Genomic DNA, 288358 nt, shown 5'->3' with positions numbered 1-288358 from the left:
TAGACTGAATATGTGCAGTCCAACAAGTGCACCGCTTGATCTGAATTTCTCCTGCGTTTGCTCCTTCCACATGCCAGGAATCATAGTGTTAAAGAAAACATAAAAGGTATGGAAGTCATACTTGAGGGCATATTTCCTCTAAATCTTGAGGCATCTGGAAAATGCCAAAGAGAATTCTTAGTTTTAACAACCTTTACTACCATCAAACCTACATTGAAGGTCTGTTTCAAACACCCTTGCTACTTGGTCATCCTGCGGAATAATGGCCCACTGTCACGGTGGCTTCATTAATTCAAGTGGTAGAAGCTTGTACTAAAATATATCTAAAGCTCTCACTGTTACGTATCGTTCTTCCTAACAAAATTTGTATTAAAAGCCTAGACACTTTTAACTGTAATTTCCTACATTAAAACAATGCTAATGTTGCAAAAATCAGGCAGTCAAAAGTTAAGAAATACTGCAGTCAAAGTTTTCTCTGCAATCTTAAATTGATATTCATGTGCATAAACACTATAATGCACTCTTTTATTACATGCTTTTTTTCTCAAAGAGGCTCCAGCCTCATTAAGTACATGAAATGGGAGTTGTATAGTTCATTGTTGCAGAAATGAGGAGGTGTGTGGTGAAAGGCTGAGGGGATTGTTAGGAGAAAAGAATAATGCCAAGGACAAAGCAAATAGATGCCATTCTTATCCCTTGTAGTCTGTTCCTGCATCTGCCACAAAATAACCCGGAGAAGTTCCTTAACTTTTGATAAGCAGTCACTTATTGTAGGTCTTATTTTCTACAAAAAGTAGAAAACTACTTAGTGCCGTAAATGTGCTGAGCTCTCACAGCCACAGCTGATGTCTAGTGGGGCTTTGCTTTGAAATACAAAGTGCTTTAAAATGCTGTATAATCTGATAAACACAGTCTTGTGTTTCAGTTTAGGCCATGGAATCCTGTATTTTTCTTTTCCACTGTATCTCAGTTCCTTTGTCTGAAAAATGGGGACAGTTAACAAAATTGACTGCGATAGCTGAGATGATCGGGGGTCAATACTGTCAAAACAACCAGGAGACAAAGAGTAACTCTGTAGTCAGCATAGGAAATCCTAAATAAGGCTGAGTATTACTGAATAAGGCCAAGGGCCAAAATTTGAGAGAGCATAATGAAGAGGTTATAATAACTTGCTCTCTGAGCTCTGTACGTCCTGAGTACTGAATGAGGCAGGAGGCTAGCTAGGAAATAGTGTCCGTGTATAATTAAGGACAATATCATAACCTCTCTGTCCAGTGGAGCTGAATTAAGACTTCTGTTACCACCTGTTCTGACTCTTGACTTTTCAACTTGATGGCCCTTTTCACCTTACATGTTTTATTTAATATAAGGAAAACATCGTACATATAAATGATGACAACGAATGAGTATGCATCTGCATATAAACTCCTTTACGTTTGTATGGGTGCCTTTTACACGTACAGAATTTGCAGTGCAGACATACAGAAGGTCTTTCTTCCAAACGAAGTCCCCATTTGATAGCTTTGTTACTGTTAATAACCAGGTTGCATCCGTGCTGAATGAGCAGCTGCAAAGAATCAGGATATTGGAGATGATGCTTCCCTCTGGGTTGCTACAATAAACCCTTGTTTTGGCACTTTGATTTAAAGCACTGAAAATCTCCGAAGGAATGTGTCAGATACGCTAGAGTATTCTTTTCCATTTGCAGTACAATGGAGAAAATATTCTCTGGCTCTCCAGAGAGATAAATATGTGATTGCAATACGTTTGACTGTATTTAAAATGAAAGCGTTTTGAAAGCGCTCTATTGAATATTAAGTAGATCCTATTATAATATACCTCAGATCAGAGTATAGGATTTTCCCCTAATACTTTGCAAACTACTGCTTATCTTAACTACAGAAGACACTCTGCAGTAAGGCTCATTTTGGCTATAGATTCAAAGATCCTATGTCTAATATGGCCTGTAGGATGACTGAGCTGCAGGAGTGCTTGCTGAATGATACATTGAGCTGCGTTCACATCAGCTTTGAAGAAAAATACTTTCTGCTCATGGAAAAGAAGGTGCTGCAGTGAATATGGATATCAACAAGAGTCTAAAGGAATCAAATAGATAATGTGTAAAGGGAAGAGAAAACACATCCATCATGTTCATGTAGTAAGCAGTAAGTAATTTTGCTTTTCCAAGTTACAATGGTTTACATTTATATACATCTCATACCCAGACTGAGCCCCAAATACCCTTATAATTAATAGATAATATAGGAACTGTATGTGTAAGCAGGGAAAACATATACAGCAAAGTCAGGAGTTTGGGAAGCCGAAATGCCAGAAACGGACTATGCAAATGTGTGTATCACATACCAACCAAATGAAGCACTATCCAAATAATTCAATAAATACTATTTTAGTGAACCATTATGACACACTGCATCCTAAGTAGGGTTTGAATCCGAAGCACCGGTGCTATGTTTGCAGCCTTTGTTATTTTGTGTTGATGCAGTTACTGTCATACTGCAACTGGTATTGCTTTCCCTGACAGAAGCAGCAGCAAACCATTATTCTGCATGGCAGGACAGGATGGAGAGCCATACAGCACTGCAGCAGGGAAACGTGTGCTGCAGGTAGCATATGGAAGCTTTTGAATCTGGGACCTGGAAAGTACAGCAACTTGGATTTGGAGCTGATATGTTGGTATCAGTGGAGGGGGGAGCTGTGCAATGTAAATGGACTGCAAAAAAGAAGAAAAAAAAACTTAGTAAGTAGGATATGGATATATTAGAATGAGTCCAGAGGAGGGCCACAAAGGTGATCAGAGGGCTGGAGCACCTCTCCTGTGAGGAGAGGCTGAGAGAGCTGGGGATGTTCAGCCTGGGGAAGAGAAGGCTCCGGGGAGACCTTATAGTGGCCCTCCAGTACCTAAAGGGGGCCTGCAGGAAAGCTGGGGAGGGACTCTGTGTCAGGAAGTGTGGTGATAGGACAATCGGTAATGGCTTTAAACTAAAAATGGTAGATTTACGTGAGATATTAGGGAGAAATTCTTCACTCAGGGTGGTAAGGCACTGTCACAGGTTGCCCGGAGCAGCTGTGGATGCCCCATCCCTGGCAGTGCTCAAGGCCAGGCTGGATGGGGCTTTGGGCAACCTGGTCTGGTAGGAGGTGTCCCTGCCCATGGCACGGGGCTGGAACTGGGTGGGCTTCAAGGTCCCTTCCAGCCCAACCCATTTTATGATTCTATGATTCTAAGTATATCAGCATATCTAAACTTGGGCATTTGTGTTTTAGAATTGGGCCAAATTTGGGCACATTTGGGGACCAGAAGACATATATCTTATTTTCAGAGTTGCTAAATGTTAGGGTTGTCCTCTGCCAACATTGCCAGAAAGACCAAGTCACTGGCATATAGGTCATGTTCTAGGCTTGAACATCTCCCAGGTGTATTCTTAGGCCAGGTGGCTCCTGCCCGCCATGTAGAAGATAGCTGATGTCATGACATCAATTAGAAATAATTAAGCAATATTACCTTTCTATTATGTTTTTGTTGACTCTTGACTCTTTTCTTCCACCGAGCAGAGGTGGGAAAGCTGCAACTCGTGTGACCCCGCTGCTACCACCAGTGCACAGCTGTAAAAGTACCAGACGTTTATCAGGAATCAAGGCAGCTCAGTGTTATAGGGCTCTGCAACTCCATCTTTTCTAGATCAGACTTTTGCAACAGAGCTTACTGTGTTATTCACTAGCCTCCTCTCAGACACACTAATTTTCATCCTTTATATCAAGCCTTAGTGACCCACTCTGTGGAAGCTCATCCACTTTATACAGTCTTCCAGTCATTATGCCCGAGGCCAGCAAAGTCAAATGATGTGTGTCTGAGGCAGGCATCTAATCAGAGTGATTTGTAGGCACTATGAGAGGGACCAAAGTCCAACTGGTGCCCCAGTGATAAAAGCCCACTGATTAATCCCAAGACTACACTTTGCTCTGATTCACCATTTGTGGAGAATAAATAAAACATGATCCATTTCATGATCAACTGCTGGAAAACAGTTGCTTGTTACATTCTCTCGCTCACAAAAATGAGAGAAAGGGACCTTGTCTGGGATTCTCCCCTAGCCTTTTTTGCCAAACTAGGAATGTTAGTGGGTAGGTTTGGTGTTCCAGAAGTGTTCCCTAATGAGTAAATGATTTAATGTAGTAGACGCTGGTGGATTTGTTTATTTTTTATATTGATTTTGCCAGGACTGTATGCCTGTCCATAAATAATTTTAAATGCACGATGAGCATATCAAAGGCCTGGCTGGCAAAGAGAGAGCAGTCTTTCTGGGGGCCTAAAAACTAAAAAACCTAGCATGTGACCTGCTGCACAAGCAACTGCTTTGTGTCTCTGAATGTCTGACTGTTATGGGGCCTTTTTTTTTTTTTCCTTGAGCTCTTTTGCTAAAGGATAAAGGAGAAGCAAAATATTTATTCACGTAACATTTAAATTAATATTTTTCTTGCTGTTTCATTTACAACCTTGTTGTAATATAAATAGGGCTTATATATTCCCAAGATGCAATTTTTGTTTTTCCTTGCATAGTCCCTCTTGTATTGCATGGCATAGTTGTGGTCCTTTGACCTAAGAATCAGAATTGATTTTCTCTACCATAACCACTGATGAAATTGAAGATAGAGGGTAATTTACATGGGTAATTTGAGAAAGAAACTAGTTTGCATCACTTTTCCTAATCATTGTGCCTGAATAAAGCAGCAAATACTGCATCCCAAGTGAGAAATATATTGTAGATGAAAAGCAGTCCTTTATTTTTGCTGGGGTTTGTTTGTTTTAGTTTTGTACCTTTTTTTTTTTCCATGCAAACAAATTTTTGCAGAATCTAGATTGCAATTAAGCTGCCTTCATGGTTCAGTGAGAGTTGACATCCTGCATCTGGGACACTGGTGAGAGATTATCAGGCTCTCTTAGGATACCTTTAGAGCTGACTATGAAATCTTTCAAGACAAAGGGAAGTGGCTTTTCAAGAATGGTAGGAGTAGGGCTACAGAAAGGACTTCTGTGCTGGGCGACCACATGACTGGGTGACATGAAAGGCGATGTTATGGTTGGAGGAAAGAGTGCAGAAACAGCTTTGTGGCCTGAAGCTAGTAAGAGGCTTTGTCACAGGAGGCAGGTAATATTTCCCCTACAAGCAAGAGCAAGCTGCTCCTTGGTGTCAGTGGACAAGAGAACTCTCTGACTGGTGACTGCGAGCCATGACTGGGGTGCACAGGAAAGAAAGAAGTGAGAAATAGAAACAGATATTTTTCCACTGAGTGATTTGCTAGAAAGGTAGGTAGAGAAAATAAATCCAAAGACCGTTGTTCTAAGAGCTGTAAGAAAACAAGATTTACTTTGTGTACTCTGGACTTGCTGTTTCTGTTTTCCTAAGCAGTGCTGTGTTTGAGAAATAAATGTCGTCTGTAACAATTAGTTATGTTTGACATTCTAGCTTAGTGCTGTAATATGAGAGAATTGCCTTTTAAAGCGCCCAGAGCAGACTTCCCCCCCCCCCCCCCCCCCCCCATCAGATTTCTGGTGTGAATTCAAGCTAGTTTTGTTCTGTAATTCTGCTAAGGGCACCTAGGTTTTGAATCAGTCCTTTGCTACTGCCAACAGCATGCTACAGAAAAGTTAGAGAGACACAGCCTGATCTGGATGGAGTCATTCTTAACTCTGAAGAGACACTTGCTAAAGCAACCATCTCCAGAAGGGGTGAGCACCTCAGTCTCTTAATCAGCCCAAAGGAGTTCCAGATGCTCAGATTAAAACTAAAGACTGAAGAACGCCTAATCAATTTTCATGTCTGAAAAGACTGGCCTTCTGTGTGCCAGGGCAGACTATAGGATTGATTCAGAACTGCAGGCATGCTTTTCTCTCTCCCATTTTTTTCTCTACTCAGTAGATAGAACAGTAGATAATATATCATTCAAAGCTAGCACTGTTGATGCTAATGGTGGTGTGTCATTGTAGAGGAAAGGAATGTTTTCTTGACAGTCTAGCTTTTTGCTTTATGTTTTTGGCATGTTATGTGCAGCAAGATGTATGCAGTGATGTCAGCTATGAAAGTATTACAAGAGCTTCACCTAGGTTTGTGACAGCTGTCAGAATTTGTCTGTCATCGGACTCATCCCCACATATTATCTTTGTTCAGAGTGGTTCAGTCCAGTCTTTTATAGATCTTTACACATTTTTGTAACAGTGTGTTAATCCTTCCCAGCTAGGAAATTTTGAAAATTAAAAACTCTGACTCTTTTCACACCTCTATCCATTCATCAGTTCTTTGTTCCACACAAATAAAGTGTTTGGTTTTTTTTTTGGAGGGGTGTTATTTATTTATTTATTTATTTATTTAAATGATTAATCTGATTTTCAGCTGATTCTTGGGGCTGCTTGGGCACCTGTACACCAAATGACTGTTACCAAAATAGCTTTTATTGAAGCAACATCCTTTGCTGTGTCTTGCAACACAATGCTGGTAATACAAGCCTCACTGGAGAAAAAGACTGTCAGTATGAGTTTCGTAAACATTACTTTCTTCTGTCTGCTTTTCCAGGTGACTACCAATATTGTGTTTCTTGTAAGGGAAGATTTTCCTCTTCTAACAAGCGCAATTTTTGTAGTCCAGAATTTCCTCCTAGTGAGATTAATGCCACTGAACTGTCCAAGAATGACAGGGCACTGCAGCCCCAGATTACCATCACAGAAGCAGCAGGATCATCATTCAGGAAGAAAAAGGAACTTTACCTTTTCCTATGGTCTTTCCCATTGAGATCTTTCATGCACCAAAATAAGATTCTTTGTACAGAGAGGACAGATACAATTTCTAGCTTTTATCATTTAAGTTTCCGCTCCTTTCATTTCCTTGCAGAGATGTTTGTTGACTCCTGGGTTAGAATACATCAGGTTTTCTCAGACTTGTCGTCTCTGTAGTTAGCAGCAGTTAAAAATCCCCTGGAAAGACTGCTCCAGCTAAGAAATGAAGGTTTACAGAATGGTACCGTTCATCCACGATAAGTCTGAATTACTAGCTGAATTTGCAAAAAACAGGTTTCTCTATTAGTTTGGTAACTCATTTGGCAACTATTTCTGCCCAACATCACCAAATACATTTTTTAAAAATGTATTTCCACCTTCTACTGACAAGATTTTGAATGCTTTGGTTAGCCACTTCCTTTCCTCTCATCCCATAAGGTTCTGCAGTGATATCGAGCTTGGTGTTAATATTGTTAGTGGGGACTGCCTTTGAATCTCTAGAAACATTGTCCTCTTTTGTTTGTCCATGACAATGTCTTTCTGCATAGCTATTAGCTGGGAAAGTGGAAGAAATGGAGGTCCTAGTTCTCTTAGATCTTCTTTGAGGACAAAATCAGACTTGGAAATCATTATGAATTCTTACTAAATGCAGTGTCAGAGTTTCTTCTGAGTGAAGATATTCATCTGCCTGTGTTTTCATTTGTTTTCTGAGTTGCACGTCTCCATTTATGGCTGCTTTGCATGTGAGGTGTGCTTTGTCTTGTCCATACTAGCTGTGCAAGCTGCTTAAGGAAGATTCGTATTTTTGAGCTCGTTGCCAACTGGTTAGGGAACCATCTGTTCCTACGTGGAGGTTTCTCCCTGGATGACCAATTGTGTGAAAAGGCATTATGAGTTAGCTGGGAAGGAGTGTCCTACTCACTCAGCCGGAACTGAAGCATCGCTGATGGCATCCTTGCAGAATGTGCCTGTAGCTGCCACGTGAGCTCTGCTCACACTTCCACTACACACACTGTTCTTGCTGAACCTTTGCAGTGATGCTGCTTCTGGGAGCAGGTCTTCAGTCAATTTTTCCCAGGAACTCTGTCATCCTGTAAATGCTGGGGTACTGCTTGAAATCAGACACTTTATAAAAGTACACGTACAGAAACACTTTAAGGAGGAAGATTTATGCTGTTTTGGTTTTTTTTTTTTTTTTTGGTGGTGATGTTGTGTCTAACTGTATGTTCACTTCTTAACTGCCATTCCTGTTTACAGCACCGTGAACTCCATGCTTAATGAACCACGGCTTCAGATAAGCTACCAATACTACAAGGGTAAAAAAGGCTCTGGCTTCCAAGGTTTGCATCGGGGTGCATCCACAATGTGAACAGACATACAAATAATGCACATTAAAGAACAAGGGCAGAAAACCCATCTTTTTTAATAACTAGCTTTGTACTGAATGTGCTAAAACTGGAATTTCCACTCTGTAGGAAGGTTTGTCTTTAAAGCCTGTCTTGTTTCAAAGCAAAAATGAGAACAAAGAATAGCGTTTGTTTTATTTTTTTTGGTTGTTAAATGCTTTCCCAAAACAGTGTCATGATGGAGAAATCAACTGAATTTTAAGAAAATGGTAATGAAATTTTAAATCTGACTTTATTTTTAATGACTGCTTTGTAAATAGAGCTGTTTGCAGAATAGGCTTTTTTTTTTTTTTTTTTTTTTCCCCAAAACTGAGTGCTACTTTAAAAAGATGAAATTTCAACAAACAGGCATTTTCTAGTGGAAGAAATACTTAGCTGGGAATTTTGAAAAGTCTCAGTTTGATCCGAGGGACATTCTTTCTCATTAGCTATTCTTGGGTTCCTGGGCTCCACTGCATGCTGACTGCAAAATGTCAGCAGGTACATGAGGATCCTGGAATCCCCAGAGCCCCTGGTGGCAGGAATGCACATAAATCACGCTGCTTCTAGGCTGGAGAGGAGGAGAAGTGGCACCACTGGAATTACAAATGAGAAATCTTAGCTAGGTGAAGTAAATGACATCCTAGTTTCTCCCTATCATTGTACCTGAGCAGTCAGAGACGAAAAGAAAGGTTACTTAGAGGAATTGCCCAGCAAGGTAGAATCTTCTGAAGATTTGCATTAATTCATTACTATGTTTAAGACTTCCAAATTGGGCTTTTTCTAAGAGATAGCTTTTTATCTTTTTAAGCTGCTTGAGTCTATGTGGTAATTTATTTCTTAACACAAGTAGTTAGCCTTTGACCTTTGAGAAAAATCAGAGAGATTTGGTGAGCTGATTTAGAACTTAGGCTTTTGGACGCCTCATTTCCTACACAGAATTGTAGTCAGAGGCTTTTTTTTTTTTTTTTTTAATTCTCCCAAGCTCTACCTGTGTGTGTTCTAATGTCTCCTCTTATCTGCTTGACTGATCCTCTCCAGCGCTGTTTTATGCAAAGCACAGCATAGCCAAACTCTTTGCAGAGATTATGAGTGAGTGACAGTACATATTTCCAAGGTATACTAAATGAGAAATGTGCAATTTAAGCAAAGCATTCGCACATTTGAATGAAAGACTGAAACTGTTGAAAGTGCAGCTGCTGACAGGAAATTGATGTACCCGTTGCTATTTACCTAGCAGAAATTAGTTCTCTGCGACCAGTTTTATTAAACTGGACAGAGAATGTAAGCATGCCCTCAAGAGGGCTAAAACCCTGTTCCTTTCAATGTTAAGTGTTAAATGTGCTTCGTCCCCATGTCATTTCTATTTTCCTGCCCCGTCCTTTGTTTTTATTCCTGAAAAATACCGCCATAAAACAGGCTAATAAGCTTTCTGGGTCGGTCTTTGAGTCCGTCCTAGAGCCTCCACTTGCACTTTGCAACCCTCTGGTCACCAACAGGAGCTCCAGGAGTGGAGTTTCTCCAGTCAGAGCATTCTCCTGTGGGACACAAGTGAATGCACCCAGGCTCCACCTTTCATTTGCTGAGCACATAGGCCAGACGCTGCAGTGGAGCATAAGGTTACATCTGAATGAAAAGGTTATTTTCTATTGCAAATCACTAACTTTACTCCAAATCAGACAAGTCCCTCGGGAGTCTCACTGTCATGAAGAGGTTCAGGTGGTTTCACACTCAAGTGCTTCAGGGCTGCTCAATCTGTCAGAGTTTTCCCTACTGTGGGGATGTAAATTAATATTTATTATTAATGTAGCACTGCAGTGTGCAAGATGCACCACACTTGTTAAGTTTGCCATGTTAAACTGTGTCTCAAAGTGTGTGAAGTCTGTTTCTAGAAGGGTGAAGAACTGCATGTGGCAGATTTTTGGAACAGGAGGGGATAAAAGAACTTCTTAAATCTGAGGCTGGGCTACGGTCTAAGAGAATATTCTAGTAGCATAGACCTGGCATATGATCCAAGGAAGCTGCAACCTCTACCCCAGTAGTAAGCAACCAAAGAATGGGGCTGGAACTGGTTTTGCTCACTGGGAATCAGTGGTCACAACTTTTCCTAGTTGTGCCCAGCCTCTTGTACATGTGTGAGGGAAGAGGTACTCAGCTGCTCCGTACGTGATATGTTAATGATAAGAACCAGGGTGGATCTATGTGGTTTAATGCCAAGATGACTCTGGGAGACATTCCAGAGTTGGATCTGTTTGCAGACAGCCGGCTCTTCAGTAGTTCACTAAACCAGCCCTCCCTTACCTGTTGACTTTCCTAGTAAAATGTAAAGCAGATGGATTGTGTTTTTTCTCTATCTATGGTAAATCTATCTAGGAACTAACCCTGGAACTAATCACTTGTATTTTTCAAGCCTATGTGCCTAAAATTAAACACCTGCATCCATATCGGTCGCTTCAGGCAATGGAAGGAAAGAATGGGGCTTGCTTTTCAGAGCAATTAATTCAGTGGTGGGACTTGCAAGTACCAAGGTAAAAATTAATTGTAGATGAAAGTACTCAGCACTTAAAAAATTCGGGATTCTAGGCAAACTTTCAACAGACATGTACAAACATTCGAGCCACTGTATTTCTTTATTATAAAGAGATTCTTCTACTCCCTCCTTTTAGTTTCTTTTTCCTCCACTGATATTAGGGATCTTTTTCTATCTTTCTGTCTTTAAGTTATCACGAATCTAGTTCATCGTGAGTAAATCAGAGGAGAATGGAATAAGGGTAAATATGGCTGGAAGGGTTCTTGAGATAGTGCCTCATCCACCAGTTCCTCACCAGTGTGAAAGCTGAAACGTTCAACAGAGCCCGAAGTAAAAGGCGCCTCCAGCCTTGTTAGCTCGGGCTGTGCACCAGTGACTGTGCTGTCAGAGGACAGCAGTGCTACCAGGAGATAACAAAGGGATACCGTCTGAAAAAAACAAGCTGAAGCAGCAGGGTATCCCTTTTCCATACTGAAGAAGCCTCAGCACCAGCTCTGACCTAGTTTTCTCATAGTCTCACCTCGGTTTTAAGGCACTGCTGCCAGGAGGTGGCTGTGGGGCTGCAGGAGGACACGGGGAGACAGGGGCTGCAGGTTGGACGTGAGGCTGAGGATGTGCAAGCTCATAGAGAAGGTAGAAGTAATGGAGGCAGGCAGAGCAGTGAGGAGGCAGGTGGAGCAAACTAGCAAGGAGCTGCTGGTGGTTACAAGGGAGAAAAGATGGGATCTGGCTGCTGGGTTAGTTTTTTCACAGCCCATAACAGGATCAGCTTTACCCAAGTATTCTGGAAAGACGTTTACCTATGGAAATAGTGTGACAGTGTAGGCCTGTAAGAACAATTTAGGCAACATATTCCTTACTTTACTGCCCTTACTATTCAGAAAGTTTTCTCAGTTTGGTCTGTCCACAGCCACCCCCCTATTAGTGCTACTGCCTTCTGAAAAGAGCATTTTATTGCCCTAAAGGTAGTCAGAGCACAGCACACTTTCATTTTCTTTGCAATGTTTCAGCATCTCACTCAACTCATTCTTGTCTTTGACATGTATGGGCATGATTTTAATGGGCCCAGTTGTCTCTGGCATTGTGACAAATGAACCTATGAACCTCATTTTTCAAGCCATTACAGGCTTCTAAAGCTGGATTAGAGGTTTTCAAGAACACCTAGAATCTTAGAACAGGCATCATTTTAGGAATTCAAAGCAAGGACCAGCTGAAAAATTATTTTATTTATTTATTTTTTAAAATATACTTGCCACAAAGTATCACTAAATAGATATGCTTCCTTTAACAGCTCTTAGTGAAAAGTCTCATGAATTTCCAGCCTTCCTTGTAACGTCATGAAATTAAAACACAAATTTAAGCCACCTCTACTGCGCTTAAGACAGCAATCGAGAGTGCTGCTTAGTCGCTGTTGCTACCTGTTGGCCAACCAAAGTGGTGGACACTCTGGTAAGTGTTTTCATGTTAGTAACATGCTGGTCAGGTAGCTGAATTCCTTATGCTCAACTGCACTGCTAAGCAGTGGGTCAAGGCTGATAGTGTGAGGGAGCATGTGTAAGCTTGTTTCCGAACTGATGTGTAAACAAGCAGCGCCCTGTCTGTTTCCCAAATGGCATTTTTATTTCCTGCCCAGACCAATTATTTTAAAAGCAGTTCATTTCACCCCTTCAAATAGCGGTAAACACACTGTTTTTAAACAGGAAAACATGGTCAAAGCAAACGTTGCAAACCCTACAGAAATAAATTGTGAACCCCAGTATGTGCTGATGTTACTGTTCGGGAAGTGCTGCACTTGTAGGTCTGTCACTGAAGATAGAAACACTTTCTTTTTGTTTGTCTTTTCAAAAATGCGGTGGAGATTGCCAGAAAAACATGAAGGTGTGTTTTTAGGAAAAACCTAGGGTATGTAGTTGTCAGCTACCTGCAAGTGGAACAGGATAAGGCCAATTAGTCTAGGGGTGGGTGATAAAAGGCAGTGTAGACTGAGAGCCTCAGTCTAGAGACCTTCCCTAGCAGTTTCCTCTACTTTTTAAAGGAGCCCAGAGACCCAGACCAAATAATTTTTTCTTGGAAAAGAAATTCTTCATCTTCGCCTGTTGAATTTCTCCTGGCTGCTTTTGTGGATAACCAGCTTGGCCAGGTCAAAGTGGGCCTGGATAAGAAGAGAGCTTGAAAAATGCAGCAGCTTTTGAACTGCAGCTGTAACCTGACAGCCTCCAGACAGATACGCCTTAGGTGAAAAGGAACAAATATTGAGAAACAGAGTTGTGCCATCAGCATGCTTTAGTCCCTCATCTTTATGAGAAGTTGTCAATTCCTATCTTTGACAGACTGCATCCTGGTATCCCAGGCCTCAGAGTCCTCTACAGCCGACCAGCAGGCCTGAGGCTTAGTGCAGGAGTAAGGCACTGGGGTGAGGAAGGAGATGATATGGCTTTGTATGTCTATCAGGCAGGGTTTGACAGGAAACCAGCTGAACGTTGCACTTGTAATTCAAAGGGTGCCAGGGAAGGTCCCTGGACAGACAGCTGATGACAGGTGCATACGGACCGGGGAGCAGCGTTAGGCAGGAAACATTCACCTGCCCCCAGGATCCTCTGGTAAGCCCAGGGGGAGTTGTCTCCCAGAGGACAAAGCGCCGAGTGAACTATGCCACGTGCTCAATAGCACCATGAATCTGGAGCAGGGAGTTCCCCAAACAGTTTTGGGGAAGGGTGATTGTGTGATGCAAATGCAGAGCTGTTACTTCTCAGATATTGATTCTGTTCCTTGTCTTCCTGCAAGCACCTTGTGAAACAGTTCTTTCTTGGGCTGGGTTCCCCATCCATAACCTAAAGATTAATGGTGTTCTGTGCTTTACAAACATCTGCAGCTACAAATGAATAGTTCCTTAGCCATCTGTAGATTGCCCGTGATCTAGAAGCATAACATTTTGTTCCATAATGCCTGAGAAAGTTTCTTTCAACAGGAATGATCTCCTCATTCCACTGTAAGATTAAAAAAAAAAAAAAAAGTATGAAAATTAATGTTGTTTGCTAAATATTACTTTTATGAAAGTTGCCAGCCAGGTGACATTGGAGGAAAAGGATATGATCAACCTTTTAAAAGTGCTTGAGTCAGTGATGTAACTTAGCTTTGGGATATTACTATTTCTCATCCAAATTAAATGTACTTGCTAGTATCGCCAGGAGCAGTAAGGTTATAGCCAGGTCATATGTGGTGTTCTTCCATCCAATCAAAAGCAGATCAAAAATGCATAAGTAACATTTCCATAAATATCAACAATGGAAATTAGATTTTCTTCCAATTAGTTCTTTCAGGCTGTAGAGGCTACATGGATGTCTGTGCTGACTGTGTGTCAGAACTGGCAGACAACACATGAGAGGCTGGTTTCCTAGCCAACCGGTGCTTAAATGCAATCTTTCTTACAACAAAACAAAAGTAGAGTGACTCTGTGTGCGTATTTAAAACAAAACAAAACAACGCCCCCCTTGTACAAAGTGGTTGGAAACTCCTTCACTATTCTGAAGTCTTTACAAATAAATCTGAAATAAAGGGTACATTTTTTACCCACAGCATATGCTCTTAGACTTTTCCCTAGCTATTTTATTTCGATGTCTTCCCTTGCAACATGGGAATGGCAAAAGGTAGGCTTGTGGATCGTGCTTGAGCTCAAGATCAGGCTGTTTTGGTTTCCAGTCTTTGTTACTGGAGTTACGGTGTTGTACAGATCACGTGGCTGTGCTGACTTGTCTCCTGCCCATGGGTGACCTCTTCTCTCACCCCAATTAGGAGAGGAGGGAGGAGTGTAATAAATACATCTCAGAAGCATTCAGATGACAGGTGCTGTAGTGACAAATTGGAATATGTATTTTCTTCAGTCGTTTACAGTTTTAACGGCCCGTATTTGCCTGTTTTTCTGTCTGCAGTAGTCCAGTCACAGAAGAATGCCAAACAAATTGTGCACACTAGCTCATCGCGGTTGGTTCACGGCAGCTGCTAGAGGTCAGGATTCTTTCCTCATTCCCGTTTTTCTGCCATCCAGTTGAGCTCCCTGTTCCCAAATCAGCAAAACAGATACAGATACCTCGGGTCACTCAGCTTCTGTATCATTTGGCATTTTCACAAGCTGAAGCACAAATGGAAATGTTACTCGCACAAGTAAATAAATGCTAAGTCAGTGTCTGGTGATTCCTCTGAAATCTCAAGATGTCTTGTAGCATGACTGATAGATTTGATTAAATAGCCCCCATAAGACTGTTATTGCGGAAGAATGATTAAGCGTGAATTATCTGAAAGGCTCTGACTCAGGATATAAACAATGCAAGAGCAATTGAGAGACCCTGAATCATGAACTGCGGCATGATATATCCTGGAGTTCAATAAGCTAATGGAGCTATTAGTGACTAAGCTAAAGCAAGTGAAGGTTTTGTTTGCTTCTGGCTTCATGTCTTCCACCCTCAGTCTCTGCATGTGGCTCAACATACAAAAGTACTTACAAAAGGGAGCGGGTAGAGACGGAGGAGAAAAAGGTAGAAGCGGAGAAGCAAAGGGATTTATGTTGTTGTTTACATCGGGAAATTTTCCTGCTGTCCCTAGGGTAATGGCATTCACAGTGCGGGAGAGGAGGAGGGAGGGAGGAAGGCCCCAGGCTGTCGTGGGGGAGGAGAATAAAGGCTAGGGGGCAGATAAGGAAACAAAAAGCAGAATGTGGAATACAGCCGAAGCAAAGAGGACATTTTTTAGACAGGAGAAGGAAAAAGAAGAGATGCCCAAATGCTTGTCAGGGTTCTTTATTGTCTCTCCCAGAAATACTGTTAGCAGTACTGGCAGTGGTGCACAGAGGTTCCTATAGGGGAAAAACAAGCCAGTCAGTAGGTCACTTACAAATTGTTCTCCTAAAAAATATACAAGAAAATTCATACCTGAAATTTTCACATTTGTTGGCACAAAAGAATTTATTAATCAAAAGTAGGCAATTCTCCCTCCCTTTTAGTACGTGATGATGACAGGAGAAGTTGAATAACTTGCTCCCTTGGGAAAACCATGTTATTTCATAATAAATAAACTGACATTTTAGTGGCAGACCTGACAGAGGGTTTTTATCTTATTTTCGTTGTATCTGAAAGAGAGGAGAAGCTGAGCTAGAAGTCTCTCTTATTGTTTTCCTTAAATTAAATGAAAGGAGTAGGGATGGGGAGAGAGAGAGAAGAGCCCACTGCTGAGCAACTCAGTTACCCTTCGAGTCATTTCTATGGCAAATGAAAGTGCTTCTCGAGGATAAGTAACCTGATGAAACCTTCTGCAGTGGTCATGGGGAATTGCTGCCAGAACTGGAGAGGAGGGAGAACAAAGGGCTGAATATTAATGGGCAATGTCATCAGGTGTTTCAATGCAACATGCAGCTTTTCTGCTGATGCCTAAGTGGTAATTTTGTGGAACACACAGTAGTTGCAAGTGGTTCATCTTTCCTTAGCTCTATGTCCTTTAAACCATGACAAAACTTAATAGTAAGGGGAGAAGAACGCTCACTAGGCTCTTCAGTGAAAAATGGCAGTAGCCAGGTTCTTCTGTTTGCCTTCAAGTCGGCTATGAATATGTAAAAATGTTGACTATGCATAAAGTATGAGGAGATTTTCATAATGTGGAACTGTCTCTTCTTATTAGTATTTAAATAAAGATAAAACTACCATGCATGACCGTGTGCAGACAAAGTGAACAGGGAGAGAGAATCTTTTTTATTCTTCCTGACATTAGATTTACCTGATTAGAAGCTGACCAGATACCAAAACCGTAAAGCACTCTCTAAAATTAAAACTCCTAATGGCTTCATTAATACTGCGAGCTGACATCAAGCTTCAGGCACGTGGCTTTAGTGTACCTTGGCATCTCAAGAGAGGCTGTGTGGAGGGCAGAAAAGCAAGGAGCGTTTGCTTCAGGACTGCTGGCATTGCCAGTGTACTCGGTGTTGCGATACAGCAGGGGAGAGAGCCCTGGCTGCTCACTGCTGGGGGGTTCTGTCCCCCGTAGTGGTGGCAAGCAGGACTTTACTTTGCAGATCCATTTCTACGAGGAAGGTGCTGTTTGCAGGTCCAAGAGGAAGATGCTGCCTGTAAGTGATAGCAGCAGCCTAAGCTCACAGACTGTTGTTGGCATGAGGAGTCTGGCTGTCCCCATTTTTGCTTGTACAACCAGTGCTGGAAGCTTCGTCTTCAAGAGAGCAGCCGCTCCTGTGGCGAGTGGTGACCGTTTGCTCTTCTGGCTAAGTATGAAACAGGGAAGTCTCTTCTAATCTACCTGTGTGTGCAGCAGGGTGGGCCTTAATCTAAACTGGATCTCCAGGAACAAGAGCGAAAACCAAATAATGTCTGAGTGCTGACAGTCAGTTATCAGTGGTTACTGATAGGATCGGCATCATCAACCTGCGATAATGCCACTCTGGGTATCTCGGCAAAGGAAGAACAAAAGGAAACTGAGGTTGAAAGTAACGTGGACTAAATTAGAGAAATCAAAAAAAGGGTGCTCTCAGCATTCAGATTGCATCTTAGGAACTAATGTTTTAAATTACCATATCAATGTTGTGATAGCCACTGGAAAATTGAATTAGTACACAGGGCATTTGGAAGTCTCCGTGGTTTTCAGTGGAGAGATACAAAATAAAGGAACTCCGCTGGGATGAAGCTGTGCTGGGTCAGCCAATATCCAGCAGGCTCGAGAGCCGGCTAGATCATCTGCCCCGTGGTTTTCCTTTCAAGTGTTTTCAAGTTGAGCGTCCAGTAATCGATCTGGGGTGCCAGCTGCATCAAGGCAGAGAGTGTCAACATGCTTCAAACACAGCACACACGCAGCGCAACAGAGTTTGTGAAAAAAAAAAAAAAAAAACAAGGGAAAGGCACGGAATGCGCACCGAAATTTGAATTGGCAAGCATCCAAATCTGGCTTCGTTTCCTCAGCGTGAGATGTGCCGACTGGACAATGAGCTCATTGCAAGCTTTCACCATCAGCAGAGCTCCCGTGCTGCATTTATTAGTTAGCTGAGTATAAAGTCTTCTGGGGTTAGATGGGCTGTGGGCATGCCTCTTTCTGCTCTCAGATAAACAGTGCTCTTTTAGGCCAGTATCATGCTGACAAAGTCCCCTCAAGGACTGCAAGCAGCTTTAATTATGTCTCTTGCTGTATTTAATTGTCTGGCTTGCTACCACTGACAAGTAGGCAGATTTATATATATAACTGTCATTTGACTGAGCGCTCAGGGTGTGGTGTCTGTGTCTGTGTGTGTATTTGCAGCAGCTAATTATGTATAGGCCTCCCAGACCTCTGTGCCCAGCAGCAGACGATTTTGGGAACAGACTTTCTATCCATGGTAGAGGAGGACCAAGCTAGGGACTATGCATGTCACTAGGGTGTATATAGGCCATCGGATAAGTCAGGTTGTGCCCAAGGATGCTGATGGATCTGGCAAATGTCATTGTGAAGCTGAGTTCCTATCACCTCTGAGAGGTCGCGGCAATCGGGAGGTTCCCATTGAATGGAAAAAGGGGAATGGTACACCCGTTTTCAAAAGAGACATAAATGAACATCTGACAAACTACTACTATCTGACAAACTCTGAGCCCTGAAAATTACAGAACAAATTCTCCTGGAGACTGTTTCCAGGCAAACGAGGAAAAGAAGGAGATGGTGAACACCTGAGGGGTAAATTGTAGGTGATCAACTTTAACGCCTTCTGTGATCAAACAATTAGCTTTGTGAGGGAGGGGAGAGCAGTGGATTGATTTTAGCAGGGCTTTCAATACCGTCTTGTGTAGTACCCCCCAGTCAAACTGAGGAAATGCAGATTAAATGGCTAGACTTGCAAAAAGGCTGAAAAACTGGCTGACCGGTCAGGCTCGGAAGGCCGGTGGTTAGTACTTTTGCTGCAGGCTGGCTCTCAGTGCTGTTCTCAGCAGGCAGTGCCGGGGCAGGCACTACCTGGTACCTGACGTCCTTCAGAAGGAGCTAGGCAAGCTCGAGGCACAGCCTGGGGCTGGCTCAGTGGCAGCCCCGCGGAGGAGGGCCTGGGTCCTGGTGGGCAGGGAGGAGGGGAGCACGAGCCAGGAGCGTGCTCCACACATCCAAGACAGGGGCAGACTCTGCAGAGATGTATGCAGCAAAAGGACAGGAGCCAATAAGTTGGAGCATGGGCAGAGCTGTCTGGGTAGAGGGAAAAACGCTTCCCAACTGGGTGGCCAAGACTGGGTCCAGCTGTGCAAAACAAGGCTGGAAAACCTCTGCCTTGGGAGGTGTTCCAGGCTTCACTGGAAGAGGTCCAGGGGCACCCGATGGAGCCTTCATCTTAGCCCTGCTTTGTGCAGGGGGGTGACCAGAAGCTTTCAGAGGTCCACACAAGTCTGAATTCCTCTTTGAGTCTGTGTTGGTTTGTTTTGGTAGTGCTTGTCGTTTTTTTAATAGGGAAACCTGCGAATGTTTGTGCTCTTTAGCACATCGTCTGTGAATGAAGCGTGTGTGACAGATGCAGGCGTAAGCAAGTGGATACACATGGCAGAGTAGGGCTGCAAGTTCAGCCAGCAGCATAAATACCTGATGTGTCTAAGCATCTGGACATGTCTTAGATTCCTGCTATTTTCTAAATAAACTTCCTTCCCCTTCTCAAGGCCCTCCTCCTCCAGCCAAGGCTTCAGAGGCCATCCACGTGAGGGACCATTGAGAGTCAGGGTGGTACCAGCAGCAAGGATCTGGGTAAGGGAAAATCTGTTTGCTCATCAGAATTTCTCACTTTGGCGATGAGAAGTTTAGGTGGTCACACATGCAGATGTGTGTGTGCATACACACAGGGGCTATTTTATTTTGGCTTTAGCATTTGCTGCTGTTCTAAGTTGTGCCCACATGTCCTCCTCAGGCTTACATATTTGATAAAATTCTTAGTAGGAATGGTCCAATTTTTGAGCTTTTGGTAACTTAAAAACCTTTTCAGTGAAATGCAGTGAGATGCAGTGATGTTGCAGTATTTCGTATCCTTTTAATTCCTTGGACATGAATCTTTCCAATCCGTTCATCATGCTTATTTCTATTTTCCTGATTTGTTGTTGAAAATTTTGCCTAAAGCACTGTTCATTTCTATAACCCCCAAACAGAGCTTGCCATTTCTCTTCTGGTTTAGCGAGAAGAAAGAAAAGAAGAGGTAGTTTAAACATAACTCCATTTAAAAAAGAAAAGCAAATGCACCAGCATGCTGTAATGAAAGCTATTAAAATAATTAGTCCTTATCCTATGATGATTGCAGAAGAAAATAAGTAGTGAAAGTGAAACATATAACAACTGGATTATAAAACGAACAAGCAGCATAAAAATTGAAGGAGTCAAAAGTTTAAACCAGAATGTGACTGAGTTTCAGGATAGTGTAGGAGGAAATGTAATTGTGTTTGTTCCACGGCAGTTTACTTGAGCTAATGACGCATCCTTGAGAAGCGTCTGAGACTTGTGCATAGACACCAGACTTTCCGAAAGGTATCACCTTGTTTGATATCAGGGCAGGCAGTGGGTCACACCTGGCCTAAGGCAGTCACAGCAGCTTTAACAATCGAGTGCAGAGTGGAACGGGATAAAATGCTTGCATTTCTGCTTTGATTTGATCTCGCTCCTTATTTTATTATGGCCCACTGGATGGCTCTGTGTTCCAGTGCCCGGTGCTGCACCACACTGAGAAGAAGGATGGGCAGGGCAGGCTCAGCCTGAGTGCCAGCAGTTCCTTCAGCCTCATGGGTCTCCTGAAGCACAAGCTCACGCTGGTGCTTCCAGTAAGCCTGCTGTTGTTGTTGTGCATATCTCCTTGCATAATTGTCATGCTCTTGGCTTAAAACAGTATCAAACAAGAAAGATATTGTTCTGTTGATGCTGATGGCTCAATATTACCCATGTCAGAGATGTCACTTTCCTGTAGTGTGTTGTCTGATAACTGTCATAGGGTTCAGAGTTATAATGAAAAAGCTCTAATCTTGGTTTACGTGTGCTGAGAAAACATTCCTGGTAATGCAGTGTGAAGTTTCAAAGCACGTACTGATCAGATGGATATCATGTCCATTAAATGTTTAAACAAATATTATCGCTATTTATTAAATATAAAACAATCACTTTAGAAATTGCCACAGCTTTTGTTGTATTCCATCTGATGCTGCAGAAGCTCCTATTCAGAGACCATCTTTGCACTGCCAACATGTAGAGGGGTTTGAGGTGTGCTTGGGCTGTAATCAGTGGGTCAAAGCAAGCCAAGCCAAACAGTGAGCCCAGGATGTCCATCTGTAACTGCATTTCCCCCCAAAATATTTTTGTGCACAGTATCATATTCAGTATATAGCAGCAGATTTAAAGTGGCTTATTTAGAAAGCTCTCTATATGTGTAATTTTCCCTGCAAAGATTTCATGAAAAAGTGTAGGATCAGGCCAAACAGTATTTCAAGAACCACAGATCAAAATTCTTGAGCAGCTCAGACCCAAATCTTGAAGGTCTATAAGGGCTCTTGTAACTCAGCCCGAGTTTTAAAAGAAAGAGAAGAGAAGAGAGCTTGAGCTAATCTTAGAGAAGCAATACTGAGAACAATATTATCTGTGAGTTAAAGGAGATCTAGCACCGCCATACGCTATAAATACTAGTTCTGAAACTGTTTATTCCTGAAGATGATATTCATGTAATAATACACATAGCTGTGTAGACTTGCCCTGCTTATTTGGGGGTTTCTTTGAAGTTTTCGAAAGCACTGATGAGTGTGCTTCAGTAATTTTTTACTTGCCCTGTCTCGGGCAGCAAACAAACTGTGGCAGGTTTAGTCGGAACTAAACCGTGTCTGCAGGCTACAAAACCGAACATGCCGGACAAGTTCCAGCAGAGTTGAGGCCTGTTCTTTCAGCTGTTCCAGGGTGTGGTGTTTGGGGAGGGGGAGATTGCCTATATACATACTTACACGGCCTGTATAAAGTATCCCTAGTGCGTAGGAGGCTGGCAGTCATCCTGTATCTACTTGTCTATGTGGCCTTGCTCCCAGGGAGATTTGCTGCTGGGGATGCTCTGTTTAGCAAGGTATAGCAGACACCAAAGGGACAGGCAGCGAGAGCTCAGCAGTGGGCTGTTGTTGAGTTGGGTTGCAAGCAGTGGGCTGTGAATTAATCCAAAGATTTTCAAGTGTCATAAGAAGCAAATACTCGCTGGTCTGTAGTGCCCGTTGGCCAGTTGCTTGGCAGAAAGCCAGGGGATCTTACTTAGATCATGGTTTGTAAGATAAAATGAGAAGCTCTACTTAATTTAAATTGACATATTTCTTTCAAAGTGCTGTACTTTCCCTGTTATTTACATTCGGTCTAATCCTGTGGCAAAATCACCTCTAGGGGAGGTAGGTACAACTGCGCTGACATTTACATTTGGTTTGTTTATACTGGATCCGAGGTCATGTCTGTGCATTTTACCAGTGGCTGCAGAAGATGAGAATAGCTTTAGGAAAAGAGTCTGCAGATGGATGAAAGAGTGGAATATGTGCTTTCCATAACTGTATCCCTGACTCATTATTCACAGCAGAAAGAATTCTCTTGTGGCTTTCCATTTCTTATATGTGGTTGGTGCACCACTCCCACCTCCCAAAAGGCTCAAACACGTAATTTTCTAAAGTATTGGCTGTAAAATGCAAGGTTAGATTTCAGGTCCATGAGCGAACCAAGTTACCTGGCAGGCTGAGAAGAATGCACATCTGCGCAGTGGTTCAGAAATTAGACGCAGAAAAACCCACCTTAAAACAACTTAACAGTAGAGTTGAGGTTTAAACCCATTAACAACAGCGAATTCAGAGGCTGATCCTCTAATCTGTAACTCCACCCGCTGTCCCTCAGCACATGTGTTACCGTATATAAGGTTAGCCCGTACCCGAAGGCTGCTGCCCAGCTAGGGTAGTAGAGGGATGAAGTAATTACCAGGTTTGTTAAAACATGGGGTTTCTTGGCCTTTCCACCTGTTACATTTTATCAGCAAATGTTGAATTTCTTGGGTGGACAGGCAGCGTGCTAAAACAAAACATTTTGCTTGCCAAGATTATTTTTTCATGCCGTACTCTAGAGAACGTTTATTATCCCTGTTAGCTTGTCAGTAGGATACCTCGCAGTTTGGGTCTTTACATTCCTCTGAGTTTTATCCTCGTTTTATGGCTGAGGAAATAAGGCCCAGGGGTTCGGAAGGTTCAAGATGCTAAGCATGGACACCTTCTGGGGTAGCTAGTTTTCAGCTTTTTATGGCCTAACAGGCCTGCAGTATCCTTAAGTTACATTTGAAAAAAATGTGTAGGCTGAAGGAACCGACCCTGAGAGCTCTGTATTGCAAGCATGAGAGCAGCTCTGTCTTGCTCATTTTTTGGGAAGACATGCAGGGGATGTGCATGAGGAATGGGGCCCTACTTCGGAATGGGGCCCTAAAAGAGGAGCCCCAGCCTGCTCCAGTGTCGGGGTGAAACAGCTGCGGTGAGTAGCTGAACAGAGCAGCTTGCTGTGGTGAGCTCTTGCGGCAGGCAGCGTGGTGGGGCAGGCAGTCCTGTCTGCTCCCGCTGGGAACAGCTGGCTGTCTGGGAAGCCATTTTCGGCAGTCACAATACAAAACAGAGAGCTGATCCGGTGACCTGTAAGCAAGAGTTAAAGTGGTCCGATCCTGTGCTAGTATGTGGGATTCGTGAATGTCTGCATGCCGTCAAGATTTTTTGAATGGCAGCCTGGTGCAAAGCTGATGGCGTGTTATTAAGTTGTTGGTGGCTATTCATATAAAGCTGAATCTGATGTGCGTCTTTTAATGGAACCTCTGTACGTTTTCACTGATGTTTTAATAGTTTATTGTAAACACACAACTGAAATAATCCAGTAAATACAACAGAGGGACTTTGCAAAAAAAAAAAGCTAACAAAGTGGAGGAGCCTTGAGATCTGAGTCCAACCAGAAAGTCAGCAAGGCTGCTTTGATGGTCTCTTCAAAGTGCTGTTTTGCTGATTCCAAAATTAGTCCTGTTTTGCTGCAGAGGGGATGGAAGCATATCAGTGAGGAGCTTGATTAGTTTGGAAAAGGGCAAGTACTGATGTTTAGAGCCATTTGTACATCGAGACCCTTCAAATGGCTTGTTAACTGGACCATATTGGAAATGAAGTAGAAGTATGTGGATAATGTAGACATGAGACCAAAACAAGTAAGCTGTAGCCTGTTATCTGTCACTACCGCCATTCTGCTTCTACTTGTATTGCAAACCAAAAATGTCCACGATGTTGTTTTCTCAGAGCTGTGTTGCAGCTCTTCCCCTTTTCTCAGACTGTGAAAGCGCCTTGCAGGAACGTGGGCTCTCCTCCCCAGGAGAGGGTGCTCAAGCAAGATGTCAGCGAGTAGGTCAGAAGCCAGGTCCGGATGCTAACAAGGGGCATTCCAAGACTGCGGCATCAGAGCTGCTGTGCTTGCATCCCTTCACAGCTAAGAGGAAGGAGCAGATCCTGCCTGAGGACAGCCACCAGTTGCATGTCAGACCCAAATGCCATTTATTAGCAGTGGCCACACACGTGGCCATGGTGGACTTTGTGTGTCTACAGGCTATGAGCTGGAGATCAGTATCACCCTGGCTATTTTGGTTGACATAAGAGGTCATGACAGTTCCAGACTATCCTGAAAACCAGACTTGACTGCATCCCATAATGACAGCAAAATTAGAGGGACCACAGCTCTGTCTGGAGCCTGCTTTCCTAAGTAGACCAGGCCTTGTGTACTTGAGGAGAGTACAGTCGGCTAGCTTATGCTGGGAGTGTAAAACCGCTGGAACAATCTAGGCAGCGGAAAGGCAAACTGTGCTAACAAGCACATTCTTTAAATAAAACAGAGACATAACCAGCAGATGTTACTGGCAGTTCTGTATTGCACACTTTGCGTTTCTTCTGATTTCAGGGAGTATGCTTCAAAGTTATGAGAGTTGAGTTTCATGTAGACCTTGTGGCCACAATTTGTCTTTTCTTGCTCAGTGCCTTTGCTGTGATTCTCTGTCCATCACTGTGCTACAGCTGACAAGACTACATTTCAGTGCTGCTCTGCACCATTTACTCATTTTTTTTGGTGAGAAAAGTTGTAAAGCATCTTTCTGAAAGGTAAAATGCTGTATTAACAAAGGAATAATAAATGTATGTACAGATGGGAGCTATGTATCCAAAAATGTTGATGTATCTATAGATTTATTTTTGCCTGTAAGGCTTTTATTAATCCATTTATTTTAATATTAGACAGAAGTAGGAAAATAAGTAGTGGCAGAAGCAAAACTTGAATCCACGGATTTTTTTTTCGTAAGAGATTGATTTCTGGGCAGTGAATAAACATTTCTGACTTAAGGTGGATTTAATTAAAATATGAATTATAATCATTTTCAAAATGATGTTTAAAGTAGAAGCATCGATTGATCTTTTATACACAGAACATGATATGAGGCATTTTATATACATACAGTGTAATAAACATATAACATTCATCAAGTTGTAAGATGTTTAATCTCTGAAAACAGTTGTCATCTTTAACATTAATGGGTACTAGGAATATTGCCCAGACTTACTTGTAATTTAGAAGGCAGATAAACCGTGTTATATGTACACATAATTCCGTATTTAAAATTAATTTTATGTTCTTGAAAGTATGCATCGATTATTAGGATTTCACGGCCAAAAATGAAATACAGCCTTAGAACACTTATTAAAAAAGAACAAATGCACACACACAAAGATTCCAAGCTCTTCTGTTTCTGGGTCCTTGCTTTTAGAAGAGCTTTATATAGACAAAGAAGGGAGCTACTGGGACGAGTATTTATGGTGCTCCCGTTCTCTAAGAGACTAATAGGCCGTATATATTGCATCGTTTCCTGGTGGTGATTGGTTGCCTTGAGCTGAATGCTGCTAAGGAACTGGTGTGTTTCTATGGGTAGTCTGCAATATTGATCTAAGAAAAAGTATACTTTTTTTTTACTGAAGTTGCATAAAAAGGGATATTTATATGAGGACCTCTGAAGGAAGATCACTGATTATGTTGTTCCTTCTCTCAATCACTTTCTCCCTTTGGTTTCCCCTGATTGTTTAGGAAAAACTGTGGTTTTAGATCTTCTAGCCTGTTGTTACTCAGCTGCTCTGGCTTCTACTCTGGAAGTCAGTTAACAGACATTTAGCTAAACTACTAAACTCTCCCACTTTGGTCATTATAGTTAGATTTGGGGTAGATGAAGTGGTAACTATGGAACTAGAGAGGGTTTGTATATAGAGAGGTTGTCAACTAACATAAATCACCGTAGCTCTTTTAAAGTCAACACAACCAAGCCAGCGTGCACAAGCTAAAGAATTGGCCTGTGAAGTCTGTAATGCATTTATTAAAAAGCCACTTTACCTGTTCTTGTGCTAATGTCACGTAAAAACCTATCAAAATGTGAAAAATGTTGCAGGTTGCTAATCTCATTTCTTTCTGCCCATCTATCTGGGTATCTCTCAAAGCCTTGGAGTATTAAATTGCAGAATGAATATCACAGTGGCCCAATTTAACTCCAGAACAAGGAAATATTTTGAATTCTGGAGCTGCCCTTGGTCATGTGAGACAGTTGTAACAAGTAACATCTCTTTAGCATTGCAGTGTGCACCCTGTTCACAGCTGTTGCAAGGTACAAAATGTATTGCATCCAGACTCTGCCACCTGTTGTAGGCCATTTGGAACAGAGCAAGTTAATGGAGATACAGGAACAGGTTTTTTTTACCTACTTGCAGCGATATTATCTGCATTTCAGCTAACAGCCACTCACAGCCTTTCCTTCATGCCGCTTTTTTCAGAGATAAACTCTTGTTTTTGTAGCAGCAAGAGTAGGTTAGTCAATTGAAAAATAGCATGGGTTTGGTGGGTGCTTTCTCCCCAGTCGTCTGTCCCTTTTCTTTCACAGCTGCATTAGGCCTGGCCCCACCTGAGCCTCCTTGCCTGTAAACTACCAGGGAGCTTTGTTGGTGGCATCCAAGCACTGCCCCTGTTTTCACCTCCATGGGCACAAGAAGGGGCGCTGTTGGCTGACCTCTCTCTGGTCAGCCCTACTCAGGTGCAAGGCAAACAGATCTGCTTGCTTAGAGAGAGTGAGTGAGAATTGCTGATGCAGGAGGAATGGCATTCACCAGAGCATAACTCCCTCCCTTGAAGTCCTTCCCATTCTTGAAGGTCTTCTGAGTCCTGGCCAGTGCTTCCAGAGAGGCCAAAGAGCCCTGCCTCCATTTCTCTTTGCTGAGCCTGTTGCCCCTGCAGATGTCAGGCCCCTTCAACATACAGAGTTCCTTTGAAATCAATTTACATCTCTTTATTATTATTATTCTTACTCTGAAATTTTGTGAGTCCCGGCTCCTGAGAGTGCTGGCAGGTGGTCATCAAAGGTCAGCGGCTAAGGCTGGTCATCACCCTTGTCCTGTTACAGTAGGGCTGATGGCCCTGCTTTGCCCTCTCTGCCATAGTCAATTGTCCACCACCAAACAGTTCTAATCCACACTGGCTTGCAGACTATCAAAGTAACAAATACATTCAGAGCATCCAACAGAAGCTGTACGTTGATGGGCATATCACTAAACTGTCCCATTATCCCTAACCTTTTGTCACTGAAGCTTGTAGCCTGCAAATTGCCTCCAGCTCTTTTTTTTTTTCCTTGTCCTTGCCATATAGACAGTGTCTAAATCTTAATACATCTCCAGCACACTACCATGGGAATCAGGCTTTTTCATTCTCTATAGAAAGCCGCAACTTTTGTTCAAGCCCTTCTCTTTGCTTGCTTTGATTAATGAAATCCTATTTTCTTTGACCTCCTTGATTTCTTTGTATGGTTTTCTGAGCTACAGAAAACATAGCTGCTAAAATCATCCTTCTTGACTCTCGCAGTTGGATGTGATGGTGATGGCAGTTAGAAAAAGTTGCTCTTGGCTTCTTACGTACCAGATAGAAAGCTGTCTCATATATCCAGGAAGAAAATACTCATTTATCTCCTCATCCCTTGAGCTTTGCAAAAAGCTTGGGAGGGAAGACCAAGGACACTAAAGTGATTTCTCCTCCTCGGCCTCTTCAGCTCCCTTCTGTTGTCAATGTCTGTTACTCCTCTTTGGATCTGTGCTACAGCTGACACTAAGGTCTAACCTGTAAAAGTTCCCCTGGGCCTAAAAGTTGCTTATAACTCAGGTCAGTGGGTCATCTTCATGGGTTCCAGGTGTTTACATGGGAGCCTGAATTAACCTTGTGGCAGAGACGCGCTCACCAACTGCCAAAAAAGCACAGTCCTGTTTTCTGAGCATGACAGAAGTAGCTTGGCCTTTGAAGACCCCTGTGTTCTGTGGTTTCCTGTGCATAATATTATGTAGTGCAAAGGACCGTGGTGAATTTGAAGAGAGGCCTACAAAAGTAATTTAGGGGAGACACCAGATATCCATGAGATGACAGCAATCTTAATGCCTACACAGATAGTCTGGATTTGAACTTGAAACCTACAAAAGAAAATCTCACTTGGTTGTCTTTTCCCTTTTAAGAGCTAGCATTGTAATTTCAGGAGTGGGAGGTTTGTTTTTTTTTATTTGGAAGATAAATTTACTAATTTGAGGTTTGACCTTTCTGCAGTTTATGTCATCAAAATCATTTACACAGTGAGCTTAAATAAATTGTACTTGGTTTTGGTGACATTTTCCTCAAAGTTATAATCGGTGTCCCAGCTGATTTTTAAAGAAACAATCTGAATTAACCAAAATGCTACAACTCTAAATGCTAAAAAAAAGGAAAAAAAGAAAAAAAAAAAGCTAGAAATCAATCTCTAATGCTAAATCTAAGTCAAAAAATAAATAACTACATTATAAAAATTCTTCCATAATGATTCATAGTTTTCACACTGCTTTGCACTCCAGTCGAAGTTGAACTGCATTTGAATTTCTGCTGAAAAACAGTTGGTACAGAAAACATGGTATAGACTCAAAAATCATCCCTTTACATTGAGCTGTGCACCATTTCTTTGTTCTCTACAAAAAAGACAACCTGTCTGTGCTCATGCTCTTTTATCTATTATCCAGTAATGTTACTGTTGACATGTAAATAGCCATATAATTCATGGGGTGTGTGTGTGGGAAGTTCTGATTTATAAGGTGGCTTGTTCACACTTCCTATAGCTCAGAGATATTTGCACTTAGCTGATATGAGTGCTGTGTGTGTTAACGCAAAGCAGAAACCAGGAGCATAAGGAGATGCAGCAGCTCACCCACAGATAACAGCGCTGCTCAGAAATCCTGCAGGACAGTGGGGTTTGATACAAGTGGCTCTCAAACACCTCGTGCCATGGTGGGCTCACAGCTCCAGCGTGCTGTATGACACAGGTTTGGCTAGGTACTTAGGTACCTCACAGGTTTATAGCTTCCACAGCACCTACAGTGGGGGAACTCTCAATCCACAGAAGTGCCTTAAGGTCTCAGCAATAGACAAACACAAAGATGAGAAGGCATTCAGGGTCTGTTGGGCTCCCTTTGTGATCCTACAAAAGAATTATGAGTATTTAGCAAAAGCGTGGGGTCTAAAATTGCCAGCTACAAGAATACTACTTTGCACAGATGTGTGTGACACTGACAGCAGATACGTTTATGACATGATACCCACTTGGTGAGCTCTTATTAGATGAGTAGATACAGGATCTCAGTAACTACTGAATAACGTAATTAATTTCTGGACAGCGAATCCTGTCATTCTTGGCTTTATGTTTAAGAATGTGCCCGTCACCAGGAGAAGCGAATTTCAGTGGCAAAGGAATGAGTTGGTGGATGGGGTCCAGAGCCTGTGGCAGGAATATGGTAACTTGACACAAACTTGGAGTAAAGCCATTGCCTCAGGGCCGGAATACCCATGCCACCCACCCAAGCTATGAGATACAGGGCACATTAGTGAAAGTGTCTCAGCATCCCAGGGAGGCTGAGGGATGGAGGCTGAACCTGAAATGGTGTGAGTGCACATCTTCAGAGCGCACACACAGGGTGTCTGTGATGTACCACGGCAGAATCCAGGTGCACAAGTGTTTCCCAGACTTTCAACCTATGGAGCGCTGTCAGCCCTCCTCCTTATAGGCCCCAAGTAACCACACAGAGCTGACAAACTTCTCGTTGTTGCTGTTTTATAGGTTTTGTAGCTACAGAGCATGTGATGTGGCCTTGCAGATCCCAGCTGGGACCTGCTGTTTCAGAAGCCTACCATATACCACGTTGCCTGGCATAGCAGAGAATGTATATGAGCACACAACTTGATGCACGTATGCATAGCTTAGTAGGAATGTGGGACCAGCAGGCAGCACCCTGGGCAACTGAATACTCTCTTGCTCTGGCAGACCACCTCGCAGTAGATACTAGTTCAGAGGTATCCATAGATCATCTGCTTCCTAGGTCACTGGACATTATAATTCTCAGAGCTTAAGAGAAAATTTAAGTATGTAGTAAGTCTAGCAGCTGCAACTGTAGTGTGTTGTAGGCAGAAAGCAACGAAGTGGAAGTCTTCCACTGCTAGTCTTCCAGGTCTATGTGCTAGCAAAATATATGTAAAATTAACTCCTCTGTGACCCTAAGAAGCTGATCATGCCCTAAATTACTGATGGGGCAAATAAAACCCCTCTGATCCCTGCTAATCTGACTTGGAGGACAGATGTCCCCCTGATCCTAAATCTGAAGAATGGTTTAATCCTTTCTGTGAGAGCAGGACGCAGTTCAGCTGAGAATTTTACGTCACTAGAAACACAGCTGTACTCTGCCTGCATCCTGTTTTTTGTGCCGTCCAGTTTCCAGAAGCCAAGTGATAGACTAAGGAAGGAAAAGAAAATTCCTTTCTGGCCCCTGCAAGTCAGAGTTTTGAAGCATGAAGTTAGTGCAAGTTTAGCATAGACACCCAGCACTTCAGTGCGCTCTGTTTGCATATCCTTAAAGTCTGGGTTCCCTAGGATTCATGCCACAGAATTAATTTCCTGTTTTTACGAGTTCTCTTAATCTAATTTACAATCCCTCCAGTAAGTCTGTCTTGGTTCATACATTTCTTGTTCCCATGACTGTATTTACAAGGCTTTTTCAAATTTCGTTCTTGAATAAATAAAGCCTTCGCACTGTCTTGTCCAAATTTATTCATGACCACTTCATTGCACAGATGACTCTGTCAAACGAAAGGCTGAGAACTTCTGAGCTGATATCCTAGGAGGCCAAAATAACGCTGGATCTTTTTGCATAGGTACACGCACCCAAGCTAATGATTACTTCGCTTATGTAAAATTTTACGAATATTAGTCTTCGTAATAACAAAATACCTGAAACTTTGGGAGGGAAGATTTTGAAAGGAAAGGAAGTAAAATCGTTGTAGATGTGGCCTGTGTGTTTTCCCAATTCTCTGCAAGTGCTGGTTTCCAGTAGGCTCTGTCACCTCAGCGTGCTTTCCACAGTGCCATGGCATGAATATATTATATCATTTCCTTGGACAATATTTGCCAGGAAATGCTCTTACTTTATATTCAACTGTTTTTAACCATTTCTAATGTATGTATTAGTATTTCTTACTGCTGAAAGTGTTTCTTTTGTCACTGAAATTGTCCACAGAGTTTAATTAAGCCCATGAGCCTAGAGAATTTGACAATTTAATTCTTTTAAATGCAGCCTTATTGCCAAGCACGGTTTCCCTACAGCCCTCCCAGCTGTTGTTTTTATAGAGGGAACAGCTTTGGGTGTCATACTGTTAACTGCACTCAGGTACTTTTCTTCAATGGGCATGGCATCTACTGATCATTAAACTAAACTAATTTAAATGACCAGCTAATGAGAAACAAATATAAACTAAACCCGCTTTAAATAAAAACACATTCTTCAGTGTAATCACTCTTTAAAAAAAAAACACTAATAATTAATCATGGTCTGTCCTACTGGAAGTAAAATGGATCTGTATGAACTGTAATTACCACACTTGAAAAGAGAGAGTTCTACAATTTGGATTCTTGACTTTCTTTTTTTTCCACACAGGATAAATATTGTATCTCATGATCCAAATCCTTTATGTTTTCTGTAGGATACTTGAAGTGAAACAATGCATCTTTTAGCACTGAAAACAGAATAAATGGGTCCCCGAAGGATTTATTTTAAGTCAGATGCATTTGTCATTCTATATTGATAATCTTTGCACTTCATTATCATATTCAACTCACCATTTACATGCAGATGACACAATCATTTATGGTAATAGATTATACTAGAAGAAAGCTTAATATTATCTTCAAGCTGATTTAAATGAGCTTTAAGATCATCTGGCACAATCTAAATTACTATTAAATATTAATGAAACAAAGATCATATTATTTGGCTCAAAACAGAAGTTGGGTAAACTGAACAACTGGCAATCAATGCGACCTTGGAGACGGTTAGCAAATGTCAATTGTGAAGAATATGGATACATCATTTTTCATCGTATGACTAAACTATTGATTAGCTGTGAATATTTGAAAGAAAGCCAAGAACTTTATTTGGGCTCAGAAAATATGTTGACTTAGGGGAAAAGAAAAGATTTGTTTTCCTGCATTTTCAGTTTGTATTATGTACTTTGGGTTTTGCTGATTGCTGCATAATGTTTGTTAGGAAAGATAAAGCATCTTTAACTTGGTTATCTAGGCAAATTTGCTTTGAATTATACATTTCATAAACATCACCGTCTGTCATTTTAGCATCAATTGGCAAAAAAATAGAGAACTGTCAACATTTCATTGGTACGTTATCCTTCTACTCCCTCTTTGCTCCTATCCCCTGGCTTCAGAAAAGTTACAATCTTCAGTCTTCCATGTTTTCTGAAATAGAAAAATTAATAAGAAAACTAGTATCTCCGCTTCTTCATCTGGAACTATACAGCTGTGAATTTGATAAAGCGAGTCAGGAGATTCAGGTACATCCAGTATTTTGTATGTGTTTATTTTTACATAGGTCTGATCCTGTGAAGTCCTGAGCATATTTTAGGAAATGCAGATGAACTCAATGGCAGTTTATGTCAATTCCCAAGTTGAGGGACTTAGTACTTCATCACTTCAGTACTTCATCACTTAGTACTAAGTACTATTAGCACTTAGTACTAAGAGACTTAGTACTTTCCAGGGGATGTTCTTATTCTTAGAGACTAAATTTTATAATCCCACAGTGAAAAGAAAAAATGAAAGTAACTGACCTCTGTGTTTTTCAGTTTATTAAAAATGCAGAAGACTTTCTGCATTTAAATACTTGAAATCCACCTCCTCTTTTATGTAGCAAGATATGTCACACTAATACATCCATTGTCCCAGAAATGCCAGCTCTTTTGACATTATAATGAATCTCGTGCTATGAGATATTGTTTGTTGTTGCCCTCTTTCTGTTCTAGGCATAATCAATAGCAACGTGGAAATGTTTTCTATTCAGAGCATTTCCTCTTGATGTTTGCTAGGCTGTGCTGCATCAAGATGGGCATGGTTTTCTGGGAACGTTTGCATTCAGGAAAGGGATCACAGCCATTTATTTGACCCTTGTCTGGTTGTTTGTTACCTTCTAGGTAAAGAGGCTTCCACATAGTGTCAGGAGATGGAAACCTACTCAGACAGCAAGAAAATGTACAAGGAAAGAGGAGAAAACAGATATGTGAGTTGTATAGTTGGGAATGAGGCTGGTTTAGAGGAACAAAGCATCTGGGGAACTGTAGGCTGGGATAGAAAAGTGACTTAAAAAGGACAGTAAGGGCTAGGATCATTTGAAGGGTCTGGGAAAGTCTGTGGGAAAATTTGTATGAGCAGGAGGCAGAAGAATTTAGATGAGTGGAGCAGTAAGTATTCTCGGAGGAGTAGGGAGTAAAGAGGAAAAACAGAGAAGGAGAAAGCCATAAAGAGGAAGATTAGTGTTGGAGGGAATGAGGCATGGGGAAGATGAAATTTCTTGCCAAGTTTACAAGAAATTTAGATCTAAAGGAAAAATTTATTGGATGATGAGCTGGGGCAATGAATGCCCACTAGAACAATCTGTTGTCCAGGTCATTAGCTTACCTGGAGCAAAAGGTCTGCATAAACCCTGCAGAAGTTGTGGATGGAAGGAAGAGCAGGGAAGGTGTACAAGTTTGAGAGCATTGGTAAAAGTTCCTGGAATCTGTCAGAGCAACTGCAGGGTGGGGGAGATCTGTGCTTTATTTAAATATTTCAAGTTATTTTCTAATTCAAACTTAGTAGGTCACATATTTCCAGTATAGATGCCTTCCCAAAGAGATAACATAATCAGGCAGACTTTTATCAAAGTAACTGGTGAATCGTTTTTAGAATTAGCTGTATGCCTAATTTAAAAAACTAATTCAATAGATTCAGTCTTTGAATTTCTTTCAAATGGCAGCACCATTTTCCCAGTCCGCCTGGACCTGTCCTGGCCAGACACTCACATCAATTTTCCTGTCCCTTCGTACCGTCAACTCTCTTTTGAAAGGATGGGAGAATCCTGAGAAGGAGCCCTGCTATGAACAATAAAACCATACTTTTATATCATCAGTGAAAACTTCCTTCCACACTGTAATCACATCAGGAGGAGGCCCCTCTGAGCCTGTGCATGTTACCTAGTGATAATACAAGGTTCCCAATGAATACAGATATTCTTCAGTGTGATTAATGTTTCCACTAGCCACTTAACTCTGTAGGTAAGAGCCAGCTCCGTGTTGTAGTCACGGGTGCTCGGGAGCGCTGCTGCCAGTTTGTTAATGATGAGCTCTGGCTGCTGCTGTTTGGATTTGGCAGCGCCTTTGCTGCCGGGTGGGTGCGATTCTTGCCGCCATCTTGCGAGCTACAACCAGGGAGCAATTGCACCGTGTTAGATCCTGGGCTCAGCCTGCGCTCCTAGGGCTGCCATCTCCTTCAGGAGGCTAACCAAAGGCCCCGTCCTGCTGGAGGGTTTTGTCTAGCCCACCCGGGGACAGGAGATGGGCTTTTTCTTGCTGAGGAGACTTCTGTGCTCCCGAGCATCCCCAAGGTCAGCCTGGCTTATCCCCTTGCATGTGAAAAGGAGGCAGTGCCTCCGCAGCCAGCCTCCTGACCTTTCCTTCTGTGCTGTCTTAGAGTAAATGTTGAATGCTTCACGTGAATCTAGAAATCCGAGGAACTTTTGAGGGAAAGGGGGGAGAGGGGCTGGGGAGAGAGGCAGAGGAGGAAGGAGAGAGGGAGTGCGCGCATGTGTCTGGATGGAGTTTAACTGGGGCTCATGTGCCTTATTCAAGTCATACATTTTGAGTAGACACTAACGCTGCTCATGCTCCTTGATTGTGGAAAAAATGGAAACCTTTTCAGACTGAGATGCTTAAAATAGAATCCTAAATCGATGCTTAGGCATCTAAATAGAAGCAATTTGATTTTCAGCAATACTGAGTGTTCTGGTGATGCCAGCCTGGAAGAAAATGCTTTGTGTACAGAAGTGCATTATTAGAAAATGTGGAGGTTCAAGACTTGTTGTTATTTACAGAATAACTCTTTTCTGGGTCAGTCGGGTCTGGCTTGTCTTTGGTCTTCATCTTTTATGTATTTATTGATGATTTGATGTAAGAATAATATCTGTTGTATTAGGTATTTATGTCTACCATTTGGATTTGACTTTATTGTGAGACTGGAGCAAGAAAGTGAAGGTCTTAGCAGATTTCTTAGTATTAGTGTTGTATTGCGTGCTTTCTAGAGATGAAAGGTCCGCTGCCATACCACACTGATCCTGCGGCTGGCTCCAGCTCTCGCAGAAGCTGTGATTCACCTGGATCCTAGTTTTTACCATAGCAGTCCCTGCAATCCCGTCAAAAGGTGTGCAAGAGTGTAGAAGAGTGCAGGAAATATAGCTGTAAATATTGTAATGTCAGCCTATGCATACCCAGAAGAACTTTCTGTTAGGTTGTTTTTGCTTTTGTTGCATGGATACTGGGGAGACCTCATAGTAGAGAATTGCCTTTCCTCATTTCCTTCAGCAATGAAAAAATATGTGGGTTTTTGGTTTGTTTTGCTTTTCTTTGTTTTATTTCCTTTGGAAAGTAGAAGCAACCTGAGGTAGGTCTTGGCAAGTATTAGTCCTTAGTTGTTTCCCTCCTGAACTTTCTGTTTGGCTCTTATTAATTCCTCTTTTAGGATCACGCAGATTATATTTCCTTTGTTTTTCCAATTCCTTCTTAGAACAGATCATTTCCTACTGCAGCCTTCACTCAAATAAATAGTTGATTTCATGAGGTTATTTCTATGAGTATGGCCTGTAGATTAGGGTCTCAGAACAGCATATAATCAAATTAATCATAGATCAAAAATTACAATTTTCATACTCTTATCATATTTTATAGAAAAATCCTATTAATGCAAACCTACTTTAATGATCAGCTGACCTCTACTGTGGAGTCTGGGTGGTGCTCTAGATTCATTCTAGATTCATTCTCATCAAATGCAAAGTTGCAAGAACTTATTTTCTTGATCACACATTGTAAGCTGTAAATATTTTCTATGTTATATGCAGTGGTAGAAATAATAGAGAAGAGTTTTCTCATATTTCATTTATGTATCTAAAAGTGTTCTTAAGCAGTAGAATTCTGGTACTATTTTGTGGTTTGTTTGGAGCATTTTTAGTTCTTTTCCTTAAATGTTTACTGGCAGGCTGAAGATAACTTTTCAACATTATAAAACTTGAAAAAGTGACAAGGAAATAACTTTGGGACTTAATAAAGAACTTATAAAGAAGATATAAGGAAAGTAAAATGTTGCAATGAGATTTATAGTCATTTTTTGAAAGCATTTAATTATATTAACCCTTGTGTTAGAATAGATTTTTTATCACTAAGTGAATGCATGTTTGTTTTTAATTGCTTCTTTCATGTAACATTGATTTTATGTACTTGAGCTTGTAATGATTAACTTGGAAATCTTACATATCATGTGCAGTTGAGATAAACTGAAATTCAGATGAAAGAAGGGTGAAACAGGGACGTAAACCAGATGATACTGGTATATCATGATATATCAGTATATCAATGATATATCAGTGGGTATACAGCTAAGCTGTATTCTGGGAGTGACACCACACGGATTGTGGGGCAAGTTTTCTTCTAGCTTAGATTGCTGTGAGCCCCAAACCAGTGTTTCTGTCAGCAAGAGAAGCCAGCAGCCCAACAGCCTGGGTTAATGTACATTTATCTAAAGATGTAAAGAGAACCATTGCGGGTTGGTCAGACAGCAAAGTTCAGATCCCTGAGCTCTGTTCCTGGCTCAGAATCCTGTGAGGCTCCCTATGTCTTACTGAAATTCTCAGTGCTTCTGGTTTCCATTTATAAAATGAGACCAATATTTATTTACCTATTAAAACACTTTGGGATCCAGAATTGCTTGATACAAATAAGCTGTTTGCAAGCCAACCTCTGGCAATTCTCCTTCGTACTTGTGACATTGGAGTCGCTCTGGCAGCTGAGTGAGGCTGGAGTGACCTGAGGTACCCTTGTCCTACCTCAGCACCTCGAAGTACCCTCAGAGTACTGAGGGAGCTCAGGGCTTCTCTGGAGCTGGCAGGCTCTATCCACCAACACAGACATATTATTTAGTGCAGAACAGCCTTGAGACAGCTATGAGCAAGGGTGAGGGTTTCTTAACACACTAGGGGCAAAGTCATCTGCTTGACCTCCCCGTTGCTGTGTGCAACAGCAGGGCCATAGGTGGGCAGTGGGGAGCCCGCCCGCCAGCTCTGCTCTGCTCAGTTAAGTGAAGGTGAAATACTGGAGATTGCCAGGCAGACACTTCGGGAAGAGGCTGTGCTGCATGCAAGGTTTGCTCATGACAACCTGGGCCGCAGCCCTGCTGTAAAAGCAAATGCCAGCCCCCTCACAAGAGTACCCTGCTCCCTTCTGAGAAGCTTTACGAAGCACTGGGGGCCAGAGATGCTCCCCAAAGTCGTGAGACTTATGTTTTCATACCTGCTCTTACTTGCCTGGCAGTTTCCTAACCTTTTTTTGGGTCCTGAGTAGGCTTTTTCATACATATCACCCCTTAAAGCCTACTGAGATTCCCCCAAGGGGGAAAGGGTCTTACCTCCCTTTGCACCTTAATGAAAATCCTGCAGAGATCGTGACAGTGAGCAGTTCTCACGTTCCTGCGGTCCCCTCCCCAGCCTCAACTATTTCCTGCTTGTGGGCTAGTTGGACCATGGCTGCTGCTGGATTTGAGCCCTCCTTTCCACACCAGCATTGTTCAGTAGAGCTGAAGCAACTCAAGCAGCCTCTAGTGTGATGCTAAGTTCCTCTGATAGAAGACATTATGGAAATGCAAAAGGTGATACTGCTCGTGGACTTAAATATCAGTACTGTTTAAAGTCTCACGTGACGAGTTGATTTCTAATTCTTCTTTCTTTTTGTCACAAAATACTGATCTTCTGTTTCAATGGAAATATTAATTTGAATGTTAAATCACTTCTGTCGGATAGTCCCGTTTTCTAAATCAAAATCTTAAATAGGAGCCTTAGGAACATTCTGCCATAACTGGCCGATACGATGTCAAAGGGAACATTACTTTCCCAGGCAGTTGTTTAGGAGTGAAGAAAAACAGCAAGAAGTTGTTTACATGCAAATGTCATCTGAATAAAAAGCAGGGAAACGCTCTAAAGAAAATATATTATTACAAAGGCATAATTTTCTGGAGGCAGAAAAAAACATAGGAAACATTTTACGGTTATCAGCAGTCTCTCCATAAATCTGCACCATCAGGCATGCTGTGGGGTTGGCATGTGGGGTTGGTCTAAAAAAAGCCTGAGACCCTCAGCCTGGAGACTAAGAAGAAGGGTAAATGCAAGCAATGTGTCAAAGAATTTGCCGTCTGTGCTGAGCAGAAACCAGATGTTTTTGCTAGTAATTATTATTATGATAATTCATTTAAGTGGGAATAAAATAGGGCATGATTGTTTACTGCAGCCTGTTTTCCCTAGACAGACTGGGAAATGAGAAAAAAAATCTCAGAGGTTTTACTCCTGGTTAAATGAATAATTTTTTCATTTAACCAGAAGTAAATATGGCAACAAAAATAGTTTTCATATATATTGCACGGTAGCTGTGAATAGACAACATCATTTTTTTTTCCTTGACAGTCACCAGAGGCTGTTGAGGAATGTTAGGGAAGGTCACTTTGAATTTATTTTTTTTAAATACATCTTGCCTCCTGCTGAAACAGGGGTTGAGTGTGGTGGCAAAACTGGAATGTCCAAAGACTAGCAAAGAATTAGGAAAAATCTACCTTGGCAAGTGTAGGTAGTCATTTCGGGTGAGAAGCATGTGCTAGCAATGGATAGCGCAGGAGAGCTTGTTGTGAGCCAGGGAAGTACTACTTTATAGATTACCACAGGCTATCCATTGGATTTTGCTGTTGCATCTCTTACAAATTTTGATTTCACATGTGAAATAATTTAGAATTACTCCGTCCTCCGCTCCTGGTGTTTGATTAGGAACTCTTAGTAAGCAGAAGCTCATTCTTTTCCTCCTCTTCACTCCCACGGGATATGAATAACTATCAGTGGCTTTTTTTATGGAGGTTAGAGAATAATGTCAAGCAGTCACTCGTCACATATAAATCTGGTTGATCTGTTTAGTCTGAAAAGAAAAAGTGTAGTTTTCAGCTGCTATCCCTTCTACAAGCATTAGGTTGGAAGGTTTGAGATAGTTAAATAAGTCCTATAGAAAATTAAAATCTAAACAGAGTCTGGAGGAGTTTAATCGAGCAAGTGCATTACTGGGAGTCTCTCTGACGGTGAGGGTTAATTTATCACCCTGAATCCAATCACTTTATAAAAAGCCAGCGTGGGTTTCATTTACTTTGATGAGGTTTATTGCAAGATTCCAGAAAATCAATTTTACTGTGAGCCATATTAAACCCAGGGGAATATAAACACTATATGTACTACACATAACTTTTTGTTATTGCTTACTGGATCACTGGGGAAATTATATGTTTACCATGAAGAAGGGTTATGGCTACGTTCGTTGTCTTGGGCAACTCCCAGCCTGCCCATTGTAGTGAAATAAAACAAAATGGTAGGGTTCCGAATCAGCACTTAACTTGTCTTCATATAGCCTGAGGTATAGAAACACTCAGCAGCAGTGACTTGATTTTCCAAAGGGCTTTAAATAACTGCTATGTTATATACTCTCACTCTGTGTTCTTTCTCAAGCAGATGGTAAACGCAGGCGCTACGTATGCTGCTCCTGGTTGGCCAAGCTCAGGTAGTTCTTGCTCCCAGAGCTTCTTGAGATTCAAAGGCAGGACTGACAGGCACTTTCCTTTGAAATGCTCAAGTCTGATCTGATGGGTTACTGACTGAAGGCAATTTGCAGTTTTTCAAAGACCAGTAATTTCTCTGGCATGTTTACTCTCTGTCTTCCCTCCTTTTCTGTTCTGCATACTTGTTGAATTAAAACAATAATAGGAAAGTAATTTTGCACAAGAGGATTATGTTCCCTCTAGCTGTAGCGGGTCACAAACTCATTTGGGCTTGAGCTAAATATGTAGTTTCCTGCTTTACAGATTCATTCAGAGCAGTAGGGTCATAAAACCTTTCAATTATTGGAAATATTTTCGTCTTATGAGGCCTTTCAGATTATGGCCTACTGCTTATGTTGAAGCTACTTAAAACAAAATTAAATGGGCATAATGGACTAAAATTGGTGGTTTTACTTGAGGAAATCTAGATTGTAAAGAAATATACAGAAGCCATTTCCCATATAAAAAGATGTCAGAATTCAAGAAAATATCTCTGAAAATCAGGTTTGTGTAGCCTGTATTTCATGACAATTTTCATCCAATTTTTTTCTAATGATGGGCTCTGTTAACTGGGAGTGATCAGCTCCCTGTGGCTTCAGTAGCTAAAGTGAAAGAGCAGACCAATACACACATCTATGTATATATCTTTCTCTATGTAAGTTTTGGAAGGACTAAGATAGGATATCTGAAAAGTGCCAGATGTAGCTAAATACTCATTTGGGTCAACTTTTTGAGGGAAATGAAGAGCCTAACTCCCTTATTAATTTTTGAGACTTCTTCCCTAAGATGCAATATATGTTAATGTTTGTATTTTTATTTCCATATCATATTTGGTAGTGGTAAAAAAGCTCTTGCTTGGGCCAAACTCCCTGTGAAATGTGTTTGGAACATGAGTTGCAGTGGTTATTCAAAAGCATAAAGTTGACTTTGATTTATGGATGGTTGTAAACATAAATTAACAACAAATTAGAAAAAAAAAATGAAAAATGTTCATCCAAAATATTTATATTACGATTCCTCCTGATACCTGTATATCTTTATGTCATGTGTAGTTAGATGTTTCCAAGATATTGCATGTGTATGAGAGTTGGAAGAACAATTAACAAAGTTTGACTCACATTTTTACTGTCAGTGAGTCTCTGTATATGAAAAAAAAAGTGGTTCTTTTTAATGATCTATTCTAATAAATATCCATATTGTTAAATTTTAAAAAATCAGGTCACAGACTGTAAGTATAGCACACAAATTCAGTAAAAGAAAAATTATCATGTAGCTTACCGGTTAGCACTCTCATTGTCTTCTTGCCACTCTTCCAGTTCCCTGTCTCTTGTATTTGTAAGTGTGAGCTCTTGAAGTCTTGGCCTTTCCTTTTGAAGCTATGTTGCAATCATTTTTATTATGCAACCGAGTAAAAGTGTGAAAGCATGTAAGTGGTTTTAAAAAGGAATGAGCACTTGTTCTTGTTTTGCCTTCTTTTGAATGTAGTCTGTGAGACTTTGGTGCAGCGTGAACTTCAGAAAAAGGATGTGGTTTTGTCGTGGGCAGCAGTAGTTTGGGTTTGATTTTGCAAATTTAGGGTAGTGTGTGTGTTCTAGGCTTTGTGTTCTGAACTCACTGAATTCATTTTAGATGAGATTTATTTCAATGTAAGGGAAATCAGGACAAAATGCCAAAAGCTTTAAACATCCTATCCAAAAGAGAGTGTTCAAGCAAGTACAAACTACCCTAGAGCTGGTGAATGCAGCACAAGATGCTTTCCGAATGTGGAGCTCGACTATGCCCAACTCAGATGTATTTCTGAGAGTACAGCACGTGGCTGGAGGGAAATCAATATTTTCAGCAAATAAGCAAAAGCATGAGAGCCTGACAGCAAACACATTAAAGATGCTTTGGTACTGATATCTATACCTATCTGTTTAATATCTAAAGACTGGATCGTGTATTTGTGCATACCATACCTAGTAGTAAAAAACCTTTCAGATTTGGAAAATACTTTCCAAAGTATTTTCCTTCATTCTTTTCTCTGTATCTGTGCACCAAGGAACTAAATTATGCTTCAGTAGCTAAACAAATTATGCAAAATTATACACCATGAATATTTTATATCCAGAACCCTGAAGCAAGGACTTTCGATGGCTTTATGTCTGCAGCAACCTGTGTCATACCCAGATGAATTCCACAACTGATAGGTTTCCCGTCTTCCTAAAACTTTACTTAGGTCTTTATTTTATTTTTTTTCTTCACATCTGTCAGTGATTATTAATAAGAATGTCCCGAGGGTTTTATTGTATGTAAGAAAATGGAAGTTACTGCAGTCTGCCTTCTTTCTGCTATGGCATAAGGCAAGGAGGTTATTCCCTTTATAATTCTGAATTGATTTAAAACTTAAAGGGAAGTAATGTGGCAAAAACAGGAATAAATTTAAAAAACTAGCTAAATCACATTTCATCTGATGCTGGACTGCACGTACTCTGATATATCTCTGCTTCATTTTTTTTTGTTTTGTTTTATACCAAGGTATATTTCCTTAGAAATATATTCTCCTTTTTCTATAAAATGTTAATTACAAAACCACATAGGCTTGCATAGGTAAGACTGTAGCTATGGTGCACTGTAAAATAAGAGAAGTTTACAATATTTGAATTTTTTCATTATTTAGCTAGTTTTAATTAATGATCTTGCCTGCTTCCATCTAATACTAAGGAGCTGGCATCTTGAGATCACATGCATCTGCCCCTGAAGAGGTTGGCAAAACAGAAATCTTGTAATTATAACTTAACAAGGATTCTTTGGCACAGCTTACTGGTTCCTGGGATGCAGAGCCTGTGAGTTAATGCCATAATTTTGACTCCAAGTGGCACTGAATCAGGGGGTGTGGGTACATTTCAGTGTGCTCATTAATCTTCAATGTGTTCCAATAACTACACATCATATACTGGCAAATGCCAGAATGCAATTGTGATTTTTTAGGTAAAGTATACTATTTACTATTCACTTAATATTGCTGACTTCTCAAGATGACTCATACAAAGTCTCCAGTAACTCATCCAAAGAATCTTTGCTTCCTCTTGGAAACTGTTCTGGGGGTTGTCTTACCTATGCCTGTTTTCTGTCCATCCCACGCATTACATAGTTTTTGTTGATGGCAATATGGTCCAGCATAAGGTGACATTTATTAGTTACAATAAAAATTCTCAGTGCTACAGGTATTGCTAACATATTAAAACATTTATACTTCTAAGTTGTACATCCTGCTGTAGTATTTTAGTATGAATTTATTTTTCCTCTTTTACAGTTGAAAGTGAATGTGCTGTTACAGATAATACAGCCGATGACAGAGGTCCCTGTTCTGAAAGGTATTTGAGAATTTATTTGATGTAGGCATATGCTGAAACACTTTCCTTACCCGTAGCTGTAAAGGGTAAATGTATGCTGTGATGTCTCTGGTTTATACCTTCTCCTATGGGTGATCACCACAGGTAGGCTGCATGCCAGTCATTTAAAAATCACTTCATAGCTGCAGTCCTCCTAGAGCTGGTCTTCTGATCTTGGCAAAACTGCCAAAGAAGAATTTTGCTTGAGTGAAATGTGTATTATTGTTAGTGTCTCCTGGCCACCATGAACAATACTATTTCAAAATTAGTTTGTCTCTGTGATTAGGTAAACGATAAACAATATAAAGGACTGTCTCACACTGCCTGGCAGACTGTGTAAGTGTACCAGCTTAGAATACAGTATATTTATATGGAGGAGGAACAACATACTTTGTTTTCATTTTGCAAAACTATGTTGACGAAAAAGTGTAACTCAGTGGTCTTTCTCTAAAAACAGTGTGATTGTGCATTTTTCTGTGTTTTGGTGATGTTATGGTTAAGTTTGACTATGCTGTGTTTCAGGGAGAACGTAAAAACAGAACATATCTTTTTCGTTACTTTTACAGCTCAGTGGAAAGTGTAGATAACATTCAGAAAATGTAGATGGCCAGAAAAAATTATAAGATATTATTGATGAATTGGCCTGAGGTCTTGATCAAATGAACACTGTGTTTCCGTTTTACCTATATTTCATCGTACCAGAGGATGAGAGTTTAGACTGAGAAAACAACAGTGCTAATAGTATGATCTTCTGAGGAGTTTATGGTATTTTTCCATTTTTAATCTTTTTTACACTGAAATATAGAATGGTCACTAATGTCACAGCTGATGCCATATAAAAGATACAGGATTGGAGAAATGCTACCTCTGGATGCATATAAAATAAACACTGATGAAGAAAAATGTTATATAAACAGTTCTAAATACAGGATCTTTTTGAAGAGAGAAATGAAACACTTTTTAAGAGAGAGCTTCTGGTTTCTGGTTAGGGTGTATAACAAAAGGTTTAAGGATAGTTTTTACTTGAAGTGAGAAATATTGAATGTTTAATGTACTGTCTTGAAAAAGCAAATTGCAGTGTCCTGTCCTTTACCTACTTATAAAGGCAGTACTTATTTCTGCAAATTAAATAAACATTTCAGTGGAAGGAAAAATATATGCAACTTTATTCACGAGAATTTTACAACAGAAAAGTGAGATTTTGAACCACTTTTAATAGAATAGTGTATATATTGATTGCTTTTTTGATGGGCTTTTTTAATAACATTTAAGTGTGAACCAGTTAGAATAATACACACAGCTGCAGGAAAGTAATGCAAATTTTGACATTTGAGGTTCAATGAGTTGAAGCTTTGTTAACTCTTATACCAAAAGCTAGTGTTTCATTGTAAGCAGACACTGGAATTAAGGAAGCTATGCTCTGAGCCTTAAAGTGAAGGAAGTCGGGGGATGTTTGGTGTACTTGGAGCCTGAGCATTCAGGTGTTAAGTCACTGCCAGTTACTAACCTGTTAGCTGAAGAGCCATGTTAGAAGCATTGTTGTGTATATTTAATCCACTCTCTAATAGTGCAAACCGAAATGATAAAAGATTTCAGGGAACTATAAAGTATGGGAAAGATGGAGAAAACAGGTTTTGAGAAAATGTAGTAGTCGTCTATCTTCTCTTTGGCATAATAGACCTATGATATTCAGAAGCATGGAAACTGAACAGAAGCCCAGCTCTTGTTGGAATCCAATGGCAGTTCAGTATCTTCCTCCTTTGAAAATCCAAGCCTGCATGATCACCATTTTTTGTTCCATTTTGTTTTAATCTTTGGCATTTTTATTAATTGTAGCATAAAAGCTTTAACAAATACACCCGCAGGGAATGTAACTTGGATGAGGAGGGGTTTGGATATTTGAAGGAGGAAGATTAAGTGGTCTGAATTAGGCTGTGAAACATATTCTGGCCGTGGGAGGATAGAACTTGGCAAGAATGAGTTGGCAGGACAGAGGAATCTGAAGCGTTATTCTGACTTGTGTTGTGATTCAACTTTAGACCAGAGTGGGGGAAAAAAACCTTGAAGAATGCCTGTGAGGGTGAGGAAAGAATACCTGTTCAAGAAAAAGAATTTCAGCTTGTCACTGTCACTCACCTTTTTGACCTCATGTGGGAACAGCTGGGAAGATAGGAAGGAAGAGTATCATCTAGATGGATTTATTAACTGCTCTAATACAGAGGCTCTTAAGAGAAAGATTTGCTAAGATATACGTGTGCTACAATTCTTCTAGGTATCCAAGGGGAATTGAGCATGCGATAAAATCCTTTTGAATGTAGATCATAGGAACTTGGGTTCACTGAAAAGTTACTAAGTTCAAACCAAAATCAATGTATTCAGTGATAATTATGCATTAACAATATGTTCCGGGGAACTCAGGTGCTCAAGTAGTCAATCCAAGCCTCTCTCTTTTCTCTTCTTGAGACGGCAGAACAGGTTTATCTTTAGACTATATTCTTCATGTTAACTTGAATTTCAATGACTCCAGTCCACCCTCACATTGAAATCGACATTTATATGTATTTGATACATGTAAGATCTCTTCTTGTATTTTGAGGTGCTGATGCGTAGTTCTTTGAACGAGATTTTCCAGCCCTAGGGACAGCACTGTGTAAGTATTCATGGCATTTGCGATTTCCTGCTGGTACCATTTAACACTGATCCTGCATTTAAAACTGGCCAGCTTTTCCATCTTAATATTTTATATATGAGAATTTTATCTGTAGTGAGGAATCAAATGGAATCAAGTGGAATATTAAGGTTTCCTCTCTTAACTTTTTCTTCTGAAGCTTTAAGAAGGGATTGTTGCTAAGTGTGAGGAAGCATAACAGAGGTGGAGACTTCCCTTGGTTAGGCAGACCTTCTTTTAGGAAGGTGACAACCCATATGGTACACTTGGGATAGCTAAATTCCAGCATCTGAATGTGCAGAAGTGTGTGTCAGAAACATTTAATTTCCAGTCTGTAAGGATGGAGCACCTCACAGAAGTCCCTAGGTCTGTGACTTTCCTAGGTCATCCATTTCCTACAGCTGCTTTCTATAGAACGAAAGACCTGAGCTAAAATTCTTAGTAAAAAGACTATAGATCATGCCTTTAGATCATTTTAGAAAGCTTTCTACCTCCCCTGCTCCTACTGCAGTTCAGCTCTACTACCAAGTTTAATGTTGTACTGTTTGTCTGCCAGGAGAGCTGGGAGGGCTAAGGGTGACAGATCAAGGATGTTTCAGAGAGATGAAGCAGTTGTACTCTGGGAACTCCTAAGATGGGAGTCCTGTAGCGAGCTTTCTGTAGTGAGACTTCACTTTCCCTCACATGACATCCTGAGGGATAACGTGTGTCCTGAAAGGTAGAAAAACTCCATTTCATTTCCTGATATATACACTCATACGTAAAAGGGCAGAAGAATTTTGCCTTTGGGGCACAAAACTCCTACAGAATGTAAATTAGCTTCCGAATAAAGTAATTGATAGTTGTGAAGAAAAATAACATAATGGTTGTTCTAAGCATGTTTGTGAAACGTGGAACTTGAACACACAGCAATCAGCCAAAGCTATAAGGCAGTGTAAAAGACTGCACACTTAATAATTGTAAATGTTACATGAGTGCGAGTAGCTTGATTAAATTTATTAGAAATGTGTTACTAGCATTTTAAGAAATAAAGCATTTATCACAAAATGATGATTTCTTCACTTAAGCTCATTAGGAAATCACACATCAATTCATGCATAATTACAGGGGAATTTCTGCCACTCACTACAAATCATTACCACATTAGCTAAAGTTGACTTAATTTATCTGTGATTTTGAAAAGGTGGTATCTAAATAGGATAGAAGATACAGGGGGTGAAACTATCAACATCATCACAAAGGACTTAGCCTCCTCTTATTTGTCAGACAAAGATGCACCTTTAAACTCCTTTATATGTAAAGCTCATACTTTTCAATGAGCTCTAAAGCTTTTCTTTCCATGTCAGAATCCCATATTATGGATCCAGTGCCAGGTACTTAATGAATAGTCGATAGTCTAGGCACGTTTACTTGCACCAGACATGCTCATTGTTTTTAATGATCATTGCAGTTTGAGATTGAATTGAAAGGGTTTGGGGGAGGCTGGGAGATGGGGAAGGCACCAGTTTTGCAGGCGTGGGTAAGCCAGTCCCACAGCAGCAGAGCAGAAAATGAGCATTCTGCCAACGCCAGCAGCGTTAACATTGAAGAGCATTTACATTCCTGCGACGTTTACGGCGGACATAGCTCTCCTGTGGCCTTTTGCACCTTCCTGATCTCCCAAACTTTGCAGAAGTTTGAGTATTGTGTGTAACTGAGTGTCCAACCTAAAGGTGTGACTGTTCACCGAGTGTTTCTTCTACAGATTGCTTGCCTGTTTTCTGTTTGGCAATTCGCAAGTACTCCTGTGAATGGGTAGGTTAGGCTCCAAATTATCAGGCTGCATCATCATCTGTCCAGGAGGCATGCAGAGACATAGGGTCTGTGACTCGGGCCTGTATGTGAGAGAAATTGCTCTGTAACTTTACAGCCTTTCATTAGGGGAGGCATGACTTGGTTCGGTCATTTTCCTATTCTGCATTCAAGTGCTGCATCATTCTTACTGTTGGAAAGTATTTATGTCACAGTTATTGAGTCTAATTAGAAGGGGTTTTGTCTCTTCTAATCTGGGACGTTTGTGTGATATGCCTTCCAGTCATACCTCTAATTGTTGCGTTGGCACCTGTGCACAGAGAGGGGAAGGAGCAACCGCGCGTGAGGGAAATCAGATTCTTTTTAAGTTGGTTTTGCTGTCAGAAAAAATGTGCCTAGAAATACACTCTCAGTTTTCTGGTGAAGTATTTATACTTTGTTTTCTGCAGCCCTTCTCAGGGGTTCTTGTGTGTCCTTTATTTTGGGTCTTTTTGTACAGGCTTGGGCTCCGCAAGCTGAAAGTTAGGCCCCTCCTTCTGGAGTAGTACCTCACATTTGTAGACTGAAGCATTGTTTCCTCTTTCTTTCTGAATTTATCTCCCTGGCAACATGTGAGCCACTTGTGATTCCTTTGCTAGTAACTTTTTACTTCATTTATTGGCTCAAATACAGCTTTAAGGGCTGTTATCTTCTGAGTAAGATGTGATGTTGTTGAATTGCATGTGGGAAGTTCAGGATTCTCGGTGGCATTACTACATTTACGTGTTGTTTTTCATGTCTTTTAGGAAGGTGGTATGTGAGGCTGGATGAGCCGGCTGTGCCAATGAAATGGCTTGCTTCTGCCAAAAGGGTTAGTCCTGCTCCCTCCTCCTTTCTGGTTCCTGTCTGACCCTTTGCTGAGCTGACTCAGCATACTAAATATACAGAGAAATATTCCTTTTTAAATTTTATTATTATTATTATTTTTTTTTTAAGACTAAGCTTTCCTGCCACTGTTAAAATTGGAAAGCTCCTTGAGAAGTCCACCCATTTCAGTGCTTTCAGTGCCTATGGATTAATGGATTGCTTCAGGTGTCTTGAGGCGTATTTACACATCTAGAGCACATATATAGTCACACCATCTTTTCAATATGTTTTAATAATCTTTTTTCTACTGTTGTTCCTTGTTCTCTTACGAAACATAATAATTTCATATGAGAATTGATTGCCATTGAAGTGGGTGAATATATATGATAAAAAGTAAATTTACGTTTGGTAACAACTCTGAGGTAGCTAATTGCCACTTCCAATTGTAATAAACGTGAGGCCAGATACAAAATAAAAGAGTTTCAGGACTATTCAGTCCTCTGAAAACCAGATACTTCAAATTATCAAAGAAAGTGGATGGTGTGTACACCAGCATCCTAAATTTATAAGCAAATAATTATATCATAGTATTCATTAACACACACATTGTCTATCTCCAACAAAGGTTGGAGAAGGGCTTCTTAATATGTGCAGCTCTTAAGCTTTTAGAAAATTCATCTTGGAATTGTCATTGGTAACCAAATTTGTGATTTGTTATAATGACTGAGTTGGGTTCTTAATCTCCGCACGTACAAATCATGCTATAGCTACAACTCATGTTTTCAGCTTTCATTGCTACTGGAATTTCCAGTTGGTTTTGCTTAATCCTGAAGTGGGCATTGCATCCTAGGTAGGAGGCAGTATATTTGAAGAAGAATGCCAACTTTGGCAATGGATGAAGACATTGTAATGATAAAAAAAGAAGGGGGGAAAAAATCCAAGAAACCAATCTGAGCAGCCATTCTATTGCGGTGACAGCAGCAGTTTAGTACATTGTATCAAAATGAATGGGCTTTGCATAATTGATTTCAACATACTAGTAGCCTGAGGTCTAAGCTGCTCAAACCCAGAACTTATTAGCCATGCTACAAAGACGGAAGAAAACTGTGCAATCTGCTACAGGGGAGGCAGAGAATAGCATTGCTATTACAGTAAAAGCTTTAAAAGTAGGACAGAGCTACTAAGAGAAACCCCTTTTGTATATTTATTGGTGTTATTCTGTTCATCCCATTCAAGTATCATAAAAAGCTATTTTAAAGTCTTTGTGCGATACCAAATACTGAGAATTAAATTCTTACTAGTCTGTAGATTTTATTACCTAATTAGAATGGCATCTCTGCACAAGTGTAATAGCTGTGCTGTGAGATCTCTTGTAACTGGGATGCATTTTGAATCATCTCAGCAAAAAATACAGATGCAAAAATAAGTAAGATGCTCTTTGGGGATTTGCTTTACTTGTTTTTTTGTTGCACATTCACACACTTAATGAATACTAGTTTTATTTAATAATGTTTCGCTTTGGTGTGAATCAACAAGTGTGTTTCCTTGGAGCTTTCTAAAGAGAAGAGGATGATGTGCATCACAGCAGCATGTATAAACTGTATTCTAGAGTGCAAGAACACTGATAATTTGATATAAATTTATTGTGTTGAACAAATAAGAAGTATGTTCTTTATACCGTTTCCTTGCAGCATTTTAGAAGTCAGTTACTACATGGTGTCTGTTTTGCTTTGCCTTTTCTGGATGTGTATTTGGGAGTGTCTGGAGAGTCTGGATTCATGTGACAGATGCCTGAGAGTATAGTGGTATACTTGATAGAGGAAAAAACAGATTAACTTTTCTGACTTCGATCAAAGATGGGTAGTTGGAGGTGAAGGACTGGGAAATGAGATTTGAATGAGCTAATGTGTTCGGTGTCAGGATTCCCAGGCAATTAGACTTCTTCTTTAGAAGACCATGACAAAGCTCTTCATTAGTGTTTGTTACGCTTCATCCAACAATGTGAAATATTGACAGTGGCTCCTTTAAACATGACTATTCTGCATAGATCAGCATCAAGCACCTTCCTCATGCTTTTGCTTGTATAAGGAGCTAAGCGGTATTAAGAAGAATATTGTACATTTATCAGTAGTGTTTATTCTAAGTGGATTCAGTGCCGTGATTGACTGAATGAGGTTCAGTGCTCTATAATTAGCAGACTTTATAACCTATTTTTAAAAAGTTTGACTAAGGGAAGTTTGAGTAAAGAGAATTCCATGTTACTGGCAATGTTTTATTCATTTATTTTTGTATTTGCGCTACTTTCACAGAACCTTCATAATCTTCACAGAACTGTAGGGGTGGCTGAAATATCCCATATTGTCTGAACAGAGACTATCTCAGAAAGACAATGAGGTGACTCTTTGGTCAGTTTTGTTCAGATTTAGACTATTACAGTTTACGAAATCCCTCCCAACAAAGTTGTGAATAGGTTCAGATGACCCATTCTGATGGATATATTGATCTATAGGAACCATTTTTAAGTATCTTTTCTGTGCTGGTAAAGCCATCACTATTTTTCACAAGTTGAATCATGATTTTTGAGATTTATACTGACATTTTTGAAGGGGAAGAATATAGGCCAGGTTGTAACAGCCTTAAAAATATTCAAATATTGTTCTTGAGAATGTCTGGCAGAGCCCATCAGCAAAAAGTTGTGTGGCAGTTTTGCTTTGCCTGTCACAGCAGGTTTGACAGATAGTTGGGGGAAAATCACTGTTAATAATAATAATAAATAATAATATGAAGGTCCTGGAAGCCTGGTTGGAAGCAGCAGCAGACCTGCCAACTCTTTTTCATTTGTTTGCAGAGAAATCTAAGATAGGTTTAATGCTTACCTTTTTTTTTTTTTTTTAATGTTAAAAGAAACGTTAGTGGAAAATTTGGGTTGGTATAACATGTCTTTTTCATCAAAGAAGTTTTGTCAAATGCATTTTTTTGGTGAAAAACCTCGTAACTCCAGTAGTTCTTGTCCTCTAGGACAAGAGGTAATGGCATCAAGTTGCACCAGGGGAGGTTTAGGTTGGAAATGAGGAGACGTTTCTTCTCAGAAAGAGCAGTCAGGCATTGGAACAGGTTGCCCACAGAGGTGGTGGAATCACCGTCCCTGGGGGTGTTCAAGGAAAGGTTGGACATGGTGCTTAGGGACATGGTTTAGTGGGTGACATTGGTGGTAGGGGGACGGTTGGACCAGGTGATCTTGGAGGTCTTTTCCAACCTTAATGAGTCTAGGATTCTATGATACAGAATTCTTGATCTGTGAAGTCCTGGGTGGTAAAGCTCAGTATGTGACATACACAGATGGCTTTTTAAATTTATTTATTTTCACAACTTTTCTCCGGAGCCTGTCCCTCGCGAGACAGACTTAAAATAATCAGTTTCTATTTTGAAATACGGAATGCAGTCCTGCACTGTTTTGAGCACCGTTAAGTCATACAAACATCAGTGGGGAGCCAGGAGTCCACACAATGAGCAGTCACGGGAACATTGGTCAAGAAGGAACCATACCCTTGTGCAATTCCTTTCTGTTTCAGGTGTCTTACAACATTTACCTACATACAGACATCTTTATCGGGTTGGTCTTGGTGAAAGAGTCATCTAAATAACCCTTTTTAGATATTTTGTAGAAACGTGGGAGGAGGAAAGGAGAATCTTTGATATGAATCACATTCTGTACCTTCTTGCAAAGCTGCCCATTGAATCTTAACACCTAGTTGGCTGGCCTGTTTTCCCCTGGCAGAGCAAAATAGTGCTGGCTTGAGACAGTGGATAAGTTTTCAAGCAGAATGATTACAGTAGCTGTTCTTCACTTTCCTACATGTCACTAGAAAACATTTGTGAAGTGCATCTTTTGTGTGCAGAGTGTTGAGGAACTATGGTAATGGTAAGAATGTGAGGGAAAAAAAAAGCAATTAGAAAGCTGAGTGTACCTGCGTTAATTATGGATGAAGATGGTATAATCTGGTGCTTTGTTACAGAGATCCCATTTTAAATTGTATACAACTTTCAGTTTATAAGTATTTGGGGTGAACTTCTTCAAGCCAAGCATCTGCCTCAGGCTGCATTGTGGAAGAGTTTCAAGTAAGTTGGTTCATTTCTGAGACTGAGTTTAAGGAGTAAAGATATTTTGCCCATATTGAAATAAATGCATACCTCTTTTGTTTTTGAAGCTCTAATCTGTTTTCAAGCATAGACTTGAAATTTGTCAGGGCATCCATCCAAGTCTACAATTAGCTGTGTTAAGCTCTGCATTTTTGGTCAAGTTGTGAGCCTCTGAAAACCTGAGCTTGCTTGCTCAGCAGGCAGGCTTGTCAGAGCCTAATGGCTGAATTAAAGATTCACAAAGGTGTTTAGTCTTCTGACTAGCTGTAGGTTTTGGGGGTAGGAGGCTGGACACTTAGGTAGGAGCTATAAGCCTGAATACATTTGTGCACACTGGTTTTAGACTGAAGATTCCATCTTCAGGCAGCATCTTCTGTCCCTTTGGGTATTTTTGATGCCCACTCAACTGAACACGCTTTATCTTAGGGCTCTGGGATCTGAGCCGGTCACTCCCTGTGCTTAATCTTTCGTATTGCAGCAGCGTGTGGTGCCAGCACTGATTTTCCCCTTGTCTTCTCAGAGCTCTTGATGTTGCAGCCTGAAGGAAAGCTGGCATGACCAGCGTGCGAGGGGATGAGGTTGCATGGAGGGGCCTTGGGAAGGGGGAGAACAAGGATGGAGAGGCAGGAACTAGAAGAAAGGATTACGTCGAAGAGAAAGTAGGAGCAGGTTTTAGGAGGAGTAGAGGCCGAGGAAAAGGGGGCTGGCGCATGGGAGAAGGGATAGCAGGTGGGGTGAGGACAAGCAGAGCTCAGATTAAACAGGACCAAGGAGATGCAAGGGCCGGAGCAAGCAAGATGACGGAACAGGAGAAAAACAGCCAGAGCTGAAGTGGGTGGATGTGAATGGAAATAGAGGGAAAGAACAGGAACCGTGGCCTGGGGTACCACTTTTATTCTCAGCAAGCAGAAATTCCAGAATGAAAGAAAACCAGAATTAAGCTTGCTTAAGTTACATCTTTTGTGTGCAGATATTTGTAAATACCTGCTTCTGGTAGACTTTGGAGCTCTGATCCTTTTTGATTACGGCTATTAAAATATTAGGTGTATTTTTGGCATTCTAATGTTTTTATTATGTGAGAATAAAAATGTGGTTGTTAGTCCTCCTAGCTGCATTAGAATATTACACGTTAGTAGCTTTACTGAATGTCTCTCCTGTTTATTATTTTTGGTGTATTTTTGGAGCTGCGAGGCTGCCTAGGTAGACCTGGAACAGTGAGCCTGCATAGCGTTTTTTTGTGTTTCTACTAAACACGATAGCTGCAATGGAAAGCTCTTTCTTCTATTAAATAACATTGCGATTCTTTGTTTTTCCTTACTGTACCCTAGTTGCAGAGATATTCAAGACAGGGAAAAGAAGTGTTACAAAAACATTCACGTGGACCCAGATTAAATCTTTATTTCTATTGCATGATCAGCAGTAAAGTGGTGCATTAGTAATAAAGTGTGCCTCTGCCATGGGGCAGAGCTGAACTCAGAGGCAGGCTCATCCTCCCACATCAGTGCCAGCATTGCTAATTAGATAGCTGCCATCGAGGGTTGTCTGGGGAGGGGGAGCTTGTGCGAGCAGAAGAGGGGAATCTTCCTGCTTGCTGAATACAAGAGTTGACCAGGTTCCCCCACCAACTATACTGCTCCGGTGTTTTATATTATTTGTTCTGTTAATTTCCTTCTTACCCATAGCTAACCCCCAGTAAGGCACCTTACCTAGAGCAGGACAGTAAAAGAACAGGTATTCTGCCCTGTGCCACAGCTATTCTGTGGTCTGACAAGGATTAGTGTAAAAGCTATGCGACTGGCATTCCCCTTCTCCCCTCCCTTCCCCAGCCTTCCTGCTCTCACTCATAATTTAATGTTATTTCCTTAGGCACCAAGTGGTCTGGGACCTGGAATATTGAGTTTACATCTAACCATGGGGAAGATACATGACGGTGACTGTAAAAGCAGCTTGCAGTGTGCATCTCCCCACTCAGTCAACTCTCCTTGGTTTTCTGACTAGTTTCTCATTGCCACTTCTCATTTCAGAAGGCAAAGAACCAGCCTTCTTGAGGAATACCCATGGCCTTCTGTTGTCTTTGGCATGATACAAATGGAATTATTTTCCCAGCAAATAAAATTGCTTACAGCTGACATACACTCCTTTTGCTATGAATGCTGGAGGTAGCGTTTAGCTGGGTGCTGGATGACATTGTTCTTCAGACTTGTTAAGAACTAAATTGAAAGGTTCCTTGTTGGGGCTTCTCTCAGCATAACAGTGCATTTGACTCTGCCATTGAAGATTTCAACTAGAAATTGTTGATCTTTTTGTGTACGTGTATACGTTAACAACATTTAAAAATGAATGATTTTAGTGTGCTTACCTTGAGCTGTCTTGCTTTCAGGTTTTCATATGCAGAGCTAGCTTAAGGCATCTCAAGAAGTGTGGGAAGGTTGAGATTTCCCCCCCTGAGGATGAAGGCCAGGACAGGAGAGCCATTGCTGCCATAGGGAGAGGAGAAGCATTGATGTGAGCCACCCTTCCTTCCTGCCTTCTTTCTCCGGGTAGCTGCTGCCTACATGCTCCAGCCCCCTTCTTGCTCAGTAGGGCAGGAAAAGTCGCCAGCATAGCTGTCCTTACAGAGGTGAGGTGAAAGTAGGTGCTGGAATGGTAGCTGTATTGCTCCTCCTCCCAGCGGTATGGTGCCCTATGGGAACTGCTTGCTTTTCCTGTGGCTAGACACAGCCCTCCCTAAACAAACCTTCATATTGCAGTTATTAGAGGGAAAAAAAAAAAAAAAAAAGGAATTTGTTTTAAAGCACTGTAATTTTTAGAGCAGTGGTCTGTCTTAGTTTTGCCTGAATTCTCCAAAGAATCAAGCTGATGGAGTCCTTCAAAGTCCTTGAAGTAATGGTTCAAAACAGCTAGTAATTGGTGAGTGGCGGGCAGGATTTCTTTTTCCTACTGAAGTCTCCCTACTAAATTTTTGTTTCTGCCTTTTGTTGTCGTCTGTATTCTGTTTCATCAGGTAGCATTTGTGGGCTAAATGAACAAGACATGCATCATAGTCTGCTAGGGAAGGTGGTTTCCTAAGTAGCTGTGAAAGTCTCTGCATAGCTGAATTGATACCTAAGCTTCTGCTCCCAAATCTGTATGCAAGATCCTGATTTTTCCAGAGTTCTGAGCAGCTGTTGATTCTAAATAATGTTGATACCCAGCCCAGCTGTATGCATGCCTAAGTAGGACCGTGTTGACCTTTTGTGGCTAATGATAATACTGTTGTTTTCAAAGTGTATCTTACCTGCATATGTTCTTAGTTGTGCATGTGTTGAGTTTAGGAATTGCAAAGGAGAGTGCACTTATGGCTGCCAATCGGTTGTACTCTGAGCAAAGAGGTAAAAGAAGAGTACTTAGTCCTGCTTATTTTGCATTTGTTTTTGCTAATTTAAAGGAAGGAAATCTCTGAAGAAGCTGAAGTGAGGGAGTATGAGCAATTTTCTGAGCTTCTGCATATTCAGTTACTGGTAGGTAATTCTTCTGAGAATTTCTTGGATATATATATCTGCTTGTGGATCCTTAATTCCAGATGCTAATTGAGAGGAGTACTAATTAAACAATGACTATCCTACCAAACTGCCTCTCTAGAGAGATTTCAAGTCCAAATTTGCACCAAGGTGTTGATTTCCCTAACAAAAATTCTGCATAAGGCTACACTCTAAGCCTCCAGTCCCAACCTCTCTACCAAATGTGGCTTATTTGAAAAACAGTTTTAAATCAGAGAAGATACTGAGGATTACATAATAGTAACTTACTAATGATGCAGAATAATCTGTGTAACTTCCTAGAGGCTTGCCTTTCCTAGACAATGATTTCACATCTTCAAATCAAGTTTATATAATCCAGCTTCCCCATATAAAGGATGTGGTTTTGGGAAGAACACTGATAAAAGATATGGCTTGATTCAAATGGAAATTCTGAACTACCTTTGGCAAAAGTGCAGATATAGAATGTGAAACCACCTGGTCCCCATGGAACAGAGCAAAATGTAAGTCAACCATTAGACCTTTTAGTTCATCTATTCCCTCTGCAGATTTTAAGGTTATTAAAAAGACAATCTTTAGGGCTAAGTGCTGAAGAGACTCCTAGCCCAAACTCTATTCAATCCTGCATATTGAGTTTGGAGATTGCATGATGGATGGAGACCATTTATGAACCTTCGGGGAACATGTGCAGTCAGTACTCTTCCCCTCCTGCCCACCAAGAAATTTTATAAAAACCTTTCTGTAGAAAGCAGAAAAAATATGAAATAAATGCCATGCTAAAATAGCAAATTTGCAGATAGCCATGGCTAGTTTGTTTAAAGAAATTATCTTAAAAGATAAGGACAGATGATGCTAAAGGATTGTGTGGTTAGATGCAGTCAGCTAGTGGTTGACTACACAGAAATATCTTCTGCTGTGGTAGTTAGCTAACTCTGAACAGTCCATTGCTAAATGCTGATATTTTTGAAGGACTTCATCACATTTCTTTAGTTGATGGTCTCCATTCAGCAGGGACTGCTGCCTGAAGCAGGTGGGGATTCCAGAGTGCAGCAGAGAATTGCCTGGTACAATCATGGGAAATAGAGGGAAGTTTCTGTTGTCAGAAGCTGCAGCAGTGGCTCAAGAGTATCCTAACACCCAACTGGAGCCTATACAAATCATGAAGAGTGCAATGAGGAAGGGGCTATTGCTGGAAAGGGAACTTTCACTACAGCAGTACCTGTTCCCCCTACCAGCAGCAGTAGCAGCAGGCTGCATCTCTAGGGTGGCAGCAGCAATCCCAGCCTTTCTTAATGGGCTGAGCCAAGAAAAGACTTCCTCAAAGGAGACAGTGAACACGTCTGATCAGTCAGAATTATTTCAGACATATTCACTGTGAGTGCACTGGTGTTGTATCTGGTCTTTTGAGCATTGTGCATTTCTGGGTTAAGCATCTGACATCCACTTTGTCCCTGGGTAGCAGCAGAAGTTTTGGTGTAATTCAGGCGGCTTGCAAACCCCAAACAGGAGTGTCAGGGACTGCTCGGAAGATCCCTGCAGACCGTAAGTACCTGCTTGACAGGGTGTACAGAATAAGTGGAGCTGTGCAGGGTGTCAGCGTTGTTTGTACAGCACATGAGTGCTCCTATGGGGTATTCAAATGACAGGATATACCAGACAATATTGGCAATACCAGGTGTTGTCCCAGATTTACCCCCACAGACACTCCCACTAGCAAGTAACACAGGCAGGCAACTGTTTTGACTGCTAGGAAGCCCTCCAGGCTTTTTACAAACCCTGCCTCCTTATCTGAATCAGCTGAATAAGAAGGTATTTTTGTGCCTGTGTGGTAATGTTGCCTGCTGCTAAAATGATCATAAAGGTGCTGAGGAAACAGTCTCCACACCGGCGGTACATTAGGAAAGGGCTGGATATACTTGTTGATCAAACATCTTTTTGTAATTTTAGCAATGTGTGATATTAACATGGCCCAGCAACGTTTCCAGATCGTGTGCAGATACATCCCAGGTCAGTGATGTGTAGAGAAGAGAACTTTCTTCTGCCCAGAAAAGGATGGCTGAGTATTTGCAGGTTTATTTCTGTAACAGCTTGCTCCTGTACTGACGAGAACCTAAAAGATGAATTTTCATGCTAGGGAGAAATAATTTGGCAGCAGCTCTGTGTCAAGCTAGTTTAGGACTGGGCCTGTAATGGCCAGTTTAGATTTTCTGTATCAGTTGACAATTTGTGTTTTGGATGTTTGGACGTTTTGGATGAGTTCTTGTAGGTGATTTCTGTCGATAAATGTTGGTAAGGACTTACCAACTATGCACAGTGGCTATTTCAAGATTGTTTCATTGATAATACATAGACTTATTGCCAGCATCATATCTTACGTAGAAAACTCTACGTAGTAAGGGAGCCAGTGGGCACTCAGGTAGATACTGTAGTGAAAATAATGGTGCTAATGTAAAAATGTTGGGTAGTTGTTGCAGGCCTACAGAGTCTCTACGTACAGAACTTGAGCGTTTGCTGTCTTGCATGTTGTTTATTTCCTGTAAAGACCGTAGTCTAACTGCTACCAAATCAGGGTGGAAGCATTTTGTACTCGGGTTTGTTCAGGTGTGAAGCAGTGCTGGAGGGATGAAGCTCTGGAGAATATAGCCATCAAATTCAATCATTATCCGTGAGAAGAACAGACGCTGCAGTCTAGAGGCAGGCAGTAGCGTGAACTGATGTGGTGCAGGTTCATCACAGTATGCTGCTGATACTACTTAAAATCGCGATGTAGAGGCACACTACTCCTCAATGCTCCTTAACTGTGCAGTGCTGCTCAAACTGTGGTGGGCAGGCGTCTTCAGGTGTGGACGAGCATACTCGTGTACTCAGGTCTCACACCTGCAGGGTTTGCAACCTCGCCCCTCAGGGAGGAAAATTTAGTCTGTTCAGTAATTTCTCCACAGAGTACCAAACATTTTGTAGCCATTAAAATCCTTGTATACTGTAGCTCTTTGGCTGTGCTCCAGCTTTTACTGTCAAACAGTTCCTTCAAATTAGCTGTCTTTTAATACGTTCCTTTTTCAGGAACCTAGTGATGCAAAATTTCGGTTTAAAGGAATATGTGATGTTGGATTTTACGCTTCTTTGCTATATGTATTGAAAATATATGCTTGACAGCCTGATTTAGCTGTAAATAGTTGGGGGGGAGCAATCAAATTTTGTATTTGTACAAAATAAACAATAGTATTCAGTCCTTTCTGGCACAAAGTACTTAACCAAGTTAGATGCTGATACTACGCTGCTACGTAGGCAACCATCATGCACCCACACCAGTAGCCCACACAGGCAGCCTTGGGGATTGCACTGGTATTTATTAAGAAGAGGAGAGTTGCGCTGTGTGCTCTGTTTTTGTCTGCAGAATCTTGCAGAGATACGCTGGGAAGGTTTGAATGTCTTGTGAGCAGGGTGGCACTTGTGATACTGATCAGAGCTTATCTGTAGTGCTGCTTATTTGGAGAAATTGAGCTCAAGACGTGGTGCAGGCTGAGTTTATGATGCAGCTAACTGAATCTTGTTGCTGTATTTGTCACAGAGGCCACTGAATCATATGGCAAATTTGAATTCGGTCCTTAGAACCGTACAAAAAGGTTAGAAGAATATATCCAGTGTATGAGCTAAACAACTGTCATAGCAGAATGGCAACATGAGCTCACCTTCCTGTTCAGCCACGTCTTTCAGGAGCTGCATTAAATACAGGTTCACATGTCAGATGATGGGGATCATCCTCTTTGAAGAAATTAAGGCCTTGTATAATTTCCTCAGATTAGACATCCCAAATCAAGAATTTTGGATACCAACGTACCTCTTCTTTATCACAGCTTGATGAAGAGGGGCTAAGGTCTCCCCTTACATGCATGGCTATTACCTCAGCCTCTTTGGGGCTTTGCATTGAACAGAGGTTTCTTAGACAGAGCTCAGGCCCGGACAACTCCCTTGCCTTCACTACCTATTCCCCTTTTTATTCTTCCTCTGCTAACCCTGAAGCTTCTTAGCAGGGGCTAATTTTCAATCCTTCTGATTCTAGTAAGCAAACCGGGCAGAGGGGTAATAATGTAATACTTAATTCTCAATGTTAGTTAGAAGGGTTGTGATTGTGATGGTCTGTTTGCCTGTTTGGTAGAAGCAGATTCTTGATAGTGAAGTGTATGTCAGAACATGGATTGCTTTGAGGATTGCTGTTTGTGTACTCGGTATAACTAGACACTTGCAAAATTGTGTAATGCTGGAACTGTTCTCTACTTAGCTGAGACTAATGTTATTAAAAGAAATGGTGGATAAATAAGGAAATGAACATCCTGTTGCCAGGTCAACCACATTCCTTATTTGTAAGTATCGGTGTGTGTGTGAGGAGGATAATATGTAGTGATGACAGACAAGAGCTGCAAGCTCTCCATAGCACTGTGGGAGGGAAAGGTTGTAGAAAATAATGCCTTTAGCAACAGTGACCTAAACCCTTCGTTCTCTCATCGTTGTGTGTACGTCTGTGAGGAAGAGGGAGAATTATGAAAAGGATCAAAAGACAAAATTCTGTTTCTTAATTAACTGTTTTTCAGTTTCCTGAGGACGCATACAACATATTTCTATGTGTCTTCTCAGTTTTCACTGGTGATGGGAGACACAGGATCAAAGATACTGCCTCGCTTAAACTGCCCTCAATTTCTTCGTGTTTACTGTAGATGATTTACTGCCTTTCCAAGTTTCGACTTTAATCCTGTACATTTTTTTCAGGGGTTCATTGCAAACCTTCTTGTGAAATCTACTTATTTTGTAAAAAATACAAAGGAAAAGAAAGTGGATTGTGTTTTTTTTTCCTTCAGTCCCTCCCCCCCCTTTTTTTTTTCTTTCACCACTGTCAGCCAGATCTGCACCATCAAGCCAAAGGTTGTGTTGTTATGATGAAAGCATGGAGTGGCCAGAGTCTTTTGCTTTTCCTAGGCTGATGGCATTAAAGTGTAAAGAGCAGTGGCTTATCTGTGTGAAAAACAGTGATGTTTGAAAGTTTAAAGTAAGTTGCACCATTAAGCCTATGAAGTACTTATTTCCAGAGTGTGCCCTGTGTCATATTGGCACCAATTTCCAGAAAACTGGGTATGATTCTAGCTCTGGTCTCTTGTTCCCTATGCACACATAGGATCAGAATACTGCGATGGGAAAAATCTGCTCATGCTTGAAATGGAGGCAGTGCCTGTCCCTTTTCAGCAGGTATTCTTGCAGCCTGTTAAGGGTTGCACAGATAGACCCTAAAGAGAGTCTTTTTCAGTCCTTTAACTGTAAATACCAACTAAGATAATTTTTTTAAGTGAGGTTTAAAAGTTAGGCTTCCAAATAAGTGCCATCTTATTTTCCAAACTGCTGGGTACCCAGCCATTCCTCTTTTAATCTGCAGAGGCCTAATGGGGTTCTCAGCATTTTAGAAAATCGGGGCACTTACGTAAGTACCTACACGCAGATAAAGTCTGACAGGCACCCAGTTTTGAAAGTCTTGTCTGCTGGGTGCTGTGTGGGTGGTCAAGAAATTTTAAGTGGACTCCTTGGGATATGGAATTGTTGATATAAAACACTCGCTTTCTAGCTGGCAATGATTTTATGAAAAGTGGCTGCTAATCTTTTCTACTCTAGTGTGTTTTCCTTCTCCTTCCCGTGTTTCATAAGACAGTCTTCATTTGACTGTGGGGAAATCAAGCCTAAAGTATTGTTGTATCATGTGTTACAGCTGCTCCCATGTCGTTTTCTGTTCTATTTGCATAAGTCAGAACAGAATTGAAGTACTCTTCTTTCCGCCAAAGCTTTCTGTTTTGGTGAGGAGGAAAGGAAAACCAACAACTTGTCTCATCAGTTTAGAAACCTGTAGTTTCATCTTTACAAAAATGCTTTACAAAACAAAGGGAAACAATAGCTTTTGCAGAGATTGTACAACAGAGAACCCAGGGGGAACCGAGAGTATTTTATTATTTCTGAAATGCAAATTGCAGTGAAAAAGGGACACTTCTCTGTACATGAAAGCTCTGTCTTTTTTTTTCTCTTGCCCAGCTCTGAAGATAGAAATACAGTATTTGCCTTCTGTTTAGAATAAGCAAATGATTGGCATAAAGTGTTCAAGTGTGTGTTTTTCTTTTATCTCCCACAAGTACTGTTTTCCCTCTTTCCATTCAGTTAAGTCATGTTTTGTATTTTATGCAACCTAGAAAAGGCTCTGTGTTCCTAATCTCATTATCTGCTTTCTCAGCACTTATTCATTTTTCAATTGCCTATAGAAGTAGAAAGGTTAAGATACAGTAACCGGGCTCTGTGATGGCAGAATCTTTCTTTGTAAAACTGCTGCTTTCATTTTCTTCTCAATTTGCCTTTTGTTTTATACACTTCAGCTTTATGATAATCACATACCGTGTTAGATACAGGTCTTCTGTTCTTCCATAGGTGCACACAGCATGTTCATGGAACGGAGTATAATGATGATGTACGTTGGCATGATCCAAGAGAAGCACTAGCCTGTAAAATATGACATAATGTTATTAATTGGAAAATATGATCTAGCACAGATTATTCAATACAAAAGTTGTCACAGAATTACCCATATCCTCTTCACTGCATTTGTTATAGCCGTGTGCGTACACAACAGCATGTTACTGATGCATTGAGGTCTTTGTTTTGATACCCACAAGTGTTATTTGGGCTTTGATTTGCTTCTCTGTGTTCTGTCATGCCATGTTAAAAGCTTTGGGTAGCGAATGTTCCCTGTAAAACAAATTAAGTCTGCAGACTGTGCTTTTCTTAATTATTTTCCATATTCTCTCCGAGGTGGATACTTTTCAGGTTGGTCTTACTCTTATGGAAAATTGTCTTGATAGATGAGTAGCTCAGAGCAACATCTGTAATTTATGGATATAGCAAATGCGTGCAGTCTCTCACTGTCTTTACAGATGTGCTTTAGGGCAAGTGAGATGCTCAGATAATGGAAAGGGGTAGTGTTAATAAATCTCAGTCAGGAAGACAATACTTACATCTTTTCTTTAAAACAAAGTCAAAGCCAAATTCTAAATTACTTTTTTGAGCATCATTGATGCTTTTTCTTTGTGCTATTGCTATATTGAATGCTAGATAATACGCTTGATGTGTAATTTAAAAATACAAGTAATTAGACTGTGAGATTTGTTTTCCAAAACAAAACTAGTAAATCACTCAGACCCCATAAAACGTAGTGTAGTGCTTTTGATTAGTTGTTGGAATCATTTAAGTTGCTCTCGGTGTTTGTTTCAGAATTAGAGAAACTATTACTGTATATTGGGAGAATGACTGCTGTAGTATTAATGACATTATTGTAATATGTAAGGGCTGTGAAGAAAATGAACAACATAGAAACCGCTGCTCTGGAACAAACCAGTGATCCGTACAGTCTTGTATCCTGTCTCTGACAGTAGCCAATATGCGATGATTCAGAGGAAGAAATACACACAGCCAATTGTGTTATAGTGTACCACAGAGGGAAATTTCTTTCTGGCCCCAGATGGTGCTCAGTTTATGCCTTAAAGCATGAGGATTGATAGCCATTGTAAATTTTACCTTAGCTAGTGTAACCAAATTGGATTGCTCCTTGTTGTCTGTAACCTGCCCTTCACCTGGCCTTCATAGAATTACAGTCCTGTCCCTTATTGCTGGATTCATAGCTTTTTTGTTTGCTGTTTTAAGCAGATGCAGTATTGCAGTCCAAGGACTTGTGCTACTATTTTACATGATGTCACACACCATTGTATTTTTCACTGATAACAGCCTGGCTCGATGCTTTTGGCTAAACTGAAAATGTTATTTTCCTGTGGGACAGAGCAGTCACTGCACTCACCCTGTGTGAATTCCTGGTGCAGAAATTTCTCTGCCAGCTTGATAGCAGCTGTCCTCGTCTGAACGCAGGAGCCGTGTCTTGGGGAGAGTTGAAGAGTAGAACTGATACTCCAAGACTTTTGTGTCATTGCAGTGGCCTGAAAGGATCAAAGTTGGGCTGGGAGCATTACTGTACTCTGCAAATCTTGACCTCAGCAGCCTCTGAAGGGAAAGTCAGTGTCAATGCTGGTGAATCTGTTCTTTCAACATCCTGCAAAAGTGGTATTGTATATCCTTAGATGAAAACACTGAGGTGTAAAGTGCTGCTAGAGAAACAAATGTTTTATTGCAATGCATATATGACATTTGGACCAAAACTTATGAAAGTTCCCTGGATTCAGCTGTCACGGAAGCAGAGATCAAGGTCTTTGTATTAAGCCTTGGTACGTTTCATTTGTTACGTACCCATCTCATAAAGCCCCGTAGTCTGGCAGGTGCTTTCTGACATCTGGCACTCTAGTAAAATAGTTGTTTATTGCAGACAAAAACTGACCTGATTTTAGGCTGGCATTCATATTGCAAGGTAGCGCAGCCTTTTGAAACTACTTGCACTTGATGCTATTGCCCTTCCAGGTCTTCTTGGGTACGTGCTTGTTTGATGGATAACAGCATGCATGTCTTACTGGTTTGTGCATTGCCATTTAGCCAGTCTTTCTCCATGTCCAGGGTGAGGAGAATCCACAACAGACAGTACTTATGCAATTACCGTCCTTCTCGTCTTTGCCTCTGTGGGTGAAGATCAGCCTCTGACTTCACAGATAATGTTCAAAAAGCAGCTAGCGGTTATCACAGGAAGCAGATTTTGCTCAGCAGCTTACAGACTTGTCATAAGGAGCTGCCTTTCAGCCTTCCAAATGTGTGCTCCACTGTCATTTTGCTGCTCCTTGGGAGATAATTAAACAAGTCATGTCTCCTTGCCAAATGACCAGTCAAAGCCAGGGAATGTGGGTTTCCTGAATGACAGCGGAACACCAGAGCAATCTTTGGAGAAAAAATTCCCCTTCTCGCTGAGGGAGGAGGCCCGGCTTTGTTTTAGACCCCTTCAATATCACCGTTGATGATTCTTCCAGAGGGAGCATCGAAGCTTTAAATCAGTGGGAAGAAATAACCCTTTTGTTGGTTGGTAAGTGGTGACACGTCATGTGGCCACCTGTGAACCTCAGCTGCTCAAACCCAGCAGAAATTGTCCTTGAGTTGTCCGGCTGTAGGAGCTGGCACGTTGCCTCTTCCTTCAGAGCAGAGCCCCCTTCTACCAGCGCTGCAGTACTTGGATGCTCACTTGAAGTCGTGGCACTTTGTATGTTAGAGAGGAAGCCTTTCTTTGTCTGTGAAGGAAGGGACTTGTGGTGATATGCTGCTGCCTAGGCTTTGGGAAAGGCTTCTGTTGTCCCTTGACTTCCACAGTCAGGGCTGGTCCTTATGGGATTGCATTGCTGTCCCCTCACTCCGTCTTCCTTTCCCCAGCTCAGAAACAGGGCTTTACTAGGAGAGGCTACTTCGGGTGGAGTTCTTTCTGAAGCAACCCACCGGTTTTCTCCTCATCCTGCTCCTTTCCCCCAGTGCATATTGGTCCAGCACCGGGGCAGCTGACTTGGATCCAGCTGGCTGCGGGGCTGGAAATCCGGATGCAGCAGTCTCCGTGTATCGACAACTGTAGAGGGACAGCGTTCGTTTGCAGCCAGGCTGTCTGACAATGGGAAATTAGTGTTTTCTTGCTGAAGACAAATGAAGTTTTGAATACCAACAGATGAACTGCAAAATTCTGCCAGCCTAATCCCAAATCCCAGAATTTCTTATGCCCCTCGAGTCTTCCATAGAGGGCCACAAACCATTTTGTAATAGTGTGTAGGCATGATAATAAGGAAGTTGCACAGTCAGGGAACTGCATACCTTGGAAAAATATTAGTTCAGTGTGGTTTAGAGATGAGGTGCGCTGATTTAAAGACAAAAACTAAGAGGAAACCAGCTGTGTGGGTATTAACATGTTAGACTAACATTCTGCACACACAAAGAAACACTTTTAAGCCTTCAGTGTGCGAATCATTCACTAAGTAAATCCAACATTTCCATAAAGCTCTTGCTCTTTCACTTGCTCTGTGATGCACTTTACCTTGGACTTAACTACCTCACATTTCTCCTCATTTTAATTACCTTTTCTTGTGTTCCTTTACAAGGTTCAAAATTCAGAAATCTCCAGGCCATTGTTTTAAGAAGAAAGCAAGCTTTTATACCTAATGATGCAGATAAGCATGGGGTGGTTACTGTGAATCCAGGACCTTCTCCAAAGCCTCACAGTTCTACTTTGTACCCCATGCGTGGCTGGGATTTTGGTACGTGGATGCACAAGTGCTCAGGGCAAAAAGGAGGAGAGGGGTTGAACTCTCAGACTGCTTCATGTGCTGGGGGCACGTCCTGCAGTGGCAGTCATCCAGCTGCCGGAGGACGTGCGTGCCCCTGCCTACCACTCAGCAGTGCCACATTTATCTGGCTTTGAAGGATCTGGGGAAAAGATGCTGTTCCCTGGAGCATGCTGGACTGTGCTGAAGCCCCTTTAAAACTCTGAGCCCAGCTTGTGCAAGTCCTTGCCTACTTCAGGCTAATACCAAAGAAAGAGGAACCAAATCCTCCCTCCCAGTCCCATGCAGTCGTTTAGCCCCTGTTGACATTTGGTGAGGTTTGCTTCGACCCAACAGCCCCTCTAACCATGGAGGCAAATTCTCTCCTCAGGGGTTAGGAAGCCTCCCGGTCCCTGTCGACCTGGGGATTCAAGTCTGCCACGGCAGCCAGGTGCTGTCAGGCAGCTGCTGGGTGGTATCTTTCAGCCATCCACAGCAGCAGCCTCTTGGCTCACCTGTTCGGCAGTGCTGCGGCAATGCCAGGGCAAGAGCAGCTCCCACTAGGTTTTGGATAGCAGTTTGAGCGATCCCCCGCATGGCTGTGTTTGCTTCAAAGCGAAGAGGTGAGGTGGCTTAACTGCTCTGATGCAAGCAGTGCTCAGAAAGCAGTAGGGGGCCTAGTGCAGGGATGTTGAATGAATTAACATGTGCTCAGGGGTGGTTTTTTGTTGTTGTTTTTTCGTTTTAAAGCAAGGTGGGCAACTTCCCTGCTAGGAAAGGTAAAGGAGCTGCTGTTTTGCATTGCATCCCAGCCAGAGCTGTGAGAAAAGAAGGAATATTCCTTCTCTCCCTGGCGCATATTAACCTCCCTTTGCAGAGACGGAACTCGTGCGGTGGCAATGTCTGGATGCTGCAGATTACCCAGGAGAGCGTGTATTGTGCAGGCATCAAGTTTCAGCAGCATTGGGTTTTCTTTGTTGATTTTGTAACAGCCATGTTAAATTGATTTTCATGAGCCATGGAAGTTGTTGAATGGGAGGAAGGCTAATTGTCCCTTCAGTCCGTTCTCCTGTCCCTGCATGCATCCAGGGAAACCTCAGACCTCTGGGTAATCCCAGAAACACATTCACACAAGGAGGTGTGATTTGCGTTTGCTGCGCAAAATGGTGATTCACTGTAATCTGCCTTATACGTGGGCTCAAGAGGCCAAACCTCATTTTTGTTTGGCTTGTCCCTGAGTGCTATTGAATGAACTTATTGTGTGAAATAACCATGAGTGTCAATCTCTGGTATTTCACCTCAGAAATTAATAATACTTTCTTGAGACAGTCTCCCTCAACTGTCAAAGCTGTAATGCTGCTGAGCAATGAGGCCTGGAGGGGGTTAGGGGAATGAGCTTCTCTGGATAGGTGCGATCAGCCCAAACAAACTGAACTAAACACACATTGGAATTTGCTGTCAATTTTAAATGTCCTTTCAGGAAAATGACTTACTTCTTTCCAAGTAATTTTCCTTCACCTTTTTTAATCCTGTGTGGCAAATCTACGTCCCTCTGAGTAGTTTCTGGCTGCCAGAAACTCCCCTTCAGGAAAAACAAAGCAAACCCACCCATCTCCAGCACAGACACTTGCACACTATTAGAATCACCCTGGATTTGATGCCGGTTGATAGGCTGTAAGAGGTGCTGTATGACTCCTAAGTACTTCTTGGTAGGAGGGAGGCAAACGTGTCAGTGCTATTTTTAACATAGAAGTACAGACAGTGTTAAGCTATTTTCCTTAAAATTATTCAGAAAAAATATTTAACGTTAATGGCCAGATGTATGCTATTAAGACACTGATAGTTGATTTGTTTTCTGTAATGTGTTTAAGCCAGGCAACCTAATTAGATAGTTTTGTGTGTGCTGTGCCTAGTCAACTGTACTGGTAGGGGAAGGTCTGTTATATCTGGTCCCCTTAGTGCCTTGGTTTTTGTAAGGAATAAGCAGAGTTTGGAAAAAATCACTTCAGACACTCTACGAAAAAGTCATTTAGTTCATCATCCTGGAATGCTTCTAGAGAACATCTGCATCTTTTTTGATTCCCTCCCCTGTCTTCATTTATCAGTGTCATTGCCTACGACACCATGTTGCGGTTCCTGTGAGAACGTCCTCTAATACAGTACAAACATTAGCACCCACTGATCTCCTCTAAGTTGCTGTACTGCTTTTGATTCCTGAATGTGATAAAGTAAATAAAATTGTAGGCTTTGCTTGCTTTTCTGGTATTCCATGGATATTGTTATTATTTACTTAATTTATAAGCAAATGCAGGCCAGCACATTTACACACATACAATTGAAAGTGTCACCTTGAGTCCCACGCTGTTGTAGGCTATATTATATCAAGCACCACCGTAAAAGTGGTAACTCTGCTTTCTAGTGAGTGAGACACCTTGATAAGCAATTTCTTCTTTTGCTCCCTGTCACTGCAGCACTGACAGGTATCAGTGCATACAATGCATTTTAATTTTAGGCCTCCTTGGTATTGTGGAGTGGCAGGGGTGCTGTGTCTTGTTCACAGCATAGTAGGTTGGGTTTCTTTGCTTCAGATGCTGCAATTAGCTGTTCTGCAACCAAATTGTCCTAATGCCTGAGAAACTGCTTCTAATTTTCAGCCTAATGACCAATTTATACCTCTTTTCTTCTTGCATCAGCTTTTTTCCTGGCTGTTGTTTACCCTGTTGTAATTACAGATAACGTTCCAGTTGCCTCTCAGAATAAACATCCCAGCTCCTCTGGCCTTCCCTTGTAAGATAGGCACATCTAGATTTATATGGCAGCACTTGTCTGCCTGGTGTGCCCACTTGTGAATCTCTTCCTTGAGTGTTGAAGATGTTATCATGTACAGTTTTTGAAAGAAAGCCCTTGTACAGTGGCATTAATACTTTTCTACCTGCTGGAGATGCCTTGACTGATGCTTCCTAACATCACATTTGTCTCTTTCATAGCTGAATCACACAGACCATACATTCTCTACCTTAGTAATTTCTTATTGATGAGCTCTCAGCTTTATTACAGAAGTTTCCACAGTTAACTCCCAAGTGCAGAATCACATTTGTGGTTCATATGGAACTCATTTCACATTTCTGTTGTTCTTGCCACCAAAGAAATTGATTTCTTTTGGGGTGGTTATTGCAATCCTCTTCAGTGTTGTCGGTGACACCCAACATCACTGACTCATTAGCACACTTGTTTATGCCAGGATTATTAATGAAAATGCTAAACTAGATTTATCCTCAAAAACCTTTAGTAGTCAAGTTCCCTGCCACCTGACATTCTTCCCCTTAATACTTCTCACTGCTGTATTTCCTCCACCAAGCTGCCTACCCAGCAGATACTGTTTTCTAAATTGACAAATAGTTTCCTCTAGAAATGCTTTACAGAAGTCCAGCCACACGAGTCTGACTGAGTATCTTTTGTCTTTGTCTAAAACATTGATTATTTTACCATGTCAGCCTGGATAACTCTTTGGATAGTATCCCACTTTGCCTTTATGTCCATGTCACTCATTAACCTTCCTTTCAAAATCTGTTCTACGTTCCCCGATATTACTGAGGTTGGTCCTCAGGACGTCAGCACTCATTCATATTACTTTTCTGTTTTTAACACAGGCATTACATATATTGTTATCTAGTCAAACGGTATCACTTCTACCTGGAGAGACTATTACAAAAATACTTGCCGCCAGACCACAGCAGTCTGTTCTTTCCACGATCTATCTTTATTACAGAGCTGTGAGAATGGAAGTCGTAGTTCTGTTTGGCTTTGTTTTCTGAAGGGAAGGCTTTGTTTTCTAACGGTGGGGAGATGGGAGAGTTTAGTTGAGTTACACAGGTGAGAAATCCTAGGCTGTTTTTTTTATTTAGTCTTTTTAACGTATGCATTGGTTTACATTTCAGTGGCTGTTTATGAAAACATATTTTCTTAGAATAAGAATGGAAACAAAATGAGTAATACACCGGTTTTCTTAAAAAAAAAAAAAAATCAACTGTTATCATTGTATCTGAGAAGGGGAAACGACTTCAGAATCTCACTTGTCACCAGCTGAGTCGGTAATAGAGATTGAGAAGCACTGAAATAATTTTCTTAAAGGGCTGTTTTCATCTTGATAGGACTTTCTTTTTCTTGCATTTTAACAGTTCTTGTTGTCATTGAATCCTTGAACGTGACATGACATGGCAGTACATGTTGTAATCTTTTGTTTACACAGGGTTTATGATAATAAATTATGCCAGCCATGTACACTTCCATGAACTGTGGTCAGCAGCATGTAGTCCCCATATCAGTCTAATTTAACGACTTTGATGGGAAATATACACATATATATATATATATATATATATATGCTTGATGAACTTAATCTCAGAAAGGCAGGATGCCATCTCCCAGACTGAGATTTGGCCAGTATACCTGGACAAGACCTGTTCACTTTTTCAGAAAAAAAATCCTGTGAACCATGTAAAGGACCCAAGTGATGGGAGGAGCTCTGCTTTACATTCAATTGTATAATAGCACTAGTACCTCGGTGTCCCCTAGTATTAGATGGGGACCCTGGTATTAGGTGGGACTGCTTTTATTGCACTGATCCAAAAAGAACGTGCAGTGTTGAGTCATTGGTTGTCCATCCGTGGAGGAGTTTGTTAGTCTGCTTATCACATCAGGGAAGTTGCCGCCAGATGGTCCCACTATGTTGGCTGAATTTTCACCGACAAAAGGATGTTCTTCAGTTTCACTCCATCTTCCATTTTAGTTCGCATGTGGATTTTAGCTGCATATGGATTTTATTGCTGATAAAGATATGGGGTCTGTAAAACAGGCAGTCTGACTCAGTTCAGCTGAACTATGCTATAATACAGTAAGCAATATAATACAGTAGCAATATGCTATAATACAGTAAGCAAAAATCAGCCCACTTTGGTTCTTGTGCCAGAGAATTTCCATATCTAAAAAATGTACTCAGATGAGCATTTGGTTGTTTTTCAGAGTTTTGAAAAAGGAGGAAAAAAAAAGAAGAAAAAAGAAACCTTAAATATGGTTATCACCTAGATTGCAGTGCATGATCAACTTTAGAATGATAAGAATTTCTAAGAGAAACATACAGGTTTTATGTGGAAACTCAGTGAAAAAGAAGATTTATATTAACTTTTCAGCTTCCATTTTGCATTGATGGCAGATAACAAATAGGAAACGAATGCTTCTTGGCTTTGTTGCTACCATATAATGCAGAGCTCATGCACATATTTAATATATATTTTTTAAAGAGGCAGTTAGATAAATGATTGGCCCATTGTTGCAACCACACACGGTATGGACAGCAGCACTATCATTTCTCCATCAGTACTGCAGAGCTTACATTCGCATCAGATGCTAATGTAAATGCCTTTACATTTTCCGTTTGCTTAGATATAAAATGATTTGGGTAATGGATTCTTTATTGTGCTACGCCTTGTGGCTGTGCAACTGATTTAATCTGGTTCCTTGCCTACTGCTTGCTATGGTCTGTGAAAAGATCGTAGAGTATAGAAAGGTGTAATTTAATAAAATGTTTGAGACCTTGAAAAGCTGTCTTGCCTTCCAGGGGTTTCCAGCTCAGTTTAAGTATTCACATGGCTTTGCAGTTAAGTGTTGACAGGAACATATAGCTTCTTATCTATAGGGGTATTGCATATGAGGAGTAAAAGAGTCAAAAACTATGTCAAACATTTTTTTTTAAATTCTTTTTGAAAGATTTCTAATTCTTCTAAGGCAGCACCCAAATATTCATGCTTTAATTTCCCCTTAGAGGAGTCCAGCCATTCCATGTTTCTTGGTCCCACAATTCATTTATGGATATTTGTAAGTTGTCTAATTATAAGAAAAATAGAGATGAATTACCTATAGACTATGTACCCTTCGTGTAACACTTGGAAAGACTGTGAAGTGCAAGAAAGTGTTAGCACTAAGCATCCCAAAAAAGTACTGTACCGTTATACTCTGGCAAGTACCTAACAGCCCAGATAAGCTTCACATTGTGATGTTAGACTTCTCTTAGTACTAAAGAGCTGTCAAGGGCTTGCAATTCCTTTAGGGACCATAATATATTGCTACAAAAAGAAACCTAGTAAGTATAACTGATATACTGATATATGTTGAATGTAAACACGAATTCTTTCTTCGCATACTTTTTCATACTAGTTATTAATGAAAGGAAGGATTTTTTAAATGATCTAAGTGCCATAAGGTTATAGGTTTCACACAAAATCAATTTGTAAGTCTTCTGTCTGAGATTACTTCTGCTCTTTATTACTAGTATTATCTTTTTAACAAATTCCAGGTGTACTTTCATGAAACTTGTCTGAATGGCCTCCGTGTCTTACATAACCTTTTAATAGCAATATAGTGAGCTGCCATTTTTCCCAAATCCCAGGTTGTTTGGTTGTATAACAGCTGGCTAGCATCAGAAAATTCCATGTTTCTGACTTGTGACACCTCTCAGAGTTGCTACGCTCACAGCTCCTCTGTGTTTCAGTTCCTACCGTCCTTAGCTATAGAGTAGTCTAGCAGCATTGGCTTACTTGAAAGGAAATCCTGAAATTCCTGTTCTGTAGGAAACATGGATAATTTAAATTTTTATTCCTATACAGAAGAAATGTTCCTTAGCTATGTTCCAAAGGTTAGTGTTGTTTGTGGAGTAGAAATACAAAAATTCCTGCCCAGCTATGCTCTGAAGTCCTTTAAATGACTTTTGGAAACCCCACGCTGAGTCTTTGGCTGCATTCAGAAAGGATCACAAGCAGAGAGCAGCTATTGCCAAGTTTTCTGTGGTAAGAATGAAAATAATGTATTGATGAGTTAAATGTGAACTTTTGCTTCATTTTGCCATTTGTGATCATTATTATTACCTCCACCACTAGAATAATTCTCAGAGTTTGGCCTACGGCTACAACTATTCTGTTCCATCTGTTGCAGAGATGCAATTTAAACAGGCAGAAAAATACCATCCCAGCTCAATCCATGTATTACTACAGCAGGAAAAATTTGAGAATTTCAGTATAAATAAATGTACTTTGGACAAAAGGTTTTCTGTATCTGCTCATCTCTGGTGATTTCCTGGCTCCTTTCCATAATACATGCATTCACTACTTAGGAAGAAACAACAGAGTGGCAGGAGCTGTAGTGCAGAGAAGGCTCTTGTGGCTGCTGATGCATTAGCTGTATCAAAAAACCTTCACTGATTTTACTAATACGGTGCTATAAATGATAGAGAGTGCCCGAGGCCCTTTCTGTTCCTTTGGAGTAATGATAGCATTGGTAGGACCTTGCAGCAGTGGAGCAATATGGTGAAAATGATAGGCAGATAAGGTAGGAGCTGTTGTTTGCCAAGTGAAACAGCAAAAGACAGCGAGTGCCTTGCATTCTGTGCTTCCAGTTTAGCAACTGCAGTACCTCGAGTGGCGTGGCAGTGTGAATAAAATGTTAGCATCAGTTTCAAAGATGTTTTGGATCATGCCCTTCAGTGTTCAGAGTAAAAGCTGAAGGGACCGGTTCCACATCTTTTCACTTCTGTGCGCCCTTCCTTCCTCTGCTGCCCTTTCTAACGATTTCTCTAGCTCCCCTCCACCTCCCTCCCTTTTTCAACAACCTCTCATACCTCCATTGTTTCTTCCGTCTCTTTCTGCTAAGGATGTTGTATTCTTTTCCTACAGCTGTCAAAATGATGCACCCTAAACCTGTACATTCATATTCTGCCTGTTGGAAAGCAAAATATTGCATATGGATATAATGTAATTTTGTTTAGAGCAGTAATTAAATGAGAAGCAGTGTGTTGGGAGGCAGAGTAGTCAAGTGACTAAGAACGGAGTGGAAATTTTAACTTTTTCATGGATTCTGCCACAATTCACTTAAGAAAATAGAAGTAATGGGATATCTACTGTAAGGAAAGAAGTTCCCAACAAACTATTGGTTCCCATTCAAATTCCTTTTTGCAGACTCTTTCAAGAAGTAGAAGCCTCAAAATCCCCTCTGACTTCAGTTCCCAATGAAGCCCACATGTAATTATTCCTGTTCTCCAGTTTCTTTGACAGCTCCGTCCTTCCTCTACCTCATGCAATTTTAAGATCATGTTCAATAAACTAGAACAAATATAAACATGGTTCTTTACTCCGCTTATCCTGACGGGGGGAATTAAAATAAAAGGAAGGGCACAACTGCATGCTCAGTGGGGTGTTTTAGCAAGACAGATCACACTCTAAATTCGGAGTGTTGCCCTAACTTTTGAGACTCTTTACTCTCTGGTCTATTCTGAGTATATCTGGGTCCTTTCCTTTCATTTCTCTCTTCCCAGTTTACATTCTTCTCCCTCCACGAGTGCTGCTGACTTTGCTCCCTCCTGTTTCTCCCTTGCCTACGCTCTCAGTATTGTTGGCTCCATGCCTTGCTAAGCCAGGATAGTGTCATGAATACTGCATGCTATTCAAATGTGCATATCTGACGCGCAAAGTTCTAAAGTAAATGCTTCTGTACATAGAAACTGTGGGGGAAATATCACCAGAGCTAAGAAAATTGTGTGATTTCTAAAGAGAGAAAACGTATTGAAAACAGTCATTTGTAAATGACAGATAGGCCTAGTGAATCATATGCAGCATTCCAAAAAGTAGGGTGTATCATAAAAAAATCATGTAAAATAGGGACCTTGAGATTATCTGTTTAGCCTCCATCTCCAGGGCAGTTGAGCTGTACTTGAAACATTACTACTAGAGGTTTATCTAACCTTTTCAAAGAGATTTCCATGATATAAATTTAGCAAGAAAACCTAACCAGTGTATTTAATTCAAAGATGTTTTTCTTATACCCCTGAACCTGAATATGGAGGACATTTTACTTCTTCCTTTTTGCAGCAAAGTTTTGTGCATTTTATATATGTGTTAGCTTTTTTCTCGGTCTCTGTCATACTCACAGAGCACCTCTCATTCTTCTCAGCATTAGCTCCAATGGCCTGCTGTCTAGACATCGCTCATTCTTGTCTTCTCTCCTCTAGATTCTCTCTGAGTGGTGTGCAGTCAGTGGATTTTTGGAAATGTGGAGTGTAAACCAAGCAAGCTACTTCAGAGGAAGCTTTGTTAGCGCTTAGCACTGTAACGTTTAGGATTTTTATTTTCTTCCTCAGCAGTGTGGCAGTGTTGATTGATGTTTGATTTCTGAGCCATTTTAACCCCCCAGGTCCTTTCCTGTCTCCTAGCCAGTGATTTTGCATCCAGTATTTGTGCAGTTGATTGTTCTGACCTTCAGCTGGCTGACAAGATCTGAAGTATTACACTTAGCGTTTGTCTTTACCAAGGTACATCCTATTTATTTCAGACCACTTTTCCATTTTCTTAGGATTGTTTGGGATTCTACTCCTGTTCTCCAGCACTTTTTGCCCTCTGCAACTTGATGTGGTCTGCAAACACAGCCAGGGTATCGCATCATCCCAGGCACTGATGAAATGGTTGTATTCTATGAGTCTCAGTAAGACAAGAAGCTGGTGATAGCTATCCTTCATATACAGTTTTTCAACTAGTAGTATTCCTGCTTTATGTTACTTAGATTCCCCTTGATTTACTGTGAAAATATTGCCTGAAGTATGTTAGGGCACTATTGGTAGGTTTTCTAATAGTGTTTAGATTGATGCCATTTGTGTTGACTGTTACCAATCACCTTGCTATCCAGTCCATGCCTGCAGATTAAATTTTTGGTGTTCTCTAACCTTATCAGTTACCAGTAGGTGTACTGAATTCATCTGATCCTCCCTGTTCTTTTTCTTGTTGGTGTAACTGCTTCTTTCTCGTCTTTAAGTAACGCTTTGTCTTCCACAAGTTCCTGAAGACTTTCCTCTCCCATGAGGTTGTTGCCATTGCTTATGGCAGGCTGACACTTCTTACTTATGCTTGCTTGCAATTATCTGACTGTAGGTGCCAGATAACATGCAAGAAATATTCAACTTATCAATTAACGTACTATTTTTAATTACTATTACTGCCCTCCTGTTCTTTAACAAAGCTGTTCTCTGACAGCTTTTTGAGATGATGGCTGTTGTCCTTTTCAGCTATTTGTGATGCACCTTTTCTATTTTATTCCAGAGACTCGAGGCCGGGTTCTGACCTAACCTCAGTGCCTCAGTATCTTTTGCTGTCAGGAGACGTGATCTCCACTCAGAATAAGCCAAGAGCATTTAAACTGTCTTAAGGTAAATCATCATAACTGTGCCCCAGGCCACATTTAGGAGGTGAAGCCATCTTTGCTTTTTGCCCTTTAAGGCAAGCTCAGCAGATATCTAGCTCATCTGGGAAATGAGCTCACTGAGTTTACATGAAATATTTGACTTAACTTTGCTTTGCTTTGAATGCAGTACTTCTTTAAAGTGCCTTTAGAAAGTGATCTTTTCTCCTTCCCTTTACCACACATTAAGAGGTGAAAACCTTGCCCCACTGAAATCAGTAGGAGCTCAAGTTAGGTCAAGAATTTCACCTTAGAATTTAAAGTAAGATTATGTTGTGCAAGGCTTAAGTAATGCTTTTCATTTTTCTAAGCTCACTTTTTCTCTCTAACCTCTCTTCAGTTGAAACCAAATAGAGACTAAGGAGATCAGTGCATATAATCTTGATTTTTGCACAGACAAAACCAATGTTATATGAATTTTTATGTTTTTCCTACATAGAGCAGGCCAAGTTCTCTGGAATCTATTTCATTACATGTTAAATAAATTTGGATAAAGAACGGATTTGTGTCTTAGTGAACAATTCCAGGAAATCTGAATTGAGTTCATGATGCTGAGATTGGCATTACCTTTCTGTGCTTTTGCTTTTCGATCTGCAAAATGAGGATAATGATACTGGTATTTCTTTAAAGCACCTGCAGATTTTTGGCTGAGAAGTTTTGGCTATGTTCTGCAAGTGACACTTCCTTACTTTCCAGAAACCTTTCCAGGCTTCCACCGAAGGAAAAAAAAAAATGCATTCAGCTCTCTGTACAGCCTTTTAGAGCCTCCAGTGTCACTAGACCTGTGACTTCTCTTACAAAAATGAGTCACAGGAGATGAGCTGGTCCTTTTGCAGCCCTTAGTCTTGCTGCTGAGCAAGAGAAGGTTGGGATTTTTGTCCCCCGCCCCCGGCACTGATACTTCCAAGGAGTGAGTGCAACATCTTGCACTTGGAAAGTGAAGTTTGTATAGGGCTGTCCTAATAAAAGTGCCTGTTTTGGAATCCCAGTAGAGAGCTAAGTGCCACTTAGAATATATTTAAATTAGGAAAGGGATTAAAGGATGTTGGTACTTAGAATAGCAGGGAGATGTTCCTAACAGGGGTTCAGAAGGGAACAGGTCCAACTACACCATTACATAAGAAACAAAGAGAAAAGAAACCCAAATGTGCTTGGAGATCAGCAGTTCTGCAGTTACAGGACGGGAAGATAAAGAAACTGAGAAACCTTATTAAGTTTTTGCAGTTTCCTGACTATCAGAGGAAAAATTTGCTAATTATCAGGAGGGTTTTGTTGCTGTTTTTTGAACAACTGAGGGTTTTAGACGAGGTTTCAGAAAAGTAGCTGTTACGTAACCTATAGTGCTGAAACATCCCAAGGTTTTTGTGCGACTCCCTTGGCATGGAGTCAAGTAGGGATAAAAAATGTTGTTTCTTAAAATGACTCTTCCAACACACTGAGCGGTTGAGGTGTCTCAGGGGTACAGTCTAGCTCAGACTGACAGTCAAGTCGCATCACAGGCTGCTGTCCCAATGGAAATGGGAATAAGCAGACAACTTCCATTAGAGGCTACCGTTGAGATTACCGCAGCGTATCGGTACTGTTTGTGTTCCAACGAGCAATTGCACATCGCCAGAACACGTCCCACTTTGCTGCATGGTGGAAATGGTCGATATTGGCTTGGGGGGGGAGGGAGGAGGAAGGAAACAGAGATGCATACTACAAGTGGGAAAAGCTCTAGACCAGTATTGCTATCGCGTGGCATATTCTCTGTGAGATGTTTCCTTGCTGAGGGCTAAATCTTTAAAAGCATGTACGCTTCTATTCTCAGTGATTTACAGCCTTATATGTTTTCCAAGTTTCAAATCTGAATTGTTATTCAGGTATTTTTTTCTGATGTGCTTTTAAAATCAAGGTTTTTCAAACTTCAGCTTCTTGCTTTGGGAAACCATTTCGCTGCCTATTAAATTTTACTGTGAAACGTCTTTATCCTGATGGTCTGATTTCTTGTAATTTCTTCCTGTTATGCTTAGATCTTTCTCTTCATTTGAACCCACAAAATTCCTAGCTTCACACCCTTCAAATATTTGTAGATTTTGTGTAAAGCTTTTATACATCCTTTGCATTTTAGGTCTCTTGGAGTCTTTGGATGTCTGCCCTGTGAATCCTTGTATTGTTTTCTCACATTAAGATGATTGGCACCTAATGCATAGTTTTGAAATGCTCCTTTCTTTGTACGTGTGTGTTCATCTTCCAATTATGCCTCTGCCTGTTCAGCCTAATCTCTCTTTTGGCAATTTGTTGCCAAAGTAGATGGCAAATTTGTTTTTCACCAATCCTGTTGGTTGTTTCTGAAAGCTTTTTGCCCTGCTCTGGTACCAAAATTTAAGTTTTAGCTAATTTAAACCCTTAAAAAAGATTAGCATAGAGAAATGATTGAAATGTTTATTGGGTAGTGGAAATCTTTGTGGTTAATGACTGCATTCAAAGGCGATTGCGAGGAAGGGAAGGTAGGAAGGGTACCTGGGTAACCTCTGCACCTGAGGAAAAGCTGCAGCAGCCCTGGGGCCATTGGCAGTTGGCATCTTGTAGCTACCTCATCTTGTGCTGGAAGACTGGACCACCACGAAGCAGCTCCAGGGTAGTGGAGTGCAAAGGCTGATTTAAAACTGCAATTGTATACTACTCCATGACTTTGCCAAGTATTCTGTGGTGAGATTTAACGATCAGTGCCGCTGCCTCCCCAGGCACTCCTTCTTAGGATGGTGTCCTGCTCAAATTATTCAGATCTGGTTGTTCCTCCTGTACCTCAGCCCAGCAAGACCTGGGCTGACATTTGTTTCTCTGTAGGCACTAATGCTTAGTTCAGCTGTACAGGTTCTCGCTGCTTCTTTTGTTAGCCAAGGAGGACACTCGTGGGGAAGTGCTTATTGCAACTTGTGTTTCTATCATATGCTTCTGGTTCAGAGGAATGTTGTGCATTGTGTTTGCTTAGCTAGAAGAAGAAAGAATTTGTTTTCAAACCATTGGAGAGAGTGCATTCTGCTAAGCAAATTTCATTTACCTTGCTGTATTACTTCCCTCGGTGGCCTACCGATTCACATTACTCAGCCAAGTCAAGCCAGAGCCAGCCTTCTGTCCAGATATGTGTCTCAGCATCTTGCAATTTCACATCTTAAACAGGACTCAGATTTTTCTTCTGTGATGGGATCAAGGTGTGTAACTGCAGGTTCTTCCTGTGCATTTCTTTGGGGCTCGTGATAAGTGAACACAGCGCAGGTACACCTGAAGGCAAAAGCAGCAAGTTCTGACCCAGGCCCTGAATACCTTCTCACCAGTGGCTGGGATTTCTGCTCCTACAGCAGCTTTCCTACATAGCTCTGGGGGGTTGGAGTGTCAGGCAAGCATGGGATGAAAGTGAAACAGGAGCTGTGAGAATGGAAGGAGACAGCTTTGAGATGTTGACCTGACTCAGTGACTTGCTCCTGGCCACTTGCTTCCCTTGTGTTGGCAGCTGACTGACCCTTTTGAGCCAGCTCAGCTCACTAAACCTCCAAAGAATCAGCTGTTCATAAACACGTGAGTTACCTGACTGTCTCAGCAGGTCAGCTCGGCCCTAGAGCCCCTTCCAGAGTGCAGCAGAGTGTCTCTTTTAGGAGCAAGCCACAGGCTGACCGCTCTCCTGTGAAACAGCAACCCCTAGACTGAGGTCTTTGTCACTTGACCGGTGCCTTTAGACCTAATAAAAATTCTCTTATTTAGGCTGCACCTAGATCTCTCCTGGTGCAGACAGAGCTCCAGTGGAGTATTGCAAATATCTGCTTTGGCATTCATGCTTCCTTTCTGACAGTGTATTTATTGTATTTTTAAGTCACATCTTATAGTGCACATGGCTGTATAATTTACAAATTGCATATTGCTAGCCCAGAACACTAGATTTTCTACTCAGATATTGTGATATGTTTTGTATTGCTTTGCTGGGGCATGAATTTTCATTCTGAGAAGTGGTGATATTTTCCCAGTTTCTGTTACTGGAGGTTGGTGATACAAGTCTGTCCTCAGCAGAAGGCAATGCTGAAGTTCATATTCAGAATTCAGCTTTTATGCAGTAATAACTAAAATAGTTTGTATTTATTTACTGGCATGTTTTTGTAATTTTAAGATTGGTCTTAACTGGAAGATAAAACTAAGAGAAACGCAAAAGGAAAATTAGGTCATTAATGTACTCTTTGCTTCTAGCTTTCACTTCATTTGATTGTAAATTGTTTGCAGTAAAATTGCGAATTAGTAGCTTGGATAAAGCCCTATAAATTCCTTCAGTATCAGATTTAATTGAGGAGGATTGGGTCTCCAACCTTCATGGAGTATAACTGTAGCTGGATGCATTCCTAGGGGCTAATTATCCATTCCTCCATATCATTTGCTTGAACTCTCAATTGCTCACTGTTCGATGCACATCGGGTGGATGCTGGAAAATGTCTAAGAACATGTGAGATGGAAACTTAGGCAGGAAGATGCTCTCGCTACCAAACGCTAATCTCAAAAGACACTCCACCTCCCACAGCAGGCTTCTGAACTGGAGTGGCTCTCCAAAACAGGCGTGGCTCCCTGAGAGCGGTGCAGTTTTACTCCCCATCTGGCAGAGAGACGAGGGTCACACTGAAAGTAGGTGTTCTGCATTTCGTAAGGACAAGATGAAATAGCTATTTTTCCTGAAAGGGAAAAATACTGCATGTGAACTTCATGGTCAGTTGTTTCTAATGTGGGTGCAGCAGAGGAGTCGTAAAATGCAGGCAAGGGCTTAGCGTGAGGTACTGGCACTGCCATTTAATTGCTTGTGTGACAGAGGACTTTGTCCTGTTTATTGCAGAGATAAAAGAATGATACACCTTGTGAAGGGGCGTCTTTGTCTCACCTCTTCTGCAAACCAAACCCCAATGTGACAGTAAGAGCAATATTCAGGGGCAATAGTCCGAATTTTTAGAGCAGAGCCGTGGCGAAAGACACTCTTTTATAGCGCGTGTAGGCCCGGTCTGTAGGCCCGGGAGGCAGAGGAGGCCGGAGGCCCCTCATCGTGCGCCCACTTGTGGCGAGGAGGGCTCTCCTCTGGTGCAGAAAACTGAAGCTCCGGTTTCTCTGCACAAATGACTGGGTTCGGGAATTAATTAGAGAGCATAATTTGTTTGGAGAGTCAAAGATGAAAGGAGCTCCTGTCTTCCTGTCAGAACAGTTTTGTCTGCGCTGCGCTGTCTGATAAATCAGACTGCGCAACGGGAGCAATGCGTGGACTACCCCAGAGCAAATCGCGATGTGCTGCTGTGAGACCCGTGGGGTTTTCTTCTTCTCTGGTGCACTCCTTATGTCTATGGAAAAGCTCCTGTTCCCTTTACTGTTAGGTTTAACTGCTACTGTGTGCTATGTGGTGGCTCTTGTTGGCTGTATGGGGATTAGGCTGGTTGTCAGTGGGGATGGCTTCTTTACCTCAGGCGTTCAAGATACAATGCTAGTCACGTGTCATGCTTTTTGGGCTTCAAACCTCCGTCTAATTCTAATTTATTTTCCCTGATATAATGATTCTACGCCCTACAGAGGTTAAACAGCAACACCCATCTATTGCCAGCTTTGTTCAAGCCATGGGGAAGTGCAATAGTTGTTGTTCTGCCTATTTGTAATACAACAAAACAAAAGCAAAATGCTTGAATAAAATGAGGGGGGAAAAAAACACAACCCACAACCAAATGTAAGGCAAATCCTATTTCTTCTTCTCGTTGAGTAAATGCAGCCATAGAGTCTGTGAGTGAGGCACACAAAGAGCTTGTGCTGGGGATGGGTGGGCATGCATTTGCAAGGTGAGGAGGTCACCTGCCCTTGGTAACATTATTATTAAGCTGAAATGAAACATGCAGATGAAAGATGCATGGATTTGGTTTGGAGTTTTGCTGGTTTGGTTTATTCACGTTGTGGTGGTTGTTTGTTTGTGTTGCTTTTTGTCCTGCAAAGACCAGGTGTCTTATCTGTGCCTTTGTTGCTTTGGACAGTTTGTGTCCTTCTTAACAGTTGCTTATCTCTTTGAATTAAGTTACGGGGGTTTAACACTATGCAGAAGCCAGATCTCGGAGTAGTGCTGGATGTCCCAGGCTTTTTTCAACTGGCTATATAGTGTGTCACTACAACAGTTAAATTTCACCAGCACTAAGGTCGTATACCCAGTATGCAGTCACATCATCACGCTGGCTCTGGAGCTTTTATTGCCTACGCTGTCATTGTATATTAAGAATTAGTGAGCAATGTGTAATAGATTGCTTTAGACGTGCTTTATACGTGATTCCTAACATACCCTGACAGACCGCCCTACCCCAGCTGCGTTGTGTTGGTCGTACCGGAAGGAAAATCAGCCGCTGTTGTTGGGTTTGGAATAGGGGTTCATTTGCAGCCTCACATTCTTATTTATACATAGCTTTATGAAACAAACAGGTGTCTGTTGGGATGATGGTTTCTGCACTTGTCTTGGGACTTTTCAGCACAAGTATCTCCTGAATTCTGCCTAGATTTAGAAAAGCCTGCATCACCCATGTTTCCTAATGAAGAATACTTTCAAACTTGCTTTTACACATTAGATTTCCTAATGAGCAAGATAATACATAATTTTTAGGCAAATACTATCTTTTGGCAGAAAGCAGTAGGGAGGACATTTAATGAGGATTAATTAGGCAATCCTTGTTTCTCAGTTGTTTGTGAAATTGGTGGTAAACTGGGCCATGCTTAGAGGGCCTGATCCTACAGCTTTTGGACCGTTTGAGTCATTTGTGGACTGTGGATAGAGGAACTTTGGAGCTTTAATGCCGAAGCAGATAAATAAATGATTTTTTTGGTGGGCTCTGTATTTGTTTCACATCAGTCTTATATATGTCCTGTATATTTTGTATTTATGAGAGTGGCATGAAAAAGACTGTAGTGTACCAACTCTTGTCTTTGGGTGAAGGAGAAGGAGGAGAGAGAAACTGGATATGAAAGTTTTAAGTGAAGGGGTAGGTCTGGGAATAGGGGAAGATGAGGAAGAAAAAAAAATGTGAAAAACAGGTAACACGAGTGGTAAAGCGTGAAAAGAAAAGCAAGAGGGACATAACAAAAGAGGAAGTGGAACATGAGAAACTGAAGTGCAAGCGTCAAAGAAAATGAAAATGAGGGAAGAAATGAGGAAAACAGGTTATTATGTCAGCAAGTCTTTTTTTTTTTTAATATTTAAAGCAAGAAGTGTTTCAATATGTGAATGTATGTAGAAATGAATACATAGGTTGAATCTTTTTTAAATATAGGTTATAATCTTGAATTTTTGAACTAATACTGGAGACCTGTGGCCTTAGTGGAGCCATATCCCACTTAGCTTTACTGGTTGATGGCTGCATTAGTGGTAATCATACAGAGGTGCATTCCTCTGTCTTATTGCACCTCTGACCTGGGTTCTTCCCACTCTGCCATGTGGCCAAAAGCGATGAACGGTGAGGTCTCTATGGCTGGTCATGCTGGTAAGTGGCTGCCTGTGAACAGCGGAATCCAGACATGTCTGGATATATATCTGGTCATGAAATGTAATGGCAAATTGTGTGGGATGTAAGAGTGGACACAAGGAACATTGCATTACTGTGTTGTTTTGGATGAAATGGGATATTTGAAGTGTGGCAGTAGTCAGCAGAACGGTAAAGAGAGAATCCAGTGCATGTCTAATGCGTGGTATAAATCAGCATCAGAAACACCAGCAGAAAAAAATAAGAAACTTTTCCACAGGGGACAGCATGTTTCTATAAATCTTAATTATTTGGGAAAATGTGTATGCTAGTTAATAGAAACATACACTCCTGTCAGCTGAGAATTGACAGGAGGAACACCAAAGCACACAAGTAGCAGCAAACAGTCTGAAGGAAAATTTTTGGAGTCCTGTCTAGTCAGCAGCTTTTGAGTTCTTTATTTTTTCCAAACTATAATGTAAAAATTTTAAATCAGCAATGAAATGTATCAGGAAACCTAAAAGCAAATGACAATTTGAAAAGAGAGGGAAATGTACTACTCAGTTCTGTATATCAGGGTAAAGGAAGCCTGCTTTATATTGTTTATGTATCTGCAAAGCTGTGGTATTATTAGAAATTCATTTCAAACGGTGGAGCTGAAAATAAAACTCCCATTTAGGAACAGTCGTACTGCTCAATTTACCACATTGGTGTTTATAGCCAACTAATCTGAATGCCTCAATTCGTTAGAAATCTTCAAGCCTCTTGAAGGTGTGAGCATCTTCCCACACTGTCAGATTTGAATATGTAATCTAGAGGCTGAACTTAGTCAAAATGCAGCTCCTTTGGCAATGGCAAGTGCCTTTGAAGTTTTTGGATCTTCTGCATTCCATGTATCCTGTTTAAAATTAAAAGAACAAAGCCTTCTCGAATAGCGCACCGTAAGCACCATGCAAAACCTGCATCTCAGACATCTGCCTGACTGACGTGATGAGCCAGACAGAAGTTTGGGGCCGTTCCATTCATCTTCCCATCAAACAACCCGCCCCAGGTAAGAGAAGTTCCTGCAAGTCAGAGCTAACGTGGCTGGTTCTGTTCTCAATTACAGGCCAGCCAGACTAAAGGCTTCATAAAGAAAGTTTGCTCCTATGCTTTGTTGATGAGGATGATGAAATACCCCAGAGTAGTTGTTGTAGGACTTACATTGATTGGACAGAAAAAGCCCCAGATTCATTGCACCTGCCTTCCTCTGATTTTCACAGGTCATTTCTGATCCAGCCTATACTGACCTTGCATGTTTGTTCCCTGTCTGTAGACCGTGAGCTCTCCCAGATTCTATGCAACGTAACTCACGATCCTGCTTCTTAGGATGTGCCTGTTTTGCAGGCATGGAGACACCCAGGCCAGATGAGTTTTGTGGCATTAAAAGCTTTGTGTCTGAAAAAATAGGGTATCGAAATCAACTTGAAATGTGTCTGATTGCACCAGGTCTAGAACATTACTTTCAGTCTAGTCTCAAGGTGGAAATCATTTTAGCAATGCTGATGACAAACATCTCGCTCTAGGCTGACTGATGCATTCTCATCTCACGGACTCCCTCGGAGCATTTCGTGTTAGGCTGAGGTCGTGTTGTCCTTGTGAAGAAAGTGGCAGAAAGCACAGAATAGATTCCAGCAGCACAGAGAGACATGCAGAGGACAAATAATTATCTTTTACTGAAGTTATTGCTGCTGTGCTGGGACAAACCAGCTTGTGAATGGGGTAGCTGAAGTTGGGTCTGAGCAAGGCAGAGGTGAGGACAAAGGGGGAGAGCTGGAGGAGACCTTTGGAAGTCTGCTCACCTTCCACTGCCCTGCACAGTGTGCTGTTTAAAAACAACTGCTGGGTTCTTCTGTGCTGCCAGGCTCTTGAGTGGCAACCTCTGTGATTAATTGTTTCAGCTGGCTCTAGTTGGTGGGAGATCTGTCCTGGCCAGGTGGTGCTTAGTCATGATTTTATAGGACTTTTGTGGACGTCTGGGCTGGAGCAATGCAGTATGTACATGGGCATAAAGCCATTGGTCTTAGGCAACTGCAGTCACACGGAGTGTTGCAGCATCTCACCTCAGCAGTGTGCAGAGTGTGCACTCAGGGTAGCACAATGCACCATTTCTGTCCTCTGAAGTACTCCTACAGCTGCCGGGCCATTCGGCAATTTGAACAGGGAGCAAGAGCCCATAATGGCTGCCGAATTTCTGGGGATGCCTAGTTTTGTCAGACTGTTGCAGGAGGGAACAGCTTTTCTGTTAAAGCAGCTATTTCATTTATAAACCTGCACTGATGGTTGAGGAAACACGTCACTGAAAAATGTTTGAATATATGCAATTTAGAAGAAGTTTGAAAAATCTAATGTATCTCATATAGGTTGTGTTCTTCATCATAAACATCATAAAATACTGAACATCTCAAACAACGTGCGTTTTCGTACAGTACCAGGGTCAAGGATCAAGGCTATAGATAAAATGGCAGGAGATGGAGAGAAAATACTCTCCCTTTTCTTCAAGATTCAGTAGTCAGTATGTTTAGACATTGCCCTTCGAGTAATTAACAGTTGTGTGGTCAGAGTGACTCAGTTTTTCTTTTTGACTGCTACAGTCTGGGTCTTTTGTCTATCTAATCACAGAATTTAATGACTCCCTTTTCTGAATGATTCAGGTGCGGACTTGCTGGTGGAAAACTTTGGCAAAAACTCCATAGTGGTAGCTGGTGGATGCTGTTTTCTGCTCCTGATGTTTGGATGGGAATCAGTTGCTTATCAGGAGCCATGTTGCCATGGGAGAGGGTTGTCGAAGGCCTGCTTGGATAAGGGTTAGGTTATGCCCTCACCAGCCATTGGTGGTGTGCAGCAGGAGCAGAGCTGTAGCACCAGTGTGTTGGTCCTGAAGACCCAGTGCCCACGTGAATGTATTTTTGAGGTGTTGCATTAGTTCTGGCTCGGTCCCACACGTGCCACTGGTGTTCGGCGAGCACAGGGTGTGCTGCTGGAGTGCTGCTGATGATTTGGGTACACCCCGAAGGAATCCTGCACCATGCTCTGCTGGGAGACTTGCGGATCTGAACTACCAACTGGTGTAGATGCAGCTGTTAAATGGCTGCGTTTAGCATTTGAGGAGGTAAATGGGTGTGTGAGACCATAGGAATGGGATCTTGGGGGAAGTGGCAATGCTAGTTCTGACTGACATTGCTGGCTAGAGTCAAGGCTCAAAAAAGAATAACTACACAAAAGCCTTTTAGTGTTGTTGACTTGGCTTCAGGTACAGGAGAAAATTAGGAAGCTCCTTCTAGGGCTAAAATAAAAGGAAATAAGGGAATCAGCAATAAGACAAGAGTCCAGAAACACTGGTGCAATTATCTCTCTAGGGTAGCTGCAGCTATCGTTTTGATATAATCTGCGATGAATAAGCCACTAGATTCAACAAGTGCATGCATACTGAGAGCATAAAGCAGTTCAAATCTTATGCTAGTATTCACAAATGTTTTTATTTTAAAAAACGAAAAATACCCACCCTAAAAATCAAAATCTAATTACACAAAATGAAGACGAGATGATTTCTGAACAGCCTCAGTTGGAGCATGTGCTGCCAAACTAAACTAAGCGAACTGAATGTTTCAGTGAGTATGTTGGCATGAAGGGTACTGTAAAGAAAAGCTCTGTGAACACTTTCTTACAAATGATGTGTTTAGTACAGGCCCATATTTGAAATGCTGTCACTTTAATAAATTAACAAATTTCTGCTCTTTGAGCTACGTTGTTCAGGTATCTCATAAGCAATGTGAATGTCTGCAAACTTAAACAGAGTGTTTAGCAAAACCGGAAGACTTTAGAATGCTAACACACCTTTACAGAGTTGTTTTATCAAAGGGGAAAAGTGCTTTAGAAAGTAAATTTTAAGTACAATACTGATTTTTGTAGTTAATATGTGACAGTCTATCACATCTTGACTTTGCAGGCAATACTTTTTATCTACATCTGGGATAAAGGAAGCTAGAAATGTGGTTTGCTTAACAGGTTCAAGCTGGTCTGTAGTAATTTGAACATGAGATAGTGTTGGAGCTACACTATTAACTGGAAAACTTCTGAATTCTAGTTAAGCACCCTTTGATCCTGGTCATATTGGCTGCTTAAAGTGTACTTACACACAGCTTGAACTGATTTGGCTGTTATTCTTCCTCTTCAGTCATTTCAGTCTTCTGCCTTGATTTGTATTCCTGCCCTCCAGCGCAATGTTACTCAGAAATCTCTCATTCTCCTGTGCAGATAGGCGAGTGCCTTTGCTCTTTGAAAACATGTTGTTGCAATTTTTACAAATCGCGGAAGAAAATTACATAATCTTAAAAGCTGTTGCTCAGGTCCCTGCATTAAATATTCATCTTTTACCATTCTATTTCCATCTCCTACCGTAAGTAGCTCAGCCCAGGCTGACATACCTGTTTTTGGGGTGGCCAAGAGTCCTACCCGCGTTCTCAGCAGAGCAGCATCCCCAGGACCAGGGCCTGGCACTGAATCGAGCATTTCTGCTGGCCCCGAAGGGTGTGCGCCTGAGCTACGTGCTGAAGTTCTGCCAATCTTAGGCCGTCACTTTAGATGGGAGGATTAGCTCTTTAATTGTTTTTACGTAAATACTAAGACAATCATAGCTTTATGTGTCAGGGCTTACTGCAATTTTTTTCTCTTAAACACCAACTCAATGAACAGCTTTTTACAATTTGTAGCTGCTCAGTCATTTTGTATGGCTTTTTAATCTCTAGAGGCCAGATGGAAGTGTGATCCTTCAGCATTACTTGTTTTGCATAATGTGGGCATTGGAACTACATTTGAATAAGCACATAGTCATTGATATATAAGTATATAAATATTTGCCTCTTCCATCCATGTAGTTTCTCTTCTAATGCTTTGGTTTGGATTTTGTGTTTTTTTTTTGTTGTTGTTGCTATTATTTTAATTACCATTTTTCTATAGGGAAAACTGTCACAAACAAGTAAATTGTGTGCCCTGACAGAAAAGGCACAGACGAAAACAGTAATTTTGGTCAAGGAAATTTAAGAGAGAAACAGACTCTCAAGTGGTACGTTTCTAAGACAGCTGATGGCTTACCTTGGTTTCTGATAGAGCTACTATTGGACTCATCTGGAATGTTGTGGGTTGTTTTTTTTCTTTAGAGTCTTTATTTCAACCTGCCTGAGATCCTAACTTTGATTTTAGTTGCATTTATGGATGTACTCTCCGCTGTTAAGACTGCAATCAATTGATTGAAATCCATAAATAATAAACGTCAAGTTTCAATTTAAGATGCAGTAACAAGATGATATTGGGAGAAGTTTTTATGTACTTCAGATGCTTTTTATAGCTGACTCCCTCCAGAGTCAAATCCTGACACGTTCCTAGTGCTAGGAAGCTAATGGCTTTACCGCATGTTTGTTGAAGGCCGTGTGACAAATCCTATACAGCAACTGAAGGAGAGGACGCTCATGCACCTGTTTGTGGAAGCGTTACATAAAAAGTCCCGAGACATATTTTAGCATCTACCAGTAAGCTGAGCAACTTGACCTGCTTTAGGCTTCATAGGATATATAGTATTAAATTAACCACAAGAAATAGAAAGGAAAAAAAAAAAGACATACTAACATGAAAAAACACATTTTATTGCACTTAAGTTATAAGAAAATAAAATTTCTAAGTGAATCAAACCATAGACACAATCCCTTTAAAGGTTGTTTTCCTCCATCATGTCAGGTTGTTACATAACTAAAATTAACCAACTGGAATCTGATTGTTTTAAATCAGACTATAAATAAAACAAAAACAAAAAAAAAAAGGAGGAAAAAAGATCGCCTAGGATACAGTGTTAAACCACTTTCACAGTTCAGCTTGAGTTGTGGCTCTTGGAGAATGAGGCAAACCATTTGACTCTTTCATTTCTCATTTTGTTTGCATGTGACATCTTTACAAAAACGTAAGTTTTTGCTCTGTCAGTTCCTCCCAGCAATAACTGTAACAGTTGTTTTTTTCTCAAATACTGTAAAACACTAAGACTGACCAGCAACTTTATTTCATTTTTGTATTTTATAATATTTTTTAAAAATTTTGTCAGTTTTTTTTTTATGTATGTTCATTCCATTCACCACAGCCCTCACAAAGAAAAATTTCCCCACAGAACAGGCTGCAATAGCTTTGTTCTAAGGAATGTGTTTTAATTTTTGCCCAGAAAAAAGAAAATAAGCTTTGCACACACACTCAATTCTTTATTTGCAGGCAAACTTCACTCTTAATTGTCTGAAACTCTTCCACTCTCAGCCTCTTAGAGGCACAGTTGGCTCAAGTTTCAGTGGCAAAAAGTCTTTTTCTGTAACCAAACTAGAGCAAATTTGGAATTCAGTCTGGGACTAAAACGTCACAGCAGAAAAAAAAATAAAAAAAAATAATTTGCTTTTCTTTCTTTCATTTAGCAGCATAAATAAGTTTGGCCACTGGGAATACAGTACAGGGGTGGGACAACAATCCCGTAATTGAAGACCTACTTCTAGCACCAGCATTGCGAATTAAATCCATCAGAGGACTCTCAAAACCCAGGACAACTTGCCACCTCAGAGCAACTTATGCATTGAAGAGTGTAGATGGAAGCAACAGTAAATAGATTAAACAGAGGCTAATACTGTGATTGACATTGGCAATGGTTGGCAAAAAAAAAAGGAATAAAAGAAAAAAAAGAAAAAGCTCTGATAAAACTGTACAAAACAATTCACAGTAATATTTCAGCTTTTCCACACCAGGAATGGACTCTTTCTGGTTTTGTTTTTGTTGTCATTGCAGATGCTCTCTAGTTTTTGAAAGTCAACCAGTGACTGCTCATAGAGGTTGGGAGGGACCGCTGGAGGTCGTCTGGTCCAACCCCTGCTCAGAGTGGGGCTAAGGGGGAGCGCGTTGCTCGGAGGGGCTGCCAGGACCCAGGGGGGCCCAGGGGTGCACGAGCAGGCTTGCATGTGCAGCTTCTTTCGAGATCTTTGTGGTAAAATAACCTGTTAACAAGAACTGTAACAATTTTTTTTTTCACCTCCAAATTGCTGAAGGAAGCAATTGGAGGAAAGTAAAGAAATAATTGCACCTGGTTTCATTTCAAAAGTCGTATTTTTGCAAAGCTGCCCCGGTCGAAAGTGTAGCCTTTTTATGTGACGAGACAGCAAATGCCTCACTTATCAGTTAGAGTTCGTCATCTTTGTCTTCTCCTTCGTAGTCTGTAGGTCTTTAGGATCTGTTGCCCCAAGCCAACATCCTGCACCACCAAGGACAAGGGATTTTTTTTTCCTTTTTCTTTTTTTTCTTTTTTCTTTTTTTTTTCTTTTTTTCAGGGGGAGGGAAAGGAGAACATCGTCTACACGTTTGGACAAATTAATCTTTCTGTCCTTCACTTCATATCCACGTCAAAGTCCAACACCAGCAGCTTTGTTTCCTCAGTCCCATTTCGGCTTCCAACTGCACACACTAGCTTTGTGTTAGAAGCTCTGATCCGCCACACGACGCCTCCACTTCCCCCACTCTCCAATGTAACTAGATTTCGGATAAATTCACCCGTTTTCAAGTCCCAAAGTTTTACAGTCCCATCATCTGAGCTGGTAATTACAAAGTTCTTGTTGAACTGTAAACAGGTCACAGCACTCTGATGCTTGTTGGGACCTAGAGGAGTAAACCAGAACATTTCTGTAATTAGAACTCAAGGACAGCCAGCACTGCATCTAACATAAATACCCATTGATTTGCATACAGCTGTTTCTATCTATTAGATGCATTAACCCTGTTTTTCTGCTTCAAAAGGTACAGAAGCCTTGCCCCATGTTTTTGAAAAGTGAATGCAGGCATAGAAAAATTCCCCATGTTTCCTTCTTTGTAACAGTGATCTTGTTTTGTTTACAGCAGGGCAAGTATATACCTGGGAATTCGTGAAAATGAGCTTAACCATCCAGAATGAGGTGGCCACTATGACTGTTTGTATCCACGTCCCTTTGAAGTGTTATTACGGGATTACGCTATCAGTAAGTATTGATGGATATATAGATGAGACATATAAATTGTTAAAACAGCAGCCTGCTTTCCAGTGAAGCTTAATTTTCTGCTGTAGCTAGCACTGATGGATATAAGACCTTTTTAAGGGGGGGAACAAAACAATGTGTTCACGTGCATGATGCCTGAGTGGAAACTGAAATCTTTCTTATTACTGAAATAAAGAAAACATCTTCCACTCATTTCTTTTGATTTATTGCAATAGACAGTGTACTTTGCCTCCCGATCCAATTAATCCGTAGGCTTTGAAACATCCAAGTGACCCCTAAATAAGTACGCTGACTGACTGTTTTGAGATGTCATTTCCTACATACTTCTGTGGCTTATTAGGCTAATACACCCATACCAAATTTCTATCAGTCCAGACCATCTGCCTTTCGTAATAGGAAGTGATTTGAATAGATTAGATTAAATACATTTTGTTCCTCTAAATCAGAGGAAGATCATACAGCTGTCATCAGAAAAAATGATATTTAAGTTGTAAATGGTCCATGGTTGTTTCTTTGCATGTCATTTTTAGAAATTTTGACATAGGATCTGCAGCATAGATTACTGCAGGCAGCTTGATTTACATTTAGGTAGTTTAAGCTCACCTTGCAATGTCTGTAAACATTGTCCTGTTTTAATGTCCCAGATTTTGACTGTAGAATCGGCATTCCCAGACACGAGTATATTGTCCTTGAGTTCCATTCCACTTGTTAAAGACTGGTGGCCTGTCAGTGTGTGAATGCAGTTTCCTGTCTCCACATCCCAGACTCGGATGGAGGTGTCAAGAGATCCACTCACCACATGGATACCATCAAACTACAAGAAAGGTGAATCTGTTATAAGCAATTATATCAGGATCTTACTATGCTCTATACGAAGAAGGCTATTAAGCATTTAATTCACTAAATGCAACATTAGATACTATATATGTATATATTTTGAAACTGCATTACAAAGTAGAAGTTCAGTCTACATAGAGACTGAAGTGATTGTTTGATATTAGAGCAGGTGATTTGTGGGCAGTGTAATTTCCTGTTGTAGACATGGCCTATGAGGTACTCGGTTTGAGGAGAACAACATTGAAGCATTGGTCTTTCAGATATAATACAACTCTTCTACACAGAATAGAATCTTGGCTGTACTGCAGGGTACAACAGTAGAAGGATGCCATTTTCATAGGAAAGAATTAAAAAAGCCAAACCTGCTTTTCAGAAGTCAGAGGGACTTTAAGCTGGAGAAGGGCAACAACATTAATCCAGAACAAGCTATACAAAAGCCAAAACATAGGGAAATGGAGAGAATGCGATTGAAAAATGCTGGATTTAGCCATTTTATAATAATAATTGTGTGCAGTAAGGAACTCTTCCTAGTCATTGTTGGGAAAAGTATACAGGCTAACACAGATGTCCAAATTCTTGGATTTTCTGGGCATATATATATATATATATATATAAAGTAAAAATATGCAAAAATGTGAACACGTAGAGGAATCAGCTAAGAGATTAGATACTTTTGACAAAAAAGATCGGACATGTAGAGAATATAAAGGTGGAAAGTAACTAGAATGATAGTGACAATGACATAAGAGTCCAGGATTCTCAAAAAAGGAAGGAAAAAAGATCAGTAGAATAAAAACAGTGGGCTTCAAGGAGGAATACTTCAATAAATTGAGACTTCCTTCCCATGTGATTTTTATATATCTATTCTCTGAGGGGAAGAAGAGTTCAGGAGAGTTGGCACTTTCTTAAAGACACAAACTATCCTTGTGTGAAGGAAAGATAGGAAGTGTAGTAAATTACCAAGACCCACTTGGCTGAAGTACAAGGAATTGTACAAAAAGTAGAAACTAGATCAATAGGTGTGTATAAAAGAGTACACTGGGACAAAATCAGAAAGGCAGAGCACAAAACAAGATAAAACTAGCAAGAGCTGTTAAGGATGATAAAACACTATTAGGAAAAAAAAAATGAGGAAGGCCAAAAAAAATAAATAAAAAGCTCATTTATGCACAGTGGGAAGGAAACACTAAATGAGGCCAGCTATTTAACTTTTTTTTGTTTCAGTCCTCAGCCATCTGAGTGTAGGCTAACAGCACTGACACCGGTGACAACTGAATACGAGCTTCTGCTAGAATAGGGAAAAAAGTGCATAAGACAAGTTGTTTGAAGACAATTCCAGAGACATCTGCTGCTATCTTTGAGAACTCATGGAAGATAGACAAGACTTCAGATGGCAAATACAATTTCTCTCTTTATTGAAGGAGATGATGATGGGAGATGGAGAATTCTGGATCAGTCAGCCTAACTTCAATTTCCAGAAGAAACTAACAAATAATCCGTCTGGTTGTAAGCAATGTGGTAAGTAACAACAAATGTCCCTTTTTGGGAAAATGTGCTTAACCAATATTTCTTCTGTGATGGTAAAAAGCCATGTGAAGCAGCAGGATGTCTTGGCTGTATTTTCATCAAGAGGGAGGCAAATTTGGTGCAGGGATACTTTCAGTTCAGAACTTTGTTTACCATGTTATTAGAAATATCAGAAAGATTTCTGGGAGTTCTGGCAATTAGTATTTTCATTAGGACTCATGTGACATTTAAAATGGTAAAATAGACCCAGCACAGAGTGTAAAAGCTGAGAGAGAATGGTGAAGATGTGAACTTGGCTTGAACACATGCAGGTACAACTGCAGCCTGGGAAAACGATGACTGGCCAGGAGCCTTTGCTACACGTAGGGCAATGCGACACTATTTGTCCGTCCGGACTGACTGGTATCCAGTAAAGGAGAAGAGAGAACCCAGTTAAGAGAACTCAGCTATCTGACTGCTGCTTTTCATAAAAGATCTCTTAGATCTTAGAATATCTTAAATCACTGCCTGCATACGTGGTTGAACGTGGCACTTCAGTTCAAAAGCATTTAGGGAGTGACTGGCACATGCAGACTGATTACCAGCATACACTGCATTTCTGGTAAAGAAAATATATACTATAAACAGACACTCTGGTGTCTGAAATAGACATATGCTATATAAGGCATGTAAAATAACTTTTCAATTCTAGCAAGCACTGTTACGACTTTGACTGGAATTTTGCATCCTGTTTTGGGCACCCTACTTCCCAAACAAGATGTGAACAATTTGAGTGTGGATAAAGGACCAGGAATGGTGAGTAGCCAGCACACTTTTTGGGTGGAAACACCACGGAATGTTTTTCTTTTCTAAGCTGAACTTACTCAAGGACCCTGAGAATCTGTGGATTATTTCAAAGGCAACTAAGAAAGAGATGACTAAGAAAATGCAACATGGTTTGTAGTCTTAAGTCTTAAGATCATAAGGATCTCTGGCAAATGGTAGGGGGTCCACAGAAGGGGAAATACTGAACTGTAAGAGAATCCACTACAGAGCAGGGATGGGGAAGGCAGGCTGGTTATCAGCCTAATTATTCTATTTATGGGAGTTGTATTGTTTAGGGCTATCTCAGCAGGAGCTCACCATGCAATTTTAACGAATCTTCCTCTCCCAAAACTGTAAGCACCTGTAGCCTTCTGCTCCCTAGACATTTATTTTTATAATACTAAGTTCCATTTACAGGGTATAAATACAATCAGTGTGAGTAACATTACCCAACTATTTGATCCATTATTAGTACAGTATCAGAGCAAGACATGAATATTCATCAGCCAGAACAAGAGCCACTAGTGAACATAAGGCAGAACAACATACACTATTCCTCAATTGCACCAGATGAAATAAAACTGTAATATTTTTGAGAGATAGGTAGTACAGCATTTTTAACTTGTTTGCTGCTCGATACAAGAATACTCCTCAGCATATAAATGTAAGGGAAGGGCTGGAGATATCTGATAAATTTTACTACATATTTTTCAGAAGAAAATCAATTAGGCATCTTGTTCACATTTAATCTATTATGGTGAGAAAAACCTTATGATGAAAGAATTTAGGAAAAACGTCTCTAGCACAGAGCTTCACTTTCTGTGCCATAATCCAGACTAGTTACATACCGAATGCTACTTCCTGGTTGTAAACTGTAATTGTTAATTTCTTTTTCAAGTTCTGACAGATTGTGGTGAGAACAGGCACAAGCATGAAATTAATTTCTTTCTCCTTTATGTGCCTGGAAGTGATGCTTTGACTTTATGAATGAACAAGATCATCTCTTGGATTAGTAAAGGTAAGAAGAGTCTACGCGAGGTCTATGTATGTCTTTGCCAGCATAGCGCTGGTGAAAAGTCAGGTGACAGGTAAGCAATAAAACCATGCCATAAAGTAGTACCAATAATAATCTGCATCTACAGTAACATGTCTCTGCTGACAAAGCCTCACAACTGTAAGCCTCTACTCTGAGAAAAGGAAGCAGAAGACTGGAGATTTATGTCAGGGCATTCAAATTTTAGGTTTAGCCTTTCTGTGAATTACAGCTTGGAACTAGAAGATGTGACTACAAAATAAGGATAAACAGATTTGTATAATTCAGAACACTAATCCAATGAGGTTTCTGGCACGTTTTCAAGTACTGTATTATCTGATTTATTTAAATAGTAACATTAGAACTTCTTTTAGGGAAACCGATAACAAAGCTCCAAAATACATGGGAAAAAAAAAAAAACAAAAACTGCAAAACTACTTAACTTGCTGGGACAGAGATTTGGGCTTCGTTGTGTTGGGTGCTTTAAAAATGCTCCTCTAAAAAAAACATCACTCTCTAAATTAAGATAATATATAACTATTAAAAATGGGAGACTATCACAGATGATCCTATATTCCTGTGGCCTGTACAGTTCTGGAGTAGGTACTCACAATTTAATAAACGAGATGAAATACACTGACTTTAAATGCTACTTAAGGAAACTAAAGCAGCAGATGCAAATCACTTACCTGTAATGAATAGACTCTGTTAGTATGCCCTTGCAGCGTGTGCAGACAGGTCTCTGTCTCTGGATCCCACACTTTGACCATAAAATCATATGCACCACTTACAACCCTTCTGCCATCATATTGAACGCACCGAACTGCAGCTACGTGGCCCATCAGAACATGTAAACACTGGCCCGTCTCTATGTCCCAAACTCTCAGTGTAGCGTCTCGAGAACCACTCACCACTCTGGAGGAACAAGAAAACCCCTCCTATACTTAGCATCGGAAATAAAAGTATTAAAACAATTAGATTTGGCTACAGATCAGTTATAAGTTATAATTTGGGACACTAGATAGCATTTGTCCACTAGCTACCAAGACCTGGTTTGGTATGACATTTCATTAGGGTTGCAAATGACTTGAGTGTTTTTCTTCCTTGCTTTACTCACCTCTCCAGGATATATTTGACATAATTAGCAATCAGTATTTAAAAAGCACTTCATTCCTGAACAGCAAAATAATGCCATGAGAAACTGTGGACTATTGTGTCCACCCATGAAAGCTTATGAATATGTTGAGTTCAAGTTAGTGCTTTGAGCATCCAGTTTTAATGACTGAGTTAACTAATTGTAACAATGAAACAAAGAAGATCTTTAGAAGTTATACTTTACTAAAAGAACTGTTATTCTGCTTTATTTTTTTCAGTTTATACTTTTAAGAGCGTTTTCAGGCAAGAACAGAAATGAAAAGGAATTAATATTAAAGGAACAGGTAAAGGAAAACCTCATCGTTCTTCAAAAAAAGAAGAAATACAACCAATGGGCACTCTGTCAACTACTCCATGCCACAGCCAAGTAAGGGAGCTCTGCCAATGTTCCTTGAATCAAGACATGACATACTACTGCAGAAATTATGATGCAATCAGTTAAAATCTTAATAAAATACTGCACCAACAATACTTAAAAAGTCATTCTGCAAAATGAGTAAAAGTTTTTAACCTTTACAAAAAGCTAAGAAGAAACTGTTCACAGTGTGGTAGACTGGATCACAGCATAACAGAATTAGTTTTGAAATAAAGTAAAATGTGACTTTATAAAGTCCATGACTCTTAATTTTCTGTTCTTTAATTAGCACTCTTATGCTCTTGCTTCTATTAATCATCTCCTCCCTTGTGTTGATTTATGTAGTTTAGTTTGGATGCTTTGCCTGTTTTCTATTTCACTCAGTGTTTGATTAGGCACCCAAGTTTAACAAGCATTTTCTGTAAACATGGCATAAATTACAAGCCAAACCGTGGCTGTCACTTTGGGCAAAGACTTACCTTTTCTCATGGAGATGCATGCAACGCACCGTGGAGGTGTGGCCGTACAAGGTGTGTATGCATTCTCCGGTCTCAGCGTTCCAGACTTTCAAAGTTCGGTCTGTAGATCCACTGATGATGATATTGTCCCTCATCTGTGATGACCAGACTCCGCCTGTGTGTCCAACTAGTGTTCTCAAACACTGAAAATAAATGGGTGGCTCAGTTACTGTTTTGATAGAGTTGAAGGGAAACTTAAGAAATGTAATCAAGGAGATAACATTGTCTCTCGTAGCAAAAGCCAGAAGACTCCTGGAGACTTCTCTGTGCTTGAACTAAAAATTCCACCTGTTAGAAAATGCTCATCAAATTTCTCTCTCTCTTGTTGGTACTTTGACTATAAGGAATATTCCCTATAATCTTGCTTTTGATAAAGTAAACTGTCTTTCCAAATTTCTCAATACAGGATGTGTTTTGTGGCCCTAAGTCTTTTTCTCAGTATTTTTCTGAGTCACTGAAGGTTTTCCAGTATGTTTCTGAAGCATATGTGTTAGAACTGGAGAGAGCATTCACTTAGTAGTTCTACCACCAACCTATAAGCCATATACTCCTATTTTATTTTTCTGTTTGTTTTTCCCTGAAACATCACAGTCTATAAGCTGCAGCTACAGCATCAATACTGTAAAACCGTGTTTCAAACCTTTCTCAGACTTTACCATTGCCCAGGAGAGAATCCCCCATTACACACACGCGGTCTGGTCTACCTTCTTTGATCCTAGCTGTATGACATGATTTTTCACCATGTAGAAACAGTGTTTGCTCACACCTACTTGTATAAAACCTCACCCACTCTGGACCAGCGGCTTGCCTCTGTCTCTCAGTCTGTATTCCTGTAAGTAATGACTGTATATGGCTTTCTCATCAAGCAGCAGTAAAGTGCCAATTAGTACAGACAAGAACAGATCCTTGCAAGACCCTTCTAGAAAGATACTCCGTAAAGATTCTGCATTTACATTAACAACATGATCTCTCTAATTACCCACATTCTAACCCATTTAAATATGTGCCATGTTGATTTTCGCATTGCTCTATTTTCTTCCTCTGTGTCGTGGGATACAGTCTTGCAGTGCACACGGCCATCTATTTCAGCGCTATTATTTTTATCAGTCAAACCCATATCTGCAGGAGAAAAGAGGTCAAGACTGTTTGATGATCTCTTTTTCTGTAATCTAATGCTAAGTGGCATTAATTTCCATGGCCTTCCTCTAACTGTTAATTGACTCCTCTTCACGTAGTCCAATATTTTTTATCTGAGATCATGTATCCTAAATACACAGTCTTTAGTTTACTCCATATAAATAATGACATATCTTAGCTTTCTTCTCCTTTTGAAGAAACACAAGTAACTTTAGAAACAAATCAGAAAATACAGGCTATCTAGATCAGCTGTAATAAAGTAAGCCCTAACTTTGGTAGTTGTTGTTTAACAACCTTTCAAGTTTCTGCTGAAATAAAGTGTTCTATCATCACTGCACGTTGTATTTCCATCATGTGACTTTTCTCCAAAAATACTTTTTCTGGATCAGTGACCAATAGTACACTAATTTCTGTTGGTAATATCCTGTTCCTTCTAACAAACATACTTGAAAAATTCCTTGCTTTTCTGCTGTACATAGATTTCCAGTTCTTTAATATCTTTTACCAGTATTCTACAATTCCTGGCTTCTAGCTTAATTCACTGCTAGCAAATCCATCTTCTTCAGTTCATAGCTTCTCTTCACTTTTACAGCTCCAAAACATTTTTTTTTAATTTCAACTGATTTGTTCATATTTTAAGAAATCATCCTTCTAAAGCAGTAAGAACACAGAACCCTTATTTTGGGCTTTACATCTGTCAAGGGGATTATTTAGTCATGTTCATTTGCACAAACCAACCTTCAGGGTTCCTGTTATTAATTCTTCAGTCTCAGTAAGCATAAGGGCTAATACAGCAGTCTTCTGTCTTTCACATACAATACTTAGCTCTCTTTAAGGATGGAGGTAAATAGTCACACTAGGATTTGTAATTACTGTCAAAAAAATTACTGAACGTGAATTGATAAGTCATGCTAGTATGATCAACTTTATATATTTAAAAGAACATTTCGCTTTTGAGAGGGTGATATATAGAAAGCAAGTCTTTTTCACCTGAGCTTAGCCTGCCCTTTTCAATTAAAAAATGAAAAATTTAATATGGGTTCCTTCATTAAACAGCTTGTTGTAGGGAAGTCAGTAGAGGCAGGGTGAAGCTGCCCATTGCTTTTAATTTTATTCTTCCCCACAGTAGTATTTACAATCCTATTGAGGAATTTCTAGGCATGCAAAGACAAATGCTTTACACATTCAGCTTAAATGTTGTAAGTGGATACCTTTTACATCTTAAACATGTTATCCTCAAAAGCTGTCCTGGTGTTCAAATAACTGTATCATTAAAACAAAACAAAGGATACATGACACCAGTTTAGAAGGAAAAACTACTATTTCCCTGAGGTCATTTCTGTATCTATATAGAGCATGGACAGTCACCTTAAAGCAAAAGCTGTGTGCTGAGTAGCTGTGATGTTCTAACATGAGTGAAATGTTCAGTACTGTCTTTTTGATTGCACATATTGTTTTGCTTCTCTAAGCCAAAATTAAATTATTGAAGCTTATTAAATTCCTGCCTGAGCTGGATCTAATTTAATAGGAAATATTTAAACCTAAAGCAAGTTACATTTTTTTTTCTGGCTCAGCAATATAGTAGCTTAGAACGAAAAACAAACTGTATTTGAAAACAGAGCCAGTAAAATCAACACACCATTTCAATAACTTAGAAACAACAGAAAGAATGATAGAAGACAAGTAAGATCTAGAGGGGTAAAAGCAGGCTAAATTAAGCTTTAAGGGAGATAAAGCAACATATCTGTCCAAAATCTTTAGAATCCATGTCACAAATGACTCCACAAGAATAGAACAATTGCCAAGAGAACAAGGATATATGCCAACAGTAACATGAGCAGCATTGTAATTTCACATCAAGGTGACTTTTTTGAACTAGATTAGATTCTGTGTAGGAAAAGATGACTAAGTGTTTACCAGTATTTCTTCTGAATCTTGCGCCAGACAAACTAAAGACCACACTGGGCATGGTCTCATAAAACCGTGGTAGCTGGTAAACTATGGCTCTTACTAGCTCTTTTCCTAAGCAATTCAGCAACATACTCAACTTACCTTGCCGGTAACTGCTGACCACACTTTTAATGTGTTGTCATCAGAGCCACTCACTATTCGGTTACCGCAGAACTGAAGGCATGTGATGACGTGATCATCATGACCTTTGAGCACCTGACAATAAAGAACATGAAAATGTACACTCACGATTTAACCCAGGAGATCAGAGTTAGCAGGGGAAACAAAGTGCTATTCTGATTCATAAATTATAAAATGGTAGAGTAACTTCAAAAATAATATGGCTCCTTAATCCTGTGTGTCAAGTCTAATTTACTGCCAGCTGAGACCAAAGAAGGTATTTTCCTTCCTCCATGGAGTACTATTGCATTGCTTGTCAAGCATACCACAGTTACTTTAAACCTCCTACAAGTACCAGGATAAATCAATAATAAAAGTAGGATAAATTAGTAGCTGGACATTGCTTAATTCCTCTGCAGTTACTCCATTGCATATTCATAATCATTATTTTTTATTTTTTTTTTCCCCTCAGACTTTTATATTTTAAGAGTCGTTTCAATCTTGAACAAAAAGCAGGGCATTGTATTATTTGCTGCATATTTGTATTTCTATGGTCAAGGCTGACCATGTCTATTTTCCCCTTATCATTCTAATCTGTTAAATGCCAGGCAGCACCACAGTCAGAAACTATAAACAGTAAATTAAATTAAATACAAGAAAAAGCGAGCATTTAAAGTGCTGGAAATGTAGATTGGAATGTAACTCCACAGATGTAGGATTTTTGATACTTGATTTGGGAAAAACTCCCATGTATTTTACTGCAATACAGTAAAAGAATAGTTACCAGAACACACAGAATGAGGAATGCTTTTATTCAAGATATCTGAGCACTCTTCGAGATGTTCATCAAAATGAAATGGGCATTTGGCTAATGCCTGAGGCTGTAATTTTAATAATAATTCCAAGATAACTTGATGTGGCGTATCAAGGCAAGAAATACAGAGCCATTGCCAGAGATGTACATAAGTCACGGCCAAATAAACAGCAGGATATATCCATAGGGTTTTCACAGGAATTTTTTTGTTCTTACTGTTTCGTTGTACAGGAATCAAGAAAATGGGGAAATTGTCTAAAAGGATATATGGTTTTTCTTCATGTTTTTGACTGCTAGTTCAACATGGGTTTGATTAGACAGTTGCTAATTTATTTTTAAAAATGTTGTAGGTATTGCTTCATATCTTTGTATTGGAAAAGACTTAATGAGACTATAAAATCAATATTGCTAAGTATGTTATTATTTTAAAAAACAAAATCTTAATATGGAACACAGTTACTGCCTTGTGTTGCTCAATTTATAAGAATATCTATTAAACTAAGCATGAAATGGTCATAGAATGGTTGTGGAATGTTTTTGTGTAGGTACATGGCCCAGCTCTACAAATATGCATGTTTGTATGTTTAATTTTAAACAAAAGTATTCCCAATCACGACTCTGAGATTATCTCCCTCACAAAGACTGGCACAGGCATTTACCGAATTCTGCAGTTTTTTTTAAACCAGCAGTGCACCGATTTCGTTATATGAAGCATCCCATTTTGATTTCCTAACATGGTGCTCAGAAATTAATGTAAAAACATGGTAAGCTAAAATACAAATTATTTCCTTTTTGTAAAATACACTGCTTTTTGTGCATGGCTAGTCTGGCTTGTCTGAAGAAAAAAAAAATAACTGGAGCTGACCTTGCTTTGTTCATGGCAGCATGTCCACAGCTCAGAAACTTACCTTAGGCGATTTAAGTTCTCCTCGCCGCCAGTTGGTATCAATTCTGTGTTGTCTAATATACGCGCTTTTCCATGGACTATGTATAAAGCCTGGTTTTATTACTTTCCTCCTTTTGATATGTAATGGTTCATCAATCCCTAAAATGGATTAAAATAAAAAATTAAAAAACAGAAGGGGAGGGGGGGAAGAGGGAGTGATGAGTCCAACCGCAATAAAACAACTTCTCTCCCTCCCAAACCTTACAGTGAACTCTGAAATTAAATACTGCATCGACATAACCACCTCCTGCCAGAGGGTTCTGCTCATCTTCTCCATGCCAGTATTTGCATTTTGTCAGTGACACCACCCTGCTCCTGATACTACATCTTTCCTGGTCTTCCAAGCACAATCATTACGGTAATCATGTGGCTGAAAATGCTCTTGTTCATTACTCCTTCCTAGCAATCTACTGCCTTGTTTTTGGATCCCTTTTTCTTTACATTGAGGAAATGTAGTAGAATATTGCCTTTTTCAAATAAGTATCAGCCAGCAAACTCCACAACCGCTCATACGCTCATTTCAAAGCCATTCAAAAAGCAATTCTTTCTTTGTGTGCACCTCCTCTCTGGTCATGCATCTTTGTTACCTTTAAGTTCACTGTGATTCTTGATATTAGTGCTCTCCTAATTTATTTTATTTTCTTTCAAAAAGCTACGCCCTTGCCTGGCTTCAATTTATGTACAGTTGTGCCCTGGCTGAATTGGTACTTAGGAGGTAGTGCTTTGTTTCATCCTTGCTACTATAGGTTGTTTTTTTTTGTTTTGTTTTGTTTTTCCAATTCTCTTTCTCACCCATCCATCTTTTCTACACAGCTTCTCTCTCCACTGCATCTCATTACTAGCCTGAGTCTTGTCTGTTGCCACTACGTGGATTTCATCCTGCTTTTAGACCCTTTTCTAGTGTTTCTATCTGCAAGTCTTGAATTAACTGTGCCTTCATATTACTGAGCTCCTCACTAAGTCTGAACAGGCTAAAATACTGTTTTGTCAGTACTCTCATGCCTAGCCATATTCTTACTTATTTGTACATATTTTTACTTATTATTTATTTTTTACTTCTCAGGCTCACAGATGCAGACTCATGCCTCTCAACATTTTCCTTTTTTCTCATTCTGTCCTCTTAATGCATTTTTCACTGAAATTGGTAAGAGGAGAATCTTAAGATTTACGAGGTTAGACACCTGATTTCCATTGCAGAAGAACAACTCATTAATTTAGGGAGCCTTTAAAAATACCCAGCTACATTCATTCTGTCATCATTTTTAAAGCCCTTGCATAGACCTCTCACGAGTTCTTCTCTCAGGACTCTGAGGCAGACTGGATGGTACCTGTGTTTGCCCATGGCCAGTAAGGACACTGCTCTGAGGTCAAAGGCATGTGCTCTGCCTCCAGAAACTGACTCCTTGTTCATGTATTTCTGTTTAGAAATAAAAGTTTACCATTTTTTTTGTTGTTGTTTTCAAATAGGAGGTTGTTTCCCTGGAAGCTTTTTATTGTCCGTTCATATTGCTGCTGAACCACCATATCTTCTTGAGTTGGCATGAGCTGTCCAATCTGCATGGCTTATGGAACTGTGTCCCCTTCTCTGAGCAACCAAGTTACCATCTTCCTTCCCTACCCTATGAAATTTCTCTGTTAATTTTCCTACAACTGACATGAAATTACAGTGCCCATTCAACCTCAACCTCTGCAGTTCTTCCTGCATATTATTTACAAACTGCAAGACTGTGCACCTATTGTTTTTCCATCTCAGCTCGTATTTGCTTTGGTTCTACTTTGAATAAAACCAGTCCTGACAACGTGAAAATAACAGTATTTTAAAAACATACCCCTAGTATACACCCTTATGAATAGGATGTTCAAACTTAAGTCTAGTTTCATTGCTAGTAGTCCACAGGTTATTTCTGCTTCCTACTTCCAACACAGATATGCACCACGTAGCTCAAAGCGGTAAATTTAAAGTCACCCGAATTTCCTTTGTAAAACTTTAAGCTTATTATGTAAATGAACTGCACTTTTTATGGCAGCAACACCGTTACATTCATCTTTTTGCTCAGCCTTACCCTCCTCTTTGCATTTCTCTCTCCAGAGAAGATTATCTTCAGCCAGAATCCTCCAGTAACGGCATGTCTGGGCTGCCTGCAGAAGGTCCCTGGGTTCCAGGAATGACAGCACATACAGTGCCAGCTGTGACAAAAAGGGAGTATATTTTCTGAATTGCTTTTGAAAGGAAAAGGGAAGTAACTCAAAGTATTATCACACAACAGAGGCTGAAATACGGAAAATTGAAACAATAAATTATTAAATGTTCTCAGAAACTTAACAGAGCTACAGTTTGTTCCAGTGGGCACATGAAAAGTATAGCAATCATCTTAGATAACTAAATCCATACAGATCACATCAAAAATGTATATTATTTGGAAGAGAATAGATGTCAGCTGAAATCACTGGCTATTATGCTTTTTTTAAATGTCATCCATATTACCACGAACCATTACCAGCTGTACCAAAATAATCATGTCTCCAATATTTTATCTAATAAATGTACCAGAAGTTTTTAACCAGAAAACACAACGCTGCGTGACCAAATGAGGAATGCTGTGATGAATAACATCATGCAGGAAGCTCGAATACAGAAAACATAAATGCTATTTGTACTCAAGTTCAAAAGTACTCTGCAGCTGCAGAAGCCATACATATTGCTCAATTTCTGATTAGAATGCAAACATACAGTGATGTTACAGGGAGTTTTATGGACCTGGATGCAGAGGGCCTGAAATACATAACTTTGCTATTGCACATAGTATATGTTACCAAAAAAAAAAACCTGTGGGAAATCCCAGTAAGCAGCATAAGACAAACCGAACTTGAACTTTTCTGTGTGACAACATTAAATGTTACTGGGAGCATTCAGACCCCAGCTGACTGAGCTAAGCCATATAATGACCATTATAAAAGCCCCAAATCTCCAGAAATACCTTCAGATGTGTTGGAGTCTTAAACAGGGACTGAGGCATCTAAAACACAATCCAAAATACAGGGACTGAGATCCTTAAGGGTATCATGGATGACTACAGCTTTTCTACTGAACAGCAACAATGTATTTCCCCAGTCATTGAGAATAAAAACATAAGAGGCAGCAAAGTGGCTGCCATGGCTAAAAACTCAAGAGAAAACACTGCTGATAAAAAGTGATGCACAACTACTTACATTTAGAAATTGTGGGGTCTTTGTCAGTACTAGGATGCAAAAGTTATCAGGGAAATCATATCATCCACGTTAACTGCTGCTTGACATATCTTTTTGTGCTTACAATTTTTGTATTTAATTCTTAACTGGAGTTGTGTTGTGTATAAATAGAATCTGCCCTTTAAAGAAGCATAGACTGAAATTCAGTAAGGAAGTCATAAGCATAGGCCATTGACCTCAGAAGATTTTTTGACCTTATTACGTGCGAAACGTTTGCTTTTAGTAATGTAGCCCCATCAGTGACTGAGCAGGAAATAAAAATTCAATATGCCAGGACTGTTTGCATTTTGATTGCACTTACACGCCTTGTTTGCAAGTCATCACCTGCAGCCCACAGCGAGCATGCAGGACTCCACATTTGCAGAATCTGCTCCCTAACACATTATTATGCATTATTGTGCATTATTAATGCACATTAGTTCCCATATGCATCCCAGGCCATACAGCTGCAGAACAGTCATTCTGTCCCTACTCAATTATGGAGTCAGAATTTAGGCTTTGCTGAAAGGCTCTCTGATACAAGAGCAGCAACTGTACCCGTCCTTTTAGACTTTCTGACTTAATTCCTGATATGTAAAAATATTTAAGAAACTGTTTCCTAACAGACTCAGATAGATGGTCTCACACACAGCAAGACTCAAAGCATGGAACAGAGCCTTTCCATTTTTGCTGGATGTTCCTTAACCGACAGAAGAGTTTGTTTAAATATCACTTGTCCTATCTATACAGGTATGAATGTTTGCTAAAGTAGCGTTAATTAAAACCTGTGAGCTGACTGATTTTTAAAACAGGTTACATATGGGTGACATTTATTTTAGACTATAGTTGGCTAAGTAGTCATCAAGGGTCAACACAACTCACAGTCGACTTTAGGATGAGCAGCACACAAAAGATGAAGGCCCTCTGTCACTGTTCATGGGCCTAGTTGTAAGAAGGCTTCAGGTAGCAAAGATTGACCTTTGACTCAGCTGTACCTAGGCCTACTCCCCTTTGCAGTGTTAATTATACCCAATGATAAGCTGCCTCTCACTTTCTCTTCCACTCATACCATGGCACCAACAAGATTTTGGCAGATTTCAACAACACTCCTCTAATCTGTTGATTTCCAGACCTGGTTTTCACAAACAAGTAATTTCAATAATTATTTCTAATTGCTCCGTAAGAAAACAAGTATTATTTCAGATTAATTGTTTGACTGCAGGTTTCCTCAGGAGGAAAGCAAACATTTTCTTGGTTATTCAGGTATTAAGTTACTGTCTCTCTATTACTGAAAGCATTTTGGAAGAAGCGGCCTCCTGCTCGAATGTGCTTCCTGTCCTGGTTAGGTAATAAAATCCCCGCATTGCATACCACAACACGACGTGGGAGATACCTCGAGATGTTAATGCAGAGTGACAACTCAAGAGAGCGCGCGTTCACAGGATGCTGGCTTTGGTAGGGAAGCCGGCTTACAGAATTACTGACCCTACCAAATTATTCTTGCTTCCCCCCACTTAGTCATCACCCCCTGCTGAAACCAGCGTGAGTGGCAGGGGACAGAAGAGATCTGGGTTAATGATCTTCAAAATGGAGAAGAGATGGAGTTAGCTTGATTTGTTTTGTTTTGTTAACTCAGTTAATTTTGGTGACAGTGACTGGGGGCTAGGAAGCAAAAATGATTTAAGCCAGCTTCCATGGCCAAGCCAGCCTTTCATGAAACTAAGCACTTGACAATTCTGGTTTCAAAAGGCAAGAACAACCACTAAAAATAAATAAAATTAAACACATGTATCTTACGGTGGAGTTAAGGAACAAATAAGAGATAAGAAATATTTTACAGCTAAATAGCAAACCCTTATTGTGAAGAAATTGCTAAAACTGAATAACAACGTGATCATTAGTTACAATGCAACTGCATCACTGGTTGTACTTGAGTTAGTTTTGGCACTAAGTCAGGCAAAGAAAGCTAACTCAGCTGTGAGTTACTGTTATCGATTATTAAGATTTTTGATTTAATAGGAAGTGCAGAAGTGACAAAATATCTTCTGTTTCCCCAAAATCTAGATAGAGTCTTTCTTCCTCTGCCTCTGAACTAAGGCTGCCTTGGGCAGCTTCTTTATGAACGTGGCAACAGCCCAGAGGTCTTCCAGACCCTTCTCCTCCCCCAGCATCCCCTACATAACATGAAGGCTACCACACAGAGCGCTTCTGTAAATACTTACGTCATGTGTACTAAGCCAACATTCACTGCATAAACTGCTTCCGAGCCTTACAAATGCTAACCAGCAAAACCCAAGGGAAGGTTGTGACATTTCCTAATCCACAAAGATATGATAGTAGATAAACGGGAAGAAGGGTCATGTACATCTCAGTATTTCAAAAATAGAACATACACCAGAAAGAATGTTGAGAAATGGAGATGCAGAACAGCCTCCACAGTAAGTAAGGGCATATTAAACATAGCAACCAAATCCCAGCACCAGAGTATCTACTAAGAACTTGCTTTTAAATGTGTTGGTAAATGAAGACTTCCAAATACCAGCCCTCATGGTAAAGTTTCACGTGGCAAACCCAACAGGTAACTCTGGCAAAAAAAAAAAAAAAAAGCACTGCCTCCTCACTCCAGACAACAAAACAAGTTCCCATTTGCTAAAATCAGTTGGGGTGAGAAATATCATTTCTAAGTGAAATGAAATGCATTCATTTAACGATTGTAGCAAACTGGGTTTATAATCCTTCATGTCTAATCCCATGTTCTAGTTGTGAGGACATCAGGAATTACTCTTCTGTGGATGACATTTACTTACACATGCTGCAAAGCACACACTCAAATCTAAGTCTTAGCTTCTCCTTAACCTGATACAATATGATCAGATTTGCCGTAAAGGATTTACTGCAGGATATCTAGTTAATTAGGGCTTGCCTTTATCCTTAGCAAGAAGGGCTTTTCTGGGTTTACTTTGGTTGTTTTTTTCAGTACAAACTTTAGGGTTTAGTTTGTTTAAAATAAATTCAAAACTAATATTCACCAAAAAAATATTACTTAAAGCATTAAACAACAGTGCTTATCCTTACAGAATAACGTGCAGAGAGGCCTTACACCTGGAGAAAATGTGCGTGTGCATTCTATATAAAAGAACTAGTTCTCAAAACAAAAATACAGCCACCAGCCCAATTAAGATACAGAGATATTTGTAAAGCTATGGGGACTTTGTTTAACAGAGCCATCCATATTTCCAGGTATCTAAATGCCTATCAAAACATAAAGGTATGTTAACGTGAAACGACAGTTACTATGGTATGGCAGTGTATCAACTTACGGACCTTTTTAACATCAGTTTACTTCATTATGTTGGCAAAAATGAACGCCACAATTAGCATGGAAGTATTTAAAAGGTAGCAGATGATGCACTGCCCAGTACTGTATTACCCTGTATTTCTCACCTCTTTTGGGAGCAAGGAAATGAAGTCTCTTTGAAACTGGGGCTCTATCACTTGCATCATGTGTTTTACTTGTGTTGGTTCACAACTGTCAATAAGTTCATCTAAAGCAAGTAATTTCTCTGGTCCACTCCAGCTCTGCAAGAAAATAAATAATAAAAAAAAAGAAACATTAAGCGTAGTTTATATTAGTAAGTGCCATTGCTTTTTCAAAAAAAAAAAAGACAAGTTAAGTTTCTTTGCTGACCTATATACAAGCATATAAAAAGCCAGCAAGATAAATGCTCATGTAAATTACACAAAAATGAGAAGTTAATCAACACAAAATATTCCAAATTACTACATTGATTCTTAAGCTAAGAAAGAATTTGTTATACACACACATACAGATTAGCAATTAAATAGATAATAATATTTAATAATAATAATTAAAATAATTAAGCTTCTTTTGAAGTTGATGAAATCTATGCACATATTACTGACAATGAAGGGGTTGCAACAGAACGCGCGCGCTCTCTTTCTCCGTTTTACGTTCAAGTGAGATGACAACTTTTAACCTTAGTGTTTCATCTGATAGACCAAAAGTTTTCAGTGGAATGAGAGGAAAGGAAAGAAAAGAAACTTTTTCTAGAAATACGTTGGCTTACTGCCTGCTTACTACTGTGGTGTGTCCCTAAGCGACAATGATGTATTTCAGGATCCTGGCTATAAACCTACGTGTGTTTGTAGGTATCAATTTATACTTGAATAAACAGGGAATTTTGACGGGAAATTTTCTTACTTCACATTTTTACTAATGGGCATCATAAAATTTGAAGATTTTAATAAGGCACTCGTCTGAGAGCATAGCAGATTAGTAGCATCATTTGTAGAAAAAAATTAGAAACTGAGTACACTGCACATCTGAAAAGCATGTCTTAAACTCATCTGTGCTCATCAAAGAGTTTAGATTTGTTACATGAAAACAATTTAAAGAAAAAATAATTTCTACTGGAAAAAAAAAACACAACAGCCATTGCTAACTGATTTAGCAACAGAATTAGAGCATGAATAAAGCCTTAGAGAGGAGAGAAAATGAGACATCACAGTTTTTGAGAGCAAATTCACATCCACATTCTTCAATGTCTTCCAGAGTGACATTTACAAGTAAATTAGCACATACAAATTATATTACAGTTATGGTGAGAGGCTAAGAGAAATTAAATTTTAAAAAAAGGCAAGATATCTTAGAATTAAGATCTCTGTACTAATCTGCCATGTATCTAAGGACCTTTACTGCTTATGCTGTACATTCCTGTTCTCTGGATGTGAGCCTGACCATTAACTCAGGTCTCTGCAACACTACAACATGGGCAATTCTGTCAAGTTTCTGTACAACAACAAGGCAAGGGAAGGAGAAGGGGGGATTTCTGAAGGAAAAGCAGATAAATATCCTGCTCTACTTGCTGTGAAAAAATCATCATGTTGCGTCATTTTTCCGTGATTAAGGTTTCAAAGCATTGGGAATGCCAAGAGAAGTACCATTTGCCCAAAGGCCGGCCCACCTGGCTTTCAGGTGCCCCTGTGCTCGCAGAGGGCTGCCTTAGCTCCGGAGGGAGCACATGCCAGGAGCTACCACCAAGCACTCAGTGCAGTGGCCCAGCCACCCATCTGCACGCTCCTGCTCCACAGCAGGCACACAGGAGGGCCTGACATCTGCCGTGACGGAGGGGCCGAGGGGAAGGGGCTGAGGAAGGGAGCTCCTGTGAGCTGAGCCTCTGCACACACTGCTGGTGACTGGGAACACGGCCTAAGCTGCCAGGAAAGCATTCCCCATCCCCACGCGTGTATTATATCGTCACCGCGAGAGATCCGGGTTTCTGTACCTCAGGTGTTAGTAGATCTCAGGTCGCCAACACCTCACAGTGTTAAAAAGAAACAAATCTCTCAGCGTAAATTGCAGCAGTATTGTTACAAATAGCTTTCATTATCAATTTCCTTCGATGGAAACATCCGCATCCCAGAACAGTTCTCCATCTATCAGGCACTGAAGAACTGTTTCTCTCTCCGCCTTTCCAATTGTTTGTTCCACTTACCCCAAGCTTTGCTGGTGCTAGGTACAAGTGGTTGGAATCTTTCATCTTAGCTGTCAGCTGCATTTGAATTTAGGAGAATTAAAAAAGGAAAACTAATACCTGTGCTACTTCCTCACGCTCTAAGTTTCCAAGGTCAGCCTACTCTTAATCTATAAGCAGCTACATTAAATTAAAACAAATCAACCCGAATAGCATTGTGCATTGTTGTGGCAAACACTGATGGCAGTTGTGAACACATTATTAATTAATAATTTCACTGTGCACCGTCTGTACCTCTCTTGCATTTCTATTTTTAAAATGCAATTCGGAGCTGCACAGAGAACGGAGATGATACAAGAATTGCAAAGAGATGCTACTGAATAAAAGTAGCGCCCCTTTCACCTGTCCAGCCATTGTTACGGGATGGCTACGGACAGGTACCTAAGGCTCTTTCTAAGCCATCAGCTGCTAACACAGGTTTTTTTCTCTAGGACGTTGTCCCCTCAGTCTCTCATTTAAACAAACAGACCCCCCAGCTACAGGCAGGAAGGGTCTGTGAGGGAAGCGCTTGGCAGCAACAATTCTGATGAAGTGAGTAATCTTGCCAGATGAACACTACCGTTCCTGTTAATGAAGGCAAGACTAGGAAATTAGTGTTTCTGGACCCCAAAGCTTAATCTGTTTGCACAAAATTGCATTGAGCAGAAGAAGTAAGTTTGTGGCTTTGATGAGAAACGACAGCGAACAAATATCAAAGAGAGGAAAAAAAAAAAAAGTAAACGGGTGCCAGACAGTTTGCAAAGTTTCAAACGTTTTAGATGACCGGAGAGGCCTGAGACACTTGGTGTAGTGTCCAGAAAACCTTGGGACTTCTACCAGGTGATCCCCTTTCAAACTGAAGATTCTTGTAAAGAACATACTTCGTCTGTAAAATGCATGTGTTTATTTTCCTTGTCTTCAAAACTTAAGCTTAATGTAAAACTAAACCAAAGCTTTTGTTTTGTGGGGGGGTTCCCCTAGGAAAGGCAGCTCCATGGTTCCTTCACACAGCCCTGGGGAGCCTGACAGGGACTGCTGCTGCTGAGCTCCTTCAGTGATCTGAAATCCTAAGACAAAGTGTCTCCCTTGTCCCTACCCAGTGCCCCAGGGAGGTCTTGCTTTGCCTTTCGTCTGGCTGATGCCATCTCATCATCCAGGATGCTGCTACTGCAACCGTGGCACTGCCTACCTGAAAAATATCCCTTCCTTTTCCCCTTTGCTGTTATGCGTGAACCTCTTTCCTTGCTTTTTCAGGCAAGCCAAACAGCTTTCTATCAACATAAACATCTCCGCTGCTTCTACGATTTCTACCTCATCGCTCCCGCCTGACTTGCCTCCTCTCCCTTCATCATCTCCTTCTGTTTCTGTGCCTCTACTCTACCATGAGCTACGCTTTTCTGTCACGCAGCCCCAACCTGTTAACTCCAGTTTGCACAACTCCAGTTTGTAGCTATTAGATCCTTTTTCTGTTCCAGGCATCTTAAGGACAGCTATTTTGAACACGTTATGCCGTGGTACAGTTTTAGGGTGCCGTTCTCTGTCGCTGCATTCTGCTAACGGAGGCGTGCTGTTTCCCAGAGAGACCTGCAGAGGGGCTGTCGGGGGTCCTGCTGCTGCCCAGCCCCTGGGTTAGTTACCGAGCACCTTGCCATCTCAAAGGTTAGCCTGGTCTGGATAGACGTAGCACGTAAGCAAAATCCCCTGCAGGAAAGAGCATCTGGAGCAGCGAGCAGCTGGTCACAACGGAGGGGCTCAGAGCAGTGGGTGCTGCAGCCCCCAGCAAGGAGGACTGCAGCTGAACCAGGCTGCGCATCCCCACCAGACGTGACCTGAGCTTGCCCAGAGGAGCATCGGCTGGTGCAGCCCCTTACGTCCCTGCTGTGGGCCAGAGATTGGCTTCACCTAGAGTTTCTTCTGAAAGGAGGCTAGTTTGTATGTGCCAACACTGCTCTGCAACCCAAGCCAAGGGGAAACGAGCAGGGAAAATTGGGGGATTTGCTTTGAATCTCCACTACTGCTCTGAACCAAGGTGGCAATGGCAAAACGGCCAAAAGCAGCATGTTGCTGCACCGTGGATCCTTCCCATTGTGGCTGCAAGGGCTGTGCATCACCACCGAAACCTTGAACTTACACTATGAAGTAGAAGATGCTGTAATGCTGCTTATGATACAATCTTTACTGCCAGCTGCATGTAAGAGGTGGACCACCCACTCTCGTACATGTGTGCATTCACAAGCGTCTTTGGAAGAGTATGACATGAAGAATGGTAAGTGATTTGAGTTATGGCAACCTAGGCAACTCTTTATGTGAAAGAAAGAAACAGTATTCTAGCCAGCCAGAAATGGGAGAAGGACTTTGGACACTATCTAAACCACTGAGAAAACAATGTTTCCAAGCTGCGGTAAAATAATAGCGTTCACTAGTTACTCAAAGTGAGTGCTGTCCTTACTCCCTACGGAACAACTTTTCAGCCTCACTATGTGCCCTCCAACATACTTCAAGGAAATTCCAAATTTTTTTGATCACGTTACTTAAATAAAACCCAGCAGTGTAAGCACATGAAGTAGGAAGAATGAAGAGAGAAAAATAGAATGTAATATTTACAGCAGTACTGTCTCTGACTGAGTTTAGCATGCAGCTGATTTTTTTCCTTATGGCAAGCAATTTGGTGACTTAAAAATATTTATTGTTCCAAATAAAATAAAAATAGTTTCTTATAAAAGAAAAAATCTTGTAAAGATACACTTGGGCACTGAGTTTTAAAAATCTTATAGTGGACTTTAAAAAGACCTGGAACCGAGAGCCACTGCGAAACAGGAAAAATAAATAGGCCTTTAAGAAATTAAATGACTTGAACCTATCAAAATGCTTTTCTATTTTTGTTTCCAGACTAACATTTCATTGAAATCAATATACATCTTCATTTTTAAAGGGAAAGTGCAAACACACTTCCAGCTGTTTCTCCTTTCTGCACTAGTTTTTGTCATTTTCACAATAAAAAGCCTAGATCAGCTACAAAATGTAACAGCAGCAATAACATACAAAAATAAGTTTAAACGAAAAACAAGAAAACAAAACTCAGACACACCTTCTGTTTTCTTAGTATTTCAGTGGTCTTGCATTTAAACTTGGGAAAAAAAGAAACAAAAAACAAAGGAGAGTGACTGAAGGCCAATGTACAGGTGAGGAACCTCAAAATAACCAAGTACCACTTGTTACTGCTGGCTTCTATGCCAAAGGACAGTGCTACTTTCAAACAGGACATATGTCCAGCTAATGTGCCCCTGGTAATTTAGCTTTAAAATTAATTGGAGATATATTTTCACATAAAATAAGATAGTGCTATTAAACAGGCTTAGGAGGCATGAAGTACATAAAGAAGAAAGGCCTCCCATTTCTGTTTCTGCACGGGAAAATCTTTGTATTGCAAGAATGATGTTACATGTGCCAGTTAATTCTGCCCTCTGGGCAGAGTGAGCTCCCCTTACTTTAAGATTGTGCTCTCAAAGTTTAAGTAATTAAGCCTTGCCCCCTTCATAAAATCCATGTGGAAAATAAAAATGCAGAAAATGAGGTGCTTGGCATTAGCCAAGGAGGTGCAACATTGAAATGCAGCTACGTGGCTCTGAAAGCTTTGGGTTCCAAAATAAGGGACCCCCTTTTGAGAATACAATAGAAACTACCAGTGAGGGTGGTAATCACTGAGTGCTGCTAGCTGGTCTCTAGACATGAAAAAGAGGCCTCTCTCTCTCAAGAGTCCAGATCAGAATCCAGGAATTATTGCTGCGGCTGAGTCTTTTCAAAACCTGAAAGTATCTAATTATGCAGTTAATGGAGAACATAGTTTCTCCATTAACTAAACCAGTACTTGTGACCCTAAAATAATAACAACCTAACTATAGGCAAAGTTTCCATGGGCTTGTGGACTTCTTTTCCCAATCCTGACCAAACAGCAAACAGCATTGTTTTTTTTTTTTTACTGTCAAGCGTGTTTGCGTCATGCTCTCAAACACTTCAGCCCTTCATAATTTTTTTGAATATGTAACTATTGGTAACTAGTGATCTTCCATCAGAAAATACACATTATGCACTGCACAAAAAACAGCTTTTGTCAGTACAAAGGCTTTAACATTAACAAAACGTAAAAATACAACATCGCATTATATTAAGTACGAAATGTACAAAGTACCATTCAAGTCTGATTCCTAACGGTTAAAAGGACATATTTCTATGAACCCTCTTAAAAAAAGACACACGGTACCAATTGCATGTGAGCATTTTTAAGAAACTGGATGATATGTACAAAAATATGTTAATTCCAGACTTCCGCTGTTTTAAGCAGATTATAAATATGTAAAAATAAAGAGGGAATGGAGTTCTACGTTATTATTTTAATGTTCAGAACTGACAGTGATTGAGATCAATGGTACTATGTGGCAGTGTGAATCAAGCCAAAAGCACGCTCCTGCCTGCAAAATTGTATGCCCGCTACTATATCTACAATATTGCTGCTCTATCTTTGAAAATGTCTGTTATCATAATTGAAACCATGCCTCTATTAGTTACTTATGCCTTCTGAAAACATTTTTAGAAGCAACAGTTTATTAATCAAGGGTTGAAGACATAATATTTCCATTTTTCAAATCAATGAATGGGACCCATCCCTACTTAAAAACAGGCAGCGAAGCCGTACAGCCAAGAGCTCTCTGGGATACAGTTTGTGCCACGGGAACACAGGCCTGCCCCAAAGCGTGTTTGTACTAACACACGCAAAATTGGCTTAGCTGCCACCAAATTGGTGTCACGCAGGCTTTGGTTTCTACCTGTGGAACTGTGTACCCCTGTGCCTCACACCATTGGGTATTTTAGTTTATTTTTTTTTTTTTGTCAAATAAAGTTTTAGACATCATTGAGGGCTGTTGGAAAGATACAGCAAGCCTCTTCTCCCTCTCCTTTCAATGTTACATGCGTGTGCCAGCTGACATTGTGTTCAGTACTTAAACATCAGTAAAAATACACATTGAGTTTCCATTTAACCTATTTTTACTAAACATTCCTCTGTCTTCTATTCTTAGAAGACACCAGACTTATGGTAAATTTAGTGCTATACCTACGCTGAAGCAAACCACGCACTCACACTTGCTAGTCTCCAAGAGAAAATGTCTCCTGTTAGCTTGAGGCCATGGAGGCAGCCGTTACATGTTGGACAGAATTTGCAGAAAATGTGAAAGCATCAAACAGTACGGGCTATTTTATTAAGAAACCAGAGAAAGTAGTATTTTTTGTGAGTTTCTACAGCAACTAGCTAAAATGGGCAACTGCATTTCCTTGAAGTTGCTACCCATTTGTTTTTTCAACAGTACACAAAATCAATGACCGAGACATTCCGGGATATACAGCGAGAACTGCCTTTACTGCAGCAGCCGTTGCTTAAATCACAGAGGTAAGCTGCTCCAGATGTCTTTTTCTCTAAGCACTGGTTACCTGAAACATTTTCAGCCATTCCTGAAGGCCTGTGGGTGGCTGCACAGATGTAATGCGGCGCCGCTGCTGTCCCTGGCCGTTGGCTGCCCTCAGGTCCCCAAAAGTAGTAGGTGTGGCAGAGCATGGCACCAGCCCCGTGGTACTAGAACACAAAGAAAGAGTGAAAGCTGCATGTAAAACATGGAGGAACATTTACAACCTAGGGCAGCAGGAAGAAACCTAGTGCAGAATTTGCAGCTATTACTTGAAGTCTGAAGCTTCCTGCAAAGGCAACAACATGGGAACGTCCCGTTGGCCGCTCACGGCGCCAGCTCCCTCATGCTCACAAATTCACCTGTTGCTACCACTGCAGTACTGATCTTCCAGCTAGGGGGAAACTCCTCCAAGGCCGAAAAACTACTGCTCCATCAACTGGCCGGCAGGTTATCTATAAAGGTGCGTGTTCTTATATCCCTTTCCTTGACAGAGTATGTCCTTTTCTGCTGGGCTGCAACTGTGCCTTCCAACCGGTGGTGCCGGGAGCCCGAGCTCAGTCTCACCTGTATGTGACGTGCTATTGCTGCTTCATACACAAACGGAGAGGTAGCTATTCTTAGCTCTTAATATACTTTTGTTGACAAAGAGCTATTAATATCAAACAATTCTAGCGCCCTGGTGATTGCGACTGGACTTTGAAGTACTCGTATGGAGCATTTTAAAGTTTGTGTGTTGATGGAGTGACACGGGAATTAAAGGGCGGCAAAGTGAAGAGGGAAAAGGAGCCAAAGGTGCTTCCTGAATTACAGTTCGATTTTTTCACTCTGACACGTTAAAAAACAGCTCATTCGTATGGGACAGGGCTTTAAAAAAAGCCAGGATTAAGCTGCTATTGTAGGAGCCTAGAGTCATACAGCTGACTGAGTTCTCTCTTTTTTTTAAACATAATGTAAAGTACTTTGTTCACAGAATGTCAACGTTGTATTCCCCACCACGAAATCTGGAACTCTGCTATAGTGTTTTCAAAAGCGTTAAAATTTTAAATGCAGTCGTGGGACTCCAAAAAAAAAACAGCAACAAAAAACAACCCAAACCCTTTGCTTTTATTTATGATAAACCCAACTTTTTATCAGGTATTTATTCAGGGGGTTTACTGACATTTCACTGGCTAGAGGAATAGCTTTGAATGATGCAAGGCAGGCCCATTTTAATACGTATCTCATCAAAATCTACAAATCTTCCACCCTTTACTCTTCCTTGTTCTGAAGGACAATTGTAGCTTGTTCTAGCATTTACCCAGGCTGGTAAAGAAAAGTAAAGAATGGTTTGAATAGACTTTCTGATGATAATTTCACCGAGCAGTAATAGAAACAGAAGGTGATACCAAAATACTGTTTCACAGATCAGGGATCCTCTTAATGACGTTTGTTTACTGGCTTTACCTGTTATATGCAAACAAAGTTAATCAGAACTGTCAATTTTAAAGAGCGTCTGATCCTATGGAAAATGAACCAAGCAGACACAAGAGCCGCATCGTTTGCCTAAATATTATTACAGAAAATATAATCAAACAGTTTAGGAGAGAGGATCAGATGTTATTTAAGGATTCTTTTATGTCAATAATGACTCAAAATCCAAGCAATGACAGTAGAAAGTGTTTTGTTTTGTTTTGTTTTTTAATAAAATCTGTATTTACAGCCTACTCATTCTCATCACCTGTACAGAGACCCTGCAGAAGGCCTCTCATTTAGGCTTCAGAATAAGGCCCTTAACTTTGGCTTATACTGGGTCTGAGCAATACATAGCCTTGAGCTTGCCTCACTACGACAGTTACACCTTAATTCCTTCTGCAGTGAACTGGTTCTCATTCAAAGACAGCTATTCCAAATAAGATCTAAAAGTCTCTTTCTTTGACCTGAGATTAAGCCAGCAGGCTTTTGTTCCTGCTGTATTTTTCTGTTTGCTCTCATTCACCTGCAGCAGGCAGGCAGGTTTCTGCGGAAGCTGGACAAGCACAGCGGTTCCTTTGAGTGCGACAGATTCGCTTGCCAAGAAGCGCCCCTTCCTTGGTCCGGAGCTGTTTACTTTTACCTGAGTGCAGAGAACGGCGTGTCGCACCAGGAACCACCCGGTGGATGAATGAGAGTGTTTTTCCACTAGAATAATGGAAAGGCCTGGAGAAACTACCAATGCACGAGACGTGGGAGCTGCAACACGTGCTTCTCGGCTGCCTCTTTTTCTCTGCTGCAGCGTTTCTGTCTCAAAAGCAACCAGGGAACCTGTTTTCCCTCACTGTCCTAACTTTTTTCTCATCACCTGCTAACCCTCTTAAAGGAAGGGAAATCAAATGCATGTTACTTTTGAAAGACCCATCGGTGACTGAACGCTCCACCGCTATTCACAGAAATAACGTCCCCAGCCAGTGTTAGGTGGCAAGCACGATGCTTGTGGGAGGGCTGATGCTTCTTACGGGGGAAAAATGTGCGATGGTGTAAGCTCCAAAATGATGGGAAGCAGTGGAGCACCAGAGCACAATCGTTATGGCAACTATGTAGTAGGACCTGCAGCTGTAAGGCGTGCACGCAGGGCCCTGCTCGGCCACCTCCCCTCGTGCTCAGGAGCGCTTTGCCCTGCGAGGCATCTGACCGCACACGTGCCGCTGTCTGCGCGACGCGGTGCTGCTCCGGAGTAGTACGGAAGCAGGCTGGAGGAGCCCTTGATAATTTCACATCGTGGGTAACAAGTACGCGTGTGTTCCCGTTCGGATCAGATGGTCTGCTCTGCCTACATAAATTTCCATTCTCTCATCCCTGTTGCCATAGCAAAGTGATACATTTGATCACAGTTTGTAATAGGGTTTATCATTATGTCCCTTTTTAACAATCTGATTGATTTTATTCCCAGGAATGCCTCAGCCCTCGAAAAGTCTCCAAGTAAATGGGTGTGCTATATTTAGAATCAAACACAAACCTCAACCAAAGAAATGCAAGTCTGGCTACTTCATTAAAACTCATCTTCAGTGTAGGTGATTTAAATTAGCTAAGCAGTACATGAACAGTGAGTGATACCACCCCTTCCTCCACTTCGCAGTGCTTTAACATGGAGAGGAGCTATGAAGCAGGCTTAGCGAGACTGGAAAGATGGGATACATGCAAGAATCACGACCCAGTGGTCTGTTACTGCATTTAATTACCTTGTGTATTCTGAGACTTTGCAGGGTTTCTTTCCCAGAGAGAAAGAACGGACCTCGGAGCCATGGTCCAACTTTCTCTTCATCTGCAAGGTGAGAGAAAAGAGCAACAACATGGTTTTAGTTACATGGCCAGCCTTACTTGCACATACTTCTGTAAAACAAATCCATTTTTACTTTTTACTTGAATAGCAGATTTCAACAAAGTTAGCTCTCACAAGATTATTTAAAGCAACGTTTTAGTTTCTGGCTTTAACTTTAAACAATATTTGATACATGTTTTTATACGGTACATGGATACAGTAATGCTGTTTTGAGGTCCCAAACCCACTGGAATTACATTCCTTTTATTTCCAAAGGCAAATGTTTAAAAGTGCGCAGAACTCGGTGCTGCTTTATTTACTGAACTGCTCTCTCCCTGTTCCCCAGGGAGGGGAGGGAAAGAACCAAACCACCTCCTTCATTCTCCGTGTCCAGGTTCACTGCTAAAAGTCTCACACAAACGGTTAAACGTCAGATAACGTGTCTGCATTATAAAACAAATACCATTTTATGGCCTAAAAAATTTCAAATACATCTTTTCTTTTGCCCGGCACCCTTTATGTTCAAGTTGCACACTGGAAGCATTTATAAAGCTGACCGAAAGAGTAACAGACATTTTTACAAAAAGGTTAAGGATGAAACCCGGTAAATCTCAGCCTTGAATGTCACCCACAATTAGATGTGATCAAAACCAAATAATGAGCAGGGCAGCTGCTAAAAGGCGAAGCCAGTCTGCAAAAATTACCAGCGAGATGGAAACCAGTGAAAGCCATATTTACCCAGCCAGACAAATAAAGATTACTTTCTACATATTTGGGCAATCTTTAACCACGGGCTTTTGGACTCGGCAAGACGTTGTGATGCTAAATGCAGTTTCCGCTGTGGGTTTTGTTGGTTTTCATTTTCTTTAAAAAAAAAAAAAAATTATGTGATACACCGGAGCACTTGAACCAGCAGACGGATACTTACTGCTGCTTACAGCTGCAAGCTGCAGGATGCAGGAACTACCTGTGTAACAACTCGGACTTTAATTTTACCATTTCCCTTTTTTTTGTTTCCTCCAAAATTTCATTTTAAGATACACGGTTTAAAAGTTGGTATCTTACATAAACCACTGATTTGATCTTTTCTAATATCGTGCTGGGATATATTTAACCATTTATTGTATCGGTCTACCTGTATAAAAAATAACCAAATTAAACCCAAACAAGCAGGATGATGATCCATATCGCGTTGTCTTGTATATTATTATTTTTTATTTTTTTTTAACTTTTCAAATACCTTCGGGGCTTTCCCTGCAGAAAGCCATCGAGGACCTGGGGCTGAGCGCGGCTCCCGGAGGCAGCGAGGCTGAGGTTTAACCCCACGCGGTCTCGCAGCAGCAGCTGGAGCGGCTGGCCGCGGAGCCCCGCTTTGCGGCCGTGCCTCGCCCGGGACACAGCACGGCGTTTCCCCACGCGAGCGCGGGACCGGAGCCGCCCCGGGGGCACCCGAAGCACCGGCCTCGCCCCTGCCGTTCCCCAAACCCCGGAGGAGCATCCACCGGCGGCGAGCGCGGCCGGGCGGTGCGGGATAACGCCACCAGGCAGCGCGCTGCGGGCGCGGTGGGGGCGGCTCGGGCTGCGTGCGGGCACCGCCGGGGCTCCCCCGCAGCGCGCCTCGGGAGCGCCGGGCGCGGAGCACCCCGCGGCTCCCCGCCGCCGCTTTCGGGCTCGTTTCCCGCTATTTCGGGCAACTTTCTCCCCGCGCCGGCCGCGCGGCCGACGGGAGGGGGCAAAACTTTGTCGGCGGCCGCCGGCGGAGGGCAGGCGGCGGGGCGGGACGGGACGTGACCGGGGGGGTGCCGGGGGGGGGGGGGGGGGGGGGTGCCGGGTGCGCAGTGCGGCCCCGCGGCGCACTCACTTTGTAGAAGATCATCTTGAGGGTGCCGTAGAAGCCCATGGCGTCGGCGCGCTTCCCCCTGCGCGCCCGGCGGCCGGGCAGGCGCTGGCAGTAGAGCCCCTTCTCCGGCAGGTAGGTCACCGCCTCCCGACCCGACATGCTCGGCCGAGGCGGCGCCGGCGGCGGGGACCCGCGGGGCGGCCCGGCACGGCACGGCACGGCAAGGCACGGCTCGGCACGGCCCTGCCCGGCTGCCTGCGCCGCGCCGAGCCCGGCTCCCTGCCCGCCGGCCTCGCTCCCTCCTCCTCCTCCTCCTCCTCCTCCTCCTCCTCCTCCCTGCTGCCTGCCGGCCTCCAGCGCCCGCCCCGTCCCTCCTCCCGCCGCCTCCGCAGCGCGCCTCGCCTCGCCGCGGCACTGCGGCCCGGGGGGCTGGGGAGCGCCCGCCCCGCCCCGCAGCGCCCGGCACGGCCCCCGCCACGGCACGGCACGGCTCGGCTCGGCTCGGCTCCCATCGGATCGGCAAAGCAAGGCAGCACCGCACCGCACCGCCCCGCACCGAAGGGGATCCCCGCGGCGCTGATGGGGCCGCCGCTGCTGTCCCCCCGCCGAGGAAAGGCGCTGGGGTGGGCTGGGGGGAAATAAAAATAATGATAGTAGTGATAATTATGATGATAATAATAATAATAATCATAGAGATGGAGAAATAGGCGCTGGTTTATAATAACATATGTCCGGGGCTGCCGGAGTTGAAGCCCCCGGCTCCAGGCGTTACATAAGGGGCGCCAAAACATGGACCCAGGGGAGCGGCGACGCTGCAGCAGGCGAGGGCTGGTGGCGGGGAGACCCACAGCACGGCCTGCTGCCCTCGGCGGCCAGAGGCACCCAGCGCCCGGGCCCGGTCTTCACCAGCAACCCCTGGGCCAGATCCTCCCAGAACCTCAGCACCAGCCCCAGGCCCCCACGTGCTAAGGACCGCTCCTTTTCCTGGGGCTTCCCCCTTTGCGCACATCCCTGACTCTGCCCCATTCACCCCTAGGCTTACATTCAAGGGCACTGAAGTCCCCCGGGTGATGGGTTGATGCTTGGACAGACACCAGCCACCAGGCAGCCTGGTTTAGGTCCCATACAGCCAACTGAAGTGAGACACTCCAGCTTCTGCAATTTTCCCTGTTCGCTTCTGCCAAGTTTTCTGCCTGAGTAGTTGAAAAACAAAAAGGGGGTGCAGAGCACCTCCAGAACATGGGCTGAAAACACCTTCACCTGTGACTGTGCCCAGCAGCAGAGGGGCTCAGCAGCAGCCATGCAGCTGCTCCTGGCGGCCAGAGGGGAACCCTCTTTTCCCTGCTGCACCAAGTGGTATGGAAAGGAGCACGCGTGTAAAGGAGAGGAACTGCTTTCTGCAAGAGCCTTCACCTTCCTCATCAGTACTTAAACAACTCCTCATCTTCACTGCTACTTCAGTGCAGGTGAGCGCAGCAGCGAGGTGTTGGCGCACAGACGGGGTGAAGGCACCGCACCATGGCACACGAGGACGGCTTCGCACAGTGTCAGCCATCTCCAGCCAGCCCCGAGCCCTCGCCTTTCCATCTCCCAGTGAAATGGCTCTGCCCATCTAACCTCGGCATTTATGCCATTACCCGTTAAACTGCAGTGCTGTATATTTTATGAGAACAAAATGGTCTTGAGTTGACTCCATACCTCAGACGTGAAGAGAGCTGTACATATCCCTGGAGACTATTACTGTCTTCCTGTGCGAGCGCATCACATGCGGAGGGGAAGGAAAAAAACCCACACAGGCTGCGTGTACACGCGAAATCGTCACAGGAAGAAAATTAATACCCAAATCACCAGACACGAAGGAAGCTGAACGTTGCCGCTGTGGGATGCGGGACTTCAGGCAGGGGCACACGTAAGGCACCCTGCCACCTTCCTGGTGCCCCTGCCCACCCGACACAGAGGGGGATGGCACTCCGGGGTGTCCCAGCGGGTGCTGGCAGGAGAGCCCCGGGAGCAGCCTCTGCTCTCCTCTCCCCTGCCCACGGACAAGCGCAACCTGACAGCGTGACTGGATTTCTCTTTTGAACAAGATGTGCTTCAGAGTAAGCAGTCAATGAGTTGAATAATAATTAGAAATTACTATTTTCCTCTCTTTCGGAGTATTGCTATTGCTGATTCCTTCTCTTTTGATAATGACTGGCAGAGAGTCTCTCACGGTTAAAAAAAAAAATCACTGACTTAACTGCTACGCTCTGCGCCGCGGTCAGGGCCCGTGCAGTAACCCCAACATCCACTTGCCAGCGGTGCAGCACTCGGTACATCAGATATTTCTGCGCACAAAGGGTTTCGGGTTCTTCCTAATTTTAGCTGCAGATACCACTGACAGATTTTGACATTTTAATGGTGACTGTCTTTCGTCTAGCAGTCTACCTTCCTGAGAGCACAAGACAAAAGCTGCACACGGATCTCTCCCACCTGATGTTTTTCTCCACAGCCTTACCACCTCCTCCCAAACAGTGACCCACCCTCTGTGCATCTCAGGGTAGCAGCAGGTCCCAGCGGGGCGCCTGCTCTTCCCCCAGGCCCCAGGAGAGCCCCTCTGGCTCCTGCTCCACCTCTCTCTTGAGAGGGCTTTCGCCCCCTCCTTTGCCTTGAACGCCCCCCATCCTTGGGGGAAGCTCAGCATCACAAGCACGCCACGATCTCAGTCGCAAGGAATAGCGCGAGGAATGATTTAAGACCTTGCGCAAGCAGAGGAGAACTGACACAACCACGAAGACTCAGCAGCGCTGCGGGTCACGCAGCTCCACTCTGCATCTTCCTGGAAAACCTAACGGGGACAAATAAGTCCCCGACTCCTCCGACGCTTCTGGGAGCCCAACAGCAGAGACGATGCCTCCATTCATATCTTTCCTGACATTTGCAATAATCTTTACTGCAGTAACTTAACGTGCTCCAAGCGCACTTAATGGCATAAAGTAAATGCTCCTCGCAAATGAGCATACATTGGGGCAGACTACAGTTAGCAAAACAACTTTAAGAGAAAAATCCAAAATCGCTGTTTCCCCGTTTCATATGTATTCAATTTCAAAGGTTGGCTTTATTTTGTTTCAGCTGAAGATAAGTTTTCAAGCTTTTAAAACCACAATCAGCATATAACTCATGACATTTTAAAAAAATGTCTCCACCAAAATTACCTAGTTTCCAGTGGACACAAGTCCAATCTTCTTCCCCGTCAGTCCTGCCAGCTCTTAATTAATAAAAGTTCACATCATCCAATTCTTTTCCTGTTGGCACCATTTCTAGCACCTTTACCAGTTTGTCATGTGGCATGCTGTAACTAAGACCGTCTATTACTCCCAATGAAAGACTGGAATGCATTGCAGAAATCACCCGCGGAGCCGTGTAATCCCCAGAAGAACGGAGATCCCGGCGCAACGGACCAAAGGAAACAGCATTTTGGGGTTTTGGCTGGAGAAACATCTCGGCGTGGGGAGGCCGCGGGGCGGTCTGGCTGCGGCGGGGACACGCAGCACGCCTGCGTGCGCGGCTGGCATTTCACACGCACATATGGGCCCTGCGAGCAGAATGTGTGCGGGAGGAGCTGTGGAGCAATATGGTTTGGTATCTCCATTAATATTGGTAAATGCACCACTCGAGATGCTGCCAGGAGGGATTCTGTGTACTCGGCACACTCAGCAGACATTTAGCAGACTGCCTCCTTTGGAGACGCTGCTGAGGGGTTTTTGTGTGGTGTCTAATAGGATTGCTTTCCCCTCACCCCCGGAACTCAGGAAACCAAATGCCCTAATCAAGTGGGGCCAAACCCCCGGCTGCCTGTGATTTAGCCCAGAGGCAGCAGCGAAGGCCCAGGAAGGACAGTCAGGCTTCGCTATTCTTCCCCTTTTCAAATCTGGTCCGGCCTGTGTTTTAAACACTTCCCTTCTGCTCCTAATCGAGTTAGGGCAGCTGCAGCACTCAGCGCTTTGTCTTCTATATTTGACCTCTCCATCTGACCACAGACTTCATTTAATTTACCAAATGCTCCCATTCAGGCAAGAATCCGGCCCCACGGAGAGGTACTTCTGCCATCTGCTTTCGACATTTAACTGCAGCTTCGGCTCTTAAACGTAGGTGTGATAAACTGAGCTCCCCGTTCAGCCAACGAGCAAGGCAGATGCTAGGGCCTAACTTGTGTGAGGTCTTGGAAGAGGAGGAAAAATACACCCCATAACAAGTGTTAAACGTGTAATTCAACAAAGTAATTCAGGGCAGGCCTTTCCCCTACAAAAGGGCACTGCTATTACTGTCAAACCTGTTTTTTTTAACGCATTATGAACCAAGCCAATGGGATTTTGGAAAGCCCATGTTTTCATGGTTTCCCCCAGTTTGGCTCAGGCCAGGCAATGACCTTGAGGCTGCCACCTCTGTTTTACAATTTATTAGCCATCACCCTGTGCGTGAAGGAGGAAGGAAAGGTACCTGGGCTCCCAGGAACGCAGTTTAGATGGAGGAATTTGTAATCCATTTACCTGCCACTTCAGCGGGAGGCTCAGCAAGGCCCGTGACAGCAGGTTTGCCTCACATAGGTACAGACAGAAATGTAAGCTTATGAGCTCACGGCGTACAAGTCAAACAATCCTGCTTCACTGCCCTGCAACGTGTACTGATCACTACATTACTGATCAATAACCCATTCTTGCAGAACTGAGGGACCTGAAGTTTGGGGTGAAGTAAGGCAAGCAACAGGAAGAATACCACACGAGGAAGGAGGCACTACACTAAATTGCACATTGTCTTCAAAGGCTTACTTAAATGCAGCAGCAAAGACATTATCAAGTATGATAGGTGTTACTAAATTGTTTTACTAATTATATAATGTTTCTTGGCAAAGCATTTTGAATACTGCTTTCAAACTGATATTTTCCACACATTATTATTCCTTATTCCCATGCAAAGCAAGGTATTGTAGTTAACAAAACTGTAAACAGCCTGTAAGTTATTTTTCTTCCAGGGATGGAAAAAGGCATAGACAGCACCTGAATATTACTATTAATAAATCCTGATTTTATGAGATCGGTACGGACTTTATGAACACTGCTTTCAAAGGTATATTATCTGTAGCAGAGATTCCCCATAAACCTGGTGGCTGTCCTGCAGCCAGCTCAGGCTGCCCCCCTCCCTGTTTGCCCAGCCACGCAGACATTTGTGCCCCTGTAGTCAGAGGTACAGATGTCTCACTCATTTCCCTCCCCACGGAAGAGCCACAGCAAATGCCTGCCACGCTGCAGCCTCGGGTGAACTGATAAGAACCATGCTTTAGGCTTCGTCCTCCCTGCCAGGGGGCTGTATTGTTACCACAGAGAGACCCGGTTGCACTAAAAAACATACTTAAGCTGCTGTCAAACAGAAATGGACACGAAAACATTCCGGTTTCACCGTAAAACAAGCACAACAAGGTGAACCACAGGCTAGGGGTATAATGTCAACCTTCCTTAAACACGTCACGTTACAACTCCAGGGAGCTTGTGTCATTAGAACTGGGTATTATTTCTCTGCAAAAACAAAACAAGTCATTTGCTTCCCAAAGCCTCTTCTTTTTTCCCCCCTTGTTAAAGCAAAAGACAAAATGAAAACAAAAATATCAATGGAGACGGGCTTCATGTTGCTTTTAATCCCCTGTGGCGGTAACCACATGCAACTTACCTACACAGAAGTCTTGTAGGGTTTGTTTAAAAACTAGCAATACTATCTCATAATAAAGATTTTCATAATGCATATTGTAAGGAGGAGAATGAAGGTCGCTAATGCAACCTGCACTTTCACGTATTCGACTGCTTTCAGTGCAACAGGACCATTAGGAGTTGCGTTTGGTTTCTGCGGAGCATTAGTACCTGACTCGTGTTTCAAAGGAAGGAGGAGGTATTACACATAATGCATCTTGCCAAACATTCGCTAATGGCAGCAGATCTTCTTAAGAACCACATCTTCTTTCATTGTACTCCTATTAAAGTTAACTGTAATCTGTTTATTATATCATTACACTTAATACATTGCAAGATGAGCTCTACTTCTGGAAGCAGCAGTAGCTGCGTTAATCACTCATGTTCGTGTTGCACTGGGCGTTGAGCTTCTGTGGCACAGCCTGGACTAATGCAGGCACGCAGCTTGGGCAACACCCCAGGGCAGCCCAAGCCTTGCTCCTCGTGTGCTCTTACAGCCACCTGCTAACACGTCACCCCCCGGGCTCCACATTTAATAGCTCTGTATTCCTGCTATGATCATTTCACAGATTCTGCCTGTGCTGAGTGCGCCAGACGTGGTCCGTAAAGTTAGCAAAACGAGTGCTTGAGACTTACTCAATCCTACCTCCTATGCACAAGGCACGAGCCCTTCTTGCTGACCAATGCATGACAAGCACAATACTAAAAAACAAACAAACAAAAAAAAACCAACCAAACATACTACTTTTTTTTTTTTTTTTCCCCCAACGTTTCAGCCATAGAACTGGGCTGGCTTTGTTTGTTTATATTGACAAGAACATTTCCAAACTAATGAAACGGGCATTTCTGTCTTTGAACACCGGCGGTCAAACTGTTTTCACTCAAATATGAGCAGGTTGGGAAACCAGCTTTGTACGGAAGAAGAAAGGTCTGCTCTGTCGTGGAGGGATTTCCAAAAAAAGTCTGTGGTTTGCACAGAATACCAATAGAGCACTGGTATCTTACTGCCTGTTGTCTGATAAGTTATTTTCTTTGGAGATAGCTTAATTTTGATTGCCAAGGGAAGCGCTTGTTTGTCTGGCACAATATAAAGAAATCTATTTACAAAACAGTTCCTGCCCCCCCGTCTGTGGTCCCTGAGAACGATAAGGGCGTTAGTGGCGAGCCCTCGGGCTACAGACAGAAGAATTCCTGGAACTACAGATTATACCAGAGGGATTTAGGAAGAATTTGAAGAATAAACTGTTAAAAATGTCAAATTCATTTTCCTAACTGTACTACCTAAAGAGAGTATAAAGGTTATAAAACCAAGCGTTCAAGGGAGTTTGAGATGACAGATGCAAGATACTTTTACTCCTAAAAAGCTGCTTACCAAGACAGCCCAGTGCAGAATGCATGCTAAATACAACAGAGGATCTGTGGAAAAGCCTCCTATTCATTTAGGATATGCTGTTGGTACTCACTTGCACTTGCCTCAAGTTTGCAAAGGCAAACCTGCAAATGTTTGTAGCATCCTGCAGGATCCTGTAACGCAGAAGGGAATTTAGCTTTCCCCCGTATCACCTGGCATCAGCATCTCCCCATTCCCCACTTGGGGCCACATCTTCCACAGAGCAGCTGGCAGCAGCCCCTCGGGGGAGCTTTGCCCCCCTATCTTTGGCTACCACACCACCGGGTGAGTGCAGGGGAAGGGCAACAGGTTGGTCTGGTGGGACACAGGTCCTTCATAGCCTGGGGCATCCCTGGTACGTGTGAGGGGTTGTTTTCCTTCACACAGCTGCAGACAGTCACTGTGCCCCACTGGCGAGCACCAGCAGCGTTTAGAAAGGGGACAGGGAACTCGCCCACATTCCCCACGGCCCCTGATGTGCCGCCACGATGACTCGGGGAGCCCTCCCCGAGTTGGTTTCTTGCCCTGAGTGCCTTCCCTGGGCTGCAGGGGGAATGGATGCCAAACCTCTGCACAACAGAAAGGCATGCCAAGCATGCCGGGGTCACACCAGGCTCTTTGAAGCCTCTCTAACCCACTGTCTTTAACCTTATGCTGCGCAATTTCGCATCAAAAGGGAGCTAGCAGGCTAGGAAACCTGCCCAGCCTAAACAAACTCTTCCTTGAACAGGTGCTTCGAGTCTAGAAACCAGATAGCACGCCTGTCTGCCTCCAGAAGAAACGCAGCACTGCATAATTAGGGGTAAGCAGTCCCTCATCCAGAGCAGAGGGGGGAGAATTTAAGCACTTTTTTTTCTTCACTGTATCTAGCATTATGTAAGATTAGGGATAAATACCTCTAATACAGTCAGCCCCAGAACTGGTATTGATAATAGAAACCTCTCATAAGTGCAAAAGGTATGAAATTAGGCGGCAGGGTGGCAAGACCTACAACATACAAAGAAAAATGCCCATTGCTTGCCATTGTGGTCCAAGCTTCTTTTGGAAAACCACTTTCTTCAGTAAAAGCTTATACTCCCTATATCAAGACATAACATTTATACTTGAATTAAAGAAATTGCAACACATAAAACTGTTTCTACCATCGTTTCTACCACATACTGCAACCTCAACATATCTCCAGACTTTAACCCGTTCTCCAAAACTTGCCAACTTGGCAGGTCAGTGTAATGCAACTGGTGAGCTCCCTAAACCAAAGCCATGCACTGTGGGATAAGCAGCAAGTTAGTTATCTAAATTCCTGGGTTTTGAAACTTCTAATTTCTTTATTTATAGACAGGATGGAGTAAATTAGAGATTTCAGGAGTATTTGGCTTTCACTTGTAACCACAAAATTAGATGGCAACCGTGGTTTTAAAATCTGTAATGTTATGTAGACTCTTAGTATTTCTTAAACCCGATTACTGATGCGAATGTAGCCCATCTGATGGTACTGAGTTACTAAAAAAAAAATATAAAAAAATGCAACGCTACAAAGCAAAATCTCTAGGAACAGTCTAAGCCACCAATGTGGTAGGCTGTATGGGGAAAGCTTATTCTTTGCATCTTTACTCTTTTAATATTCTACAAAGATACAAAATATTACAAACTATTATTTGAAATTAGTACACAAGAAGGATTAGAGATGCTGCAGCAAAGCCTGTGCAAATATACATCTTGATTCCTATTCCTTTTCTTTTACTGAAAGCAATTGCTAAAGCAGGTTATGAGCTAAAGATTGCTAAAGTTATGCTAGAGATCTTCTGACCAAACTCTAGGGTGTTTGTTTGTTTGTTTGTTTTTCTGCTTTCCTTTTATTATCATATTCCATCTCTAACATTCAATCAATGCCAAATGGGTTTAGGTAAGCCAGCCTTTCTCACAGAAATGGAAAAAGAAATCCCGCCATACACGTCACATGCCTGCTGGTGTTACAGGGAAAGACTGAATGGAAGAGGAAAAGGGAAGCAGGAGGGCGGAGTATGAGAGCACCAGTCTGCAGCTTGGTATTTAGCAGAAGCTTCTGCTTTCTAAGCAGAAAGTTGGCAAAATCTCAGCGCAAAGCACCATTAGGGTCCCTGGAATATAATATCTTCAGCACAAGCTTCGCACGTTGTGTTGTTTGATTTCCTTCATCTAATCCATAAGCAGAACAAACCAGCGCCTTGAAAACCAGCCAAATCTGAATAATCTCCATTTTACTATCTACCTCCAGCAAAATGTGCTACATGCCACTGACCAAATCATTTGCATATCAACCTAAATTTAAATCTCCATACAGCTACTTAAATGTGGTCCTGCTCCGGCTGCGAGCTGAATTCCTCCTTGGGACGAGATTTGAAAGCGTTCACTTTTGTCCCCTGTAAAGTCATAGGTGATGATTAGGAATATTTGATGTAAAGGAAAATTCTGGGAAGAATTCATTTCCTGCTTGTATAAATACATTTCCCCATAAAAATATTTGACAAAAACAGCCTTAACGGAATACTACAACTCATTCACATGCTCTCAAATAAAGTGATTTAAATTGGCAAGAACAAAGTTTAAATACACTTCTTCCCTGCTAGCCGTCCACAGCTTTTTACGGCCCGCAGGGACAGGTATGACTCATGCCTGTGCTGTTCTTCAAACACTCTATTTTAAAATGCAGATTTTTTCCACTGGTCTATTGTGCCCTACAAGTAACTGCAAACTGAAAGAGACTAAAATTAGAAGACAGACCACTATCGCCGGAGAGATTAGAAGCTCCTAGGCTGCGTTGATTCAAAAAGCAGAATTGGTTGACCAATGTGAGGGAATCTTTTATGTTTACTCCTGCTAGAATTCGTCAAACTTCATTCAAAGTCCCTCCTGGCTACAAATTATTTGAAATCCATGTGTTTAGGAACAGAGGGTGGTCTCCAGATTTGCATGCAACATTGTACTGAGTAACCCTCTCATTTTCTGGTATGCAAGACAAAGAAAAAAAAAAGGTGCTCACCCTAACCTAGGTCAATCATCACAAAAACGCTACCGACGGCAAGTCATCGGACCAAGGTTTTGTGGTTGGTTGTTTGTTTTGTCTGCTTTGTTTTTAAACCAACAAGTACAGCAACATTCTTTTCATTTGCCTTATGAGAAGTCTGCTAATTTTTACTTATTCTGATTAACATAAAGTTTGGTAGAAAGCTAATTTAAGAAGTAATCAGTCAGCCTTGAGCTTAGACTGAGCAATCAACCTGACAAGGGAACTACAGAAGACACTAACCTTCCCTGTAATTTAGAGCAACATTTCAGGTACTGCAGACTACTGGGTTAAAAGCTAGAACAATAAGATAACTTTCAGCTTAAGACAGGGATGTCAGTCTCCTTATCAGTATGGTCCTTCAAAGAGCCCTCTGAAAGTCTCTTCCTTTTAGACAGACAACTCTCAAATTTGTGGCGAGATGTGTGGGCTACTTGGTAGTCAGGAGTCACCACATACCTGCTGTCAGAGTAGTATCTTGATGACCAGATAAAGGGGGTACGTTTTTTGCTTCCTTGTGAAAAAAATACCGAGGAAAAAAAAATGCTAAGTACTTAATTTGCCACATCACAGAGGACAGTCATGTTTCTTACCAGGTGAGGATACCAAGAAACAAAAACACTTACACTGATTGGAATTTGTTCACTTCCCTGTGGATAACTATTTGCATTGCTACATGACATGCATCTAGCTGAAGAACAGATTTTTCTCTCTTTCACCAGGTGGACAGCTGGCAGTTGTGTTGCACTGGAAAGAGCCAGAGAAACGTGAATAGTGAGCTGGGAGAGCTGTTCAGAATTGCACACTAAATGTGGGAAGGAGAAAAGGGGAAGAGTCAGCACAGAGCCTACATTGATCTAAAACACGGGTCGACAGTTCGAAGACACTGAAAATCCAATTCATTTCCCATTTCCAAGTTTCAGGGGACAGCTGTTACAATCTAAAAGGTATCTGTTTTGAAGAGCTGTGATGCTTAAGCTGTTCTCTAAGCAGAGGCAGGGTACACCAAGGTTAAAGAGATGGCTGTAGCAAAAGAAATCTCATCTCAGAAGGGAAAAAAAATATGAGAAAATCACATTACCTCCCTTCCCCCTCAAAAAAAAAGAAAAAAAAACTACACTTTTTTATTGCAGTAGAAAGCAGAACTCTAAGTTGGAAGTTTAGCAGATGCCCAAGAAAGACATATGAAAACCAGGGTAGCAGCCTAAGGAGTAGTCATACAGGCTGTGAGAACAACTAGCAGGTTGAAGCCAAGCTCTTTGAAAGCTGTTTTCTTTATCTGCGTCTGGCAGTTAGCATTTGTCTAGTTTTCTCTCTACCTAAATAAGCAAATAAGCCAGCAAACTCTCTTCAGCTTCTGAGAACTTGCGCTCAAGGATAATTCAGCACCTCCAGGAACCCCAACGAGGGGTTCAAACGAGGCTGATCTTTTCTCTCTGCTGAGGTGCTATTGTGCCTGGTCCTCTAGAGCTGCATCTATCATCAGAGTTGGCAGGACAACCTCCAAGCAAGACCCCGCAATGCGACCAGCCAGCTGATGTGGTCAGGAAGCGCACTGAGGGAAGTTTGAAGTCAGAGGGACAAAGGCTGCTGCAGCAACGCCCAGCTGGGCCCGTCACTGATCTGTCTTAGGCTCTGCAACAGAAGTTTGAACAGCAGCGTCTACATTGGAACAGATCTGGTCCTGCCCAGCGAAAACCCCAGCCTGAAAGAATTTATCAACTGATTCCTTCCAGACAACACAAGAATTTCAGGAATGCAAATTAACTACTTTCTACCTCTGACAGGTCTTTCTAAACAGTCTACCAGTTCTTGCAGCTTTTCATCTCCCCCAAACAAAATCACTGTTCTCAGAAATACTCTGGAAAAGCATATGGGGAAGAATAAATTTCCCAGCACTCAGATGCTAAGCACCAAGCGCCCCCAGCCCCCACCCCCAAAACAGCATTACAGTCTTCAAAATGTTTTTAAATGAAAGGAGAAAGAGGAGCAGCTTGCCGTAGTTTCCATATAACGCAATTACACAACCTTTTATCTGTATGGATGCCAGCACTGAATTGCATTATTCCTTTCAAGGTCTTTAGAACCGAGGTGAGAATATTATCTTGATCTGCATTAAACTAATAACAGAATTGAGTATATTTGCTTCTTCGTGTTAAACTAATTTTAAGAAGCTCCTAATACATTTGTTAGCACTTTTTGGGAGCAATCTCAAAGCTGGAAAGGAAGAGAACAGATAGCAAAACGTGTATATAAGGGCTTGTGAAATAGCATCAATATCCCTTGTAATAAGATCTCCCATTCAAAGTAAGAACGACTCAGAGACGCAGGAGCGATCCCAGCTGATGAGGACTGAATGGAGGGAGAGGCCCACAGGCTGAGGGTTTAACTAACCTAGAGCAGCAAAGGACTAAACCTTGGCTGGGAATCAGACTGTTTCATCTTGCTGTTTCCACCTTTGGGTTAAGAAACCCAGGGGCGATGGCTGGGAACTGCAAGTCTACAAGCGCGTTCTCGACATTAATGCCTCCATACAGACCAGAAAGGATGACTTTGGACTACATCAGTAGAAAATTGCAGTAGATAGGGAAAGAAATCTTTTAGAAGAGGATGTTACTGTGATTTTCCCAGTCTAAAACCCATTTTCAACACCAAGAGAAGGTGACAAGAGACAACCAAGTATGTTCTGCATCAAGAACAATCCTAGGCCAGAGGTACCAGGGGACTGCCTACTCCAGAAACACTCCTCATGCCAACCACTATCTCCTAATGAAATACCTACTACAGACTGAGCGTACCTTTTGTAAACAAACTAGTCAAAATCAACTCTTGACATGGAAAGCCGCAGGTATATCCTCTTGTGGAGATGACTAGCAGAAGGAGAGGCTAAGATTCCCTCCTTCACCTCCTTCAGTCAGGAAGCTAAGTTGGCTTATACGACTATATATAGTAGCAGATCTTTGGCAATAAATGCATTTTTTTCCTCAAACAGGCTAGGAAGTGATGACATGAGCAGCTTAACTGGCAGATCTGAAACAGCAGCAGAAGTCTGTTGGCAGGATGCACAATACCTGGAAGTAGCCTGAAGGGTGGCGGTTTATTCAGCCAACATAGCTGGGTTGGAAGATGCCATGTTCGCAGCACCAACTGGTCGGACTCGCAGGAGCCAAAAAGTACACTTGATTCCCTATTGGTAGGATAAGTGATCCGAGTTAATTGGGAACTTGTGGTACTGCTGGATTTTAATGAAGATATGTAAACCTATATACCTGCTGCTTTAACCATTAAAACATTTCCTCTCCTGAATATGGTATCTACAGAGTGACATACTTAACTTTAAGTCGTGGCTTTCTTTAAGAAAAGTCTGAAGCTAAATGACTTAATCCAACATCAAAAGATCTGTAGGAAAGTACAGTTGTGATTGCTACACATAGTTACAGGACCTTCTTCTCCTGTCCGGGCAGTTCCCAACTCATTCACTCACACAGAAAACCATTGTGTGTCAGGGCAGGCCAAGTCATCTGTTCCACAAGTGCTTTGAACAGATAAACAGACAGATAGCATTCCTAAACCACATTTCATTTATTCAGTTCAAAAAGCAACTTAGCTGAGTAAACAAGTCTTTGGTCTATTTATGCTTTTATTTCCCCCCCCCCCCCTCTTTTTTTTTAAATGGGGTCCCGAGTTCTGTTTCTAGTGCCACTACACATGACTTGGTGCAACATTTCTTGGCTCTGTGAAGAGAAAAATCTAATAACCTATTCACAGGATAGGTATACAAGAGGACTAAACTCTGTTAAGAATTACATATCAGTAAATACACACGGGGTCAGCACCCAGACAGCTAACAGCAACCAGCTGCAGAGAAGACTTGGACTCATGGTCGCCTGCTTTCAATTGACGAGACAGGCTAGAGAAGCAGTGAGAAACAGCAGCACGCAGTTTAACACATACTAGCAGCTAAAGTACAAACTTTTCGGAGACTCTGGATACGTGCTCTGGCTACCCATATGTTCTGAAGCCCACACCGCAATGATTTCTAAACGAAGCTTGTGCTTTCATTCTGCAGGCATAACATGATACATCAGAGAAACAAAGTCTAGTAACTTTTTACTGATTTGTTTTGGAGGTGTTTTTGGTTTCACCAGATGGAAATGTTTTCCGTCAAGATCTAAGTCATTCTGCTCAGATATTATTCATAACGGGCATTTGCACCGACATAAAACTTTCACAACCGACCGATTTTGATTAAGGAAGATGTGCACTCGAAAAGCCTCGATGGAATACCTATGAGCTTCAAATCACACACAGACCTCACACTGCTGCGCCAACTCAGGAGGCAATTTTACTCCAGAGCCTTTTCTCCTGCTACACCGATGCCAGCCGGGCCTGCCCAGGCCCAGGACTACCCCGTGTCCGGACACAGCTGCCTTATTTCTGCAGCACGTAGCCCCAAACAAGCCAGCTTGGCAGAGCCTTACTGTTTGAAAATATCCATTTCAGTTCAACAAACAACTTTGCCAGCAGGTTTGAGAGGGCATTTCCCTTAAACAGAGGGGTTGCGCTGAGCTTACCCGGGCAAACAACCTACAGCCATAGATGTGTGTTCATGACTGCCTGCCGTGGTGCACAAGAAGCCCCCTGGATTTCACAGAGATGTAGCTGAGGACCATAAGCATATTCTTTCCACCAGTTGTGCTGTGAGAGCAGAGCGCCCACAAACTGCTGGGAGAAATATTATCTGAAGCTGCTGCAGCTTCTTGTTGGGAATGGATCTGAGCTCTTTGCCGACAGAAGTGCTCTTCTCACAGCTTGGCTGTACCCTAACGAAGGGGTTGGTTAGCATAGAGATAGCAGGTAAGAAGGGGGACTCTAAGACATAAGCCCTTACGGCTACATGAAGAACTGTTGTGCAAATGATTGGTTCTACAAAAAGTACTTTGGCAGAAGCGATCATACTCGCAGCTTTCTTCTTTAATCAGAAAATCAGTGTGCTATCATGCGGGCATATTCGTCATCCAAGGGTTTTGCATGCAAGTGCATATGCTGTCACAGATGACCTCTCAACAGACGATGAAAAATAACATGGTAGGCTACACCTTAGACCATACTTCAGCATAAAGATACCAAAAAAAGATCCCCAAAACTTCAACAAAGCCTAGAACATCTACGAGCTGACTTGAAGGACACCTTTAAAGGCTGTTATCTGCAAGCTCTTCAAGAAATCCACTCATGTACAGAAATCTGCAATACAAAAAAAAAAAATCCTGGGAGGGAGAGTTGAAATATACAAAAAGCTACAAAGTCAAAGACAGAGAGAGAAGGTCATAAATTCTTTGTACTTTCTCTTTTTAAACTCCTGTTTGAATACTTGATTTTTTTTAAAAGGTCTCTTCATAAACATTACAGGCCAATTCTTCTCCCACCTACTTAGCAAGGCCATAAAAATAAACCAGTTACGTGTTAAGTTGCAGCAGACCTGATGTGAAAGATTATTACCTCCTTGAACACAGTAGGCTAATTTGATTAATCCTTTCATCAGTAAAAACACAGGTTTCTTTAAATATAGTATCTTTTCTTAAGATGACAAAGCTCCTCTTACCCCGTAATTTCCTTCCATTTTAGCTAGGATCAGTTTCTCGCACCAAGATGTGTGCAAAAGGCAAATTATACAAATATTTTACACAAAATCCTTAAGATAATAATTGCACGAGTAGCTTTACAAAAGAAAGTGACTTGACTGATAATCAGAGTTTACAATTTGATTAAACAGTACATTAGAAGTTTACCACAAAGATATAACACAACCTCAGCCGAAAATCGGAGATGACTAACTTTCCTTGTGTTCGGAAAAGAAATTGAAAGAAAACAATGCAAAAAGATATTAGCTTTACTTTTGAGTACCGAGGGCAAACAATTCCTATGCTCATTGTTAACCTGTGCCATCTGAATTCAAACATTACTATTTAAATCCTTTTAGTTCCAAAAAGGAACTGAAACTTCTCTCACAGAACACCAGAAGCCATAAAGACAAAACAATAACTGGGAATGCAATGAAGCAAGTAACAGGAGCGTGAGTCTGAAGTTCACTACGTGATTTGTCAACATCTCATCGTTATCAGTGCATAACAATTTTCTGCTATTTTCTGCAGGCTGCATTGAACAGAACATTGAAGAGTGATTATATGTCCAAACCTTAATAAAATGTCAAAATCCACCACTCCATTGTATCTGCAATTATGATGTTTTCCTCCTACATACGGGATAGGAAAGACTACAATTTTGTATTCGTGGTGTTCCCAAGTGCTATGCTTTAAGTTGTGGCTTGCTCTAAGTAAGTTATTTGCCAACCAGAAAGGCATTATACAACCTCATATTTTAATAAAAATTGCATTTTTGTTAAGAAAAATGTAGCTTTGACTCAAAAACACTTCTGGAAACTGAAGATTTTTAAACAGTTAGTGGCTTTCACCGCCAAACAGATACCGTGGCCTACAGCTTATGTCACCTCTACAACAAAGACAAAAGGCAGCACATTGGATTCTGCAGTTGCAGCTCTGCTCAAGTTGAAACGTGAGAAGAAAAGGCCTTTGGGGAAAGAGGCTGCAAAATCTCTTTTGGCATCAAAGGTTCTTCCGTCTGCCAGGGCCAAGCCTCACGCCCCCAGACTCCGGTGCCAATGGAGAAAGCAGCCGTACCTGAGTGGGGTGGCCCTGCCTTCCTTGCAGAGGGAAGGGACCTTCACCTCCTGCCTCAGGGTGCTCTTACCATCCTTGGCACCAGCTCTGAGATGGAAGAGACTTGCAGATCCAACCTGCTCATTGCTGGCCCCAAAGCAACGCTTTCCCTGCTCTCTTAACACCGCCCCCCCCCCGCCCCTTCCACAACACCATTTCCACAGCCGAGGTAAATTACAAAAGAAACAAGCTCCCCAAATGAGATGAAGCACGCTTCTCTTTCTCTATTTCTTCTTTTTTAATCATGCTACTGCCTACAGATAGTTATTATGGGATTTTTCTCTACATACTTTGGAAAGCAGAATCACTCTGAGTTTGTACAACCCAACGCATTGCGAAGATAGTACACCACGTACACCTTGTAGGGGGAACACATCAAACAAGAAAACTCCTGTCAAGAACGCACAGCTACATGTTAATAATGGCCGATGTGTGGTATTTAACCAGCTTTGTGTGCCGACGGCTGCACAGTGGGTCTTACTGCAACCTCCTTGCCAGCAGAGTCAGCCCTCCTAAAAGTTGGGCTTTGATGCGTCAGAGAGGGAAGGGTAATTCTTGTATTTTCTTGGGAAACAATGCAATCGTGATTGCGAGACATACTTGACTGAATTAGATATATAATACCAGGTCTCATAAGAGACGCTCTGAACTCCTAAAGCTTGCCTGACTGTGATAGGAGCTATTAAGGAGTCTGCTTTAATGGATAAGAAATATGACAACTCCCACAGAGAATCAATCGGTGCTGTGCTGGAAGGGCTGAAAGTGCAGTCCTACTGTTGTGCTTGACCCTCATGGAGGGGAGAAGCAAAACAAGGTTCTCAGTAAGACTTCCAAAAATGCCTGTCCTGATCTCTGCTGAGAAATACGTGCGTGAAGATCCTTGACTTCTTACACCTCTTCTGAAAGAATTTACTGCAATTAAATGGAGGGTTTTTCAGTATTCATGAACAAGCTCCTGGAGTAGGTAAGAATGCATTTGCCATGCGATCATTAGCTACCATTTTGAACCTGGTTGCAGTGAGAAAATCCTTGAAATAATAGATCTTCCTGGTGAGAGCATCAAGTAAGCTCACCACGAAGTCATCAGCCTAAGAAGCGCTGCTCCATCAGCCAGTACAGCGTTCATCTTTCTGCCTTAGTAGTGCTCTGCAAAATGACACGTTGCACCAAGACTACTGCCTGCTCTGCGAGACGGTTTGTTTTCTCTTAAACCCTGACAGGTAGGGAGACTGAATGATAATCTTGTTGCTGTCCCTCACCCACTCCCTTGAGGTAAAAAGGTCAGTTAGCAGCCTACTGACCGGATTACCGGGGAGCGTGGGTGCCCACAGACCAGGTGTCACACCAAAATCCAGTTTCTACGGGGCAAACCACGCCACCTGATGTGCAGTTTTCATCTGATTTACAGCACACACTGAAACAGGAAGCTTCTGTAACCGAGAAAATGGTGATCCTCTTTCTCCTTTGGGAACAGCTGAACCCATGATGGCTATTACTTATAAATTCCTCATCAGATGATGTTCTCAGCTAAGCAGAATAAATTAGCCAGTTTCAAGACCTCAGTGAATCACTGCACTGCAGCCACTGGAGGCTGTACTCTTACTGTTCCTGGTACACACTGCTTAAACCAATATTGACCAGAGTAAGCGCTTTCCATTATTCGCAGCTGACATCTGTCATAATAATTTGTCTCTTTCACAAATGGGGGATATGTTTGTATTTCTCATCTCGTCTTCAGAGGGAACAGGGTATTTGTTTCTTTGTACTTCCTATTTTGAATTAAGGCCATTTTCGACTCTTTATCAACGCTATTCTCAGAGGAGATCTTGCTCCTGATGGTATTCTCTTTGAGCACAGGCCTTCAGCATGACTTATCCAGCACTCTGTACCCACCCTATGGTTACAGTAAATCATGATACGCTGAAAAAAAAAGTACTGGTTTAATTCAGTTTTCTCTCCATACATCTGCAAAACTAATGTGAAGTAGAATTTTACTTCCTTTCTTAAAAAAAAATAAAAAAATAATTCTGCACTAAGTATAGAGTAAAGGCTATAAGAAAAGAAATTACTTAAACAGTCGCTAGGCATATGCGAAATGAGAGAACACTACATGGATTAGGATTATGCTAAAAAAAAAAAAAAACACCAACCAAAACAAAAAAAAGCAAAACAAACACACACACAAAAAAACAATCTTGAAGAGACTTGATAGGAACAGGCTATAGAATTCTACTCTGAATTTTTACAAAAGACCTTTTCATCCTGGTACTGAACTGCTCAAGACCAGAAGCAAGACAAAATATAGTACCTGTGACTTAGGCACAGCTTTACAGAATATATTTACAAGACAGCATCTAAGAATTTTATTAAACCAGATTTGTGGATAGCTGTTTGGTGAATGAAAAAAATAAAATGGAAGAATAAAATGGAAGAACGTGGCACCAATGTAAAACTGGAGAAAGGCATATGTCAGCAAGGTGGACTATTGAAAGGTTTGCAAATAAGGTTACTAACCACTTTCCCTTAGGACTTTGATGTTGCCACAGGTCTGTTTTGTCTAGCGCGATTTCCACCTGCTGCACCTCCGGGTATACTTCTGCTTTAACAATACACATTAAGGACCAGGGTTGTGGCAATTTCCTAATTATTTTAATTTGCCTCTTACTTTTTGGAGGAGGTTTCCTAATTAAATATTAAACGTAAAGAATGATTCATCATTGAAGCAACACTGAGCTCTTGACTTTAAAGTACAGCTGATAATACAGACCCCGCGGATGGAGGACTGATGTCTCTCTTTGCTGGGCAACCACTGGGTTGGCTGATTTGTCCGAACCCCAGCAAGGCTCACCAGCAGAGTTCTCTGCAGCAAAAATATTCACAACAGGAGAACTGTTAAAAGCCTGTCTTCTACCACAGAAGTGGCCAAAGTGAAAAACTTCAGCAGGACATTCTCTGTTGGCAGTAACTAACAGCTGTAGTTTGCCCCTGGGTAGTAAGCACAATGAAGCATCCAGTGCAGGAGATCAAGGAGGACCTCAGCATACCAAGGACAAAGCCACAAGATCTCAGAACGCACTGCAAAGTTTTAGGAATTTCCACCCTTTCACTGAAAACTACCTCAGATGTGTTCTCTTTGCCACTCAGTTGCTCCAAATTTTGATTACTCATTACACTCTGCTTTCTCCCGTTTTCAATTTCCATAGATAACTACGCTATTATTCTTTCCCTGAAGGTTTTAACATAGACTTCTCTGAAGCAAGCCAGTATAAAATAACGTTAGTGGGACTAGATTCTGGATGGAATGTCATTCTACTTGACCTACTGCACCGTCTGTTGTCTGCCTTGCAGTTAGAAATATTTCTTTTAGTCTTTAAAGCAACATCCTTTCTTACCTTAAAGGCACTAAAGATCCTACTATAAGCTTCGTCACAAAACCCACACATAAAGAAACAGAAAAAAGATCTCAATCTCTTCAAATGTGTACATCTCCCATCAATTCTGAGCATCAAACATTAACTAGGCATTAAGCACAAGTTAGCAGTCATATGCATTATTTTTAAAAAACGTGCAACTGACAAACAATACACCTAAAAATGTCAAAATAATGCAAAATAATTTTGTAAGGTTTTCAAAATATTTAAGGCAGGAACATGCATAATACTTTCCAAGGGGGTGGTCCTCAGACAAATTTTACAACGTAATTGGCTTGCCCTAGGTCTCAATTATTTGTGATCCCCTATCACAAACACAAAGATGGCATCACAGACCTGAAAGAGACTCCAACTTTGTGCCATGGCCATAATTGTTTTAACCTTAGCGTGAAACACTTACCTAGACATTTTGATGTCTTCTGTAGCAAAAGCTTAAGTTATTTACTGGCCACTGAACTACTTTTACACATGAACAGAATTCAAATTAACATGGAAACTGCACCATGCTTATAAAAGTCCAGACTTAGATGAGAGGGTTCCCTGTTACCAGCTAGCCACAGCCTGCAACAAAGCACACAGAGCTTTCTACTAGGCAAGAAAAAAACATCAAGCTACTTCACAGTTGCCTTTCTCAGCTTACACCCAAAAGGACCCCAGAAATACACTTGTGAATTTTTTTTTGTTCATCTCTACTCATAGAGCCACTTCATGGGAAGCCTTAACGTTTCTTGTCTGTGTATCATAGGGCTGGTCCAGGGCTCGGTAGGGTCAACAAGCCACGCGTTTGCCACACCTCGACACCACAGAGCTGTTGCACCACATCCTTCTCCACCTTTAGCTGTGCCAATGGAAAACGCTACTGCCCCCACGAGAAAACCAAAGGAACGATCCGTAAGAGAGCTTTTACATCCACCTGAGGTGGAATTAGCTGGGTTACCTCAAATCACCCACTTAAATTGGCTGAGCTCTTCTGGCTGACCGCCCCAGAGCCGGTGAGGGAAGGCGCGCACGAACTGCTCTGCTGGCTCTGGTGAGGCTGCAGCCGCCACCGCTGGGACGACAGCAAGCGGCGAGGGGGAGATGGAGGTTTCCAGAGGCAGGGACTCCCGCTAAGCAACAACCTTCAGCTGGTGATTTTTAATCAAAGTAGTGACACTAGCACAAACGGTCGGAGGAGGGCATTTACAGTGACAGAAAGGCTTACGTCTGCTCTACATACATACATGCACGGACGTCTGCTCTGAACACCCTGGGCAGCTGAAAGACCCTCAGGTATTCTAACACCTTTCTGCAGCAGGTTACTGAGCCTACAGTTCTGCTGCTCTTTCATCTACTGCACGCAAAAAAAAATGACTGTGCAGCTTAAATCACTTTTAATAGCCTTTTAAACCTAACTAACTTTGCCTAAAGCAAATTAGAGCATTTACAGGATGCCCGTTGCCAGCAACGCTGAAGGGAGGGAAGAACTGGCAGAGGAGCAGCGCTGGGAAAAGAGGCAGAAAGGAAGATGGTGGGTTGAAGGCATAGGTGTGCAAATAAAGCCTCCAGCCAGTGAAGATGGCTTCTGTTCATAACCTCTTTTTTGAGGTTTTGTACTTTTGTACAACTGCATTTTAAGCCAGAGGTGCAAAACCAGAATGCTGGAGTTTATAAACTCAGGGAGTGGAGGGGAACTGCCTTTGGTCGCAGAACTATCACAACAGAGCCTGACTTTGGCCATCACTTTTTTGCTGTACTGCAATACACATCAAGAACTAATAAATTATATTTGATTTAAAGGACTAAAGAGCTACAATTAACCAGTTCTGACCTTCACTCTTGCCAAGTGCATTGTGAATGTGCTTAAAATGTTGAAGCTGACCAACGAACAGCACTTCATTTGCAACTCAGATCACATACCAATCCCCACCTTAATCTTCAGCTTTATCAATGTAATTCTAAACATGATCACTAAATCACTAAGAGCAATGACTTTGCAACACATTTTCTAAAAGTGTAGCTCATGCTACAAAGCAGCAATAGCTTTTTGCAGCTGAGAAGTGTTGTTCTTGAAAATCTCTGGATGCTTTGTAACTGTTCTTGAAATAAAACTCTGGACAAACAGTTAAATAGTTAAGGAGCATCTCTCAGTTTGATTTCCTCTCTCCATAACAAAAATTTGACCTACATTACAGACATTTGTTAGCAGGTCTGGAGTCAGAGCTGAAGGTGACTTTCAGACACAGGCTTTAGGAGCTCAGATGGTTTGCTGTGCTGCAGGACCAACATCCACAAATGCAGCATGCTTCAGTACTACTGATATAGCACAGCTTGGGGACAGAGGCAAGATCATTCCCTACCCCAGGCAATATTGTTGGAGCAGTGGGGGGAAAGCGAGAGGTTGAGCTGACAACTTTTACATATGCTTCTGGGACCCTCTGGTCTGCACATGAGCCTGTGCTGGTCTGTCTTCAGGTACACACCTGAGACTGCTAAGACACTGAGCAGCAAGGGTAATGACGTTAGTAATGGAGAGGTAGGTAGTTTGTCTCCAATAGAAAAAAAATGGGTAAAACAACAGGGAAAAAAATAGATTAAAATATGCCAGGACATCAATACCTCTACTGAGTCAATGCTTTGGAAAGCTTTCTCTTCCTGGAGGGTTAGGACAGAGGTTCGGCGATGGCATGGGTACTCTTTGTGAGGCCTTAACCCACTGATGTTCCCATCCTCCATCAGCTGTCAGAGAGCTCCATCTGTGCGAGGCGAGTGCTTAGTCACCAGCAGTCCCGAGGGGCTCGCAGCATGGCCCGAAACGCACCAAATTCCAGGAGGAAGGCAGGAATCTGACGGTCCTGTTATGAGGGCCATGCCCCAGCCCCACACAGAGCTGTGTGAGCACACAGCGATTACCTTGTATTTCGGGCAGCAAATGATTAACGTGTATGTCTAAATGCAGAACACCTGCTCTCAGCCTGCACTTAACCTCAGTCTCTTGCTCCCAGCCAGGCCCGAAGAGCAGCCCATATGCCCAAAAGCTTCTCTGCCCTCCCCAGCCACGGTTAGAGGTATGGCTAAGATGTACCAACTCCAGACACAAACTTTGCTCAATTATTTCTTTAGCTCATCGCAAACAGTGCAGCACCACCAACATCGCTTGTATGTGCATGTAATGGGTTGGCTTTTCACTGGATTCGAATAATTGCACAAAATGTAAAACTGACTCGCAAAATGAAGATTATTTTCCCTTTCATAAAATCTGGGATTTTACTGTTTGTTCACTCATCTGTTTTGGCAGCAGCCCTGATCACAATCACTGTATACAAGCTTGTGGTTTAAAAAAAAGACCAGGAGATGCTAAAGGAAACGAACAACAAAGTGGGGGCAGCAGGATAGCATATAACATTTTTGCAAAAGGAAACCAACAATGAAGTGGGGGCGGCAGGACAGTATATAACATTTTTGCAAACAATTCATTTGTCACTTCGATGTACCAGGGTTAATTAATATTCTATAAAGGTCTTCCAAAAGCTGAATACCTCTCAAGTTCTGAATTCATGGGGCTGACCTTAGACTTTCTCAGAATGATTTTTAATGCAGTCTGTTATCAGCAAAACCCGTTTAAACACATGTCCCATCTGCCAGTACCCCATTTGCAAAAGAGCTTCTTATACTTGCAGACAGTAAAGCTTCTGCCTGCCTCCCTCTCTCCTCTAAATACCAGCTGTATGGTAATGAGCACAAACAGCTGAAAAATACTGCACAGTAACAAAGCTGGTACGAAACAGGCAGAACAACGCTTCCACTCAATGAAGCAGTTGTAGCATGAATTTAGCAGATTAGCTATTGAGCAGAGGTGGGGGGAGGCCTGGAAAAAATGTAAAGGGTCTGCACAGATAGCAAGAAAATGAAAAGAGACCAGAGGGGCACAAGCTACCAAAGGAAAGCCTAATTTCTAAAGTACTTTTGTTGAACCGTATGAACCAATTCTCCCAATTTTCTAAGGCTTATTCCTTGCGTACTAATGATATGCCAAATGCTATTCTGATTATTTGCAAGTTCAGTTAGTTTTTAAGGGAGGCAACTTGTTAATGAAAGTTTTCCATTCATTAACAAATCTCTTCATCGGCTGGGGGCGGGGGAAGCCCTTAGGAACAGAAACACGCTCTCCTACTGCAGTTTCTGGTACTTTCAGCATGTGTGACCAACAAGCACCATATTATCTATTAACTTTTCGCATAATAGCCCTCTCAGCCTAACCATTTTTGAAAAGCATTTTTTTTTAAACGCTGACAACATCCATGCCATCCTCCAGACACTGACAAGCTCTTTAATTGATGAGAGGAAAGGACACTTGCTTTAAGAAAATTTGTGCGGAACCGCATTCATCTGAGCAGCTGATGCGCGTATGAGGCACGCAGTTGAGTAGCTGTTTATGCGAGCAGCTAATTAGATACACGCTGTTTGCATCAAGTCTAAAAATTGCACATGCACTTTTGCACTTGAAATTGCATGCACCTACTTGGCAGATCCAAAAGAAGTAGGCAGTTTTGATGCATAAAGCTGACAAGAAAACACGCTTGTTTTTCTTGTTTGTGATTCCCCGATGGTGAGTGTTACGAGGGCTTTTCAGGAACTGGAGCCTATGCTTTCTAAGAAACAACATGGAAAAAGATGGCGCATTGACACTGCTCAGACAAGTGCTTTGTCAAAAGTTTAACATGTGTGGCTTTTTTATTTATTTATTTATTTTAATTCCTACTCCAAAAGCCTTAATATTTCAAGCCCTCAGCTTCCTGACATTTGTCTTTTGTGGCAGTAAGGCTAGTGAGGTATTTTTCAAATATTCATCTAGTAAGACATACTAAAATAAAAATACAGTATTGTTTCCAAAACTGGTGAAGAGTGAAACTTACCATGAGGGAGAAAAAAGATATTACCTCTACGGTCATCAAGCAATTATGCATCATAATGCTCCCCAAAAAAGCACATATAATCTTTTAACCTTTACACATCACACCTCGGGAGTTAAACACACATACAAAATTGGCTGTGTTACTGGCTTCTTATAACTGGTGATCTTAGAATAAACAAAAAAAGAGAAAGCAATTTTCTCAGCATCAAAGAGCTCGTCATGCAGCTATACAATGGCATACTCAAATGACATTTTTATTGCTCGTGTCTATCATAACCCATAACAAATCGAAGGAAAAATCACTATTGAAGTTCACTGGAAGTCTCCACCTAATTTCAAAATTTAATGTAGGTCAAATCAATTGAATTTCAGTTAAAGAATGTGTACTTTCATCTTTCCTGGAGAATTCTAGCACACATAACAAAATATTTTTCATATTTCAACCATCTTAAGGACTTAAGAAATAGTTTATCAAAAAATAAAACAGCATTTCACAGTTTTGTACATTCAGAGATGAATAAAAACAATAACTCATGATTAGTTAACCTTAAAAACACTTATAAGCTGAAAAAAATGTTAGTTTTCAGCCTATATATTATCAGTCATTATAATGACTCCTGTAATTTTCTGTACTTAAAAATTGTAATAAATATCACTCTTAGTTCATATTTTTGAATCTGATCTCTGTATTGTGTAACATGCACCAGGATAAAAACAGTTTGCTTTAAAGCATTATGTATCTGAAAGCATTTGGTACAAAGCAAAAGTATAATACTTTTTCAATGGAAAAACGATCTGCCCAAGCGACTTGGGTTCTTTCCAGATATACAGATTTTTTCAGCTCACCAGGAGGAAGGTCCCCGGTACAACAGATGTAAGTGCTGTATCTAGATGGCATTTGCAATGCTACTAACCCATGGTTTGCCTTGCTTGTCATCTCCAAAGGAGCCTGAGCTCCTCAATATCATTATTTATCTTTCCAGGCTCTGGTCCTGACCTACAGACTGGGATGCAAACGCAGAGTCAATAAACCGGGAAAGCCCCGCTTATTCTGGAGGACTTTATCTTGAGAAATGCAAGATTTTTGCATGTCCCTTATGACTCATATGAAATATTCTAAGATTCGGTGTTTTACTACTTTGAAACAAAATTAGGTATTCACAGCAATGTAATCAAAGTTAACTACAAAAACCCTAAAAAATTCTGCCACAGTATGCAATAGAAAGCTTGCTACTGCAACTGGCAGAGCTAAGCTTCACTCTCCCCAAAAGTTTAACCTCAAAATCTTCATTGTTGTATCATCGGGTCAGAATAGCAACTACACTAACTGGAACGCTGTAGTAAGAAGAGACTGGAGTGAATGTTGTCTCTGTTAACAAAACCATGACATCAGAAATAATCATCGTTTCAGACCATACATCCCAGAATGATGACCCTTCCTTGTGCGATGGCAATTTCAAGTGTGAGCCAGTGCCTGCTTTGGATACCAACTTATTCTACTTAAGCAAATATACCAAACATCTCTAGTAGTTCAGCTCTGCAGGGCCTCATACAACGCATATCCAACAGTTGCCTTTAACAAAGAGGTATCCTCAAATGTACTTTAATATCTGAAGCTAAAAGCAAAAGTCGAAGTTGTTCTGTCAATGCCCTTTTTGTTTAAAGCTTAACTACAGTTTGCCAGCACTTGCAAATAAGCTCCATGTGCTTCTAGCGCATGGAAACCTTTAAACACCAACAGTCCTGAAAAAATACTGATTATCTACATTCATGAATATAAACAATATTCAGGAGAAAACAGTGACTCATTATAAACAAGAATGATCTCAACTGTATTGACATTTCTGGGATATTTCTTTAACTTGAAAGAATTAACATATTTCCCTTAAAAGGAAAGCAAGTACACAACAGATAAAGTAATATTTCAGCTTGTGATCTTCAAGAACAGGTTGAATAGATGAGAATACAGAAAGATTTATAGACAGCACCACACTGCCCCTACATGTCCACTACAGGAACACCACCACAAGCTGCAAGACGCAAAAGAACTTACTGAAAGTGAACCAAGGTAACCATGTGAAACTCTATTCTTATTCTTATTTTTGTATTTAACAGACCCCCTCCCCAAATAAAACATACAGGTAAAAGAAGAGAATTAGAGTATCACTACAGTGAATATTATATTTTAAAGGACTTCCATACTTTGAAGTTCATGTTTAGTCCATTCTCTTAAAAAAAAAAAAAAAAAACTACCTTGATTACGCAGTGGATTACAATAACGCAAACAATTCAGTTAAATATAACTTTTTCTCTGAAAGAAAAAAGTACATACTAAAATGGATATCCTTAGCCACGACAAAGTTTTAAGTTAAGAATGGTACAATAAAACCGCCATTATCATAAACACTTAATGGCATGGGAATTCGTTTAGGAGTGTCTGTTTATGAAAAGCTATTTCACACTTGTTTATTCCCTTAACTTTTAAAATAACACAATTTTTCCCCAAGCATCCTGTTTCTTCTGATTTAAAATTCAATTGATACTTTGTGTGCAGTTTCATGTTAAAACTTGTGTTTCTCATTGGTGTATGGCTTTTGCTTCAGGTAACATTAAGTTGAACTTCAGCCAGAAACTTCAGATTGGATAAAAAAAATAAAAAGGTGTCCCATATTTCTGTAAGGCAAAATTTGCCAGACTAGCATCAGCACACAAACCAGGCAGACAAGTCCACTCTATCTGGATGTAGATGACTTTCCAGAGCATGACTGCATAGTCAATCTATAAGGATCATTTTCCGTAACCTCAGGATGTACTAGTCCAGGGTATATTACCACAGAAGTTTAGACATACGACAGTCCTAAATTCCCGCTTTCTACGCTTCTTCATACCATATATAATAGCATTAAGCAAGACTTAAATCAAGTCAGGCAAAATGCTTTCCAACCAGTATTCTTATAGTTTCTTCTCCTATGTTTGCTGCTTCATTGGCTTAACCTTCTCATGAAGACAACACTTTGAGAGCAGTATAAAAAAAAAAATCAGTACATGTTTGTGTCTTGTAGTCAAGATACACACGTAGAGTCACAGATCATTTCTGAATGTCTTGGTAGGATGATATTAAGATGTTTTCTGTGAAAACTAGAAAATTTTGATTACTATCTTAGTTTTGGGTAACCTTCTTGCTGATTTAATCCCACAGACTTTTCAAAAGTAAGAACTTAAACCAAATACAAGTACAAAAGCAAGAAATGCATTATATGCTGGTGTGAGTGAATCCATAGTTTTCTACCTCTTTGATGCAGCAGAGCTATTCAGTTGCAAACTGAATACTAATCTTGAGAAATCACAAGGACTGCCAACCCAATCTTCGTACTGTTCTTAAACTACATATAAGACAATATTTTGTGATGATTTTTCTGAAGAATAACAACAGAATAATAGAAGGTATTACTTCTCTGAATATTCTACAGGCATGTAAGCAAGACAAAAGCATAATCAGCTGTTTTGTATTTCACTAGCTGTGCCCCGCTTGCACTTGAAAAAGGTTAGCATTCGAAAAAAAAAGGAGGAAAGCATGATATAAGTCAATGTATTCAATAAAAAAAATTCTTAAACTTTTTAAAAAATAATATTGTCTGGTTGCATGTAGTACCATTATGTTGCAGTTAACAATTTCTATCCAGACCTGATACAAGTCTTTTCCTATTTTTCTTCATTCATGCTAATAGTACATAACAGTATATACTATAGAATCATTATATATATTGGTATACAAGTTGTTCGGAAAAGCTACCTAACATTTTCATGTCCTTTAATTCAGGGATTGCTTTTCTGCAGAAAATCCATGAAATACAGAAACAAATTGCAAAAATTAATTTCTAACTCTTTTCAATTAAGATTTCAATATTAGAAAAATGGTCTCTGCAGAAAAGATTACTACAGCAACTTGGGGATTTCCCCAATATTATGAAATCCCTGCCTAGCTAGGACAAAGACTTGCTGTGCCTCTTAGCTCCATTAATGATAAACCGGCATAAAAGAGATGCCAGGGGGCTTATGTAACATCACTGGGAGACGACGTTATATTTTCCATTATGAAAACAAAATGCCTATACATTGAGACCATAAAGCAAACCATTATATTGCACAGAAGCAAATATTTAAAAAAAAAACTAGAATGGCAAAATTTGCAATTTTTAAAATTTATGCTTAAAACATGTCATGTTCTACAAACGTTCATATGGTATTTAAGATAAGCATAGCCTTAAGTAGAAAATGTGCCTTAGAAAATCTCTTTTGCATACAAAATACCCTAAATCTATTCTGTCCATTACACTCACATGGTAGCTGTTTAAATAAATGGTACACCAGAGCTCTTCCTTCTGTGTGCACTTTATTAAATCCATGGGACATTTTAGATATGCTATGGTTTGCAGGAACATCACAAATGTCTCCCTGGGTCAGGCCAACAATCCATCTAAGCTTAGCAGAGTCTGGTGATAATTTAATTTTCATCACAGACTAATACCATGTCTATTAGACTATTCAAGTCACCTGCATACAAGCACAACGTTTTCAAGGAGGAAGAGGAAAAAATCAAGTTTGGATTATCAACACTTACGAAAAAGAGTAGGAAACAGCTCTCAGAGTGATGTATTTTGGAAATTCATGCACTTAGAGATGTCAAACTACTAGCGCAATTTGCATTCTTCAATATAATGGTATAAAAAGGACACATAAGTGTGAGCTCGCATTGTTTTTAGTATTTGTGTCGGGCCATCGACTCAGATTTTACTACATTCCTGTAATTGCAATACTGTGTGTTTACACATACACCATGTATTTAAGAATCTAGCTTACAACTTCTTGCGCAGCTTCTTCACCACGATCAGGGTAAGGTATCCCCTTACTAACCAAGTGTTGCAAGATAGTTTCTAAGCAAAAAAGATCATAAATAATGGCATGATAGGTATAGTAAAAATCCATTTTCCATAGCCATAAAGATAATATCCAAAGGATTCTCTACTAACAATAGAAAAAAATAAATTCAAGCTCTCTCTTCTGACTACATGTAGGTAGAAATAAAGACTTAAAAGACAAGATAGTTGTTTTTAACAAACCTTGAAAAATAGCTATTTCAGTGACAATTTCTGGGCCATCATGTATTTTGTTTTCTCCTCTGCCTAGTCATATAGATTTATTGATTACATAAAAGTGTCAATCACCATCCTGTTAGGGATCTTTCCCTTACAAGAAGCATTTGGAGCTTTCACAGACTATCCCAAGTTGGAAGGGACCCACAAGGACCATGAGTCCAACTCCTGGAAGGGAAGGGAAGCTTGCACTCAGAAGAATGACCACGTCTTCTTCAGAGGTTTCTTCTCTAAGAGGTTGCTACTCAGAACTTGAGTCAGGTTAATTGAAAGGCTTTTGGTTAAGAGCAGGGGGTTGTATTTCTATCATACTGGTGGCACCTAGAGGTAAGCTCTCCGTAACTGCAACCAATCCAGCTTTGACCCAGCAAGCAAGACATCAAACAACATTAAAATAGGAATGAGTACATCGGTCCGATGTCCAACGCACGGTGTCAGGCCTTCTTTTTATGAAATAAATGAATTCTCAAACAAGTCATGATGTATTCTCTCAAGAATATACCCTTGTTTGAGAGACTTCACTGCCGACTCTACAGTACCACTTTTTAAGATGAAGTAAAGTTCTTGTCAACTGGGATGGCTAACCAGGGAGTACTACATAAATACCTTCTACGACCAGAAAAAAAATTTTTTTTGCTGACATACCTACAAAGAAAGAGCCACACTTCCAGCAATATAGCTCTGGCTGCTTGGTCTATAGCCACTCATTTTTCTGCTCTGTCTTTTGTCAGTCTCACCTCCCGTATCTCATTTCATTTGCAGCCAACAAAGCAACGCTGTATCTATGACACAAGCCTGGGATTGGTGTGGCAGTGCCTACTGCTCCCAACCCTGCGTTACTGTAATGTCACTAAATGTCCTCTGAATGCAATGGAGTAGTAGAAATGCTATTTCCCTTCAAGCAACTATTGTAAAGGAACGAATCACAGCTAAATACTACACAAAGATCAAGCTGCACGTCGATGTGCTGAATCTCTCAAAACCTTCATTTAGAGCAGTCTACCAAATGCTCCTGTCAACTTCTTATTTTGGTTTTAGGTGAGAAACACCTTTACAGATTTTTGTATTTTTTATGAAAATAAACATGACTGTAAATCAGAGCTCAAACATTCTCTTTCGTAAATGAAGAAAAACAAATTTTGCACTTTAAATGTAGCGGTGATTTTTCAACACCTAATGAACTTTGTTTTACAAAGTAGTGCCCTCAAATTCTTCTTTCAGAAAACTTCTATGCATCAGTATTTCAACCTCCTGCCTATACCTTTCATTATGTCTGCATGGAAATGCTGTCTTTCCCCAAATCTTGATCCAATTAATACTATCTGGACTCAAGAGACAAGAGCACTCTCAAAAGCAAAATTACATTTCAAAAAAAAATTCCCTACATCCTACGCAATTTCTTTCCTCATTCCAACTAAAGATACATATATAATCATGCAACATAGGTTAATTTCAGTTATCTCCAGTTCCATTTATATATAAAAAATGTATCTAATAAATATATACAATTGTACTTAGGACAGCAAAATCTAAGGATTTTGAAATCCTCAGATTTGAAAACCTCAGTTTGAAACCATTTATTAATGAGATAGCCACACTGGAGAAACAACTGAATTTCACTTCGACAAGAACAAATGCATTCCTAAAGGCTCACTGGTAAAGAAGGTCTCAAGGGGATTGTGCTGTTCCTAAAGGAATTAGAAAAAGACGGAGTTGTATTTGACTTTGTGCTAGATGCCTTCTCGAACACGGACTAGCCAGAATATTCTAAGTGTCCAGCTCCTGAAACATTTTTTCTTTAGTACTCCATAGACCTTCAACTTAAAGTTGTTGCAACTTGAACCATGGACAGCATTCAATGCTAGCTTTTTATTATTATTATTTTCCATTTATTTTTACAGTAAAGAAACAACTTCTGCTTTTCCAAATCAAACAAGAAAAGAAGGAAATTAGTAGCAGCAGTTGTTTACAGGCTTGGAGAATATGACAGCAGACATCCATGAGGTGAAAGGAACAAGACAAGGAAAGAAATAAGGTATGATTATTTTTGTTTCCAGATTTGTTTATAAAACTACTACGTAAAACTAGACCTTGGCTCGTCTTCCCTCTTGTCAGAGAAAGAACAGAAACTGTGTGCTGAAGGTAAGCTGGGGAAATTCATGCTTCTGTTATTTTTAGGGTCAGGAAGGGAAGGACCAGAGAAAACACATTTATATAATACATTAAAAGACGTATCCTGAGTTTCTCCTATTTAATACTTTTTCCTATTGAAAACTAAGATTTCATATATACTGAAAAGTTATGACTTATTTGAAGCTAGAGAAAGATAATATAAGGGGAAAGAAAAATGAAAAGGGAGAAAACTTCAGGTTTGCTCTCCTAGGATAATATTACTAAATTTACTGATTTGTCCATTTATGAAAACTAGTCACCAAGTTGCACTTAACACAGTCCCAATAAAGCCTCTGTGTTTGATACAGTTTTTGATGTCTATAATAGACACAAATTACCAAGGGCAGACTCTTACAAAGCAACAATGCTGCAACTTATTGGCAAGGAGCTAGAAGGAAATCTTAAACTCACACTGGAAGAACAGCTCTGAAAAAAAAATGCATCTATATCTGTGTATGTATGCTGAGCATTATTATTAAGTAGTATTAGATAACAAGATGCTATGACTCCCCAGTTCCGAATGGAAGAAAGGAAGCAATTACCTACTAGCTTTAATATTGCATGCTACTGAATGAAAATTATATATTGTATTTTAAAAATAGACCATGAAGTTCACAAGCACTGTCAAAGGAATTCAGAAGTTCAGAAAGGTTTTTAGCATATTTATAAGTAGCAACTGACATTCTTTTAGAAATACAAAGATAGTTGCATATATTAGGCTTTTAATAGGGCAACAGCTTTGTGATCCGTGTCATTACATGCTTTGGAATGCCACATCCAATATCTGACACTCTTATTCTTCAAAGACAACATACATTTGTATGTCCTCTCCATGGAATGCATACTGATTCTTTTTTTTTTGTTCTTTGAGAGAAAATAAAAAAGCCTGTTGGTAATGCCGAGATAATTTGACGACTGGAAAAAAATAGTTCAACAGTATACTCCTAAGGTACCTACAATACAGTGGGGCAACATATAGAAAAAAATGTGATTTGTACTTTTGCTTTCATTTTGCTAGTTATTTTGCAGAAGTGATTTTTCCCCCTTAGTTTCAGCATTTGTTTTAGAAAATGAACTTGGAAACATCTATAAAGCAATACAGCCTCTTCCAAGTCCTAATGTTTGAATTTAATTCCCTTTCTCCACCACTTCCTTTCTCTCCTCCCCCCAAAGTAGTCTCCTCGTAAGCTAAAAAAAGGCAACACTTCAGGTTCTCACCTGTTTAGTCTGAGTTCTCCACAGAATACTCATTCACCATATGTCCATATACCATCAAAACACAAAATATTTTTTAAAACTCTGGAAAGTTAAAACTAGTAAAGAGATCAAAGCTTTGAATTTATGCCACATTAGAGGAACCTGAGAAAAACTGATCAAGAACAAAGTTGGTGTCGTACGTCGCCTCGCGGCAAGGCATTTCTTGCATGAAAATGCACAAATAGGTGTCCTAGCTTTGTGGTTCTGAAGGCTCAAAGATACAGACAAGCTGAAATTAAGTGTAGAGAAACAGTGGAAAAGAGTTTAAGTTACATTTTAAACTATTTAGCACACTTCTTACTATATTTCTCAATAGTTGTTGTACATTTCACCCCACTGAGGTTTGACCTGTGTCAACATAATACCTTTGGGAAAAGGACTATATTTACCTTCTTCCATATACATAAGTGTACAAATAAAAATATCATACACTATGTATAGACAGTCACTTGTTAAAATAGGTAAAAAAAAAAGATTACGCATTCTGGTGTTTATATCATGAAGATTAGAGTTCTCTCTTCACAGAGAAGACAGTTCAATTTAAAGATTTTTTTTTTGTTCAGAAATACTGTTCACGCTTAAGTAGTGCAAATCTGAATTACAAATCTTAAAATCACCAAGAAAACACAATGCCTGAGGGCCAATTATTAAATAACATCTCAATTTTTATATCAACATATATACACAGAAGACAACGCTAAGAGCAAATAAACACAGATGTCTCTTGAAAGATTAGTTTTATTAGGCTTGCAGTACCTATTATGACTGGGTAACTATGTCTGAATAACCTCAGGGGACGTAAATTGTCTGCTGAAGCCCAAAGAATATGCTGAAAATTTCCAGCAATTATGAACTCGTCCGTTCTACATGTCCACTGCCAGAAGCTGCCAATGCTACCTGTTTCTATAAATTAGGTCCCCAAAGTCATAAAGGCACTCCAAATTAACGGAGAGGTGCGAGTTACGTTTTTTTATACTCCTGCACTTCAGTGACCAGTTTGAATTTTTACAGCATGTTTCCCTCTGTGTCAGGAAGAGGTAAAGAGAGAAATCATGGCATGTGTGCTGGCGGGGGGGGGGGGGGGGGGGGGGGGGGGGGGGCAAAAAGCAGATTTCCACACCTGCCTCTCCCCAGTCATGTTTACAGGAACGAATTAGTTCCCTGAGGATGTCTTAGATATCTTCTAGCACTTACTTTCACCACAAAACAGAAAGAAGAGTCACTTCTGATGTAAGCTCTACCTAACTCGACAGAAGTAAGGCTGGACCTGCTAAACATGGCCATAAACAGACAAATATGCAGTATTTCTGGACATCTAAGACATTCACTTGTGCCCCCAAATTAAAATGGGCCAGCACTTCAGAACAGGAAACTATTTCCTCTTGACCCTCTCAGAAGTTTGGATGCCTTCCCAGAAATCTCAAGACCGGCGCGGGGCTTAGTGCTGCGCCTGCAAGACAGCTGCATTCATTTTATATCGGGCACTAAAACGAGAAGACATCTGGATGCAGCCCCTCATGGGAATGCGCAGAACAAACCAAGGGAGACAGGTTGAGCAGACGTAATACATTGAGGAGGCGCCAGGTCCAGAAAGCGATCTACATCAATCCAATGCTCCGAACAGATTTCACTCAGTAAGGCGGCACGATATTCAGACCATTTGGAAAGCTGACTTTAGTTACCAACAGGAGATCCACAATCACTAGCACAGCTTGGAGTAAGGCTGTTCAAGCTGCCTCCTCTGCTTTGGGGAGGTAATGGCTACAGCTCACTGAAGTTTGCCCCCCACGATGACCAGCTCTTTATACAACAAGAAAATGGGAACAGAGAAGAAGTTAAAAGAAATTTACAGTAATTTCTCTGACTTTTTAAATGGAACAATGCCAATAAAATTATAAAAAGCTTTCTCTAACACATGGGGCTGGGGAGGCTGTTTCTTAAAAACATCAACAAACCAACCATAAAACTAATCTACTTCTGCAATTTTAATCCACATATTCCATATGAGCTAGGCACCAACCAAAAAAGCTGCTATTACTATAATCCATTTTCTTTCTAAAGCAAAGAAGTACTGCTATGGACATATGTCCTTAATAAATCTAGTTAGTTTCAGCCCCCGCATTAATTGCGATTAATGTCAAATTTTTATAGTGCAAAGTGACCTCAACACATAATGATATTTTAAACATGATGAGAAAACTAACAATTTCTACCAGAAGCAATTTTATACCATTAGATAAATCTCAGCCAGCAATAGCACTGACACAATAGACCCTGCCATAGGCTAAAGGGATGATGTAGCCCCACTTTCTCTAATTTGTATAATTATTTTTTGGCCATGTGCAGCATCTGTTAGATAATCTTTCTTATTCCTAGTGTCAATGTGAGAGGAAACTGCAAGAGAGGGGCACACAGATGTCTATCACATGAAACAAACAGAAGATTATTATTCTTTAAAACACATTCCTCCTGAAAAAAGAAAGGTGCACAAGCATCTATTCTGAACGCTATTCAAGGAAAAGAAATTGTTACCAACTGTGAGAGTTTACTATCTGCCTGGTGATAACAAAGCAAGGGTAAGGAGTGAAAATTGCTTTACATGTAGTATTTTAATACTTAAATTATTACATTTAAGCCTAAATGCTTGTGCTTTAAAATTAATTACTGGCTGCTACAGCAGCCGTATTTTTATATTTCTTCAACCTGATGGTTTATCTGGCTTAATTAAGAAATATTAGACTAGCCAGCTACAGATAATTCCTTGTTTCATTAAAGGAGGTGCGTGGGCAGGAAGGGTTTTACCAGAACAGTATGCAGCATACGCAGAGAGACAAAGGAGAGGAATACTGTGGGCGTAAAAAGGCAGGACAGTAAAGAGAGATGCTTTAGAAAAGCTATGTGGACAGAACAGGCACTAGACAGTAGCAGACTTGTTTGATAGCGTAGTATCTAGATGGGATTTGAAGGTGGCAAGGCAGAAAAGGGGAGAGACACTGAGGCCATGAAAAAATTCATGGTAGGAATCCGGTCTGAAATTTCACTGACAACGAACCATAGGAGAAATGCAAGACGGAATGTAGTGGTGCTGCAAATATGTTAAAATTGCAAACATTCTTGCCAGCTGCTGTGGTTATCATGAGAAGTAATCTTGTGTTAGGGTTTATTAATAGCAACAAGCTTTGGAAGAGACTGCCATTTGTACTTACAGAACACCGTATCATGCAGATTCATTTAGAGCAAGAAAATCTTAACTGTTTAAGTATAGTAGTAAGCCTACCTAAGCACAGAATAAGTAGAAAGAATGGGACTAAAAACATACCAGAAATACCTTTGCAGCACCTGCTCTACTTTTCTTTTTCCATCTAGAAAGTAAAATTCCACTGGGAGAGTATCTTTAGAAAAAGAATGGCATAGTATCACCGACATACTACTGGCCAGTGATCCTAGAAACAATTTTCCCTTTCTAGCAGCTAACACACCTCTATTTTTACTTTGTCTTCTGCCTTTCATCTCTACAAGCAGTAAGCATTCTGTGCAGAGGCAAGTTTGCATACAGCTTTAATGATTAATACCAATAGTAAAATCTGTAAATAAATGTATCTTTTTCAAGCCCATGATTGCATATGCAGAGAGAGAGAGAGAGATTGGGGCTTCTAAATCATACAGTGCCTTGTGAGATCTTTCCTCATAAGAGCAGCATGTTGTGATCGGTTCCCTTTATTACATACTAACTACATTATAGGCTGAAATATATGCTGACTACCGAAACTGGAGTCAAATGTAATTTTAGAAATTCCACAGATTGAAATATCTGGTCACATATTTGCGTATATTTACACACCGGATTCCTAAAATAAGTCTTTTACCTACCTGAGTCTTCTACATACAAGTTGCCTCCTATTTTTCAACTTTCAAATAAAATTCTATATCTTGTATATGAAAAGCAATGCAGCTTATACAAGCTTAATAAATGATCTGAAATGCAGGAGAGAAAGCAGCATGGATTACAAATTACAACACAAAACACTTGCTGTCTTTGCCATATTGTTACACCATTCCCTGAAAAAAATGATAATATTTACTTATCTCACAAAGAACTTTAATACATAAGCATTTACCAAGTATTTGTTCTGTTCATAGTAAGTATAAAATCAGTTGGGTCAAGAAAGTATTGCTAAAGTCAGTTTATAAGGCAAGATAATACACAGAAGAATACATTTAGACTTTCAGCATTGTTTATGCATTTTAAATGAGTCTTCTTCTCCCCTCCCTTTATCAATCATTTTAGAGCCTACAGATTTTTGGTGGTTTTGGAATATCCTAGAACATGATCTACAAAAAAAAAATGAAAAACAAAAGAATTTTACAATGATTTGCCTATTAATTTGAAATGTTACAGTAGTAGCAATGTTATTAAAAAACAGATTTTGTGCATCATCTTGCACAGAATCAAATTTTCTTATGACATACACAGCCAGCACTTCCATTCCACAAATCCACATTAAAAATGTAGTACATGGTTTGCAATTACCATCTGAAGTTTTAAGATTTATTACCCTATCTCATAGACTGCATGTTCTACTACCAAAATCACATCCACTTGACAGGTAACTAGAAGTTTTTCTAAAGTGTGATCAAACCACACGTGTTCTACAGGCACCTCAATCCTCTTACCAAGAAGCCTTGTAATCCAACCAGTTACTCAGAAAATATTTTCAAGAACACAGTAGATCAAAAGTACAGACTTCTTTGACTAAAAGTACACAAAGGAAAAAGTTGCATCAGCTGCAATGCTGCTTTACTGCTTTTTCAAGCAACTGAGTAACCTTAAAAAATACTTGAGTTCAATCTTGAAAGATGCTGCTATTGCCCCTTTTCAGCATTATCCCTATGCAGAAGTATAGGCTCAACAATCTTAACATAAAACAAAGACAAATAAGAGTACCAGGAGTGCAGAGGGAGAGAGAGAGTTCAAGAGGAAAAAAGGGCCTGCTTTTAACAGAGGACAGCTATCAATGAGAAGCTGTGGGGGAAAAAGCAGAATTAGGTCTAAAACGGTGAGAACAACAATTGAGATAGAGCAAACCAGGGTCTGAAGCAGTTTTGAAAAAAACACAAGCTGAGCAAGGAAACTATGAAGGGGGTAGGATCCTCGGTCTGATGAGTGGAACTATTAAAACTGGCAAAACCATTGTTCCCTGACAGTGACGGTCTATCACATAAGAAGTGACTATCAATTGGTGTGCTAAGTGGCAGAGACCTGCGAGGGAGATGCTAATGCTACAGCCCTGCCTGTGACTCGCCTGGGTGTCATTCCAGTTCGGTTCCACTTCCACTCAACACCTGGGAAATATCAGAACAAAGAAGGCTGGGTAAAATTAATTTGCCTTCTTTCTGTTTCTGCATAACGACCCTTTCCCATACCTGAAATAGATATGTTCAGGAAATTAAATGGCTTCACTTGCTGTAGGAGGACAAGAAGTGTTTACTTTGAAATATAAGGGAGTGCAAAAAAAGAAAACGGAGATTCGTGGTTAAGGTGATTAGGTTTCAAAGCAATAAATGAAGTATTTAATTATACATTTCATAAGTTTCCCTCAGGCATGATCAATCAGCGAAGATGCAACTGGGTCAGCTTATGGCATCGCTGCTGTCGCCCATTCCCTCTTTTCTTCTGCTGGCTGTGATAGCCTCCATAGTTTGAGACGATAAAACAAACCGACTTTAAGAAGGTAAAGGGCTTTCACAAAGGCAATCCAGCATGTTTCAATAGCTCAGCATTAATAACAATAAAGCTTTCTAAAGACATCTAAACAACTGGGCACAAAGGAGTAAAATTGCCCAGTCAACCCTCACTCTGACACCTCCTGAATTTAAGTGACTGACTTCAGCATCTTCCTAACATGCTTTTAGCATACGCACCTGCACATCAGTCTAAGTAACATTGTTCATTGCATGAGAAATGGAAGTTTTAAATGCATCAAGCCCACAAAAAAACACGTTTTACTTCATGTTAAATACAAATGAGTTTCTTACTGTTGCTTTTATCTTGGCCAAAAATAAGTAGTACAATTTAAATATAAAAGCATTTCTCAGAGACAGTATGGTGACAGAGGATCACTGAATATTCTGAAAAAACAGTCTCTGGGAGTGTTGCAGTGAAGATTAAAAAAATAAAGACAGGCAAGTTTTCAGAGATTGCCCAGGTATTTTTGACCCAGTACAGCAGGTTAGACTAGATGTGCACATTTTAGCTAGCAGTTTACTTTTTTCCCCCCATGAGACAGGAGGAACAGCTGTTTGAACAGCAAACTAAATGCTCGCTCCTACAATTGGCTATCTTAAGCCCAGAGCTTCTGTAACACCCTGCAGAGGTAGACAGGAGCATGCTTCTGCTTGCATGTAGTTCTGACAGAGCCATAAACACTGGCTACCAGCTGGCTGCATCCGTAGCTAAAAAAGAAAAAAGGTGGACCGTGGGGTGGCTTAGCGCACCTCCCGTAAGCACAGCCTGGGAGTCCCTGGGGACTGGCTGAACCACCCCAAATTAACCATGGCTACCTTGAGTTAGCCAGGTAATTGAGGACCTGCCTAATGTTTTTCCACTTCTGTGATTCCTGCTTTGTTCCCTCTAAAGTACAGAACTGAGTCAACTGTTCAGCAAGCCCAATGAAGAAGATAATTGCAGAAAGAACAAAAAAAAGAGGGGGGGAAGAAGACAACTTCAGCCTGCCACTGCTCCACGTTGAGCAAATAAGCAACAGATTGCTTCTCCTCAGCGCTAGCGCCTCACTCAGGAAGTACTTTAATTCCCCTTGTGAAAAGGGATGAAAGGCATAGGAAAAGAAGATTCAGAGTGAAGATACTGCATTTACTACTACTATTTTTTTTTTTTTTTAAAAAGGAAGCAGTTCATTATTCAAGATTATTTATATTCTAAAATAAGTTTCCCTGTAGTCGGTGTTCAACAAGACTTAGGTTTGCTCATTTCTCTAACTTTTCAGCATTCCCTTCTTTCCACTAAAACAATATCAACTACATTTTTTAACAGAATGAAAAATAAAAGCTCTGTATGGATGTCTTTACTGGGAATATTTTACCTACAGAGCAATGGACATACTCCCTTATGAGAAACAAGCTTATGTGACAAGAACTAACTTCTCATAGATATCAGCTGATCAGTCCATGATTCGTGCTTCCATCAGGGTGACAAATTCTGACACAAACATGGAAAGTGAAGTAAAGGCTAAATCAGCTTTGGGAGAATAACTTCTGACAGCCACTTGAAGAAACTTTTTACCACCAGCAGCCACAATGCTGGTTACCTGCCACAAAGCCCAGAAGCAAGGAGTCTCCTGTAGAAGACACAGGCATGTGGGAATGCTCTTATTTGTCCAGTAGCATACACATACGCATTTCTTCTTTATGCTCTTCCGATGGTCTCTTCCTAACAAATGGTAAGGAATTACAGGGAGGGAACACTTTGTTCACTTGGGCTTAAAGAGAAAAATAGTTCAGCTGTTTTTCATTTTATTCAGGACCTGATCCGAAGCCAGCTGAAATGCAGAGAAGTACTTTCCCTAGTTAAGATGGGAGGACATAGCACTTCAGAGAAGACTAGATAGTTTTTGGTTCATTAAGTAATTTCTTGCTGTGATCTATGAAATAACATGCTTTACTCCAGCAAGAAATACAATTTGTTGCAGAAAATGTCAGGATTAGATTTTCCTGAAACACTGAAGGACTACGTGGCTGAACTGCCAGCACAAGCAGTTACATTGATTTGACTAACAACAGAAAGGGTGATTTTGGTTGTTTTACTATAGAAATGAAGGGATAAATCACCAAGTCCAAATGAGTGAAGATGTTTACACATAAGACACATCAGCGTTTGAAACAACTACATGCATACTAATCAAGCAGAGGTAGGAAAAGGATCTGGCATCTCACTCCAAGTGCTCTACTGCAGTAACAAGTAGACCTGTACAGTGTGCCATGCATAAAACCAGTAGATGCTCTTACATATAAAAATATCTACAAGCTGGCATTTAAATCAATCTTCAAATGCTTTATCCTTCGTTCACCCCATACACAAGCATGTCTGACAAAGGGAAGCATTTCACTAATGAACTGAGTTGATGAATTGCCTAAATTTTGTCAGCTACGTTTTAAGGGTGAAACATACAGAGAGAAACTATTCTCATGAAATGGTACAGTATAAACGAATCTCTGCTGTTTCTGAGAGCAGGGGCATTGGAAATGGATACATTTATTACCTCAGCTTTTCCAGTTTAGAATACCGCAGGGTGCACACTGAAACTCCTTTGCAACAATTCAGCTCTACTTTAAGCCGCTTGAAATAGAGGAATGCTGCAAGTGCACAAGGCATTTTCACAAATTCTTTGGCTTATTACTGCTTCTCAAAAATGTGTATTCAATATGGTGAAATTGTTATATAGCAACTTCTAAAAGTAACAAGTACTGGAATTTTCAGGAGGAAATGTGGAAATTAAAGAGAGAAGCAATCTGTTTTTAAAGTACAGCTTCTGAAACAGATAAGAATTAGAACAGCTTGAAAGGAGAAATACTTCCATCGTTTGTGGTTTAAGAGCAGCCTATGGGGAAAAATCATACAGTTAATTTACAGACCAATTCGTAACAAACTGAAAGCATTTATTGTTATTAGAGAAAATAGAGCACTTGCTTTTGAACATACGTGTCATGCATGACTGTCTCCTAAGTATGTTCAGTGATCAGCTGCAGTTAAAGCTAAGTGACATATGATATCTGAAGTGTGTACTAGTTAAAGGACTTCATTGCTCCTTCACAATACACAGCAAAGTCCACTTCAGTGCCTATGAAAGATACGTTAACAGCTAAAGAGGACCATAGCTGTGTTTATGTTTGACGATCCAGCATCAATGCTTTCAGCAACATTTTGAAGGCATGCATGCGTTTATCATGCGAGTACAGTGCTTCTGGAGCTATGCACAAAGCTATTCTCAAGAGCTACACAAAGAATGCTAAGTAATACTATTTTTAACTGGATTCCGATTAGGGGTATTGCAGACAAGTGTTTTAACTACATGAGCAAACTGACAAAATGCATAGGGGCAAACTGTTAAGTCCTGTGACCATTTATAGTACCCTTCTTGATAGAAGCCCAATATAACTAATGCAGAGGATGCAAAAGCTATGGGTTGTCAGCTCCCATAACGGAAGCAGTTTTATTTCCAGGGATCACAGTACACATTTTAAAGATGTTTTGCTCGGTTTAACGCACGATGAAGAAGGAGAAGAAATGAGTTCAAACAAGGAGAAGGTCGATAATCTTTAAGCCCTGTCAGTGTTTTAACAGCCCAGTCATACACTTACCAGAGAACAGTCAGTATAGGTATTGACACATTGCCCACTCAGTAACTTAGAAGCAAACCCTAGCTAATGTTTTAAAGTATATCAACTTGAGGTCTGAACATTCAATGCTGAATAATTCAATGCACTACTTCCTAAATGAAGAGTACAAGTTAAAGAGAAGAGTTGCAATCCAGAGGAGTTCTGACACAGTCTTCAATTTCACATGAAAATACTTTTTTGGTTCTTGCTACAGTTAATTAAATGATATACTTGTGTAACAAAAGTATTGATCCTCTCATCTGTTGATACCAAAGTGGGTTTTATTTTTGGATACGTAGAAACGAAAACGCAGACCTTTTATGCAGCCAACGCATGCTAACATGGAAGGAACCCAATATGGTGATCGCTGAGAGCTCTACGCAGGCTTTGAATACGTTGCAAGGCACGAGAGTAATGGTGGAGCCTCTCATCTTTTCCACTACTAGCTGCCATCAGACTGAGAACTAGTAGTTTCAGAAGACAAGTAAAACTTAAATTGAAGGTAAAATACATGCTTGCAGCATTTATTAATTTCCAGCTTAGTCCTAAAGATAAAAGTAGATGCTGAACAACTTCTTATAGGACTCTTGTAGACCTAAAACATCCAACTCATGAAACTGACTGCTCGAACATGATTTAGGACAGGACAACTGAGAGACCGTGATCATTTTGGAACAATGGAATTTCTTCAGAGAACTGCTTTTTAAATGGTCTTTTCATATTTGCAATGAGCTAACGTGTAGCCACACTGCTCACTGAAGAAAATACGAAAGATTAGCATTTCCGTGCCAACGGCATAACTTTCTAATATTCCCAATGCTTCTTTAAAATAAGACTTGTGTGGAACATCTACTAAACTCATGGAAAAATTTTCTCCTCTACGTTGCATACTATGCTTTATCAAAGACAAAGGAACTAGAACTATCAAAATGTATTCCAAATGCTTACTTTCAGGCAAACCATTCTCAAAGCACGTCAAAAATTTGAAAACGTCTATTAAGAGATGATTACTTTATCACTTCCAACCTTATGAAATGTTCCTATTCGCCATCCAGTGAACACACAAGTAGTATTGAATTTCAGAAAAACGTTATTTTTGTGAAATGCAACCATATAACATAGCACTGTACATACATGTTCTAGTATTTGCACTGCTGCAGGTTGACATTACATTGCTAGCCTTCAATACATACCATATATCTTTTACATACAAGAAATGTTCTCAGATACTCAAAGCAACACAGTAAGGAGAAATCAACCTTTCAAGGGCAATCTTGTCAAATTTAAATGTCATCTATGATTTAACTACATAAATTCACTAAAAAGGGGTATTTAGATATTCAAGGGAAGTCAGCACATTTGCAAGAGCTGAACCAGATTTTAAAACTTGGCATCAATAAATGGAATTAATATTTACTCAGTAGCAACAGAAAACTTAGTAGTGTGGGGAAAATTCATTATGAAGAATAAATTTATTTATAGTTCTATCGAAAAAAGTTCCAAAAAGTAATAAAGACAAAAAATTAATTTGACTTTAGAAAGTATGAGCTCAGCAATATGTAAATCACGTAACAGAAGCATGATATAAGTTGATTTGCAGCTTTTTAAAGAAATTTTATATTAGGTACTGGAGAGAACAAAATTTAAAAGACTTTTTTCTCCCCCTCATATTTTGTGTTTTAAGAGCCACATTATTCATATAGTTCCTGAAGCTGTAGCATAAGACCCGTGATAGTCTGTCAGGCTGGGATTGTCTATATATAAACTATATCGCAACCTTCACATAGTAACATGCTATTTTTATTTTCTGTAACAGCAAAAAATTTTATCTCCACTACTGAGTTACTACAGTATTAAAACCATATTTTAAGAATTATTACTAAAAACATTTAAATATTAAATGAGTTTAAGATCTCTGAATTCTCTACTTTAGTATCCAACTGCGCCACAGTACAATTCAGAACTGCATTCAGTGATTGCTTGGAATTAAAATCCTACAGCACCTAAAACAGCAAATAAGGGTGAAGTACAAATTTAAGAATGCACTTTTTTTTATACAGGATTTTTTTTCATCTATGTGGTTTGCACCTATAAAATAATCTCTGACGTGGCCCTGTAAATGAGTAATATCTAAGACAAACAACACGTGGATTTTAATTAAAATGAAGCAGAAAAAATATTGAAATAAGTGACCCAAGGGCTCTTCTGTGGCACCCTGAGACAATACGCTGTACAGATAACTATTTCCTCATGGGACGAATGCACCATGACAAAGCACTAAACCACAAGCAAAGTGATTAAAATTCAGGTTTTAGAGAATTTTACACTTACCCGCCTACGGCAGAAGGGCAAGCCCTGGGCAATGATGCTGATGCTAAATATCTTCATCACAGTTTGGTGTGGTAGAGGCTCTTTGGCACTTTTAAGATCAACAGGAACCAAGCCATGGTTTATGGCAGTTTTCCCAGGTTTGGACATTTTACTGTTCTTACTCTGTCAAGTCTACTAATAATGCATGAACATTGCTAAAAAAAACTTTGCTTCTAAAGTTGCATGTTTTCTTTCAAAAACGGGTTTCAAACTGGCGATCCAGCTCCCCACAGCCTTCTGCCTTTGTCTCTCAACCTTCTCCTGCCAAGTGTCCTGACCTGTCTGCTGCTCAGTGAAGTGCGAGCTATCCTAGTATAGACAGGAATTGCACAACGGAGGGGCAGGCAGACTGCTCCTGCCAGTCACACAGCTGGTGGACCTCCCCTGCCATGTCAGGAGAACCCTTCTGTGAAAAAGGATCCGGAGATTAAAAACCAAGGAGAAAATCATATAACTGCCCGGAGCTTTCAGTGCCACAAACGTTAATGCATGTATTTTAAAGGAAGAATTTTAACTTTATTTTAAATTGGTTTATTTTATGAGCTGGCGATGTCCTTTCAGAGCAAGGATCTAAGGAGACTCCAGCCTTCAGACCGTAATGGTGTTACCCCAGGATCAGCCACACCGCTCTCCAGGCAGGCTTCTTCTGGAGGCTTTCCATAAAAATTTGACAGCTAGTAACTCAAAAAAAGTTACCCAGGCTTTGCTGTTTCTCACCTACCATCTCCACAATCACAATGTATTGCTAAGTCTGGAAGTTTAAAAATGAAACCAAAGAAAAATAGGAAAAAATTGGAATTCCGCCAAAGTGAAGATATTGGCTTGAAATGTGTTTTTTTTTTTTTTGCTTGTTTTTGAAATCAGAAGTAAGACTACAGTTTTCTTCCTAGCCCTCCTTACTGACGTACAGGCAGCCCAGTCTGCACCCCCCCCTCCTCCCTGCTGCTGTGGGGACTTTGGCTCTAGGGACCGGTGGCATTGAAGTGTACTTCCCTTTTCTGGCGGGTTTGCATGCAGGCCCCTTCCATCACACTGATGGAAAGGAGAAGGGCACAGTCCTTTCTTCATGAGGAGTGTGGGAAGTCACCTTGAGTTTCCCAGCTAGTTCTCCTTCGCCCCCCTTCCTGCAGGAAGGCTGCCCCCTGAAGGAGATGGAGAGAGGCTGCTCTCAGCAACAACCCCAGCTGAGTGCCATTTTCTGGAATAAGTTGTTATTCCACCAAAGCAAGCATAAACAGCCATGTCTTATTACTCAGATTATCTGCAATTAGTTTACTTCAATTTTAAATCATTTTTGGATCAAATTAGCTTCCATACAATGCTGTTAAGTTCCCACAACCCTATTCAACCCCTATACTTAAACACGGTTCTTAAAAATGTATTCAAATTTTGAAAACCTTTTTGAGCAAAACTAAGTAGAAAGAGACAAAAGCCGGTGAAAATGTCTTATGAAATTACTGATAAAAGATGCAGAAAGCCATCAAAGCCCTTGTACGAACTGAGCCAGTATAGCCCAAAACAGAGTGAATAAATGACCATTAAGAAATCTTGCGTGTCCCTTTATGCACAACCCGGCAAAGATAATTAACTGTATAATTATGTAAGGGCAAAATAGGGAGTGTAGTAACGCTTTAATGCTTGAAGCACAACACTGTAACTTGACAAAAGACAGCATTAAAATATGCCTGTATTAGCATCTCCACTTAGCTCTTTGTTTCCCCTTCAAAAAAGCCAACCTGTCATCATGTTTCACTCGCATATAAAAGGCCTCCCTGACTACACATTTACTTGTTGAATGCTTTTTACAGAAAAATACAAAAATCCAAAATGTTTCACTCGGTATATATACGTTACAGTAACCATTTACTTATAAGAAAATGCCTCTTGGACAAAAGAACTTTAAATTTCTTTACAGATACTGCGTGTGGAAATGCTGGGATAGAATGCTGGATGGCACAGTGTTTTCATGCACCTATTTTTCTTTGCTACTATTCCATTCAAATACCATTCCAAAGCAAGCTCTAGATGTATATTTTCTTCTGAAAGACCCCCTATATTTCCTTCTTTACACTTCATCCTATAAACACCAAAAAGCAGTTTATAAGCTGTTAAGCTTATACTTAACAGCAGTATCATCAGATCATACTTTACAGCTTCATTCTGAAGGACTTGGTATTTTATACAACAAATATTAGGCTTTAACTTGGCTAGAAGACTTCGGAAAGGTGTCTTAGGATTTCAGTTTCACTCAGACAAGGAAGTCTCACTGAAGTACTCCAAAGAGGGGGGCAAATATCGCCTTTTATTTCCACCTTGAAAGACCGAACAGAGGAAAAACAACCAACTCACACTTCTCTATTGAAATCTTTCAAAACAAAGCAATAAATCAAAGTTTTCCATTTCTGAGGTACCAGTTGCTGTCTCAATTGTTCCAGCAAAGTGGGAAGTTTACATTAATAGAAATACGTTTTGGTAATTTAATATTTAAATAGTGGGTATGTAACATGACAAGATTCAGACACAGTATTTGTCAAACATACAAAGCAAGCCTCAGATTCTAGCTTAAGGAATATGCCATATTTCATTTAATTGCATACAGAAATCCATGCATGTGTGCTATGAGAAACTGCTGAAAAACTGTTTTAAGAGATTGTCTCATTGCGCAATTGCTGAGAGGAAGATCAGACAGCGTGGCAGATCGTTCTATTTTAATACCAGCCGCTATCAGTTGGTATCAGAGCCTAGTAGCATACCAGTTTACAGACAGTCTTACTCCTCCTTTTACATGAGCTCGTAACCAATGTGGAGAACAGGGACACGACTTGGTCCATTTACAGTTCTGCATGCAGTCGGGGAGCAGGCGAGAATAAAGCCAGGCATTCTCCCAGCCCCACTCGTGGTGCAAAGCTCCCGTCGCAGATTATTCTCGCACCTCTCCAGACAGAGCTCCAATTATCAGACCTTACTTTTCTGTGTGGTTTGAGATAAGAGTGCCAACGTATGTCAGCTTTTCCTCGGTAACTTCCAAACATTCATAAGCTGATATTCTAAAGTGAATCCACAGGGACACACTTCTGGCTGAAAAAAAAGAATCATGTTCACTTACAGAGTTGCCTACTTACTAAGTGGATAAAGCCAAAGCAGAATAAGGATTACTTTTCTGTCATACATGACTACACTAAATTTCACACTTTACCATACCAAAAGGAACAGCTTCAGTTTTTGTCTCTGCCCTCTCTACTTACCCCTTTTTTTTTTGGCATCATCAAAATGCAGACCAGATATTGTTGGCCCATTTTTGTTTCCATGCATCATCATTCCTTTTCAGTCTTAAATGCATGACACATTACTGACTGTAGGTATTAATTGTCTTACAGTAATGTTCAAGGGCCCCGAGCTATGCTGGACAGCTATAAACATTTAATCAGTGACAGTCCTTAGCCTGAAAATACAACACAGTCTAATTTAAGCAATAAGAGGAAGACAAAAATGGATAGGATTCGCTATCTTGGAAGTGTCAGGAATATATTGCATATATTATATATATTTTTGTATTCATTACACATATACTTCTCATTTAAGCTCTAACTGTAAAGTTTAAAGAATAGTTCTGTTGCTTTCATCTTTAAAAGCTTTTTCTTTAAATATTATACAGAGAAAATGTATAAACTTGACAAATGTGAAACTACAGAAATTTGAGCCTTACTGCTTCATAATACATTTTTCTAGCATCCTATTTCTGAGCAAATTGGGACTGATTTCCAATGATGCTCTTTTTAAGTGCCTACCCATTGTCATGTTAGAAAACAGATCACTTTATTTAGATGTCTGAAAAAAAAAAAAGTGTCTGAAAACTTGTGTTTGAAAATATCAGTTTCAGATTGTTGTGGACAGTTAACTATAAGCTTAATAAGGCAGAAGACTTTTCTTTCTTTTCTGAGGGTCCAGCGAGGGGACATCTCTGTAAAGTGAAAGCATGCAGTAAGCACCTGTAACTTCTATATCTTCTGTAGCAATTAAACGTGAACTTTTAGCAGAGGTTTTTAGGAACTGTTTACCAGAAATAAAATGTTATGAAACTCCCTTGCTTGTTCAGAATACTTGACTGCGGGAGGCTTTGAGACATAGCTGTAATAATTTATCACAGCAACAAAAAGCGGCTTGCTCACAAACTTCACAGAATCTTCTCCTAGAGCTCACAATTGTTTTGGATACTAATCCTGCTGAAAGACTAAACGAACTTATGACATTTTAATGTGGTGATGCAACAATTCAAGACCTACAGAGGCCTAAATTAAATATTTCCAAGTATAGGAAGACTGAAATGCAGAAAGCAGAACCCCGGCACTTTCAACAGTTCTTAACATTGGTGAACAGCTGCCCTCAAATGGATAAAGCGGAGCACTGCAACGTTTTAAAAGTCACCTTCTCAAAATAATGTACAGATATTGAAAGAGAACACTAGGATTTATCCTTTGAATGTATTTCATGATATACTTCCCAAATAATACTTTCAGAAAGCTCCGCATAGCTGTTGCAAACACAATGCACTAGAACTTAGATTATACACATGCCTTATTCCTCTCCTAACGTTCACACCGGTCCCTATTCATGTGTAGAAAAGAGTACGAACCATTTTGTGAGCAAAGCAAACTACACTAGTAACTATTCTTAAACGGTGACTGTGGTCCCAAGCTTATTTCTGTGAAGGACTTCTAATACCAGTACACAAATAGTTCCCAGTTGATATACTACACATGAGCCTGCTTTGTACAGGCAAATAAATAAGCTGCATAGAAACAAGGCACTGCTGTACCAAACTAGCCCAACTGTATTAGTGGCACTGCACCCAAAAAAAAAAAAAAATGCTCTCAAGAGTCTCTCTATCATATCCCAATTTACTCAGTACAAAAATCTGTGTGTGTAAAAATATAATGACCCAGAACCCTGAAGAGGGCATGTAGGGAAATCAACAGAGGGATCATTTTGATCTCTCAAGATCAGAGTTGCCTAAAAAATATAGGAGAGAGAAAGGTCAGCTGGAGAATCCTGCAGCAAAAGGAGAAGAGCAGCATTGCCTGCTTGCAGCTGGAAAGCAGAGATCACCAAATTGCCTAGTTTCTTACCAACCAGATTATCAGTCCCTTGCAGTATCTCATTTTGCATATTAACTTATGCCCCGTTGAAATGCAGATTCATCCTCCTTTACCAGCAAGGACATTCCCCCTGCCCTCCAAAGTAGAGACTCAGATCCACTGTGAACTGATACTAAATTAATGCATTACCACAGATCAGCTGAGAAAAGATTATCCATGCATGAGTGTGAACCCTTTCAAACATGATAAAAATGTACTAGCTGTGAACTGAAGCTTGGAATTAAAGTGAATTTAATGTACTATTTTAATTCTACATTTGCTGCAAACAAAAGAAAACCGTGACTGGCAGCTGTGGTTCACCTGATGCACAAGCATAGCACATCAAGCTGAAGAAACTCGAGAATACCTCTGAGCCCTGTGGGCAACTACTAATGAGAAAATACACAACACAAGCAAACTGGCAAGAAACCCAAAGTCAAAGGCAAATCTACTATTCCCCTTTTTCAAACTTTTTAAGCTGAAGAAATAAAACACTGGAACAATAAAGTGGTCAAATGTTCCAACAGAACATCACACAAATCTCCAGCCCTGTTCAATTACTCTGCTCCAGGCTCTCCTTCAGTTTCTGGTTTGCTATTTTTCTACATTTTCTTTTTGTTCTTTTATTCCTATTCCTCAGCTACTGATTCTAGCCCAGCAGTGTCCAATAATTTCCTTTTTCATGAGCTATGCAATACCTTCTCTCCTTTGCCTTTTACACCTAATGATAAAGTAAGATAGAGCCCTTATCAACTGCATTTTTTCAGGCTGAACTATGACGTTGTGTACTGACACTTAGATGGATAGCACTTTGCACAAGGCTGAAAAGTTCTGAAAGAAAGCACAGGAATGGAGAAATTTGGTTCCTATGTTCCCTTTTACACAATGCCCAACTATTATAAAAAGCTGCTTTGAAAACTCTTACAGGAAAAAATGCATTTCATGAACTTAAATCTCTCAATTTCCTGTTGACTTAAGAGACCGATGACATCAACATCCCCATTTCAGCTACAGGTTATTCAACATGCTAGAAGTCAGTGAAGAAAGAAGTGATACAATCTGTAAATTAGTTGACTTCACATTGACAAAGTCACTAGCACTTAGGTGCAGCGTTAGTTTAACAGCTATTTTCTTTAAAAAGTGGTTTTCACCTCCCTTCCTTGCTCTGGCAACTTGATTCCAAACTTCCTTAAGCTGGCTGCAGCACTTCTCGCACTTTGCTCTGAAATGACTTCAATAAGCAGGATGTCAGAAAACCCTCAGCTTTTGTTGACGCTTAGTAAATTTTACATTAGCTTGGCAAATGTAAGCAGCTCATAAAGCAGCGAGATGCATGATAATGAAAACACAAACAGCAGAAGCGTGTGGAAGTGGCGAGCAAGTAGACAAGACGTCAACCCTTCAGCAACATCAAGCTATCAGGTCACTTCTCCCTGGATCCCTTAGCACGAAACAATGGTCCTGAAGAGACATAACCAATAAAAAGCTTCCTAAGCATCTCAAACGAAATTTATTATCACGAGAAAGGGAAGGGAATATGCTGCTACATGTCTGCCCTCAGTCCATACGTTATTAGTGCAGAAGAGCATTTGACAGAAGTAGGAGGAGACCATTTGCACAAGGAAGCTTTTTGTAAGGTCACATTAAGTATTTATGAAAAAGAGACTTTCTAGTAAACTGCATATTGGCATGACAATATGTCAATACTAATGATACTACTGCGTCATTAAGACGTATATTTGACCGTATACATTTTTAAATAGCTCCTACCATATTTAAGCATCCTGTGAGTGTACACATTTATAATCAGAAAACTATCATTCGGCTTTGCTCCACAAACTTTCTAACTTTATTTACTGTACTACAGGGTCTTGTTGTCATTATCTTTTTTTTTTTTTTTTAAGCCATCTTAGAAGCACATGTCTGTCTTTCTTCATTAAAAATTTCAGGTATGTAACAGAAATCCAGCTTCATCATCTTGCACTTTCCAAGTATTCCAGAAATGTCTGCCCAATCCTCATTGGCTATAAAACAATTTGGTGGTTAAGTACATTTAAGTCTAGCCAGAGTTGCACCAGCTGTTAAGAAGAACTGCTACAGCTGCTACGCAGGAATTCGTCTGCTGACCACTTATTTATGCTGTTGTTGCACCTTTAAATAAAGCTGAGGCAAGAATTAGGACTGCAACAACAGGTAGAGAAGTCATGCAATATTTAACACTGGATTAAAATGCAAGTCAAATTCCCAGGCTGAGGACAAGCTGGGGGGAAGGGGAAGCAGGTGGTTTTGTTAGCAAGAAGGCTGCTTTACAAAGCAGGAAACTGAAAAATTAACTTCATACACAATAATTCAACTTCTCTTAGGAACTTTTCTAGTGTGTTCATGTAAAATGCAAGACTATAAGTGAGAAATTATCTACTTGTGTATACACACATACAAAATATATACAAGGCCAGTACCAAAATATTTTAAATCACAAGTATTAGTTTTTTAATAGCATCTAGAAACCATTACTAAAAAATAAATTTGGACTTGTAATTCTCCCTTTCTGCATATTAAATGGAAAAGTTACATTCCCCCCAAAAACATAAAGCTCTTAAAAATATTTCTGCCACTAATACATTCAGATTTCTTTTCTTACTAGGAAGAAAAAAATGTCCAGATACTATTTAGCATTAAAAAAATCCTCTTGTATACCCTGACATCAAAATAAGACTCTTATATCCAGCTATTTTATTTAAATAAAATGAAAATATGCCAGAAATAGAAGTTTGAACAATGCAAAGTATTACATTTTGAAATGAAAGAATGTAGGCGGCCAGGTCTATTTTTTAGAAGATTATTTTTTTCTCACCAGAACTGTAAAATTCAAATAAACGCAACAAATGCAACCAATTGTTATACTGGCATTCATTTGATAGCAACGAATTAAGCTACCTAATCCTTTTCAGCTGGTTAACAGCATACTGCAAAGGGCTGTGAAGCTATTTATAAAGCTCAAGATATGTGAAGTAAAGGATGCCTAGATTACAGAAAAGAGCAGGTAGTCTATGGAAGACGTGGCACTTGGTTGATATGGACGCTATCTTGATCTTTTATTTGCCTCTTTTACTTCCCCCCTTTTTTCTTCCCCTTTGAGTGGGTGGGGGGGGGAGACGGATGGGACGGGATGATTCTTGCCTGTATTTTTATTTAACAGGCACTGGCTTTCCCTGGTTTGTTCAAACATTGCCCATCATCTAAAATACTTATGAGTATTTAATAAATATATATTTATATGGACACCTAGATCCAGCTTTGAGCTGAATTGTCTTCCTGCTGTTTGTACTTCAAACTCTGTCAACAAAGAAATACAGGGCAGCAGTACCACAGTGTTCTCACTGGCAAAGCATCGGAAAAGTTTCAATAGTCTGTTGTTTTTTTTTTCCTCCAGAACAAATAAGCACGCATACATGTAAAACAGAGCTTGGAATACTTACTTAAAGGACATGCAGTACTAGGGGTTTCCACCAAAGCCAAAAACTGTGCAGATGGGTAATTGCCTCAGGGCAACAATATCCTTGCTGAAATATCCTTGGCTTTGGATAATGTCCACCTTAAAGACAAGGAACAATACTACATCTAGCGAGAACAAGAGATCCATAACGAATTACACAAAGTTTGATTTCTTCCATATAGCTGTGTCATGTCCAGTTTTCCTTGCTCATTTTAATTAAGTGATTTATTTTCTGTGTTTTAGAATATCTGACCAAGGGATCGGAACTGAAGGACTTAACACTGGTAAAAAAAAAAAACACCAGTATGCATTATTTGTTGTTTATTAATATTTTTAGTATTCAATATATTTGGCTTAATAATGATTGCAAGAGCTGTCATCCTTTAGAAAGGCTCCATAACTTAAGTGAGAACAACAAAGGGTCTCCTGCCTCTGCCAAAAACAGATAACCAGCAGCTGAGTAACACAAAATAAGAAGGTGCTTTGCACTTACAGGAAACATTGCTCATACTTCACTTAAAAGTAATAATGACTTCTGATGATGAATAAGGTGGAACTTATCCCTGCTGGCAATCTGTGGTGGCCATAGGTACATTTTCTACTTCAGCAGAGGCACCAGGGATTGAACAAATACATTAAAATTTAATAAGTATCAACAGAGTCTTATTTCATGACACAGCTGAAAAGCACAGCCACTATCTCCCAAGATTGAATTACACTGAATAATACTCAAATTCACAATTTGCCCATTTCATATTATGTAATATTTGGTCAGGTAGTAGCATCAGTAGAAAACATCAACTTTTGGTTAAAAAAAAAAATAGCATAAAAAGAAGTAAGATTCTCTACAGAGAAATAGTTAGTTTGGACCAGCTTGACTTGGGACAGAAATCTCTGCATTTTCTTCTTATACTCAAGAATTTGTAAAGATATGTAAATTATTTCCTTATGTACAGTTTGCTGAATACCAAGATGTTGTGCAGATAACAAAGACTCTACAGAAGTAAAGGATATACTGCTAGTTTGCAGATTGCAGTGACAAATGAGTCATGAAAAAATGTTAGTCCTGCAGCAGCTGTTAAACATAGTTCTGCTCCTCAGATCACCTTCTATTCCTCCACCTCTCTAAACTAATTTCGTATCTCAATTTTTGTAAGTATATAACATCAGTGAACAAAATAATTGTACTGAACATAACATTTTTAAACATAAGCTTGTAGCCAGATTAGTATTAAAAGACAATCCTTAAAAAGAAAAATAAAATAATAAACAGAACCAAAAACTAACTCACCAGTAAGTTTTACTTTCTTCAGACTTCAATTCACCATTTCCATCAAGTTTCATAACCACTAATAACAACTTCAGCTAAGCCCCAAAAGGTGAAGCAGCTTAAAATCAACACCTAGAGCAGCAGCATCCACTGATAAAATGCTCAGTAAATACAGCTGTATCACTACAGACTAGGGATGTTTGGGCTAATGATCACATCAGGCAACAGCACCTGCCACAATCGAGAACAACATAAGGAACAAATGGCATATTTAAGTGGGGCAGAGCTCCCCCATGTATTTCTTAGGCAAGCAATGCATCCCCACAGAGTAAGCACGCTGAAAGTATTCTCGAGCATGTTTTCCTGATTTCTACTTCATCATGGCACGGCCCTATAATTCACAAGTTGAAATGGTGTTACTGACATTCTTAAAAAATGCAACGTATATTTTAAAAAGCTGATTTTCATCTTGCGTACTAAGATCCTGAGCAAAATTAGGTGGTTAATTGATGCTGATTTCAAAACTTACAAGACAAAATGTGCAACTAAAGACACTGTCTCGAGTAGTTATTCTGAAAGAATCAATTTGATGTGTTCTACACAAAGCCATCTAGGAATCTGGTAGCGCAGTCGGAGTCACACCAGCAAGTTCCTTTCCAATATTTACCTTTAAGGAGCTCTGCACAGGCCAAGAAACTAGAAGACAATTCAAGTTAATACAGCCTCGTACCAACATATCAATTCTGAGCAAGTCTAAGAGACTGCTTCCCTGCCAGAGAGGTGGCTGGCTTTTTCCCTGCTGCAGGGAAGGGCTGGAAGTATGCCTGCATGTCAACAAACATACGGCTCCAAAGGAATTACACATATGTTCAGAAAGAGCTACCAAATGTGCCTGTAAGGACGATCAGGAAATAAGGAAGGTATACGTTCTGAGATGCAGGCCGCGTCTTCACTGCACAAAGGGTGCGATTCAACATTTGAGTCAGATATTTGTACAGACAAATCTGGCACAAGCAAAAGCTCTGTTGTTTTATTTTCTAGTGTGACTAGTTGAGGTAAATCCCTAGACTGGAACTGAAAGACTGACCTCAATTATTGGTAAAGTAGAAGAAAACTGCTTGTGCCTTACTCAGCTAGGTCTTTAGTCCAGTAAGTGATCACTGTAACAGGGAAAGAGAGGACTAAATCAGCACTTTGTCTTTTCCACATCAAGAAAACACACACCTCTCTATAACGAAGGCAAAAATCAATGAAAACCTCCTTATTAAATACCATCTCATAATCAAAACTATGACCCAAACTGTCAACATCAATGTTTTCTGTTGAACTTCTCTTCCTTCCCAGGCACTGAGATTGTTGATTCTCCTGTCTATACACAATTGTCAACAAAACAAATTACACACCAGTACTGTGCATTAAATCTGTAGTAAAAATTCTAGAAAGCACGATGAAAAACAGTAAAGCACCTTTCATTAAAGAAAAGACAGCGTTTATTGTAGGAGAGATTTCTGTCCTTTGACTGCAAGGGACACTTTAACATAGCATTTAATTACTAGATACCTCAAGAATTTTGCAGGAGGAAGCTGAACTAGGTAGCCAAGTTAAGACACAAACTATATCTGGGATAACTGCATATTATAAGCAGAACACACATGCCAATTCGCAAGCTTCGTGATCTGCTTACAGACTACAGAAAATCAGCAGAGCAGCCATTTTTTAATGCCAGCTTTACCTGCAAGTGAAAGCATAGGGACAATTCTACTTACAAAGGTAAGAATACAGCTAAACCTCAGCAAATATCAGGCAGCAAATGATCCCATTACCTAAAGTCAAGTAAAAGCAAAGCAAGAGAAAAGTACTTTTCAAAAGAAGGGTTGGTATTTGAAGTCAAGAAACACGCTGCAGGTTAGCACAGAAGAGGAAGAACTTTGCTACCTCCACAGAGACTGGGAATCTGCATTCCTTCCACGGATACTTTAATATTTAACAAACTACATCTTAATGACAGTCGCAGAACCTTTCCAAATGATCCTTCATGCTTGGAATCATCAGCAACTAAACTGCGCAGTATATAAATGAGAAAAGTCAAAGGTTGTAAGTGTTAATTGATATTAATCTCAAGAGCGTGGCTATTTCTAATGTTATTACCATCCAACAGAAAAATAAGGTTCTGTACTGGAAGGGTCAAAAATATTATTTTTAAAAAACACAAAACTTGCTCCAAAATAATTAAACTGTCACAGTAATGTAAAAGTAGCTCTGCCTTGCCGTTGTAAAGACTATTAATTGTTTATTTATCTTAAGTCATTTACTCATCTTATCTCATTGTATTTTAATGCTGTGGTTCACAAAAACCAAAGGGGGAGAATGGCAGGAAAAAATTTGCACGTCGCTAATCTTTTCAAGACAGTGATATGAAAGCAGCTTTAATTAGGAAGGAGAATCTCAGGGAGAAGCGAGAAGAACAAAAAATTCTATTGCCAACATTTTTTTTTTCTTACAGTCAGAGCAATTCCTAACATGTACCCATTTTGACACGACTAAATGAATTATTACTTGGTTTAAAAACTACTTAAAGCATTGTGATAATTGTTAGACATCTCAGGAGATGAAAAGCGTGAAGAATCTACATAGCCTATGCGTGATCCCTGCAAAAAAAATAATGGGGAAAAAAGGAATCTCTTTTTGTAGTATAAACTTCTTAAATTCCTCTGTATTTATTTTGTAGATTAAAAAACACACTAAGTTTTTAGCTGCAGGAGGGAAACCCTTTGCAAAGCAACGCAGCAAAACTCTCCATAAGACTGCAGCAAAGCAATAGTAGCACCCTCTGCTGCTGAAAAAGGGGTAAAAATATTAACACACATTGCTGCAAGACAACCACCCCACCTACACACAATATTCCAACCTTCCCTAAATTGAGTGTACTGCCTTTATGCAAAATAAACACTCACTTCCCAAAGGTCAGCATTGCTTTAGTTTTCCTTTCTTTCCATGTATTTCTAAAAAGCTTTGTTTGCTACTAACCTAATAAATAAATAACAACCTAACAATAAACAATAAATTTAACCTAACCTAACAATAAATTTACACTTGCACATAGGAGCCACTTTTCAATTCACACAGGCATGAACTGCCCTGTGCAATCTTCCTTACAATAGCCACTTAATCTCCTTTAGTTTAAAAAATTGATACTATGCTTCCACACAAAACCAAAATTATTGAAAAATAAATCTTTGATATCCTTGTGCCCTATGTACCAGCTCGGAACAAGCACCACAGAGTAAAAAATTCTCTCCCAGTCTGCACGATTTGGGAGCTCAAAGCTAAGTATTCGAACTTTAGGTTTGCTTCAGAACTTTAAGTCTGGAAATGTAAGCTCCCAGGAACAAGCCTGTGGTACACGCTGACCTAGCTCCACTGAAGCCAAGCCAGCTTATTTGGTCTCCCCGCCACTCTCCAAGGTCGACGGACAAACAGAACAAGGAGTGTTAACGCTGATACTCACACACTCACACCTCCCAGTGCCTTTGTGGTCAAACAGGCACGGTGAATATGGAACCTGGAATCAGAGGTCACTGTAACCAAAGTGCACCACTTTTACCAGAAAAATAAGCTGCTTCTCAGCCTTTACCATTGCTGTATGTTGTATATGAGAGGAATCAAATTATTAGCTTTAAATAATGCAGCAAATGCTCAAATACAGCAACTGCTGAAGGGGTATCAACGTGGGTTTTGTTGTTACAGATCCAACTCTATATCCCTCAAGAAGTTTTTAATCTGTATTTTAGCTACTCTCTTTTCTGACTTGGCAAGTCAGAGCGGGGCTGTACCCTGCCGAATGCCTGACCCTTCCGGAGGAGTCAGGCTCGCCATCACATAACACTTCAAGTGCAATCCAAATCGTTGCCACAGAAATATCACTTTCACATTAAAATACCCTAATTTTCTAAGCTTCATGACAACCTCAATAGAAAAAAAGAAAGAAAATAAATGTTTAAGAGGGTTTGTTAGGCCTACAATGACTCTTGTTGAGCAGTACCTGTTGTCCAGAACCACTGAGCACGGCCACACATGGCCAATCTACCTCTACCTCTTCACAGAGATTTTAAAATTCGGGTCCCTACAGAATACATGCAAGTACCTTCAGTACTTTCCATTTACTCCCTTCAAAACACAATTTGTAGAGAAATATAAAATGGCTCCAGAAATCCTGTCAGGAACTGGAGGGTGTGGTGTGAAAGTAAGAGCTTATATCAAAATTCAAGATAACACCTGTCTAAGGCGAGACGCAGACTTCAAGATGAGCGAAAGCTGTCACGTACCTCTCCCAACAACCGGTCTCCTACTTGAACAGCACAAGATTTTTGCCTTAGACATAATAAATCGTAGGTTCTGTATAATCTTCAGATTGTTCTCCTCTTTTGCCAGAGACCAGCTTCAAGCATGCAAGCAGGAGCAAGAAAGGAAACATACCTTGATACCACAACATGACCTAGAGCACCTAACTGGCTTTGGTACTCTGGTATGAAGTAGTTACTTGTCTTAATCATAAAAAAATGTAACAATATTCACTGGAACACAACTAACCCTCATCAGGAATATTTATTTTTATTTTTTAAAGTGACTGTTTCCTAACTGATAGCTTCAATATAGGACAAAACATAACATAGAATTTTAAATAAATGAAAAACTAATAGATCAAAGTTAAAAATTTGTGGTAGCTTTGGTGTAAGTGATCATGATTTCTTTTTTCACCATTCTGCAATATATTTCAAGTCCAACCCAAAGCCAAATAAACCTGTAACTTATTTAAACTGTATGGGAACATTTTCTAAGATCATCAAGATGTCATTACTCCTCTAAGAAAACATCAAAGCAACTAAACAAAAACAACTCATCTTGATGGAAAAAAAGCAATTAAAAACAACAGATTTGATTATACCGAGGATGACAGCTGTTAATATTAAAGTTAATATTAAAAACTAGAAGTTGTAGAAATAGTTAAGCAAACAAAATCTTAAATAAGCAAGGATGTTAATTTACGTAAGCTATTCCCCAGTGACAGTGACTACCAGCTATATTGTCCTTGCAGTGTTACAGAATACCGCATTTACTGAGGGATAAAAGCATTTAAGGGCAGTTGCTATGAAATATCTGATATATTGTAAATATATGTTTGCTCATGTTGTGGTTTAACTGTAGCACAATCATTCCTAAAGAACTCAAGCGATACAAAGTCATCAAAGGGAACTGGCAATGGATGCTGTGCATACAATGCAACCAGAAAAGAATCAGCATCAAGAGTACGTTCCTGAAAGCCTTGCATGTATTACTTATTTTACCCTACTGTGCTGTTTTGTATTTTTATATAACAGACATGACAAACAACATTTGACAGGAGATAGACCGAAGGGAGTGAAAATTAACTGTTAAGAATCTAATGGGGGTACACTGGGTACAAGAAAACTATTCACTTGAACACACCCAAGCATCAATTCAATTTTCTAGTTGCGAAGAATACAGACCATACTTACAGGACAGAAAGCTCTCTGAAAAAGTCTTGCATCATGTTGGGCAGAGCAGCCGGACATGAAATCCCAATGCCTTGCTGCAGTCAAAGGTGTTAATGTGATTGTTTGTAACATGAACAGGCAATACATAGTATGAATAAATTTTAATTGGCCTCCTTGCAAGAACTGAGGTTCTAGCATCTACAGTTCGGATGAATGTTCAAAAATCAGTGTTAAGGGAAGTATCACAATGAGAATAGGAAAATATGTCTGTTGGACACAGTGCCCTAAGTACCTACATGTAGGAGACCTTTCAGGAGCGAACTTGATCCCTTTATGTACACAAAATAAAGACAAGTTAAACAGCTCTTCAGTTCAGCAGGAAAACAATAGAATACAATGGTCAGAAAAGACAGTAAAAAGGCAGAGTAGAATCAAGGTACAGAAATTTAAACACAATTCACTGAAACAACCAAGAGTTCTGACAGATTTGCCTTGCTGGACTGTTTTCTTTTATAAAAAGCAAAAACATTTGAACAATCTTCTTTAGCTTGCACAGAAGTCAACACAAAGCAGCCTAACATTTTAAGCAGGGGACTGTAACACAATCACAAAGACCCTTCTAGATTCCTAAGGCACTCCTGGTGAATGCAACAAAGACTCTCCCGTACCCTCTCATTTTAAGGGCACACACCCTTTAGTCATAACATTTTCAGAACATTATGGAAACAATTACTGCAATTGCTTCCATGGAACAGTAATATCAAGCAAATATTTACATATTTTATTTATATATAATCCTACATATTGTGTAAAACATACATTATAAATATATAAAAACATTTATATAAAAATGTTTTAGCCATTCTGATTGGGTTTATCAGCTAGAACAGTCAGCTTGCTGCTGTCAAGTGGCCGTCTAAGATGATGGGTGCCCAACGCAACCGGCATATACCATGTTACTTGGGAACCTTGCCATGTCCTTCCTTAACATCACATGATCCCACAGGCCAATAAGCAAAAAGTAAAAAATAAAAAAACATATTACAAAGAGACTTTATTCAGTAGTTTATAAGGAGAAGAAAAACAGAAAGACAAAGAACAGATATCCAAAAGTTCATATGAGTGCACAAAAACAGTTACGACTGTAGCAGTTGCTGTTTTATTCAGTTTTACTCCTATCCCCTGATAGTTGGTTCTGATGAAAACACCCTGTACGTTGCCAGCATTGCTCCATACAGCTATATCAAGCTAGCAACTGCGTTGGATCAGCAACGTACGCCTCTGAGCAGCAGGGTTTACATCTGACATAGAAACAGTAGAGCGGCGGATTCAGTCCCCACAGCTGATACTGGTGGTGCAAAGCAAGGTTCACAGGAATACAGAATACAGCAAGGGAGCCCATAACTCAGCCTGAGCGACGAGGAGAAGAGCTGTACTAGACTACAAATGCCGAGAAGCATATCTGAAACACTACAAGTAAGTCTACGAGGTTTGAGTCTCCTGGGATGAGTCCATCTCCAACAAGTACAAACAAATACTGCCGATAAACCTACAAATACCCCTTTTTCTTCCCAAAAGCAGCATATTCATTTGTCATGAATGAATTACCAGAGTAGAAATAAACGTGCTCTGGCACAGCAGTATTTCTACAATATTTCCTAACACAGAATGTGTTCCTATGGTTAGATTTTGTTTTATTAAGGCATTGGTAAGAATTAATGAAGCATTACTGCATAACCATGACCTCGAGCAGTGCCAGCTCAAGCAGCTTTCTACCTGTGCTGCTCCTTCAGGTATACAGTTAAAACTATCAAAAATAAAGTCACACCATGAATCAAAAACAATTCCCAAAGACGATTTCCACTACCTAGCTCCCCAAACAGGTCTTGCAGGAGCACAGCCTGAGGGCACAGCACAGATGAAAATGGCCAGCACTGCATGGAAACAAAATGCAAAGCAACTATCAGACAACACAGAAATTGTGTATCTATATGAAAATCTCTGAGACAAGCTCCTTTAGGCAAAACTTCCTTGAAATATTGATTTATATTGAACGTGCTTTAAAATATTTTTGAAAATTGCATTCATTATTAGAGATGATACAAAAAAGCTTCAGAACTGATCATGTTCTGCTCAGTTCATACATATTTTGAGTATGGTTAGTTACAAAGAAAAATAAGCTTTTGAGTCAGAGACTTTACATGTATTTCTGAGCGTAAACATATCTTACATTAAGTATCACGTCCAAACTGGATGGATGCAAGTTGTTATACAATCATCAACAAGTAACACTGAACTTTGGAAAACCAAATCATCAGATTAAAAACAGCATGTAGAAAGCTAACTGAATGACATGAAATTTGACCGCATCACAGCATTTCATTCCAAGTTAGAAAGCGTATACTTCAGAAGCTTGAACAGTAGAATTATAAAGTTGTATCATTTCCTAAAAAAACACATGAAAACATTATGACTTTTCTCAACAAACTAATCAGCAATACCAAAAACGTATTGCTGCAGCTTCAAGAAGCAAATATTCATCCTATTTACCTGTTCTGGTGTGTCTTCAAGACTGATTATCAACACATTTTTATTCATAGTCATACAAATAGGGAGCCCTGTTAATTGATTCTGTGTTTTTGTTTTACATCAGTTTTCAGAAAAACAAGTATGTTGTAAGAATTTGAGGGTTTTCTGTTTTATTTTTGAAAGGTTGAAGGAAACAAAGTGTTTTATTACCAATTTATGATGATTACAAAATTGGCACACAGGTTTAAGAACAATGCTCTTCCACAAAGCCACTTCCCTGCTCCTCCCTTTCATTAGGCAGTATCACCGCTATCATTATTCTTTCAGATTTTGCTGCTGCTAAAAGTTAAGATAATTCCTTCTTCTTGAGGTATTTGGAAAACATGGTGAACTCCTAATGAACAATAGATCTAAAATGTTGGGTGATACTTGTAACAATAAAAATGGTACTATTTATTTTCAAATTGTTGTTGCAAACTGGAAATTCTCAATCATTAAACACAATTTACAAGCTCCTTTCAAGTAGAATATCATACAGCATTATGCAATGACTGTAAACGAATGATTCGCTATTACTTTCTTTTAAATCCATATGTTGTCAGTGAAATCACTGTGACCTGTCTAGAAGGAAGAACTTTAAGTTTCTGTAATATTTCACAGTAACTTTTCATGACAAACACTTTGAACTAGATCTCACAGACCACCATATACACACAATTGCTTACCTTTTTTCTTGCCTGCTTTGAAAAAGAAAACATCATAAAAAACCCCCGGAGAGTCTTATTAAGGGTATGAGTCAGCATATGAAATATTTTTTTAAACAACCCTGTTCTTTTTAAAATAGTCTTCGAGAGCTCTAGTCCCTTAAAAGGAGTACTTATTCATGTCAAATGCCTGCAGATTTTTTGATTATTAACAGAACAATACAGTTTCAGAATTTATGTAGTCCACAAACTAAGTTCTTTAGGAAACAAAGTCTTTGCCTCAGTTTAAAACTTCATTTTCAGTTTATATATAGATATTTTCCAAAATCCAGAGTTAACCAAGATTAAGAATACAAAAAAAAAAAAATCAGTTTCTCACCTTTGTCTTTGTGTAGAATGGTGATGACTGGTGAATGGGCAAGTCCATGAGGCTATTGGAATTTGTGACACTGTTACTGTTAGCATGCTCATCTTCTCTACTGCTGTCATCAGACTGATCAAAATCATCACTCTCCTGGTCCATTTCCTCCTCCTCTTCCACCTCCTCCTCTTGATCACCAGCATGTTCATCATCATCTTCCTCTTGGTTACAAGTGGATTCTTCATCCACTGTAATAAGTCTATTGTTATTTTCTTCTAACTGTTCCTGCTGGGATTCATGTCTGTCATCAAATCCAGGTTCTTCTCCTCCTATCTCCCCATTCCTCCCAATATGCTGCTCCTCTTGTTGTCGTCTTTGCTGCTGCTCCTCCTCTTCTACAACCCGATTCATCTGCTCCTCATCTACTTGGCTTGAGGAAGCATTACCTCGAAGAGATCCACCAGTTCGTCGCCTCTTGCTGCCCACAGAGAGCAGTTCCTGATTCATTTCCAAAAGCCAGCTTGCTACTTCTTGGACCTTGGCTAGGCTATCTGAAGATGCAAATGCTTTCACATTCTAAGGAGACCAAAAAAAAAGTGGAAAATTACAAGCTATATTTTTGATTACATAAGGCATAAAAAATATGACTACATTGTATTACCCCCAACAACTTGAAATTCCAAGCAACAAGGAGCAGTTTCAACTTCAGATTGAATTTTTTCAGTACAGTGTCAACTTTTTATCAAGAGAGTCATTTCTACTATCATATAGTCTGAGCATGATCTCTGTAAACACTAGATTCTGCAAAATTCCTAAGTTTTTCAGAACTACTTGCATGTGAATATACGTGCCAAGAGAAAACAACCGGCTTCTTAGCTATGCGTAGCGCCCTGTGCTCAGGTGTACACACAGCTCTCACTCAGCATGTTAAGCCATACAAGGGATCCAGAAAGCACAACGACAGCGTTGGAAAGGAGCACAAGTGCCCCATCTCACAGTAGGAGCAGTAAAGGACTTTGTTTCCACAAGTCCTTCAGTAGAGGAAGACATTCTTCAACCCACTCTTCTCCCACCCACACATCCACAAAAGAACAACTCCAGATCTTCAGAAAGTCTACCACCTGTCAGCTTGTTCGTTTGTTTTGTTTGTTTTTAAAATCAGACCAGAAAACTCTAGAGCCTTGGATGACAGAGGTCTGAACAGATAAACGCCATCTTTGCTGTATGGTATTTTTAAAAATACTAAATTTATTGCTGAGGGGACAGGAAGGTCCCAGAAACCATAGCTCAAGTCATTTCATTGTGTTGTAATGTAAAAGCCACAGAAACACATTTACAGATGGTTTTAAAGTCTTGCTTTGAGAGGAACTCATAGATGGCATTCTACACACTTGGTCTCCCTCTCCTGCAGGGAAACAATACTTAAATCCCAAAGACATGGTTCTCAAGTTTCCACATATCTAAGCAGATGACAATCGCCCCCAAATAAATCCTCATGAACTGAAAAGCTGAAATGCATTCCAAGCAAGTGTCCACTAGCAATTAGTTCCAATCCATGAACTAGAGGCTAACAATAAAAGACAATTAAGCTATACATGTCAAGGCAAGGACATGACGGAAACAGCAGAGACTGTGCTGACTTCTTCTGCTTTTACCAGGGGAAAAACCCAGCAGGGCACTGGGTTGCACGTGACCCGAACCAGAAGCTAACAACTCCAACCTTCAGTGCAATGGGCATCAGAAATAAACATGTTTAATTTTCTATACGTACTAAGTAGTACTTGAGAAAGATGCCATTCAGAGAGCACTCTAAGAGATATATTTTCACTTAACTTTTTTCTCAGCGTATTTGAGTGATGCTTAACTCCATTTCATCATGCAATTCAAATGTGGTTGTGAATACAACCTGACGCTAGCACAAGTTATTTATCAGGCTTGCTACATAGTTTAGTCATTATGAACATCACAACAGTACATCTTACTTTCTCAGAAAAAGTGAGAAGATTTGGATTTTTTGAAGCACTTAGTCACTTAAAAAATTAATACTTAAAAGGTCTGTATAAGAAATCTATACCTTCCCTGTCTAACAGTTTTAACTTCCACCACAATTCTCTAGTCACAAATGAAGCTTAAGAGTTTTAAACATTCTTCAGTATCACCAGCTTTATTTTAAGTATATGCAACTACCTGTTTAGGACATACTTGCTAAAGCTGTAAATGCTACACCTGTTTCTAATATTTCAAACATACTTTCAATTTCACCTATAAGCAACTAACATGAAAGGTCAGCATTAAAATAACATATCAGATGACAATAATAATAATAAAATGTATCAGATTCTGCTAACTGCTTAAGTGACAACAATAACTCTAATGTTACTGTTAATAACAGGCCTAAATGAAATTCCAGCCAATCAAAAAGATAATATGCTAGTTTTATTATGGATTTTCAGTTATTCTTCCATTTTTGCAGTGACCATTGGTTCACAAGGGTAGCTTTAGTCAAACACAACTTCCATTTCACCCTGTATCTAAATGAACAAACTCAACTAGTTTTTTCCAGAAACCTATAAAATGCATTATCAAAATTTAATTACAAGCAGTGCTACATCAGAAAGCATCAATATGCAAAGAGCTGATACATTCGCTGAAGCACAGATGGATGTACATTATCTGAGAGATGTGAAACATTAAAGCTGCCTTCTGTCACGCAAGTGCTTGCAGAATTAACTGCTGCCAGCTAATACACAAGATGCAACCATTTCCATCCATAAGGTAGGTATGGAACAACAAGGGACTATTATTATGCAGGATGAAGACTACCAGAGAACTAAGACGTGTTTTCATCTAGCGCTGGGCCTCCTTCACATGCACTCTGAGCCCCGTACTTATATCACAGAATCATTGAATATCCTGAGTTGGAAGGGACCCACACGGAGCATCGAGTACAACATACTATCAGATCGGTACCAGGAAGCTGTTGCTTTTTCTGCCCACCTCAGGCTGGAGTGAGAAATTCAGACAGCCACCAAAGCGTGACAGGGCAGCGGCAATGCTTGCATATGTGTTAACATGCAAACCTCACTGAACTCGGCCAGCAAGTCTGGCAGGCAACACCCAGGGAAGTTTCCTAACACTTTCAGCAGGTCACTGTATGGAAATACAAGGAATCCCTCAGGAAAACGGAAGTCCTGCAAGGGAGCCAACAGTGAACACCGAGCCTCAGAACACACCTCCAACTACGTTCAACGTTAAATGCTGCTCATGCTGAATTCTTTGGCTTTATCCATTTCACATGCACAGAAAATAGATTAAAGAAATAACCCAGAAAAACAGTAGCTCAAAACCAGCTGTAAGAAGTGCCAAGCAACACCGGGGAAGTACAGGGAAATTCCTCAGGACTGTCAGCCGCAGCAGGCTCCGCTCTGTGAGGAGAGGAAGGTGAGCGCGCCACGGCTTGCTTTCCCGCCAAAACCTCTCAGTCCCCCCAGCAGATCCGAGAGTCATTACACATTTTTAAACTTATAAAAACATAACTGTGGGAATGCCTGGAAATCTCCATGTGTACTGCTGGCTCTCTATTAGGCCCTTTTATCACTTAAAAACTCTAAGTCAGGAAAAAAAAGGAAAGGAGGTCAGAGGCAGAGAGGGCAGGGTGGGGGTAGCGAGGCTGTTTTGTGTTGTTTTGTGTGGCAAAACTTGAAAAGGTTATAAAGACTTAGCTTCCAAGTGAGAGATGCAGAAAAGCAGTCAGTGAAAAGAGAATAGTTACATCTGGCAAATCTCAGTTACAATATGGTTTATGAGAAGTGGATGTTCACGGAATAAATATTCTTGAGATTACCAATTTGGTAGACAAGGAATTGGGTTAACAAAAAACTTAGATACTGGATTAAACCCTTCCTAACATACTAATATAGATAACCCTGTAAAAAATTAAGTATATTACACTGAATAATACTGACTTGTAATTCAGAGATGAAAAAAGAGACGGTAGAAAAGAAAAATCCCGCCCAAGCCAAGGATCTTCCACAATTTCCTGTCAACATCCCACTGCCTTCTGAAAGAAAATAAAACCCCTGTACGTGCAGCCTGCCCAAGTTTGGCACAAGGTCTGCATTAGCAAACGGAGCTGTGCGAAGGAGCCAGCAACCCCAGACCTGCTCGGGGAGCAGGGAGAGGGCTGTTACCCCCATAGCAGTTCTGTCCCTAGGGCTGGAGCATCCCCGACAAGCCGGAGAACAGCTCCTGGCTTAGCTTCACCTGAAAAGGCATGCTGGGACAGCTGTGTTTTCCTGCTAGACTGCAAGCGTGGCCCATCAGGAGTTACACTTGAAAAAAGAGATTTTATTCTCTTGATCCAGAATAAAATACTAAGGGCAATGCACCTAAGGGTGACTAAACATCAGCCCTGCCAGCCACCTTTGACCTGTTAAATCCATTTGAAAAACATGCCTATGAAGAGAATTAAATGCAGGAAGCAGCTAGAAATGAACAACAAAAAACATCAATAAGATTGCAAACCCCCTCCTAGACCAAAAAAAAGGACTTGGACCGTACGGCCATGATAACTGACAATAGGCAGCACTGCACACAAGTATCCTACGTGCTGTAAAAAGAACATGTTGGATGTAATGATTGGATTACTAGCCCCAACGTTCCCATATGGGAAAGACTTCAAACAAGTAACAAACCAAAACAGCCAATATGCAGTAACTGGAAACAAACTATACAAAGTCTAAGGTAGAAACCAGCACTTTTGTATATTATGGTACTGGACAATTATCCTCATGCAAGGACTTAAAGAAGACAAGACAATTCAGATAAAGCCACACCTTAAACTAAATTTTTGAGCTTTAAACAGAAATTATAGGAGATGAATTTTGCTGCATTACACCGGGTGGTAAGCTGGATCATAGCAATGGCCTCCTCCAGTCATAAAGTTCTGAGCTTAATATCTTATGAAGAACTGGAAAATTAACACACCTTCTATACTTCCACCATCAGAAAATGTACATCTGAGCAAGACGAACATCTAACTTTTTTAAAATTTCAGTAGCTTTGAAGCAAAATGCATCATTCTCAGTGCATTGCATTCTACAGCAAGACAAGTAGACATGCATTTTCCAAGCATAAAGCCACTTCTTCCAAAGGTATACACACCTCAATTTGCTCATCCAGCCAATTCACAGCCCCAACCTCCACACAAATCAGCTGCTAAAAAGTTTCTCTGCTCCTGCTCTACCATTGCCCTGCCCAGCATCTCTGTGCTACCACTATTTTTTTTTCTTTACTCAAGACTGATCAGCAGACAAGATAGAGTAGAGCAGCACACGCAGCCTCTGTTGGATACGAAATCATCCTGCTCCCTTATGCAATCTCTTTAAGATCCTTTACCAGCGATTCATGTTGTTTTAGTGCAAAATGGTCAGAGTAACCAACATGAAAATTACAGTGCTCCTTTAATGACTTATGTCAAACATAAACCTGACAGCATGTGAAAAACTACACTGAGCATCCAGTAAATTAAAAAAAAAAAAAAAAAAAAGAAAACAAACAGTTAAGGTTTCCCCGTGCAAATTTAATTAAGTCCAGCTGCCTCTAATCTTCTTGGGTGGCCAGTTTGAATTACCTCTCCTCCTTAATATAATCTGGTCCCAACTTTTTATCTGCCTTCTCAGGCTTTTCATCCAGTCTCTGTGCCCTAGCCAAAAAGACTTAAGTCTTTTTGAACAAAGACAATTCCAGTTTCCCCACAACATGGGGTCTACTGTAAGATGTCTCTCCCTTCTGTTCACCTGCTTCTCTTAGCCCAACAATCTTATTTCACCAGACCTCACCCATTTTCTCCCTGCTTCATCATCCAAATTTACCACCTCCTAGGACTGCCTCTTAGGACAGCCCCCTCTCTAACCCTCTGCCTCCATGTCCCAAACCCCTTTAGCCTGCAGTGCTAATTTTCAGTCCCATACTTTGCCCTGTTCTGATCAGTTCCCTGCAAAACAAGTTTAGATGAGACACAATAGCTGATGATATGTGGGTATTAAAGAGCACAAGAGAGCAACATCCCTTGCTATCAATTACAGGGACAAACACAGGAAAGCAATTGAAAGAAAATTTAGCTCTGGGTTGGAAAGACAATGGGGATATGGAAGATCTATCATGTAATCATAATTCCTCTTAGTAAACACAGGTAAGGTATGAAATACAAGATAAAACATTAAATAGCATACAAAACCCACCAGACAATAAGATTACAGAAGAAAGAGTTTGGGAAACATGAGAAATTACTATGGGAAATTACTATGGGAATTTAGCAGTGCTTCAGCTGAGTGGCATGAAAATAAAATATCAGAGGTGGAAGATGAATTAGGACCTTTCATGGGCAAAAGTTTAGAAGAAACAGCTTGAGCTCCAAGCAGTCAACATACTTTTTCTTTAGATAATGATAAAGCTAAGTATGATATCTATTTACTTTATAAAGATTAAGGTATTTTATACGAACAAATCAAGGGTCCAGCACTCATTGCATTCTTCTGACCTCCAGTTATACTCATACAAATGTTTCAAACTGAAGATGTCCAAATCCTCCTTAGAATTCAACTGCTGAATCGAAGGGAACATTTTCTGCTCAATAGGTCTTGGTCCTGTTAGCATAGGAGAATAAATTTTCCTTTTATGGATCTATCCTTTCTTCCCTTTACATTATTTTTTTCCGTAGTATTTCCACATGATCTTCATTTGTACACTTTGAACATCAGCACAGAACATTAACTTTTAATGTCCATTCTCTATTCAGAAACAAATAACTTCATATTGCATGTTTAAGTGGGTGAATAAAACTCTTTTAAGCCATTACAGTAAAAGCCCAGGCTCTTCAAGACAGATTCCCTTAACTCTTCAGACAGTGACTGCAGGCAGAGTCCGAAAAGCTGCAAAAGGCACAATGCTCTTGCTTGCTCTGTACAGGCAGGGCACACAGATTCATTAGCAACACAATCACCCGCAAGGTTCATGCACACACACACACACACAGAATTTGGATTACTTATAGCTAAAATATGTTCTGCAATTTCTCTGTCTTCACAACATCAAGAGGAATGCTAGATCTTAACTCCATGAACCAGAACCCCATTTCTTCTCTCTTCAAAAACAGGAAAAATGCTCTGGCTAAAACATTACACAGAAGAGACCTAGCCCAGAAAGACTTCTTGCTCATCTTCTTCTAACTCACCTGAGTTCAAGTTGCAGAAGTTTTTAACAACAGAATCATGATATAAAATGTACTATTAGAGACCCACTAACAAAATTAAAGCAGTCAACACAAAATAGAAAGAGAGGAAACCACTGAACTTTTCTATAAACACTTCTCTGCAAGAAATTCATGGCCTTAGTTCTTGTATTTGAGATGTTAAAAATATATGCATTTTCCTCGTTTCAAAAAGGAGGAGAAAAATACCATAGCAAATTACTGAGTAGTATTTTATCCAGGGTATGTTTTTACCTTAGAACTTGATACTTAAGGAAATGAGAATTACTGCAAAATACCGTGGGGGTAAGGATAGGGTGGTAATTAGAGGAAAATGGTAAAGCAATCCACTGAGGACACTGCTGAAAGACTCCATCATCTAGTAATAGGAAAACAATATAAAATTAAAATCTTAAGTCCTTTTCCCCAAAAGCCATATCACAACTGACAATTATCAACACAGAGTTATTGAAGAAATAGAGAGCTCATGTCTATACACCAAGAATATTGCTCTTACCTCTCAGCTCACAGAAAACTAAGATCAACAAAGTTACTCCTCCTTTTTAATTTTGTTTTCTGATGTTTTCAAGAGTGAATGGATATAAATGGGGAATAAAATAATTTAAAATCCTTGAAAGATCATCATGGGAGGCAACAATCCGCAACAGAAAATCAGTATTATGACTGATCTTACTGTGTTCATATAAATAATCATGTTATTTTTAGTAGTTACATCAATAATAACTGTTATACAGGAGATGGCTGGTGTATCTTTTCAACAACTACTCTTTGAAGCAAAAAGGAATAATCTGTAAAACGTGACAAGTTAACTATCACGTGTGACTAATGACAGGCTTCTTCCCTTTTCCTCAGAAAATGAAAAGCAGCAAAAAGCTTGGAGGAGTTTAAAGGGTGCCAAGATTTCCAGCAGCTATTGAAAACAACGTAAGAAAGGCAAGTCCTCCATACAGTCCTCCATGCTGCCACTTAATCTGTAATGTTAATCAGTGTCCTTTTTCTCACTGAAAGGATCTCTGAGCTAGAAAGGTAAAGCACAATTTTCCATTACATTCTTATCCTTGTGCTTTGACAGTTTTACCATGACTTGGATTCCTATATTAATTTTACCTCTCTAAATGAAAGCTTACCTTGCATAATTAATGCATACAGTTTAAAAAAATAATACTATTGTTTGACAAAACAGATTACTACATGAAGCCTGCAGTATTGCTACTACTAGCAATACAGAACTAGCATGCTCGTTTGTTCAGTTTAGAATAGCAAGTTTCTTTCTTGATATTTCAGTCTCATTTAAAGTATGCCCTCTGTGCATACTAATAAAGAGAAGTTTATTGCCAAAAACAAGCAGTAGATCATACTTAACAGCAACATAATCAAAATATCTTTAGTTACATTACTAGAGAAGCACATGGGCTGAAAAATTCTCAGATTAGATAAATAGAGCAGGCAGATAATTACAGTCTTGCGATTTAAAGATGTTGTTGCGTGCCTACTTAGCAAAGCCTAGAAATGTAGAAACGGGATTGTCCCAACTCTTACTTCATGCTAAATACACATGTAATAAAGATTTTCTCTCTAAAAAAAAAAAAAACCAACCCCAGTCATCATACAACAAGGGTGACAACTCTTGCAGTGCAGCAGGACACTACACAGTTCTTAAAATGTCATCGGTTTGGGAAATTGGAAGGTTGGTTTTACTCCTCCTGCCCCTTCCCTAAACTAAGCTAAAGAGTTTTGGGATCTGTGGTAGTTAAGATAGCTTTCCAAGCTGGCCCCTGATCTCCACAGATCACCCTCAGACCCGTACACCTGTATTGCCTGTATCTAAAGTCCTTGAGGTCAGTCTTACAGCTCCATCAATAGCACTGCATACGCAGACCTTCCCAGCTGCCTGGAAGAACACCATTTAGGATGCTTTTATGCAGCTCAAGGCCTTTTATCCATAGGAAAGGAGCCATAGGAGAGAGGAGGATCACACTCCTAGTCTTGCTTTCTAGTAGTAACTCCAGTTAAGCCATGCTGGAGCATTACATACCATGGAAAACTCTCCTGAGAAAATGCACCAGTTAAGCTCTATGTTCCAACAGAAAAAACTGAACCCAGATCAACCCATCAGTACCACACTATTTTTAAGCAAGCAGGCAATGTGATTATCATGCAGAAATGACTACTTTGTTCCTAAGTATCTAGCTGAACAGGGATTTTATCTAATAGACAAGAAGCAAGGTCCAACCACTGAATGTTGAAATTAGAAAAATCCAAATGGAATTAACTATGAGAATAATTACTCACTCTAATAGCTTACTAGGAAGATAGTAAATTCATCACGGCTAAGTCTTAAATTAGAGAAATACTCCCTCTTAGCTCAGCAGGCACATTTAAAAGCTGCAGAACGCGTAGCACGAGCCCAGCTGCCCAAGCACAGTTAGCTGGCTGCCCCTGCCTGGGAGCACACATGAGCAAGAGCTGCTGTTGTCACCTCCTCTCCGCTCCGACAGTGCCACAGGTTACCCAACTGCTGATTAAAAAGTGCCTAGTTCCACCGTAGAGAGATCTCAAGACCACCAAGCTTAACACGCATGCTAGTAGCTGGCACGGCCAAAACAGCCTTACTGTAAATTTTTCTCCAGCATCCACAACAGTGCTGGACGTGGCCCCTGGGCAAGGATGCATTTCCAATGGGAAAACCTACAGACCTTAGCGGTACGTTATGCCGAGCTGCTTTACGAAGCCACTCGCATAGCCTGTTACCTCGCACGGTGCTGCTTTGCAAAACAGTATCATAAGAGCAATACATAAATAACTTCCAAGCAGAACTGCTCATTATTAATGCAAAATATTTGAAGGTAAAAGCAAAACAGCACTTGGCAGCAAGAGTGCTGCCATTAAGATGCTTGGTCTAAAAACCTCAAAGTGATTTATAGAGTACCCAAATGACTTCTCTGTCTCCGTTTCTTTCCTGTCCACTAATCATAAAAGTCATTTTGGGTACATTTCCCCAAATTATGGGTTTCACTGATAGTGAATTGCAATTTTACCAGATGGCCAGTGTCAGCTTCTGGCAAAACGGCAGCATGATTTCTTGGACAGAATCTCTAATTGAAAGGCTGCAGAAGTGCAGCACAAACAGGCAGATGCACAGAACAGAAAGGTGAACCTGGAACACAGCAAAAGAGACGGACAGAAGAGGTGAACTTCAGCTGAAGTAGACCTTGAGGACAGAGAGCAATTGCATTTAGTTAAATTTAAACTGAATTTAGTGAAGTTTAAATGGGAGGAAGGAGGAAATTAATGCCAAGTACTAAACTTTCCTAACTGAGATGAACAGCTCTAGTGTGTAATGACAACACACAAACAGATGAACACATGCACACTCACTTTGTGCTGAAAATCTTTCCAGTGGTTAAAAAGGAAAACACCACAGGACTGAAGCTGAGAGAAGTGTAAATCGAGCAAGCACCAAGAATAATCTTCTCCTTGGCTGTCCAGAAGTTTCATGGCATAGCACAACGTTCTCAAGAAGCTGAAAATAATATAGTCTCTTTTGAGACCTATCAGATAGATATCAGAGATCTATCCGATAGACATTATGGACAGAGCAGCTCTGGTGCATAAGCTGCAATGCCACTGCTTGAACATCCAGTCAAAAATATTAAGAGCTTTACAGCTAAATAGACATAGAAGGTCCCATGGTACAATGTCTGTAAATGGGCTCAAGCACTGCTAATTAAGAAATATAGCTTCATTTAAAAAAATGGTGTTTTCAGACTGAATTTCTAGAAAAGACTACCAGGTTGTTGTACAAATAAGGAACAGCTTACCAGAGATTAAAGAGCTATCTATTAATACTAATGCTACTTTTTTTCTTTTTCCACAAGGTGAAAAAAATCCCCAAGTCTTGCCAAGCTATCACTAACAATACTTTGTATATGAAGATCCATAGTGGTAAGGCTACTGTCTAAAATTTCTATTTTCATTTCCTGTTTTCAGTTGCCTATTCTTTAAGAAAGTTTGAAGGACTATTATCTACAACATTCAGCTGTCATGTCGTTCTAATTGCTAGGAAAAATTCCAGTAATTCTATCAGTACTGCTAATGCAGCTGGGAGTAAAAGGCTGTAATACATTACAGACTTTTTTTTTTTTTATTTAGGCCTAGTTCAGCAGAGCTATAAACTGAATTTCTGAGATAAGAAAAGGTAGCTGGGGATCAGGTTGGGGTAGAAAATATGCTTCATGCAAGCAACACAAGATACTAACACTGGTGTAATCTTACCATTTGGGGGGAAAAATACAGATCAGCTCTATTCCTGTGAGATTGCTGTAAAAGAACAAGGAGTAATACATATTTTATGAAGAATATCTATCTGTCCACTGTCTGACTTCATATCTTATGCTCTGCTATGTACATTCAATCAGATTTTGTGCAGTATCTGCTGGACAATATTGGCTCCATTCTGAATACTGTGTTTTCAAAGCTGAACTCAAGAAACATGTACTTTCATCCAGAGCTAGTCAATGAACTCATTAAATGCCTTTGCATCAACATCTGATAAGAAGTTTTTGACCTCCTTTTTTTTTCCTTTTAATAAAAGCCAGAAATACAAATAAAGAAGAATAATGGCAGCATTTACCAGACTTGCTGAAATCTGTTAATACATTGGTTTGTTTGCATTTTCAGCATCTTCAGCAGAAGAAAAACGTAAGTACAACAAGGTCACATACTAGTGGGACACAGCAGAACCAATTCCCTTCTTAGCGTCTCACTTAAAAGCAAGGAAAAAAAAATTCAGTCTCCACACTGTATTAAAAACAGCAAATGTCTTCTCATTAACCTCACTTCTCCAGAACAACGTTTACCACACGTTGGTTCCTGAGTGTTATGTTCGCTGCGTCACCGGGAAGCTTTCCGGCAGCAGATCGAAGCTCTGACCTTGCAGAACAACAAGGCGCTTGCTGACAAACAGTATGTGCGACTGCCAGGTTCGAAGGAAGATGATAACCCAACCTGTGTAAAAGAATCTGGCCCCTGCCCAGACAGACTCTTAGCAGGCTCCACTGGAGAAATGGAAATGGTTGCAATTACTGTTATTGGTTTAATGCCCTTAAGATGGCTCTCTGAGAATCTTATTTCAGTAACTGATTAAGCAGTATGTTCAGCAGCAGGGCATTTGCCTGCCAACCTAAGGAAACTTCAGTTTGCTCGGCCAAACTCTGTGACTGGGAAAGTAATTTGGGGTATCTGCATGACCAGAGATGAAACTAGGTACCTGGAAATGAATATTAGATGGCCTTCAACATTAGGGACAGGGAGGCAATCAAGTGCCCTTTAAAATCCCATGAAGCAATCGACTCTAGGTATTCTGTGTTCCTGCTCTACAGCACTTTCTTGCTACAGAAAGGTGCTGTGAACACAAGCAGGGAGAAGAGCTGAGTCCAAGACAGGGCAGCACTGACCCCAGGAAGAAGGAACAAAGAAATCATTTAACTGAACTACCAACCTAAAGATGTACTGGCAAAACCTGTACAAATACAAACGCTCTTAAAATTTGAAATTTGGGTCATAAATCAATTGCAGAAAGTAACAGGTTGTAGAGGGAGACCCTTCTCTGAGGCTAACGCCAGTAAAGATGCTGCTGCCCCTCTGCCACAGGATGTTGCTGGCGAAGCTCCACCAAGAGCCAACTGCAGGAGTGCCACCTAACCCGCCCCACGTCAGGCAGGTCAGCAAGCTCCGCAGTCAGAACAAACTGGCACCGGATTAAAAGTGACTAACGTGACCCATTCTGAGGACAGCAGACCGTACACCCTTCCAGGGCAGGTAACAGCCTGGGGCTGATTAACATCTTACACCACTGCAGAACAAACACCTGCCCATAAACTTTATGCTATATTCTGCAATAAAAGCAAGCCGTGCTTCATTGCTAGTATTAGGGATCTAAACTTGGCTATTGAGGTTGGCAGAAGCCACATATCAAAGACCCAAATCAATACACTTGTCCAGCAGCTTGCTGTCTTTTGAACTTCTCGTGGGAAGTCCAGAGAAACAAATGGCAAAGTTATTTTGTGCGGGTCAGGAAGAAGTTAGGGATGCAGTTTTTTTTAACTGAAAGTTAGTTCTACCTTCTTTCTCTTTCCTCTTCACATAAATATGGTTGCACTGGCACAACTAATTCATATTAGGTATATGAACAAAGCTGTGCCAGTAAAAACTACTTGATGTTAACTCAGCAGCATCCACACTGCAGAACGACATGGCAATGACAACAGGAAGACAGAGGAGTGCTACTGACCTTAAATACACTGGTGTGTTTCTTTGTACAATTCCTGTATGCAGAGAAACGCTTGCTTTAAGACCACTTTAGAAAGAATTGATGCACTGTCAGAGATTATTTCAACATAATGTGGTTCAGCTTGAACTGGCTATAACAAATTCTTACATAGTGCAGGAAAACTTCTTACCCTCATCCCCATCTGACGCAGAAAGCAGATAAAGCACAAATACTATAAAGTTGGTGGAGAGGTTGCCAAGTCCCCAAACCAAATTAAGCCAATTTCAAGCAGGTTCCCCCTCTGAACGGTATTTCATTTCTTCCCTCTTAAGTACCCTTTCCCAAATGCAGACAACCAAAGACTTTAGTTTTATAGCCTGATCCACCAGCTGTTAACATGACAAACACTCTTACAGACAACAACTAGGTAGGTAAATATTTTCCAATATTTCAGAGTATTTTTTCTCCTTTTTTGACAATGTGCATGTATTCAAATGAAGCTAGTCCCTCATTTAATCCCTGCTTGATAGCAGATGCATAAAGAGCTAAAAAGGCACATTAGAATCCTTTTCCAAATACGAACAGATTGCTTTAAGTCTAAGATGGACGGTATTCAAAGGAAGCCTTTTCCACTCCTGTCTTACTCTTTAAACCCATGTATGCCACTTGCCTGATGGCACACAAAACAACAGTTACCAATTCCAAATGAATGCCTTCAAATCGGCCAGTTAAAGTTTTGCTGTAAGCACGTGTGCATCCCATACAGACTGCTGTCTCACCAAACCACCAGTCTGCCAGAGCTGCACCTGCTTCTCACGCAGAGCTGGGACAATTTCTTTGCAACTGTGAACCCACCACAACGGCAGCTGCAAGCAGGAAAGGCACCAATGTCACTGTCTTGACCCACCTCTAGTGCAGGCCGGTCCACCTTCCTGACTTTTCAAGGGTGCTGTCAGTGCATGATGCGTGCAGATGAAGAGTCATCGCTGACCTTCCAGGACAGCAGAGCCAAACAGCAGCAGCTGTATTGATCAGACACAGACCGCACTGCTTCCATACAGACCCGGTGTCCGTCCTTGCTGCTGCGTCAGGTGTACGGTGTGGCAAAGGACAGCTGCTCTGTCACGGAGCTGCTGCGCAGTTCTTGGAAATCAGCACAATTCCAGAGCACGTAGATGAAGTTACTTTGGCCCTCGTGAAAGGCGTCTTGATGTTCAAAGGGAAAGATTTGTCAGACAGCTGGTAACAGGTGGAAATGCAAAGCAGATGATATGGTACAGTCTGTGAGACAAGAGTCTCTCGTACGTGCCACACACAGCCCCAAAATGACAGGAAGGGAAACCCAAAGAGCCTAACACTGACAGCACAGGAGAACAGAGCTCTGCGATGCACGGAACAGACAGGGCACGCTTCTGAGTTGGCTGGTCATTTTCTAACAGAGAAAAGTTGTTCAAAGAAAAGACTGGCAAAATAACCTAAAAAAAAATTAAGGCCATTTTCAAATTAACTCAGAATGTGTGTTTATCACTACCACGTAAAAAAGATGTGTGGAACACTCCAGCTGTTAGCAGCTGTATTTCACTACGACTGTTTCTGCTGTTTTAATGCCAAGTTGGAATGTGTTCTGAATAATACTTCGGGTGGCAGCAGCTACAGCACCACCACAAACAGGGTTTCTGCTTTTGTCGTCCTTACTGGAAAACCTGGCTGATTAGGTTATGTCCTATGATGGGCACAGCTGGAAGCCTGTAGATTGGGCCTTACAGTAATCCACCAGCCTAAAAGGGGTTTTAGTAACTGTAAGGCATTCTCTCACTATACAGCTCAACTTCTCAAAAGGCCCACTCCTAAACAAAGAAAAACAGAACACAGTACGAACCATCCTGACCATGTGAAGCCCAATTCATCCACAGGGCCTTCAAGTCTGTTTCTATCTTAATATTTCTCATAATCTATATCTGGACTTCCATATTCTCAGATGCAGGCAGGGTGATTAACAGATGGTACCATTCTGTCCAAAGTTTAAAAATCACTTTTTGCTCACCAGGACATCGGAGTCATCTATTTGCTCGACAGTAGCGATGATTAGATATAAATTCCATCATGATAGAAAAAATGCAGTTGAACTAAGGCATTTACATTTCCATTCCTATCACCTTGACACTTGGGAAATATCTAGCAAACAAGATTTTATTTTCTCCAATATAAATCCAAGAAAAAAAATATATATATAGGCTTTGAGAAATGCTGTTATTTCCTAGAGAAGATTTTATCAAAATCTACTCCCATATTGTTCATAGCTGTTCTCAAAGGTATGCAATGAACGTGGGGTAACAGCACCAACGGGGTCCGCAGATCTGCACTTACTGCTCAGACTAGTGAGATGTTCACATGTTTCCAAGATAACCCATCTTCAAGAGCAGACATTGATCTGAAACAGCTTTGGCTGCTTTTTACAGATTGCCCAAATACTGTCTCATATTCTTTGGGCTTTGATTCTGCGTGGGAGAAAAAAAAAAAATCCTGTGGCACATCTGCCTGGGAGGTGGGATCTCCCAGACACAGCAGCACCTGCCACACTCAGCTCTGGGGCTCGCCAGGAAGAAATCTTAAGTGCACACATTTGGAGCTGTTTTAAAGGACTTGTTACAAGTGGACAGGAGACAAAAAAAAATCTGATCCAAAGTCTATTCAGCTCCAGATGATAAATTTAGAAGGCTAAGTGCATTCAGAAAACTTTCTCAAGAGCCATAAAATCTGGAAAAGGTTCAACTCCCAGTAGCAGGACGGCAAGCTGGACGACCCTAGGTCTTTCAGCTGCTGGTGAAGCAACAGCGATAAGATGATTGGTGCTCCATCACTTATACCCTAACACAGAACTATTGAGCAGCTCTGATGCAGGTACCATCCATCAACAAGAAATGGTTCACTTAGTAGAAATCACATTACCGACCTCGAGAAAGCATGAGATTTTTATGAGCTCACACAGAAATTCTCCTAGTTATGCAAGAGAGCTTGGTGACGTATCTTTGAAGAGTGAGAGAAAGCTTCAGCAGATTTTCTAGCAGGACTTCTTTAAAATATAACATATCAACCCCAAAAGACTGAGAGCAGTATTTCAACAGATATTGTGGAAAGAACATTTTAGTTTGTTTATTTATTTTTAGTTGTGTGCAGTCAGTTCCAGTGGGACCTGAAATATTAGCTGAACTTCTTATAGCCAGAGATAATAGGACAAAAACAAGCATCGCAAGGAAATCCTAGTTCACTGAAATAAGAGAGAAAACTGCAAACGGAGCATGCACATGTACAGAAGAACACTTGACAGTAGGTAACAACTAGCAGCTACCAGTAAGCAAGTGCTCTGCAAGCTCCCCTGGCACACTTATTCTGTGCAAGATTTTGCATTTTAATTTCAATATACACTTCCTGACACATTAAGTAAGCTATTCAAATAAACTTTTAGAAAGAACCGGGGTACAGACAGATATTCGTACTCCCTTCCTGAGGTGCAGCCCGGCCTCCTGCCCCCGACCTGCTTATCACTGCGTCCAACCAGATCCCCCAGCATACCTGTGTACATAAGCATCACTAATCTGCTTCAGTCAGAACAAGCCAGGTTAGCTTAAAAGTTTAAATTCTTAGCTAAGCAGATTTGTTTTGCCTGAAATAGATTAGGAAGCAACCGCACAAGCAGTTCCACACACAGATTAGAGACACGGGGAACCTCCTTCAGTAGGGGGACGGGACAAGCGACACGGGCTGTAACCTGTGACCAGCACTGCCCAGTCTGACCTGAATGACCAGTGCAGCCCAAGGGCATCCACTCGGGAAATTAGTTAAGGGCTCACTTCAAATTCACGGTCCGTTCTGTTCCACAGCTTCCCCATGTTGTAAGAACCAGTGAAAGTGAAGCAAAGATTTCAGTCCTGGTCTTACAAAGAGGCTGGCATCTACAGCTTATCATGTTCTGGAGACAACTTACGATGAACCATGGACGCGACATTTACAGTCCAACTACTACTACTTCTATTTAAGCAGAGAACAAGCTCTAAATTTGATGGAAGTGGTCAATATTGGCCAAGGGACAAACTTACTTTATTGTTACTTTTGTTCATAAACAAGGAAGAGAGTATTGGTCTACTGGAAACAATCAGAATGACCGTATCTCACTATCCTAATTTGGAGGCTTCTTGCTTCTTTGGCAGTCATCTTCCTAAGTGATCACACCCTGAGAGAGCTCACGAGGACAGCATTTCAAGGGCAAAAAAAAGAAAAGACATGCATATACCCAGATGGCAAACACACCACACAATTTACTACTTGGCTGGAGTACTTCACTCCCAAAATAGTTTAACCTAACCTCCTTAGGTTCTTACAATAACCTCCGAAGTCTAACAAATACAAACCAAGTCTGCAAATACGCAGAAACAATAAGCAAAGGTAACACCAATCCCTTCATCAGTGACTTCGGGGAGATGTTTCATGCACGACCACATGGTCCACAACTTTAACTATGAAAAAGGGTCTTCCTCACGATAAAGAATTTAGTGTTTTTGCTACAAGTGTGTCACACGTACACGTGTCTGATTCTGTCCTGGTACCACTTGTTCTTTTCTCCAGAAAGCTCTGAGAGAAGAGTCTTGCCCTAGCATTCTTTACGTATGAGCAGAATGCAAAGCAATCTGTTTACACACACACAAGAGCCTGAGATGCAGGCATATAGGCAAGACAGCTAGACAATTCACATTAATAACCAAAAATAAGAAACTGAAAAGCTAAAGTTTTGCCATTTATTTAAAAAATACAACCTTTTCTAAATACCTTTCAGGTTAATAAAGTTGCTGGACTATCAAGGGAACAACCATACGTGTGGAGGGGTGGTTTTGTACTTAAGACTCCCCTCGAGGAACCGATCGTCATTGAGCACTTTCACACATTTTGCTTGTTTGTTTTACGCACAGCAGGGATAGGTGGGAGAGACTGGAAGGTAAAATGCTGCATGAAGATGCAATAAATTTAGCATAACTGAAAAGCTATTAATTTCTAGCTACCAAATACAGCGCCATTGTTCAGGAGTACAGGGTGCTCTTATCAAATCCTCATCAATAAGCAGCAACAAGAAACCAGCTGGCCAATGCTCGGTAATCTCAGTACGTTTGTGAAAACTCTGTTCAAGTCCGCAAGATCTGTGGGAGTACCATAACAATAGAGCTCGCTTCTTCAAACGCACGTGTCACCTCCAAACTGGTTACCAATGAACTCGATCCCCAGTATGTAACTTGAAATCCAAATCCAAATGCTTCAATTGGCCCTTCACAAAGCATAATTGTTTCTCCAAGTACAAGTTTGGCAAATATTAACTAAGATGTATCACTGTCAATACACACACAACTCTCCAGAGAGAAAGGAGCAAAAGTCTCTCTTGCACAGCAGAGTCCATCATCTATGTTTTGTAAAGGATGGTTTTGCTCAACAGAATTTGCAAATCGCAGACCAAAGAAAAGAAGGAATATGTAAAATCAAGATAAAACAATTAGCTGCTCGCAATGGGATAGATTTGCTGCTTGCTCTTTCCTCTACTACAGAGGAAGGAAATCAGAAGTACTGACACAGGCAAGTGGGACTTGCTGATGAGATGACAGGAAAGGTATATTTTGAATAGAAACCTGAAGGTTAAGTTAGAAGCTATGTGTCAAAACTGAGAATATTCCAGGCAGATGTGGCAGCATAAAACTAGAATCGAAGTAAGTATAAGGGGATAGCGAGGCAAAAAAATATGAAGAGTGGAATAAATTATACAATATAAGGCCTCAGACGAATTATAGATAATTCATTACTAGATATAGAGTAAACAGGATCAGATCTGTTTAGTGCCTGTAGCCAAGAAAGTGCATTATTGATCTACCGTATTATGCAGAGCTTGGAAAAAGACGACAACTCAGGAGTAAGTGTTCCAGCATATCCATTTTTATATTTAGCAACAGCTGAAACAAGCAGAAATGGACACTTCATAACACTAGTACCTGATTGTTTATTTTATGCTTCAAGACAAATTGGCTTTGTGCACCCTGAAGAGGAATGCTGTCAAAAAGGCCAAAAACTCAATCCTTAATTTAATAATATTTAAAGCTTCTCTAACAGTTGAGATGGACTCCAACCAGCATTGTCCTTGCAGCATATTATTGATGTTGTTAAAACAAGACTTTCCTAATGGAAAATCTAACAAGATGCTAAGCCAGCCAAAGTAATACCTAAAATAGCCGCGGTGTTTACAAGCAAGTATCAAAGTGTGTCTCTCTGAAGTCCTTTTATTTCCAACACCTAACATATGCTTGTGTAAATCTGTATGATCCTGAAAAGTAAACGCTGCAAAACACAGCCCAAATTTCACATTGTGGGAATGTGGCAAAATATTCAACTTTGCGTGGGACAAGAACCAAGTTATTTAGAGATGGTATGACAGATTTACACCGGGATCCGATGAGAGCTACTGATTAAGTAAATAAGCAAAACCAAATTCAAGGACTAGTAAAAACAAAAGTTTGACTTTGTGACAGCAATCTGTTTTTTCATGGGCTTTTGATTCTGTAAAGCCTAACGATGTCTTTTTAAATTCTACCCAAGAAAATGCATAGGCTGCACTACAATCCTTGCATGAAAATGAAATCAAGTGTTCTGTTTGCAATAGATCTGCCTGATGCCAGTGGCTGTTTGCCAGCCATCAGCACAACCATTAATATAAAGACTCTTATCTTCTCTTTGGTTGGTTCATGTGTTACTCACCTATACTTAAAGTCTTTCTGTGGAAAAGAGTGGACTTGTGGTTCTAGGGGTATCAATGCTGCTACTGTGATAGATATCCTGTCAAGATACCATAACCACCGTAAACTTACACATTACAAAACACACCCAAATTTATACAGCGGTGTTAGCTGCCTTTCTCAGCACCAAAGATAGCTTACAAGGCCATCTGAGAACTTGATATTTAAAACCAAAGGTACAGCTGCATTCAAATAGCAGGAGTAAACGCATCAAAACTTATTTGTGAATGGATACGGCTAAATAAAATGAAAAAATACCAGCATGTCCTTACTGTTTCCTCCTCAAAAACCATGCCAACTGCAAATGAAGTTTGATACCATCTGCTACCTAATTAGACCTTATATAATATATGTCATCAGGACACTTACCATAGCCATCACCCTGCAAGCGATGACACAAGATTGAAGTATTCAACTATCTGAATTTTCCTGCTCAGGGAATCGCCAACCATTTGCAAAGCTGTGCATGCTGATACAAAATCTTATCAGATGAAATAGCTAAAATAAATTGATAAGAGCTATGCAGCCAGTGAAGTGCCATCACCTTTTTATTTCTCAGCTATTCCCACAAGCAGGTACTTGTATGCATTATTTTCTATAGTCCCTACACTTAGGATTTGAATTCTGCAAGTCCAAGATCAACTACAGCCAATGACATCCACATCATCCAGTACGTGGAGATGTACTCCACAGGCAAGTCAAACAAAATCCAGTCCCCTCCTCAGGAAAAACTGTCTGAATGACTGCCTGTTGTACTTTTTCTCATACCCATATGTTCACAGTCCACGCTTTTCGGTGATAAAAGATGCTACTATGTTCATTATGTTCATATTTTAGGACAACAAGAAGACAAACAAAACCATTTTAATTACAAAACTTCTTGAGTAATGTTTGAGTAATAGAACGAATAGATTTTCCTTTCTGGATTGGCTTACTATGTTTCAACAACTTAGCAGTGCTTATGTTACAGTACCATATGAGCTTTGAACATCAACAGTAATTCATTATGAATACTGCTGCAACAGGATTAAACTTGTCATCGAAAACAAGCTGATCTGAGGCAGTAACAGAAATTTTCTTTGCCAAAGTCAGGCAACATTTTTCGTGCCACTTTATCTCCCCTATCAGTTGGTGTTACTTTGAAGTACATGCGCTACTTTTTCACTTAAACCTTTCCACACTAAAATAAACATGCTTAGAAACATACAGCATGAAATATTCATCTTCCCCAAAGCAGCGGATACGCTTCCAGGTAAAGACAAGGAATCAGTGCGTTTCTATGCCCTCAGGGTACAGATCTTTAACCTTTTCAGTACAGGAAGCACCAAAACTGATCAAAACAAAAATTACACTATATGTTTCCTGACACATCAAACTATCATGAAGTTTCCAGCTTAACATAAAAGCATAGTAAGGCTCTCTTGATGCCAACAAGTCATTCAGCAGTTCAACTTAAGTCTCCCCCAAAAGGCAAGCGTAGATAGGCCTGACACACTTAATTCAGAAAATCTGGTGTGCTGGGAAATACCACAGCTAGCTGTCTTACTGTTACCTTGAGCTGCTGACAACTTCCAGAGGGAAGAGAAGCTTGTCTCAGCAACATCCTGACATGGATGATTCTAGCCTCTAATAACTGAAATCTTAATTTCACCCCACATTTTGTTGTTGTTTTTGGTTTTTGTTTGTTTTTTAACCTTAATGAGAGCATTTCTTAACAATACATTTGTATTATCAAGAACAAGAAATTTCTGAACTGCTCGGTAAATTTGGTATCGATTCCCCAAATTTCTCTCTTCCTTTCTCTAGTGACCAGCAGCACACACCAGAAATTTTAGAAGTGTACTTCTTATATCAGCAGACATAAGACGATGCACATTAAGGGCCTGTTTCATAAGTCACAAGAACACAAGGCCACCAGCTTTTAGCACTTCTGTAACCCGCTGATTACATCGACAAAAAGTGACCCCATGTACTAGCACAGAGTGAAATGGCCTCATCTACTGACATCGGATCCTGCACCCACTTGCTGCTGCTAGCACATTCAAGTGCATCAAGGGACAGCTGAAGTGCTTGGTGCACATTAAGACCTGGTTGTGAGAACTGCAATATATGTTTTGTGCTCGCTTGCCTGGATCTATGTAACGGACTTGGCACTCAGACTCACACAGACAAAATGCCTGAAAACGTCCGACTGAAGTCTTTGAAGAGATTAAAAGCAAGATAACTGTGCCATCCCTTAGGGCTATTCTTTACCTGTTTTACAGTCTGCTTTCATGGTTAATTTTCCCTGTATTTGTAATATCTAAAAAAAAAAAAAAGCAGATCCTCTATTCAAGAAGAGGAAAACCCTAGCTACCCATACAACCTCCTTTATTCAGATACGGTGCAACAATTAAGGCATAAGACCTGGCTTGGTACATTTAGAGAAAGCACGGTCACCACAAAATGAGCTCATGTCTGTAATGTGTCAGGACACATCCTGTATATCTACGCTCTCAGAGCAGGGCTCACAGCTGGTTTTTGCTTGGATGGGGGGAAGCCTGGGGAATGCATTATTTTATGGGGAGGGTGCTTTTTCGTGCTGTGGGCTGATAAAGGATCTGAAACATTCCAAAATCCCAGCCGTATTTGCTACCTTTGCCAGTCACTTAATCTGACAGCTCATAATCATTCGATGTGGTTTCCAGCCAAAACAAACAAACAAACAAAACTATGCCTCCTTGCATACCTTTTTCCACATATAGAAGGTTGCCATTTTAGTTTATTTACAAAAATATAGGTTCACAAGGAACTTGCAAGTGGAGCACTACTGGAAAAAGTTATTTTCATGTAAACAATTAGCACTACAGAATAGTAAATGTTGTATAAAGCAGGTTTGAGGATGCCTTTAAGTCAAAACTGAAATATAAGAATCAATTAATGTTCTTCACAAAGAAGAGAGATGTATCTTGTGTAAGTTTGTCCATAATGGAAGCTATGGTCACCAAACAGTGAGGAACTTTTCAGTCTGAGAACAGTTACTCTAAGTTTCTAATAAGAACCAATCTGGGAAGTTGCAATTTTGTGTCTCCGGAATGACAATTATCCTCACATCCAGTATTCTCTCTCCCCTTCTTCCAGACTCTTCTAGTGAAGCTCTATGAACTTCAGCCAAAACATTTTAACTACTCATTCTTTAAGAGGAAGAAATATCAGGTGTGCACAGCTAAGCAAGATGCATAAAGCACTTGAAGACTAGCCTACATACAGGCATCAGTGCTCATAGGTGATCACAAGATAAATTTTTGAAGGAGGAACTACTAGTGTATATGTATACATCAGCAAGCTTAGAATGTCTTGATTACAAAAAAAACGTAGTGAGAGAAAAGTTTAGACCCAAGATATTTGTAAAGTCTCAAAATAAGTTGGTAAGCCTGTATATACATACCCAGTGGTTGCTGCTTCTCTATGCTCCAAAACAAAAACTGAGAGCAGGTCAGCTACAAGTACATACACTTTTTTGAAGAATTATTTTTAAAATCAAGTCTCAAACGGTCACAAGAGACAGGTAGAAACTACCCACATTACTAAGTTGAGTTAGTGGCTTGCTAATTCATGTTGTTTTAAATCCAGCTGACACACCGTACTAATTCTGATGTCCTGCACTAACTTAGCAACTGATTTTCACACCCTAAGATCCTGAATTGCCATTGTTATGCAAGGTATCTTTCTAGGCAGAAAGAAAGAATTAGCGACCTAGCTTTCACCAGCAAATTGCCACCCAAAATTATGGGCTGTCACAGCTTTAAGAGAAGCAAATTACAGCACTGCCTTCCTAGCTCCTGTAGTACCACACTCGGTCCATGTTGGTTAGCCGTTTCCTTCGCTACTCAGCTTATGCCACCTAACCAAACCTGCTTAAGAAAAAGATTTTGTTGTTACTTAGGATGTTGTGAGAAATAACTGCAGCTGTGAAAACAGATGGAAAATGCTTTTGTATACATTCAGTTATGATATGTTCGGGAAGTGTCTTCTACTCCCCATCCTGAATTCTGGCTGTAGGTGTAGGCATCTGGAGGAAGGAAAAGTGAAATTTGCATTCTTCGGGGGAAATAGGGGGGAAAAAAAAGGGACAAGCTGACTATTACTGACAACTGTGCATCTGGGAAACAGCACAGTGGGAAAGGAGAAAACAATGAAAGTGACCAGGCAAGCAGATGGAGCCAAAAAGCTTGGTGTGTATGTTGGGGGGGGAATAAAAATAAAAATCAAGTGACAGCTGCATTAGTTGGCACACAATCCCTAACGGATGGCAAAGACACTACCCCTGTACTTGTGAAGACTTGTGAAGAAGTGTCAGAAAAGACATTGAAGGAATAAGTTCCCTCTTTCTATGAATTAAAGACCACAGAGACAACGTGGTTAAAATGTGCTTAAAAGATACGAGTAAGATCTGAGTAAGGTCTAATTTTTTCCCCAGCTCCAGATCTGAGAAGCTGGGTGAGTCACTGGTTCTTTCTGCATGTGCATTACAACCGTCTCAAATACCAGCTTTTGCCCTTAGGGCCTATATATGCCCACAGAGTGCCAACAAGATGTATTTACTGAGATGTTTTTTAGCACTTATTTTTCAGTGGAAGTTTCTGGGGCTTATTTTATAATGCATCATATTTCCCGGGTTGCTCAATGGTATGGTATGTACATACGTGTGCATAGCTGACCACTTTATTTTAGTGACAAACATAAGGAAAAAGAGCGATTTTGCCTACCGTTTGCAGAGAGACCTGTATTGATGTAGCGATACCAGCTGCATTGAACTTAACTATGATACCACATTCCTGTGAAACCAAGGCTTGTATCTCTAACAATGTTAGAGTTCAAAGCACAGCTATGGTACAACTCCACCTCTTCAACTTTTTTTTTAATTATTTTTTATTACTACACCTTTTCACTTGTTGTGAAAATCAGTTCTGTGCTGATTATAGTTCTTTTTTCCTTTCCCATTTTCCCATCTCAGGAGGGCCCAATGAGCAAGCTAACACCTGGCCCTAAAGCAAACAAAACACCAGAAAAAAATTACAAAAGATACCACCTTGGATGACAAATGAACACACACACTCAGAGCGAAATTTGGGAAGGAGAGAAAGGAAAGGAAGAGAGGAAAAAAGGAAAAACACAAGAACAAGACAGGTTCGGGAGCTACTGTCGATGCTTTAGAGACACCCAGAGACTGGTGCGATGAAATCTGTTGCTTTTTCCATGCTGAACGACTGTATCTCAAGAAAACAGCCTTAAAAAATATATTTTTTTGAAAACAGTAGTTACAGGCACAGATAAAAATTGCACATGTAAAAGAAGGTTCTAACCTTTCATTAACTCAGACTCATCTGAATAGTTTTTAATACAGTGAACTGTTACTGACTCTCTCTGAAGGCTAAGATTTTGCAATGATTTGCCTCAAAGCAATTTTTATTGTCAGTATTAAGTTGCTGATAAAAACAAGGGATTTAAAATATAAGTGCTGACACAACCCTAACTACAGTGTTCTGCACAGCATAGTGGCACAGCTATAATTAAAAAAGACAGCCTACATCAAGTAAAAAGCTTCACTGAAAACCTTTTTAATGGATCAATACAATATCAGTGACATCTCAGTAGGGAGGATAATGGTAAAGCAGCCTTTTTATGGAATTAAGAAAAATCATATGTATTAATAAAATAAATATATCTTTTGAAGTCTGTAGACAGCAAGTTGTTAAGTTTACAATTTAATTCTATCATTATCTGCAAAGCATAACATACCAGTACACAAGATCTTGTTTCTCTATTTTTCTTGCACTACAGTATAAGTGCAAAGATGGTTAAGAGTATGAAAAAAAAGTTCTAAAAACTGGAATTGAAAAGCAGTATTGGATTTAAAACTTCTATTCTAGAAGTTGAACAATGTACAAGGAAAAAAATATTTGCCATCACTTTATCAAAACAGCGAGCAAAGTGAAATATTCAAGTTACGCGGTTTTAAGATACTTTTAAAAAACTGAACATGGTTTAAGAATGACCAGAATGGTTCATAGCAAGTCTGCCTGACTCCTCATATATCCACTTTTGCTAAGGCTGAAAGTCAACAAGCTAACAGTCACAGCAGGAAGTCCTGAAGGGGGAAGTCTTGTACTTAGAGTGAAAATTCATTAGGAGGAACATCTGGAACATTAAGCTACCAGTAGGTAAGAAGTTGCTTGGAGGACCTTTCAAACTAGGCAAGCCAAGGATGAACGTTTGGTTTTGCTCCAGTGATATTTCTGCTCAAGAATCTGAAGATCCCTGTTGCTGTGATGACACTTCTCTCTCCACAGCTTGCTGCTGTCTTCTGTGGCTTAATGAGTGAAAAACAACATTGCTGAGGGGCTGGGGAGTGGAGGAGTTATGAAAATAGTATGTGAAAATTTGTTTTGATTAAAATTGACAAAATTTCACTTGAACCCTGGAAGCTCATCATCTTTAATGCTGTTAACGGGATTGTCTGTGTCAGAGCACTTTTAACGCCATTAGTGAGATGGCAGTTGTTCCCAAATGAAGACTTGGGATGCCAGTCTGTTGGGATGAAGTAAAATTCTACCAGCCTGATAAACCATCCCAATTAGATAGTTACTTACCCTTACTTTGGAAGATCTCATTTTATTTCCAAAATTGATTCCCCCCGCCCCCAAATTCAGTTTGAGCAACAGTACATTGCTCTCTCTTGCCTTGCTGTCCTTCTGATAATGCCAATATTGATGGCAGTAATAGGATTTTACCGCAAAATGTTGCTGTTTACTGCGATGCCATCATTCTTCCTGTTTTGCCAACAATGAAAAACAGCACCAAAGAAATTTTGTGCTGCTGTTCATAAAAAGAAAAAAAGAGAAGCAACTTTAGCTTGACAAAGACCAAGGGAAATTGAAATACTACCACAGGAAGGGATTGCCAGAGAACTGATGGTGGATGAGGGCCCTGTGGTGTACCACACAGCAGCGAGAGGACAGGGGAAGGCGCCAGGCCTGCGAAGCACAGCAGCTGAAGCTGAAGCCAAAGCCTGGGACTGCGACAGGTATGAGTCCCTCCAGAAAACCAGGACAGCTCCTCTGGCCCCAGGTCTGCTTGCCTGTTCTCCCCTCCTCAGCACACGGCTCCTCAGTGTGCCTGAGGCCTCCCACGCACAGAGCTCCCGCCTTGAAGCTCTTCACCCTCACCACCAGCTCCTCAACCAAACAGCCTACGAGAAGATTCGGCGCTTCCTGATTATTCAGAAGAAAAGCTCTGCTGCTATTTCAAGATAAACTTATTCCCCAGGGTATTCACAGTCCGTATTATCCTCTGATTGCAGAGAGGCATCATTTTGGAACATACAGCATCAGGCCCCAGGACTGAGACACCTGCTCTGCTAAGCTGCTGGCAGAGCCACCCGCCTATGCTGAGCCGCACCAGCTAAAAATCACACAAACTGACACTTGCTCATAAAAATCTTAGGCCACCATCAACTTTGGGATTTAGGAAGTCTTCTCTCTCCTGTTTTTATAGTCACACTAACCGCTTAACCCAGAAAGTGGACATAGAATAGCAGAACCAAGGAGTTACAAGAAAGGTGCATTGGCTCGCCCAGCTTGAATATTTGAAGCTGATATATCTCCACTGAAACAGACTTGAGGATCTTTTAGTTTTTAGCGTTCGTACAACATAGCATTAAGCCTGAAAATCCATTTACATGAAGAGATATACTTAATTTTACTAAAAATGTCTTGACCTAAGAAGGTAAAATTGGGCTTTCTTGTTGTATAAACCTAGACTGGTATGCTCTTGTAATACAGCTAGTCAGTCATTTCAATAAAAGAAAGTTTTGACTTTTATTTTAAGCCATTAGCCTTACAGAGCTAAATTTAGCCCTGGAGGAGTTGCCAGGTTCCTTTTAGGCACATTAGGACTGCTATCTAAAATGCAGAATTACGATCAGAAATTCTGTTTCTGAGAGAACAAAGCCTGACATTCCGATCCCAGAATAAGTTTCTAATGCCACCAATTTGAAGGGCAGCTGGAAGCAAACAAGAAAAACACAAATCACAACTATAACTATTTGGTTTTCACATATATAAAAATTATTTACATTTACTTACATATATAAACATACACTCGCATATAGGGCATGTTTTCTACAAAAGCAAAACCAAACTGATTCAGCAGCTGTGCACGTGGTATCAGTATCACTGTAAGGCCAAGTCAGCAAAGACCTTGATTCCCTTCCATGTTTCCAGAATACAGAGAAAATATTAGAACATCTGAAATATTTGGGAAGTATTACACAGCAAGTTACTCACTTTATTTTTGCAAAGATCTGTAAGCTGACTATCTCATTTCTCCCCTTGGTAACAAGCATTCACAAGCTCGTAACACTTCCAGCTCCCTAAAAGGTTGCATGGTTATACAAAACTAAAGGTAGTTGGGTTATACAACGCACAGATGGATCCAGTACTATCACATTTCAGCAAAATCAGATTAAGTTAGAGTGGTTAAAGAGAAAATAAGTTTGAAGTCCTTCCAGGAAACAATTTTATCAGTATATCTCCAGGAAACATCTCTAAGAGTTCCGTTAAGGCAGGTAAAATGTACATTAGTAGCATTGATTGTTTTTGTTTTGTTTTTAAATAGTAAATGCAATTCTCTCACTTTTTTTTTTTTAAATAAAAGAAGTAGGTTTTTTGGGAGATCCCTTTCACTGACACTCTGGGACACTTTAAACGTGAAACATTTTAAGTCTGCAAAATCATCCTACTGAATGGTGTGCACAGTCAAACTAATTTTGGAAAATGTTGATGCCTAAATACCAGCATTTGTTTTCAACTGTGCACATACCACTTCAGGTAAGTCAGTTTCTTCCCACCTTTGATACAGGCTTACCCTAAACTTTAGCCTGATGTTTCACACACACACAAAGCTTAGATCTCATTAGAATATCTTTAAAAACCAGAAAGTCATTTTCAGAGCTGTTGTAGTGGCTACCATTATAAATATCTTCTGGCTGAGTAATAAGAAAACACTAGTGGTAAAACCTGCTAAGTGCTGGCTTTTGCTAATTACAGCACCACTGGGGTCCCAGAATCTGAATACTATACATACGTAGTATATCAAAATGGTATGGGTATACTAATGGTGGTGTTCTACCCAATCCACTCCATAGGCACACCGGAGGCACGTAACCACCTCGCAGGCAGAGGGCAACTGCATGAACGAGCAGAGGCAGGCATGAGGGCTGGGGCACACTGGTGTCTCGCTGCCCATGCACTCCCAGAGCATCGGCAAGCCTCCAGGTGAGCCTAGGGAACGCAAACCAAATGAGTCCAATTAATCATTCAGCTCTGGCAGCACAACGGTACTCCGGCAGAACACATTATTGCTCTTTACTACCATTCCCAGGATATATTCCTGTCAACAGAAAGGATTTTTTCCTTCCCTGGCTACAGTTTCATGGAATTGTTGTATTTCGCAGCGCTGTTTTGTACACAAAACACTACTATCTTACAATAAGAGACTGTTTTATCTGAAAAATGCAATTATTTCCAACTATTTTTCTCAGTGATTTACCGAGATTTCTTTCTTAAACTTCATGGCCTAACTCATTCTCTCTATCAGTGCACTTAGTAGCAAAATACACAGTGGATCTCATCACCTTTCTAACAAATACTTTTATAAAATACATTATGGTAGCAAAATTCCTACGCAGTATAGGCTAACCTTCAGAAAGATGGATAAAAAAGTACAAGCTACCTATTTACTTATTTTTTATCATCGAGTTAACTCATTTAAATGGAAACGATTTCCCATTAGCCCCTCTCAAGCCAATAGCTGCATTTCCTAATGCCTGCTAAGGCAATTTAAAGTAAAGAGCTGAAACACAGGACGATCACTGAACACCCACCCAGCCCCTCCCAGTCAAATCCATGAACTCAGCAGTGACTGAGTACATCCTGCACGCTGAGCCCTGGGAGGTGCTACTCCCTACCACTACCCACCACCTCTGAACACTACTTTTCAGGTTCAGAAAACGTCTGGGCTCATTCTGCTACTTCAGTACAATGACCAGTTCTTTCCGACTCAAAAAAAAAAATCCACTGTGTGCTGGAGAAAGGGGAACTTTTGTTTCCCTTCACACATCTAAATTGGTGAGATAGAAACCTACTTCTGCAAGGAGGTTCATGCTCATTTCACTATGTAAAAGCACAGCTGAAAAGAAGCTGAACATCAAACTCTGCATGAGCAGACATGGAAGTAGTAGCATATTCTCTTCATTTGGAAAAAGGTGTACCAAATTATATGAAAGAATCAACTTTTAGTTATCTCTTTTGAAGTATAAATGGAAAACAAAATTAAAACCTATTGATTTAAATCATGTTTCTTGCTCACTGATTTTAATCATGATTAGGCTTGACAATTACAAATCAAACAACCTTGATTTACTTAGGGCCACCTAAATCACTGTATATAGGATCACTTTAGAAACTGTTACCTATCTGATCTTAGCTATCAGTTATTTAAATCACCCATTACACACACCATACTGATGTCCTGAGGCCAAAGTGACTGTCCTCTAAACTTCAGTGTACTGAACTTATCTTTTGTACTACTGAGTCCACACAAGACTCTTCTACTTCCTGATGATTTTTTTCTAACAGTTTTCACTCCAAAAAGAGGCATAATAACAATTAAAAGCAACTTTAATAACTTAAGGACTTTGGTTTTTAGCTTTCATTCTTGTATGCTATGCCATGTAGAAGTGAGCAAGCACTCAGATAGGTGTGTTTATTCTTGCAAAATAATGGACAAGACCTAAGAAAGTATTTTTTTTTTTTTAAGGGAATTTGGCCTTAGAATTAGGCATGAACTATTACTAACCACCGAAAATTATTCTGTGCTCAAACTGCTCTCCAATTAGCCTGAAGATGAATGCTGCACTGTGTTATCCTAAAAGCTATAAGTTCAACAAAACATGCTTCAGTTTTATCAGCCTAAAACAGCTTGGTCCAAAAGGTTGACCCAATTAAGTTCCAGTTTGTCATTAGATCACAGCTCCTAATGACTTCTTCTACAGTAAAACCCATATTCTCATATGGAATATTTTTTGTTTAGTCTGGTTTCTAAATAGAGCCATCTTTAAACCAAGGGACTGGAGGGGAAAAAAGAGAGGGAGTAAAGAGGAGGAGACAGAGCACACACTTTCAAAGCATAATATATAACAAAACATAACATTTAGTACCAATATATAAGAATTGTTGTGTACTGTCCCCTAAGCCTTAGGCTATGTTTGGCATGGACCAAATTCTCAGGAAATGTATAAAAGCACGTGTCAATGTGATTTAAATGTCTATCAGGAAAGTAGACAAGCTGACATGTATGAAGTTGGCTAAGAGTTTCCAGTTCTATGTTGAAATGATCACACAAATCCCAAATCTGAAGAGTCAGTATTAAAAATGTAAATGAACTTCTGATGTTATTGAAGAATACAGCTAGAGAAGTTTTTATTCTTACAAATGAGCTGTTACATCTTTGAGCATCTAGCAGTTTCAGAGCAACTCGAGGCTGCAATCAAAACATCCATTAGAGTGCTCCACGTTTCAGAACAAGCAAGCAAGTGGTTGTCTGAGCAGCCAGTAAATCACCTGATCCTATTACAAAATCAATTACTGCAGCACATTTCTATTGCTACACAACCTGATAATGGCAAAATGATATTGGATAGCTGCTGCAAGGTCAAGAAAACTGCTAAGAACATCTGAAATTTGTCTTTTTATCATGTACGTCCAAATTATACAGCATCCTTTTAATGGCATATTTAAAATTTAAAATATAGTTACCTTCTTCGGCTGATTGAGACATCCAATGGATAGTCTCTGCCACTGCTCTGATGTATGGCTGCAAGACAGCAGATTGGAGCAGCACGTCGAACAGCCCAGCCTCTTCATTAAAGAAGAAATAATGCTGCAGCCACAGCCACACATTGACTTGCTCAGACGAGTTTATTCTTTACGAAATCAGGACCGGTACTGTCCCATACACACTCAAATTTGGCCAGCTGCCTCATTCTGCAGCTTCCTGGCTGACACTGATGCTGCTGAGCAGAAGAAAAGCCCGCGTTTCTCCACGAAAAACATCAGCCAGGCTCATCAGCAAGTAGCACCTCGCCTTGAAAAAACGCATACGCTCTCCCCTGTTTGCAGAGTGCGCTGCTCCGAAGAGAAGGACAGCTGCCTAAGAAGAGAGGAGTGCTTTCAGGGAGGGCAGCCTCTCCCAGATGCTTGCTGACTGCTCCTCCTGTGGCTCTCGTCACCTCGGGTCTGCCTCAGCCTCCCCAGCAGCGCAGCCTCCAGCCTGGGCCCCGGCCAGGGGAGGCCACGCCAGCAGCAGGCGGCCCCACCCCATCAGCCCCACACGCCTGCATCCCGACAGCATCCCGACAGCATCCTCTGCTCCTCGCAGCTGCTCACACCAGGAGCTGTAGACCTGTTACAGCTCCTCCGCCTGACAAGGACCTCCCAGTTACACGGGGGAGCGGCGAGACCTGGCTGGCTGCTGCTCCCAGACTGACTTCTTGCAAGGTCTGGGGAAAAGGGGAAAAAAGAAAAAAAAAAAAAAAAAAAAGCAAGTCTTCCTGAAAACTCTGAGTGCATGAGAAAAATGCTACCCGGGTCTATCAGATCCTGAAATAAGAATGGCTGCCACAAAGCTGTGCGAGTGAGAACAGCCCTATGCAAAGTCAACAGAAATTTGAGCCTAGGAAGAAACAAGAGTGAAAGGACTTAAAGTCAAAAGGTACCAGAACCACCTCTCCAAACAAGTTAGAAGCAGCTACTATAAGCAGCTTTAGCACAGTCTTTGAGGAGACTTTGCTCTGAGAAATAAAACAGAACAGAAAAGACAAAACTATGCCTGACTGTTCATGTGAATTAAACAGGTCTTCTAACCTTTAAAAAGAAGTATACTCTGGTATAATTTAACACACAAAATTACGGTTGAAAATATTCTCTCATTTGCGAGAGATACTAATGCAATAACTATATACTTTCTCATTTTCATATAAAAATGTAAGTAAAACTGTAAAAAGCTCGTTTGAATTGGTTTAAGATGCGTATGCAATACTATTGCTGAAAGTAGGAGGTCTCATGTTAACACACATGCTTAACCTGATTATGGGATAATCTGAGTTGAAATAATTGTCACTTACATTTAGAGAGCTATCAGTGCTCGTCTCATTCAACAGCATCCTTTCTATCAAGAGGTTAAGAAAAATGCAAGTGACAGGAAAGCAGCTTAAACGAATGTATTCACAAAAAACTTCCCGTTATCACACTGCATTGAAAGCTGAATTTCTCTCCTGCTCTCCCCTCCCCTTTGCTCTCTCCCTCCTCCCCCCTCCCTTTTCTTAGTTTAGAGCTGAACTGAGCCTCTCCCTTCACCTTGCTCTGCCCTTTTGCTATTCATGTTTGTATTAAATCAATTTCCAGTCTATGTACAAGCATGCACAACAAATTACACAATAAGAAAAACCTTTGGTAGATAAAGACTACAGATGCAAACAAGCACAATAATGCAGTAACCTTTTACTCGCCTGCTGGAGGTACTGTCTGCTGCACAGAATTTTAAATCCTCATCTGCGGATGCAATTGAGCTGGTATTGCCAAGGACTTTGCTCTTCCCGTGCTGATTCTACACAGCTATTCATTGAAAGAGCACATTATATAAAAAATTTAAAGTAATATCAGGTGAAATTACTTAAATGGCTTGAAAGGAACCAACTTCTAAAAAAATCAGCTATAGCTCTGACCAGTCACATTTCAGAGAGATGTCAGACACACTAGTGAAGAAAGTCTTACTGCTGATGCATGCTTCCCAGCAATGTGCAGGATGTAGAAGCAGAGAGCTAATGCAAAAAATTAATACACAGATTTAAAGTGCAAGGATTGTGCTCTCAGGCTCAAAATTTCACACGTCGTGCACACCACAAAAAAAATAATCTCTGACCACAAGCATCTATTGTTTATAAAGATGAGGAAATGGTTGTTAAAAACAGTCCCCACATCCCCCTACTTCAAATCCTGGTCTCTAAGTAGGCTGCAGATAAGTTCTAATACAAATATTCTTACTGCACCTGTATTTCTGATAAATACAAATGCTGGCTTTTTCCTTCGGCAGCACACACAGTTAAGGATTGCACAGATGCATATCTTAACAGGCAGTCTAAAGGAAAACATCAATATTTTGGACAATGGTTTTGAGTCTAATAAGATTACAAAGTACAAGGGTACTTCACCAGAATTTGTATTGTTCTTAGCAGAAACGAAACACCATCAGTAAAGCCTGCTATTCATTATTTATGAATTATGCCCCTCGTCATACCCGTTTCCTTAATGTACTATTGATTCCAGGATGCATGCAGTGACAGACAAGCCACAGTTTGATAGCATAAGTATCTACAAAATAAATTAATATTTTCAGGAATATCAAAGTAACATCACTACAGGATTTTTTCCCCTATCTATGGACAACATAACTGAAGTCCCAGTGACAGTTAAGAGATGAAAAAACTTTCCCTCCACTAAAAGCATCCTATAATGTCATGTAAAAAAACGAAAACAGACTTACAGTGGTGTTACCACAATATTTTGTGAGATCTTTCTTCTACTTTTCTATTGTCTGTTATTAGCAAAACTTTCAATACATCTTTACTCCCTAGGATCCATTTAGTCTGAAAATAAAATTTTGCCCTGAGTATTTTTGTTACTTCCCTGTTTATAACGAAAAGATTAGGTTCATAACGTTCTTCTCCGTAATATTGATTGAGAGGAAGAAATTATGCAGCCAACATCCTGCAGTTACTTTTCAGAACACCAGCTATTTTTGTTATTATATTAGCTTTCACATCTCCCACAAACTTAGCGAAATCCAAAACTTAAAAACATAATAGGATTGTTTATGGTTTTAAAGAAACATTTATCAAACTAACAAAGCTTTCTTGCAACATTCCCCCTCATAAGCCACAGACTGTTTCTACAAAAGATGTTACAGAGAAATGATTTCATGCTAAGCTAAGGCCATACTCTCCTGTATGCAAAATCTCAACGGGCAAACCGCCAGACACACTCTTAGTTAAAGCGCCTCAATGAAATATCACTTGGATACAGAACGTGGAAAGACCATAGGCTATGAGAAGTGTATGCACTAATAAAAAAAATTATGTGCAGAATATATACTTCACTTAATTGTTCACAGGGATGTATATATATATATGGAAACAACATGTAAGTCATGAAATATTGTAACCGAACAAATTATCAAGCATACACTACTCTAAACGGGCATAAAATTTAAGGGGGAAAAGCCTTCCTACAAAAAAGACTCTTGCCAAGTAATTGTGGCACATGATTAGCAGCACACTGTTATGGCAGGAACACTCTACTATATACAATTCATTGTGAGGTTTAAATGTCCAAGCATACTGCTAAGATATGAACACGTAACATGCTTGATATACAGTACAATACTCAAATGGAAAAAAGGCCAACAGGTTTATTTGTTTAATATTTAGAAAATAGAAAGGGAAAGCAAGACAAGGTACATGTCTAAGGGTGTCAGAAGGATTGAAGACACCTTCTGCAACAGATGGACAAGTCGTAAGGAAACTCTTTGAAAGATGGTCAGAAACAGCAGAGGCCCCTGGCTTGTCACACAGTCTGGCCAGCACCCTCAATCTGTCTACTATTTCAGAAAATAAGTCCAACATGCACAAAAGCCACTTGCAATATACCTTCCAGAATTGCCAAGGAAATAGCTTGTTCATATACTTCCTTGCAAATGAATGGATATTCTCAAAGTTGATTTCTAAATTTGTCGTTAAAAAAGTTTTGAACGCATACATAACTTTAAGTTTAGTCACAATGTACATCTGTTTGTGCAAGACAAAGTCAATACAAAATAAGAATTTATACTTTTTTAAAAATACTTTTTAAGTAAAAGTGATGACACTATGGAAGAAATTCTAAGTCTCTTTAAAATAAAGAAGGAACTTGTAGCATCATGAACTGAATCTACGCTATGTAGTTCTTCATAAACCAAAAAAATGCTTAAGTGGCATGTATAACGGGCTAAGTGCCCTTTCATATACCAGTACAATAGGTTAATAGGTAAAAACAAATAGTTTCTAATTGAAGGCTTACTACTAACAACAAAAACATTAAACCTGCATTGGGAGAAGCACAAAACTGCTATAAGAACTACATCATCTCATGCACTCGAGAAGTCTGAGAATATTCCTACTTAAAAATGTGAAAGTGTTCTTTGGATGTTTAGATTCTCACATCAAACAGAAAACAAAGACTTTAAATAAAAAGCCATCACATCATACAAGCACACCATCCCTGCAACAGACAGGTTTCAAAGAAATACAGAAAGAACAAGGAGTTTGCATTTTCAGTAGTGTGACCCAAGGCAATGCAGCAAAAGTGGTTTTCCGCTTCATCAGCTCCTCTCAAGGCCCCTTCTATCTAGTCTGGGGAGAAGTAAGGAGCGCGAGGAGCAGGTGAATGGGTCATCAGACTCCGGCTCGTTTTTCCCACCCCTCTCACACAAGAACAACTACAAAGGGTTGAAAGTGGGAGACACCATTTCTGTTCCAGAATTGTGCAATTGGTACATGCTTGTACAGCACAAACATCGCTTGTACCTAAGTAAGACCTCCATCTCATACCTGACCCCCTTTTGTTGATGACAACTTTTCTAATCTGAGAAAAAATACACAAAACCCTGCATCTCTCTCCAAAACCTGGACAGCAACACTCATCACAACCTTCCCCATAAGGAGGAAAGGAAAATGCACTCCTAGCATTCGCAATGCCTGGAAGTGCTGCCTTGGCCTCCCCTAGGCACCAGCAGATACGCCATCTTTCCCTGCGCAGCACATACACATTACTCAAGCCCTGGCTTCCCAGAGTTTACTGTCACTGTAATGGTGGCAGGCCTGGGGTCTGTTCTCCATCCGCCTGAGGTAACCGTCCACACCACCACCATTCCAGTTCCTTATCAACGCCCGCTGCGGGAAACACCGTGGCACTGAACAGAGAAACATTTCCAACCCAAGCCATTCTGTGTGTGATTGAAGGGACCTTAAAGGTCCCCTAGTTCCAACCCCCCTGCCACAGGCAGGGACACCACAGTGTAGATATGTATGTGATTGTCGTTAGCCACCTGAATTAGAGGCTCCCTTTGCCTACATGTGTCTGCACACAGTCTTTTCATCAACTCCATACTGTGTTCGTATTTTCAGTACTCACCTTGCATACTGTCCATCTACCCAGACTCTCCCTGCTGGAGAGCACAAAAAAATCAACAGGATCATTTTTTTAAGAACCACTGCAACACTTACCAGACTTGAGATGTTTGTTCATTCTACTTGAGACTCATATATCAATTGCATTTCTTTACCTCAGCTTTGCTACACTATTCCTCCCAGCTGAAACATCATTTGATATTTATTGCATGTTGGTGCACTAAGGAAGAAAAGTTGTTCCTGTATATTATTAAAGTAAGTATACCCAACAATTATTCCAATGTACTCGTATACAACCTAGAAAAAATTAAGGTGTGAAAAAAAATTAACATACCCTTCACAAAGGCAAGGCATTTTGCACTCTAAAAATTAGTCACTCCAATCCACAAGATTTGCATACTATGGAAAGCTGTAGCAAACTTTCAAAAACCCTCTCTGCTCTTACCTAAAAAGAGGAATACGTAGGCTAGTCTCCCTGTTCTCCCGGCCATGCAATACCCCCACAAAAACCCTTCTTGCTCCACGTGCTCAATTGGCTTTATTGCGGGCAAGCAAAGAAACCAGCAGCCAAAAAGTAAAAAAGGATATATTACTTGTACTTTTTTCGATGAGGACTGAGCAACTCCCACAGCCAGAGGTCATGTTCCCCTAGCTAACTTCTCTATACTTCACAGGGCTAAATTAAAATCATGTACCTTGAACAATTCCCAGCATCTGCTAAGACAGAAGAAAGTCTTTTCTACCATCTTCCACCTAAATGAGAGAAAACACACTGAGAATAGTCTAATGAGGGTAATCAGTGCCAGACTTGTGAGAGTGTCTCCAGTGAGAGCAGGAGACAAGCCAGCGGCAGATTTCTGGATGTCTTTTCTAGCAGGCTTAAGGAGAAAAGATTTCATAATTTGGCTTGGGAGCTAAGTCACTTAGCTTAAGTAGTGCTGTTGATAGACAGTGTGGTTCCTGGCATTAGATAGCAAGCCTATATTTGAGTCATGAGCACAGGCCGCAGCAGCCATCACACCAAATTAGGCCTGGTGCTGCTACAGCCAGACATGGGGACATCTGCCCAGGAGCTGCTCCTCTCCCCCCGTCCTCCCAAATGCACTTACAGTTTTACTGAGTAGTCTCCACTTCCCCTTCTCTTCTCACCTCTCCCCTCCTCCCTGAAAACCATCTGGACAGGACTTTTTTTTTTTTTTAGATAAACAGCCCAGGAAAACAGCTGGAGATTATAAAACAATTGAATACAAGAAGTCAGTAATCCTTCAAGTAGATTATAAAATAAATTCACATTACTGTATATTACCTACTCGTTTTCAGCATGCTAACGAGTTACCTCGTAAGTACTGAAAGCTTTTCAAGATACCCACAGTGGTCTGTCATTAACAGCATGTGGTCTTTCATCTCTGGAGCTCTGGGATGCAACTCGGGATAAACAGCTAGCTGCCAACAGCACAGAAACAGTTAACATTTTCCTCAAGCACTGAATATTTCTCTTTCAGAGCTCTTGTTTCAGGGTGTCTGCTGATTTAAGAAGGAAACGCTATCAATTTATACTTGGTGCTTCTTTCTAAAGGTGACTTCATTATGAGTTGCTATTCTTTTCCAAACAAAGACAACTGACAAAAAATCCTGAAGTGGTGAAACAGGAGCACTGATGCTTTATGGAAAGAGGGATGCTGCTATAAAGCCTTGCCCTGTACCAGCACAGCGGAAGCACGCAGCTCGTCACTTTGCTGCCAATTTCACAGCCACCCATTTCCATTAATGCTGAGGGAGGAGAGGACGAGGACAGCCCAGCTCTCTGAGCTGCCACGCCGTAGCCACCAAGAGGGCGGTCATTTTTCTGAAAGTACAGGATAATAGCCAGACAGTTCCTGCTGCACTTCAGACTTGGCAAGGCCAAAACATGACTCCTAAGCGGTGGTTTTTAACCCTTTTAGGAGGGATTGCCACATGCAACCTCACCGAAACTCCTTATCTAATCCCTGTCCCCTCACACAGCACGCAGGGGAGGCCATGACCTCTTCCTCCCCTGCTGCCAGGAGAAGCTCAGTCTCGTCTCGTCCACGTAGGTGCACGGCTGTCACTGCAGGCAGAGTGATATGGTCAGCTCTTCAACACCAGAATCATCACATGCAAGTCACAAATCACACCATAAACGCCAGACCTGTCATCCTTTTTGGTCTGAAAAATGATTAAGTCAGAGCGAATTCCTAAACTCTTTCTAAAGCTTGCTTAATCTCATTAATTAATTTAATCTAGGCCTTCACAGAGCTGCAGACAGAAGCCAGTTTTAGGAAACTCAGTTTCTCAGCAGTATTTTTTGAAAACACCAGAATTTGCCAGAAGCAAAGCAGAAGACCACCACACCAAAACACACACAAGAACTCACGCACAAGGAAAGCAGTCCTTCACTTCCTGATCTGAGCATTTCGAATAAGAAACCTTGCAGACCAATTTCAAAGTTGAAGAGAGAAGGACAAGAAGAGCCTTATAAAGATCAACATTCCCACTGTGTTTCGTGTTAACTCAAGAGCCACAACAATGAAGCTATTCTAATCCTTTCTGCTCTCCAGGCTGCAGGAAACAAGTGGATCGGCCTTCATTATGTTTAAGACACAGAAAACACAGATGACTGGCCACTTCAAATGAAAGCTTACAATGTTAGTATAACCATTATCAAATAACACATTTTTTGCCCTGGTTCCCCACTCAAGCCTCACCCTCCATCTAGAGGCTTATATTAAGACCAAGTATTTACTATCAATATTACCTTTTGAAATATTCTGAAGTCCTGATTTGTTGCCAAATGCATTTTCATTACCCCGCTGGAGGTCACGGTCCAGATCTCCCTGCACAATCTGACCCACGTCTACAGTTAATACAGTCTGCGTGAGTGAGTCATGTGGAAAAATGCTAGCTTAACACCAAAAGGTTATGAAAGTTTAAGAAGCTATTTTTAATTTACATAGGAGCTCATAACAACACACAATTATGTTCCGTGTCCGTTACCTTTCTGGTGAAAAGCTGGGTCTTCTTAGTGGCAGAAGCTGGCAACATTTAACACACACAAAAAAAACATTAACAAAGGTTGGCTTCATGGAATGAAAGAAGCGTCTTGCCTGTTCACTTTTTTCATATGAGATCATCAATCTGGTAATCCTAGAAGGAAAACTATGCCCTCCAGCCAAAAAAAAAAAGTAATCCACAGCTATCAGTCAGAGAAAGTGAGCATTTTGCAAATTGCACTTTCTAGAGAGTACTTTACATTTCCTTAACCAGAAGAGCAACAAAGATTAAGTGAACATCAACTCTAAAAATAAAACAAAAATCCAAAGCTGAACCTAACTCAATGCAAATAAATCACATTTTCATCAACCTCCTAACAAAAAAGACGTGGTAAAAAAATCCACATAAAGATGCAGTGCAAAATCCATTCACAAAAATATACAACATATCAGTTCTTAAACGGGGTTTAATAGCAAGAAACAACCCACAAAGCCACTCCATATTTATATACATTTATATATACATCTTAATACGTCTTCTAGTACTTCCTTCCATGCCTCCTTGACCACATCAGGCATTTAAATCCATTCCTCTCACTTGTTCACATCTCCAGAAACTGGGGATTGTTACAGGAAGAATTTAGCTTGTTAGCACTGCCTATAGTCAAAAACAATAGCCTAACATTAGTGTCACTCTTAGAAGTAGTGCTGCTTATGCCAGGATGCACGTTTCAAACCCCACACCTCCCATACAGAGGGGAATAGAGGTGTAATTGTTCACATAGCTGGACTGGGAAGAACAGGAAAACTGATTTGGCTGGAAAACAACCCAGGAAAAGAAAGAAGGCCACACACAAAATCATCAACCTTGATCACAGTGCTATTTCAATATGACTTCGTCAACAAAACATAGGTGGACAAGGAGATGGAGGGAAAAGGAGACCGGTGCAGATGAAGGGGGCTAGGGAAGGCTGGAGGTGTTGTTGTTTGGGCCAGCAGGGTTAGCATGGGAATCCAACCACAACCAAACGCACGGATACCATATGCCATAACGATGAAATTGTTTGCTGCTTCATTCCTCACTTCGTGTCTACAGAACTGGGCTAATGTTTCCTATGGCTTACATCACTCTGGTAAGGTAAAGGAGTTAAGACTGCACTATTTGCTTGCTATGTATCAGTAATGAGGGGATAGAAAAGGGAGGGTGCAATTCCTGAAGACAGAACATGAGAAAGGAGCTGACAGAAGAAAATTTTTTCCCCATCTTTTCTTGTAACCAAAGTAGAAGGGAAACAAACATTAAAGGTTTTTACACTAAGGAGCCAGCAAGCCAAAAAAAAAAAGTGTTCAGAATTGAGCAGAGAACTGCAGCAATAAGTATGCAGAGGGACCTCGAGACCGATGCTTTTTAAGTTGCTGCCTGAAGACCTTCAGAGCACTCCACCTGTTGAATCACCTACAGTTGCCTTTGCATTTGATCTGCAAGCAGACCCAGATGCTACAGGGGAGAAGAGGTGACTTTGAACCCGTAACTTAACAGTAAAGGATAATGAACTGTCAATGTAATATCCCAAACACGCTTCCTTTACGTATTACCAAAACGGATTTTTACTACTGAATGATGGCTAGTTCTCATGTTTTAAGGCGCATATTTTCTCGGATGTTAAGAAGCTTTAATTGACATCAGGATGCACAAGAGCAGCTAAGTGTCGAGGTCACAAGCTCAGAGCTCAGTTCTGCATACGTGTCTTTCTGCGGCCCCTGAACAGTAAGCAGCTGGTGCAGATGAAGCCAGCTGCACAAAGTCATGTAAGTTAAAATGATTACATGGGAGCAGAAATATGTATACAAGGATGTTGTGAAATTCATGATACGTGCCTTTAAACAGCTTTTATAGTTAGGAGAAAGTATTCAGTTCCTCTTCATTTCTGAAGATTTTTGATCCCAGAATATTCAATTCACAAAGCATCTTTGCGATACATAAAACTTAATTGTTTTTGGACTTCAGGAAGTACTTCCTCCCTACAGCAACACCGAGCTGAACTTACCCCTATACAGGTATACACGAGAGCCCTAAGTGACAACCACTGCACATTTTAGATCAAATAGCAAAAGAACCAGTAAAAGATGCCTGATAGTTGGGCATGGATGAGGAGGAGACAGATACCAACACCTTTTTGTAAATCAAGTAGTAGAGAACCCTTCATTTTCTTCCCTTTTGTGTAGTCTCCATTCAAACACAAACCTCTTCTTATTTCATTTGCGGTAGTATCATTAGTATGATGCTTAAGGACACAGGCAAGGTTAATTCCATGTTTGCTCATGCTTTTTTTTTTGTTTGTCATAACACAACCATATCAGCTTCATTTAAATTAAATGCTGTAGTCAATTAATCAGTGTAATTAATTTACCATTCACTATTTACACTTAAGAATTCATGTACTAGAAAACTTTTTTTTTCCTTTTGTCAGCTGGTACAATAAGGGATATTAGCCTTCATCCCTCTTCTACACCTCACACTCTCATTCTTCTATACTATCACAGCTGCTTTCATGACATGCTGTACCCACTCCTCAGGAGCCCTAGTATATCCCATATCTCTCTCACACCACGGCAAGAAGGTTTTAAATAAATAATTCTAAGCCTCTGAGGCACTGAGCTTTTAAACTGGCAGAAAAGAAAGCATATTGTCTTGACACAAAGCAGTGAATTTCTCAGTCAGAAAGCTCTAAATCAGCAAGACACCAGTAAGAGTTCTTGTTCACCCACGTTTTCTGGAGTTGTTTTTGTTTTAAATCGAAATATCTTCAGTGTTTCCATTATACATAGGCATATACTGATAAGTTCTTCAGCAACTCTTCACACCATCTTCCGGATTTCCAAATCATATTTTGTTAGCTCCCTCCTTTCTGCAAATACAGTTTCTATTCTTACCCACTATTTTTTTTATTACTCACTATTTTAATTCCTGCATATTCAATGTAAATAAGACATCCAACATGCCTACCTTGTCAACCAGTCACATGCTGAAGCCATTATCCAAAATATTAGTGTTAGTGAGGAGCAGAAAGCACTGTATTATCACTTCTAGATATAAACAATGTAATTTTATTTTTTTAAAGTTTAATTGTAAGATTTTACTTTTATTCTATTATTATTTCACACAAGTATAAAAGTTCACCCAAGTTTAAGGAATCAATTCCCTTATTTTTTTTCCCAAAAGAGTCATTTTTCTACTAAAGCTTATATTCACCTAAATATTTCATAATCTTCCAGTAGCTGGCAAACCAGCATATGGTTAAAAATTTCTGTTAAACGTACAACTTCAAGTTATGTTTTTAAGTGTTCCTATATTTTGTGCACAGAAACCAAATTACTTCAAAAATGCCTGACTCTAAACTGCAGCGGTTGAGGAACTGCTTCATAAGTAGCTCAGTCCGCAACGCAGACAGCTATGTTCTGTAATATCATTATGTGCCTCATTTAAGGCCATCCCAGCAGCCAGTCTCGCACAAGCTTAATGCATAAGCTATCCTGCAAAAGGTCTTCTTTTGTCATTCCTGGAAGCAGACAGCAGTGGCCACTGTAAAGATGGCTCTGTTCTTTTGTGTTGGGGCAATTGCAACTGCTCCTCGGCTTTATCTCACTGAAGGCAAGCCATCCTCCTCAAAGTCAGTCAGAAACAGAAGCACTCTCTTAGCAGAGATTGATGACAACACATTAAAGAAGGAAGGGATGGTTATTACATTCAGTCAGTAGCCACAGAGTTTTCTTACAGAAAGATTTTGACAGCTAAAGAACACTTTGCATGACATCCAGCTCTGGAACAAAATGGACTAACAGGCACAAATTCTCCTTGGAAATGTGCATGGAGTTCCCCAAGGATAAAAGGAAAACAAAGAACATGGAATTGCTAATTAAGGTCCCTATAGGAGAAAGATAACTACAGGGTCCCTATAGGGACCTTAAAGCCCACCCAGTTCCAACCCCCTGCCATGGGCAGGGACACCTCCCACCAGACCAGGTTGCCCAGAGCCCCATCCAGCCTGGCCTTGAGCACCTCCAGGGATGGGGCATCCACAGCTTCTCTGGGCACCTGCGCCAGTGCCTCACCACCCCCATAGTAAAGAATTTCTTCATAATATCTCATCTAAATCTCCCCTCTTTTAGATTTAAACTCCTACCCCTTGTATTATCACTACACTCCCTGAAGAGTCCCTCCACATCTTTCCTGTAGGTCCCCAATAAGTAGTTTGTGAGTTTGTGTTGTTTAAGCATTAAAGTTAAGGAACAAAATTCTGGTTTGCAATTGCTACCTAATTCATTTGCTTAAAAAAAAAAATCTTTTTGTGGATAATAGGTTAGAAAAAGTAATTTCACTTAATTGCTTAAAATGCTTCCAGCCCAAGATTTGAGCAATAGGGAAGCTTACTCAGGAAGGTAATTTTAAATGGCAAAAGACAAAAAATTCTTATTAATCAAGAGTTGCTACAACTACCTAAAGCAACCATCAAAACCAAATTCAAAAAATCATTTTTAGAATGACTGTCCCAGGAGATCTATTCTGTACCCCTCTGCCCTTCCCAACCCCCCCCCCCCAAAAAAAAAAGACTACTACTTCCTCTTCTAATACTGAGAAAAAAAATGGTGTTAAACACTTGAAAGATAGATACTGTACAAGTGAAACCAGAGACAATGAAGCAGAAAAAGTGTCGCTTTGCCACTTCACCTTTGCACCTCCTAGTTGAGGTTTAAACATGTCAGCTCATCATAAATTGATTATTATGAAGTATCTTTTGGAAGTAATCGACTAACTCTTAAGTTATCTTCATTTTACTGCAAAGTCTTTTTGCTGGCAAAGTTTACAACGCATGCAGTTCACATACCAAAGTGGGCACACAAAAAGGTCCAAGCATGGATCAGGGTGGACAGACACACGAAGGCACACGACCTGCAAGAAGGAGTTCGTGCAAGAAGTGAATGCGATCCGTGGCCAAACCGTCCCTTCAGAAGCTCATTCATTAACTACCAGGGGCTAATGATTCAGACATCTTCCAGGAGGGCAGCTAAGCATTGTGCAAGTAACTCCTGCCTGGCAGCTTAGGAAAGGATGGGAGGTGTCTGTGCTCCCTTCCACAACTTACATCTCCCGCAGAACCGAAATCCAGACGTTTTTGGAGTTCAGCCTCCTTTGTATTAGGTAGCATAGACAAAGTAAGTATCTCGTATGAATTCAGAAATTATGAAAGACTAGCTCCAACAGCAGACAGAGGCAAGAACATTTCACCATAATTTTACCCTGCTTCAGCTTTACTGAAGACAAATGTCTCTCCATATATCACAAGTCTCAAATAAGTGTACCTTAGAAAGACAACTCCTGTGCAGATAAACACGTTCCCACAGTAATTTGCACCAGAACAGAGTATACTGTACCAGTGCTCAGATTTATATCACTTGTTACAGGAGGCCCAATGTATTAATTTTCATGTCTTAAAAGGAATTGACTAGGAACATTTTCAGGTACTTTCATATGTCCAGGACCTTGTACTGTCACAGAAGAGCAACAGAGAGACTTGCACTCCGCATAACAAAGCGACAATTTATCCCACAGACAGTCTTCTACGAGACTCCTCTTGGAGGCACATAGCCATGGGCTATGGACACAGCCTACAACAACAAATTCTGACTTCTCATCCTGATAATCAAGTTTCCTACCACAGGCAGTCAAACATTGAAGCAGAACTGTCTAGTGGCATGTCTATCATTGGAGATGCTCAAAACTTTTCACTCCATCTAAGCTGGTGCTACTTTGAGTGTGGGTCCAGGCTAGATGAACTCCAAAATCCCTCCTAATCCAAGTCACCTGATGACTCCGTGAAACTCAAAGGAGGATCAGAAAAAGAGTGTCAATTATCCCACACAGTGAAACAACATATTAACACTCATGCACTGGTATACAGACTGATGTGAAAATGAGGCAATTGCTATAGAAACAAATATTACTTTTTTCTTTCTCTAAATGTCAGTCAATAGTATCTTATTAACTAAAATCCTAATTCCATATATTTTATTAAAGCATCACCACTTTCTTTTACCACAGACGAATGAGACACCTTTTTAAAATCTTATCACATGAGCTACACTGGTCTTAATATTTTAATAACAATTGACAGCTGACCGCCAAAATAGAAAGACCAAATTTCTCATAAAGCATAGACAGCATTTGTTCCATATAGTGAAGGTGAAGTAAAGCAGCTACGTAAAGATGAAGCCAGTATGATTTAAGAGGCTATCAAGGTGTGATGTACACATCACTAATGATGCTGAAGCCACAAAGTTGTAAATACTCCACAGAGCATGGGCTACGTACATACTCACAAAGGCAGAGGACGTCTCCTGCTGCTGTGCACGTGCACTGAAGCACATCCTAGCACTTGACACAAAGCTAAAAACAGGAAGATGCAGGATGTTTCTGATACACTTGTTTGGCACTCCAGCACACTGATGGGAGTCAGTGGAAGCTGGGCACTCGATTCTCCATTTGATTACTCCTCCAGCACTGAAGCTTTGGCCCCTACTACTGACTATTGAGCCAGACTTTCATTCTGCCCACAAAAAAGAAAAAACAGGTTAGTTCAGACTTAAGGGATCTCAGCAAATCTCTCATTCAGCCGTCTACTGAAGTGATGGTCAATAGTGAATTCCAAGCAGGTCACTCAGGATTTTGTCCAGTCAGGTCTTGAGAACCTCCAAGGATGTGGTAGAGGTTTGCACTTTGCAGTGCAGGTCTGTCCACCCACCTAGATGCTTATGAATCAAGGACATCAGAAAGAGGGATACCATAAGCAGAACTGGAATACAATTCAACAAATGCACTATGTAATCATAGATGCAAGAGAAGGTCTCATGAGTAAAAGATTTTCAAAAATTCTGTGCCATTTTTAACAGTATAAAGCACTGCATGTTCATACAGTGTGACACACAAGCATAATAAATACACAATCAACAGCACAGAAAATATTTCAAAATTACATGGATCAAAAAACATAGAGCCAAGAAAAGTTGGTACCAACAGGCATGGTATCTCCTACACCGACTCCTGAAAGCATTGCCTAAACATTTGGGAAATGCCTTGATATACAAGAAAAAAAAAACAGCATGCAGCAATAGCCTGACTTAACAGCAAGAGCAAGACTGCATCTGTAAAAGCCTGATAAAAGGCTGCTGCAGCAATCACAATGCCAGATGATGAGAGCTCGGATGAGAGGTTTAACTATGTGGATAGAATACGAATCTCAGATTTTCTGCAGGAGGAATCAGGGTGACTGCTTGTGCTAGACAACAACAGTAGTTTCTCTATGTGTGGAGACACGCTATTTTTCAAGCCTGCACTGAGACAGCATGAAGTGATGTTGAACAAGGGAGCACATTATTGGCGTTTCTGGCGGTCTTTCTGTCCAGTGGGCTGCTACTGATACACAGTCAGTTCCTTATTACTGATCCTACCACTCAGGCATTAAGTGTCCCCTTCCCACCTCTAAAAATGCGGGCAGTAGGGATGCAGTGGGGATGGGGGTGTTGCTCAGAACACCACTTGGTCTGGCATCCTTATCAGCAAATAAGAACAGTGAAAGACCTGCCACTGGGAGGAGCTGCAGTCATACACGATTTCAAATCCTCGCCCTTCGCTCTGGAGAATGTAAACCTGAGGACACAGTCCTGCACACCAGGTTTCTTTCCTCCAACTCTCCTCCTGCCTTCCTGCCCTCAATGACACCTCAGAAGGGAGCAATTAGACTTGGACGTAAAATCTTGTGCAGCAAGGACAGAGGCAGTGACTGCTCCCCGACTTCTGGAAGCTGAGATCAACCACACTCTTTAAAGAAGCAAAAGTTAACATTGGAAAACTTGTTAGAAGTTGCCGAGTTCAGAGCAACGGTCTCCTGAAACAGAAAATAAACACATTTTGCTGTTCCAAAGACCTAATTTGAATAATTACAGTTCATTGGAAACATCAATTCACAGCTGAAGAGAGAAAAGCAAACTGAACAACTTCTGAACCTAGGATTTCCTAATATCTACCAAAAAAAGTGTTTGTTGTTGTTTCCTTTTTCCTCCATCATCTCGCTACATTGCTTCTTATCAACTTACTTCACTAGTGGCATACACTAGAACAAGGAAGAGATTGGAGAACAGCGTAATGCAATATTCAGAGTGTTTACAAAAGCCTGGAAGGTAACTATTGCAAATCTTTAAGATAGATGGACAATGAACTAGAACATGGATAAAGTTTTACGAAGCTCCTCCAGTGTACTCTTCCATTACCAATGTCACAGTTGACATGCTTTCAGCAAGATGGCATCTTACAAACATGCCACAGTACCTAACTCTCAACAGAGCAAAGCTACGTTGCTAGCACATGCAGTTTTTTTGGTTGCTAAATTTTGTATCAGGAGGTGAAGAAAATTAACGTTACCACAGACTAAAGAGTTTACTTCGAATTCTGTCATAAACGGATGTATTTTAAAGTACAACACTGCTGACAGAGTTTAAAAAAAATAAAGTGGGCATACAGTTGCATACTTTTCAGATCATCTGACCGCAAAATCCAAACACACTGTAAAATCTTAATGATATGCCAAAACTATTTTTGCAACAATACAGTTATACGTCCAAGGTGACAAGATGGGAAGGAACTGTTCGATAGTAGCGTCTGTCAAGATGACCTCGGATTCAGCTGAAGATTCGGAGCCAAGTTTTTCACCTATTAGCGTTGTCTTTATTTTGAAGGAAGAAATGAGACTGCTGAATATTCCTGTTGCTTTTCTGAAATTTTGGGTCAAAGTGAATGTTAATAATTAGTGCTGGTAACAAAGACTAAAATGGGAATGCTGACGGTCTTTTCCGATTTCATATAAAGCACTATTCTCTCTCAGACTCAAGAAAAACTACTGCATAGGCCAAAACTTATTGCTGAGTCCACAGCCAGTGAAGACAGGAATGAAGAGCTGTAGGCCAGAACACAGGATTTGTCCTCTCTGACCTGGAGGGATGCGTCAAGCTCCCTGTGCCCTTCACTACTAACTAAAACACAAATTCAAATTAAGATATGTTTGCTAGAGAAGTTTTTTGCCTCTCCTCCTCACCTTGGTTCAAGATCTCCTGGATGCTCACAGCAGTTTTTCCTGTCTCCTGTCACCAGTTCCAGACGGGCAACAAACAGCTGATGGATTACACTCTGGTGATGCTCACAGACTTCTCTTTGCAGCCCATACACTAGGGTATTTTGTAGACAAATTAAGGCTTCGATTGTATCCCATGATGTCGAGTGCCTAAACTTAGGCCTATAATTCACGTGTCTTAGTTTAATCCTGTTCAGTAATTCTTCCCAATTAATTTGGCCCACAGGAACATATGTATGTATCTGAGTACCAAATTATTCCTACACTTCTATATCTACCCCCCAAGAGCACAGTATCATTATTCATCTCCAAACTGTACACTGGAAATCAGAGTAAAACACTTGCTCATTAAATGGTAATTCTAGCATGACAAATTTTCAAGCTTTAAAAATTAGTATGTCGTCTTGTCTGTTTTCTGAAACTAATTTCAGACACGGGAAATGAGCGACATTTTCAAATCAAGTATGAATAGTCTCTTACAGACAGTGACTTACAAGATCCAGACAGGGCATTTAACAGCTCTTAGAAGTCAACCCATCTTCAAAAGAAAGGTAAGCACTAACATTATCTTTTCTCAAAAGGCTGAGCATTTGGAGAAAGTTTCTACAGAATTCTTTGCAAGCTGCTTACAAATTATAGGCAAAGCCTTCACATCAGAAGAAAGAGAAAGGAATAAAAAGTGTTGTACCTGACATTTAGATTCAAAAATTCCAAACAGCTCGCTTTCCAGAGATTGAGTCACGTAATTGTACCTTTCAAACCCCAGCAACAACAACTAACGTTGTTTGAAGATCCTGCATTTGGTTTCTACGAAGCACCAACAATCTCAGAAGCAGCTACATCGAGGTCTCAGTTTTCTTTGAGGGAAAAAGTGGGCAATTCTAGCAATAACATAACAGCATGAAAACTTGTAGAGACGCATGTCAGCATACCCTTGGAGGAACCAGACTGTCACTGAGCTTTCAGTAAATATTTATCAATGTCAGTAAGTATCGATGCATTCCTCTTTCTAGTTTTGGCTTTCAAGATATGAAAATCCACATGCAGAATCTGCCATCCCTTCTTCAGCTACAGGTACAAGCCATTTGTGTGAGTTCTCTGCAGACAGGAGCAGCTTTAATTCAAGCATTTTACTACATATGAGTTAGGCAGGAGCTTCAATATGAGACATACGCATACAATGGGTAATTTCAGGAGAGCCCTGAAGCTGTATTTTGCATGTGTTATTAGAGGAGCGATAGCCATAGTGCAGTAGAGCTGTATACTGGAACCGACGTTGTTCTTACCAAAGCTGAAGGGTCAGCATTCATTTAGCATGTGATATTTAATGCAGCATGCAGACCAATTGTATAGATTGAAATAGTGACCCAGTTATCCCTGTACTTGTGGCAGCTGAACTAACAGGAAGAACAGCCTGGGAGGGGCAGGGGGGACTGTTTGGGTTCTTGATGTGGTCTTTTCCTTGAGGAGTAAGGGAAGGGATGTACTTGCACCTCAGAATGTTGCTGTGAAATTAAGTGTGCAAGTCTTTCACAAGGAAACACGTGGAGAAAGGCAAACATGGAGCTATTCAAGGGCTCTACCTTATTTTTACCCTAACTGTTGCTCACAGTGCACTATAAAGACATTCCTTTTCTTCTCTCTGCCTTCAACCCCTCCAATAAATCCCCTTTATTGGATTATGGATTAATGCAGCAACTATAGCAGTAAGCCGTTTCCATGAGAGTGATAAAACGTAAGATGTGAACCATTTAGCGGAGTAGCTTTTCATTTGGAGTTTGTGGGTCTGTCTCGGATACTTTGTCCTTTACAGGAAAACATTGTGTTTCTTCACTAAGTGGGCTTTGAACAATGCAAACAGGACTGAAGTTTAGCACCTGCTAAAACACTCCCACAAACATTAAAGCAATAAACATAACCCCCCTTTTCATTAAAACATCTCATGTCCAGTAAAACTAGACGCAACTTACTTCAAGTCACTGCTCCCACTAAACAATGAATAGCTGTACGCGTATTAATGGCCACATTACCTTAATAATATTATACAAGTTATGGACTGCCATTTGAATCTCATGTGCTGAACTTCTGCTGTTGCTTGTTTTCCACAAAGAAATAAAACCATGTTGTTATTAAGTTATCACCATGGGCTGTGACACCCTGCAACAAACGTGAATACTCACAGCAGCATTTACCTGAAGACCTGTAAGCATTTTACAGATGTGGTTACGTACTCTTACTTTACAGAAGATAATGCACAAAAAAAATGTGGCAATATGCTCTTAAATAAGACAATCTCAGAGAAGTCAATGGCAGAAGCTAGGAACAAAAAATCCAGTTCTCCCAGCTATCATGGCAATGCTCCGTCCATATCTCTCCTCGCAAAGGACTGATGGAAAAAAAAAAAAAAAAGGCAGCTACATGAGTTAAAAATAACTTGTGATTAGTGAGGGAGTGAAGACGACTCTGGGAAAACTGAATGAGCCAGAGATTCACTTCAGACAGAACTAAACTCTCAGCTAGGGAACATGAACATTGTAAGGGCAGGTTAACATCCTTCTCAAATTAAATGAAATTGAGCTTTCTAAGGCAACAATCTCAGTCAGGAGAACAGTACTCAAAACAATATGAAGAAAAAAAAAAAAGAAAAAACCTACAGTAGTCAAACTGATATAGCTGAAGCGATGAAGCGTAGAAAACCTCCCAATCTCAAAAAAGTGAAAAACAACCTTCAGAACTAACTTCAAGATGAGGACATATACTGTGTTTTTATCTGGGCTATGCTAATGAGTATGAGGTAGCTGATAACCTACAGAGTTGAGAGGGATTTTTTTGAAGAAAGATGGGAAAAACTGAAATGCCTTTGTTGTTAAAGGAGGGCAAAGAAAGCAATATTTACCTGCGATATACCGGAGTTAGAGGAGTGGAAGAGTACATGACATTTCACGAAAACACTCCCGAGCCCATGACAGACAGCAGAACTCCGTATTTTAAATAGATATGTCTTCTCAGATGTGTCTTCTGAAGGCTTCTTTAGGCTGACCTTGGTTAAACTGACTATGTAGTTAGTCCATCTTGATGCATTGCTTGCCTGCAAGAACAGGGTTATTACGTCTTTTCCCATTTGCAGATGTGAATTCAGTCTGGTGCTTAGCAGTTACTTGCTTCCCCTCCCTTTACTTCCACAAGAAGTGCACTGTATCGAGTACATTACATTCTGGTGTGTGAATATGTAAGACCCACACATTTTGTTGATTTTAGTGGGGAGGAGAGTAAATATTTACCACAGGATGGTGAAGATTCACTGGCAAGCTTTGCATCTGTTGCTCTGCAGGGCCCAGTACTATTTGATGTAAGGTTGCCTGCAAAAATTTTGGCTCTGATAATGAACTTGAAAGTAGATGATTATTAAAAAGCTAGGGGAGAGAGTCAGAGTTAAGTTTCTTCAACATACATTTTCCAGTATAGCTGGTAATACTTAATCATTTTCTGTATAAATTCCAAGATAGAATGATAACTACAGGGACTTTTCTCACAGCAAGTTTTTACATAATATTCAAAGACATTAGTTTATTCCTCCAAAGGAACAGTCTTCACAGCTATAGGTCTTTCTGTTACGCAAGACGAATAACAACTGCACTCCCACCCCTTCTTGCACATCGTCTAGTAGCTAAGGGCCAAACCGCACACATTTTATTGTACGTTGTTTTAAAACCAGCAGCCACCTACATGCGTTAGTCGTCTTCTTTCTTCAGTATGTGTAGTTTCCAGGCTGCCATTTGTCATTCAAGATGGGTGTTTAGGAAGTTGATGCCAATGAAGAAATATATAATTAATAAGCTAACTGCAGTAGAGTTCTGGACAGCTAAAACTCTGCAAATGTGGTTTGTTTCTTTATTTCTACTTAAACTATCTTTCCAGTGAAAACTGCATCTAAAGTACCACTTTGCTTTGACATATACAGCTAGCGTCAGTTTCAATCGCATACTCAAGTTACAAATTGTCCACAGGCATCATAATATCAACACAACCTCAAAACCAGTTCCCGACAGCAGCCTATTCAAAAACAAGCTTCCATGCAGTAGGAGGAAGGATTAAAAGGTATTATTCAAAGCCACACCACCTCTCCCATTCTATCACTCATAATGATGCTTGGACGTTTAAGAACTAATGAATATGAATCATGTTTAGCCAACTGCAGCCTCCAAATTAAATTTGGAGTTGACTAGTTCTACAGAATTTTTATAGTACAAATTATACTAAGAAAAAATTCATATACCTTATTCTGAACAATTCTTTGGCCATGTAACCTTTCAACTGTGTACATCGGGGGGAGCTGAGGTATAGATCCAGTGGCAAGCAGAGCTGCCGAGGACCATCAGTGAATACCTGCCAGATGGAGGTGCTAACACAGCCTCTGAAGAGGTAGCTCCTTCAAAAATCAGGGCTCACTGAAGTGAATTTTTAGGATCACAGAGAAAACACAAGTGTTTTGAAGATATATAAAACTACTGAAACATTAAAATGTAAAACAAGTGTGGGAGGGCAGAGCTGGGTAAGCAGAGGCAAAGGGAAAAGAGATGCAACCAGGAGATAGGGAGATTGCACTGAGAAAAGAATACAAGAAATGCACTAGAGAGCAAAACAAACCTCTTTTTCTGCATGCAGAAAGACTGCAAAGATGAAAACTGAAGGTGGTAAACAAAATACTTAGGAAACAAGGCACTATATGCTGGTAGCAGTGAAAAAATCCAGTTGTTTTTCTCATGGAAAGCAGAGGCTAAGTGTTTTTTTCCTGCTTTAAGTTACCTTCCTGCAAAAATATGCAAGTTTAACATTAATAACCTTTTCACGCTACAAGATTCAGCAGAAAACACACCTTAAGGAAGTCAAAAGTTACTTCCTCTAAATAGCACCAAGCTAACCAGAGCATGGCAAGCCAGCTCCTCTCCAAACAGAGAGTGATGCACAGGCTCAACACACTCAGTGTGCTTCTTCCTCAGTCTCTTTCCTAACTTCAAGAACAAGCTCATGGGGAACAAACTGCCTCAAAAATGAAATCTAGATCTATTTACACAAGGACAACTTCACTGCTTGACACTGTCTTTCCCAAAGAAATGGCCTTAGTGAAAACTTCCTTCCCTGATGAATTAAGAATGGATTGGGTCATGAAGCTGCTCTGTAAAGAAAAAAAAAAAACAGTAATTCAAACCGTGTATCGTAATACAAACAGGGACACCACTACGGACTAGGTCCAGCAGGTCATAACCACCAAACATACAACAGGATCCCTACAACAAAACTCAAAGCAGAAAGATAACATAAAATGCATTCCAGCAGCTGCTCCCAAACAGCAAGTGCCCCAGAGCAAACCTGCACGCCAGAAACCACTCTGTTACAGGACCTCTCATCTGCACTGTACTTTCCCACCCAAAAGAAATGTATGTATTTGCAGAGAGCAATAAACAACCCTTGTAAAGTGCATTTATTAGGAAAGTTCCTAATGCTTTTAATCATTCTAACTTCACGTGTGACATAATGTAAATACATATGGCAAATCTACCTGAAACCCCAGATTCAATGAGAACAATATTGTTCAAGATACAGAAAGATGATCATGTTTTACAAGTAAAATGTTTCTGAAGCAATCTGAAAGCTTTGTAGTCCCCAAGCTCATTCTTAATGTCATCCCACCTGATTTAGCAGCCTTTCACTACACAGACATCAACTTCAAGAAATAATTGCCTTTAACACAAGCTCAAAGAGCCTAACAAATCTCATCTGTGTCTCATTCATACAGCCAGAAAAATACTATTTGCTCATTTAACCAAATTCTTAGAAAATAATTCAAGAAATAAAGTACGGTCACTTAATTCAATCAAAGGCTATGGTTAAGTCATGTGCATTAACTACTTATTGAAACAAACCAGGCAATCAATATTTAAAAAGAAAGGTTTTTTGAAAGTTACCACACGTTCTATTCTGGACTAAGCGAATATCTACTCGATATGCTTCCTTACAGCTACAATACAAATACCTTCCTACTTTACACACAGGTTCCAAGAAAAGCAGTCTTCAGAAAGTCAGTCTCAGGTTCTCTTGTTTCAGGTGGCTCACTGTACTGAGCCACCTAGCAAGAAAAGGAACAGGAGGGGTACACTGTCTCTTGATTTTTACATCGCTCAACTGAAGTCAGAGAACTGCTTTCTTATTTTTCCCTGCACACTTTCCTTCTTCACAAAAAACTTTTTATTGTGCTTTAACAGAAGGTCAGTGGCTATCACTTCTCTACTCCAGCACAATGGTGAATTGAAACAAGAACCCATAGCTGTTAGGACCGACAAAGCAACCAGTATGTCTAAGCCAATAAAGCGATTTGTTCATTAAAGCTACTAATAAAGCAACCTTTTGTTAGTCTATGAAACATCAGAAACCTCATAGAATGCATTTAACTATGCTTTTTCTTATAAAAAGAAAAAAATCACAAACTCAAAAGTTCTAAAATCTGTTAACTTCTCCACTTCCTCGAGCTGCTGATAAAAAACCCCTCAGCGCTAACTTTTTGAAAAGACAGGAATTGCAGTGCAAAGTTTCATGCCTCTTTACAAACAGAAAAGTTTAGAGTTCTTGGTCAATGTACTCCCCCCAACACCAAAACCTCCAAATTTCTCATATTAATGATTTATTTTAAGCTTCCTGCTAGTACTGACAACCTACTCTAAGTCAACAAGAGTCCAGTAATTCTGGACTGAAAGAAGAATCAGACAAGGGATGCGCTCAGTTTGGGATCCAAGGATTTATTTGGATTTCACGAACAGCAGACATGGGAAAAGCTGCAGTGAGCAAAGACCCAAAGTGCTGCAAGCACTTGTGCTCCTTGCTTTCAATTAAACCGAAGCCAAGTCTGAACTTTATTCTCTGGTGCTCAGAGATTTTTACTGTTCTCCAGAGCCAGCCGTAGCATGACTATGGCAACAGACTTTTTCCAAGCAAGATCAGTGTTTTGCCCTAATAAACTCAGCAGCACAATATCAGCAATCCTTGAGAGAATGAAAGTGAAGTGTCCCCCATTAGTCACAATTTCTAAACTTGCTTCACTAACAAGTCAGCTCCATTGTTCTCTAATCAGAGCCTGGGCCAAAAAAGCAACTTTCCATCTAGTCACCATCAGCTAAGCAAAAAAGCAGGACAGATAATTCTTCTAAACCACTATATTTAGTACCAGTGAAACACATTTTACCAACAGTGAAATGCAAGCATCGCAGCAGTGTAGAACATTAATGCAGATAATAAAGCAAAACAAGGTATGGGGTGGGGAAACGTATGTATATACACTGTATTACTCATACATAAAGCAACGCAAGCCCCACTGTCCTAGTGGCAAGTCAGCGTAGAAGCAAACTCAGGTGATTCTTCTACCATCATTTCTCACCTACTTCTTTTTGTCAGGCATAATGCTAAGCTACCAGTTTTAATATACACGTCTATCCAAGTGAAAATATGTAACAAGCTTCAGTTTCACCCTTGCTGCTGCAATTTCTCAGGGACAAGATTCCCAATGGTTTCCCTTAATGTAGCATTTGAATTCTCAGCTAAAGTTCTTGTAACAGAATGACAGTAAAATATTTGTCCACACAGAGATACTTACAATTAGCCAAGGTTCTGTCCTCTGCTATTCAGAAAAAAAAAATGAGTCTGTATTTATAAACTAAACATGTCTGATATCTAGAGCAGTGATAGCATCCCTCCCCCTACACTGTGACTCTCCATAGTGAGCCATGAGATTATATCCTCCTTCTGGAATTAAGTGCTTATTCTAACAATAACACTTCAATAGCCTGTAAAACTTTTCAATTAAACAGTCGTCAAGCAGCCTGATAAGGCACAAAGACAACTGATAGCTGGAACAAGAGTCAAACAACAAGTTTTGCAGCCCTCCTAGCTACTGCCAAACAAAACATTAATCAATGAGTAGTCAAAAAGCAAACAGACTACCATTACCTTTCTTAGCAAAAGTGGACAGGTAATTTTACTTAATTGTACAATTTCAACCATCTTCAAAATTCAAGAAGAGCTTTTAGTGAGAAAGTTAAGAGTCTTCTGAGTGGTATTGCACCACTGTGGAGTATCAGCAAAGAAAACAGCAGTACAGTAACTACTGCAAAAACAGACTCTAGAAAGAGTTTCACAACACTTACCCTAAATTCTCCTGACGAGTAAACAAACATGACTTCTCTAAGTTATTAAAAATAAATTTAATTATAATGTTTTCCTAATTAAGTTATCAATCCTCATTTTGCTAATTGCCCGACCAAGTCTTTCAAGATAATTTTACGGTCAGACGTTTATTTAGGCTTCAAAAAATTCACACAAAAATGAGGCTTCCTCCATAACACAATATGCTGCCTGGTATTTGTGATCAACTGCACTTTTTAGTTTGCTCACGTTTCAGAATTAATCCCCTGCTTCATTTCAGTTCCAGTCCCCTAACAGTAGGAAGTCAATGGAATTTATGCTCCTAAGTGACCTAAGAGTACTTGAAAACCCTGCTCTTCAGAAATCAAATTTATGCTCTTCCAAATAAATAAATGCAAGCTTCAACTAATAAAAAGCTCCTGGTACTTTTTATTAGCAATGAAAAACTGACAATCGTTTTTGTTCTGAGGTAACTAAAGCATGTCACTAAGAAGTTCAACAAACATTTGTAGCTATTGATACAGCAAACATTTATGCACACACACTGCTTTCCACCGCTATACTTAAGACCAATTTTAAGTCTATAGTTCCATGACTGCAGGATCAGGCCTGAATTTAATTAATCTATCCTTACCACGTATTTAATAAAAATGAATATTATAACCTAGCAGTAGTGATAAAAGAAATTTAACCAGAGTTAAAATGCGTTGTGTCTTCAAATTGTGATAGCAATTGTGACAAAAAATGTAAGATTATTTCATATCTTGCAAAACTGACACCCAGTAAAATAAAGGCTTTAGAGGTTTGCAGAAAACCACCAAGCGTTAAACTTACCTTTCTTCACAAAGGTACTCCTATCCACAGCCCCAATCAATAAATGAAAGTTGACAAGGCACTATCAACAAAGCTGAACAAAAGACAGCTTCAATTACAAGGGCGGAATTTTTGTTTACTTTGCCTGGTTGCAACAGTTGAAATATTAACATAGGAAATGAGCTATTTATTATTTCAGAAAGATCCTGTTTTGTTTTAATTATTATTTTTTAATAATCTATATCATCAAGACACAATCTTGAGAGTTTCTGTGCTGATGTTCTTAACACAGGAACAGCTATACAGGAATTGCCATTTCCTGAAGACACAAACGAAAATTCCTCCTCCTTACTTGAATACCCTTCGTTTCCACAGGGTCAAGCAATTCTTCAGTAAACATCCCCCCATAGCCTAAGCTTCAGCTCAGGCTGCCATCCCCAGGACTGACTTCAGCCTCGAAATACTAGTAAGCAGTGGTCCCCAATAGCACTTCCCCTTTTCAATGAAAAAATTAAGCAGTTAATTTAGAAATATCTGTCTTTTTACGGATGTGCACTATTTCATCAAAAATGACTTACGTATAGAAGAATTTGCATCTGAAGAATGGTCTCTTCCAGACCAAAGAGACCAACTTCAAGGGACTACGACAAAGGCAAGCGACAGGAAAAGCAAACGATAGTAACTGACTGTCACGGCTCCTTCCAACGCAAACACCAGACAGCAATATAGACATGTAATATAGACAGAAATACATACATATAATACAGGAACTAGACAGACACATTCAAAGTTAAGAGCGATTCTTCATGCCCTAGCCAGTAGATCTGCACAATTTGTTGCAAAAGGATGCAAGAGAGATGATAATTTTACATGGATTCAAGGAAATACTGGAGAAGTTCAAAGAAGAGAAACTGTTCACCAGTTTCTGAAGAAACTGAAACAATCTCTGGCTCAGAGGTTCCCTAAGCTGCATGCAGCTCTGTATGGAGAAAAGTGTCAACCATTTATCTCGTTATCAATTTTCCCTATGCATCTACTTAGGGATGCTTTTTAAGATGGGCTGTGTGACTAATCTGGGAACTTCGGGATTCCTATACACCATTTTCAATTTTATGGCTGATGTCCGACGTAGGGAAAGAAAGAACTTCCGTGTGATCTAGTATGACAATTTTTGTTTTAAAGCTATTTAATAAGTTTATTTTAAAATAGATAATTTCAGTTAAAATATGGAACGTATTTTAATGTTTGGATTTCCCTCCCCCCAAAGCTGACAAGCCTGATAAAATACATTAAATCAAGACATTTTTACTGAATTTGACCTTTCATTCAAAAATATTAAAAATTCATGACACCTCTAACGAAATATTTTTATTCTCCACCACAACAGCTACAGCAGTTTTGTAGCTTTGCCCCTTGCACACCATATCTGTGTAGTAGGCAGCACAGTGACCTGCTACCCAACAGTCCTGGCTGGCATTTTTCTCCTGAGAAAAGCGACAGGAATCACTCCAGGTTAGGTTTGTGGTATTCGGTGGGTTGTTTTTATCCCTGCCTGAAAACAGATACAAGCAATAGATGGAAAGGCACATGACATGTCTGTCCACTACCTGGAGAGACCCCTCTGCTCCTGCTTGCTCGCTCTCCGCTGCAACACAGCTTGCAGGGTTTCTGTCAGCTGAAGCCAAGGCCTCCTAGACCCCAAGTTCAACATCTACCTGAGCAGACACGTTTCAACACTCAACTGCACGATTTAGGGGAGTAGAAGAGAGCTAACCACCTTCCCATTAACACCTCGTTCAGAGGAAATCCGCTACGTTGGGCATTTTGCCATTTTATGAGCAAAAATCAGAACTGGGTTATGTCAGAGGAATGAGAAAGAGTAACCTGCAAATATTAAAGATTATATCAACTTCCTAAAGACGTCCAGTATTCTAGTGTTAGGAAAAAAAAAAAAAGTTCTTTCTTACATTTAAAAGAGCCAGTAAATACAATTTAGAGAATTAGACAAACAAACCTTTAATCCATCAGCAAGCTAGCTGAAAAAATTGTTTAAAGAATATTATTTTTAAACCTACACAGGCTGGTATCGGAGAACATACACAGCATAGTTTCTGTTAAGGAAGCTTTTTATTATTATTATTTTTTAGGCTGGCAGAACTTGACAACAGCAGTGAACTAAGGAGAAACAGCTGAAAGGCTGACTCCCAAAGAGCCTTCCCCAAAGCCACAACAAGCCAGTAAGATTAATCTTGGTGTTAGGGGGGAAAATACTGTTTTTATTTAGTTACCAGCAAAAAAAGGCATCAAAAGAAAAAGCAGTAAGTGGCGTACTACTTCACAGAAAAGGGCTAATAGCAGAAGGCCCTCGTTCTATACTAAAACTACTTCACATATTCACTAGTGGTCCAGCAACTACGAAGTGGCAAAGGAGCAAAACTGACACCTGACTCATGTCAAAATTATTAAGGTTAAGAGAAGGAACCGTAAGGATTTCAGGTAATCTGACCAAGCTAAAAGAGTAATACATGACAGACAATGACGTGCAATGCCTTGTCTGTGCTTACAGGCGCTTATGCTACTCGTTGACTTTCTGGATTTCAGCAGCGAACTCAGGAAAACAACAGGTTTGCTCTGGTCAGCCCATTAAAGAATGATGCTCAGTTAAACGTCAGGATGTAGCTGAATACCGCATTTCAAGGAGAAACTTTGTAACATAACAGAACAATGTCAAAAACGGTTTGAAATGCTAATTAAACTAAAGCAGTTTTTAAAAAAAGGTGAAAGTTGACCAAAGTCATCCTAAAGGCCACGCCAAAACACTTGAAAAAAATCAGGTGCGTTAACATTAGAGATGCAACAAAATAACACACAGGAAAGGCTACAGAGAAAGAAATTAAGAACATGGGAGTTACACCTGGAGTTTTGTAACGAAAACAGTACACTTAACTAAGTTACAGGATTAAAGCTTCACATATAAGATAATGCTATAAAATCCTGATTAATAGAAGGCATAAAACAATTGTTTAGACCCCAAGATTTTGTTCAATGGAAAAAAAAAAACGCTTAAATGAAAATCCTATCAGATTTTTAAAAGGATTACGTTTTAGTAAGCAGCATAATGATCTGTAACAACAATTTTAAGACCGATCTTGAAGAAAAACAAACAAACCAAAGTTTTACACATGAAAACTATTCGGTGGCACTCCATCACCCTTTCAGAAAGCGGTTCAGAAGAGAAAGGAGTGGAAGACAAAAAGATCAATAAATTCCATAATGAGATCCTGACTCTTTTCTGGAGGTGGCAACTAAGGGATGGCGAGAACAGCAGAGAAGTTAACTCTCAACTCTACAGCCAGTAGAATTCTTTAATGCGATTTTTTTCCCCCTCTTTGGCAGCAGACAGCAGGCATAGTAGCTGTGCACTGCTCACAGCACACGCTGCCTCCAGCCCAGCTAGCAAGCTGCACACAGACCAGTAGGTCACACGTGGAGTAGGGCAGCGCTCAGGCTGCGGGACCGACCGATCCGTGATGGGGAAGGGCACAGAAGGCATCAGGACAGCAGTGAGAGCTCAGTTACTGCAGTGCAGGGCTACAGCAGCAGACAGGATACAAACCCATAGGAAACAAGATTTTATTAGCTCTGCTGCTCGTAGAGCTATTTGTTTCCCTTGTGTTTTACAGATTCGAATACTAGCATTTCTGCTCACTGTAGCTTTGATCGCTGTGTGAAGTGTCATCTTACTGAATAAAAGGATTAGTTTGTCCAGGTTGGCAATGCTATGACTGTGATATGAAGAGAACTGCAGGGAAAAACCTTTGAAGATCAAGTGCATGCTCATTTTTGTAGGTTGAGTTGGAGTAGTAGCTGAAGGTGGGTTTTTTTGTCACACGCATACAGCATGAAACATATGACAATACTTCTGCAGTTTAGTATACTGTTTGTAAGCATTTTTAGATATTTTTATTTGACTTTCTGCTGAAGAGGGGCAATCCCACTCTTCCCTTACACAAAAGCTAGAATCACTCACTTTGGCCCACAGCCAGGTGGAGTTGAGAAGTGCACAGCACCACCGCAAAAGCCAGAAAGGGGCAGGGGGCAGCAAGACCAGCCCTTTTGGCTGCAGCACACGCCCCACACCAACTTCAATAGATCAAACCACAATTCTGAGGTTTCGGGACACAACTACACCGATCGAGTGGCTAGCCACTGCCCAAAGGGTCCCCCACCAGCCGCGCACACTCACTGCATCCTGTGTCAGCTCTCACACATCCTGTGCAACACCAAGCTGACTCGGTTTTTAGTTCCCTTCTCACTTCATCTTAAGCTGTCAGCTTTCTACCATTTTAGTTCCCTGAATTTAATTACCAAAAAATCAGATTAAACCAAAGACTAGCACAGCAAGATGACAATGGGTGAGAGAAGGTCTTTGGGACCATCCCCTTCAGCAGCAACTGAACAGGTCAAACACAGCATGAAAGGACAACCCCTGTAAAGGCCAAGTGAATAACAACCACTGGAGTCCTCGGTCTTCCCAGAGTTGGGAAAGATATTACGAAGGGTAAATTGTTCCAATTTCATATTTTTTTTCTGTTTTAGTCTTCACTAGGTTGTGCCTAACCTACACAATTAATTTTGTTCCCACAGCACTGCAGTGTAAACAAACAACAGGAGTGAGAAGGACCCAGAAGTTAACATTTCTTTTGTGCCACCAAACAAGCTTTTGTTTTACCAGTCATTCCCAGCACTCTTTTGAAAGGTTCCCACAGCCCGTGTAAACAACACGCAAGCTGAGCTGGATGACTGTACCTACCTCCTACACAGCCAGCCAGCAACCGCAGCATGCAGCTCCCCTACCTAGAAGGCTGCGCATCCACCCCGAAACACGGGGCGCCACCTGCCCCAACCCCCCGAACAGAAGATCCTGACCATGCTCCTGAGTCTTGCCGAGCGTTATCTCACGCTCCTGCGAGGCACAACCAAACATCAGTAGCGCTCCAGCTGAAGTTTGACCCTCTCGTGTTATTTCAAGATCAGCCCACTTCTTTTCTACTGCGTATCAGGAATTACTTGGTTTCAGAACAGTCAGGCATAACAGTATTCAGAGGACAAAAAACAAAACAATTTGCAAGATTTACCATGGCAATAAGCTATAAAGCTAGGAATTCAACACACAAAAAAAAAAAAGAAACACAATGTCCTGAAAACAAACAACTGTGAATGCTAAAGTTGTTTTGCTACAGCAAGCCCTGTCTGAGAACCACCCCAGTTTTACTGCAGTCTCGTGTACGTAAAACTAAGTTAAACACCCAAACAAGCTAAGAAACTGTCACTGTGGAGGTAATCAGTGTGGTTAATGCAAACATACTTCTGTGTTCCAGGTTTGAAAATGAAGAGTTCAGACACCTGCCCATTACAGAGCCCACACAAAACATCCTCAGCAGGACCTACTCCACACGTGCTGTTGCTTTCCTGTAGAGCATAGTGTCAAAGCACAGTCAGAATTACTGAGGGGCTACCGAGGCCTGCATGCTCCTGCTGCGATGTTTCAAATGCAGTGACTTTTACCTTAGGATGACTTAAAGATGCCCTCAAGATGTCCAAGAACTGTTACTATCTCACTCTGCAATAAAGAAAGAAGTTTGCTGTCATTTTAGTGATCCACCCACTCACAGAAACACCACGGATCCGAACACACTCATCAGTTCTCGCAACAACAGAAGAAATGGCCATGACAAAAAAAAAAAAATCAGGAACAGCTGTTCCAAGCTACTTACACAAGGGTATCTCCAGGATCTGTTTCAGGGCTATCTCTATTGCATGGAAACTCAAAAGACCTTTTGCTTTGAGCACCTCTGCATGAAGTAAAACCAAACATAAACAGCAAGTGAAATAGGCACACCTGGCAAACTGCATGTTTACTGACTATCTGACCTAGCTTGGGCCACACAACACTGCTCAGCAGAGATGCAGCATTTGTTAAAGCAAAGATGTAAGCATCAGATCTTCCACGGAGATTCAAAACTGTGCCGAGCTATGTGAGACCACGCTTGCCACAAAAGATGAGTTAAATATTTTCCAGAGAGACCTGAATCCAAAGCTGTAGTTTTTGTTATCACTATTAAGCGGTTATGATCTTGAACACTGAAGAAAATAATATTTTAAAAAGCAGCTTTACTAGGTGAAGGAGAAGTCAATAAAAGCGTGTATCTGCTATTGTCAGGTCTAGCATAGAAATGCCAGATTTTGCAGCTACTGGAAGTGAGAGACTTCTCAAGCATGAACTATGCCACAATGCTGAAAGGCTTGCACTCGCCAGGGAACACACTGAGCAGCTTACTTTCCTAAAAAGGGAAGCTGGAAAAAAGCTTGAAACCTTTTCTTCCCCATTGGCTTCAGCTTGTGGTGTTTTGGGCTTATCACTCATTCAGTGAGACAAGTAGCTTGTCCTGAAGTAGCCTGTTCACTTCTGAAAACATTGCAACTGCTTTCATTCCTGCAAATACACAAGGATACACATTCTATCCTATAAAGCACATCGTGTATTTCACACACAGAGAAAAATATCATTTCAACTGCAGTTTATAATGAGGCAGACACCCTGTAAGCATAAGCAGATCCCATATGCTACGGCAGATCTAAACGTAAAGTTCCACCTTAAAGAAAAAGTGAAAAACTTTTTCCTGCAGAATGTGTGCTCCAGAAGTATTCACCACTATCCGTGAGCACACAGAGCCCACGTGTGCATTAAGGACATTATGCCAGTCTAAGCGGGCAGCATTGAGCAGAGACTGTCAACACCCCGCTCCCTGGGTTTGCGGTTCCTGTCCTTCAGGAGTTCAAAGTAATTGCTACAACCTACAACACAAAACCACAGGTAGGTTACCTTAATGCTGCATTCACAAATATTTTGTTCCAATTAAAATGGGCTCTCAGTACTCCTCATGCAGTAGGCTCTCCACCACCTCCCTTCAACTCCTTGATAACCCCAACCAAGGGAACACACAAGGAATGTCTTAACTTGAATGGCTTGAAGATCTCCCCCCACCTCTCCAGAGCAACATTTCCCCTTCTACCTTCAGAGAGAGGCATCAACATCAGACCAAAAGGCTGGGGATCTGGAAAGGGGAATCTAGTGACAAGCATAACCATTATCCTAGAATGAGCACAGATTTCTAATTTTCAAAGAGGATCCACACATAAAAGCAGGGGCCAGGGATGAGAAAGAATGAATCAACAGCCTGGGATGGCCACGTAGGAGTGCAAGATTCATCGATGGAGATTTAGAGTTTAGAGGAAGCAACCACAACACCTCCTTCCCCACAGTTCCACGATACGCTTTCTGGGTGCCCCGAGGAGGCTCACCCCTCTCAGCTCCCACTCTGGCTGGGCAGCTCTTGCACCCTGGTTCAGACTGCAGTGGCCACCACTGATCATCTTGGAGGGATTTGGGGCAGGGAAGAGAGCAAATCTTGCTCTTGCAGCTGTTTGCAAGCATACACTTCCTGAAATCATCTCATCAGTGTTTTGCTATCAAAACAGCACGCATGAAGACTCCTCATCCTTCAGTGTAAAGCTAACCATCTCAGCTCCAGACACAAAGATGATCTGAGCTAAACAAGCTAGTCTTGAACAATAAGGAGTATTTCACATCTCCTCTTACCAGCCAAGCTGCGGGTGCTGTATTCTCTAACCGATGGTAACATCTCAAAACTGTCCCAAAAAATAACAGGAAAAGATATCTGCCAGTATCTTAAGACATGACGTTATGGAAAAATACATTGTTTCCCCCTTGTAAAAATGAATGTGATTGTTTCACAGAATACTGAGAAAACAAAGTATTGAAGAGCTTCTGCATAATCGAGACCTGTTTTGCAAAGATGAGCACTCTTGAAGAGATGTCATCGACTTTCATGTACCTTTTGTCACAGTGCACAAGTTTTCACAGTGAATAAGGTTCATCTCAGCAATTTCTTTTCGTCCTGACATTACTTATTTGTGAAGTATGTATCCTTGTAACGTAAGTTATAATATGCATGTGTTATGCTTCCAAATCTGAATCATTTTGGTCAAGCTCTGAAAAGAAATCTGCTATTTCAGAGTCGGGGGGATGACACTTTATTAGGCTCTTTAGAGAGCATAAACTTCAGGAATATGGGCTGCGAGTGAAAGTGCTTACTGACGTAAACCATATCCACAACATTGACAAAAACAGCAAGAACATATTAGAAAATGCTTAACTGTAATGCATACATCAATACAAGGTAAATGTTGGAGTGGCTGATCAGAACCACTGGTGGTAAGAACAAGGCAGGATTCACAACGTCGCAGACAAATTACTCCCGTTTCCCCTTCCTTCCCACAAAGTGTTCCCTCATGACTGAGTTGCAATGCCTCTTGCATTCATTAAAGCCAAAAAGCGTCTTGCATACACAAAGTTCTCAAAGGAAGAATAACAATGACAATGATCAAACCCGTAGCTTAAAGTTCAAGTAAGTACCTAATCGAGCCATTAGTTACTGATTCCTGCTGACCAAAGCGTGGAGCTAAGAAAAGATTGGTTGATTTCACCCATAGTCTAAACAAAGGTAAAGCCTGAAAGCCACGTTTCATTTTCTATTGAACACGAAGTTGTGACAGGTTCAAGTATTCATTCTCTCTCCTCATAAAACAAAAAAGTTAGAGGGTATCCATCCCGGCTGACAACCGCTACATTCCACCCAAGTGACTGAAGCAGAGACCTGTCCACCCTTGCATCCAAGCCCCTGAACTTATTTGCAGGCGAGGAGGCCGCTGAGGGCCGCTAGACACGCAGGAGCAACATGAGCCCCGGCCATGTGGTGAGGTGTTGGGAAGGTTGCTTTGGGGAAGAGCCCAAAACGCACGGAGCTGTTCACAGCCCCACGTCAGCGGCCAAAGCCACCGCAAGACGTGGGTGATCGGGCTCAGCTGGCCTCTGGCTTAAGCCAGGTCAGCCTCCGTAACAGAGGTGGCCGCAGCACCCAAAGGCCAGGCCAAGAATCTTCTCAGCAATGAGGGAACCTCCAAGCTTACGTGGTTCAGGTCTTCGTCAAGCCAGCATCTGAAGCCTTTGCTGCCACAGCAGCCTGTGGAGGTGATGCTGGTAAAGAGGCCTGATCCATCCCGTGACTGGGCGGAACATTTCGGTACAGAACCATCCATCCCCTTCCACAAATTCACTGAGCTACAACAATACTTTCTGTCGCGGAGGAGCATTTACAAGAGCGATTACAAGCAATCCTCATTATCTCTGTCAAGAATTACCTGATATACAGAAGCTCTGTCAGAGAAAGCCGAAGCAGCTCTGCAGATTCTGCCTTAATGGCACTTTTATTTCAAACGTAATGTATGTAAACTCAGTTAACAAGCACGCATTCTTAAGAGAAAGAGCCAAAAGATTAAACACATTTGTTAGCTACGGCCTGAATTTAGAACTGACTAAAGGACTGACTAATGCTGACTAAAAGATACTTCATTTAGTTTACTTTAAAGAGACAGAAGAGCATTCCTCTCCGTTCAATAACACTGCCAGGCCTGAAACATCGCACCCTCCTCTCCTAATTCAGAGAGGAGAAACACCACTGAAGTAATTAACAGCACTTTTGCAAAGTACTGCATGCGCACATAATGGGAGGAAGTAAAGTTAGTTTGTCAAGCTGAAGATACAAATGATTTCTCTTCCTAAACTGGCAAGCTTCTCTAATAACCAATACAAATGAGGCTCGCATACTCTGTGAAACACCAGTGCTTTTGCTACCAGAGACACTATTGCAGTAGTAAAAGGTTATTCAGCTTGAACAAAGGAACTACATGGAGTAGATCTAAGATCTAACAGGAAAAATAAACTTAAGCTTGAAAAAAAATCATAACATAAGGTGATATATTTTCTTGAAATATTTATCCACCCGGAACAGCAACAGGAACGCTCAAGTGCCATCAACAGACAGAGCTAATAACAGGATGACGATGGAGTGGGAAAGGGCAAATTTAAGTCTGAAACCAGGAAGTGACACAAAAGCAAATGTAATCACTGTATCAGAAAAGAACACAACGATGCAGTGCCTGTCAGCTCCTGCAGATACTGCATACAGCAAAACGCTGACTATCCCTTTAACTCGGTGGCCTGAAGGGAGGGCAAGCTCCTGTCCCAGCCTCTAGCTCCTGGAGCAAGAAAAGCAAAACTTGATCCGAATGGAGAGTTCAGTCCTCCTGTTTCCCCTTTAGGACAGCAGTGACGACAGGGAGCTTAAGATGTGGAGATACTGGGGTCTAAAATAAAGCCTTCTTGCCTGTCAGCACATTTGGTCCCAAAAAGAAATTTACAAGTGTCAGGTGCCCTGTCTACCTGCCGAATTTCCTACTGACTGGTGTGCTGTCCCCAAGTTTCCAGCGGCTGCCCCTTACTCAGCGAGGGTGAGCAGAGCACAGCTGGGAGACACTATCCCTGCTCTCAGACTCGCAGCCCTCAAGTACGGCGTGCAGCTCGCGTGCACCCCTTGCACACCTTCAGCCGCTACACGCTTCTGCTACTTTTTACATTTTTTCCCTACTTCCAACTCCATCTGGTGAAGGAACTGCAGATGAGCAGGTCAGAGAGGGGACAAGACATTGTACTGAAGGTGGACTCACGCCAACAGCAGCTTTCCCACAGAGCTACAAGCTCAGGTCTACATCCACGACCATCTCAAAGAAGCAATGTTGGACCTCCTCTCTTTCCAGCGCACCCTCCTCACGTGAAGCTCACCATCGCTGAGTTTTGCCGGTGGACAGAACAGCTCGGCACCGGCAGACACAAAGTTCCTTCCCCACTCACAGCCGCGGAGCTTTCGCTCCGTTCGGGCACAACTTAAGGCGCCCCATTAGAGCGGCACGGGCTTTGGGGCAGCGTTTCCTTTTTCCTCAGGGGGTGTTTCTGCATTCTGCAAGGAGGCTAAAAACAAAAACCAGAAGCGAGGCAGAGGACAGCCGCCTTGCCCTGCCTCCCAGAAGGAGGCCGGGGGCACAGCGGGAGCAGCCCCGCGCCCCCTTCCCGGACCGGCGGCGCCTTCCTCCGGGGCGCTACGTGCGGGGAGGCGCCTCCGGAACCCGCTCGGTCAACGTTTGGGGTTTTTTCATCAAAAAAGAGAGAGGCCAGGGGCCGCCCCGCGGTACCGAGCGCCCCCCCGCCCCCCGGGGGGTACTCACTTGTCGGCCCCGGCCGCGCCGGGCTCCCCGTGTGCCGGCGGGGCGATGCCGGCGGCTCGCCGGAGCCCCCTCCGCCGGCTGCCCCCCGCCCCGGGGCCGGGCCCCCGCTGCGGCTGGGCGGGGATCGGCTGCTCACATGGAGCCGCCGCTGCCCCCCGGGGCCCGGCTACCGGCGGCGGCGGGGACGGGGGGACGGGGACACGGGACGGGGGCGGGGGGGAGCCGCTAGGGCCGCGGCGGGGCGGCGCGGGGCGGCCGTGCGGCGGGGCTGGGCGCTCCGCTCTGCGGCATGGGGGGGGGCGGCGGGGCGGGGCCGGCGGCGGCGGCGGGAGGGGAGCGGCGGGAGCGCGCCCCGGGTCCGCTCCGGTCCTGGGCGGGGAGGGCGGGAGGGAGCTGAAGGGGGGGGGGGGGGGGGGGAGAGAGGGAGGGAGCGAGCGGCGCGCCGGCGCGCCCGGATGACAGCCGTAACCAGGCAACAGGCCCCGCCCACCGCGCCCCGCCCCGCCCCGCGCCGGCGCGGGGCGATGACGTCGGCGGAGGGCAAGGTGGAGCCGAGCAGGTAGCGCCGCGTGGTTCAGGCCGGGACAAGGGGGCGGGGCCTCGAGGGAGGGGCGTGGCCTCTATGGGAGGGGCGGGGCCTCTATGGGAGGGGCGGGGCCGGGCCGGCCGCGCGCAGCCGCGGTCAGCAGCCGTTGGCGGCGCGCACCGCCCCCTTTTCCCGCCGCGAGGGGCGGGGCGCGAGCCAGGGCTGAGGCGGGAGGGGAGGGTGTGAGGGAAACGTTGGGGGGGGGGGGCGTTGGCGCTGCCATGGCAACGGCCGGTGCGAGCGCTCCGAAGTATTTCCGAAATATTGAAATAAAACGGCAATTAGAGCGGCACGCAGCCTTCGTTGCGGAGCGTGGCCGTTAGGCTGGAGCTATGGTGTGCGCGGAGGAGTCGCGCAGTCTGTGAACGCGAGAGTAACGCACAACACTGAGGCGCTGCCCCTCGAGTGGCTGCCCGCAGCTCCCTGGGGAGGCTCAGACCCCAGTTACAAGGCGGTGCCCGCTCATGTCCCCACCGTAAAACACACTCACACGGGAGCAAACCCAAGGTGTCCGTGTGACTTTGCCGCTCCCTGCCGTGCCCACCTTTGCCGTGCCGGTGTATCCCCAGCTGCCTGGCCTCCCAGCCACCTCAGGGCCAGAGGCCGTCTGGCCACGCCAAATGGCTGCTCACCGCCACGTATCCTCCCCATCTGCTGCTCCGTCTCAGGAGCTGCTTCTCGCTCCCCACCACCCTGTGCTGGATGTTTCTTTATCCCTTGCCGTAACCTTGTTTACCTGATTTTTCTCTTCTCATGTATTAAAAACAGATGGTTGAGCTTATCCGAGTCTCCAAACCTCCCTCTATTTTCTTTTTTTTTTTTCCCTCCCCACTTTAAAGCTGTTACCAGTCACACTAGCGCTGGTCCCGTCAGTGCCATTCGGCGCAGTGCCAAGGACGGCATGCCGGCAGCATTTTAATCTGCGGAGCAGGAAGGTGGGAGCCACAGCATCTCAAGAGCAGCTCATGTGAGAGGCAACACTTCCCAGCCCTCATTCCCAGCACTTCAGGATCATCGGGAGGCAGGAACCGCTGCTGTCACCAGCACCGTCTGCTGCCTTGCCTCCTTGATGCACAGCCCCGCTGCTCCCTTCAGAGCACCTGTGGTGAGCCCAATGTACACGTCTGATCCCATGACAGCAGAACAGAGGTGCCCTCTCGCTCTTTCCAGCTGAAGCCAGGTCCCTTCCTCACCAGCTGAACCACCTCACCTCCAGCACTGCCCAGCTGATACCTTCGCTAACAAATTCGATGGAGGTGTTTGTGCGGTCAGCAGTCTCCTTCACTAGCGAACCTCGGCTCCTCACAAAACATCTCTCACCGTTCACACAGAATGAGAAAGCAGCCCTCTAATAAATACATAAATATTTAATCCGGTAATTAATTAAAACTTTGTTTTCCTCGAGCGGCATTGCGTCTGAATGAGTAATTTAATTCTAATGTTTTCATTTAGGTAGAATCAAAGATTGATGTTATTTCAACATACGTGTTTGTGTGAACTGTTTCCTAAGTTTACAAAAATGTGTGTGCAATTATTGTCATCTACAAAGGAAATAGCAGTGCTAAAATATTTATGCCTCCAATATGAATCTCTTCTACTTGAGAGGTCAGGAACAGTGGTCTCCCTCAGACCTTGTCCATGTCAAGGGGTTCACTAGTTCTTATTTCCAGGACCTATCACTTATTCTCCTGGCTTTCCACTTTGTTGTGGTGTTCTCCCTCTGCCATTCAAGAAACAGGATTACTCCTAGATTAAACAAACCTGGAACACTAATAGGAATATGTATTCCATGGGAGGGAAAGCGAAGGAGACTGATGGAGGGCAGTGAAGGAAAAAGTTGACCATCTAATTGACGTAGATGCCTTGCTCAAAAAAGAGAAAAACGCTACTCTGCCAGCAGTGATGACAGTGCTGAGACTGTGTGACATTTAATGAAAATGTTAGGACTTTTTATTAGTCACAGATTAAAGTGGTTCAGCGCCTAGTCTTTAATGGAAATGTTGTCATGACTGACTGTACTTCAAAAAGTAGGGATAAAAAAGCAACGCACTGCAGATCAATGCAGTGGCAGAACTAAGTAGAGAGATTAACACTGGCATATGCCAGTCTCTAGTGCCACCACACATACAGTTTCAATAAAATTTATTTTAAAAATAAAATATAGAACATTTTTAAGATGAACTGTGTGATTTCCAGCATATGATCCAGTGAGAACACAAAACTTGCCCAAGTTTACTGCTTTGCATGTAGAAGGAGCTAGAGACTCTTTAAGCACTCGGTCTAGAGGCTGAACGTATACCTACTGACCATCTGGATGAATTTTCTTCCTGTAGTGTTTTTAATCCTGATGGACTACTATCTGTACCAGAAGTTGGTATTAAGCTTAATGGCAAGACTGCAATCTATCATTTTTTAATTACACTTAAAATGCACGTATAAGAAAAACCGCACTGAAATACATTAAAACGTGAGCTTGGCAACTGAAAAGATTACATGTTAGAAAGCACAGAAAAATGAGATGATGGTCTGAAAACGTGAGTTAGAACACATGTTTTAGTAACAAATCTACAAGAAAATTATGATTATAGAGGAAATCCAACCCTGTATTATACTACATCATCTTTAAAATGGCACAAATAGCGAGGTGGAATAAACAAATGAAAGGAGCACATTCAAGTACTAAAACAGCATTTTTAATCTGATTCATGTGCTCATATTTCTGTTTTTATCAGATGTCTATGGTAAATTTTGTAAGCTTGAAATGTTGTTTGAAGATAAAGTAAAGCAAAAAGGATTTCTTTGTATGGGAAAACATGGATCCGAATGAAGCTAGTGCTGAAGGAGGCATTCTGTATAAGGTTTAGTTCATTTTGATTAATGCAATTTAAATTCACATGCTTACTTTTTTTAACACTATTTCCCCTGATTATTTACAGATAGATATATCCTAGTGGCTTGCAGTGCTGTGCATCATACCACCTGCAGAAATGAGAGTGGAAACTCAGTGCTGTCTCAGGCAGATGTTTCAGCTACGAATAACCTACGAATATCTGAGGCTCCGCACATGAGGTTTTGGGATCGGAGCAGCAGGCAGCCAGGTATTGGGGCAACAGGTGGTGCGCATCTGGGGGGGTCCTGTGGCAGGGGAGGGTTTCTGGGGCAAGGCTGCTCTCTGAGAAGCAGACCCTTTAGCAAGAGTCCTGTGAGCAGAAAGTCCCACTAGACACAAAGCCCTGGCTCGCAGCGTAGTGCTTATCCATGCTGTGCATCCCCATGCCAAACATGGGCCAGAGCTGTGGAGAAGCTGTGCTGTTGTACTGCATGAGTAGTAGGAGGAAGGCAATGGAGCCAGGGATGCCTGATCAACAGCTGTCTTGATCACACGACGTGTGAGAAAAAAATCTTAAGATCAGACAATAGGCAGCAAAATGGTCAAGGTAGCAAAGTCACAAGGGAGTTGAACCACACTTTTTGTTGAAATATAGATCGGTTCGTGTATCTCGAACTTTATCCCATTGGCTGGAGCATGCATGTTGTACATAGGTTGTCAAAACCATCACACTAAATCTGCTACTTCAGACGTCCTGCTGCCACTTCCTAAATGGCCTGAAACACCCTCTGGGCTTCATGTGAGGGCATGGCAACGTTCAAGCTGAGCTGCAAAGAGGTCCTTGTACAGAGAGAACCTTCCAAGCAAAGTCATTTTAGTTCTGCCTTTAACTCCCAAACCACTGCCCTGGCTGACCCTGGGGAGGCCTTTTTAAACACCCAGCATGACAAAACTGAAACCTTTTTTAAACTTTTTTTTCTTTTTTCTAATTTCTCCCCTGGTTTTACTGAGTACTATCAAACTGTGTGCAAGCAGGTTGCAGCAGACTTAGCCAATAAAATAATGGTTGTAGATAGAACCTACAGCACTCAAACAAAATACGGAAGATAAAACAGAAGTTACAGTAAGAAAGCAAGAATTAAATCTGTCATCTTTTTTCATTCCTATGGGAAAGAGGGCCTCTGAGCTTAGGCAAAGCTATAATGTAAAATTTCTGTGCCAATGAAAGGAACAGCTAAAGAAAAAAAAAGCTAGCCAGGATCTCATTTTCAAGAGATGTAATAGCCTAACACTTGATGCTCGTCAGTGGCGTGTTGAAAGTCTGGGAAAGACAGAAGAAATTTCCAAGATAAATAAGGCCAATTTTCATGGATGTAGTCAAATAACAGGAGCCTATTTCCCAAGCCTCCTCCCTTCACGGGAGACAAAGGGACTAAATTTACTGCAACAAACAGCAGTGAAAGTTTAGCAAGTAACTACAGCAGAACCAGGTTCAGGTTATAGTAAAGATAAAAGAAGATGCTGCGATGGCACCACCTCAGAAAGGTGATAGCACAGATGAACTCATCAATAGGGAATTTCAGTCTCAAACCATAGGTCTTGGTGACAACCCCATCCTTTTCCACAGACATCTACTTATAAATTTAATAGTGGTAATATCAGAGAGAGTAGCACTCGTATCATATTGGAGAGGGTTTGTGAATTCTTACCCCGGCTGAGGAAAATGGCCTAATTTTGGATACTTACAGAGTTAATACAGTGCAAGACCTTTCTTGTTCTCCCCATTCTGTCTCCATTTCTGCTTACTCTGTTATAGGTACTGTGATGCTTTTGGCAGGGGTAACCTATAGAATAAGCGAAGCAATGCAAACAGCGAGAAGGTTAGCTAAGGACTGCCTGTATAAATACACTAGCTTTAATGATAGGGTTAATTGCCTTTGCATGTCTGGCTATAGCTTGATGCAAATACAACTCTAGTTAAAAGGGGTCTGACGTAAGTGTGCTACATACTGATATTTTGGTTTGCTTATAGTACAAGAGCATTGCTGGGATTTTTCTTTACCATATCATTGAACTCTGCATGCAAAACTGTACTTGTAAAAGTTACGTCTTCAGCAAAAAACACCGTGTTTTGTGAAATGTTTAGAACTGAGCTCCACTTTGATTTGACCTGTGCAACGCTGCAGGCTCAGATCTCCAATCTTAGCAGCCTTATGGGCAGTACTTAACTCCTGCCCTACTGTTAATGCACCTGATGCAGCACTCGAGTGAACCGAATTCCAAATGTTCTCCAAGTCTGCAACAGAACACAAAGTTTGTCAGGTTCACCACGGCCGCTACTACAGCAAGGGTAAAACAGCTCTAGCACTGTGTTTAAAATTAACTGTACTCTGGAGAATTCAGGGCAGAAATGGCAAAGGTATTGCAAATCGATGTGGTAGCAAAACTACATCGGGCAGCTTGCCCAGATGCTCACTGCTAGCAAGCCTCGTCTTGCTGCTATTGGGCCCGAAATTAATAACAATAAAAAGAAGGTTCAGATATCTATCTAAGTGCAGCTACTTGTTTCCATAAAAGCCATAGAGGGAACACAGAAAATTCCCATGGGAGAGCATCTACTCTGTGCCTCCCTCGAGTACTAGTTGACAAAACAGTAGCCTATTTACAGTATTTGTCTAAGTATGTGCTTGAACTTGAAAGCATTAGCACATTTCCTTTACAATCTATATTTAGCTGTGGTAGTCTAACTGTCCTGGTAAGCAAAGCAGGTTTGGTGGGAGCACATCCTAATAAGGTATTCCCCAGTACTGAAAATAATTGAATCACCGTTGTAATATTTCAACTATTCATAATACCATTGAACAACAGTTCATAGGAAACCTCGGTGGAAACCTATTTTCATCAACAATGGTGTTTTCTGCTACAGATTTATCTTAGTGTTGAATACCTCCAAGCCATAGCAGAACCAAATTTTTCAGAAACTTTATTAATTTCTTGTCTACACCTCCAGAGGTAGTTCCACAAATTTTAAGATTTTATTTTTTGACTTAAATTTGAATACCTATATTTCATCTTTATTTCAGACACTATCCAACACTGTCCTACTCTCCTATATAATTAGTATTTTGTTCAGTCATATTACTTTGCCCATCAACAGCCCCCCCCCATTACATTTTATAAAGTAGTTATTCGGTACATCAGCTCCTGAAAAGCATTTTGCACAGATATGGAAAAGACAATCATAGGAAGAAAATGACATTAGACTCATGTATTCTGTTAACTAGGAGAATAACCTCTAACTGTGCAAAAGGCAGTACAGCATTCTGACCAATTAAAGATTCTACTTCTGATTTTCATTATGTGGCTATAAAATGGGAAGTTTTAGGCAATCAGCACCTTATCCTCCAAACTATTGGAGTCAGTGGAACAGCGGCAAAGTAAAGGCACTTTCCCAAAGCATACCGGAGAGGGACAGCTCTCAGTTTGTCTGAATTAGGCTATCAGCACTACCACAGAGTGGTAACAGTATCTCATCAAATTCTAGGCTTTGAGGCTTTTCTGAGATTGCATTTCACAATCAAAATTACTGGCAAGTGAATATAAGCTTAGAACTTGATTTCAATTAATTTGCATGCTTTTTGGTTAGTAACTTTTTCCCTGTGTTGTTGTCTTTTACGTGATGGTATGTTCTTCCTTCTCCCATGTCTATGCAAATGAAACTCTCCTGTGACTAAGTAAAATATAACCAAGTTTCTGTAGGTGTGCCCCAGTGTAAGCAGACTTTAATTTAACTATTTATATTTCAATAATGATATTTATATGAGAGGGAGAGAGAGAGAGAGAGAGAGAGAGCGAGAGAGCGCAACTTTTAGAGAACTAGGCTGTTTACTAACAAATTAAGGCATAGCTGTGACATGGGTTTGTACAATACAATCTGAAAGCTATATAGATTATAGATTAAGAATACAGATTTTGGCAAGCCTTGTGAAAAAGGAATAATCTTGCCATCTCTTAATGGTGCAATTCCAAATAATAATTTTGGTTAGACAGGCATGCTTCTACCATTTTTCATTCAGCTTTGGTTCTGGTCTCAGCAATCCAGGTCCCTGGGAACAACGCAAAGGTAGTGAAGTTTAACGTTTTATTCTTACTCAGTGCTCTTTGGAAAAAATTTTCAATAAATGAACAACTACGTAATAGGCAGGTGTTAAATTATACGATGAAGAATGAATTCTGCATGGCAGATTTGAAACGGAGTGCTATGCTCTTTGGCTTCCTTTAGAAATTTCCTTTCCTCATCATATAAACCTGCATCATGTTAAATCCCAAAGCAGTGAGAAATAGAAACATCTAGCACATGGGAAGCGCTACATATTGAAAGTATTTGTGTCCGAGAGGCCAGCTTCATAGGGAAAATTCCCCACCTTGCTTTTCAAATCCAGAACAAACAGATGCTACCTCAGGAACCAGGCTGACAGCTGTGGGCTGGTTCTTTCTTCATAGTACACTTCTGCTGTTGGCAGGCAACGTGAAATTTTCCAGAAGACAGTACTGTAGAGAGCTAAATAGGATCCTGGAGAAGACCCCCGTTCTTATGTATAATTATATACATATAATATATATATAATTAAATTTTATATATAATACAAAATCATATCTTAAATTTGTGTCAAATATTCTCTTTTATTTCCTGTAAAGGAATCCCTGAAGAGAGGAGATATGACAGCCCTGACAGTTGCTATGATGAGTGATCCCTTCGGATTATTATGTTCCATCTACCTGAGATATAAAAGTTAACTGTGTAGCATAAAGCCTCTTCCAGATGAGAAAAGCTAGAGATCTCCAAGTATCAGGCAGGAAAACCAGTCTTGAACTATAACAAAAAAAAAAAAAAAAAAAAAAAGGGGGGGGGGGAATGGAAAAAGAAAGTAGCAAATTTTTGATCCCCTAGTGCTTTCAAGGGTTATTCAGGGTATCACCAGCACTTTCAGAGATGGCGCTTTTGTTCTGTGCAGGCCATATCTTGCAACAAAAAGTGCTTTAAAAGGTTTAATTAAAGAAATCAGCCTGAAAACAGTTGCTTATTACAAGTGAGAAGCAGGCACCACTGCCCGAGAGAGAAAGCTGAAGACAATTCCAGGATGTTCAGAGGCAGTCCAAAGCAATTTTCAGATATTTGCAGGATTCATATATATATATATGGACCCTCTTACTGATGCTGTCATTATAAAAGAAAAATTTAATAGGAAAAAAAAATGTTTATGGAAATCCAACTGTTAGCCAAAGTATTCTTAAATATGGTTCTCATTAGCAAGGTGTTACCACAGCTTTCCGACTAGTAGCTACTATTCCTTTGGGTAATATTAACTGTTGTAATCAGAGACTGTTAACTGTTACTGAGATTAAATAGCTTGTCGTTCAGATTTATGTAATCGGGAAAGGGAATAAGGATGAATAAGGATGAATTCCCTTCTGGTACTCATGGGTCAAATCTTCATTGTAGCTTAACTAGTATAATGGGCTTGAACCTTGTAATAAGCTTGAAAAAAATGAGATAATGTATCTTCTGCAGCTCTGGTCAGGTCAGCTTCTTCACTGTTTCTATTAAGCAAAGCAATGAGCCTACCCATGTTATTTTGCAGGAATTACCCCTTAGCAGAAGCAGTGCTAGGAAACAACTAAACAGACAAAAATCCCTCAGCCAGAAAGCCTCCTCAATTATCATCCTCAGTGTTACTCGGAAGGCTACCACGCAATAAAACTTACCCTAATTCAGCAGCAAAACTCAGGACCCACATTATTTGTAGAAAAGATGACTGGGGTTATAACGCTAGATCAGCTGCATGAATATTAATAGTGCTGAGAGCCATAAGAGAGATGGTTCTCAGACTTTGCAGACTTGTTCAGCATTATGCTTATCAGGCCTCCCTGGAGCATGCCTAAGTGATGCAAAACTGAAAACCGTTGCCAGAGCTGAGGAAGAGTTCGTACCAGTTTCTGCTGCTGCAGGCACTGCAAGTGTGCCTGCTTTAGCAACAGAATTTTCGGGGGGTTGGTGTTGAGAAAATAAGCAGCACTCTCGGGTGCAGCATGCAGCCAGGTGCACCCCAGCAAGGCTGCAGCCCAGGCTCCCCGGGAAGAACCCCTTCACTTGCCATGTTAGTGATGCTGCATGCGAAATCCTGGTGCTCCCTAGCTACTGCTGCTAGACAGGGTGTGGCCTGCTGGGGGTTTGTCATTGCCTCTGCCAGTAAAAATGCCCTCATTTTACAGCCTGGTCTGCCCAGGGAGCCATTCTGAAAGGGTAAAAACAGGCACCAGGGCTTGGCTTTTCACTCAGGAATTGATGAGTAGTTAAAAAAAAAAAAGCAATGCTTTGAAATCTCAGGTTCTGCTTGGGGTCTCTTTAGGAAAGTCAGGTATTCCTTGGTTTTGCCCTCTGACTTGGCAGCACCTTCAGAAATGCCGGGTGGGCTTTCCCCCATGCAATTGCAGAATACGGAGCACCAAGTGTGGTAGCCACCTGCCACCCTGAGAGTGACACCAGCCTCTATCAAAGCCAGAGCAGAAATAACCACTTCTCAGAAGGTTTTCTCCAAAGCACAGCCAGCTAACTGCTCCTTTCTTCTTGCAGCGAGGCGCTGTACGGTGTCGTGGCGATGCTGGGGCCTGGCACGCTGAGGCCAGCCTGAGAACGAGCGGCCAAGGAAGCAGAAACCTCCCAAACCCAGCTTGCCACCACACTTAGCGCAGGGGGAAGTTGTGTTGCAGATAGTCTACCAAAGGCTTCAGTTCTTCCTGTTGAATCACTGCTAAAGCAAAAATAGAGGCTCCTGAACAGTTGGCAGCAGTCACGCTGACCTTGACAGGTCTAGGACTTCATCCATTTAAATTAAAGGGTAATCCAATATTTCTTGTGGTGTCGTCCCACTGCTGCCATAAAGCTGAATATGACCTGGTCTAATGCAAAGATGAAAGACCACATACTTCTCAACTTTTACTTTCCAGTGGAGAGGAAGGTGTCACTTGGATTTTAAGCACTGCTGATTGGCACGTGCACTTGATATTCAGGGCTGAGTATCTGAGCACAGGGGAGGTCTGTGCCATGAAATTCAAATCCGTTCCATATAATTTGGATCTGAGTTTTAGTTTCAGCTCTACTTTTCTTTCAGAGTGCATATTGTACACATAGAGTTAGATGCTTTATGCTGTTCTACTTTCAGGGAAGTCATTGAGTTTCTTCTGAAAAATGCTGAATTGCATATTTATTTCAGAAATCTGTCATCCTTGTGCTTATTTCTGAAATCTGTAACTGTAGCTCCTAAAAGTTTATATACATCAACAAAACCCAAAGCATTCACTTTCTTCATCTTATTTTTCTATTTAGTGAAATTCAGCAGTTCATCCGTGTGAATAACACAATGAGGATTAAAAAGAGTTTCAGCAAACTGGCTGAAGAGCTCAGCTTTGGCATGCAGTAGGAAGAACTATGACTATTTCTTTGTTCGAATTGTTACAGTAAAAATAGTCCCCTTTTAAAATCCCGTTGCATAAGAAAAAATTGTATAAAATTTACAGAATAAGCCTGAATTTCTAAGTAATTGCCTTAAGTTTGTAGTCAGATAATTAAATCTGATGCTTTATAACAACTACAGGAACCAAAGAGGAATATTTTTTGCTATACACCCATGGAAACTAGATTTAATGTAGGAGGTTGTGCTCTTCAAAGCAGTAGGTACCAGTCATGGGCAGTGTCAAGACACTTAACTTGATGAAAAAAATGCCTAATGACGTATTTTCCTGCCTTTTTTTTTTTTTTAGTAGTTAGATGCCAGATGCCTTATCAAGGCTTTATCTTCATTGACATCAAAGCCTGCCTTCAAACTGCCCTTCACCTGAGCAAAATAGCAGCCACCTGCACTGGCAGTATTTATATATCAGCCCTTAGAAGTAGCTCAATTTAGCCTTGAGAGTGTGTTGGGTCTCACCTGGAGCAAAGGTGCCCAGTGATTTACTTTGGTGTTGGCTTCTTAAACTGCAGACTTAAGTAGTAGTGTCGCAACTTTATGTTTCTGGCTCCTTGTGCTCGGTGACTTGGGATAAGCACGGAGAGAAAATGGAGGCTGATCACTTGAGGGCTCCTACAGAGGAAACCAGCAATGGGGTGCTGGTGCCTGTGGCTGTAAGGTAACACAGTCTTGGGCTGATCAGAGCCAAAATAATGGCTTTACCTGAAGCTGTAAACACTTGTATCTGATATAAAAGTTGTGTATGTTGATCTTCTGTGGTGCTAGGCAAGTGACATCCTATGGAGACAGCTCTTGATAAGTGCTATGTTGGGTAGTAGTCATTTCATGTCAATGTTGACAAAGGTGGCAAGGAGGCCTGAGTCATAGAGGAGGCCCAGTGGCTTGAGCTTTGACACCTCCAACCTGTTTTGCTCCCCTCTAATGAAACTTTCTGTTACGTGATTGATGAAAGTGAAAAGCAACGTACTGCTTTATTAGCCTCTTCTAAATCTCTATCTAAACTTGTTTTAGCAGCTTTGTCCACTTGGAGACTCCCATTTTGGTGCTTAACTGGAATAACCTCAGAAGCAATTGATCATTAAAAGACAGCTATGGCCACCCATGGCAAGGCTGTGGTCGGTCTTTGCCGACTTCGCTGGAGAGAAAATTTGACTATTACTAAGACAATCTGGAATAGCCCAACAGAAATACAGTGAAATACAAAGCAGCTTTGTTTCTTCAGCTAACTTTAATTTCAAAGCACTTCTGTAACTTGGAAAGGCTAATGTTTTGCCTATATTTCAACTTGATGATGAGAATAGTGTATCTACATACCACATGTCTCCGCATATCTGCTTTCATGGACTGAGTAATCTCCAAGTCATCAAGTAGAAAACTAGCCCTTACTGACAAGAATGGATTAGCAGGACTATGGGTAAAAAGAGGAACAGTAGGCACTAAAAACTACTATAAACCTTTATTAGAAAAAGTTGTCTTAAATCTGATGCTCTTAAATACATCTAAGTGATATTATGACTTTGAAATATTTACATTACAAAATCATTTGAAACAGCTCTTTGACAAAACAATTGCACATACAGTAATTTCATACACAAAAAGTAAACAGTGTCTTCTCATAGCCTTCCATTGGATTTGGCACTGAAAATATTAATTATTTTGACCTCATAAATCAGTAGATATCTGGGGATGCATGACTTACGATTTCCTAGAAACCAAAAGCAACCTTCTTTTTGTGGGGTTAATGGAAGGTTATGTGTTTGAGTGCAGGACTGTTGTGCTATTAACTGCTGGTGATGCCAGTACTCTGTATTTGTAATTTTATGGAGGTGTTATTTCTACTTTGTTGAAAACCTTCTTTAAGGTATTGATTTCATCACATCTAGGAGGATGCTAGTTCTCAATTACCCTCCTTTTTATCCATATGGTTCTCAAACAACTCTTCTTTTGGGTCTGTAGCTTACTGCTTTCTGTAGGACAAAAATTGCTTACTCTAAATTAGATATCTAATTGTCCTGAGGAATGTTGGTAACAACTGCTCAAGTACTTGAAGAAAATAAGGGAAGAGGTAACAGTTATTTAGGGATCATCACATTTGCTGAACATTGTAGAGTAGCACGTAGTGCAAGTAACTTCCTATTTGTGTGTTTTTCCTTGGTTTCTACAGAGGAATAATAACTTGAGTCATCACTTGGTGGCAAAATGATGGTGGGATGGATCTGTTTAGACCAGGCAGATGATTAGGATTTTACAGCAGAGGCATAATCTATATAGTCCATGGCAATATTAAAATAATCTGCTACCATACTATCTGCTGCCTGGTTGTGCTGCTCTTTGTTTTGTAGGCTAGAGGACCTGACTGTGTAAATCATTTAGGGAAAAATTAACGTGAACAAAGAGGAGGTGTAATGTTAGTACATGTAAACTAGAATATTTTAACCCTTTGGCTATAGTAGTGCAGGAGCAAAATGGTCTAAATCCAGTGTAATTTATTCCACCTACATGATTAATATAGAGATCACCAGTGTATGTGAAAGAAAATGAGCAGGAACAGATGAAAAGTATAAAACAGACTGAAGTGCAATGGGCAGGCTATTATCCAGGAGAGGGGGATATTGGATGGGAGTGAGGAAGAAAGGAATCAAGGCCGTGACCATGCTGAAGCTTCATCCATAACTGCTGGGGTCTGCAGAGATGCTTGGCTGTAACCTGAATGGATGCTGAGTGATGGCCTTGGAAAATGCCTAAGTCCACATAGAAATGAAAGATACTAGAGGGGTGAAATGGGCAGCCTGGAGAGGCAGTGGGGGTTATCGCATCAGCCTCCAGAGGAGTCTGTTGTTAAGACTAGGAGATCAGAGGGAAAGGAGAAAAAGCCATAAAAGTCTATGTTAAGGGAAAATAGAAACACTAAAAATCATATTTGCAGAGTACTGAGGGGACCTATTAGAAGTATCCATAACTATCTTTCTTGCAATACAAATCATTCAACACCTGGTCTCTTTTGCATAGGGAGGGCAAGATTTAATCAAGTCCTAACTTTTCAATAGTAACTTGGCAACTTTTAGATTAGATCTACTGCCTTTAAAAATGGCAGATAAGTTGCATCCAGAATTGGCCAGGGAAATGTCCAAGCCCTTATTTTGTATTTTGAAATGGTTAGAAAGTTCTGGAAGAAGGAAAGACATGTCCTGGTCTAAGTTTTTTAGAAAGGGTAAGTGGCGTAATCTGGCTCTTTATAGAGCTGTCACCTCAAGATTAATTCTGGGCAGAAATGATTTTAAAGCTTGAGGTAGAAATTGCTAATGATGAACTTCAGAACAAGGGTTAATGCTTATTAACATAACTTTACAGAAAATGTGTTCCCTCCAGTTTTTACTTAAATCTTTCAGGGAAACCAAGTGTCCAAGAAAATTACTTGAAACTGTGCAGCATTTTGACCAATTGGGGATTAATAGTAATTCAAAACCAACAACAGAATATATGCACAACAGTCTGTTCTGAAGCAGTCTCCATGCACTGTAGTGCATTATTCACTGTCCTAGATCCATGGCTAGGACAGGGTGAAGGATCATCATGTCGTGGTTCTGGTACGCCACAGAATGCCATTTTGAGGGGTTGGGTAAGTTTTGAAGTCAACTAAAAAAAACACCACAGGAAGAGGCATAGACCCTGGTTCTTTGTCCGAGCTGGGCTTCAGCTGGCTTCTTGGAGAAGGCAGCACTTGCTGGATATGGGGTGGTGTGGGCTGGAGTAGGGCAAGAGGCACCATGGGATGCTGCTGTTGCAAACCACTGCATGCCAGCCACACAACCAGTAATGAGTAATGGTCTCAAAGCACATTGTTTTCTCACGAGCGGTTACAGAAAACATTCTTTTGAACATCTTCTGAATATTGCTTTGCAAACTGTAGGAAGCCTTAGCGTAGCAACTTAGTTCCGTTGGGAAGAAACTGGTAACAGAACTGCTCCTGGAAAATATCTGCTTCTATTTTTTTCTACTTGTCTTAATTTGTCTTCCCCTTTTTCCCCTGTGATTGTATTATTGTAAATCAGTGTTCTAGAGAGTGATTTTACTGTCAGGAACTTGTGAAAATGTTTGAAAAAAATGTTTTACATTTATCTCTTACAACATTTTTTCAAAGTTAAAAATCATCGAAGCAAGGAAAATTAATTTAGCATCACCCGTATTAAATCCAGTATTTGCAATAAATTGTCTTTGAACAATGAGGAAATATTTACTCTTTGAGGAAATTACTAGTCAGTTCATATTCAGTGATGAATACATTCAGGAAAATGGTTAGCTGTAAACACTTTTTTCTGTTTGACACATTCTCAATTATTCACAAAGTTGACCCCTCCTCTGTATTTGTCAGATGTTAGTGAGCATTAATTGTCATCCTAGGGCTCTGGGGGTACTGTTCACTTGCTCTCTTTAACCAAGCTAGGTATGAACATATATTAGTAAAATATTTGCAAATAAAAGAAAACTGAGCATAATGAAGAGCTATTGACCTGGAAGTTTCTCATTTGAATAGAATATGAGGACAGGTAGGATGTGATATGGAAGGATCTAAGGTGTCATAAGATGCAAGCTCTCAATACAGTGGAGGGGAAGCTTTGCACAGACAAGTATCCAGTTTCGTGTGTTGCACATTTAAACCACATCAGTAAGACTCACCATCTAAAATCAGTGGGAGTAATACAATATTTGTGCTCTTGTGCTCTCAACTTGAGGTATCTCAGGAGTCTGGTTTCCAGTGTCACTGAAGGAGAGCAGGCATGTTGAGAAGCCAATGTCTTTCAGATATTCCAAGCTCAGTCTTCAAAACCTGAAGCTGTAATCTTCTTGCAGCTGAAGTCCTTGACCAAGTGGTTAGGAATAATGCATGCTTATCTACCTAGATGTGTTTGGTATGAGCACTGAATTGTTCAATCTCCCAGCCCATTTTGATGAGGAGAAGCATTTTCAAGCTGAGCGTGCCTGAAGCAGGTTGATGCTGGTGAGCAGTGCTGCGCAGGAAGAAGTGCTGGGTGATGAGATCTAGCACAGTGCTGAGCTGTGGAGTGGGCTAACTCAAAGGCAATATTGAAATAATATTTTTAATTTCTATGGCATCTTTAATTTGAAAAAGAAAATGCCTGCTAGGGGGATTGTACCCTTGCTGGGCTGCAGGCTGCCTCCTGGCAAATCCTTTGGGACAGCTTCAGCTGCTGTCTGTCCTCACAGCTGTCTGCTAGTCCTAGTCTTTTACTGCCCTAAGCATAAGTCCTGTGCAAATCAGTGCACCATTACAAAAAAAACAAATTGAAAAGTAAACATGACATCGATATGAGCTCAACAGTCTGATTTGAACACACTAAACCAGTGCAATCCAGAATTATGGGTGCTGTTTAAATCAAAAAGAATGAACAAATAGCCCACCAAGTTTAGCGCATACATGCTCTTAGGTGCTGCGCTATGCAGAAAAGGAGAGCTACACAGGAACATGGACAGCTCTTTTTTGGGGTGGGGAAAATGTTTCTCTTGACTGGTGATGAATGTCACTACGGAAGGAATTTAAGTCAACCTCCTAGTCCTACTATAGCACTTTTCTCTTTTTTTCGTCTTGATGTTTCTTTTCTGAAGATTAAGTAGCAGGGCACAACAAAAGCATTTGCTCCTCCAGCCTTTTGAGATGAATCATGTTTAAATCCAGTTCATCCGGGATCTGGGGTCTGTCAGCTCGTGTGCTGCTTCCCTTTAAGCAGTTCTCTGCTGCTGTGACTTCATGATTCACCATCACTGGGTGTACATGGAAGAGAAAAAAAACACCGGTGTCACGCTGCTTGTTCGCTTGCGTCTCAGCAGAAAAAATATGCAATAGTGTCTGTTCAGCCCACGAGAAGGTGTTAACAGAAAGCGAATGTCAGCTGTGCAGCACACCAGATGAGCCCATCTGTGGTGCTACAGCCTGTGAGCAAGGGATGATCCCACTTTTCTGTTGGCTGGAGGCTATCCAGCATGAGCTTTCTCCTGCTCCCAGACAAGGACTGAGGAATAAAATCCCCTCTTCACACACTTGAGGATAACGTTTTACGTGGTTTTCTTATATATATTAAACCTAGACTCGTAATATATTAATTTTCTTTTTGCCCCTCTGATTTCTGCCTAGATAGCTTGCTCCCTAGCACTTTCTTAATGTTTAGTTCACACAGACATGAAAAATGCAACTTCTGTTATCAGCTGGATGGATTTCCATCAGCACTAACAGCAGGGTTGAGAACCACTGCTGAAGTTTAAAGGGACACAATCTTAATATTTTTCATGGCTTTTTATTATTTTCCTAAGCTGAGGTGCAGGCTGGGCAGAGAGGATTTCTTTCTGTAATAACAATTTGTTCCCCACGCAGACCATCACTGTATAGGGAAGAGCCACCCTTTTTCCAGACAGAAAAAGCAGGAGGGCACCCAGTGGGTGCGGTGAGGCAGGGGGTGCTTTGCTCCGTCCATCTCAGCACCCTACAGGGGCGGGTGCTGTGCCTCTCTTTGCTGGGGGAGAAAAAGTTCCCCAGAGAAGAGATTTGTTCTGTGCCCTCCCCTTCACCTCACCTGCTGCCCTGCTCCTGCGTGCACAGGAATCCTGGTTGGGATTTTAGCACTAGGTTTCACGTGTAAGGCATTGATATATATTTATAAAAGATTATATACACACAAAACATATCTGTATACACGGATGTGTTACTTAGTGAGCTTATGTGCAGGGTAGATGAGCACCACCTTCGAGGGAGCTAGGGCTGTCATGCCTTGCCCCTGGTGCAACACTCCACAGCCTTGATGCTTGTAAGAGTTTTAGCCAGAATAATAGCTGTCTTTTCTTTTGCTTCATACTTTTTCACTTTTCTTTCTCAAAATTGGTGCTGAAACACCTGTTTAGCTGCATGTATTTCTCTTCAGTACTCAGCAAAGAGTTTGGTGGGGGGAAAAAGTCCTCTTTGGTCTGACAAGGTTTGATCACAGAAATGAACGGGCACCAATTTGTTCATTTGTTTGTTTGCCAGAAAATGGCACCATTTCAAATATATTTTCACTTTGAAATGAAGCACATTCCAACATTTTGTGTAAAGTGAACTTTGAAAAAGTAGTTTTAAGATAAAGCATTAACTTATCAATATTTCAGCACCATATTGTTCTTTTCTTAAAGCCTTTTTAAAATTTTATATTAAAAAATCACTCACTCTGCGAAGTAGTTTTGGAAAAAACTTTCGTTCTGAAAATGCCATTATTGCAACACTTTGCTTCGGATTTTTTCAAAATGCTATCTTAAAATGCTGTCTTATCTAAAACCAGTTCACAGCTGAAAGCATTTAAGTCTTAATTGAACCCCCCAGCAACTTGCATGAAAAAGGAAAATAACACTCAGCCAATTGTGTTCAGTGAGGCACTGAGATGTTTCCCATACCGAATGCTCAAAAATACAGTCTTAACTTTTTTTTTTAACATAATTTGAGAACAAATTTGCTTAAACTAAGCAGTCTTGCCCTTTGTACTCAGATAATGCCCTTTGTCTGAGCAGTTCTGAATGTTGGCAAGAGAAATCTCATCTTCCTACATGGGCTTGTTTGCCTTCCTACCCTTCAGAGGCATCACAGCTGGTCCTAGGACACCAGCTATAAGAAAGTAAGTTTTACTGACATGTGTACCTTCACTCTGACTGAAACACCCTTATCTGAACAGGGCTGCTATTCGGAATCACGGCTTACGCCTGGCTGCAGTGCTTCAAAGTGGCGATATCTCCATCTTACAGGTGGGGCACCCATGGGAACGTGTAGCCCAAAGGCACCCGCAGCCAGTTGAGAGCCAAATCCCCGCCACTCGATGGGGTTAATGGCAGTACAGCACAGAAGCACTTTAACGGGGACCGTATTTAAAATGCCTGCTAAAGTTGGTAGGCTATGTTGTTTTTTCTCCAAATGACTGTTTACGTTCTGGAAAGGAACTTGACTGAGGATGTCATTGTGCCCCAAAAGCCTCTTACACCCCAGCTGTTTGGTAGCTGACAAGCTGTTGGGATGGCTGTTCTGCATCCCTCCTGGCCCCTGAGCTGGCTGCAGGGCAGCGCTGGGAAAATCTTTCAGCAAGCTGCTCTGGGAGCTGGTGTAAACACTTCAGGAAGCTGTGATTAAAATCTGACTAAAGACACTAAAGTGAGGAAAACTCGGTCTCTGCAGTGCGGTCATCTGTCTCACACTGGTTTGCCACTGCAGGGTTAGTTAGGGGTGCGATTTACGGGCAGCAACTGGTTTAAAATTTAAGGAGTGTCAAAACGTTTGAGTTGGAATCAGTCCTCGTACATGAAAACTTTAAAACCTAAGTAGGCCCCAGAATCAGTCTTTTATAATTATGTATATAAAAAATGAGATTATTTTGGAATGACTCACTTTGACCATATTTCTTCAAATAACATAATGAATTAAAAGTACCTCGGGTTGGCCATCGATTCTTTTTCTTCTTCTCTCACAGTAGGCAAACATTCACAATCAGCTGAAACAGGATAAGAAACAAGATGATAGTTACTCTTGGCAGTTACTCTGTTTTATTTCAGAATTGCATCAACTTTTTTTTTTTGTGCAGCCACTCTAGTACATAAACCTGCTCTTCTGCATCATTTTATCTATAAAATCTGCATGTACCACGTAGTGTAAATATTATGTGTTTTAAATCCACCTTCCCTTTGATAGGTGTTGTGGTAACTTCTCTGTTAGATATGTTTCAGTTGTTTGTGTACACATACACAAGCACACTACCTTTGAGGACTGTTTCCCACGAGCTACCTTGAGAGGACAATTTGTTAGCCCTCCACAGCTTACAGCTGCACCTATGCTTCATTGTCCAGTGGGGGATGTGGGGGTGGGATTTAGGAAACATTACTGAAAGAAGCATAATGCAAAATGTTTGCTCTCTTCTGTCCACAGAAATTAAAAATTCAGTGTTTCTCTCTGTGTTGTACTTAATGCTTTAATTTCATGACTGCCTCTTAGAACTTGTTTTCTGCTGGAGATTATAGACCGAGAAGGTCAAAACCCCATCATCTGGAGAGTTTTGCTAATGGGAAGAGATGCTCCAAAGAGTTTTATGTCCTAAAACACAAAACATCTCTAGGAGGTCAGACAGATAGGCTGTTTGGATGGAAGGCAAGGGACCAGGAATTTAAAAACAAGGTTTCAGCATTTCCTAGCCAGTGAGAAGCTGTTAGCACGGCTTGTTACATATCAGTTCGTGATCAGGTCCCAGCTAATTCACCCCTTACAGAAGACCTGCGCTTTGGGAGGAGAACCTTGAAAGAGGATGCAGATTAGGGATTTTCAGCTGGGAGAAAATTAGGGAAAAATATAAGATGCTTGAAAAAGAAGTAGCGAAGAGGGAGCTGAAGATGCTTCTGGTGGTAGGCACAGCGGGTACTGATTGCTGGCAGACTCACTGGGGAGGACGTAGTCAGGGAGCAGCAGCAAAGAGCAGCTTGTGCTTCGTGCAGCAGAGATGGCAAGCGAGGGAAAGGAAACAACAAGGGGAGGGGGGCAGTGATAAGATCTTGGCAGTGATTTTACGTAAACAGTGGTCTGAGCTACGAGTAAATACTTGTTTCTTCTGCAACAGCACAATGTGGACCACAGAACTGTAGAAAGTCTGAAGACGGAAAGGACTGGATTCTTCACAGAAACTAGTATCTAGCATTAAAATGTGCATTTAAAAATATAATTTCTGTTCAGAGCTATACTTGTTTTTAACAAGTGTCTACTGGAAACTCAAAACATTTATGATATTCCCTCATATGTTAAAAATAAGCTCCCACACAAACTAAAATACTCCTCTGAACAATCCTACCCCTGACATTCGTGCTATTTCTGTAGTAAAGAGTAAAGAACACAACTAAAAATGTTTTAGGAAAATCAGTGACACAAATACAAAATGCCTTACATTGATTTTCTACGCGTGGGATCTACGTCAGCTAGAAAGAGAGGGATGATGGAGTAGAGGGGTTACCGTGTACCATTTTTGTTCATGCTGTTCATCCACTTATCAAGCTCTTCCATTTCTATCTCCATAACAGAGGGGGTGTCTTCTTCAAAAATAGGACTTGAGAAAAAGACATTACACAAAAGGCTTAAATCAGAAAACATATAAGGCAGTAGTTGTGCATGACTCCCTCATAATTCCAGGCATTTATGGCCGCTCTGGAAAGCTGCCCCAGACTAGCCACTTAAAAAGGAATGGTCATAGCTATCCTAACTCTGCATGTATTTAAATATCTCCATGTAGTCTTCTCTTTACCAATCATTCCTGTAATCACATGGTAGAAAAATTGTTTTTAGCACCCCCCCCCCACCAAAAAAAAAAAACAATTTAATATCTTTATGTTGATTGGCAAGATGGAGCTCAATAAAAGTTATCACTGAGGGAAGAGCTGCGCAGATCTCAGCAGGTTCTTGCAGCAGCCAGAGGATTACTTCCAGGGCAGCTGCCTCACATAGGGCAACCTTGAAAGATGAGGAAGTTGGACACGAAGCTTATTCTGAACAGCAAGAGCCTGTGGTGAGCCCGGGGACCGACCTCTGCTCGTGGCATGGCCATATCTCGTGGTGGCTGGCGGGGCCAGGGGCAGATGCTGCATGGGTCCCCGTGGGGCAGCTCTCGCCCGCCCCATCCCGCTGCCTCTCCTTTGCCTGTTCCCTGAAAGATACACCCCGAAGTTGCACGTTAGCCACCTCTAGAGGGTGTTCACTGCAATGATTAATGGCAAATTTAGCGGTGTTTGGTGCATGAAATCAGACAGCGGAGGGGGCAAAAATCAGCAAGCCTATTAGAGTAAAAGAATATATTTTTTTAAAAGAGTGATATTCATAAACTTTACCTTTTTACGTTTTCACTTCCCAGCTCATCTGGAAAAGAAAACAAAAGTTGCTGTTCATAGTTATGCTGTTTGTATATACACTGTCTATATTATGGGCAAATCCTTCAATAGGGTCACTTAAAAGAGGTTCTGTTTTCAAAGGGCGTAATCGTCCACTTTTAGACGAAAGGCAGCACATCCCGCCCTGCTTGCCTGCCATTTCCAGAGCAGCCCGTTACGTTTAATCCTGGGCACACTAAATGAAGCTCACCATGAGCTCAGCCTGGGGGGAGCTGAGTAGATGTCAGTGCCAGAGTGGGCAGGAGCGCACGGACAGCCAGTTCCCTGGCGGGGCAGACGTAATGAGGAAAGTGGCATCCCGAGAAGGGGCCTCGGCTGTTACAAAACCATTTACTGGAAGCAGGGGAGGTTTTGCTGCAGCCTGCACAAGGTCAGTCCACCTCTGCCTGGGGTCTCTCCTCATGGAGAGGAGAAGGGGAGAGGCTGGTGTGGCAGCTTAAGTCCCAGTTAAGCAAATGAAGCTGAGCCAGCCCGATGCCAAAAGGGGTACAAAGCTAGCTACAACCCCAAGACAAAATGAAGATAGGGAAAAAAAAAAAAAGAAAAAGAAAAAAAAAGAAAGCAAACAAACAAACAAAAAAGTAACAGCTATTATTCAGACAAGCAACTTCCCCTCCAGGGTTTCTTGAAGTGACTGAAAAGCCTCGGCCCTCAAAAACTCTTGTTCTATCGCAGCTCCCAGCAGCCTCACCCTGTAGGCAGTACAGGCAGGAGGAGCACTAAATGCACCTTGCATGGGGTTACCAAGCACAGGGACAGCGTGGCACAGCCACATCCCTTCTCTGTACGGGAACTGCGAGGAGCCAGAGCAGCAGCACCAGCTCTCGCTGAGGGACTGCTGCGTGAGTCTCCTTTGCTCCTTTTCTGCTTAGGAGACACGGAGCTAAAACCAGAGATGAGCATCCTAAATGGGGCATCCCGGTCCTTGAAATAGCATTTTGTGAATGATGTCAAGCATGTGCTAAAGATATCCTCCTGATGCACGAGAAGAGAAATTTACCTTGCTTAGACTTTTTCCTTTTATGGACTACTATAAAAGCTATAACCAGCAAAATCAGCAGGGCCAGCAGCACAGCGGGGACAGCGTACACCAAGACAGATGGCTCCTCTGTCTCTACGCTCTCATTATTGCTCATGTCATGCAGTTCAGTGCTTGGAACACTTTCCGCTTCAGAGCTGCCTTCAGTAGGCCTTGTAGAGACCAGTACTGGCTGGGTGCTGCCCACGGTTGTAGAGGACGCAGGAGTGACAGCAGGAGAAGGTATCACTGTGGTGGTGGGTAATGCTGGTGATCCATAGCCAGAACCATCCTCGCCATTTTCGGAACCTGCCAAACATAGGACAGCTTAACATTGTGTGGGTTTTACTGGTGTTATCAGAGAGTCAAAGCATGCAGATTTAGTATTCATTTTTCATTTGATGTCTTAAAAAAAGAGAATCAGCAAATGCACACACACACGCACACACGTGTGAAGTCTGGGCCACCAGATGCCAAATTAGACGTCGAGTTTGTCACAACACCTTACTGTGACAGGACTCTTCAGCTGGCTTGCACGGGGACATGTCAGCCCCTGTGGTCTGCCTGCCTGCAGCTGCCGTGTTTGCCCTGCAGGTTGACATCAGCTCTCACGCTCTCCTAAAAGCCTTCTGCTGCCCTGCTGGGCATGCTGTCCCTCTCCATGCTCGGCCCGTGCCTGAGGAGACCCTGCTCCCAGGCTCACCAGCCCCTCCAGCTCACTTGCCTTACCCTTTTGAGCCCTTCTCTGAATCTTTAACTCTGTTTGGCTGCACAGCAAGGAGGAACCGGTCTAAAAGGAAGCACGAAGCCTGCAGGCGCTGCTGACTTTCACTTCTGCATTGGCTGGAGGAGGTAGCAGCACAGGGACGGTACCAGCTGCACACGCAGTTCACAGTGGTAAAGACACAATGCTGCTTCTTTTTCATAAATGTGAAGGTTGCAGGTTTTGAATCTGGATCCGGGTTTTGATTTCATTTACGTATATTTTGCAAAGCAATTGGCTAAAATTGGCTATATTGGTGATACTGAAACAAGACTTTTTGATGCCAATTAAAAATCCATGTTGACGGCCATGGGATTTAAAGCTTAATGGCAGCACAGCAAATTGTGGCCTGTGCTGTATTCCATGCTATTGACAAAAATCCTGTGGTAGCCAGGGGCGTGGGAAACAGTCCCTCAATAAATTACACCTACAGGTTTCCAAATGCAAATTAACTGCTTGAAGTTAACTGGTGACTTTTTGTGTCACCTGCCCTTTCAGACAGGATGCCGCCGTGGTGCAGCATGTATGCCGTAACACAGGACAGGACTGCATGGCTTCTGCAGTGACATGATTCTCCCTGCTCTTGTCAGGCGCTGGGCAGCCGCGGTTTCCACTCGAGTTAGCAAAAGCTTCAGGTTTTCAGCACCTCAGCACTGGCATTTCAAATCTCACAGGACTGGATCTGAAAGTACTTAGCATTTTAAATGCTTTAGTAAACACATTAATCTTCATAATGGCCCTGAGAGATGAGCAGTTATCATCTCCATTTTACAAATGAGAAATCAGAAGGACAGGAATCTGTCCTTCCCAGGGACACCGAGCAAGAGAGGAAAACTGGGGTGAGAGCGCTATCTCTTGCTTAACCCACTCTGCAGCACCTCCTCACCACCCACGTCTGTCTCAGAAACGAGATGAGCATCTCACAAGACACGAACCCCAATTTCAAATGAATACAATGCTTCGAGTGTGACAGCAGTGATTTATCTGGATCTTTGTGCCACGCTTATCACACAGGCACCTGATTGTTTCACCCTCTCCTGAAAGGTAGGAAAGAATGTTAATGCTTCATAAATAATTTTAATACTCAATAAATAATGCCTAATACTTTAATAAAATATTTGATACTACAAAGGTCGCCAGCCTCTTCCACTGCAATAAGACAACAAAAATGTTAGCTCTTCAATGGCAAAATGCTTCACGTCAGTAATCTGTGTCACTTTCTTCCCTGCTTAGTATTTCAGTGCCTTTGCAGGCAGTGACCCCTTACGTGTGTGCTCCTCAACCTGCTCGCGTGAGCTGCTGGCTCTCATTAATCCCAGCAAAGAGGATGGGAGGGAAAGCACCTCTCCATTATTATTTTTTGGCCATATATATTTGCACCGCAGTACCACAGGACCATTCCTGTGACCTTGCTTCCTCTTTCTCCTCTAGCCATCCTCCTTGAAACCCATCAGCTGCCTTATTTGATATGTTCACAATGACAAGCCCAGTGCTAAAAATAGTGCAAAGGGTGTGGGGGAAATAGTTTATTTTCCATTTACTATTAGAGATAAAGTGGATTTTCCAAATGTCTGAAGCATGACATGACTCTAAAGCAAAAGCAAGTGGTCACATCTCATTAAATGCAGTACTAGGCTTTCAGCTACAGCGCACGTTGTGTTTGATTTCCAAGAGAGACGTTTCCAATGTCTCCGTTACTTTTTATTTGACTGTTTTTGAGCTGTAAAGCAGATTTCAAATCTGTTATCTCTGTGTGAAATAGAACTATCTTTTCTAGTCTCCAGACAAAGAAAGTGGCAAATTACAAGGAGTGACCTTGTTGCCATGTAATTTTGTTTGCTTTACATAATTCCAGGGCCAAAACACCATCTCTTCTTCGGGCAGTATTTCCTCTTACTAAGGCCTTTTCTTTGAGAGATTTGAATGTGTCTTTCAGCAGCTGGGCAGACAATTGCACAAGGTTCTTGCAAAGATATTGCTCCAATTTCCCTTGTTTCACCTGCTGCCTTGGCACATCCCCATGAGGTGAATGAAAGCTGGATGTTGCAAGGTTTAGAGCAGGGTCAGAGAGTGCCTGAAAGCCGGAGGGTTTGTGGGATGTTATTCAAGCACTTTCTCCATGCTCAGAGAGAGACAGATCTGATCTCTGTGTAGACACCTCCTCGACTTTGCAGAGCACTTCTTACTGGGCTCAGCCTTGTGCTTTTAGCCAGGTTCTGACACCCCCACCCAGTGCCTTCTGCATGTCGTCTTGAGGGAAGCTGATGAGGGTACACCACAGCTTTGTCCCAGCCTGCATCACCACTTTTTGCTCATTTAAGAAGAGAAGGGAGAGGGGCTGTGTGGCTGGGCCCCATCCTGACAGGGAGCTGGCCACCGCATTAGCACCAGGCTGGAGCAAGAAGCTAAGGTGTTCCCACCACCAAGAGGATCTGGGCACCAGGGGGCCCAAATGCTTGAGCAAGCATCAGCAGTGGCTCAAGAAAGGTTCCACTACAGTTGGTATGAGGTATTATTCATTATATGAATGACAAAAGGGCTATGTCACTCTGTGCAGATACCATGGTATGAGGCATTATTCAGAATTTTCTCCTTAAAAAATACATTTGAGTGACTGATGAGTTTTGGAGGTGCCTCCAAGCCTGCCTTTCAAGGGAGGCAAAGGGAGCTGAACATCCTGAGCGGTTTTGCATGCCAGGATCAGCAGCTGTGCAGCAAACAAACAAACAAGCAGCATTTCTGCTGTTGCTGCCTTTCTTCCCCTGAGGTTTGCTTTGCGGCACTCAGAGGTGGTGATAGGAGCTGCTGGATGCAGTAAGCAGGCAAACAGGTTTCTGGCTTCAGCTGGATGGGAGGCAAAGAAAAATCGCACGCAGTCAGCACGCCGGGTTCTGCTGGCAAGTCCCTGGTCTCCCTTCTGGGCTCGCATTGAACTCAGACTGAGACTCCGAAAGGAGTTTTTTGGCTTGCACAACAGCTCCTACGTGCAGAGGAAAGCGGGATGGGAAAAGCCAGATCTGAGTCAATGGAACAGACAGGCTTATTAATTTGTGATTTTTTTGTTTCTCCGGACCTTCCTGTAAGTCTCAAAAACGCACCGAGCAGAAGACTCGGGAGAAGGCGACAAAAGAAGCAAAGCCTACAAGGCTACACAGAGCAGGCCGACGTTCCTCCTCCGTGCCCTGCCCCGCACCACGTGCGCTCCTACGGCTCCTCTCCGCCCGCGGGCTCACCTCGGCGGCTGCCTGGCGCACCCGTGCCGCCTCTCGCCCCGCGAGTGGCGCCCATGGCGGAGGTGCCGTGCCCGCCGCGGTCGGCCGGGGCCTGCCCGGGCCGCGTGCTGCAGCAGGCCGCGCGCCAGCGCTGCTCCAAGCCCCGCGGGCTGGCTGCCGGGCCCACGCGCCGCTCTGACGGGCTGAGCGAGCGTCTCGGGGCGGCTAATCTGCAGAGAGGATCCTGTTAAAGAGGGGTGCTTAGAGAGTGCTGTCTAGGTATTACCCGGAGCGGGGAGAGAGGGTTTTAGGTTCACTTCTTGGCAAAGGAAATGGCTTTCTCCTTGCTGCGCGTCCATTCCGCCTAAGTGCTCTTTAAACAGCACATTTGGTCCTGCATTTAGAGCCAGACCGTGAGCCCGCGGCCTCATCCATCACCCCAAGAGCTAAATGTTTTCAAGACCGAATCATGCTTCAAGTTACAGCTGTTTGAACCTGTGCCCTTCCAGCTTCGCATCCGTGGCACCTGTGCAACTCCACCGCATCCAGAAACTCATGGTGCAAACCTCTCAGTGCTCCCTGCTCTCAGTGGGACCCCAAACTTAGAAGTTCAGCAGCTCTGAAGGCTCGGCTTCAGTCATAGAAGTCTCTCGAGGGACAACAGACAGGAGTCACTGACTGAAATTTAGCATAAAATCTTGCTGCCGTAAAAGGGACATTTCCTGAAATGCCCCCTAAGCACTTGAATAAATGCAGTAGAAGTTAGTGTGTCTGGATGGAAAGGAGGAATAGCAGTAAATAAAAACAAAGAATTGATTTGTTTGACAGAAAGGGTTCCCATCTGCTTTTAGGGGGCTGCACTTTGGAGAGAGAATATATAGCAAATCTTCCTTTCTTCTTGTCTTGCTCTGTGTTACAAGCTATAGGAAGGGCCTTAAATTTACTTCTAGGCTCGGCACGCACCAATGTAGGTGTTGTGCAAACCCCAAAGTCCCTTCCACCCAGAGCCAGTGCTGGGACCTCAGGCACGCTCACAGAGCTGCCGCCCCAGAGTAATTGCAGTGTAGCTGGAACAAAACCGTCTGTTCATCATAATCCAAACGGCGAGGCGAGGATTTTACAAGGCTCCAGCATGGTATGGGAACACAGTTTATAAAGGCTTCCATCTGCCTTTAGATGTGCTGCTAGATCTAATCTTACTCCCATCACCTACAGTTTTCAAAGCTCTTTCTAGACAGCAGAGGTGAGACCGTGGGGATCCTGGAGCTTCTGCCCCCTTCTCCAGCACGCTGCTCTGAGGGAGGCAACAATGTCTGGGACTGGAGGAAAAAAGAAGAAAGCTCCCCTAAAGCTCCTGCCCTGTTGATCTGTAAGCAAAAAGCAGTCAGCATGAAGGACATACCTGAGGCCAGCCACAGCAAAGGTTCTCCTGGCCCACCTGCAGCATATGGGAATCTCTGTAGAAACTTTAACCCCTCCAGTTCAGTTTCCCCAGAAGACCAAGTGAAAAACTGCCCTCAACATTAGCCTCGGTTATGTTCTGGGGCTGCCTGCACACCTTTGTGGGGGGAGAATAGGGATCTGCCCTCTTCTCCATCACCTTTCCCCAGCAGCTCAGGGCTCGCTCAGGGCAGCTGGGGCTGACACCGGCCAGGCTCTTGCCCAGCTGCCTGGCACTTTGTGCAGGAAATGGCAGCCCTCTGGGGGCCGGGGGCTCGGGCAGCCCCCAGCACATGGAGGTGATGGAAGTGCAAGCGACCTCAATGCATTGTGCAAGCAATTGCTGGCAGCTCCCCGGCACCTCATCACACCACGTGGCTGGGGTCTTGCCTCTCTGCTTCTCTGGGACCTCTGTTTTGCTCCGTTCGTGACAGGATTTTTCTTCTCCCGGTCACTTTGATCAGGAGGCACGTGCAAAGCTTGGAGCACATTTTCCTAGCACGCGCGTAGCACAGCAGGGCTGCATTAATGCAGGCAAGACCAAACCATTTTGTAACAACTCACTTAGCTCATTCTTACAGCTAAGCACGACTGCTAACCGCGATAAGCTCTGCAGCGTGCCTGGAGCCTGCAGCCCGGTTTTACAGCCTGGAATAGTGCTGGTTTTCAGGAAAAAAACAACAACAACAACAGCACAATGCCACCACCTATTTCCCCAGTGCCTTTTAAAGCTTTCATAGAAGCTCAGTGGTAGCGGCGAGCAGCAGTGCCTCTCCCTGCTGCGCGGAGGGCTCTCCCTTCCCTCCCAGCAGCCGCGACGTGCTTCTGTCCCTACCGAGGCACTTGGGCAGGGATTTGCATGATGCCGGGGGGCACGTCAGCCCCTCCAAGGGAGGGTTTTCCCCAACCATCTGCCTGCATCAGGCAGTCCCGGTGCGATGAACGGTGAGCGGCACAACCCACCCTCTGCAGGGGGCTGCAGCTAGTGCCTCCAGCACTCGGTCGTGAGCGGCTGTCCCACCTCGTGGTCCTTCCCTTCAAAACACCTAGATCCCTGGTGCCGAAGGCTTGGCAAGGCAGATTTCCAAATATCTGTCTCCAGAAATGTGTTTTCTTTCATTGAGCAGGTTTCGGGTCATCAGCACCGCGGAAATCAGCAGCTGGCTTTTGGGTGGAGGGCAAGCTCAGTCTTGAGCTTTGCTATGACATAGCGTATGGCTGATAGGGTGGGTGTGGGGTAAAGAAGGTACAAGAAACGATTAAAATTAGACCCCAAACACCTGGTGAGCCAGAATAGAGACACCAGGTCCCCGCACACTTCAATGTAAATCCAATCACCACGGTGCAGGCTTACATCGGAGGAGAAGAGAAGAGAAAAGGGCAAGCCGCAGCTGGGAAGAAGCGCAGCCACAGGCAGCAGCGAGCGAGTTCCCGCAGGTCCCCTCTCCCCACGGCCAGCTGTGGGTGTCACCCCCAGGCCAGCCCTGCCAGCAGCGTGCCCAGGGCCCCCCACGGCAGTGAGGTTCGCTCGGCCACTCACCGTTGCCCTCCCGGGCGAGGAGCAGGGCGCTCAGCAGCGGGACCCAGCCGGGTGCCTGCATGCTGCCTCGGCCTCCGCGGCTCTCTCTGGGCTTCGGCAGAGCATTTACATTTCCTGTTTCCTGCCCCGGTGCCTCTGAGTTGTATTTCTCCGGGAGATGGGCTCCGTTTGATTGTTTTTAGGAAGTGATGTAATGCTGTCCGGGCCTGTCAAGCAGGCAGGGATTGCAAAAGAGAGAGGAGGTTGCTCTTCAAGCACTGCTCCAGCACCTGTGGGCTTCCCGCCCTCCTCTCCACTCCTGGCTGCCGTGCACCACCTAATTGCCAAAAACATTTCCAGTAATAAGCTGAGGAAGAGGAGATGCATGCTGCCTGTGTAAGCAGCTTCATGGTGTCTCCCCTAGACATCAGTCTGTGTCAAAATCCAGATTCTGGGGAATTACTGGAAGCTGGCAATGGTGAATCGTTCTCTTCAGGCTGGTGGAAGCTGCCAAAGTGACTAACTGCTGCTCTGCTTGTGCAGCTAATAATTTTTCTTATCACATTGATATTTTCATAGGTCATCAGGTAGTTTCTTAGCTAGAGTACTGAAGAAATAGGTCAGAAATTCATTTAATGACCAGCTTGTTAATAGATTTAAAATGCTCGAATGACTGAGCTAGCTAAATTGGAACTGGTTGCTTAGTATTGGCAATGTACGTTTACCCACTGCTTAAAACAGTGGGGAAAAAAGCAAAGTCACTACACTGCACCTACAAGAGGATAAAGAGGAGCTCTGGCAGCAGTGAGTGGGTGATTAACTATTTTGGGGAGGCACTCTTTAGTATGGTGCCATAGCC

The 288358-nt window shown here is 41.1% G+C and overlaps 2 protein-coding genes across 7 annotated transcripts; both read right to left on the bottom strand.

The window, feature by feature from the left end:
- Positions 1-90037: 90037 nt before the first annotated feature.
- Positions 90038-240771, bottom strand: FBXW7 (F-box and WD repeat domain containing 7). 4 transcript variants are annotated; one of them, XM_035552926.1, is made up of 13 exons: positions 240726-240771; positions 240341-240532; positions 187582-188139; positions 121073-121155; positions 117904-118045; positions 110330-110464; positions 105721-105844; positions 103620-103756; positions 101880-101993; positions 98652-98833; positions 97352-97577; positions 93065-93275; positions 90038-92087 (listed from the first exon to the last, which is right to left on the bottom strand). In XM_035552926.1, exons 1-13 carry the CDS (start codon positions 240759-240761, stop codon positions 91819-91821), a joined length of 2409 nt encoding a protein of 802 aa, XP_035408819.1. In that variant the 5' UTR covers positions 240762-240771; the 3' UTR covers positions 90038-91818. The 4 variants fall into 4 exon arrangements, with proteins under 4 accessions (XP_035408819.1, XP_035408829.1, XP_050566498.1 ...); XM_035552936.1 differs by lacking the exons at positions 187582-188139; positions 240341-240532; positions 240726-240771 and adding an exon at positions 168514-168836; XM_050710541.1 differs by lacking the exons at positions 187582-188139; positions 240341-240532; positions 240726-240771 and adding an exon at positions 123014-123156.
- A 29266-nt stretch (positions 240772-270037) lies between these two features.
- On the bottom strand, positions 270038-287688 carry TMEM154 (transmembrane protein 154). Of its 3 annotated transcripts, none has more exons than XR_004779454.2 (7): positions 287521-287687; positions 280548-280874; positions 279488-279515; positions 279187-279306; positions 278554-278712; positions 277059-277119; positions 270038-274381 (listed from the first exon to the last, which is right to left on the bottom strand). XR_004779454.2 is itself a non-coding variant. In XM_035551615.2 (7 exons), the coding sequence occupies exons 1-7, from the start codon at positions 287579-287581 to the stop codon at positions 274366-274368; spliced, it is 699 nt and encodes a 232-aa protein (XP_035407508.1). In that variant the 5' UTR covers positions 287582-287687; the 3' UTR covers positions 270038-274365. The 3 variants fall into 3 exon arrangements, 2 of the variants coding, with proteins under 2 accessions (XP_035407508.1, XP_035407522.1); XM_035551615.2 differs by having other exon boundaries at positions 278627-278712; XM_035551629.1 differs by lacking the exon at positions 279187-279306 and having other exon boundaries at positions 278627-278712; positions 287521-287688.
- Positions 287689-288358: the final 670 nt, after the last annotated feature.

The sequence above is a fragment of the Cygnus atratus genome, chromosome 4, assembly GCF_013377495.2.
Source record: "Cygnus atratus isolate AKBS03 ecotype Queensland, Australia chromosome 4, CAtr_DNAZoo_HiC_assembly, whole genome shotgun sequence".
Lineage (NCBI taxonomy): Eukaryota > Metazoa > Chordata > Aves > Anseriformes > Anatidae > Cygnus > Cygnus atratus.
Note: the sequence above shows the minus strand (reverse complement) of the source record. Positions and strands in the feature narration are given on the sequence as shown.

Excerpts from the sequence above, each read along its gene's own strand:
- FBXW7 (XM_035552926.1), bottom strand. The coding sequence starts at position 240,761 with ATGCAAAGCTTGCCAGTGAATCTTCACCATCCTGTG. Across the intron at positions 93,276-97,351 it reads ACAGAGTCTATTCATTACAG|TTTGATGGTATCCATGTGGT; the intron begins GTAAGTGATTTG and ends CCTTTCTTGTAG. Across the intron at positions 92,088-93,064 it reads ATGTTTACAGACATTGCAAG|GTCCCAACAAGCATCAGAGT; the intron begins GTGAGCTTAAAC and ends TTACTCCTCTAG.
- TMEM154 (XM_035551615.2), bottom strand. The coding sequence starts at position 287,581 with ATGCAGGCACCCGGCTGGGTCCCGCTGCTGAGCGCCCTGCTCCTCGCC. Across the intron at positions 280,875-287,520 it reads CCTCGCCCGGGAGGGCAACG|GTTCCGAAAATGGCGAGGAT; the intron begins GTGAGTGGCCGA and ends TATGTTTGGCAG. Across the intron at positions 279,516-280,547 it reads AAGGAAAAAGTCTAAGCAAG|ATGAGCTGGGAAGTGAAAAC; the intron begins GTAAATTTCTCT and ends TTTCTTTTCCAG.